The sequence below is a fragment of the Gorilla gorilla genome, chromosome X (assembly GCF_029281585.2).
Source record: "Gorilla gorilla gorilla isolate KB3781 chromosome X, NHGRI_mGorGor1-v2.1_pri, whole genome shotgun sequence".
NCBI lineage: Eukaryota > Metazoa > Chordata > Mammalia > Primates > Hominidae > Gorilla > Gorilla gorilla.
In genome coordinates, this window is record NC_073247.2 from 121956365 (window position 1) to 122244722 (window position 288358).

The 288358-nt window shown below is 39.3% G+C and overlaps 3 protein-coding genes across 13 annotated transcripts; 1 reads left to right on the forward strand and 2 right to left on the reverse strand.

Moving 5' to 3' along the window:
- Positions 1-785: 785 nt before the first annotated feature.
- AMMECR1 (AMMECR nuclear protein 1) lies at positions 786-125090 on the reverse strand. 2 transcript variants are annotated; one of them, XM_004064705.5, is made up of 6 exons: positions 124501-125090; positions 71127-71237; positions 23119-23233; positions 9033-9123; positions 7551-7647; positions 786-5232 (listed from the first exon to the last, which is right to left on the reverse strand). In XM_004064705.5, exons 1-6 carry the CDS (start codon positions 124971-124973, stop codon positions 5118-5120), a joined length of 1002 nt encoding a protein of 333 aa, XP_004064753.1. In that variant the 5' UTR covers positions 124974-125090; the 3' UTR covers positions 786-5117. The 2 variants fall into 2 exon arrangements, with proteins under 2 accessions (XP_004064753.1, XP_055232767.1); XM_055376792.2 differs by lacking the exon at positions 71127-71237 and having other exon boundaries at positions 124501-125016.
- Positions 125091-153295: 28205 nt separating this feature from the next.
- On the reverse strand, positions 153296-153815 carry GNG5B (G protein subunit gamma 5B). The gene has a single exon (XM_055376793.2). The coding sequence runs from the start codon at positions 153749-153751 to the stop codon at positions 153545-153547; it is 207 nt and encodes a 68-aa protein (XP_055232768.1). The 5' UTR covers positions 153752-153815; the 3' UTR covers positions 153296-153544.
- An 11789-nt stretch (positions 153816-165604) lies between these two features.
- On the forward strand, positions 165605-262807 carry RTL9 (retrotransposon Gag like 9). 10 transcript variants are annotated; one of them, XM_055376791.1, is made up of 5 exons: positions 165638-165760; positions 225547-225680; positions 251634-251749; positions 257037-261134; positions 261672-262807. In XM_055376791.1, exons 4-5 carry the CDS (start codon positions 257088-257090, stop codon positions 261789-261791), a joined length of 4167 nt encoding a protein of 1388 aa, XP_055232766.1. In that variant the 5' UTR covers positions 165638-165760; positions 225547-225680; positions 251634-251749; positions 257037-257087; the 3' UTR covers positions 261792-262807. The 10 variants fall into 10 exon arrangements, with proteins under 10 accessions (XP_055232762.1, XP_055232760.1, XP_055232761.1 ...); XM_055376789.1 differs by having other exon boundaries at positions 165660-165760; positions 251596-251749; XM_055376788.1 differs by having other exon boundaries at positions 165660-165760; positions 251604-251749.
- Positions 262808-288358: the final 25551 nt, after the last annotated feature.

Below are 288358 nucleotides of genomic sequence, written 5' to 3' on the forward strand. Positions count from 1 at the left end.
AGCCTTTCCGTAGAGAAAGGGATAAGGCAACAGTAGGCAGAGGCAGCACCCCAAGAGATTCCTTTCTTGACATAGGCTCTTATCTGGCCCTTGAAAGTCAATAGCACCAGTTACCCTACCCTACAATCCAGGTGTTTCCCCCAAGCCCAAGTTGGGGGTACCAATCTGGAACTGGAAAAAATAGCTGGTAATAAGTGTAAGCGTGTGGTATGCCTAGTGTGTGTATGAGTACGTACAAGCTCTGGGTGACCACATCTTGAGCATTTTCAGACTCTGTCCTATACTCAGAAAATGGGCAAGCCTTGATGGTAGGAGAAGGGGTCCCCATATCAGATGATTTAACTGAATAGCACTGCTACTGCCCCTCACCAGCTCACAAAGAGGAAATGCCCAATAACCACTGACTGATTTGGAGCAGACCTAAGCACAGCTAAGCTCCTGCCAGAATTCAAGTCTGATATTTGCCTGAGTTCTGTGGCAAAGGATCTGAAGGATCCTTAAAGGATCAATGTGGCCAGGTTAGGGTGTCCAAATAAAGGCTAATCTATATCAGCAAGCCAGGATTCAGAGACAGACAAAAGGATGACATTGGCAAATCATATGGCAGGGAGTGGCTACAAGCAGGTAAGGTTTCCCAAGTGCTAGTTTGGCAATAAATCAGTATCTGTTCCTAACTATATTCCTTCAGAGCCTTCAACTGTTAACCTTTTAGTAAGAAGTACCGACAAGACCAAGATCCTATGATGAGAGAGGTTAAACTTAAAAAAGAAACATAAAATGATAACTCGGTTTTAACATTTTATTGGGTAAATGATTTTAAAGGTAATAACAATAGTGTCAAAACTACTACAATATCTTTCCACAGCCATACCTTACAGACCCACATAAACCTTCTCATATTTTTTTTGCTCATATTTAATATTTTAAAGCCATACATGTCATATAAAATGCCCATTTCCAATAGTTTCTTCAAACTATTAAGCAATTAAATGTGGAAGGAAGGAGGGCCTAGTTATACTGGAAGGGGTTTCAGGTAATCTGTGATGTCTTACGGTAATCAAAAAACAGGTTACTAAGAAAGAAGGAAAAGAGGAGCTACTCCAGGTAGCTTTTTGCTCATTACAAGTCTCACCATTGTATCACCAAGAACTCATTATGCTGGTGACAGATTCAAAGTAATTTTGGGGAACATATAAAACACTAAAATAACTTAGAAACTAGATCCAAATATTTCAAAAGTAATCAACTTTGATATACAAAAGTAGTCAGAGGTGGTTACAAAAGTTTGTTTGCTCAGTGCGTCTATGTACCAGCGCAGTTACTGGGTAGAGCAAAATAAAAGGTTCATTTTCTTCTGAAATAGCAATAAAAAACAAGGAAAACATATCTTTGTATATAAAGGATCAATGCTGGTCTTAAGAATAATGTCATCAGAAACCCTTAAATCGAGAGGCACACAACGGGTTTCCACTTTTAAAAAATAAAAGGAAAGTCACCAGTTTATTTAAATGGAGGAGGTGCTCACACCCCTCAAATAAACTTAATTCATTTTAACATCACTAGCAAAAATCACTTAGAAACTGTACAAAAATAAAAAAGTTAACACATTTAATCCTGCAAGGTTTTTGTAAGGACTGGAAGGCAGGCTTTTGAAGCAGCATTTGGGCATGGCTGGGGGCTTCTTTGGTTTGATCTAACACACATAAGAGATGGAACCTATTCCAGATGACAGTTTCAAATTTCCTGCACATTTGAAGACAAGATAAGAGGCCAGTATACAAACTTCCGGTGTGCTGGGCACTGGGACTGTATGTGCTGGACTGAAAATCTTACAACTGCTTTAAGCTTTAAGGGTGAGGGGAAGCAAGCCTTGCACTTCCTCCATCAATTTCACTGACCTCTCGTGTTAGGGGAGACTACAGAGGGTAGTAGCACATTCTCGTGCAGTCAGAAGGCCACTTGAGGGGTGGGGGACAATTTGTTCTTTTAGAATCTGGTACCTGGCTGACCTTGTTTAAGAACAAGAAAACCCTTCCAGAAATGGAAGCCTTTTGCTACATACCAAAGCAAAGTACGTACTATTTCCAAGAGGAAAAATACCCAGTTGCATCTGAAAACGGAAAACTTAAATGGAACGAATTAACATTTAAAAGGGGCTATGTAAACTTTGTGCTACTCAAATGAAGTTCAAGTATTACTTCTGAGCTGTTTAAAGATCACTGAACTCATACAATATTCTGATGATAAGAGTGCAATTCACATTTGTGTTTCTGAACAAATAAATCACAACTGGCTAGAACACAACCTGTGCAATTAGAATCTTCGTCTGAGTTAAAGACATGCTACATATTTCAACATGTTCAAAGTTAATTCATACCACATAATTAACAGCTTTGTATATACGACAAAGGTGAAAGGGTCTAGCATTTGTTTGAAGCACACCATTACAGTTTGTATAACACCCTTTACACTACAAAGTCTTTTAGTCAAAAGCTACTTAGAGACAAAAATGCACTTTGCATTACTTGAATACAAAAGGAGACAAAACTATCCTTTTCCCCCAAGCCATGTTGGGAAATATTGCTGACCTCGTCCTTTGAAGCCTGCAGGATGGTTATTTCTTCAGTTTAACATTATTACACTGCTAAGAAAATCTGTATAACATCTGCATATATCAAGGATTTTAAAAAATCTGATATGATTTTAGAGTCCGCATGACCAGTCACGTGACCTGCTCAAGATTGATTAGCACCGTTAAATACATAAACACACATATATGTATGTATGTATGTATGTGTAAGTATATGTACACACACACATCTATGTATGTAATAAATCTTTGCTAAAAAAACTTCTAACCATAAGCTCACCCAGGACGAGGAGCCTGTTGAACTGATGAGATGATGGATAAGATGGATTTCACGATAATATTGGTCTATTTTGTCTCTCTTCAGTTTGCTTGTTTTATTTACCTTTTTTTCCTTTTTTTGTTTTTTTGTTTTTTGTTTTTGTTTTTTTTTGCAGCAGACAATATCATTCAGCTTGTGCTCAGTTTCCCTATAAGGGTAAGAAAAGTTTCCATCAGGTAGCCACTTGTTTTTATACTGAAAGACTAATCTGCTCCAAAATGCTCCCAAGTAGAAATGACAGGACTCAAAATCCCTTTCTAAAGCCCAACAGCTAACTTTTTCTGACTAATCTCTAGCTTCATTGAAACTGGCTACCAAGATTGCATTTCAGGCTAACAATTGGCTTCTTAGTTAAGGCATCACAACTGAAAATGGTTATTTCAACAATGGATGCTGTGGATGAAGGAATACCAACAAACTTCTAAGAACTCTCATCAAAAACTAAAGCAATTTGCTTTGCCCCAGTGGCAAGCAGAAGGAATTTAGCCCATTAGCTCACAAACTAGGAAGGGATTTTTGAATTCTGAACTAGCAGTCTGTCACTTGTCACAGTAACTATATGTATAAGCTGTATCATTTTGATATTCAGTGACTTTTTTGTAGTTTTAGAATATATATTCTGCAGCATACTTTAATTCATCACTTGATATGTTGGCTTCCTATTTGAAAAAATTATATATATTTTTCCAAAGACACACAGACACACACACATAACCATAAAATGAAGGTCATCTTCCTCCAGAATAATCTGTCATTTTTCCTGGGGATATATGTATGGACCTCCTATCGACATCAGTAAGTTATCTTTGTATGCATCATGGGAAGACTATACTTGCAGATGAGCTGGGCTCTAACTATAGCATATCTGAATGCCAACTCCATTTTCACAGGTGTGACATAACATCTTATCAATGTAGTAAATGTGTTTCTATCAAAAGTATGTAGTGCAGAAAGAGATTCAAGCTATTTTATAGTATCTCTAAAACTCTAATATTGTCCCCATGACAAACGTATCTGAAATCACGGCAAATATGAACTTTTGTTTCACTAAATTATCTTTACCATATCTTTAGATGGTAGCTAAAATGGATTCTAGCCAATCATGACTTATTGAAACCTAGAGCTAACAAATTTAAATTAATATAAAATAGACAAATGTCTCTTTTTGGTTATTTGCTCAAAATAATTTTTTTTCAGCTTAAAAAAATACTTAAGAGTAAGGAATTTGTCTAATCTTCTGTTTCACATATAGAAACAATAAAATTTTACAAGAATATTTTTCTAAATTGCCTTTTTTCTAACCCCTCTTAATTCCACTTAATTATATTCTTCTCAAAGGCACTAAATTCTGTATCTGCTCTCTTCCTAATATTTGCTGCTCATAAAATGTTTCCTGTAGCCTTTTTGAAAGGTAGTTTGTACCTTCTCCAAACAGTGTTTTAGTTTGCAAATTGGTTCTATAAAGTGGTGAGGCAGTCTCTTCTATGATAACCAGCACAATAGGGATAAATGATTTCTCTCTCTCTGTGACAAGCCCTATCACGGACCTTTGAATGCTCACTACTAGAACTAAAGTTCATATATTTTCACCATGGGAAAAACATATACTTAAGGAGTGAAGACCCAACTACTAGGCTGTCATAGCAAAGTGAATTTCAGACAAAAATCAGGAGTAATATACAAATACCTGAATTTGATATGAATTAATCCCAAACTCAGGTATCAAAAAGCAACTATCTTACTGAGGAAAACTAAAGACAAACCTAAGTAAAATCCCTAAAAACTGCACACTTTCTTCCATCCACAGTCAAAGGAAGGGAGGCGGGGAAGGAAGAAGGAAAACGGGAAGGAAGAAGGAAAACAGGAAGCAAAACAGGAAGAAAGGCAAGGAGGACAGAAAAACAGAAACCTGACTGAGACAGCAAAGCAAAATTCTACATAATATTATAAGGAAAAAAAACCCAAAATCATATATGCTGCAAAAAAAAAAAATCAATGATCTAACATAATAAAACAGTATCTTAACAAATGCCATTTTTCTACCCGTTACCATGATGATCTTAGTTGACGATGTCGAAGCTTCACCATGGCAACGGAAACTATCATCATAAAATGGTACAGTAAAAGAGATAGCTAGACCAAGAAGGTGTAGGGTCTCCTGGGAAGAGGTCTGCAGAGAGGCCCAGTGACTGGTTGTGCGGCTCAGTGTCAGGAATAATGGTTGTATGGCGGAAGGGGATGCCCAATGCCATTTTGGAAATGATGATGCTGGCGATGAGCAAGGTATTCAGCATAGCTCAGGGTCATCTTTTCACTACGATACCTGAAAGAAAGTCAGGGAAGAGAAAAGTTAACATTGAGAAGTAGGTGACATGCCATTGTCACTGCTAGGAAGGACCTTAAAGATAATTTTATAGATCAGGAAACGGGGTCCCAGAGAGAAGCAGTGACTGCCCAAGGTCACAGAGATAGTAAGTAGCAAAGCTAAGATCAGAACTTGGAAATCAAAAGTCTGAGTCCAGTGCTCTTTGCACTCTACTACTCCTTGTTTAAATTGTTCTTTTAAAAATTTTATTGTCCCCTCAGCCCCAGTTTTCTAACAGGAGTATGCATCTCATTCGATTCAGTTGATTATTTTTCTTCAGAAATCTTCCACCTCTCCCTCTTTTACTGTTCCTTTCTCTGTCCACACATCTACTTAGGTCTTACCATTAAGTAACAACAACAAAAACAACTTTTCTTAATTCTGGTATGCTGAACTCTCACTTTTCCCCATGTCTGGCTTTCTTTTCATTGCCACATTTCTCAAATAGTTGTGTGTATTTTCTGCCTTCAATCCCCATCTCACACTACTACTCAGCTCAGTGCTCCTTGGCTTCTGCTGCCACCCTTCCATGGAAATAGCCATCAGAAGGCTTCCCCTGACTCAGCTTGATCTTTCCATTTGCCCATCATGCCCTTAAGCTCTCTGGTGCTAAGGATTCTATACCTCCACATGCCCCTGGTTCTCCCCTGCCTCTCAGATTGCTCCTTGTCTCTGAATGCTCCTATCCCTGCCTTGTAGAATTTTGTTATGTTTCTGTATTCAGTTATTTTGACTCTATACTGTCCCCCAACAGTGAACCCTATCCTTACAATTTCAATCATATCTAGCCATGAGCTCATACATTTTCATTGACCTACTAGATATTTCTATATAGATATCCTAAGAAGCACCTCAAATCCAAAATTGATGCATAAACTTAACACACTCCTCTTGTGGTCCCTACTTTGATTAAAGGGATTACCTTGGTCCCTTTTATCTAGATTAACGCCTTGACTTTCTTCTTTATTTCTAAATGATGACCCAGTCCTTTCATTTCTTCCACATTATTTTCGTATCGATCCCAACCTTTCTTCCCATCTCACTGCCATAGCTCTAGTTAAGGCCCCTGTTGCACCTCTTTTGGACTGCTGCCACAGATTCTTAGATAATACCAACGCTTCCTGGCTCATTTTCCTGTTTCCAATTCCATTCTTATACCTCCCCAAGCCCATCTGATTAAAATCCTTCAATAGCTACCAATTGCCTATAGAACCAGGTCCAAACTAATTACTCTGGAACTCAGGACCCTCAACGGTCTGCCCAACCTACCTTCTGGGCCATATTTTCCTCTAATGATCAGCTTCTCTATTACACTAAAAGACCAGCCCAATCAGACTATTTCATATTCTCAGAACTTGCTTTGTACTTCACCACCCTTGACTCACAAGGTCTTCCTTAAGGGAATCCCTTTCCTCCTGTCAAAAAAAATCCCTTTTTACCTGTCAAATATTCTATCCATTCTTCAAACCCAGCCCCCAGCTGACCTCTTTGAAACTATCTGTTATCCCCCTCCCACTCTCTTAGAATTCCTCTTTCCCTACTTTATGGGAATGGATCTCATATTATCCATCATATTCTGCCTTAGATTAATAATTTTGTCCATGCCCCTTCTATTCTCCTCCACTGTGAACTCAGGGAGAGCAGAGATGGAGGTATTTCTGAATTTGTAACTCCTCAGAGCTGAGAATAGGCCATTTTTAGACTATAAGCATTCAATGTAGTTTTATGGAATTGAAATAAATGGAACCAGCAGCCCATTTTCCTAAAATGTACGGTATTTTCCTTTTTAAATAAGCATCCCTATTTTTTCATGCTGAAATTTATTTAGCATTTGAGTTTAGCTCAATTGTGTTTTTCAGCAAGCTAACAAGTTTTCTTGGTAGACTTCTATCACTGCCAAAATTCTGAGATTAAATTCGAATTTGAGGACTGTTTATCAGAATCCTGGGGTTCTGCTCAGTAATGTCAAAAGCTAGCCAATTGCTAATTCAAGTACTTTCTCCAATAAAGTAGTCTAAAGTCTCCAAGGGCTTGCTCGTACAAAAGCCAGAGTAATCACACAGAGCTAAAGATGGGAAAGATAGGCTCATACATCACACAGGCTTTACTACCAAGCAGAGTTCCATTGTATCCACCCTCAGTATGACCCTGCCATTCATTTCCACTCTGTTTCAGAAAAGAGAAGTGTAGTTAGAGAGACCAAAGAAATCAAAGGGTTATAGGCATACACATCAAAATGTACAGGTTAGCCTTGTGCTAGAAAATGTCTTCTGTACCTGGTCAGTTTTATGGTTTTCCTGAATTCATTAGTAATTGGAGCTTTGTATCCTCCTTTCCTCAATAAGGAGTCTATGGTCTGTATATGGTCCCATCCTGTAGAGAGATGACCAGATAAAATATCAGTCAAGCACATGTAACAAACACCTTTCATTAAATACAAAATGACTTTGTAGAGGTCAGCTATCACTGTCACCAAATGCCATCAAATCTTTTGGTCCTAAAAACAATCACACAGAAAAGCTAAGATTTCATCCTTTACAAAAGCAGGGTCATCACCACACTCCTTAAATTCTAGCTATCCACAATGCCAAACAACACTGGCTCCTTTATCTTCACATTCGAAGTCAAGGGGTCTAAGGGGCTGGCAGAAATTGCTCAGTCATGACTGTAACAAACCATATCTGTTGTACTTTCCTCTAACAGTGACATCTTTAAAAGGGAGTGAAAAGCCTATATGCCATTTTGCCAAGTCAATATTTAGGACTCCCACACCACCTCACAGTAATTGTTGTTCCTTATGGTATCTTCTGTAATTCTGTAATCATTCAAGTTTGTGTGCAGTATTCAAGGGTATTTTGATTAGTTCTGACATGGATGGTATACTAGTATCTGAGGCCCTCTATCTTTTATGTATGCTTTACAAAGTTAATGATACTAGGAGATTAAGACATTTTCTAAAGCAACCCAAATAAATCTTCAAGTAACTGCCTTGAAGACTTTCTGATCTGGCGATTTAATGGCATTAATTTTGCTATTATGTATCTCACATTTATAAGACAAACATGGGAAAACCAAATTACAAATGCTTTCTGATGAGAAGAAAAGCTCCCCAAGATAAAAGATTCATTTCGACCAACATGAAACCAGAATTTAGTAGTTGCTAAGAAAGGATAAAATACTACAGAGTGAAAAGTTACTTTGTGTTACAATGTTGGTTCATACAGGTCTATGCTCTATGTGTGAAACAGGAAAATTCTGATTAGGAAGTGTAGACCAAGCATATAAAACACTAACACTTCATGTTTTCGCAATCCTCCGATCTTAATGGGAAACCTAGAATCTTAGTATCAGCAGGATGAGTAATGGCAACCACCTAAGAATGAAACATTTGATACTTAAAATGACAAAGAACTATGTGGCTAAAGGCTTGTTTATGCCACAATGGAATATGGGAAAAATGCATTTCAAATCGGTAGCAAATTGTTGCCTAAAATGAAAACCAACTAATATAAATTCTGCTTTTTAAAAAATATACACTTATGGGTTTATGCCATCAAACTTCAGTGCAGGGATTCAACTTCTGTGAGTACTTCACCGACTTGATACAGACATTGCAGTGGCAGTGATGGAAGAGTCACTTCTTATAATTTGACACTGTTCAATTATTAGACATAACTGCAAGGTCAGATATCGCATTTCAGTTTGTATATTTGTTTAAATTCTTCACCAGATCATATGAAATAAAGTACAACAATGACCTTGCTCCTTTGCAACCTCCGGTAGGTAGGTGGCGGTGCGTTTTGATCCTTTTTCATTGATGAATTCTATTCTAATGCCATGTACACCCACCTGAAAGAAATTGGCAGTTTTATTAGTACAGTCTTCTTCAAAGAATCAGAAAGAAAAGGTTATAATTTAACTTTCAAGAGAATGCAGTTCTTCCTTTCCCTTTGTTTTTAGAAGGAGGTATAAGTTTTCTCTTTCCAAAGCTTTGACTTTGGAATTGAAGGCCATTATGATGGCCATGGAGAGGGAAAATATTGATTTGCATGTGCCCAACATGCACTAGGCTATGATACTGTGTTTGGAAAACTGGAACAACTATTCTGAAGCTGTCTGTAGAATAAGACGGTTGATGGCAAAAATCCTGCCCCCACTCCCAAATTGTAGCTCATGCCAATAAAGAACTAGAGACAAAGGTGACTGACTTCAAAGAGATAGCAAACAACCATCCTGTTTTGCAGGTACACTCACCACTTCTGATTAAGTTCCAAAATTTTTGGTGCTGATCCCCTCCCAAACTGTCTACTCCGTTTAAAACATTAAATTATACGTAGGCAAGCAAACACAGTCAGGTAAGATTGAAAATTAATAATGAAAACAACCAGATCCTACATCATCACCCAGTGTAGACAGCATTTCTTTAAAAATGCATTATGACTTAGAGTGGGGTAGTAGCAGACCTTCACTGTCCATCTACACCATTGTCTTCACACAGCTCTACTAAATTTAAGAATAAAGATTTCAAATCACTTCACTGTAGTGCATTATTGCAGTCTCTTTATATACTAGCCCAGAGACCACTGTAACTTTTTAATGTAAAACAAGCTTGTGGTGGTGCCCTTAAAAAGGTAGTCTTCTAAGTAACTGTGAGCAATTTCTTGCTAATTTTTTTTAAATAATGTGCTTTTCCTTTGATTAGCATATGATTGAAAGAAATCTGTCCTTTCCCCTCATATCTCACATAGAATAGTATACAGAGCTAAAGATCAAAATTAAAAGTTCTTAACTTCTTTGTGAACATTGATAATAAAAACGAAATTTCAAAAGCATAACGACCCCATTCTGTCCTCTTGGATCTGTGGTTGCCTCAGATCAATGGTTCCCAAGTGGAGGGTCAGGTTGTGCAAGGTACTGGAATGGAGATGTAAGACCAGGTAAACATTATTACCCAAGATGGAGGCTTCTTTTCAGAGCAGGTGAGTAAAGTCATAAACCTTTATACTTTCCATGTGTATGGATGTAAAGGTCTAGAAGAGGAAAGGGGGTCAATGAAAACTTCTTTTGCTTCTTCTACCCCCAGTCTCAAATTTTCCAATTTTTTCAGGAATAAAAAGTCCTCTGGGAAAATCCATTTCATCTTTCCCCAGGTCTTCACACATCTATCCATTAGAGCCTGTCAGATCTTCTGAGGAATTTATGGTTTTTTATTTTTATTAAAGCATATCTCTGGCTATTTCTTCTGTCTATTTAATATCAGTACTCTTACGAATCTCTTTCTGCTAAAAATGCGACCAGGGTAGCTGTTTAAAAACTAACACAATACTTGCCTCCCATACTGTGTGGGAAATAACTACGTATATAGCTGAGAAGAAATATGAGCGCTTAGCTATCAGGCATTTCCAGGATAAAGGACATCTACTAATCTCTCCAGTGCCTGATGAGACAATGACAAATTTGCAAAATTTTCTGTATACTGACTTCCTGATCAGTAGCTTTCAATTTTTTTTTCCTTTGACAATATGATTCCTCATAATTTGTTTTTTAAAAAATACACAGCATAAGTAATTTATACTCCATCATCCACTGAAGTGAATTTTGAATCTTCAACTCTATTTATCAAAAATCTGTCATGTTAAAATTGAAAAGAATTTTGGTGTTTATTAAGGTGTCTAGTCAAAATTGTGATAGGAAGAATGTCTCCCTATCTGTGAGATGAGAGTGTCAGACAAAATTAATGATATTTAACTGGCAAGGGGTGGGGAGTGGGGCTGCAAAGTTTATCAGAATTTCAGGAGGTTTCATGCTTCAACAAATACGTTTTGGAAAAAGAACAGCTCCCCAGGTAATTTTTATTCTAATTGAACTAGATAACCTCTAATAAGCATTCTAGTTCTGACAAACTGTGGCTACATACTAAGATTTTTAAAAGTGATTTAGGCAAATGGGGGTAATTTAGACACTTAAGTCCTTTCTTTATAGGAGTACATCCTGTGTTCTTGAACAAAAATGTCAGAGTTTTAATGTCTAGTAATTTAATAATTAAAAGAAGTTAAGACTGATTGTATGGTATGTGAATGGTATCACAATAAAGCTGTGTGTGTATGGATACAAAGGACATATTGGCCAAAACAAAAATTACTCACGAATAAGACTGCTTTATTTACTCTGCATTTTGAGAAGGTCCTACCATCAAATCTGATAAGAAAAAAACCCCAAATTCTCCAATTTTGATTTAGTACCACATTTACAACTTTTAATTGTTTTCTGGGTTCCTATGACTCTGAACAATTGAAAGCCCCTGTAAATTGAACTGTAAGTATAGTGGTTTTAAAGTGAATTCTTTTTATGAACTTTTTTTCATAGGTCAAAAATACTCTCCACAAAGCTACAAAGCCCAAACCAGAGTGACTCATTTTTTTCAGCTAGTAGAATTAGGAGAATGGTAATAATGTTCTTAACAAAATCATAGTAGCTTTCTTTCTGTTACCTCTTGAGCAACAGCATTTTCTTTACTCCTAGAACCACAAGCCGCTAAATAGTCATACTGAACAATCAAAACAGGAGAAGGAGAACATGGCCTGCTGTGGAGAATGACCAATACTGGCCAACCTGTGGAAATCACTGGCTTTGCAATGAAATGAGCACCAAAACTAATTCCATATTGTTTCAGGGAGGCATCTGTCACAGCTACAACTCCAAAATGTAACCCTCATGCATAATTGAATCTTCCCTTATACATATTGGAGAATCCTTTGGCCCAGCAACATCCCAAGAGACAAAGGCTATAGTTGCAATTATAAACTAGATAAAAGATCAGCGAACCAGGGAACTGGGATTCCCCGAAGCAGATCTTTAAAACACTACCACGGTAACTTTCTACGTATGGATAAGGGGGTAGCATGTGGGAATAATATGTCACTAAACATACCCCTAACTAATCCTGCCACTGTTTGAAGTACAGCCAGGTGGGTACAAACTGGAAACTTGCAAATCTAGCCTTATGAGTCTGCAGGTCATTTTCAAAATTACTAGATGGTCTATGAAAAAAATGCTTTCGAGGTCCATCAGTTGCGATAATATTCTTTTAATCAAGACTACTTTTGCTAAGCAAAGCTAAAAATCAACCCCAATGGTAGTAAATTAAATGTAGGACTTATAGATAAGAGGATATGGAATTAAGCAGAGCTGTATCTGTGTGTGCTGATAGAACATTAAGACCAGTTCAACGGATTCATATTTCATGCTAAAAAGAAAGCCATATTTATTCTGAACCATTCCATAGCAAGTGATTTTTATTAATGCTATTATACAATCTTTTGTTTTTAACATTGTTCAGAATGATTAAATATCAAGATTAATGTTAAGACCCTAAAATATATCTTGATTATTCTGGGGTTGATTATCCAGTTTAGGGATTATGCATCCCTAGCTCCACCTGGCCTCAGCCCCATCCTCTTTCCTCTCTTGTCCATTTCTCTATTTTTTCACTCCTCTATCAGATAGCACGTGGTCACAGAAAGAAGAGGTACACACAAATTAATCAATTTTGCTACACAGTAAAAGGTTTGGTAGGAGAAGAGATTATAAATAATGGCTAAAATGAAGCTTTGAGACTGTCTGCAGATTTCATTTATCCTTGTTATCTAGTCCCATGTTAGAAATGTGGCTTCATTTAAAACTATTATCCTCTAATGCAGTGACCCTCAACACAAGAGCATTTTTTAAAAGTACCTTCTCCCATATTATATTCCTTGTAATTGCACAGTCAAAGCTTAATATACCCTAGTCTGTCTAATAAGGCAAGTGTTAGTCTTGTGATCCACAAGCAGCACTACAAAAGAGTCTCACTTTTACTTGTGAGCCTTGTCAGCAAGCCAACAATCTGAATATGCTAAAACATGAAAAAGAGTCATCTGGCTAAAAGCATAAATGAGTATAAAATGTGCTCTGGCTAAGTTGAGTAGCCTCCATGTAAACTTCTGACAGTTTGGGTCTACAATTATCTCCACAGTCCTGACCCTCAAAGCTAAATCTTCCCAATTACATCCTGGCCAACAGAATCACTCTACTACCTTGGGTGGCATCCTGTTTTAGCAAATACCATGGTCAGTCCCATTCTTCCCCATTTTCAGAACCAAATGCTGGGTTTCCCTGTAATAATATGGCCATGGCTTACTCTACTCATTTTCAGTGAGTTCATCTGAATAGCATAAGAAATATCAGGAGGTCAAAGAATCGAAAGTTGTTTGACATGTCTTTTTGGATGAAATCATTTGGCAAAATATGCTTTGCAATTAACAAAGCATCCAGTTACTGGCCATTCACATAAGACTGACCTGCCACGCTCAATATGCCAGTCCAATTGAAGTGAATGAAAGGACACTGTTCCTAATGAGAGGAGCTCAGGATGTTTGGCACACCCCCTAACCTTTAGAGGCTGGTATCACAGAAGAAATGCATGCTCTCTCACAAAACAACCCTGGGTACCACAGCCAGAAACAAACACTGTATTGGACAGTCCATGGGTCTGACCCAGAGTCTGGTGTTTCTGACATTCTTAGGAGGAAAAAACTATGTGCTATATCTTCTAACAGCACAAAACTCATGGTGCAGCATGGTCCACTCTTGAACTTATTGCCCCACAGTTCCTTCTGCCCTACTACTCCAGCTTAGCCTTTTGAAAACAGAAACTCTTCCTTTTCCTAGTGAAAGCAAATTCAACATAAAAGAGAAAAATACTTCAAACTTAGGCCTACTCCAAGTTTCTCTTGGATAATTCTTTGAGCTAGAAAAGTTAAGAATTTAATCATAGAAGCTGATAAGGATTTGTACAGATCCTAATGAACCACTTTCCCCAAATCTGATACTACCAAAAAAAAAATTTAGATGACATATTATCTCGATCTGCCCATCAAATCCTCACAGTCGTTACTCTGCATCACTTCAACCTGCCCACCAATTTGAAAAGCAATTCTGGAGTTCTGAAGGTACATATCTATCTAACATGATCCCTTCATAATCTGGCCAAATTGTAAATTTTTATAACAATGTTGCTGCAATTCAGCTTTTGTTTTTGCTGAGTATTATTTACTCTTGTAAACCTTAGAAACTGTAAACATGCATCTTTTTTTCTGGTTTATAAAAGGAGTACATATGTCTTACAAAAAAATTCCCTTTAGAGCCAGGTAGAGTGGCTCGAGCCTGTTGTCCCAGCTACTTGGGAGGCTGAGGCAGGAGGATCACTTGAAGCCAGGAGTCTGAGACCAGCCTGGACAACAGAGCAAGACTCTGTCTCTAAAAAACAAACAAACAAACAAACAAATAAAGCATCCTTTTAGGAAAGCATAAAGGAGAAAATAAAGATGGCCTGTAATCCTAGTACCATCCGACTAGAGATAACTCTTATCTTAGTGACGTAAAAATTATTTTTCTCCTGAACCAACTGAGATACCACCACAGACTATATTTTAGGCTGTTTTTATACATTATCTGACCAGTTCCTATACCTGTCTTTATTTTCAAATATCCTTTGAGATGCGTTTAGAAGCAGAATACCAGAAATATGAATCAAAAAAGATAATTGATTGCAAAGTCATCACCTGAGCATGACTAACCCTTTAACGTACTCTACTATAAAACCTCTGCTTCATCATCTGTCTCAGCTGAAGTTTTTCTTTTTTTCTCAGTTGTTACTTTGTGAAAAAGGTCCCCTTGACCAAAATACATATGTGTTTCTCTTCTTTAAAATCCCTGCAGATTAGTCACCTTTGGCTTAGATATTAGTTCAGTCTCCATGAACCAATTCTTGGCTTTTACAGAGCTTACCAAAGGACTAATTAGGGCCCATTTTGATTTATGTAGGAGACAGACTACTTGTCTATCAGGAACAAAAGCCTGCCAACTTATTTCATAAAAGCCACTGAACAACAATCTGATAACATTTATTTTAATAACTGACACACAGCTTTAAAATACCTGAACTCTCGAATAGTCACCATGAAATTTTAGTAAAATTTTAAATAAAGTATGGCTAATGAAGAGGTGCTTTGAAAAACTCTGAAGCCAAACATGTTTATATATCTTTTGCAATGAAGGAAATTGATCTTACTCTAAGATTTTGCAGAGAACAAGTGACAGCTCAGAGTGCAATTAAGGGGAAAAAAACCCCAATTCTCTGTAATGATTAATTATAATGAGCATCCCATAAAAACTTAACATCCTAAAGCTTCCCAAGAAATGTTCAGGCAGCACAGGTGACCTTTAAATAAAAAGCGTGCTTTCTATCAAAGTTAGAAAAATGCATTCCTTCCATTTCTTAAAAAAGGGAATAAGGGAGTGAATTTACAGACAAGAAAACTAAAGTTATAAAATTTTCTCAAAACCTAGAGATGTGACTTAGTTTACTTTCCAAAGGCTAGTGGGGACAGGGTGGGCGGGGGGAAGAAATCACCTCCTAGCAAACATGCCTAATATGAAATAATGCTGTTTGCCTAATAAGAAATTAAGAAAAATAAAATTGTATTCATTAGAACTGTACATTGAGTATCTGACTCAATACAGTTTAACTTAGTCTACAAAAGAAATTTGTTCCTAAAAAGTTACATGTGGGTTGAGTTTACATAAATGAATTAATCTTAAAGTCAAGAGGAAAACAATAAAATTCTATAGTGAGTTCTTCTACAAAGCAAAATACGTATTCATAAAGTGAATAATCGCTCCCTAATGTATTTGCCTAATTTAGACTTAAATATATAATGTTGACTTAAAACAGGATGATACAGTAATTAAATGGAGACATTAATGGCTTAGAGCATTTTTCTTCCTAAAGGGAATTCTTTTTGTGAACAGGAAATCTAGAAGGTACAACTTAAAAACTGGACTGTTTTTCACGTTTGTTGCCTACATTTAACTTGGCAATGGCCACTTTGAAAGTTAGGGACCTCTTGTTAAGACTTCTAAATGGCTAGTGGTGATTCATTCTCTGGACAATGAAACAGAAGCCATCTTTTAAAAAGGAGTATGTCACAGAATCATATTCTGTCAGAGTCCAAAGAGATCTTAGGTATCACTTAGTCCAACTTCTTCAGGTTCCTGAAGAAACTGAGGCCCAGAAAGGTCACAGAGCTGGGCAGTGGCAGTCAGGAACAGAACCCAGGTCTCCTTATTCCCAAAATTCAGCATTCTTTTAATTAAATGCTGGGGACACACACACACACACACACACACACACACAGGCAAATCATACATGAAATAATAGCTATAACAAAAGTACTAGGGAAGGGGCAGGGAGTTTATGGAATTCTGGGGAAGCAGCAGGCTAACTCCCTCCAACCAATAAACATGCTGCGAGTAAAACTGGAGACAACTTGAGGCGGCCTGAGAAGGGACTAATCTGCAGCGCATTTTGCTAAGGGAACCAACAGCTAATGGAAATTTGTATGCATTAAATCACCTTCTAAGAAGTTACTTTACTTTGTACAGCTTGCTTCCCCACTAGGCTTCTTATACATTGACTTGTTGATGCACAGCAAACTCTAGATGGCCAGGAAGCCTGAAGCCTTCCTTTCCCAACACTCCACGGCACTTTAAAAAAAAAACATTTAAAGTAGAGCATCAAGAAAGGACTAATCTTAATGATAGTGACATCTTATAAAAAAACTCAACGTCCCTGGGAAAATATGTACTGTGAAAAGCAGTTTCCTGGATATATGAAGCTCATATTTTTTAAGTTAGAAGAGAGAAAAAACATGATGTATATCATAGTTGGGAAAAACTAACCAAGAGGGGAAACATAACATATACAACTAGAAGTCATTTCGTTGGGTGACTTTATGAGTCATGCTTACCATCTGTGTATGAATGGGAACTCTGTTTTCAATGGCACATTAAGAGGAGCTAAAAAATGTAAACCTTTAAGGGGGGAGTGAGGGTGAAAAGAACATTAACTTCTAAAATATGTGGGAAATAATGACGGTAGCCAATTTATTCATCTCATCTGTTTACTCTCACGAAGGTTGTTACAAAAGCACCCTATTATTAACTGCAACTGAACACGTCAGAATTGAGCTGTGATCACTCAAGAGGTGTGCCTTGGAGGTTGCTTTTAAAGTGAAACACAGCTTTCTGAGTACCAGGAGTCCAACGAGGCTCAAGTACAATGACAGATGCTTTGGTACTTTAGGGACAGAGTGAGATCAGGGGCCTGAGGTATAGCTTTATAGTCCAGGGACAGATTTTTGGCATCATACAAGAACTGTGCTGGCCAGCCCCACCCAGCATGGGTTGATTCCATGTACGTATTGTGTGCTCCAATGGAACAGTCTGTCTTGGGACCACAATGTATTGCCCAGGTGACAGCTGTATAGACAAAGTGAGATACCAGTGATCCAGGTAGCCAGATATAGGAGAAAGTGACTAATGGTTTGTGAAAATGTCATTAATCTTTTGAAATCTGATCTAAGGAGTTACTTTAGAATACAGAGAATATTTTTACTTCATGCCTTCAAGTGATCTTGTCTCTAAAGCACAGAAGTAAAAGATGCTTGATTACAATTTAGAAAATATTTTGACTTCTGTCAGCAAATTGCTACATTAGCTTCCACAAAATCACTGGTAACATACTTGCTATACGAATTCTTCTACAAACAAAAAGTTTATTCATTTATATCATCCTGAAAATGAGCAGCTATGAGGTGACACACATAGAATCACCCCTCAAGTCAAGCTCCAGGCCATTGTAATGTCTGGTTTTATATCCTTTCAGATTTTTAAAAAGGAAACATGGCTCCCAAACAGTTTAACTCTACAAGTTCCAGGCTATGTCATTTTGGCAGGCTCCAACATGCTGCATGAGTTTTTCTTTCTTTACAAAGCACCATGTCTGTCAATCACCCTGTCATTCAGAATTAAGAAAATGATGTCAACTGAAGAACACAGAACAATGGTGATGAGTTTCTGTGTTCAAACACAAAGCATATCATGTCAGATTTATCTAGGGGAGCAATTTTCCTCATTTAACAACCATTTTAGCCTTGCAGGTAGACATTCCAATTTATCAGCTAATGAAATTTTTCCTCAAATTATTCACTCTTCATCCTTCTCATACCTACTAGGACATCATGATGTGGGCAATGATCAGTTATTCTTCGAAGGGTGGGGCCACTGCTCTAATTTGTCCTTACTGCCTTTTGTGGATGGCTGTTATTTTTAATGACTGCCCAGATTCCTTCAGAGGCTACCCATAAACACTTATTTTAAATGTTATAATTACTATTCTGAGGAAATAGAACATATGGAAGCATTACTGATTAGTCTGTCAATTCAATATTGACTTGAAATTAGTTACAGCCATTTGTAAAACCATTTGTCAAACATCCCTCACATTATCAAACAGAAGCACTCTAGCTCCTAAAACAAGGTCTAAAGTAAATCCTACTTTCCTACTAACTCCCATTATAAAATTAGAGACATGTTATCAGAAGAAAGTTCCCAAATAGACCGAGTTAAAAACCTTGCATGAAAAAGACAGTAAGATGGTAGCCAGACGCGTGGCAATTCATTTGTTTCCTGATTATCTGAAAACTGGGTGGCTATTACCACTGATCGTGGTCACGTTCCTCATCCTCATGACCACAGGGATATCTGTCTTGGTAGCGAAGATATCTACCTCTATGCTTTGGGACTTCTAGACTTTGCCCTCTTCCTGCTTTAATCTGGGCATTTTCATCCCTTTAATTAGGAATTCCACTGCAGTAACACACTTAACCAGCGGGGGTCAATTCTCAAACTGTACTTCCACCAGAAAAGTGCTACGTTAGAAGCTTCTGTTTATATAAAACATGCTCATTATCTATCTTCGACTTTAACATTCTGTATTAAAATTCTGTAATAATCTCCTTGTTTTCCCCTGTGGCATAAACATACACAGGACTTCACATTTCAGGTTAAAATTGCATACTTATGGTGAATAGGATATTTTTTCTTGGAAGAAAAGTTGTACCTATTAGTGTGAAAATTCTCGTGAAGCATATACTTTCATAATATAGACTGACTTCTCAAAAAGGAAAATCAAAATATAATTTACTTACATACAAAGATAAACCATAAAGACTTCCCCACAATCTTTTAAATAGTGATTGCATATTCAATATGATCTGTTATGTAACCAAATATTCAGATTTATTGATACAAAGACAGATAAAGAATGGAAAAAAAATTTTAAAAAGACTTAGTATAATATATAAAAGATAATGGAAAGAAATATTCCAAAATGTTAACAGTAGTTATTCTCAGAATGGTGTAATTATAAATGACTCACATTTCTCTCATTATACGTTTTTAATTTAAAAAATTTTCTTCTTTGATAAGTTAAAATTGCTATTATGAACAGAATATATGTATAAAGTTTATTTTCCATTTTTATTGTAGTAAAATACACATAAAATTTGCCATTTTAATAATTTTAAAGTGTACAATTCAGTGGTATTAAATACATTCACAATATTGTACAACCACCACCACTGTCTGGTTCCAGAACTTTCTCACCACTCCAAATGGCAACCCTGTACCATTAAGTAGTCACTTCCCATTTACCCCTCCCCCTAGCCCCTAGCAACTATTAATCTGCTTTCTATCTCTATGGATTTGCTCATTCTGGAAATCTCACATAAATGGAGTCATACGGAATGTGGCTTTCTGTGTTTCACTTCTTTCACTTAGCATAATGTATTCATGGTTCATTCATGTTGTAGCATGTATTTCACTTCTTTTTATGGCTGAGTAATGTTCAATTGTATGAATATAACATATTCTATTTATCCATTCATCTGTTGATAAACATTTGGGATGTTTCCACCTTCTGGCTATTGTGAACAGTGCTGTTATGAACATTCATGTACAAGTTTTTGTTTCAACACTTCAATTCTTTTGGGTATATACCTAGAAGTGAAATTGTGTCAACGTATAATTTTTTAATGCCTTTAATTCCATTTTGGCATTCTGTGTTTAGTAATGCCTTTTCAGAATCATTAAGGATAACCCTTAGAATATCATTCCCACAATACTATTACTCCATTTTCAATCACTGAGTAAGGTACATATTTTTTTAAGACCAAATCACATTCTTGTACTTAAAAATATAATTTCCACCCTTATTCTTTGTACACAAATTTCTCTTCTGCCAAATACCTGAAACAATGATGAACTAACTGAAAAGGATGGGCTTTTCCTCTTAGCATAGCCATTCTAACAGTAACTAATTCACTTTCAAATACTTGTATATTAAAAGTAAAAAAAAAAAAAATGTGGGCCAGGCACGGTGGCTCACGCCTGTAATCCCAGCACTTTGGGAGGCCGAGGTGGGTGGATCACGAGGTCAGAAGATCGAGACCATCCTGGATAACACGGTGAAACCCCATCTCTACTAAAAATACAAAAAATTAGCCAGTCATAGTGGCAGGCGCCTGTAGTCCCAGCTACTCGGGAGGCTGAGGCAGGAGAATGGCGTGAACCCAGGAGGCGGAGCTTGCAATGTACTGAGATCACGCCACTGCACTCCAGCCTGGGCGACTGAGCGAGACTCTGTCTCGAAAAAAAAAAAAGTGTATTTTTTGCTTCAATAGGGAACTAATACTTAATAGAAATTAATATTTAAGCCCCCTAAAATATATTAAATACACAATACCAAGTAGGAACAATATAGAATCTTCTGGAAATTCAGGCTGGCAGATGGTGACCAAAGAGGATAAATATGCCTTGGAAGAGTATATAGTGGAGTACACAGTACTACTTCTTAAGGGCTTTACATCCCACTCTCCTAACAAACAGAAAGCTGATGTATCTTTTGGACATAATAGTCCAATAATATCAAGGTTAATTTTAGCTGTAGACAGTGCTTTAACTGAGCTAAAGATGATGATGATGTACTCGGTGCTTAACCATGCCTATGTAACAGCTGTTGTATTCTCCCCTTTTTCCTTCCCCCAAAACACATGCACACACATTTATGTAATACTAGTATGTTCATGTTTGTGACACACACACATGCACACACACAGAAACACACATGCCAGAACTGTACTTCCAACTCAGTAGCTGCAAGAATAGAAGTGTTCTTGTAGCTTGGTCATCCCCCTTGGATCTCAGGTTTTTCCCATATAATCACTCCCATCCCCACTACTACATACACAACACCCTGCAATCCAGAAAGCAAAAGTAAATCTGGCTGCGGAAGAGGAAACAGCAGCCTTAAAACAGTAAAAGAACCACCCAGACTATAATATATGTTAATAAGTAGGGAACATGATTTGGGGCTGTTTAAAAATAAAGTACTAAGGAATATTTCCATAATATTTGTAGACTTTTCTTTAAGAAAACTCAAGTAAGAACAACAAACTTATAGAAAATAATAAATTAGAAATTTCAAGTTTACAAAAGGTTTTCTACATTCCAACTTTGGTAGGAACAACAGTATAAATTTATTTTATTTCTTCCTTTGCAAAAATCCTAAGATGTGTTCATATTCTGATAATGCTCCAGAAAATCTTAGCACAAAACCCAGAGGGGACTCTAGCATTGTACTCTCTGTAGAAAAGTTGTTTTTCACCCCACCCCCTAAAACTTTCTAAATAGCTCTGGTATAACAACAATAATTTATATCATAGAGATTTTTTTTCAAATGAAGAACCTTATAAATGTCTTATTCTGTATATTGGAAAACTGAATTGCAGTGGAGTAAGTAAATTGTTCAAAGTCTCACAAGGAATCAGGGCAAAGCCAAAATTAAATTCAAGTCTAATAAACTGTGAAGACAGTGATCTGTCCCCAAGGCAGAATAGTTCAGTTACAATGGGGGATGGTCCTTCTAAAACAGCAGAAGAATTAAAATCTGTTATAAGGATACAATAATGCCATTTATGAGTGTATGTGTGAGAGAGAATGTTATGTTTATCACTGAGTTCCCATTGTTTCATTCTCATAGCACTTATTTCTTCATACTTTCTATACACATTTACTCGCCACTAAATTATGACATGCTTCATGGTGGGAACCAAATCTTACCACTTTTATACATGGAGCACATTGCCTGGAATACAACAGGCATTCAGTAATATGGGCATGCTTGTGTGTAAAATTTCATAGACCCAATAGACCTACGCTCAACATCTCCTCCCAGCCACCAAAGCAAATCATGGTGAGAACCTTTGAACTTCACTAACAATGTTAGCCAACCCCGTGTACTAAAGAAGAATAAAAATATGATCAATATAAGCTACTCTAACAATAGCAATGCACAGAGATACCCTAGAAATAACCTTAGTATTATTTGTTAGAGTGTTTAAGTGTATAAACTAAGGTAGCCAAGAATGAATTCACATTATTTAACTCTAGTTAATCAATACCTTGTTATTATCACAAGCTGATTCCCCCAAATGGTGTATTATCCTAAATATTTCTTCTTGTTTCTGAGATGTATCCTCTGACCAACTAGTTACTTAGTGGCGGTTATACCAGAGTGCACCAGAATGAGAATAAGAGGAGAAATAAATTCCAGTCAGTCCTTCTTATTACTTATTAACAGCTTTTATGAGGTGCTTTGGTGAGGTAGTAGGAGAAAAATGAAAACTAAATTCAGTTTGGGGATTATAACAACACGTGGCACTTTGTCCTTTAAAAAACTCATTTACTTATATCTCGTTCAGTTGTGACGTTTATTCATCCATATTACTCTCGACCTCCATTACAATAGAGAATGGGCTGAAAGAGTTATTTTCTGGGCCAAATTTTTAACATCTCCTCAAGAGTTACCTTCATTTTTCTTTAAAAATTTTTCTATAATCTTACCTCCCAGTCCAAATAATCACAGACATCTTCAAAGTTAGTGAGCAGAGACACTGAGCAGAAAAGCCGTGGCAGCTCATCCCTTGTCATTGGGGGAAAACGGCTATCTTTAAGGGCACTGTTAAAAACAAAGCAAATATTAAAGCAATCACTGGATATGAAAGTTCCCAATTTCAAATGCAAACAATTGTTTGAAAAAGGTAAGAGTTTCAAAAAGAATCAGTAAGATGTCAAAGGTACCAACAAGCTTCAAATGTATTCAAATTCCCCAAAGATTTTAGAAGTCACCTTTTTTTTCATTTAATAGATTGTGTTTGCTAGCCAATCTTGTGACCACTTCAATTGTAAAGAGTGAATCATCAATTACATTTCCTGTACAGCCATTTCCTGATGTCTTTCCCTGCTACTTGTAGAATCTAAGAATGTTTTATTTTGCTTTTGAGAAGAATAAAAACTAGACTAGTGGAAACTTGTAGGAAGATTTCTGGATCTAGTGCTGGTGGCAGTAAAATTATATATATATGTGTGTGTATATGTGTGTGTGTATGTATACATATATATGTATACAAACATACACATATATACAATATTGTTTTAAAAAAGATTATACTAGGAAGGCCAGTCACCATAGAACAGCACTCAAAGAATTCAAAGGAAGATCAAAATTTCATTTTCTTCAATTAAAAAAAAAAAAAAGAAAAGAAATAATCATGCAAATTATAGACTAAAAATACTCATAAGAATTTCAGGCCCCCAATAAAGGATAATTTAACATATGACTCAAAAATTGTGAAACTACAGGAAATAGGGCTAATCTAGGAAATAAAAGTATGATTAGGAGACCATTAATCACGTCAATGAATTTCTGAGTACATCAACTCTGATTGGATCCTGTAATCAAGTGTAGTATATCATAGTGCCAAACTCTAGAAAATCCCACTGTAAAATGTGGAAAAACCATAATTCTTCCTGCAACGGAATAGAAAATACACACACACACACACACACACACACACAGTGTGTGTTCCTTATACTTTTAAAAGAAACCACTTCCTGATCAAGAAAAACAAACATACCTCTGATTGCCTACTATATTAATGGCACTACTGGTATTCATAACATCCATCTTCAAATGTCCTAGATAGTAGCCAGGCTTAGAAATATTTTCATGGATTAATCCTCAGAGGTTACAAACTCAGACTCTACAAACTGCTTGGGTCATAACATAGTTCCATAGACTTGGAAAGAATTTAATTCCTTTTTCAGTGACTTTCTCACTGCTGAATTTTCTTTTTTTCATTTTCCCATCCCTTTGTTTGCATTTTGAAGCTCATCCACTGCGTTTTTATATTTGCACCACATTTTGGTGCTCATTTTATCCTGCTATACAAAGGAAAATGCTTATAGGAAGATATAGAGATGTTATATATGTATAAAAGTATATATGTTTTTCCCATTCAAGATGCCAAGATTAACCAAGAAAATCAGGAAATCTGTGATAATTCATACTCTGAGAACAGCATTTCACTATTTTATAATTTAATGACATAAATTTCCTATGGTTTGGCTTCTCTTATTTTCCTACTGACAAATAAAAGTTTTAAAAAATACTTCCAAGTTCTCATTCAAAGCCAAGATAAAGACGTGTGTGTGTAACCACCCACATCCCCCAACGCCACACAGGAAAGAAGTTCTAAAACACAGACCAGAAGAATTATATGCATAAAAAACAAAAGGCCAATCACATTTTCAGTTTTACTGTTAAAAGAAGAAAAAGAGAGTAAAAGACACATCATTCATTAGAATAATATAAAATATAATCTTAGGGGGTTATGGATTTTTTTACTGTGGTAAAATATACATAACATAAAATTACTATTTTAGCCATTGTTAAGTATATAGTTCTGTAAAATTAAATATATTTGTTGGGTATCTATCACTATCTTCCATCTCCAGAACTTTTTCATCTTTCCAAACTGAAACTCTGCACCCATTAAATACTAACTCCCCATTCCCCCCCGCCCCTAGTCCTGGCATAAAATGTAATTTAAATATACTTTTATAATTTCAAATAGTTATAGTAATACAGTCACTAATGTTTTTAATCCATAACACTTTTATTGAGATATAATTCACATACCACAAAATTCACCCTTTTAAAGCATATAATTCAATGGCTTTTAGTATATTCACAGTTGTGCAGCCATCACCATTATGCAATATTAGAACATTTTCATCATCCTTAAAAGAAACCATGTACCCAATAGCAGTCACTGCATATTGGCACCACTCCCAGCTCCTGGAAACCATTAATCTACTTTGTTTCTATGGATTTGCCTATTCTGGACATTCTGTATAAATGAAATCATACAATATATTGCCTTTAGCGTCTGGCTTCTTTCACTTAGCATATTTTTGAGATTTCATCCATGTTGTAGCATGTATCAGTACTTCATTCTTTTCATTGCCTAATAATATTTCATTGTATGGATACACCAAATTTTGTTACCTATTCATGGGTTGATGGACATTTGGGCTGTTCCCACTTTTTGGCTATTATAAATAATGCTGCTAGGGAATTGATGTATAAGTTTTAATGTGGATGTATGTTTTCATTTCTCTTGGATAGACAGCTAGGAGTGGAACTGCTGGATCATAAAGGTAATTCTACCTTTAACTTTTTGAGGAACCAACGAACTATTTCTCACAATGGCTGCACGATTCTACTTTCCCAGCAGCAATGTATGAGTTCCAGTTTCTCCACATCCACATCAATATTTGTTGTTGTTTGACCTTTTGAATATAGTGCTAGACCTCCTTTAATGAAGCACATTTTGTACCTAGCTCTAGCTTTTTCATTTTAAAAACACACATGCTGAAGTCGCTATACAGTTAATTTCTCAATACTTTGAGGCAAGTTGTCATTTTGTTTAGTTCATTTCCTAGCAGACCAATAAAAGATAAGTTTTAGCTCAATGCAATTCAAACTATTTGAAATCAATGTAATTTCCAAATACCTAAAACATAAGTGAAGATCAGGCTACAGTGCTTTTCTCATGACATGGAGCCTTGTTGTTCACTCATTCTAGGCTTAAAAAAAAAGAAGAATGTTTAGAACAAGGAGTTAGTAGGAAAATGCTAGAACAATGAATGGGATAAAATGACAATGGTGCCTCACCATGTCAAGATTCAAACATACTGATTTCAAAGCTCTGAAATAGTAAAGGTTGTTAGTCATGATGGGAATAGTCTCATTTTACAGAGACATTTAAACAAGACTTTTGATTCTTGCATTTTTTAACCAGCTCTAAGTAATTTTTCATTAAATTCATGAACACAGAAAAATTACAAAGGTAGGAAGTCCTCAATGTCTCTAAATGTAAATTTCTAGGGAAATGAACTAGCAATGAAAGCCTGCAAGGATTTAAGAGATTACAAAAAGATGAAAATACAGCTGGAGACTGACCTCAGAGCTGCCAGGCTGGTGTGGATAGCTGATAAACAACAAGATTCAGCTTTCCTCAACCAAGCTTTCCTTAACCAAGCTCTCTTTAGAATATGCAATGTTGAAATTGTGCTTTTAGAGAGAATACTGTAATCTGGAGTTGGGCAGTGACTTACTCAAGGTGACTCAGCTAAGTTAATGACAAGGGTAGGGATACAACTGAGATTTTCTGACTCAAGTCCAAAATTCTTTCGAGTATCTATACTTTAGTTGTCACCTTTGCATGGATTTGTTTTCAAATTTTAAAATTAAATACTTGCCTTACTTGGCAATTCTGATCTCATACCTGTGGTACCTCTACCTAAAGATGATAAATAATCATTCAGTAGCACTCATTAGTAGCCAAAGGGTAAACAGAGCTAGACTTCCTGTCTACTGGAAATCTGCAGGAGTAAAACATTTTAAAATATTAATACTGTCCATAGAAAGCATTTTATACCAAAGTAGTGTCTGCCAATTTAAATTCTAGGCAGTCTAAGGAACTGACAAGGGGGTCCTGTAAGTAAATTCATATGAATTTCTCTTTGTTAGAATAGGAAATCATTTTCTAATGTTTAAATATTGCTAGAAAAACAAAACAAAACACTTACATGTAAAACCAGTCAGCTGCTCCATCACCCATACGATGGATGGGTAAGCTTTAAACAATTACAGTTTAGTTCACATATCAAATTCAAATATATTCAATTCAAATTGGCACCTTCTCAAGAATACACCTCACCTAATTGAGAAGGAACATTAACATTTGTCAAAGTTAATATATAATGTTATATAGTACTTTAATAAAAATGAACATTTTAAGAAAAGATATTAAGAGTTTAGCTATGAAAGAACCAAAGAGTTTGTGACAGTGCCTGGAAACTATGCTAAAAAGAAAAAAAAGTCGCTGAAAAGAGGCAAAACCTTAGATATTACAAGGCTCATCGTAAACGATAGAGCATGTAACAGAAATAATTTAAGGGACTCTGTCTAGTCATTTGCTCACTTGTTCATTCACTTTCTAAAATATTGTTGACCTTAATTGGTTAACTGCTGGAAAGTTATCAAACTGAGAGGGGCTTCATATTACATATAACTATTATTCAGGACAAGGAAGTAATTAAAACCCAAATTAAAAATCCCTGTTTGGACAGGCAAAGAGAAGCAATTCAACTATGTTTTAGTCTAAAACTAAAAGCAGTTTTTTCATGAGGGGTTTCAACCACCAGGAAATTCCATATTCTGTCATTCCCTGCTAGAGCTTCTGGAATAGAATGCATACATGGCATGTTTGAACCCCAGAAACTCAGAATACTAGAATCCTAAACCCACATCTGAAAAATTATCTACCTCTCTGTCTCACTAAGTAGCAATTTTAGCTTTCTAAAATTCACGAAGTAATGGACACAAAACAAAATGTAAAAATGTGCCTATTCATCAAACCTAAGGGTAGAGAGGAAGAACAAAAGACACAATTATGGTTAAGGAAGGAGGAAAGGTACCTTATTTTGGTGAGGGCTGTTACTCAAAAGAAAAGTTTCAATTGTAAGCTATATGTACAGTGTTACTTAATTGGGAGATGTTTTTCCTTTTACAGTAATAATAAAACCTTCTTGCTGCTCAATGACCATTAACATTTATTAATTTTAATATATATGCTTAATATGATATGATGGGTAATTCATGGGGAATAGAGGAAAGAACTAAGGGATGGAACAAAAGGAAGAGAAGATAGGAGAGAAAGAAAGAAAAAAACAAACAACCCCATCAAAAAGTGGGCAAAGGATATGAACAGACACTTCTCAAAAGAAGACATTTATGCAGCCAAAAAACACATGAAAAAATGCTCATCATCACTGGCCATCAGAGAAATGCAAATCAAAACCACAATGAGATACCATCTCACACCAGTTAGAATGGCGATCATTAAAAGTCAGGAAACAACAGGTGCTGGAGAGGATGTGGAGAAATAGGAACACTTTTACACTGTTGGTGGGACTGTAAACTAGTTCAACCATTGTGGAAGTCGGTGTGGCGATTCCTCAGGGATCTAGAACTGGAAATACCATTTGACCCAGCCATCCCATTACTGGGTATATACCCAAAGGACTATAAATCATGCTGCTATAAAGACACATGCACAGGTATGTTTATTGCGGCATTATTCACAATAGCAAAGACTTGGAACCAACCCAAATGTCCAACAATGATAGACTGGATTAAGAAAATGTGGCACATATACACCATGGAATACTATGCAGCCATAAAAAATGATGAGTTCATGTCCTTTGTAGGGACATGGATGAAATTGGAAATCATCATTCTCAGTAAACTATCGCAAGAACAAAAAACCAAACACCGCATATTCTCACTCATAGGTGGGAATTGAACAATGAGATCACATGGACACAGGAAGGGGAACATCACACTCTGGGGACTGTGGTGGGGTGGGGGGAGGGGGGAGGGAGAGCATTAGGAGATATACCTAATGCTAGATGACGAGTTAGTGGGTGCAGTGCACCAGCATGGCACATGTATACATATGTAACTAACCTGCACAATGTGCACATGTACCCTAAAACTTAAATAAAAACAAAAAACAAAAAAAAAACCATATTATCCAATTCTGGAAAAAAAAAAGAAAGAAAAAGGAAAAAGGAATATGTAAAAAGACAAAGGAAGAGAAAAGCAAGAAGCTGAAAAAAGAAGTAGGAGGCAAAGAAAGTACAAAAAAGGGGGACACTTAGAAAGGGCTCAAATAGAGACACATGCAAAGAAACAAGGAGAAAGCAAGAAAGGGAGAATGCAAAAGTAAGAGAGAGGAGAGGGAGATAAAGGATAACAGGTTCAGTAGGTTTTGATATATATTATCGGGCTTCTATCCTATGAGATTCACTTAGGCTTTAGAGTGTTATCACTTACTGCCCTCTGATTAAAGTTCCTGAAATGCTCTGATCTTGCATTCTTAAAAGCCTCTACTCTCTATGAGATAGCCATAGCTGCCCACCAGGAAGGGAAAATTCCCTGTGAGCTGCCAGCTGTGAGGACCAGCAAGTATCATCAGAATCTGCCTCCTAGGCCACAAATTCCTCCCCTCTAAATTAAGAGAATTGGGTCTGAATTTGATTTAGTGGAGCAGAGCTAAAACTGGAAAATAAAAGATACATAAAGAAACAGATGGCTAAATGTTTGTATATACAGAAAGTATTTCTTATTTCCCTCTACAAAATGTCTACATAATGCTTTCTCTGCAGAGTTTCTAGATTTACTCTATCTTGTTTTTAGAAATGAACTACTAGAAACTATTTTTGTTTAAATTATGTTTTTCTGATGAAAATCTGCCAAAGTAAAATGAATATAATTTAATTTTCTCTTTATGACTCTGGTTCATCTTTAAAACTCAATATAACTGGGTCATTTGTTACTGTACACCATAACAACAGTGCTCTCGAGGCCTTGGCAAGAAAAAAATGTGTGGGTTTGGAAAAGATTACGATATGACCACTGACAATTATAAGCTTGGAAATGTGAAGATATGAGATTGTCTCTACCTTCAAGAGACTGTGTAACACACAGACTGGCAAAATTTCCAGGGATCTCATCCATGTGTTCTCTTAAGTTAGGATATACTACAAAACTGAATGAACCACCTCTTGAACTGAATTGGAATTTAGAAACCTGGTCTACAATCCCAAATTAGTATTACTTCCCCAGACCCATCAAAAGTGTGTCTCCAAGGTATAACAACAGTTCTCTGTGACTTATGCCAATAAATATAGCTCCTAAAATGCAAAATTGAAGTAATCGTTAATTAATGAGCACTATTTCACAGTTCTCTAGAACATAACATATTACAATGGCCAACAGCTTGGGTTCTGGAGTCAGATATACTTGCATTTGGATCCTGGCTCCACTATACATTAGTTGTGTGACATTTGGGCAAGTCTCTTAATCTATGCCAGCCTTCATTTCCTCATTTATGAAATGGAGATCATAACAGTACCCACCTAATGGAGCAACTATAACAAATAAAATAATAATAACTGCACAAGTGCCTTTACTAACCTACTCAATAAGTAGTGGCTGTCAAAGAACTCTGATTGATCATCCGTCTGTCCACAGGGCTGCCCCATATTATGGCTCTGGTGAAAGAAAGGGAGCCACAGGACTAAGCTGTGCTGTGGGAAGAACTAAACAAGTTATCTTCTCTAGGAATTAAATGTGGCCATCTCGGGGGATAATGACTACCTTTCCAGGTTCTGGTGTTTTCATTTCATTTTCTTTCATTTTCAAAATAAGTATTAAACACCCGCTATATGCTTTTTATTATGCAAAGAGCCATGGAGAATATAAGAATAGATTACTAAATAATATATGGATATGTATAAAATACATGTTAAAATCATGCTATAGGACTGCTGAGAGGAATAATCAGAGCAGGTTAGCGCTCTTTTTGAAAAGATCTGTTTTACAATTTGCTACTGGTTTACTGGTTACCAACTGACTCAGAGTTACAGGGAGTTTTACAGAAATAAAAAAAATACATATTTTTTTTCAGAAACAAATCTACATCAATTAAGGTACATCTTCATCAAGAGTTTCCATTATACTGCAGGCAGGGATTCATATGCTGCTTTGAAACAGTTTCTTAGTTTTCTTGAACTACAGTTTTTAAATCTTTTGGGCAGGAATTGTTCTTTTACTTCTGTAGAAGAAATGTTTATCAGAAATAAAGTTCCCTAAATCATGTTTGATGGATTTAGATATATTACTCTCTATCCTACTATTCATACTATAGCAAAATCCTTAGGTAAAAAAACAAAACAAAACAAAACAAAAACAAGAAAAATGATTTCTAAGCAGCAGATACAGAATGAGAGATGAGAGATTCCATAGGCAGCAACTGCTTTCCTCATTTAAAATAGCAGTCTCCAAGCTGTTTTTTTTTTAAATTAGTTTTTCGTTTTTTAAATTAAAAAAAATCCATAGAATCCCTTCAGAACTGCAGGACATGTCCTCACTACCACATGGGGATTGGCTGACAACGTCGTCTGTCATCACCATGATCCAAACAGTTTTGATTGAGTATTCTTATCACTAAAAAAAGTTTGAGCACACATCCTCAATATGTATATTTATAAAGTATATACTTGTACTACTATGACAGGCTAATATATCAAAGCATGATACTTAGAGTAGGCTTTGTTATTAAAGACAGTGAGTATAAATTAAATAATGTTCTTGATCCTTTCTTGTTTTGGGGCTGACATCTTGTCAGATTTGATTAGATTATTTTTGTTTTCACTTCATGGCTTGGCTAAATTAAGAGGAAACTCACAGAAGTGTCAGCTAGTTCACCATTTTCTTGCCCTTGCATTATCACTATTATCATCAACCCATTTTTTTCCTTGCAGGAATCGTCCTAAGCCACTTGTCCATTCTGCGTGGGTTAGTTTATCTAGCTTTAACTGACCTACACACAATAGTCAAACAGCTTAAGAAGATTCCTGCAAAGAAACCACAGGATGAAGATTATATAGGTTGGAATATCCCTTATTCAAAATGCTGGAGTCTAGAAGTGTTTCAAACTTGGGATTTTTTTGTGATTTGGGAATATCTGCATTATACCGGTTGAACATCCCAAATCCAAAATTCTGAGATCTGAAGTATTTCCTTTAAGCGTTACATTGGTACTCAAAAGTTTTGGATTTTGGAGCAACTCAGATTTCTGGATTTGGGATGCTCAACCTGTACTAAGAACTAGAAATCTACTTAACTAGGTACATGTAAACTGAAATATGTTACAATATGCCTAAAGTGAGCAAAAGAATGTGCATGCCACCAGGAACTCTCACCAAATCAAGAAATCTCACACTTTTCTCGGGATCCCTCATTTAGAGTATATGACAGTGACTCTCCAACATGGACCAAAGGAGAGCATCAGGGTCAATCCACATGTTAAACATTAGTGGAGTTTAAATACTTTCTTATATTCTATCTAAAATGATATAAATAGAATTTCTAATATTTTTATCTCACCCCACAATGAATCTTTCAGGTGCATCCCTCTTTGGATGGCCTAAAGCTCCTCATCAAGCTCTAGAAGACTGGTCCTAAGATATTTAGACATGGCACTATGAGCAAAAGCAGCTTAAAATCTCAAAAAGCCAATACTTGCTAAGTACCTACTGTGAGTAAGGTACTATACATGCATTATGTTGTTTAGTCCTCAAAACAACTCCATTTTGTAGAGGAAGAAGCTGAGGTTCAGTGATGATCAGTGAGATTAAGTAACTTGCCAATGGTTCTAAAAACAGGTAAGAGAGCTGGCCGGGCGCGGTGGCTCATGCCTGTAATCCCAGCACTTTGGGAGGCCAAGGCAGGCGGATCACGAGGTCAGGAGTTCAAGACCAGCCTGACCAACATGGTAAAACCCCATCTCTACTAAAAATACAAAAAAAATTAGCCGGGCATGGTGGTGGATGCCTGTAATCCCAGCTACTCAGGAGGCTGAGGTAGGAGAATCACTTGAACCCAGGAGGTGGAGGTTGCAGTGAGTTGAGATTGCGCCACTGCACTCCAGCCCAGGCAACAAAGTGAGACTCCATCTCAAAACAAAAACAAAAACAAAGAAACAAAAACAGGTAAGAGAGCTGACATATGAAATTAGGACCGCCTGCCTCTAAATCCCATTCTCTTTTCATAGTACCACTTTCAGAATGTCAGCAAATCAACATAAATGTATATACATTTAATCAGTATTAAGGAATTTTTCCCCAATTAATGCTTCCATTCATAGGATTTAACTGAAAGTATTAAGTATAAATGTGAGCAGGTTCTGAAAATGCCTAAGAAAAATAGTACCTTTTTAATGAAAGCGTTAGCTTGTTTTTGTTCTCTTCTTTCTCCATTTTGATCTTGGTGACTCAGAGCTGCTACCATTGAAAAACATCTGTTTTATCTAAACTTAATAAGCCTTATTAGTGGGATGCTAAGCCTTCCCTTATTCTGAAGCCCTTTCCACAGTTTGAAACTTAATCTGCTGGAAGTCATAATAGGTTACCAAAGTACTAGTTTTGGACATATCTAGGCTGGTGGGCCTGTTTCTGATTTTTTAATTTTGCTTTTCCAACCTGTATGAATAAGCTCTCTCATACTCAGTACACGAGTCATGCAATTCTTTTCCTTCCCTCTTTCCATGGCAATCAAATCTATTAATTGAACTCTATAAACTGCAAAACACGTGTTGTCACTCTAACTTATGTGTCATGTTAGGCTGGTTCAGTTGTCCTTTCTAAAACTGCCAGTCCTAGATGATACAAGTCTGCTGAGAGGCAGGATACTGGTTCCTATCATGCGGCCTGTTTATAATTTTCTGCATATGTCACTGATCGGGGACTAAAGGTAACTAAAGAAAAGAATGAAGTCAAACTTAAAGATGAGGTACAAAGTAAAATTATCAAGTCCATCATACTGAGAAGGAGAAAGAGAAAGAGAGGAGCCCAACCTTCCCCACTACCTCATTGTAAAGTTTTTAATCTTTATTTTCCTTTCTCTTCTTCCTTTTCCCCACCTTTTGTATGCGCTCCTCTTTTCTACTCTAGTAAGGTAAGGAAGAAAGAATAGTAAAAGGTCACAAGAAGGACATGAAAGAACAGAATGGGGGTGGAGGAAGAGAAGAGGACCACAAAGACAAAGGCATACGGCAGCTGCCTTCACTGCTACCTAGTGCTGGCGAGGCCAAGTCTGACAAGCCAGTATGCAAGGCGGCCTCATGTTCTCATACTCTGCTATTGGGTCAAGATGACCCATTCCCTTCTGTACAGGTTTTAATGTTCTATTCCAACTTTCGTGGAGTGGATGGGTGATAGTGACAGAGAAAAGAACATGATCCACTGCCTGTTTCTTTCAAACTTGACAAGCACAAGGGGGATCAGGAAGAAAAGTAGAGTACCTCATCCCCACAGCCTAGCTGCCTAACCAATCAATCAATGTTTATTGAATCATTCCTTGATCTGTGTGCTTTTAAATGGCATATTTCTCTATGGTAAGTATAACTGCATGTCTGTTCTTATGGCCTCTGTAATTGGCCTCACATTCATTTAAATGGAATTACTTTAATTTTTATCACTATATGGTATCTTTGGAGGAAAGAATCTTTTAAACTACTCGTATCATTTTTGTTTTATATGATTCTTAATAGTTTCCAAAGCATCTTCACATCCTTTATCCTAGCTGAAACTCAAAACAGCCCCATGAAATAGACAAAGCTAATACTACATTATATTAGAAATCATAATAGGTGTCCTCCAAGAACAAGGCCCCCTAAAGTCATGGGGTGAAGCAAATGTCAGCTAGAAGCACTGAGAGATCATCTAGTCTACATCCTTCATTTGATTTGGGGGATAACTAAGAGCAAAAAGCTGCATGCCCAAAGTCACAAAACTACTTAGAAATCAGTGACATCTCCTGACTTCCCCAATTCACTGATCTTTCCATCATTCTTTCACATAATCCAATAACACTCCAGAGCAGATGTTCAAGATGCAAAGAGGAAAATGATGCCTAGGGCACCAGGGAATAGCTAAAACAGTGAAACAGTGAGCTGCCCAACATAACTCAGCACTGACAGGCACCTGGCACGTGTCAGCATGCTGAAGCCAAGCAGAACTTAGAAATTAAGCAGATAAGGGTGGGGGAGCAGCGGAGCACCAACACTATGTGTGTGTAGAGAATGCAGTCTTAACTATTGTCTTCCTCTGCATTTCTTATCCACTCCACTCCCTCCTCATCTTGCTTATATGCTCCTAGTAGGGGCTGGTCTCACCTCGCAGTTCATCCATTCTGTCCCATCATTTCTACTTAGCTGCTGAGCTACATAAAGGATTATTCAAGGGAAAGGCTATACATTTTTAAAATAGAGTATTTGGTTCTCTTTTATCAAACTCTAAATAGAGAATCTGTCCCTATTGTAAAAGCAACTGTATGTTCTGGTTGTGCGTGTATAACTACAAAATTGTTCAGGGCAAGATAATCTCAACATTCGTTTTCAAGTAAATAGCACAATGACATGGGTAGATTCAGTTCAGGTCAAATATGTGATTCTTGATGTATTGCTAAAGTCTCTTTCCAATCTCAACTTGGAACAGGTTTTACTTTACTCCTTTCAACAAACATGTTTAAAATTAGCCTGATAAAACAGAAAAGGACATTTTAACTCTTCATCTCTTGTCTGGTCGTATCTTAAGAACCTAGTTTTCAAAGAAAAATTTTACTTGTATAGTTTTCCATTCTATTACCCTTAAAAGTTATTTAATTCTCCCATTGAAAAGGTCCTACTTTACTTTTGTTTCCACGAGATAAGCACATGGGGTAATAAAATATGTTGGAAAAGCTTCAAAATGTGCTGCTGAAATAGTGGCAATTGCTGATTCTGTACTATGCTACATATTAGGAACACCACAATAGATACAGAAAGGAAATAGCTTCATTTGAGGATGAAAAAAGGGCAATGGGAGTTGCCAAGATGGCCGAACAGGAACAGCTCCAGTCTGCAGCTCCCAGCATGACCAATGCAGAAGGTGGATGATTTCTGCATTTCCAACTGAGGTACCTGGTTCATCTCATTGGGACTGGTTGGACAGTGGGTACAGCCCACGGAGGGCGAGCTGAAGCAGGGTGGGGCGTTGACTCACCCGGGAAGCACAAGGTGTTGGGGGATTTCCCTTTCCTAGCCAAGGGAAGCCGTGACAGACTACCTGGAAAAGCGGGACACTCCCCGCCCAAATACTATGCTTTTACCAAGGTCTTAGCAACCGGCAGACAAGGTGATTCTCTCCCGTGCCCGGCTCGGCAGCTCCCACGCCCACGGAGCCTTGCTCACTGCCAGCACAGCAGTCTGAGATGCATCTGCCAGGCGGCAGCCTGGCTGGGGGAGGGGTATCCGCCATTGCTGAGGCTTGAGTAGGTAAACAAAGCAGCCAGGAAGCTCGAACTGGGCGGAGCCCACCTCAGCTCAACAACGCCTACTGCCTCTAGACTCCACCTCTGTGGGCAGGGCACAGCTGAAGAAAAGGCAGCAGACAACTTCTGCAGACTTAAAAGTTCCTGTCTGACAGCTCTGATGAGAGCAGTGGTTCTCCCAACACGGCGTTTGAGATCTGAGAACAGACAGACTGCCTCTTCAAGTGGGTCCCTGACCCCCGTGTAGCCTAACTGCGAGACACCTCCCAGTAGGGTCCAACAGATACCTCATATATGCAGCTGCCCCTCTGGGGTGAAGCTTCCAGAGGAAGTATCACGCAGCAATATTTGCTGTTCTGCAATATTTGCTGTTCTAGAGCCCCCGCTGGTGATACCCAGGCAAACAGGGTCTGGGGTGGAACTCCAGCAAACTCCAACAGACCTGCAGCTGAGGGACCTGACTGTTAGAAGGAAAACTAACAAACAGAAAGGAATAGCATCAACATCAGCAAAAAGGTCATCTACACCAAAACCACATCTATAGGTCACCAACATCAAAGACCAAAGATAGATAAAACCACAAAGATGGGGAGAAACCAGAGCAGAAAAGCTGAAAATTCTAAAAATCAGAGCACCTCTTCTCCTCCAGAGGGTCACAGCTCCTCACCAGCAACGGAACAAAGTGGGACGGAGAATGACTTTGACGAGTTGACAGAAGTAGGCTTCAGAAGGTCGGTAATAACAGACTCCTACGAGCTAAAGGAGGATGTTCAAACTCATCGCAAGGCAGCTAAAAACCTTGAAAAAAGATTAGACAAATGGCTAACTAGAATAAACAGTGTAGAGAAGACCTTAAGTGACATGATGGAGCTGAAAACCATGGCACGAGAACTTCATGACACATGCTCAAGCTTCAAGAGCCGATTCAATCAAGTGGAAGAAAGGGTATCAGTGATTGAAGATCAAATTAATGAAGTAAAGCGAGAAGACAAGGTTAGAGATAAAAAAGTAAGAAACAAACAAAGCCTCCAAGAAATATGGGACTATGTCAAAAGACCAAATCTACGTGTGATTGGTGTACCTGAAAGTGATGGGGAGAATGGAACCAAGTTGGAAAACATGCTTCAGGATATTATCCAGGAGAACTTCCCCAACCTAGCAAGGCAGGCCAACATTCAAATTCAGGAAATACAGAGAACGCCACAAAGATACTCCTTGAGAAGAGCAACCCCAAGACACATAATTGTCAGATTCACCAAGGTTGAAATGAAGCAAAAAGTGTTAAGGGCAGCCAGAGAGAAAGGTCCAGTTACCCACAAAGGGAACAGCGGATCTCTCAGCTGAAACGCTACAAGACAGAAGAGAGTGGGGGCCGATATTCAACATTCTTAAAGAAAAGAATTTTCAACCCAGAATTTCATATCCAGCCAAACTAAACTTCATAAGTGAAGGAGAAATAAAATCCTTTACAGATAAGCAAATGCTGACAGATTTTGTCACCACCAGGCCTGTCTTACAAGAGCTCCTGAAGGAACCACTAAACATGGAAAGAAACAACTGGTACCAGCCACTGCAAAAACATGCCAAATTGTAAAGACCATCGATGCTAAGAAGAAACTGCATCAATTAACAGGCAAAATAACCAGCAAACATCATAATGACAGGGTCAAATTCACACATAACAATATTAACCTTAAATGTAAATGGGCTAAATACCCCAATTAAAAGACACAGACTGGCAAGTTGGATAAAGAGTCAAGACCCATCAGTATGCTGTATTCAGGAGACCCATCTCATATGCAAAGATGCATACAGGCTCAAAATAAAGGGATGGAGGAAGATCTACCAAGCAAACAGAAAGCAAAAAAAAGCAGGGATTGCAATCCTAGTCTCTGGTAAATCAGATTTTAAACCAACAAAGATCAAAAGAGACAAAAAAGGCCATTACATAATGGTAAAGGGATCAATTCAACAAGAAGAGCTAACTATCCTAAATATATATGCACCCAATACAGGAGCACCCAGATTCATAAACGAAGTCCTTAGAGACCCACAGAGAAACTTAGACTCCCACACAATAATAATGGGAGACTTTAACACCCCATTGTCAATATTTGACAGATCAACGAGACAGAAGGTTAACAAGGATACCCAGGACCTGAACTTGACTCTGCAACAAGCAGACCTAAGAGACATCTACAGAACTCTCCACCCCAAATCAACAGAATATACATTTTTCTCAGCACTACATCACACTTATTCTAAAATTGACCACATACTTGGAAGTAAAGCACTCCTCAGCAAATGTAAAAGAACAGAAATCACAACAAACTGTCTCTCAGACCACAGTGCAATCAAACTAGAACTCAGGATTAAGAAACTCACTCAAAACCACATAAGTACATGGAGACTGAACAACTTGCTCCTGAATGACTACTGGGTAAATAACTAAATGAAGGCAGAAATAAAGATGTTCTTTGAAACCAATGAGAACAAAGACACAACGTACCAGAATCTCTGGGACACATTTAAAGCAGTGTGTAGAGGGAAATTTATAGCACTAAATGCCCACAAGAGAAAGCAGGAAAGATCTAAAATCGACACCCTAACATCACAATTAAAAGAACTAGCCGGGCACAGTGGCTCATGCCTGTAATCCCAGCACTTTGTGAGGCCAAGGTGGGCGGATCACAAGGTCAGGAGATCGAGACCATCCTGGCTAACACGGTGAAACCCCATCTCTACTAAAAATACAAAAAATTAGCAGGGCATGGTGGTGGGCGCCTGTAGTCCCAGCTACTTGGGAGGCTGAGGCAGGAGAATGGCATGAACTCGGGAGGCGGAGCTTGCAGTGAGCTGAGATCGCGCCATTGCACTCCAGCCTGGGTGACAGAGCCAGACTCAGTCTCCAAAAAAAAAAAAAAAAAAAAAAAGAACTAGAGAAGCAAGAGCAAACCAATTCAAAAGCTAACAAAAGGCAAGAAATAACTAAGATCAGAGCAGAACTGAAAGAGAGAGAGACACAAAAAAAAAAACCCTTTAAAAAAATCAATGAATCCAGGAGCTAGTTTTGTGAAAAGATCAACAAAATTGATAGACCGCTAGCAAGACTAATAAGAAGAGAGAGAAGAATCAAATAGACGCAAGAAAAAATGATCAAGGGGATATCACCACCAATCCCACAGAAATACAAACTACTATCAGAGAATACTATAAAAACCTCTATGCAAATTAACTAGAAAATCTAGAAGAAATGGATAAATTCCTGGCCACACACACTCTCCCAAGACTAAACCAGGAAGAAGTTGAATGTCTGAATAGACCAATAACAGGCTCTGAAATTGAGGCAATAATTAATAGCTTACCAACCAAAAAAAGTCCAGGACCAGATGGATTCACAGCTGAATTCTACCAGAGGTACAAAGAGGAGCTGGTACCAATCCTTCTGAAACTATGCCAATCAATAGAAAAAGAGGGAATCCTCCCTAACTCATCTTATGCGGTCAACATCATCCTGATACCAAAGCCTGGCAGAGACGCAACAAAAAAGAGAATTTTAGACCAATATCCTTGATGAACATCGATGCAAAAATCCTCAATAAAATACCAGCAAACTGAATCCAGTAGCACATCAAAAAGCTTATCCACCACAACCAAGTTGGCTTCATCCCTGGGATGCAAGGCTGGTTCAACATATGCAAATCAATAAACGTAATCCATTACATAAACAGAACCAATGACAAAAAACACGATTATCTCAAAAGATGCAGAAAAGGCCTTCGACAAAACTCAACAACCTTCATGCTAAAAACTCTCAATAAATTAGGTATTGATGGAACTTATCTCAAAATAGTAAGAGCTATTTATGACAAACCCACAGCCAATATCATAATGAATGGGCAAAAACTGGAAGCATTCCTTTGAAAACTGGCAGAAGACAAGGATGCCCTCTCTCACCACTCCTATTCAACATAGTGTTGGAAGTTCTGGCTAGGGCAATCAGGCAAGAGAAAGAAATAAAGGTATTCAATTAGGAAAAGAAGAAGTCAAATTGTGCCTGTTTGCAGATGACATGGTTGTATATTTAGAAAACCCCACTGTCTCAGCCCAAAATCTCCTTAAGCTGATAAGCAACTTCAGCAAAGTCTCAGGATACAAAATCAATGTGCAAAAATCACAAGCATTCCTATATACCAATAACAGACAAACAGAGAGCCAAATCATGAGTGAACTCCCATTCACAATTGCTACAAAGAGAATAAAATACCTAGGAATCCAACTTAGAAGGGATGTGAAGGACCTCTTCAAGGAGAATTACAAACCACTGCTCAACGAAATAAAAGAGGACACAAACAAATGGAAAAATATTCTATGCTCATGGATAGAAAGAATCGATATCGTGAAAATGGCCATACTGCCCAAAGTAATTTATAGATTCAATGCCATCCCCATCAAGCTACCAATGACTTTCTTCACAGAACTGGAAAAAAACTACTTTAAAGTTCATATGGAACCAAAAAAGAACCTGCATTGCCAAGACAATTCTAAGCCAAAAGAACAAAGCTGGAGGCATCACACTTCCTGACTTCAAACTATACTGCAAGGCTATAGTAACCAAAACAGCATGGTACTGGTACCAAAACAGAGATATACACCAATGGAACACAACAGAGCCCTCAGAAATAATGCCACACATCTACAACCATCTGATCTTTGACAAACCTGACAAAAACAAGAAATAGAGAAAGGATTCCCTATTTAATAAGTGGTGCTGGGAAAACTGGCTAGCCATATGTAGAAAGCTGAAACTGGATCCCTTCCTTACACCTTATACAAAAATTAATTCAAGATGGATTAAAGACTTAAATGTTAGACCTGAAACCATAAAAACCCTAGAAGAAAACCTAGGCAATACCATTCAGGACATAGGCATGGGCAAGGACTTCATGACTAGAACATCAAAAGCAATGGCAACAGAAGCCAAAATAGACAAATGGGATCTAATTAAACTAACGAGCTTCTGCACGGCAAAAGAAACTGGCATCAGAGTGAACAGGCAACCTACAGAATGGGAGAAAATTTTTGCAATCTACCCATCTGACAAAGGGCTAATTAATATCCAGAATCTACAAAGAACTTAAACAAATTAACAAGAAAAAAACCACCCTGTCGAAGGGTGGGCAAAGGATATGAACAGACACTTCTCAAAAGAAGACATTTATGCAGGCAACAGACACATGAAAAAATGCTTATCATCACTGGTCATCAGAGAAATGCAAATCAAAACCACAATGAGATACCATCTTACACCAGTTAGAATGGCAATCATTAAAAAGTCAGGAAACAGCAGATGCTGGAGACGATGTGGAGAAATAGGAATGCTTTTACACTGTTGGTGGGAGTATAAATTGGTTCAACCATTGTGGAAGACAGTGTGGAGATTCCTCAAGGATCTAGAACTAGAATTACCATTTGACCCAGCCATCCCATTACTGGGTATATACCCAAAGGATTATAAATCATGCACAAGTATATTTATTGCAGCACTATTCACAATAGCAAAGACTTGGAACCAACCTAAATGTCCATCACTGATAGACTGAATTAAGAAAATGTGGCACATATACACCATGGAGTACTATGCAGCCATAAAAAGGGATGAGTTCATGTCCTTTGCAGGGACATGGATGAAGTTGGAAACCATCATTCTCAGCAAACTATCACAAGGACAGGAAACCAAACACCACATGTTTTCACTCATAGATGGGAATTGAACAATGAGATCACTTGGACACAGGGTGGGGAACATCACACACCAGGGCCTGTTGCGGGGTTGGGGGCTGGCAGAGGGATAGCATTACGAGAAATACCTAATGTAAATGATGAGTTGATGGTGCAGCAAACCAACATGGCACATGTATACCTATGTATCAAACCTGCACGTTGTGCAGATGTACCGTAGAACTTAAAGTATAATAAAAAAAAAAAAAAGAAAAAAATACCTTCAGGGGAAATATTTCTAGCAGTTAGGACTAGAAAAAAAAAAGAAAAGAGAAAAGGGCATTGGATAAAATCCATGCAATTTAAATTACAGTCATGTGATAAAAGCTCTGTTCCCCATAGTGATGAAACTTTTCACGAATAAGTAGCAGTCCTAATGATTACTGATATGAGGGCATAACTATGAACATGAACTATTTCAACAAATATGTATTGAGTGCCTGCTATGTGCCAAGCACGAGTATACATCCAGGAGCATGCTACATTCAATTTCAATCCTGTGGAACATCTTGTTTCACTGAAGTTTTACTACACTACAATACCATATTATACGAGTTACTCAAAGCACCTAATGAGAAGTGCAAGTCTTATAAACTAAGTCACATTCCAGAAATAAAAAACAAAAAAAGAAAAAAAAAGAGGAAGACACCTAAACTCACAAGGTCTTATTACTTCTTAAAGTTCATGGATACTAGCCTATCTCTAGAAATCTACCAGGCTAAGCAAAACCCTATAGAAATCCAAATTAAAAACTAACTTTTGGACTCTTTATCCCCATGTATATGTTATAGGTATAACTTTAGCTCTATGAGTATGGTGACTGTGCTCATTTTTACTCACCATTATATACCCAGTGCCTAGCACACAGTAGCTGGTAAATAAATATTTAGTGAATGAATGAAGGAACATAGGAAGGTAGTTTCAAATTTAATAAACAGTTATTGGCAGTATAACAAATATTAAATGGCATTACTGGTTATACTTTATTAAATGGTCAGTGTTCCCCTACATTCAAAATATCCTTTTAAACTGTTCCACTAAAGTGTGTCTTCCCCTGTTTTTATTTATTTAATGCTGTTCATTTAGAAGGTGTTAACTGTTCTTTTTAGTCTTTAGATTACTGTACATTCAAAGTACAGCAAAGTTTGGCAACATTTTTCTATCTAAAACTCATAGACTGCTATAAATAGATAAAAACATAATTCCATGATAAAGTTACAGAATTGCTTTGATCTCCCAGCCTCTATCGCCCCCCTGGAAAACACACATAAACTTTGCATCCTGAAGGAGCTCCATTGCTTCTTATATGGGGCAATTAATAATAATATTTTATTGCAGTTTGAAACACACAGGGACCCATATTACTAGTCTATTTTTATGCTTTTCTCACCTTCTTATAAAGGAACATCTTATGAACTGGATGAATCACAAGACATCAAGGGCAGGCATAGAAAAAAAAAAAACATAAGATAACGGACTCTTTAGATGAACATGGGCCTAAAGAAAATCAGATATTAGTACACAAATTTTTTTAAATCCTCCAAAAAAATCCAGTGGCAACTCTTCCTGTTCTCTGTGGGATTTCAGGTTAGTAAGCAGTCTAGGGGGATGGAGGACTTGTTGAAAATCAACCCTCTGAAGCAATGAGAATTATCTAGTGGGAGAAGGGCTGACTCTAGGGAAAATGGGTGGAAATGGTGCATGCCTCATGGGGCTGTCAGGGTATTTATCACCTAAGAGGTTCTTACAACTTACCCGACTAATGGGGGTTAAAGTATTACTATGCACCAGCACACATTCTCTCAATCACATTAGACTTTAAAATTCCAAGGTCTGCTTTGCCTTTTACAAGGAATAATATTGGTTTAGAATGCTGCTCAAAGCCTGCTCCACAAATCTGAGAGACCAGGTTATAGCACCTCATTTTCCTTTGCCACTGCCATGTCCTCACTCTCCCCTCATGTAACTAAAAACCACTTCTTAAACTTTGGTAAACAACATTAAGGAAACTGAGAGAATGCTTTCTGCAGACTTAACTTTCCTGGAAATAATTATCAGTGATGGAAAACAAGCTCTTCATAACAGAATAAAACCTCATTAATTTGAACTCTACTATTTCAAAATTTGTGCTAATTCAAACAGACCTAGACTGAAAGTTTTCCTTAGCAAGTTTGGAAAAGAAGGGTCTGCTAAGCAAATCAACTTTATAATTAAGGTTGTAAGGGAAATACAGGACTTGCTTAAAGAGAATAAATTATTTCCAGGATTCTGGAATTAACCATCTACAGGCACTGTAACATCATAATTACAAATCTTTTGTGTAGTATGTTAAAAAGCAGGTCTCTGGGGGACTTCTACTTGGTAACACTCCATTAGCCCATTTTGAGTTATTGTTGTCACTAACACAAGCAAATCAGTGTCACTAAAACAAGCAAAACTACTTTTTAAATAAATATTTCATTCATTCTTTATTGAGTATACTGGGCTTCCTGCAATTATTGTGAATTTGAGAGCTTTTACTTCCATGTTGGTGTTGCTAGATCCTCACCTACAGTCTTTGTCATGCTCAAAGATCTCTAAGTATAAATCTTACAGTCACTAATAACTGAATCAGAAATATAGCTCAAGCCGAGTAGGCGGTTTTCCCCTCACAGTGTAAACAAAGCCGCCAGGAAGTTCGAACTGGGTGGAGGCCACCGCAGCTCAGCAAAGCCTCTGTAGCCAGACTGCCTCTCTAGATTCCTCCTCTCTGGGCAGGGCATCTCTGAAAGAAAGGCAGCAGCCCCAGTCAGGGACTTTCAGATAAAAATCCTATCTCCCTGGGACAGAGCACCTGGGGAAAGGGGTAGCTGTGGGCACAGCTTCAGCAGACTTGAATGTTCCTGCTGCCAGCTCTGAAGAGAGCAGTGGATCTCCCAGCACAGTGCTCGAGCTCTGCTAAGGGACAGACTGCCTCCTCAAGTGGGTCCCTGACCCCCGTGCCTCCTGACTGGGAGACACCTTCCAGCAGGGGTCGACAGACACCTCATACAGGAGAGCTCCAGCTGGCATCTGGCGGGTGCCCCTCTGGGATGAAGCTTCCAGGGGAAGGAACAGGCAGCAATCTTTGCTGTTCTGCAGCCTCTGCTGGTGATACCCAGGCAGACAGGGTCTGGAGTGGACCTCCAGCAAACTCCACCAGACCTGCAGCAGAGGGGCCTGACTGTTAGAAGGAAAACTAACAAACAGAAAGGAAAAGCATCAGCATCAACAAAAAAGATGTCCACACCAAAACTCCATCTGAAGGTCACCAATATCAAAGACCAAAGCTAGATGAATCCACAAAGAAGAGGAAAAAACAGCGCAAAAAGGCTGAAAATTCCAAAAACCAGAATGCCTCTTCTCCTCCAAAGGATCACAACTCCTCGCCAGCAAGGGAACAAAACAACAGAGAATGAATTTGATAAATTGACAGAAGTAGGCTTCAGAAGGTGGGTAATAACAAACTCCTCCAAGATAAAGGAACATGTTCTAACCCAATGCAAGGAAGCTAAGAACCTTGAAAAAAAAGTTAGAGGAATTGCTAACTAGAATAACCAGTTTAGAGAAGAACATAAATGACCTGATGGAGCTGAAAAACAGAGCATGAGAACTTCGTGAAGCATACACAAGTATCAATAGCCGAATCATCAAGTAGAAGAAAGGATATCAGAGATTGAAGATCAACTTAATGAAGTAAAGCATGAAGACAAGATTAGAGAAAAAAGAATGAAAAGGAATGAGCAAAGCCTCCAAGAAATATGGGACTATGTGAAAAGACCAAATATTTTTTGATTTGATTGGTGTACCTGAAAGTGACAGAAAGAATGGAACCAAGTTGCAGAACACTCTTCAGGATATTATCCAGGAGAACTTCCCTAACCTAGCAAGACAGGCCAACATTCAAATTCAGGAAATACAGAGAACACCACAAAGATACTCCTCGAGAAGAGGAATCCCAAGACACATAATCATCAGATCCACCAAGGTTGAAATGAAGGAAAAAATGTTAAGGGCAGCCAGAGAGAAAGGTCAGGTTACCCACAAAGGGAAGCCCATCAGACTAACAGTGGATCTCTCGGCAGAAACCCCACAAGCCAGAAGAGAGTGGGGGCCGATATTCCTTCAACACTCTAAAAGAAAAGATTTTTCAATGCAGAATTTCATATCCAGCCAAACTAAGCTTCATAAGCAAAGGAGAAGTAAAATCCTTTACAGACAAGCAAATGCTGAGAGATTTTGTCACCACCAGGCCTGCCTTACAAGAGCTCCTGAAGGAAGCACTAAATATGGAAAGGAAAAACCGGTACCAGCCACCACAAAAACATACCAAATTGTAAAGATCATTGACACTATGAAGAAACTGCATCAACTAACGGGCAAAATAACCAGCTAGCATCATAATGACAGGATCAAATTCACACATAACAATATTAACCTTAAATGTAAATGGACTAAATGCCCCAATTAAAAGACACAGACTGGCAAATTGGATAAAGAGTCAAGAATCATTGGTGTGCTGTATTCACGAGACACATCTCACATGCTAAGACACACATGGGCTCAAATAAAGGTATGGAGGAATATTTACCAAGCAAATGGAAAGCAAAAAAAAAAAAAAAAAAAAAACGGGGGCGGGAGGGTTTGCAATCCTAGTCTCTGATAAAACAGACTTTAAACCAACAAAGATTAAAAAAAAAAAAGACAAATAAGGGCATTACATAATGGTAAAGGGATCAATGCAACAAGAAGAGCTAACTATCCTAAATATATATGCACCCAATACAGGACCACCGAGATTCATAAAGCAAGTTCTTAGAGACCTACAAAGAGACTTAGACTCCCACACAATAATAGTGGGAGACTTTAACACCTCACTGTCAATATTAGATCAACAAGACAGAAAATTAACAGAGATATTCAGGACTTGAGCTCAGCTCTGGACCAACGGAACCTAATAGACATCTACAGAACTCTCCACCCCAAATCAACAGAATATACATTCTTCTCAGCACCACATAGCACTTATTCTAAAATTGACTACATAATTGGAAGTAAAACACCCCTCAGCAAATGCAAAAGAGCAGAAATCATAACAAACAGTCTCTCCAACCACACTGCAATCAAATTAGAACTCAGGATTAAGAAACTCACTCAAAACCATACAACTACATGGAAACTGAACCAACCTGCTCCTGAATGACTACTGGATAAATAACGAAATTAAGGTGGAAATAAATAAATACGTTCTTGGAAACCAATGAGAACAAAGACACAATGTACCAGAATCTTTGGGACACAGCTAAAGCAGTGTTTAGAGGGAAATTTATAGCGCTAAATGCCCACAGGAGAAAGCAGGAAAGATCTAAAATTGACACCCCAACATCACAATTAAAAGAACTAGAGAAGCAAGAGCAAACAAATTCAAAAGCTAGCAGAAGATAAGAAATAACTAAGATCAGAGCAGAACTGAAGGAGACAGAGACATGAAAAACCCTTCAAAAAAAAATCAGTGAATTCAGGAGCTGTTTTTTTGAAAAGATTAACAAAGTAGATAGACCGCTAGCCAGACTAATAAAGAAGAAAAGAGAGAAGGATCAAACAGACACAATAAAAAATTATAAAAGGGAGATCACCAGTTATCTCACAGAAATACAATCCAACATCAGAAAATACTATAAACACCTCTATGCACGTAAACTAGAAAATCTAGAAGAAATGGATAAATTCCTGGACACATACACCCGCCCAAAACTGGAAACCATCATTGTCAGCAAACTAACACAGGAACAGAAAACCAAACACCGCATGTTCTCACTCACAAGTAGGAGTTGAACAATGAGAACACATGGACACAGAGAGGGGAACATCACACACCAGGGCCTGTCGGGGGGTGGGGGCCTAGGGGAGGGATAGCATTAGGAGAAATACCTAATGTAGATACCTTGGGGGTACATCTAGCTGTAAAATAGGGGGAAGGGAAAAAAGGCTTATGCCCCTGAGGTTATAGACTGACACACAAAAAAAACAAACATAATAAAAAGCCAAAACAACAGCTACAATTCTTTGGAAATCTGTAAGTTAAGTACTAAACATATAATCATTATGAAATAAATATCCAATGCAAACCCAACAAAGTAGCATCATTGTCCAAAGGAAGCATTCCTGGAGGTTGTTACTCCTCACACATCTATACTGGCTCTCACTTCACTAGCACAGGGCAGTCTTCCAGCTCTCCACAACCACTCCCTCTGCAAGCATGGCTCACTGCCTAGGAGTCTTAGTTACCTTGTCACAAAGAGAGCCTAGCTACTCTAATTATATTATAGGCTCCTGGATTTGTACAGGTTTCCCTTACTGTAAGACACAAAACTTGCACATCATCAGTACTCTACAAATTTTGCTTGGCTTGAGGTGATAAGACTCCTCCTTTACATATACAGAATTGTAAATCAGAGCAACAACATAAAAAAAATGGCTGTAAGATTTCTTGTTTCTATAGAAACCTTCAAAATATCAGAACTACCAAATGTGTTTTCTTAAGAAAATTTGGTACAATAAAATTGATAGGTATCCTTTCAAAGGCCTATGCAAGAATACTGAATAAAATAATCATAGGTCAATGTTCCAACAGAAGTGAAATGCTAGCCAGTAAGTTTCATATGGAAAAAAAATCTCCAAAATAGTATTGGCCAAGAAAGTCACCAAAAATCTCTCCTCTCTTTTAAGATGTTATGTCTCTTTATATGCTGGGTTAATCATATTTGTCATCTCTGTATCATCAGTGTTAATCAGGAGGAACAAGAGGGCCCACAAGTCCAAACTCATCTACAACTTGACACCCTAAGCTTGTGACTCTTTAAATGAGAATTTTGCTTTTTAAATTATGGCTTGACTTGGGCAAATATTTAAGGTAATCAGCAAACAGGGCACAAACCAACTGCTGGGGCAGAGGGAGGCAGCTCTGAGTTATTCCAGTTAGGTAACATTTTTCTATAGAATATTATACAAGTTATAATCCATACTGGGATAAAACTAAGCATTGACTACTAATTTTCTAAATAAATACTAAGAAATAAATGTAGTCATAAAACAATTTGGACACTTGTCTGAAATTGTTTCACTACTCAATGCTAGGCTATTACAGTATATTAGCATTAAAATACGTGTTTACAATTGTTATTTGAAATGGTTCTTTCTAATAATGTGTACAATAGCAACCGCCCTGTCATTTTCACTGAATTTCAGAGCTTCTCTTCCTTTCAGAAAATACAAGTCAACGTCTGTACCAAAGGAACCATCTAAATTGTTTTGTGGTACTAGCTATTCATTTTCACTGCATTATATGAATGTTGCTCAAAACTGAGTGATCCCAGAAGATAGCTGGAAATGTTAATTCCTTTGTTAATGTAAATTACTACAATGAGAACTGGACTCTTTGCCTCCAGGAAACCTTCCCGCCACCTAGCTTTGAGAGTCTGGGCAAGTCAAAGAAGCCAAGGTGTCACAGGGCATTCCTACACACATTGCAGAGGACCCTTTGGATACAGTTACACCAACCTAAGAGTTTCATAGTTAGGACATCACTCAGCTACAATATAAAAACAAGTCTTGTAAATTGGAATCATATTCCCAAACATCTGGAAAATTCCCCAAAGGAGAAAAGATTACCCAAAAGTATTGCTAAATAGATGGAAGATGCTGATTTTTATCATAATCAAAATTCAGTCAGTTTCCATTGTACTAGACAAATCAACAGATGTGTTGTTTACCTTTAAAGATGCCTGGAATCTATTTTAATTCAGCCTTGAAACCCAGACATTCTTAGGTAATAGGAACAGATATTTAAATTCCATAACAACCGCCCAATGTTTACAAACATTTATTTCTTTATAGATTTCTTATCCACAAAATGTATTTTTGGTTAGAAAGAAGTTTGAGGATTCAGCTGTATTTTCTAAGCTTTGCTTTGTGGCATGGCCTAAGAGAAAATAATGATATCAAGGGTCTTTTCCAACTATTTTATTTATTATAATTTTAAATAAAATATTAAATAAGATACAATGTATAATAATGTATTACTCTATTTCACTCTCACTACCATATCCTGAAAGCAAACAATTTTCAATAAATTCTTAATTTTAAAAAATCTTCAACATTCAAATTCAGAAAAAAGATAATCTAGGATTAATTCAAAATTACTTTCACATTAAAAATGACTCTTTAACAAACAATGTGCCAAATGTGCTTCTTGTCTTGTGTTGCCTATCACCTTTCATCTTATCATCCTCCCCCTGCCCCATCATCTAAGAAGGAACCTTTGAAGCCATCTTCAACTCTTCCCTTTAGCTTACTTTCCACAAGTCTCATCTTGTTCAATTACGACCTTGTCTCTGTTATATGTTTCTTTACATCCCTCCTGTTACTAACCTAATTCAGGCCTCCACCATCTTTCATTTGGAATATTTAAGATTAGCTTCATAACTGCTTCTCTAATCTCTATCCTTTCCATTCCATCCTATATATTAATACAAGCAGCCCGAGTCAGGGTAATAGTAATAGTCAGGGATGTGACTTGGGCTGCTTGTATATATTTCTCTTCTCATATATATTTCTCTGTCTCCTTACATTTGGCTCAGGAAGTTTTCTGGATGCATAATGAATATCTTCTCCATATCCCCACTTTTGAATGTTGAAATTGAGTCGTATATGTCCACAGAGGTTCGGCTTACATGTCAGCTAGTCAGTAAAACCTTCCCCAATCTATCCAACTAGAGCTAATTTCTCCCACTTCCAGTAGCATTGTTTCTACATCTAATGCAGTTATTTTGTGTACATGCCAATTTCCCTCAAAAGACATCACTCAGCTCTTGAGCACAGACATCATGTACTGTTGATCTTAGTAGCTGCATAGTACCTAGTACAGTACCATGGTCAGAGTTAAGTGCTCGATAAATGTGGAATTGAACTGACTAAACCTTATGTCAGCCTGATATAAATGAGAAGGAAGACTGTCAGGATTTATAATAAGTTATGTATTTAACTACAGCTGTGTTGTTATAATTGCTACATATTTAGAGAAAACACTGAATGTATCTTTCAATCAAGCTTTGAAACTATAGTGACTATTCTAAGTTTGAATTATCTTATATAGAACAGCAAGAACACTCAAATCTGTAGGACATAATGCTAGTGAAAAAAGACCTTTTACAGTAGATTCAGCTGTACAAGTTCAACCAATAAACCACAAAGGCCATATTTTTTTAAAAAGCCAGAATATAAAGAGGGCAATAGTAAGCATATTAATGAAAACCAGCTAGGAGACACTGGATAGAGCTCTTAGTTCTGAATCAGTCACTGCTCCTTGCTGCAGCTGGATTTGGATCTTCTCCCACTGAAGGGCTGAGTAGATGTGATCCCACTTAATTTCCAAGTCTGACAAAATCACAACTTGGAAGTGGCCTGACTACTGGCAATTGTTAAGCACAGTAAATCCCTTCTCCTTCTGTAACCCCCTCAAATGTCCTGCATTCACAACTCTTTTATACCAGATGTTTTGTTGAAATTAACACATTCCTATCAAATGCATATCAAAAGGACTTTTCTCCCTACTGCAATGGAGCTTTATTATATTGAGCATTCCATTTAACCTCCAAACTGTTTATTTGTTACATAGACACTTATTATATAGTATTTATTGCAGGGGGAATGACAAGGGAAGCTGGGCTCAGCATAAGGTGGGATCCATTCAGGAGCAAATATTCCCACAGTTAATGATAGCAAACAAAAGCCCTTAGAAGACACATCTCAAAAGGACTTTTAAAAATTTGCTAAATACAAAATCTCCCAATCTCTAGCCCAAATCTTCTTCTTTGTGAAAAAGAGGTGAGGTACTGTTTTGTTTGTTGAATGCAAATTTTATTTTTGTATCAACACAGCATCTCTAGGTGGTTTCATGCATTAGCAGAATCAAGCATAATTAACTAGATAATAAATGGCAGGATATGAAGCTATGACCTAGGATTGCTCACCTGAAACTTTGGTCCTCCCAAAGTTTTCAGCCATCACAGAAAGATCATTTCTGACAAGCCATCACTCACTCACTAAACCTTTGTAGGACCAGGAACTACAACCAAAACTTCACAAAAATGACCATCTCTCTTGTAGGGATTTAAAAATAATATATGGACAGTAGTGCTACTGTGAATAAAATGTCCTTCATAAAACAATTTTAATAAGCAGCCCTCATGGCACCTCTTCTTATAAAGTGATTGTAAATTGCAATTGTCTGCTAGAGGTAATATATAGGATGTTAAATAGCATCCCCATTTCTTTTCCCCAGGCTATTTCTGTTTCTCATCTCATTTGTACAATTAGTACATATAGATTCTTCCATGGGAGCACATCTTAAACTTGTATTTCAACTGTTTCATTTTTATAATAGCACAACTTAATAGGTGTGATTAGAATATCTAAATATCCCATAAGAATTGAGTGTTCCTATCCTTTATTAAATGAAAACTGATCCAGTTATAAAACAAGTGAGTAAAAATTTCCTTGATTTAAAACTATAAATAGAAAACAAAATGCAGATACATCTCACCATTCCTAAAAATAAAAGTAAATCACCTTTGCAAATTAATTTTATTTTCCTATGACTTATACTTTCAGAGATGCTTTAATCTTCATTTCTCACTTCCTTTGCATAGGCTGTGGCTCCTAACACTTTCTTTAATTACCTTACCCAGCTAGTAAACAAATACCTCAGTATACTAGGGGAAATGACTCTCCTATTCAAACATTTATTTTGCTCTATGCCTAATCCCTCATAGCTACTTAGGGGATGCAAAGATGTGAAAAATATAGTTCAGGTCCTCAAGGGACTACCAATCTAAGTAGGAAAGACAATCATGTAAGAAACTACATTGGAAGGCAAGATAAAGCAAGTGCTGTAACAGAGATACCAGTAATGTGTTATGAACATACAAGGGAAGAAACAGTAACTCTGGGGAGTTAGGAAACATCACTGGGTGAGTCCTTTCGGAAATAGAAGAAATCTGCAGTGTAAAAGTGTAGAGCCATGAGCATTTACTAGTTTATTTGCTTTGAATTTTTTAAACTTTTTGGAGGGTTTTCTTAGTCTTGAACTTAAAATGGGCTACACTTTAGGCAAGAAACAGAATAGCAGCAATCAACTCTAACATTCAGCTACTTAGCAGAATTTCTGCTTTACCATGTCCCATTACTCTTTCCTCCTGCTTCTCTGGCTTATGACAAAAATGACACTTAAATACACTGTGCACCATCACTGACATCCCAAAGACTAAAAATGTTACTAATTTCTGAGCTAGCATCTACAGCTCTTTGCTGGTTTCTCTTCAACTACATCATTAATTTGCCATTTTGCCATGATCAGGTATGTGGGACTTGAATATGTGAAATAAAAACTTCTTACTGTGGCAAAATTCTTTGAAAACCTATTAGGAAACACATGACATGGGCTGCACATGATAGCTCACTCCTGCAATCCCAGCACTGCGCATGATAGCTCACTCCTGTAATCCCAGCACTTTAGGAGGCCAAGCCAGGTGGATAGCTTGAGCCTAGGTGATTGAGACCACCTTGGGCAACATGGTGAAACCCCGTCTCTACAAAAAATACAAAAATTGGCCATGTGTGGTGGCTTACACCTGTAATCCCAACACGTTGGGAGGCCGAGGTGGGCAGATCACTTGAACCCAGGAGTTGAAGACCAGCCTGGACAACATGGTGAACCCCGTCTCTACAAAAAATACAAAAATTAGCCAGGCATGGTGGCTTGCACCTGTAATCCCAGCTACTTGGGTGGCTGAGGTAGGAGAATCACTCGAGCCCTGGAGGCACAGGTTGCAGTGCGCCCAGAGGCCACCACTGCACTCCAGCCTAGGCAACAGGAGTGAAACCCAGTCTCAAAAAAAAAAACAAACAAAAACGAAAGAAAGAAACACGTGTGACATGGACAATGTCCCAACCAACCTGGCTATTAATTCATTAATTTCATTATTATTAACAGGCAGTATATGAAAACAAGTTTGAAAGATATTTTCACTGTCAAATTTAAAAATACCTATCCTGATAACAGGTTTCCAATAATACTTGTTTCAGACAAAGAAAAGTTTTTAAATGGTTCAGGAGCAAAAGAGAAGATAATGAATGATGCCTATGATTCTAAAGTTTTCACTATTGTTTGCCACAAAATTTTAAAAGAATGCATCATAAAATACTTGTATACTACAGAAAGCACATTCTAAAAATCTTCTTTGCCTTTTAAATACTGAGATCCTCAAATCCCAGCTGTGGTAAGAAAAAGACACAATCTGAGGCTGGCCGTGGTGGCTCACACCTGAAATCCCAGCACTTTTTGAGGCTGAGGTGGGCAGATCACTTGAGCCTAGAGTTTGAGACCAGCCTGGGCAACATGGTGAAACCCTGTCTCTATAAAAATTATAAAAATTTTGCTGGGTATAGTGGTATGCACCTGTAGTACCAGCCACATGGGTGGCTGAGGTGAGAGAATTCCTTGAGCCTGGGAGGTTGAGGCTGCAATGAGCTGTGATTGCACTACTGCACTCCATCTTGGGTGACAGAGCGAGATCCTGTCTCAAAAAAAAAAAAAAAAAGAAAAAAAGAAAAGAAAAGAAAAAAATACAATCTGGAGAATGTTATTGTTTTTTTAAACCTTACTATTGTAAGAAATCTAAGTTCAGTAAGATGGACACAGTCCACGACTACATACTTTCAATTCCTTCCTGATACCAGTCACGGATATATTTGTCCGCCATTTATATAACTGTTTTATGATCATTTGTTCTCTCAAAAACTGCTCCTAAGGAACTTCAAATTGCAAAAATTAAAACTAAGACAATATATTTGGTCTTAATTACTTAGAAACTTGGAATTTGTTTCCTTAATTATAATTTCTAAGGAACTGACTCACTTCTTAACTCCTAAATGTCTACCTTTTGGCCAGTTGAAGAGAATAGCTGAGTCAGGACTTTTATTCACAGTTCCTTTATGGTGAATCCTTCCCCCGAGGCTCTCTAGTCAGCAGTGGATTTCACAGAGTTGTGTCTGGCTAGAATCTAAGGGCTAAACTAGTATTCCATGTAAATGTACTGATATTAAGTGCAAATGTTGTACAGAAAGAGATCAATCACTTCTTGGCCTTTTGGCTAAGATCAAATGTAGAAAGAAATCAGTTTGGGGAGTATGTATCCCTGAGAAGGTGGTAAATTCTGATGGGACTATGGAAGTTCAGAATACCAAACTGAACTGGGAGAATAGCTGTGAAGAAAAAAGTCATATTAAGGGAGACAGTGCCTCAAGATTCCAAAAGGAAAGAGAACCCAAGAGAAGTTGAGACTGGAATTAATGGACTAGGGGTATAAGGGAGATTTTGGAAAACTGAGTTAAGAAACTGAGTTCCCAAATGAAGAGAAAGTTATTCAGTGATTTTTTTTTTTTCTGTAAGTGGACACCAGGGAATACCTGTTGAGTCAGTGAAACAAATGTCCACAAGAAGCTTTCACCAGGGAAGGGGGAGTGATATTACTGGAAGGAAGCAGTATCGCACAGTGGTTTGGAGCACAGGCTTTGGAATTAGATAGAATCAGGTTATTATTAGCTGTCATTCAGCAAATTACTCAACCATCTAAGACCTTGTTTTCCCTAACTGCAATATAAGTGAAATACTTTCACCTTCACAAGGTTGTTGGAAATATTAGATGAGGTAACTTATATAAAATACCTGCGAGAGTTCCAGCACACACACACAAAACAGAAGTTACAAGTATGATTGGGACACATAACAAGCAGAGATATGTTTAAAGAAAAGGGAAATCTGGCTGGGTGCAGTGGCTCACACCTGTAATCCCAGCACTTTGGGAGGCCAAGGTGGGCAGATCACGAGGTCAAGAGATCGAGACTATCCTGGCCAACATTGTGAAACCCTGTCTCCACTGAAAATACAAAAATTAGCTGGGCATGGTGGCACATGCCTGCAGTCCCAGCTACTTGGGAGGCTGAGGCGGAAGAATCGCTTGAACCTGGGAGGCAGAGGTTGCAGTGAGCTGAGATCATGCCACTGCACTCCAGCCTGGTGACAGAACGAGACTCCGAAGGAAAGGAAACGAAAGGGGAAAGGGGAGAGGGAAACGGAAAGGGAAAGGGAAAGGGAAAGGGAAAGGAAAGGAAAGGGGAAATCTAAGGTTTTGCTTTGAGATTCTCTAACTCTGATATTGTTACTCCTGCAGTTGAATAGTTCTAAGGGTATTGTTCATTTTATGGAAGTATGCCTAAACTTGACACAAGGCAGATAACTCAAGAATAAATCTTTACATTACAAAATGATCATTTCATTACAGGGTTCCTTGAAATTGTATGCTTCTTAACTAAAATTAACAAATTCATATACTTTTATGGGTACTTTTTCATTTTTTAAGCATCAAGTCACATATAATATGGGTACTTTCTATTCTGGAATTTGTAATGATAGTCCAAGGCAATGTCAGGAGACCTGTGTTCTAACTCTAGTTCCAACTCTGTGTCATTGTTGGGATCACTAAAAGATCTAGCACCAGGTCTATCTTGGAATCTCTGAGCTCTAGGGTTCAGCCAACTCCAGAAGTCTAAGGTAGACTGTGAGAGATATTGTGGCAGCAGTAGCTTCAAAGGTTTCAACAATAAGGGAAGAGTTAAAATTTGTATGGGTGGGTGGATGAGACTCAATTGTAAAGCTGTGTTATCTTACTACTCCTAAACTCCTAAAGACTCAGATAATTCAGATATTACTCGGAGGGTTAAGTTTAACCACTGCTGGTTAATGCAGCTTTCTATAAAGAATAAAGTGCTAATTGCAGGCAATCTTTGACTTCTAGCACTTCGACTAAAACTATGTGGTAACTGAAGTTATGGGAGTAGAGTTCAGAGGTGTTTGAAATGAAATGGGCTACTAAACTGGAAGTGACTTCCAAGTCTACAGAGATGTTCAGATAGAAGCTAGATGCCCATTACTCAGGAGATTTTTAAGAGAGATTAAAGTATCTGATAGGGGTTGGACTAGATGACTGAAAAGAATCTCTTCTAGCTCTATGGTTCCATGGCAGGAATCAATTCACATAGTGCATCTTCAGTCACTTATAATGAGATCAACCTCATGTCAATTTGTTTTCTAAAGTGTTCTGTATAAAGATCCCTGTCCTCTGGCTCAGTCTAATTCCAAGTGGCCTTAAGCCACCCTTTGCACTATCAATCAACACTGGTAACTCTTACTGGCTCAAGTATGCTGGCAGCAAGAAAAGGTGACAGATGTAAGCTAACATACACAAACAGAAAAGAAAGAGAGTAGAATGGTTATCAGGATCAAGCAAAGTTGCTACAAAGCAATGAGACTGGTTTTTGTTAGTTTGCTTTGATGTTGCTTGGTAAACTACTGTGGAGCGCAATTTCAAAAGGGAGAGACAAACATAAAATTAATAATTATAATCCAGTGTGTTAAGTGTTATAATAGAGGCCTAAAAGAGACTGACCAATTTTCCTGGGGACTGTCAAGGAAATCTCACAGAGGAAGCAATGAGCAAGCTGAGTCTTGAAGGATAAGTAGGAGTTGACTGGGTGGAAATGGGGAGAGGCAAAGAAAAAAATGTGAAGCCAGAGAGACATGAAAGAATATATTTGGGAAGTGGTGAATAATTGTGCATGGCTGGAGTGTGAGGTTAGGTCCTCAAGTACTATGCTTCTTAATAAAAATGGGTTTTCCTCTCTGGTGATAAGGAATAACAGGCACTGTTTTAAGGAGAGTGAGATAGATTTTTGTCAACAAAGATAATTCTGGTGATTGGTGTACAATGGCTTCAAAGGGAAGCAGGGAAACCAGTGAGCCAGAATAAGAACCCAGACAAAGGCAGTGGCAGTGAGGCTGAAGAGGATGGGGTGGATTCAAGAGATATCTGTGGGGCAGAACCAACAGGAAATATAGACTGATAGCGTTTTGCTCAATGATCAGTTACATGTATGTGTGTATTTTTTAAAGAATTACATAAACAGAAATGTGACGGTGACTGATTATGGGGTCACTGGTTTATTTACTGATAATGCTTGTTTCTTCTCATATTATGAAAATTCCTGCCTACCTACATGTGTCCAAGAGAAAAAGAAAAACTGAAATTGCTATAAATATATTTAAAATTTCATTTCTTGGTCATTCTCACTACTTAATTTCTTCCTGAAGTAGAAATATAAATATTTACTATGCATGTACTACAATATAAATATTTACTACGTACCTAGTATGTATAAGATACTTCATATACATATATATCCTAATCCTCACAACAAACTTACCAGTTTAGAATTATACCCATTTTACAGATGAGAAAACCAAGACATGGCAGAAATTCAGTAGCTTCCCTTGGGTCACAAAGCTAAGAATTGAGGGATTCACAACTAGAACCCAGATATGGCTACCTCTTTCTACAACCTCATACTGCCTCTGTACTTAAAAAGCAAGTATTAAAATAAAAATAAGTAAAATGAAAAAGCAGCCAGGTATGGTGGCTCACACCTGTAATCCCAACACTTAGGGAAGCAGAGGCTGGAGGATTGTTTGAGCCCAGGAGTTCATGACTAGCCTGGGTAACATAGTGAGACTCTGTTCCCCACAAAAAGAAAAGAGAAAAAAAATCACTATTATAAAAATGACTGCATCATTATAATAGTCTATTTTTGCAAGTATTTAAAAGTGTTCATGATAAAATGAGTTTTAAAAGAGAATTTTAATGTCAAACCACTCACACACACAAAAAATACATTCAATATGCACTCAATGAAAACTATAAGAAACTAGCCACAATAAGACCAAATAATTTCACATCTAGGTAAAGTAGTAAGACAAAGAATTATACTTTATAATCCACAATTTCTAAATGCTGATAAAAACAAGACTTTTATTTATTCAACTAATATTTTCTGAATGCCTACTATGTACCACGTACTGTTGTAGGCTTTGAGGAATATTACAGCAGTCCTTGCCCTCATGGAATTTACATTCGCATTAAGAGAGACTCACAAACATACAAGTAAATTTACAGTATGCCAGGTGGTGATAAGCGCTACGGAGAAAAATGAAGCAGGGTAAACGGGCAGGGAGAGCCAGATATCAAATGTAGGCCTTGCTATTTTACATACGTGTCACTGATAATGGCATCATTTGAATAGAGACCTGAAGGGAGTGAGGAAGCCAAGCTACATGTCTATCTAGTAGAAGACTGTTGCAAGTAAAGAAAATTCAAGTGCAAAGCCCCTAGGGGGGGACCATGCTTGGTGTGTTCAAAGGGAAACAAGGAAACCAGCCTAGCTAAGGCCAAGAGAATGAATGGAGGTGGGAAGAGGGGAGTAGGAGATGAGGTGAGAGGGGCAAGCTGAGCATGGTGGCATTCATTGCAGAACATTAACTTTACTCTGAGTGAAATATATGTTTTTTAAATACTTTGGCTTTTACTCTAGGTGAGAAAGGTAGACACAGGAAAGCTTCTTATCTCAGATATAAGGATTGACACCAACTGAGGAGAGTTCAGTCATGCCAATGGGCGTTGTTTGTGCCATTTTGGCTAATAGGGTAAATGTGCTGCTCTGGGCAATAATAAAGCCTATGAAGAGGAAGCTGCAACAGTATGAGAGAGTACATATTTTTAGACAATAGCTACCACACCTTAGTGAGCTGATCTGTGAGGCACAGGAACATCTCAATATACAATAGATGACAACTTTAAAATGTAGGCTTTTAAAAAAATATGTGCTTTTAAAAAGAACAATTACATTTTATAACATGTATTTACAAACCCATGAATTTAACATAGTCATCCTTTTACCACTGAAATATTTAAGAGTTGCTTCAGATGAAATCCAGTATCATCTGAGATGACTCCTATTCCTAGCCACTACTCTTTATTAGAGGCAGAAAGAAATCTCCCCTTTTGGCCATACCATTTTCAGGCCTGCTGAAGTCCAACCTGTGTTGTCAGTTCTACTGCCACTCCAAAGACCTTTTCTCTAATGTCACATTGACACTCTTCAGAGAGTTTGTGAAGAAAAATTAACATCTAAAAATATTCTTTTTTCTTTTAGATTCAAAGCAATTATTATTATAATTATTATCAACTATTCATGAGATAGCTAAGTTTTGGGTAGTCTCTTTTTTTCCCTAAAACTTTATTTCAAAGTTATTCACCTCACCGTTAATAAGGTGTATGATTAATGCTCTGTGCCAGTATTACCAGGCCTGCCCATTGCCAGCAACTGTCTTTGAGATAACCCATTTCCTGGCACCCAAAAGTTAAATTACTCTTTTCAAAACATACCGATCTCCCCAACACTTGCAAAAGTATTACATGCGCCATTTTGTCACCATTCTTTAAATCAGAACTTACATTATTAGTCTACATCGGTACATGTTAAAATGAAGTCATTTTAATGAATTATGACTGTACAAATCCAAATACTACTAGTTAGTATTAGACCAGAGTATCTTACAAACATATTACATATTACCTTGCAATCTGAAACATTACATTTCATATTTTTGCATGTTTATTTTAAATAACTGAAATTTCACAGAATTTAACAGCAAATAAAATTTAAAAATTTTCGTTATGTACATTAGTTTCAACTATATTTTACAATCTGTAAGGCTCATGTCATAGTTCATCACCAAAAAGATCTACAAAACTTCTTATCCATCCTGTGTGATAGTTTTTGTTTAGTGATGTTGTTTTTTAAGGTGAAAGTTTGAGAAAATGCTACTCTCAGATCTTGAAGTGGAATACTTCTAGTCAGACTATGTAAAAACCTGGGTTGTACCTTATTTTCATTGAACAGATACAAAAAAAAAGAAAGAAAAAAGAAGAGAACTGTGTTATACCATGAATTTAGGTTGACAGTCTATATGTTGAACTTACAACACTGAAGCATCAGAAGTAAACTTCCCTTCCATTTAAAATTTTTTAAAAGGCAATTAGAAAAATGTTTCATTTATTCTTTAAAATAAGGTGCAAAAAAGGACTGCAACAACAAACTTCCTCATCCACACCTCCAATAACATCTCAATGTTGTTAAGCATAATCTACTGTGAACTGATTTAGGAGCACACCTGGAGCTATATTCACAACTCCCAAATGTACCATGTTTTCTATACCAGAGGCCTGCTCAATGGCAGTGTCTGTCTGTTCAGAGGTCATTACAATAACTTTGTCACTGCTGGCCTGGACTTAAAGCAACATTCCAGATTCCAGAACCAGTGTTTTATTGTCCCAACTCTTTTCTTCCTCTTCAGGATTTGTCAATTTTAGAAAAAGGGCATGTCTGTCTTGCTACTTTCAAAGGGTTTGTGTATATCACATTTTAAGACCACATTGTTTTGTGTACTTTTAATGTAGCACGTTTCATATGCTGAAATGATGCTAAAACTTGGGTTTGGTACTGATTCGCCCACGTGCTCTGTCTGAGCCCCACTGTAATCAACACCTGGGATCTAGTGGTAGCTATTGTCTAAAAATATGGTCCAAATAGGGATTGAACCCATGATCTCATTAGCAGTACAAGTCTAACCAGCAATGTACAGTTGTTTACTGTTCTTCATATGCAACACAGCTCCACTCATTTCAAAGGCTTAAAATACTTCTCCAGGCTTAGCTAGGAGGCAACTAATGGTCATCTTAGAAGAATGGTTTAGGTTAAAAGCAGCCTGCAGAACTTAAGAGATTCTCTTTCCTGCCATCCTCAGTGAAGTGACTGCAGTTGGAACCTTTTAAATCAGCTTTGTAGAACATACAAAGTAGTCCTGAAGGTAGTTGGGTATAGCAACAAGAAGTTGAGTTCTGGGCAATCCCTTTAATTAAAGCTTCTGAAGAATTTATTTTATGGCCTTTTCTAACTTTCTCTTTCACTACTAGGAAGGATACAAAAGTTAGCATTTCCATGTAGAAATAAAAAAAACAGAGTGTTAAAAATGGAGACAATAACATGCTAATCTAATCTGAATAAGTCTATAGTTTCCGTATGTATATTTACAGGATAATTTTTTGAGCTGAAGTAAAATTAACAAAAATGAGTTTTCTGAACATCAGACCAAGTGTAAATCTGTACCTTATGAATCCAAATGTATTTTCCTCACTTTTAGATTTTAAATATACTGAAAAGTACACTGCATATTTGATATTAACAATAATTAGAGCTTCATTCTCAGAAGAATGTATTAAATACAGTCATGTATTGCTTAATGATGGGGATTCATTCTGAGAAATGCATCATTAAACAATTTCATTGTTGTGTGAACATCATAGAGTGTATTTACACAAACATAGATGATATAGTCTACAACGTACCTAGGCTATATGATATAGCCTATTGCTCCTAGGCTACAAAGCTGTACGGGATGTTACTATACTGCATAATGTAGGCAACTGTAACACAATCGTTAAGTATTTGTGCATCTAAACATAGAAATGATAGAGTAAAATTAAAGTATTATAATCTTATGGGACCACTGTTGTATATGCAGTCCACTGTTGACCAAAACGTCATTATGCGGTACATGACTATATTGTTTTCCATCTTTAGAATTTCCTAGCATCTATGATATTCTATTCCAATAGAAAATTTTTTAAATGTTACAATTTGTCCATGTCTATTTTGTTATATAAATATAGATATATTTTATTTCTTTTGTTAACAAGAAGTAGATCAGATAATGTAGTTCTTTAGGACAGGACTTTTATGTTGAAAGTTTGTTCTTTATTTAAAAATTGAGAGAGAATGTAAGAAAAACTAGAGTTGTTTCTAAGAAAAATATATTTATGACGCAAGAAAAAGGACTTACGATGCAATAAGTGTTTAGCATTTAAAGATCAACAAATTGTTATCAATGATGAAAAGTAAGTTTTTTCCAAGGACTACTACTTTGGATAACCACATTTAAGGCAGTTTGAAGTTTGAGAGAAGGGGAAAGATCACAGAGAAGGGCTTCATTTCTTTTGCCTTCTACTTTTAAAAAGTATTTCTCATGCTCATAAGATCATAACTAAAATTTTAATATTCAATTGCTACACCAAAACCTCAACTTTCAATTATTTTAAAGTACTCAAATTCCTAACATTGTCCCCTTAAAAGTGGTAAAAGCATAGGATTTGCATGATAATCACCTTTAGTTACATCAAAGCATAACCATCTTATTCTTCCAGAACACTAAGATACAAATCTGTCCTCCTGTTCATTCAGGTCCTAATGACTCAAATACTTTAGACACTTATAAGTAAGCCCAATATTTATTATGTAAATATTCAGACAAAAGAAATATATTTTTAATGTCTATAGTATAATTTTAGGCCACATCTAATGTAATAATTTCATACAATATTTGTGTTCTAACTTAGCTTTACCATTTCAGTCATTCATCTGAAAAAATGAAGACTATCGCAGACAATGACTCTCAGGAAAGGAGACAGATATCAGTTTACTGTACTAAAACAAAATATGAATTCACTTTAACAAGACAAGAGGAAAGTGAAATCTAAACTATAACTTTTAATTTTCTTCATTTGCCAAGCATCAGAGCTATAATCCAACTTGGTTCTAGCTAATGTTTGGTAAACTCCGTGTGTAAGTGTGCATGTGTATGCACACTCTTAAGAGTCCTCTATTTCAAAGGCTTTTTCTTCTGTGACAAGATCATTTTCCCCTTTAAAATATGTATTACAAATTTCTTAAAATATAAATACCCAACACCTTGTATATGGTTGCTTTGATAATAATGATTTATACGCATCCCTATAATTTTGACCTTTTTGGACCATGTAGGATAAAAACAAGCCAGAAAGTGGTACATACTGTTTTGCTTTTATAAAAAGTGAACTAGGGATGAACCAAATAAAATAATTTATAGATATCTTTAAATACATTTTAGCTTTTATAACAGATATAGAGTAGTAATCATCCAGTATCACGTCCTCTGCTTCTTGAGAAAAACTGCTTTCTACCTAGGACTACAATTATTTTGATAACTTCTTATCTCTCCTAATATATCATAAACTCCTAAGGCAAAATTAAGACAAGATTTGCAGGATGAACTGTTTAAACATGATTAAAAGGGGAAACAGCCTCGAAGGACCAGAGAGGTATTAAACTTTACAGATAGATGTAAAAATAGGGTAAATTTCTTATAGTTCACTCTCTCCCTATCAAACTTAACAACCAAGAGCCCTGGTGCTGAAAAAGCCCATTTTCAGCTTCTCTCAACACTACCTTTTCACAGATGGCCTTTTCTGCCCCAGGCATTTTGCCTGTGGCTCTTAATCAAAGCAGCAGGGAGATTCCAACTGGAAACTGAAGATCTGAAAGATGTGATAAGGAATTAGAATCTGATATACTCACTACACTTAATTTCTGTGGCAGTAGGTGCTATATGAATTCAGACAATTCTCTACAATTCAGGAGCCATTACCCATTCTGCAAATGGTTCCTGCTGTTTAGTTTCCACATTCTGCTGGGAATTTTGTGGCTACATCTCTGCACATTAGCACAACCTTGGGATAACGAAGGAGTGCATTAACCTCATGGCTAAAATGAGGATTCCAGTTTGAGCAGATAGTTCACCATGCTTCATGTGGATAATTTTGAGTAAAGAGCGTACAACAACCTAGGTTCCAAACTGTACCTTAAATTAAGTGCCTATAAAATCTGACAAATGTTTCTCATTTTGTAATTAATAAACTGAAACTATCAAATTACGTATAAGTTTTAGGACTCAGGCCATCATCTCTTTTATAAAAAGGCAAAAAATGTAGGTTGTAAATTAAACTAATTAATTTTGCATTGTTTGTGATACATCTAATTTATTTCCCCAAAATGCATACTTTAGCCAGAAGTCTTGCCACAACCACTTGCCAAAAATTGTTTGGCCTTAACATCTCCAGAATGAGCTTCCATAACAATAATGTACAGTCAGAGGTGATTCGTACAGCTTTTCTTTTCATAAGAAAAATCAATCTGGGTGATGCTACCATAAAGACTAATGTTAAATGAGAGGGAGGAGGAACTTGTTTAATCTAAGTATTCACAATGAGCCTAGAGTGGTTACCCAAATAATCAAGAATAAAAATGATCACACGATGGTCTACTATGACAGGGAAAATATTATGCTGCTTATAATGGCTTTAAACTCATACTGCTTTAGAAAAATGCCAGATTACAACACCAAAATATAAAAGCAAATTCAGTTTACAATGAATCCCATAAGTACCCAATCTAGCTAGGACCTTTGAAAGTAATAAAGTAGGTTTGTTAGCTATTTTCAGTATCTCAAAAAATCTAATGGAAAGTGAATATTTGTACCATGCAAGCAATCAATCCCCCCTCAAACTCCCCTGACACACAACCCCACTAACCCACACAGAACAAAATAAAACTCCAAAACAAAACACAGCACATCACCTTTTATGTGGTCATACTGTTCCCTAGAAAGGGCTAAACTTTCATTGCTAATTTCTTAGAATTAAGTAGTTCAACAAAAGTGGCATAGTTCACAATCAAGTTCTAGAACTGCCAGCACCTGCATAATTATTTCACTGCCGAGAGGTCTAAGTACAACAAAGGAGAAAAAAAGATAGTCTTTTAAGTGTGGTGACAGACCACAATCCTGTTTTGCTGAATAAGAATACATCTATTAATTACTTAATGTGTTCTAGAAAAATTACTGCCAACTTGAATTTACATAAAGAAATAGATCTGCATTTTGCTGGGAAATTTATTAGCCAAAATTTTAAGGAAACTTTTTTTTTCTTTTTTTTTTTAAGAGATGGAGTCTTGCTCTGTCGCCCAGGCTGGAGTGCAGTGGCGCAATCTTGGCTCACTGCAAGCTCCACCTCCCGGGTTCATGCCATTCTCCTGCCTCAGCCTCCTGAGTAGCTGGGACTACAGGCATCCGCCACCACAGCCGGCTAATTTTTTGTATTTTTAGTAGAGACGGAGTTTCACCGTGTTAGTCAGGATGGTCTCGATCTCCTGACCTCGTGATCCGCCAGCCTCGGCCTCCCAAAGTACTGGGATTACAGGCGTGAGCCACCGCGCCCGGCCAGGAATCTTTTTTGACTGAGATGTTTATATTCATCTATATTAGTGGTAATTTTCCTCTCTATAAAAGTATGTTTTCTAAGTACTAAAATTGGGGAAATGAATCTGCCTCTGCTTTCTAATATATAAAAGCCATAAACACAATACTGGAAATTATCTCCTTCAGCTCGGACAAAGAATACTTCTACTTTGAAGTCTTGAGCAATGATAAATACGGTAATTTGTGGACTTTATCACCAAACTCTATGGATAGACTTTTATCAATAATTCTGAGCTCTCCATCCTGCTTCGTATTTTCTATAATCTTTCCTGCTTTTACCCAGATCCTTCAAGGTCAGACAAAGAATAGTCTATTTGTAATAGTTCCATGTACTTCTCATAAACTTTTCATTACCTACACAAATACTATGTATTTTCACAATTGAGAAGAAATCCTCAGCCTCTTTATAAGATTTTATTTCAATCTAAAATCAAAATTTCAATTAGGAGAACATATGACTTGACTTTGACAAGTACTTTACATTTAAAAGATTATGTTTATATATATATTTAAAAAACTTAATTCAGGATAGGCATTTCATTTAAAAAATACCTGGTCATATTTGAACATACAACTTGACTATGACAAGTACTTTAATTTTAAAAGTTTTAATAATTTTATTAAAATTAAAAGTTTATAATTTTATTTATAAATAAAAACAATTCAGGATAGGCGTTTCATTTTAAAAAATATCTGGTCATATTTTTAAGAAAGGTTTTAGAGTTAAGGGACTACACACAAGCTAGATCATTGTCTTCTATAAACTGGTTCACTTTTAAGAGGAAAAAGGGTACTCAAACAGATATTTTGTGCACCTATGTTCATCGCAGCATTATTCACAACAGCCAAAAGGTAGAAGCCACCCACTCAAACGTCCACCAATGGATGAAAGGATAAACAAAATGTGGTATATACATACAATGGAATATATTCTGCCTTAAAAAGAAGGTAAATTGACACATGCTACCACATGGATGAACCTTGAAGACATTATGCTAAGTGAAATAAGCTAGTCACAAAATGACAAATATCACATGATTCCACTGATATGAGGTACCTAGAGTAGTCAAATTCATAGCAACACAAAGTAGAATGGTGGTTGCCAGGGCCTGGAGGAGGAAGAATGTGGAGTTCATGTTTAATGGGTAGAGTTTCAGTTGGGGAAGATGAAAAACGTTCTGGAGATGGATGGTGGTGATGACTGTACAACAACATGATTGCGCTTAAGGCCACAGGACTATACATTTAAAAATGGCTAAAATGGTAAATTTTATGTTACATATATTTCCCCACAACAAAAAAAAAGAAGAGATATAATTGAGTAACATTCTGAAAATCAAACAATAGTCTATCTAATCACAGATGAACCGGATATTTGAATTTTTAAAAAGATGCCTATACCTAGAATGCCTTTAATTTCACTGCTTATTTTTTGTTTTGTTTTATTTTGTTTTTTGTTTTGCTTTCTCCCTCCTTTCTGCCCCTATCCCCTAAGTTCATTTAATTCTATTTATTCATTTTGTGAGTTATGGGTTTTTAAGATGGGATGACCAGAAGCCAAGAATCACCAATTTTTATGTTCAAAAAAAATTGTATTCTTAAAGTCTAGTCCATGTAGCCAAAGAATACAATTTCCTATCCTACAGTAGTATTGTTTTGTAATAAGCTTTATCCTTAATACAATATTAGTTCAAGTCAATTTTCTTCTGTCTGCTCTATACAACTCTGAGTTGTATACTTTCCATAATAATATCTATGGATTTTCTTGTTGCAAAATTTCAGTCTTAACTCCTAACTAGAATTTTTGAAGGATTACTGATCTATGATTTATAAAATTTATAGTAACTTGCTTTCAAGTTCATTATTTTCATGACAAAGCTGCAAAACATAAATAATCAGAAAATTTTGCCTCGGTTAGGGGATGGATTTTGTAGACACATGCTCTGGGTTTGAATCCTGGTTCTATCACTTAATAGATGTGTGAGTGGGTAAATTATTTAAATTACCTAATCCTCAGTTTCCTCATTTTGAAAATGTAGATATTAGTACCTAAGGGTTATTACAAGGACTGTGCATGTAAAGCTCCTCAACAATGTCTGACATAGTAAATTCTTAATAAATGGCAGCCATTAACAAAAATAATCATAATAACATAATACGTAAAAATGATAAGCACACTACTGAACAGAAAAATATTATATTCCAACTTTTAAAAATGACTCCTTACAACTTTTGATGCTAAAATGAATCCAGGAAAAAAGATTAATTGTATTTTGTAAGACTTGTTTTCTTTTGTTCATCTTTTCCAAATAGTATGATTGTTAATATCTTGTTATACAAAAGAAATTAAGCCAAACAAAAATGAGAAGTAAAACCAGGTATGTGCATGTGTGTATACACACACAAACATATGTATACACACGCACACACACACGCCTCTTTAATGTGATATATACAATTTGAGGAAGCTGTATAGAAACATGAGAAAAAAGTTGAAAAGTAAACAGGAAGAGCTATAGATTGCAATGAGGGTAACAAGGTATACAAATGTAGGCAAATTTCCAACTTCAAGTATTTGAACAATTCATTCAGAATCACATTATTGTCAGAAAATTATACTGTAATTCTTCTGGTCATTACCCTAGGATATAAATGGACAAGTCCAGAAAAGTTGGATGTTTTCACCCCTTGCCAACATAGGCAAAAGAATTTATTTTTTTCTTTAAACAAAACCCAATTGCTACCACAGTGACCACTACGAAAGATTTCTAAGGTATATAATGTTTGATAATGGGATTTCTGCTACAATTTCACTAGAAAGCACAAAGGGTTTCTATAATACCAACTCTTACTACCCAAATATAAAGTAATATTCTGTTTTGAAAACAGACTTGTGTTTCCAAAAATGTTTTCCTTGGAACCCTCAGACTTTGGGGTGGGAGGATAAAAGGGTCCTGTAGTCAAATAAGCCTGGAAAATGCCACATTCTATTTCTCTCTCTTAGATATACATAACACTATTAACATAAAAGGTTCTGAGAAGTCCTACAGTGAGCAGAGTTGTTTACATTTTTTAACCAGTGTTTCCCAAACTTATTTGGTCACAGAATTCTTTTCTTCAGGTAGCGCAAAGGAACCAGTGTTCCTCATAACAACTTATTTTGGGAAATGTACAATAAATTGCCATTGATTAGTATTAAATGTGTAATTTAATATGTACCTGTCCCAAAAAGGTAGCCATTGGCAGAATTTGCTGAAGTCCCAAAAATGAGCCCATTGTATTTTATGTCAGAAAAAAAAAATCTAACATGCCTAGACTAGTACTTATATTATCTTTAACAAGTTGAATTTATTTCCAGAATATGTGTTTCAACCCTTACAGCCTGTATGTTATTTAATCAAATCCAAACACCCAGTTTCTTATACCTGTGAAAAGCTAAAAAATGAATATGATCCTCCAAGCCATTGGTTTTTCTTCTGGGCTTCACTGTAAGCTGAGAAAACCCTGCCCCTGTGAGCTACTGCATACCTTCAAATACGAGAATACCAAACTCAGTTACAGTATTTTATTAACTGGTGCTATGAGCCTGCATTTATGCAGTTCTACAGTAAAATAATGTTCCACATTAATCCTGAAGTAAAATAGTGATTATTACTTCATTCTCCTAACACCTCTATTAAGTATATAGAACAAAATACTGTAATTACTATTTTACCTATGGAGGTTGAGAAACATGCCCCAAGTACCAATAGTCAGCAGGGAGCAATTTCTTGTTGGACAGACACTGTGCATATTACAACTATAGAAACTGTATCAGATAATCACCCTAAAATGTGAACAAAAACAGGAAATTCCTTTACTAATAGCTTATTATTTAAGGAATTTTCTTCTTTTGAAATAATTTTGGGTCACAATTTGCTTGAAATCTAAACTTGAACCAAAAAATTCACATTGTGTGCTAGATAGCTTTTTGTGAATTCAGAAATTAAGAACAAAGTTTTAAACAACTGTAATGAGGAATTACTTTGTCCTTTTATTAGATAAAAGAAAATAAGCAAGCTATAATTAATTCCGGGTGAAGTGTGAATGTGAATGATTATACTGCTAGGCTGTGGCATCACTTTCTTCCTAGGCTCTCCTTTCAATTTCAAAAGTCCTTAAAAGTGTCACAAAATGTGTAAGATGAAAGAGACAACAACTATTTTTAAAAAACACAAGAGGGAAGAAATAATGACTGTTACTATAGAAATCACATATTTTGGTAACCCGTGGACATTTGGTCATTGGTTTTCAAGTTATACAAAATAAGCTGGCCACTGGAAGAAAAAAAAAACACTTCAAAACATCGATGGCAGAATACATTAATCACAGTATTTTATATTACGGTAATATATATCAATAACATTTTACCAGAGAAAAGGTAAATGGTTAAAGACAAAGGAAAAACCTGACATGAAGGAAGACAAGAACGTTGACAATTCAGTAAAAGGAGTTAAAGTATCAGATTCAAGTTTCATAAGTTTTTTTTTTAATGTAAAAGCAGAGGTAACAAAAATTGGTCTTCACCTGGTAAGTGTGTACTCCCTGAGTCCTGAATGCAAATTCATGGCAGAAAAAGTACCTATGCATCCACGTAATCTTTTGTCTCGACCAATCTTCCATGTTACAAACAGTGGGCTGTAATGGAAGATAAAAATAGGGTAAATAAATCAATTCAATTCAAGCAAATATTTATTGAGTATTGACTGTCTGCTAGGTTAGGTGCCTGAGATATAAAGACCAAAAGACAGGCCTTCAAGGGGCTCACAGGCCAGCCCAATAGGACTACATTTAGCAAAAGTTATATTATACTACTACTACATTATATTGAGTGTATCCTATATGTTTGGTATCTCAATAAATGTTTTAAACAAACTAATTATGTTAATCTTCATCAACAATTCTAGGAGGCTGATACTAACATTCCTATTTACAGATGAGGGAGTCTCACAGTTGATACATAATGAAGCAGGCACTCAAACCTGGGCAATCTTAACTATAGAGCCTTAACCATTATGGCTAACTGTGTAATTACTCATTTAAACCTCAAATTACTGACTTATTTGTAAGTCTAATTTGGAAAATCCGGGATAAAAACCAATGATTTTCATAAATACTTCCTGAAAATATAGGGGATATGTACTGTGAAAGGTGCTACAAGGATGCCTAAAACACAGTCATTGCTCTCTAGGAGCCAGTATAAGAGGCAGGCATAACTATTACACAGCTAACTAATACAAGGAAAAAGGAAATAGATACTATAAACCATGTCCAAATGCCATAATTTAAGCTATTCAGATAGAAGAAAACTTCATCAAGCTTGACATTCTTTAGCTTGACCTAGAAAAATCAGTAGGGTTCAGAGAGGTGAAGGGCAACAGCAGACATTAACAAAATAATACTCTGAAACCAGAAAATTCATCTTAATTTTTAGATAAAAGTATTACCTGCAAATACAATCTCTCAAGCATCAAAGAACAAAGTATCAATTATAACAAAATATCATCAAGAATAATGTGGTTTTAGATGAAGTTTAATACAGTAGATGCTTGGATTCTGCTGCAAACTACTGACAGCCTCAATTAATGGTTAAGTCTAAAAACAATTACGTTCTAATTAGAGCAACTTTGTATGCCAGTTTTTATGAAATAATTTACCCATTTTAGGACATTTTATAAAAAGATAAGTACCTTACAATGGGGATGGTCTATGGTAATATAAGTATTCACAGTAATACTGGAATAATGCATTTCTGCTTTCTAAAAACTTAAATTTTAAGGGGATATACCATATTTTTTTTCTCTAATACACTGGTGAGTTGGAGAACATCCTTTCTTCAAAATAGTCTTTAGTGAGTCATCAGCAGATAGATGAAAAGATATCTCATTCAAGTACTTCAATCACCCACCTTAAACATTTAAATTATGCTGAGCTCTCACAGCCACAATGGCAGATAGGTTCCCAAATAAGTAATATATACAAACCAGGGAGAAGTACTAAGAGTTACCATCTTCCAAGAGCCAAATGTCCAGTGGCATTCAAAAAGATGACTAAAGTATAAGGTCAAGTTGCTGTCAACATTAGCATTCAAGTGAAGGATGACCTACACTAAAGGTATTAAAATAACAAACAAAAGGTAAAAGCCAGTTTTTTTTTTGCTTTCTATATCATATGCAATAAACCTGTTATAACTTGAGCCAAGATTCTAATGCTCCATTTGGAAATTTTTCTCCAATTGTTCTTGACTAACCACTGATAAGGAAGACAAGAATTAGATGGGATTACTTTCTCACCAATTCTTTCATTACTCATATAAATACCAGTATCTTAAAATTTAAACCTTATCTTTAAGGATGAAATTCACCTCTTCATTTTTCAGTTTCTAATCTGGCATAGTCAATATCAGCAACCATGTTTTCGTTTTGTTTTGTTTTGAGATGGAGTCTTGCTCTGTTGCCAGGCTGAGTGCAGTGGTGCGATCTCGGCTCACTGCGACCTCCGTCACCTGGGTTCAAGCAATTCTCCTGCCTCAGCCTCCTAAGTAGCTGGGATTACAGGTATGTACCACCATGCCTGGCTAATTTTTGTATTTTTAGTAGAGACGGGGTTTCACCATGTTGGTCAGGCTGGTCTCAACTCCTGACCTCGTGATCTGCCCGCCTGAGCCTCCCAAAGTGCTGGGACCACAGACATGAGACACCGTGCCCAGCCTGTCTCTCTCTTTTTTTTTTTTAATTATACTTTAAGTTCTGGGGTACATGTGCAGAACACGCAGTTTTGTTACATAGGTATACAGGTGCCATGGTGGTTTGCTGCACCCATCAATCCATCACCTACATTAGGTATTTATCCTAATGCTATCCCTCCCCTAGCCCCCAACTCCCTGACAGGCCCCGGTGTGTGATGTTCCCCTCCCTGTGTCCACGTGTTCTCATTGTTCAACTCCCATTTATGAGTGAGAACATGTGGTGTTTGATTTTCTGTTCTTGTGTTAGTTTGCTAAGAATGATGGTTTCCAGCTTCATCCATGTCCCTGCAAAGGACATGAACTCATCCTTTTTATGGCTGCATAGTATTCCATGGTGTATATGTGCCATATTCTCTTTATCCAGTCTATCATTGATGGACATTTGGGTTGGTCTGAAGTCTTTGCTATTGTGAATAGTGCTGCAATAAACATATGTGTGCATGTCTCTTTATAGTAGAATGATTTATAATCTTTTCGGCATATACCCAGTAATGGGATTGCTGGGTCAAATGGTATTTCTAGTTCTAGATCATTAAGGAATCGCCACACTGTCTTCCACAATGGTTGAACTAATTTACACTCCCAACAATGTAAAAGTGTTCCTATTTCTCCACATCCTCTCCAGGAGCTGTTGTTTCCTGACTTTTTAATGATCACCATCCTGTCTCTTCTTTTTTTAAAAAAAAAAAAAAAAAAACTTTATTTTTTGATCACAGAAGTAGCACATGATCATAAATTAAGAAATCAGAAATACAGAAATGTATCAATCCTCTCCCGTAACAATGGCTATACAAAGTATCTCTATGTAAGACAGGTCTTTTGGCAGCTTCAGAATGAAGTGAATCACAATGTAATATAGATGATAGCATGTTTTTAAAATACCATGATGGTTTCTGAATAAGGCAGAACTACGTTGTATATTCTTTTCCTCAATGACTTCCATGAGAAACCTAAAAGTGTGAGTGAATTCATTTCCTATCAAAAACGCTAGAAATGAAAGTCATTTAAGTGTTTTACCTTCTACTTTCTTATTTATCCCAGGAAATATATACATACACCATTCTTACTATAATATAACCCTATCTGCTCAAGTAAACATTTAAAACTTAAAGTAGAAAAATAACACAAACTAAACACTATACTATGAAATACGTTGCAGGGCACTCAAACATAAGATGGGAGAAATTATATATTAATAGTTTCTTATAATGCCATGCTATCACTGATGACAGAATGATTAATTCAGAGCTTAAGTTGCTGGAGGACAAGCTGCATTTTACAAGGCAGCCTGAGGAGCAAAGATGCTCCAAAACAAGCAAGGGCATGGACATGTAAAAGTGCACAGCACATTCAGGAAACAGGGAGTAGTCTGATAGTCTTGATAACTTGCTACGGGCTCTTTCAGATTTAACATTTCTTTGAATTTGAAGCACTGTGGACTATGTGTTCTCAAGAGCCTTCATAAGACGTAGAGCAGATACAGAATGATCTATACTCTCCCTGATCCTTACCTACCCCAGGCAACATCCACTTTGGGAGTTGGGATTGCGGGGAAGTATCTGTGTCAAAGATGGGAGGGAGTGCTACTCCACAACCTCACTGTGTTTAGGACAGATGCCTGAAGATGGAAGAAGTCAGACTTTTAGTAGACAGAACAAAACTATTCATTAAAAATCTGGGACTCTAATTTCTCATTACAAATGCTCATCCAACATATTTTATAAAGTACACGTGTATGGAATTAAAAACAACTAAAATACCTAAAAGCAACATTTCATGGGGATAAGAACCCGGGAAGTTAAGCATTTTAAAGTAGACAGAAACATAATAAACATCCCTGAGCACAAGACATTGTATCTTGTGTGTGATAACCACGTTGTACAGGGCAATGACTACGAGAACATTCAACACATATTATCTAAAAATAGGAACAAATTTTTTTCTTCACGCAACACAGAGGGAAGGAATAGGCAATTTCATTTTTAAATGTGCTATTAAAACATGTATGAGTTCCAAAAAGGACCTAATACATCAGCATAATCAGAGGCAGATCAAAGTAGAAAAAGGGTTTTGAGCCTGTTGAGAGGAGCTGCTCAATGAGAAAAAAAATACAGAAAACCAGTTCATAGTAAGACAAAGATTGGATGTTTTGGGAAATGCTTTTGCCATATGGTTTGAGGCCACCTACATACATTGAAAAAATACTACAAACTAGAAGAGGGCTCAAAATGAGATGAAATATTAATGGAAATGTTTATCTGAAGGCAACCAGACAAATCTTTTAAAGTAATTTTCCTACTTCTGAGAAACCTTTGGAGAAAAGTAAACACTCCATTTTTTCATGTCTGTAGACAGGAACAGGAAGTAACCATCTAATCTAGATGAATCCTCCCTGCCAACTAGCAGCCAATACTGTCAGGTCAACAGTAGCTCTAGGGAAATGTAGTTGCATACAATCAGCAAAAGTACGAAAAGCAATGTAAATCTGAACAGGACACTCCCCATCTACTGATGTGAGCCAGAACAAATCAGAAATATGTTTGCAGGAGCAGAATACAATTAAGTGATACAACAAAAAAGGTGTATTTACTTAATAATATTTTACCTTAAACCCTATCTCTCCTGCCATATCAAGGCAAAACAGAGGTTACAAAAAAGTCTTAGACTCTGGCAATTTGCTCTTCTTTAGAATAAGATTCTTTAGAATGAGATTTATAGGAGGCAACATTAACAAAATTACATCAATCTCTACCAATTCAATAATAATTATAATAATTAATAGAATAGGGTACTCAACAAGGTTATTTATATTGGGGGGGGTACAGGAAAAGAGAGAAGCCCTGTAACTTGTTCTGTTCTTCTGCCATCAAATAATGATTGTTTCTCAACTGTATTCAGGTTTCTCAGCAATTTAGCTCAAAAATACAACTATATTCCTCATAACATCCAGCTAAAAATACCATAATTCCCCAGGATCTAGCAGCTTGCAGAAGTACAGAAATGATGATGTCTTCTTTCCACCACCAGGTAAAAACCTTTCACTTCCTATTTCAACAAAAAGAAGCTTTACATTTCATTTCTAAATCATATAAACTACAGATTCAATTCATAAAAACATACCTAACATGGTTAAATCATGTAATAGGGATGCCATAATAAAATACTATACACTAGGTGGCATAAACAACAGAAATTTATTTCCTCACTGTTATGGAGGCTAGAAAGCCCAAGATTAAGGTACTGGCAGAGTTCAGTTCCTGGTAAAGGCTCTCTTCCTTTACTAGGCTTTAAGGCTGCTATACGGCCACTTTGTACTCACATAGCTTTTCCTCTGAGTGTGTGCAGGGAGAGGGAGAGCACGAGCTCTCCAGGAGTCTTTTATAAGGACAATAATCCTATTGGATCAGGCCCCCATCTTCATGACTTCATTAAACCTTAATTAATTTCTTGTAGGCCTTATCAAACACAGTCACATTAGGGGTTAGGGCTTGGACATAGGAATGTAGAGGTTGGGGGGTTACAATTCAGTCCATTACAAATCCCTAACCCAAACTTTAGTACATAGTTTAAAGTGTATATAACAAAGTATCTAAGCTCATTCACTGAAAGAGTCTTTAAGAGATAATCCATTTGCTTTTCATTTTACAGGTGAAAAACAAAAAGAGATCCAGGCAGACAGTGCAGAATCACCAAACTGGTTAGTGTTAGAACCTGGCAAGTCCTCCAAATTTTCTTACTACTGGTATAATATGTTTTTTTTTCCCCCACTACAGGAAAAAAAAATGTGAGTGGCAAACCTAGGTGTCTTCTAAAAGACCAAAGAATAGGAAAATCCTATGAATACTACATAGCACCACACAGGTGAGCATAAGCACAATCTCCTCTTCCTCCTGTTTCTCCCAGTAGGGGAGAGAGAAAGATTAGCTGAGAAGACACCAGGACAAACTAGAAATGCTGCATCAGCCTAGAAACACTAGCCCCGATTTATAAGTTTCTACATTATCACCATTAGAAGCCCACAGCAAGGCCTACCATTTTATGCTTGATGGCTTCCCAACACTCTTTCTGATCTCCCTCAGCCTTCTCACTTCATTTTTTCCTGTTGTCTAGCTGGACTTCATCAAACCCAGGTCCTCTGTTAAATACAAATTTCCTCCAAATCAAAATTTCCATTTATTATACCATTGGTTAACAACTCCTCAGCTAGGTATTGATCTGATTATTTGATTAAGTAGTTCATATTATAGAATGAATGAGACTCCTCCAGATAATTTGAAATTCAAATTGAGAGGAATGGAGAGAAATGGGAGGGGGCTAATCTGAGGCAGGGTCGAGAAGTTATGATTCAGATGCATTTCTCATCCAACCATTTGCTGTAGATAAAGAAAATGCACTAAGTCACCACTGTATCCTTATACCACACTCCTCCCTCCAAGCTTTGTATAATAAATAGCCTGTATCCCACAGGGCTCAGGAAAATAAGATCATACTGCTTAGATAGACAGCATAAATTAGTATAGGAGACCACAAATATCTGAAAGCGGGGATCAGGACCAATCTTTCAATACTTTTCTTTGCCTGGTGTTCCAAGAAATTCTATCATAGCAGCATTATATTCTCTTTCTCCCATTTATATAATTCCAACTTAACTGGCAAATGCCAGAGGAAGGGAGGCAGACTAAAGTCTAACAGATGATTGGGAAGGTAGAATTTTTTGCTGTTGTTAATCAAGGGTAATCACCATAGACATACAATCAGCCAAAGCACAAGCATACTTTAAGGGATTAGCTTGATTCTGCCAATTTTTGAACTGAAAGAACCATTTCTTCCTTTAACAAGAGCAAATCAACAATTTTCAGCAAACGAAAAAAAAATTAGTCCCAAACTTGATATGCTGAGACAATCTTATAGCTTTTTAGAGCCCTAAATTAGATGAGAAAGACTACCTTAATTGGAAAAAAATAGTATTTTTGCACATATTTTCTTCGTTTACACTGAGAACATTTAAAGGGAAAAATAGCTGTGGGTTTTTTTTTCCTGATAATAGGAACACACCAGAAATCTCTATTACCTGAAAATACAACTTAATTTTAAATGACATTTTGCTATAGATTTCAAAAATGAAGTAATTTCTATTTGGAAGTCCTATTCTGAACCCATTTGTTCAAAGGGCTTTAAGGTTTGAGACTTAGTCTTTACTATTAAAAAAAATTAGTTATTTTAGGCTGGGCACGGTGGCTCATGCTTGTACTTTGGGAGGCCAAAGCGGGCTGATCACGAGGTCAAGAGATGGAGACCATCCTGGCTAACATGGTGAAACCCCGTCTCTACTAAAAATACAAAAAATTAGCAGGGCGTAGTGGTAGGCGCCTGTAGTCCCAGCTACTCGGGAGGCTGAGGCAGGAGAATGGCGTGAACCCAGAAGGCAGAGCTTGCAGTGAGCCAAGATTGGGCCACTGCACTCCAGCCTGGGCAGCAGAGCAAGACTCCATCTCAAAAAAAAAATAATAATTAATTATTTTAATATAAAACAAATCAGGCAAAAAAGAGCTTCTATTGAAGTCTTCCAATTCCTAAGCTAAATGTTAAGCAAAACTAAGAATAACAGAAGAACTAGGTCCAGAAATTTTAGAATGAATATTAATTGATACAGTCAACTCCTATTTTTTATGCCATTAAAAACTTGTATGGAACTTTGTTTTGGTATTTCCATTTGACTGTGTATGCAGGATGGTCAGGGAATTCATAACACTTCAAACAAAACAATGAAAACAGTTAAGGGTTTTTTATTTGTCTTTATTTTCTTTTAGGTTTAGGGTTTACATGTGCTTGTTGTTACATGGGTATACTGTGTACTGGTGGGGACTTGGTTTCTAGTGTACCCATTACCCAAATAGTGAACATTGAACTGGATAGGTAATTTTTCAACTCTCACTCCCCTCTCACCCTTCCCACTTTTGGAGCCTCCAGTGTCTATTATTCTTTCCATCTTTATGTCCATGTGTACTCACTGTTTAGCTCCCATTTACAAGTGAGAATATATGGTATTTGGCTGTTTCTTAATTTACTTAGGATAATGACCTCCAGCTCTATCCATGTTGTTGCAAAGGACACAATTCCATTCTTTTTTTAATGGCTGCATTGTATTTCATGGTGCATGACACACCACATATTCTTTATTTAGTCAATTGTTGATGGACACTTACATTGGTTCCATGACTTTGCTATTGTGAATAGTGCTGCGATGAACACATGAGTACAGGTGTCTTTTTAATGTAATGATTTCTTTTCCTTTTGGTAGATACCCAGTAGTGGGATTGGTGGGTCAAACAGTAGTTCTATTTTTAGTTCTTAGAGAAATGGCCATCCTGTTTTCCATAAAAGTTGAACTAATTTACATACCCTCCAACAATGTATAAGCGTTCCCTTTTCTCCACATCCACACCAACATCTGTTGTTTTTTGACTTTTTAATAGTAGCCATTCTGACTGGTGTGAGATGGTACCTCAGTGTGGTTTTAATTTGCATGAAGATTCGCGATGTTGAATGTTTTTTCATGTGCTTGCTGGCTGCTTGTATGTCTTCTTTTGAGAAATTTCTGTTCATGTCCTTTGCCCAGCTTTTAATGGGGTTTTTCCCCTCTTGTTGTTTGACTTCCTTGTAGATACTGGATGTTAGTCCTTTGTCAGAAGCATAATTTGCAAACGTTTTCTCCTGTTCTGTAGGTTCTCTGTTTACTCTGTTGATTATTTCTTTTGCTGTGCAGAAGCTTTTAAGTTTCATTTGTCTGTTTTTGTTGCATTTGCTTTTAGAGTTTTCATCATAAATTCTTCACCTAGAAAAATGTCCAGAAGAGTTTTTCCTAAGTTTTCCTCTAGGATTGTTATAGTTTCAGGTCTTACATGTAAGTCTTTAATCCATCTTAAGTTTTGTATATGGTGGGAGATAGGGGTCCAGTTTCATTCTTCTGCACATAGCTAGCCAATTTTCCTAGCACCATTTATTGAATAGGGACTCTTTTCCCCAGTGTTTACTCTTCTCTACTTTGTTGAAGATCAGTTGGTTGTAGGTATGTGGTTTTATATCCAGTTCACTATTGTGTTCCACTGATTTGTCTATTTTTGTACCAGTATCATGCTGTTTTAGTTTCAGTTACTATAGCCTTATAGTGTAATTTGAAGTCAGGCGGTGTGATGACTCTCAACTTGGTCTTTTTGCTTTAGGATTGCTTTGGCTATTCATGGTCTTTTTTTGTTCCATGTGAAATTTAGGATTGTTTTTTCTAATTCCATGAAAAATGACATTGGTAGTTTGATAGTGATTGTGTGAAATCTGTAGATTGCTTTGGGCAGTATGGTCATTTTAACAATATTGATTCTTCTAGTCCATTAGCATGGGATGTTTTTCCATTTGTTAATGTCATCTATGATTTTTCATCAGTGTTTTGTAGGTCTCCTTATAGAGATCTTTTGTGAATTTGAAAAGAAAATGTATTCTGGTAATGTTAGGTCCAATGTTTTATAAGTGTCAGTTAGGTCCAGTTGGTTGGTAGTATTGATCATGTTTTCTATCTCCTCACTGATTTTTGTCTACTTGTTCTATCAATTACTGAATTAATAATGTTGAAATATCCAACTCTAATTGTAGTTTTGTCTACTTATCCTTTTATGTGTATTTTTTTTCTTTCATGTATTTTGAGGATCTGTTAGGTACATACACATTTAGTATTTTGTCTTCTTGAGTTAACCACTTTATCATTATGACATGGCCCTCATTCCTCATAACACTGCCTGTCCTGAAGTCCAATTCATCTCTTATTGGCATAATAACTCTAGCATTCTTATGAATGTTTGTATATCTTTTTCTGTCTTTTTGCTTTTAACATACCTGTGTCTTTATCCTTAAAGTGGGTTTCTTATACACAGTATATGGTTAGGTCTTGCATTTTTTATGCAGCCTTTTAACTGGAGTGGTTAGACTACTTACATTTAATATAACTGCTGACAGAGTTGGGTTTAAGTCTACCATCTTTACATCCAATATTTGTTTTCTATATTTCCCATTTGTTCTCCACTTCTCTTTTACTGTAAGATTAAATGAGTATACTTCAGTATTTAATTTTATCACCATTATTAGCTTATTAGTTATGCCCTTTTTAGTAATTTTTCTAGGTTGTATCGACACATCTTTATCTTATTGCAACCTACTTTCAGCTAATATTATATCACTACAAAAGCAATGTAAAGACCTTAATGTATACGTCCATTTCATCCCTCCCATCCTTTGAGGCTACTGTTATACTTTTAACTTCTATATACCATATAATCCTATAATAGATTAATTTTCCTTTAAATAATAACTTTTAAAGAAATTTTTTAATGAGGGGGAAAATGTCTTTTATATTTACCCTACACTTGCCACATTTATCTGGCACTCTTCATTACTTTGTAGAGATCCAAGTTTCCATCTGTTATCATCTTCCTTCAGCCTGGACAGCTGCCTTTAAATTTCTTGTAGTTAAGGTTTGCCAGTGATCATTCTTTTCATTTTTGTCTGAAAAAAATATATATTTCACCTTCATTTGTTTTGGTCTTCATTTTTAAAGGGTGTTTTCATTGGTATCAAATTTGAGATTGGCAGTATTTTTTTTTTCAGCACTTTAAAGATGTCATTCCATTGTCTTCTGGAAGCTTCCATTGTTTCTGATGAGAAGTATATGGTTCTTCTCTTTGTTCCTCTGTAATGTGTCCTTTTTTTCCTAGTGGCTTTCAAAATGCTCTACCACTAGTTTTCAACAATTTAATTATAATTGCTTTAGGCCAGGCATGGTGGCTCACGCCTGTAATCCTAGCACTTTGGGAGGCTGAGGTGGATGAATCACCTGAGGCCGGGAGTTCGAGACCAGCCTGACCAACATGGAGAAACCCCATCTCTACTAAAAATATAAAATTAGCTGGGTGTGGTGACGCATGCCTGTAATCTCATCTACTCAGGAGGCTGAGGCAGGAGAATCGCTTGAACCCAGGGTGCGGAGGTTGTGGTGAGCTGACATGGTGCCATTGCACTCCAGCCTGGGCAACAAGAGTGAAACTCCATCTCAAAAATAAATAAATAAATAAAAAATTAAAAAATTATAATTGCTTTAGTGTGGTTTTTCTGTTTTGGATACATTGAGCTTCTTAGATTTATGGATTTACATTTTCATCATATTTGGAAAATTTCTAGCCATTATTTCTTCAATTTTTTTTCTGCCTATTTCTCTCTCTCCTTTCCTTATGGGACTCCAGTTGCAAGTAGGTTAATCTGCTTGATATTGTCTCACAGTTCACTGAGGCTTTTTTCCTTCCATTTTTTCTATTCTGTTTCAGATTGGATAATTTCTATTGTTATGGATACAAATTCATTGATATTTTCCTCTGCAGCATCTAATTTGCTATTTATTTCTTCAATGAATTTTTCATTTTTTATAGTATACTTTTCAGCTCCAGAAGTTCCATTTGGTTCTTTATATGTCTTTCACTTCTTTACTCACTATATTCATGTTTTCCTTTCAATCCTTCAACACATTTTAATAGCTGTTTTAAAGTCCTTGTCTGCTAATTCTATAACCATCATTTCTGGTTCTGTTTCTACTGATTGGCTTCCTTCTGGTTATGGGTCACATTGTATTCCCTCTTGAAATGTCTAGTAATTTTTTGTATGCCAGATATTATAATCATTATATTGTTGAGTGTTTGGAATTTGCTGTCCTCCCTTCAAAGAGTGTTGAAGTTCGTTTTGTCATGCAGTTAAATTATTTGTGGATAATTATTTAAAGTCCTTTACTTTAAAGTAGCCTTTACTACTAAAGTATGACCCTTCTGGAGTCTCTCTGGAATGCCCTGGGTGTTCAACAAGGGCTCACAACTCTTGCTGTAGGAACTCATATATCTCTCAAGTCTGTATGAGCTCTGGTAAGTTTTCAGCTTATAGCTCCTGAGCAGTTGTTTTCTGCCCAGCCTCACAGTGTTGCCCTTGATACATGCACAGATTCATATTCAGCCAGAGATAAGGGGAACATCTATGCAGATTTCTGGAGCTATGTCTCTGAGTAGCTTTCCTCCTCCAGTACTCTGCTCCATAAATTTCTGCCACCTAGGCCTCCCTGAGTTCCTATCTCTGTCTCACCAATTCAGCAAGATTGCAGTTCTGCTTGGGTTCCCCCTCACAATGCTGTGGTCTAGAAACTGCCTGCTGACAAAAAGTCAGGGTGATGGTAGAGCTCACTTCGTTTGTTCCCTTTCTCTCAGTGACCACAGTCCTGTGCTGTCTGTTGCCCGATGTCTAAAAACAGTTGTTTCATGTATTTTGTCTGGTTTCTAGTTGTTTATGGGAGATGTAAGGTGGAAAGGAGCAAGTCTTGCACCAGTTACTCCTTCATGGACAAAAGTAGAAGTCTCAAAGCCCTTTAACCCTAAGTCACATTAAGGTTCAAACTCTGTGGTAGGTTTTACATATTAAATGTGGGAAAACCTATCACAAATAAGAGAAGATTAGTGCCAGCAGAAAAATGGTTCAGGAACATCATTCTGAGCAACTATCGCAAGGACAGAAAACCAAACACCGCATGTTCTCACTCACAGGTGGGAATTGAACAATGAGAATACTTGGACACAGGGTGGGGAACATCACACATGTCATGGGGCCTGTCACGGGGTAGGGGGAGGGGGGAAGGATAGCATTAGGAGATATACCTAATGTAAATGACAAGTTAATGGGTGCAGCACACCAACATGGCACATGTATACATATGTAACAAACCTGCACGTTGTGCACATGTACCCTAGAACTTAAAGTATAATAATAACAAAAAAAGAAAAATGGTTCAGGAAATAAAGGGCAAAAGGGACAGATCTCTTCAGCTTTGACAGGTGGTGAACTCTTAGAAGAATATAAAATGACTTAACCAATTTCAGGGGCAACACACTACTCAGAACCCAAAGGTTAGACAAGTCACTCTTAAAAAATTTCATACTGAGAACTCTAAAGTCCAAAGTAATGAAATTTAAAAGAAATTAAAGCACTCAGGTAGAAACTGAACTTGACAAACATGTCAGTTACCAGTCACACTGATATTTCCTTCTTTAAGCCCATGCCAAAAATAGCTCACTCCTCTTAATACTCTCTCCATGAGTTTAAAAAAAGTGCAATCTGAATGACCTTATTCATAACTCCTAAAAGATCTTGAGGAAGTCATTAATAGTCATGCATTATGTCTAATGTATGTGTATTCTGTTATCGCTATTTTTAAAGGCCTATTTTTTCAGCTATGATGATTTAAACAATCTTACAGCACAGCTATTTACCTCACTACTGTCCTAGAAAACACTAAATTTATCATAGTCTTACCAGTACAAATCTTGTAATAACAATGCCATATCTATAGAAGGACAGTCACCTAAGGCCAGGAACCCTACATTAAGGCAACCAGATATGAAAATTTCTTTTATGATGGAACAAATAGAAAAAATAATGTGATATGTATCATTAAATTATCAAAAATTATTTTTTAAAAATTCCTCACTAACACATCAGGCAAAGCTTTGATAGTTAAATGTTCAGAAAGTAAACTGAGCTAGTATCTAATCTGGGAGACACAAAACTAAGTAAGTTTCCACAAAAAAATTAGGATAGCAGTAAGTAAGCCAATGTCAAGCCTATGAGAAAAGCCAAATTCATGAAAGACACTGACTGAGAAACTGAGGTAATAAGGCAGTGAAATAAGGATAATTGCTTACTTATAAAGCAGACTTCTCACTTTCCACGTCTCTTTAGGCAATCCTATATAACTGCCTACTTCAAAGCCTATAACTTTGTAAACAAATGAAACAGAAGCTAAACAAAGGGACCACACTCCCTAGGAAGATAAGAAAGAACACAGTAGCCACCAATAAGCACCAGTACAACAACTTCCTATGTATATTTAAATACTTTGGTTTAAAAAGCCTCCAGCTGAACTGCTAGGTACATGACAGAAGACAAATCAGCCAAAGGTGGTGTATATGGTCTGGAAATGGCAGTGACCCACTCAGCTTATCACATCAATACAAGAAAGCAAAATTTGCCACCTGAGCTATTGAACATGTTTATCCCTAAAAGAGAATTTTTCTCTAGAGTTCCACCCAGTCCACTTCTTTCACCAGCAAGAACAGTACCCCAAACCACTGCTTCTTAGATAAATCCCACAGATAAATGTACATGTACATGTATAAATAAACTTCATACTCAATCCAGAATTTCTACATAGCTGTAGAACCAAAGACCAAAGAAAACAAAATTTCCCACAGGGACTACTTCTCACACTCCTTCTTGGCATTAAATACTAACCAAATATCCAGCTAAAGATGAAGATATCTGGATTATCTATATGTGTCTCTGTTGAATATTATTAGATTGATTTAAAAAAATGCTTCATTCTTGAAAAGAAACTTTCAGTGACCAGTTTCATGCTTTCAAACTTGCCCAGATTCTTTCTTTATTCTGCCAATGCAAACATACCACAGAAACACCTGTTTCAAAAAAATGAAACAGAATAATGGAAAAACTATTGCAATTAGTTATTTAATAAACAGTTAATCAGTTAAATCCAAATTGTTTTCTATAGGAACACATTTGTGATTCTGTAATCCAGGACTGTAAAATTGCCAAATGATTGCTTTACTTAAAATAGTTTTCATATTGGACTACAGAATTATATAATACATGTAAGGGTCTAGCTCAATACGTGATTCAATAAAAGGCAGCTCTCTTTCCCTCCAAATCTTTCTGGGAGTATCAGTTTGATTAGAGAAGGCTGGATTATAAAGTTTAAAAAGAAACAAATGTAGTTTTATTATTTTTGAAGTATACTGACACCTACCCATCCCCCTCCTTCTCTATTAAAGCAGTACTTTAATAAATGAGGTAAATAATAGATGAGGGTAACTGGTTATGAATATATCAACTTTGTGTATGTAAATAAAAGTTATTTTATACCTAGAATGAAGCTGATCTTCAGTCCATCCAGCCCACGTGAATGATCAATTACAAATATGGAAAAAATATGATTGAAAACAAACCAGGTTTCTATTGCTGAAAACTTTTTGAAATAATTTCAAAGCATATAAGGAAAACTAATTTTATCTGAAAATAAGATAAAACCCTTCATTTTAAAATTAAAATTGTATAAAAGAAAAGGCAGATATAAAAGGGCATTTTTCAAATTATCATGAAAATATGTATGTGTATATGTGTGCATATATGCACACACACTACTAAAAATAGCCAATTTTTATTGAATATTTACTACATACCAGGCCTTTTAAAAATAAGTACTTATATGTAATAACTCTTTGAAATCCTTATAACAACCCTATGAGGTAGATACTATTATTATCCCCTATTTTAAAGACAGGGAAACTGAGAATTAGAGAGAGCCATTAACTTGTCAGTGGTCACATAGCTGCTAAGTGGTAGGGCCAAGATTTGGACCCAGGCATTGTGGCTCCAGAGTCAACTCTCTTTACCACATACTACGAATGTGTGTGCTGTTTGATGTAAACCACCTGAAAAATAATATTCCAACAAGGAACTGAATTATTGGCTTTAAAGAAGAATACCTAGAAATTAGAGCAAGCAGAGGTAAAATTGTTGACATTATGTGCCATAAAAATAAACATTAAAACGTTAAAAACAAAAATTCACTAGAAAAAAATGCTCTAAAGCTGAAAATGTGGAAAAAATTAGGTCATAATAATATAAATGGACTGGATATTCATAAAAGGCACCCTTATTGAAAGGATTAAAATACTTATATAACATTTTTATTCACTATAAATTCCATACATGTTCACTATAAAAAATTCTAGAAAATACAGAAAAGTAGAAAGGAGAAAATAAATATCATACACAATCTCACTACCCAAAGAAAATGAAAATGTATAATGTTTCCTGACACTCTTTCTATGGAAATATTTTCACATTTTTAGGATCATACTGTATGGTTTTGTATAGTTTTGTTTTTCAACTGAATTGCATAAACATTTTCCTATATGGTAAATACTCTTCAAAAATATTTTAATGGCCCCATGGTACATCATATAGGTAGACCATAATTTAGGCAACTATTTCCTTGATAAACTGTGACAGACATCTTTATTTATTAAAGTTTATCAAGATCTCAGTTTTATTTTCTAAGGATATTTAAGAAACTGAATTACTAGATCAAAGTGTATGAACATTTTTATAGCTCTTGATGCATTTTACCAAATTGCTTTCCAGAAAGAAAGTGCCACTAAAAAGACTGACTTCACTGAGTTAAAATTTCAAGAATATTTATTTACAACCAGCACTTATGAATCATTTTAATTGGTGGCAGCTGCTTTAAATGTTCTCATTGTTAAACCAGTAAAACACCACAATGAAAACAGACTGTCTTAATTTAAGGTCAAACAGCAGTTATAGTTTAAAAATTAAACTCAAGTATATTTGCCTCATGGTAAGAATGGCTTCTTTCCAACTTGCAGACTCCCTGGTTCTTCAAAACTTTTAAAACACTTCAGTCAAAAAGAACTCATTCTACAGTAGTACACCATAAAACTAGAAGCATTTAAGGAGACTGCTTTTTATGCTGTGTTTTGTTAACCATTGTATAGCTAAATACATATTTTGAAATACATCTCTTTTCAGTGTTCTTGATGTGACACTCTATAAGGCAACACATTACATTTAAAGGATAAATGACAAATACAACTCTAACAGTATTCGTTGTGAGACTGTTTCTCCGAAGGTGCTTTATTCCTAACAGGCTTCCTCTCCAATCTGTCTTTGTTTGGCCATGCCCTTACACTCCACTCGATCAGGGTTGCTCACAACCATACAAGAAAGCAAGATCTTAGTCCAAATAATGGAAAAGAAGGTAGAAACTGCACAGGAATGTCAGAGACAATGTTCCTTTCCTGGGCCATCTTCTCAATAACTAACTTTTTAGAAGGTCTATAAGGTCTACAAGGGGTCACTGATAGATACCACAATTTAGTAATCTCATGGCTTGGGCGAAAATTTAAAAGTGCTTTATTTTTCTTCACAGTACACATCACTACCCATTTGCTTATTTCCTATCCACTACAGCGTAAGCTCCAAGAAAACAGAGGTTGTCTTTTTGCACGGTCCTATTCCTATCCCCTGACACATAGTAAGGGCTAAATATGTTTGCTGAAAGAATAAAATAGGTTAATATAAAAGAGTGAATGAGAATACATCACACTAGAGAGTTTTGTTACAAGTCTAGGCCCAAGAAATACTGTTTTGGAATGTGTAGTATAGTCTAAGTATGGTGCACAAAATTTACATCAAAGGCATAAACAGCTTTCTCTGACCTCTAGGTAGAGTTTAAAACTCCCACACGTAAGAACTATCTCTTAGGAAGATAAACATCTCAGATATAAAATTAGGTGAAACCTAAGAAATATTTTGTCTTAGAATTCTAGTAATTTGATAAATCATGTACCAGAACCTCAGATTAAAAAAAAAATGTGGCATAGTTGGATAAAACTGCTGGAATAGGGCAGGGAAAGGAGGGGTGTCAGAAGACTTAGGCCCAAAGCTCAACTCCACTATCCATCAGTCAAAAGACCATGAAGGAATCATCCTATTCCCTTCATCCCTGGACACAGATATGCAAGATGGGGACTGCCTACTTGATGAACTGCTACAGGAATCCAAGGACGCTATCCATTAAAAAGTTCCTGGAAACTGCTAAGTATTATAATTCTGTCAATAAAGGTATAATTATTAATGCTATCATCATTTTGGGTAAATGAGACCTCTACTAGGTAGACGCCCAAAATTGTTAATTTCCTTTCTTGGATACCTTGAAGAAGTAGGGATACTCTGAGATTATCATTTTTATAATAAATATAATTAAGCAGGTAGTTCTTAAATGGATTCCATATCTGGAAAATGTAAGATTATGGTGCTGATGGGGTACACCATGAGAGATTATGCCTTGCTCAATCAAGTGTTTCAGGGCTTTAAGAACATCAAGGAGGAAAGCAAGCATTAACATTCAGTGAGAGCATATTATGATATTATGAATTAAGTACTATTAGGTGCTTTCATATGCATTTTCTTCTTCTCGGCAAGATTGGTTTACTTGCCCAAGACACTGTTAATATGGCGCAGACATGACACTACCAACCAAGGATATCTGGCTCTAAAGCAACAGAAAAGGTTTATCATCTCCAGCTATGAGTGAGCTGGGACACCATTTCCTTTTTTATTTCAGTCATTCTTATGGTTGATATATGGGTTAACAAAAAAAAAATGTTGATCCACTGTATACCATCAGGAACCAGACTAGCAGGAAGAAACTTCTGAGTCCACGAGGAAAAGGAAATTTTCAATCTGGGTAAGGTAGTTAAATCTGGCCTGTATGTGCAGATGTGTTATAAGAGACAGCCCATTTAAGCATGCACTGGATAACTGTTCAAAACATTTTTCATGTAAACTAAAGACATCTTTGGCAACCAGAAAAGTCAATTACTCATATTCCCCTTCTCTGGTTCAGGAATTTATTGAGAGAAGACTAAGGAAGTCTGTTATCCAAAAATACATATACCTAGGCCAAGTGAAATGCTCTGCCTGAAAATACCTAGAGAAATATCTGTTGTCTTAGTCTGTTTGGACTATTTACAATACCATAAAACGGGTAGCTCACAAATAACAAATTTATTTCTCATAGTTCTGGAGGCCAGGAAGTCCAGATTAATGAGCCAGCAGACTCAGTGTCTGATGCGGGCCCATTCCTCATAAACAACAACATCTTGCTGTGTCTCACACAGTGGGAAGGATGAATGAGCTCCCTTGGGCCCCTTTTATAAAAGGGCACCAATCCCATTCATGAGGGCCCCACCTTTGTGATCTAATCACCTCCCAAAGAATCCCACCTCCTAATAGTATCATCTTGGGGATTAGAATTCAACATATGAATCTGGTGGGAGGTCACAAATATTCATACCGTAGCACCTGGTAAGGGTCTCTTTTCCTCCACAGGAACAGAATACCAGAGAAAATATTTACTTAAAATAAAATGAGGCTGGGTGCAGTGGCTCACACCTGTAATCCCAATACTTTGGGAGGCCGAGGAGGGTGGATCACTTGAAGTCAGGAGTTTGAGACCAGCCTGACCAACATGGTGAAACCCCATCTCTACTAAAAATACAAAAATTAGCTGGGCGTGGTGGCACAGGCCTGTAATCCCAGCTACTCAGGAGGCTGAGGCAGGAGAATCAATCGCATGAACCCAGGAGGCAGCGGTTGCAGTGAGCTGAGATCTTGCCACTGCACTCCAGCCTGGGTGACAGAGTGAGACTCTGTCTCAAAAATAAAAATAAAAATAAAAAATAAAATGAAACTAGACAGCAAGGAAATGGCTCCAGAGGCAGGAGGGATTCAAAGGAAAAGCTAGTTAAGTCATGGTAGGACAGAACCAGAGGGGGGAAAAAAAGAGTAAGGCATCAAACTTCAGAACTAAAACTCTGAAGGCAAGAAATCATGATAGTTCCGTAGAAAGTCTCTTTCGAATATCTAGAATTTTTCCAGCTTTAGTCACCACAACTGGAAGGAAAGTTTGGTTTTGTGTTGCTCTGACAACACCTTCTTAGACTGCATGAATCTAGAAATCTTCCCTAGAGAAACCTAACATCAGGGTAGCTAAGGAGTTGTGTGGATTCCCACACTGTCTCCCCTTTTGGGGCAAATTTGCAAACTGGCAATTAAGACAGAATCTTAAGGTATCATTGATAGTTATAAGGTAAGGGCAGTGGCCATGAATGGCAGGTTCACAGGCACAATTCCTTAGCATATATTCTTCTCAAGCCATCATATACCAAAGAATGTGATCTAGGTGAAGCCAGAAGACAAAATTAGCCCACTCTTAAAATTCCTCTGACTTCTGTATCTATACTGGATGGTGGGGGAAGGTTGGGGTGGAGAGGGGGTAAACAATCTTAAAGGAACTATTCAGTCAAGCTTGGCCAAGGCCACACAAAGTACCAAAGAATGAATTACACAGGGGTCAGTCTGAAATTCATGGAGTTCTCCCAAGGTAGTCATCACCAGTGATGGCAACAGAAGCTGGAGCTAAGAAAATTCAAGCGTGAAAGCCATATGAGCTCTTCATATCCTTTAGGTCTTAGACTATCACCTCCTCAAAGAGACCCAACTACCATCCTTTAGACAGGGTTCTCAACCCATCTAAAGTAGAGGATAGCAACTCTGTTGTTCTCTATGGCAATCCCTGTTCACTTATCCCAATAAAATTAGTCATCTGTCCCACTAGACTATAAGCTTTATGAAAACAAAGACCCTGCCTAACCTTTTCATTATTATATCCACAGTGCTTAGAACGGTGCCTAGAACACCATAAGTACTGAATAATGATTTGCTGAATAAAAAATAATTAGTATGTAACAATGACTCAAAGTGTGGTCCCTGGACCAGCAACGTTGGCATCACTGGGAACTTACTAGAAATTAAGTCTCAAGTTTAATTTTACACACTTAATTCTCACACTTACTGAATCAGAAACTGGGAGTAACAAGCCCTTCAGGTGGTTTTCATGCATTCTCAAGTTTGAGGACCAGTGGTATACAAGAAGAATGTATAAAAATTCATCTACCAAGAGTATAGAAATACTTATTTCCTGGTGATACCAAGTAAAAAGGTGAAATTTCTTCTATAATGGGGTTGGAATCATTGGTAGTTCATCCACAATTCTAAGCCTGGTATGTACACAACTAGTATCTTATTGGAATGTAGCAAGGATTTCCAAATGTAGGATCTTGAAAAACTCACTTAAACTCTCTATTTCCTTATCTGTGAAAAGGGAACACTACCAACCTCACAGGTGGTTAGGATTAAACGAGATTTTTAAAATATTTTACCCAACTTCTCATACATAGTAAACACTCAATACATGGTAGTAGTAGTAGTACTGCTTCTTACTGAATGTGTTTTCGGAGGCCTCTGAAGATGAGTATCTCACAGAACAGTTTTCAACCCCTAAGAGCACCCTGGGAAAAAAAGAAAGTGTCCCATTTTTCAAAAGAGTACATCCTGTTACCAAAATGCTAGGATACAAGTAGCTTTGTGAGAGTATAAGGATACACAATTTGCTGGACTCCAGAGGCAAGGAGACACCAAAGAAAAGAGATAAATTAACTCACAAAGGGTTAAAGTAAGTGTGGGGGATACAAGATGGGAGCAAAATCAGAGACTGCTGGCAGTTAGGATGGCAGGGTTGAAAGAGCAAGGCTATGCTGTGATGAACTGTTTTCAGTTGGCAAGAAGGAAGTCCTTATATGCCTGATGTCCATATTTTCCAAGCCAAAAACTGGCATAACGTCTAACGAACATAAGTATACTTATGGACACAATGGGACAAAATGAAATCAGGGCTGTCCTGGGAAATCCAGAATATATGGTTACTATCTGGAAATGGTCTGTTTTTAAAAGAACCCAACCCCAGCATGACTAAAGAACTGCATAGAGTTTCACAATACCCTTATACAGTCTCTAGTTATGACTCACCTGAATGATGAATGCTCAATGGGCACATGACCATTAAAAAATTAGAGCATGGGCCGGGCTTAATGGCTCACTCCTGTAATCCTAACACTTTGGGAGGCCCAGGCAGCCGGATCACTTGAGCCCAGGAGTTTGAGACCACCCTGAGCAACACAGCAAAAATCCGTCTCTACAAAAAATTTACAAAAATTAGCCAGGCATGGTGTTGTGCGCCTGTAGTCCTAGGTACTTGGGAGGCTCAGGTGGGAGGATCACCTGAGCCTGGGAGGTTGAGGCTGCAGTGATCTGTGATTGTGCCACTGCCCTCCAGCCTGGGTGACAGAGTGAGACCCTGTCTCAAAAAAAAAAAAAAAATTAGAGCATGTATGCAAAGTTACTTAGCGTCATCTTCTCTGTCCTCCCATTCCACCAGCTCCTTCCGGTTTCATAAATTCATTGGCCATCTGGAGACCTTAGTTTAAAAAAAATCATGAGGCTAATCCCTAGTATCCTACATTAGTTACTACTGAATTTTGATATCAGTTCAAGGGTCCTTTTGGGGTATCTGATTATCTTTGATAGCCAGGAGGCCCACAAGGTGCTTCAATACTAAATTATGTTCATAAGTTAATAGTTTCTTGAGCTCCAATAGACAACTAAGTAGAATTTTCAACCACTGGTTAAAAGAGATAATGGTCTTACTGCCAATGATTCTGTCAATTATGAGACCAGCTACTATCATGTGAGAGATAGGTGAATTTAAACAATTTGCCTTCTTGTGAAGGTAGTGGGTTTAAGAAAAAGAACTCCAGCTATCAGAATTCAAGAGTAGGGTGTCAAAAGAGGGGATGAAGGATAAACTATCTCTTACTATTGTGTTACTTTTCCATACAGAAACATTTTTCTCAAATAGAACCAAAATGCAGAGACACACTAACTGGTGTAGTCACCTAATGTGACTGAGACTGAGGAGGAGTCGTTGAATCAGATGATCTTTTTACTTCAGGGAAGTGCCTCCAGACCTAGTTGACAAAAACTGTCAAATTGTTTTGGTTTCTTCTCCAATCCTGGAAAACACAGACCACCTTGTTGTAGTTGTAGGGGGGACATCTATTAGACCTCAGAGTTACAGTAATGAGGATGTCTTGTTCCAATTTCTATCTGGAGCAGTTCACACTTCCTTATGTAACCAGGGGCTCCCTGGTTTCCTGAGTATCACCATTCTGGGGAAGAAATCAGTGTGTATACTGATGCTCAGAATACCCGACCTCAACAATTTCTTATACCTTAATCTTCCAAGTTACTAGTCTACATGACACTGTCTAGTACAGGGTAGAGTTGTGAATACCATATCCCTGAAAGACTTAGTCTGTTACCGGGAAGCAAGTCAAAACTAGGTATTCAAAGCAGAGTGGCTGGAATAAAAGAGACTAAAAAGAAAGCTAAGAAGTTTCCTTGCCCCATTCTTTCGCAATAGAGAGAATGGTTTAGACAGTGTACAAGGCCATCCCACAAGGATAAACAAGATGAGAAGCCAAACTGCAGTTGATGGGGTCAATTTAGTACAAGAAACCATTAGTAAGCACCTTCTCTACTATTTTTGCCATGCACTTGGGATAAGAAAGGAAAAAGACCATCCTCACTCTTCAGGAGCTTATACTCTAATAAGTGAAGGAGAGAAATACATGAATAGAATTTAATATACAGCAGTAAATGATAAGAAAATAGCCATGAATGAGGAATTATGGGACACAGAGGAGAGACACTTACCCAGTTTGGTAGTTCAGGGAAGCAAGAAAGAGGACCATGACTGCAGAAAGGACTTTAGCTCAGTATCTGTGACTTGGAGCCATCAGATAGCATAAATCAAAAAGAGTAAAGGAAGAAGGCAGGCTAGAAATCTCACAAAGAGCTGAAGTAGCACCATGGCTTTTGGCATTTTTTAGGTGGCAAAAACTTTGAAGAGTGGAGAGTTCTCCCTCAGCACAATGCCCATTCACCTACCCACCCTCATATATCTTTACAGAAGATTTGATTTGGTAGAGAAACAGGGAAGCAAAGCAGGTATGTAAAACATCCAGAAGGATGCACACCACATAATAGCTTCTCAGCAATTTCTCTTGATTTCTCCTCACAAGCTCTACCAGAATTTCAAGAGTCAGACTGTGCGCTCTCAGAAACTGACAGAATACTGGAGATCTTCAAAGTATACCTGCAAGCAAAATCACAGACATTACTGCAGGGCTTCATCAATGTATGGCTGACAGAGCTCTCCAAATTCATTAGAAATGGTACAGCCCTTCTCTTTGGATGAACAATGCTAGCCTAACATGAGCCTCTAGATCACCACCCACATTATTCAGTTAAATGCCAAACTATACCATTTCTTTCCTGTACTATTGTTTGTACTTATTCTTTCCTCACAAATCTAATTTCACAGCTAATTCTTATGTAGATTAGAGTCCACCCTGGACTAAACTATTCTGATAGTTTCTTCAATAATGACTCTGATTTAAATGTGTCTAATCCCTCACTTATTCAACCATATAACTTCTACAGCATTCCCACATAGGTTAGAAAATCAAGTCAAAATGAATGAACAGACGCTTTAATTTTAAGCCACTCCACTCTTCCCTCTCTTGATTCAAGAATTCTCAAATATACTTATTTCCCAACAGCTCTCTAAACAAAACTACTTACTCAGCTCTGTTTATGATCCTCACTGACTAGAATGTCTAGTCCTCTCCCCCTAAATAAAATTCTAAATCCATATTTGAAACATAATTCAAAACTGTCCATGAATCCTTCCCTCAACAAATAAGTCCACTAACTTCAAAATTATTAATATGTCTCCCTCATTCCCATGTATTATCATAAATACCCAACTCCCCATTATCCACATGTGGCAATTTCTACCTCTTTTAGTCACCCACTTCTGACCACTTAAGGCACTGGAGCAAGGTACAGAAGGCACATAAAGCCAGTTCACAGAATGAGGGAAAAAGTCAAGAAAGGGAGGCAAGGATATTACTATTTTACACTATTTACATTAGGATCCCCCACAGAAGCAGAGATAATGAGAGATGATTATACGCATAGACACACACAAAATTTAATTACATCAATGTATATTAAAATTTGAAACATACCAGTCATAGAAATAGCCACCTGCTTAGTTAGCTAGAAAAGATAGTTTACTTACATATGTCCCAGTGGAAGAGCAAGTTGGTAAATTATTCTATTTATACTGGAAGTTTACAGGCCAACGTTGATATGAAACATGTATGTACATAAACACACATACCTACAAGGCAAATGTGCCCAGCCTATTCATCTCTGTAAGAAATCCTGCCAAACCAAAAATGCACTATTTTATTCATTAAATTCCTATTAGTCCACAGTATACTGTCAAATACACAGATGGCACTCAAATGGTAGGTGACGGTGCTCTTCAATACAAATCTATCAAGCCAAATTCAGGAAGAAATTAATCTTTAATCATGAAAACGCTCAAGAAAACATCCTGCATGTTACAGCATTCTTATAATTGTACTGGAAGATATACTGTAATTTACTTAGTATAGCCAAGAATTTATAGAACCATGATTCAGAGTTGCACACAATCTGATTTTAGCACTGAAGCTGAAAAATAAAACATACTGGAATCAACCCAACTTGCTTTATTTCCTGGAATACAGGTAGAAACCCATTATAGTTAACATCAGGAAAACAGGAACTTCTATATTACAATGTAATATCCTATAATGAACTCACAGTACTTTGTTGATTTGGTTACAAAAAATTATTTACAGCAAATAATCAAGGAAAACAAATATTTACTCCAATGCTTTCCCAGTAACAGTCATCCCCTATAATGAAAAAATATTTATGTGTTGCTAGCAAAGCAATTCTCACTTGATGATCCACTGTGAACATTAGATCTAAAGAGCATTTCTCACCCTTGCCTCCCCCATTTTATTCAGCCCAACTTCCCCAATGCTTACCTCCTTAAATAGTATATACAAGCAAACATAACCACCCGATATTGATCTCAAGCTACTTTTGCAACTTCTATTATCTATTTTAACTTGTCACTTGTATAAGATTTATGTGCTGATTAGGCTGTATGATTACTCTGCTAATTTTAGTTACATTGCTAATATAACGTCTATGTAATAGAAAACACATTTTTTTAAAAAGTACATTTCCATTCTTGTGTGTTTGTAGCAGTCCTGATACGTACCACATATGAGTCCAATGATGTAAGTTTTAATGAAATATTTAATATTATTAAAATTTTATAAAATATTTCTGGTGTTTAACAGTAATCAAAAGGCCAGTGTTAAAAATGGACAATTTCCCTCCTAAATCAATGGCATATAGAAGTTAAGATCTGATGAAATCAGGAATTTTTAGGGCACAAGACTTATGCAACTTCTCAGAATTCTACTTATTGAACATGAGTGTACAATACATATAAAATACTTCCCTGCTTGCAATGTCACAAGTTCTACTACCCTATTTTCTTCAATACTACAATGCTTATTAATGTTTTTGAAACTGCAGCACCCCATTATGAGTTGGTTGACTTAATAACACAGTCTTTTTCTCTCCTATGAGTGTGGAGTGTGTGGGTACCTTAATTGAAAATAATTTTGGTTTAAAAATTTCATGACACCTCTTGAAGTACTGAGAGGCAGATTTAAACATTCACTGCTCTTAACTTCCTCACCTTAAGAAAAATTTTAAACAAAAATTCACTCAGCACGTTTATAAAAAATGATGTTCTATGTAGATTGATAATCGTGGAGTGGGGAAGAGAAGGGAAAGAAAATATAAAGATGAAGACAGAAAATATAAAGATGAAGACAGAAGCTTACTATCCAGTGTAAGGTAGACATGTACATAAATAATAGAAAATACAAGCCGGGCGTGGTGGCTCATGCCGGTAATCCCAACACATGGGGAGGCTGAGGTGGGCAGATCACTTGGGGTCAGGAGTTCAAGACCAGCCTGGCCAACATGGTGAAACCCCATCTCTAGTAAAAGTATTTTAAAAAATTAGCCGGCGTGGTGGTGCGCACCTGTAGTCCTAGCTACTCAGGAGGCTGAGGCAGGAGAATCACTTGAAACTGGAAGGCAGAGGTCGCAGTGAGCAGAGATCGTGCCATTGCACTCCAGCCTGGGCAACAGAGTGAGACTCTGTCTTGATAATAAAAATAACACAAAATATACAAGACCTAAGGTATTTGGGAGAGGTGATGACGGTTACAGGTAGGAGGATGGGAGCACATGCTAAATCTGAAAGGGACAGCTTCGAAGTTTCACATTGGAACACTGATGTTATATTGCAGAATTTAAATGACACTCCATTATCCTGCATATGTATTCCCACTTAAGTTCAAAGAGATATATATGCAGAGGTGCTAAAAACATTTATCTAGGTTATATTCTAGTTTCCCAAGCCATGTGCCTATGGGACTACATCCACCCAGAGAGGGCACTCTTTTCTAATTCACATAAAAGCAATGTAAATGCCAGCAGTGGCCCCGAATACACAGACTTTATTTTCTCCTGTCTTTCCCTATACCAGCAATACTACAATTTTAATGTCCAGCAATAAAGGACTGGTTAAATAAAACACCCATAGAATGGAATGTCTTGTAGGCATTAAAAAGAAACAGGTACTGCTGTCTAGTTGATTATATTGTGACAATCAATTTTTTAGTATTGATAATACACTATAATTATATATCACCAGTGGGAAGCTGAGTGATGGGTACACAGGATTTTGCTGCACTATTTTTGTAACTTCTTGTGAGCTTGTAATTATTTCAAAATAAATAGTTTTTAAAAAGAAAAGAACCAGGAAGTTGCAGGCGTGCTGATACAGAAGTATCTCCAAGGATGTGCAGCAATAGCAGCTCTTGTTTATTGCTGGTGGGAATGCAAAATGGTACAACCACTTTGGAAGACAGTTTGACAGTTTCTTACAAAACTAAACATACTTTTACCATACACTCCAGCAATCATGCTCCTTCGTATTTACCCAAAGGAGCTGAAACCTTATGTCCACACAAAACCCACAGAAAAATGGTGTTTATAACAACTTTACTTGTGATTGCTAAAACCTGGAAACAACCAACATATCCTTCAGTAGGTGAGTGAATAAACAAACTATAGTACATCTAGACAATGGAATATTACTCAGCACTAAAAAGAAATGAAATATCAAGCCATGAAAAGATGGAGAAGAAACTTAAATGCATATTGCCAAGTAAAAGAAGTCAATCTAAAAAGTCTACACACTGTATGATTCCAACGATGTGACACTCTGAAAAAGGCAAAATTGTGGAGACAGTAAAAAGGTAAGTGTTAGGGAGGGAGAAATGAATAGGTAGAGCACAGAGGACTTTTAGGACAGTGAAAATTCTATGATACTATACTGGTGGGTACATATAATTATACATTTGTCCAAACCCTTAGAATGTACAATACCAAAAGTGAACACTAAAGTAAACTATGAAGTTTGGGTGATAATGATGTGTTAATGTAGGGACATCAGTTATAACAAATGTACCACTCAGGTGTGGGATGTTGTTAATGGGGGAGGCTATATATATGTGCGAGCAAGGAGTATACGGTATATCTCTGTACCTTTCTCTCACTTTCACTGTGAGCCAAAACTGCTCTTAAAACAGTCTTTTAAAAAGTATCTACAAAATTGATTGTTAACTGCAAAAAAAGATGTAGAAAAGTATGTATAGTATGCTACTCTTTGTGCAAAACAAAAAGGCATGCATATGTACATAAATTCTAGTAGTATATGCATAGACTGTCTCTGTAAAGATACACAAGAAATTGGTGGCAGCAGTTTTTGCCTTTGTGAAGAGCACCTAGGTAGCTGGGTGAAAGGAGTAGGAGGGAAATCTATATCTCATTGTCCTCGTGTGTTTGGATTTCACACCGTGTGAGTATACTACCTCTTTAAAAAGCTCATTCCAGGAGCACAGTTTTCCTGTCAGAAGATTTTAAAGTATCCCCACCATCTGGTATATTTTCCTTCATCTAGTTTAGAAGGTCCAGGGATCATGGGATAAGATTTAGAGATAAGTTCTTCCAATGATCTAGCATCCTGAGTTCTCCTGCTAGGCTATGAGCTACTGAAGAGCAAAGGACCATAGTATTACCTGTACCTGTCACAATGTCTGACACATTTAGGGAGCCTGATTTTCTTGAATTTATCTGACCTGTTATCCTGGCCATTCCTTTTGACCTACTCTTATAAACCCAGACACAGATGGATACTTTACCATTGATTCTGCCCCTGTAATGATGTTTTAAAAATTAACTCATTAGCCTAAGTCATCCTCAGGTCAACAGCTGTCTATCCCTAAATACCAATGCTGAAAAATATGTAGGCTTATTCTAGTGAAGGCAGGATTTTTCATGGAAATATGATTTATAAATTTCCTTTTAATCTTAATATCTGTATGTCTGTGAACCCAATGACTCATCAGACATCTTAGCTAAAATCTCCCATCTACAGTCATCACCCTCTAACTTCTACAGGCTTTGTTTATACCTATATAAGGCACTTACTTATTTGTATTACAGTTATCTGAATTGTATAACTTAGCTCTCTTACTAGAGTATAAACTTCTTAAGGGCAGGGAAGCCTTATCTATCACAGTATTCCCATAGTTACTTGTGTCTAGGTCAATCATCTCTGAAGACAGTTCATTTAATTAAAATTTCATAATTTAAAAATTAAATAACTTTTAAAATATGATTTAAAACCAAACTAATTTGCTTAAAATAGTACAGTGGATTTGTTTTGAGGGTAAATATTTTTCCAAGCATATTACGGAAAGAAAGTATGCTATCATAACTAGACCAAGCCTCATCCCCTGAGGATGTTGCTCTGACTTCACGGAGATGAGATCAGCACTTTTACTATCTATATACTAGCACTGTGTCCTTTCTCCCTTCCTCAATCATGTACAGCTTACATCTAAGCTGAAACATTTCTAAAAAACTGCTAACCTACTCTTTTGAAATGTGGTAAACAAATGCTAAATAAGGAGACTAAGATCCCTAGTGGGGAGAGGGAAGAAGATGGTAGTCACTTCTGAGAGTACCAGTTCAATAGCTTCCTACACTAGGAATCTTGTTTTGTCTGCAGGACATCCCTGATCCTGACAGCCAGCTCCAGAAACATTGCAGTACTGGCTTGGTGCTAATAGCAGATGGTTCAAGATGCATTAAAAACTGTTGAGAGCTTTTATTCATTTGGTTTGCCACATTAGTTCTTTCTCAAATAAACAGAACTCAAACCAAGTCAAAAGAAAAGCTGATTTTCTTCCCAGAGGAACAAATCAATACTATAATGTAAGTTATAATGGTATTTATGATACTGAACTTTGTTATTTTGTAAGTCATTAGGTGAGATACGTTATACTTAATTATGAAAGGTAATCCATTTTCATATTACAACTCTTTACACTTGTCCTTAATGGCAAAACATGCAATTACTTTTGCACCAACCTAATAGGAAGTCTTGATGAGGGCAGGAACCACATCTCTTCTACCTTTGAATCTCCCACACTGCCTTAGGTATAAACTTAAAAAAAAATACTTGAATTAATTTTTTCAAGGATGCATTTAATTTGCTCATTAACAGATAACTAAATTCTAAAATCCATAAACCTCTATTTAAAAAAAAAAGACTCAGCAGTTTTATTGATGTGCCATAATTATTTCAGAAAACAATTTTCCACGGTCTATTTAGAGACTCCACCTGAGCTAAAACAACTTTCTGGGCAATAGATGTACACATTTAGTGATAGATACTTCACATTAGACTGAAGGTCTCTTGAAATTGTTCTGAAAGAAAGGCAGAGAAGCTCAAAGAGACTTTTAAACTGTCTTCAGTTTCTTGAGAAGTGTGATGAAATTATTAAAGATATTAATTTTAATATCAAAAATATCATTAAGCACTTTGAGGAGAGTAGAGGGATATGTTACTAAACCATGCTTGAGTACTGCAACTCCTACCATATTAGAAATCATACTTGGAAGAGGCAGGCAAAGTTTAAATTCTCTTTGGTATAGTTTTCTCATATTAAAAACTGGAGCAATAATCAATTCTTAACTCATGAAAATGTTCTGAGAATTAATGATTATAAATTTTCTCTGTATTTTATTGAAGTTTATCTAAAAAGGTACCAAATATTCTACTTAGGCAATATACTTGTACATGTTTACAACATATGAAATTGTCAACTAAAGCTTAACTTTGGAAATAATGCATAACCTCACTTTCAGAATCTAACCTGCATGCCAAAGCACTGAAATTTCTAAAGCTAACTACCAATTCTTTACTCTAGTTTGAGTCACTTTCTTAATGGCTGCCTTAAGAATTACAATTAACATCTTAACCTAAAACAATCTAGTTCAGATTAATACCAACCAGTGTCAATAATATACAAAAACTCTGTTCCCCTATAGCTCTATTCCCTCCCTCCCCCTATGTGCTATTACTGTCATTCAAATTACATCTTTATATGAAATACGCCCATCAACAGTTTTATAATTAGTTTTTTATGCAGCTGCTGTCTTTTAAATCAGATAGAAGAGTTATAAACAAACATACCTTTATACTGTCTTTTATGTTTACCTATGTAGTTACCTTTACCAGTACTCTTTATTTCTGTACATTCAACTTAATAGTTTCCTTTCATTTCACCCTGAAGGATTACCTTTCATATTTCTTCCAAAACAGGTCTTCAGCAACAAATTATCTGTTTCTGTTTATCTGGGAATGTCCTAATTATCTTGCCTTTATAAAATATAGTTTTGCTAGATATAGAAATATTGGTTGAAAGTCTTATTTTCTAACATTTTGAATATGTCATCCCACTGCCCTTCCGGCCCAGTTTCTGATGAGAAATTAGCTGTTAAGCTTATTGAGGATCCCTTGTGAGTCTCTTCTCTCTTGCTGCTTTTAAGATTCTTTTTGTCTCTCAACAATTTGACTATCATTGTGTCTGGGTGTGAATCCTTTTGAGTTTATCCTATTTTGAGTACATGGAGCTTCTTGGATGTTATACTTAGTATTTTCATCAAATTTGGGAAGTTTTCAGCTGTTATTCCTTCAAATGTTCTTTTATCCCCTTCAGGGACTCCATTATGTGTGCATTGGTATACTACGTGGTGTCCCACAGGTCTCTTAGGCTTTGCTACCTTTTTTCTTTTTTTCCACATATGATAATCTCAGTTAACCTATCTTCAAGTTTCTTGATTCTTCTGTCAGCTCAAATCCGTTGATGAACCCTTTTAATAATTTTTTTTATTTCATCTATTGTAATTTCCAACTCCAGATTTTCTATTTGGTTCTTTATAACGTCTCTCTTTCTCTGTTGATATTTGCTATTTGGTGAGACATCATTCTCTTACTTTCCTTTAATTCTTTAGCCACAGTTTCGTTCCATTTTTTGAACAGGTTTACAATAACAGATTTAAAGTTTCATCTAGTAAGCACATCTAGGCTTCCTCAGTGACAGTTTTTATTGACTGCTTACCTCCCTGAATTAAGTGCCATAGTTTACTGTTGGTTTTAATTTTTTTTGGTTGAAAACTAGACATTTTAAACAATATAAAGTAGAAAGTTTGGAAATCAGATCTCTTCTCCCCTAAAGTTTATTGTTATTGTTTTTTAGTGACTTTCCCAGACTAGTTCTGTAAAGCCTATATTCCCTGTCACGTGTGTCCATTGAAGTATCTGTTCAGCTACCTAGTGGTCAGCTAATGACCGACATATTTTCTAAAATGTTTTGAACCAAGAGATCTTTCATCCTTTGCCAAAAAGCCCTGTGTTGGGTATGCCTTTAATGCTCTGAGAGTTTACAATTCTGCCTTAGCCTTCACTTCCTGCTTGCACAGGGTCTAAAAGTCAGCCACCTCAGGCAGATACAGTATTAAACAATTGCTGCTGCTTGTTTTCAACAAATGTTCTGAGGATAGGGCTTTTCCACTGAGTCAGATCAAATAAAGACAAGCCTCGTGAATGGGGCCTTCCCAAGGAGCTACCACACAGGTCAATAGTGACAATTATCTGGGGATAAGATTTGAGGAGCTTGCAACTCTCCAGTAGCTGCAGGTTTTCACAGCTACCATGGATGCAAGATTACTAGTTTCCAGAGATATTTTGGATCTGGGGAAAGGTTGATTGGATTAGGGCAAGTTAAAATACAACAAATCTAACTTTTTTTTTTTTTTAACCGAAAATCAGCTATTTTATTGGATAAACACTCCTCAGGTTGTTGGAAGCTTTTGGTTAATTTTTAGAATTCTGAAAAACTTGTTTTTAACAATTGTTGCCAGACATTGCTTTTATAGAGGAGTAGATTTTCTGAAGTCCTTACTCCAATATTCCAGAAATACCCTCTTTACTTGAGTTTGAAAATCATTCTGGTATTGGTGTCTTCCTAAAAGGCATCAGCTCTTAAAATTGCCCAACAAAATATGTGGAATCCCTGGTGATATGTACACATAAGCTGCTAGGTAAAGTTCATAAACATCTATAAAATTAGAAGAGAGAAAATATGATCAGCTTTGATTTATATTCTATTTTACCTTTGGTTACTACAGGGAAACAAATGTATTTTTAATAACAGATGCAATAAAAAAGCATTTATTGTTATAAACGTTTGGCTGTATTTCAAGTATTTTTAAAATACTGCTTTTTTTTTTAAAGATTCACATACTTTAATTTTAAATAAAAGAACATGAGAGACTATAAATGATCCTAGTCATGGTAGGACTGACTGCACAGCATCTAGTTCAATACCTGAAGTCATAACTAAACAGAAGGAAGCTTACTAAGGTCTCAATGTATTTCTTTGATCAAATGAGAAAATGGTCATTATAAGGTCTAAGTCTTATAAGGAATCAAACATTTTTAAAATGCATTTCATTAGAACACTTACTATTTTATATCATACAATTGATTATTCATTATAATGATGCCAAAGCAAATTACAAGTTATAAGAAACTTTTACAACAATAGTAGCATTACCCTAATACTAGATTAGGAGATGTTAAACCTATTACAAGTGGTTTCCCATTTAGAGAGGTCTGGGGATCCTGAATGAGTTTAGTTGCAGGTATGATATGAAAACAACCTTATACCTTTGTGTGTGGTTGGTGGGGGAGAGAGAGAGAAGAGTAAGCAAAAAGAAAGAACACATAATACTTTCCATATAACTGCCCTGTCTCTCTTAATGTAGCACCTACAATTGTATATGAGACTCTGGGTTTAGGAGTCAGGCTGCAAGAGGAAAAATACTGATAGTCAATCACAATGAATAAAACACTGTAAGAGTGATTACAAAGTCATTAAGACCTCTTCTTGGAAAATCAACTTAAACAGAGCAGATAATATAGAGGAAATCACTCATGAAAATCAACAACAGTAGTCTCAATGATATTTATGATGCTATCAGTTATGTGGAGTTCAAAGTTCTATACATATTTTAAAAAACAGCATGAGCATACTATAAACATATATAACACAATACGTTTTAATTACTATGGATCTTCAGACTCCATGGACATACAATCCGCAATTTCAGGAATTTATAAGCAACCATTAAGGTCCTTAATTAATTTTGATTTAATTATTTTATTTACATTTTATTGTATTTCATTTAACTGAGAAATTAATTTGAAGAATTTGAATCTTGTGTACTTTAAAGTTAATATGTGTGAATGAATTGCTAAGTTAGTAATTATCCTATCATTTCACTAAGCTTGGATGTTTTCTTTGCATTATAAACTATGCAGGAACTCAAAAAGTGATACAAAATTTTGTTTTTGAAAAAAAATAAAGCAAATTTCTAGTGTTGGTGATTAACATAAGGAAATATTTTAGTGTTGGTTCTTAGACAAAAGATACTAATTTTGGATAAGTTAAAGTTTAACGTGTTAAATTCAGCTTTGACTCAGATCTATGAGATAAACAGGTCTGCCGTAAAACATTTCATGAGGGAAACTGCATGATAAATAGTATTTGTGCTTTCAATGATAACTTATAATCCCTTGGCTCAGGCTTCTTCAAATCTGTTTCTCTTCCTCTAAATTACATTAATGTGAGAAAAGACACATCAAGCATTTTCAAAACAAGGAAGGTATTCCCTTTTAAAAATATTTAATTGAAAAGTAAAGATTTTATAGATCAAGGTGCACAACATAATTTGTTATATGTATACACACTGTGTATTATCACAATCAAATTATCACACCCATCACCACCCATGCTCTATATAAGATCCTAAGAACTTGTTCATCTTATAATTGAAAGTTTGTATCCTTGCTCAGTATCTCCCAATTTCCCTCACCCCTCAGACCTTGGCAACCACCATACAACTGTTTCTATGAGTTTAACTTTTTTAGACTTCACATAAAAAGTGAGATCATACAGTATTTGTCTATGTTTGGCTTATTTCACTTAGCATAATGTTTTCCAGGTTCACTCATGTTTTGCAAATGGCAGGATTCCCTTCTTTTATGGCTGATTAATATTCCATTGTGTATATTTCTTTATCCACTTTCTGTCAATGGACACTTAGGTTGTTATCTTGGCTACTGTGAATAATGCTGCAATGAACATGGGGGCACAGATATCTCTTCAATATACTATTTTCTTCCTTTGGATATATACCCAGAAGTGAAATTGCTGGATTGATCATATAGTAGTTCTATTTCCAATTTTCTGAGGAACCTCTATACTGTTTTCCATAATGGCTATGCCAATTTACATTCCAACCAACAGCGTACAAAGGTTCCCTTTTGTCCATATCCTTGCCAACACCTGTGTTCTCTTGTCTTTTTGATAACAGCTATCCTTAACAGGTGTGAGGTGATAGCTTATTGTGGTTTTGACTTGCATTTCCCTGATGATTAGTGATGTTGAGCACCTTTTCCTGTACCTATTAGCTATCTGCATGTCTTTTTTGGAGAAATGTCAATTCAGGTGTAAAGGTATTCCTTTTGTTCATCAAAGGTAGGATATTCCAAGTGTGAAAATAACACAATGGTCAATTAGTGAGTATACTGTGGAAATCGGTTTTCTATTACAGTTATCTCTTATCTGTGACATGCCCATTTGTTTCTAACATAGGATTGTCATTGGTCCACAATCACTGAATCAACAGATCATTAGATTAGACTTCTCAAACTTTTCAACTGACGTACACCATAGGCAAAATAAATTAAAGGTGTGAAATGAGTAGGAATTGAGAGTTGCCGTAAGTGGCCCATCACAAATGGCAAATTTCATAATGCTTTATTTTTGGGAATTTTACATTCTACACTATAACATACCTATATTTGTTTCAATATCAAATTTATGCTCTCAGTTTTAATTCTGGAAAACTGACATTCGAAGAAGAGACATCATGTTTACCCTGTGGCTTCATTTATCCTCTAGCATACCACCACATAGCTATAGTTTCCAATATGTTTAGATAAATGCTTCTTTCTTTCCTAATATGTCTAATATTCTCATACTTTCTTTTATTTAGCCATGATTTCCTTCAGTTCTTTGAAGAGGTTTACAACAACTGATTTAAAGTTTCATCTAGTAAGCACATCTAGGCTTCCTCAGTGACAGTTCTTATTGATTGCTTACATCCCTGAATTAAGTGCCATAGTTTACTGTTGGTTGTATTTTAATTTTTTTGGTTGAAAACTAGACATTTTAAACAATATAAAGTGGAAAGTTTGGAAATCAGATCACTTCTCCCCTAAGGTTTGTTGTTACTGTTTGTTTAGTGACTTTCCTGGACTAGTTCTGTAAAGCCTATATTCCCTGTCATGTGTGTCCATTGAAGTATCTGTTCAGCTACCTAGTGGTCAGCTAATGACCGACATATTTTCTAAAATGTTTTGAACCAAGAGATCTTTCATCCTTTGCCAAAGGGCCCTGTGTTGGGTATGCCTTCAATGCTCTGAGAGTTTACAATTCTGCCTTAGCCTTCACTTCCTGCTTGCACAGGGTCTAAAAGTCAGCCACCTCAGGCAGATACAGTATTAAACAATTGCTGCTGCTTGTTTTCAACAAATGTCCTGAGGATAGGGCTTTTCCACTGAGTCAGATCAAATAAAGACAAGCCTGGTGAATGGGGCCTTCCCAAGGAGCTGCCAAACAGGTCAAATAGTGACAAATATCTGGGGATAAGATATTTGAGGAGCTTGCAGGGGGTCTTAATCTAGAGTCCATTAGGAGGTCCTAGTCTAGAGTCCAAGGATAGATTTCAGGGGTGTTGTGAAGCCGACTTGTACTTTCCCAGCCAATGTTAGTTGAAACTCCTTGAATATTCTTAAGAAGCTGGCACTATAGGAAGCTTCTATGGAAACCTGATGAAAGATATGAAACTTCTAATCAGAAAAATGCACTTATACAAATCTTTGCATGAAATTTCATTATGTCTGCCAACCCCCTAAAATCCATTCTTAGACACTAAATCAAAAATCCATGACTTTAAACATATTAGAAAAAGAATTTTATTTAAACATTTTGAAACCTACAATTTAAAACAAAACAGTAGAAAAAGAAGAAAGAAATAGTGCCAAATAATTTTTCTTTTTTTTTTTTTTTTTCTAAGACGGAGTCTCACTCTGTTGCCCAGGCTGGAGTGCAGTGGTGCAATCTCGGCTCACTGCAAGCTCCGCCTCCCGGGTTCACGCCATTCTCCTGCCTCAGCCTCCCGAGTAGCTGGGACTACAGGCGCCCGCCACTGCACCCGGCTAATTTTTTGTATTTTTAGTAGAGATGGGGTTTCACCGTGGTCTCGATCTCCTGACCTCGTGATCCGCCCACCTCGGCCTCCCAAAGTGCTGGGATTACAGGCGTGAGCCACCGCGCCCGGCCGCCAAATAATTTTTCAAGCATTCCAATCTTCCATGGGAATGGAATCATAGAGTAAAAGATAAGCCTGTGCCATACTTCACTGAGAACCATAAACACACAGTCCTACCATCTTGAATACAGCTACATATAACCAGGTCAGTCTCTAACTAACAAATAATATCAAATAAATCCACAATGATCTTATGGTTTCAGTTATATGCATAAGAGAAAAAGATACCTACTTTCAGGTAAAGCACAGGAGGAAGGGGTACAATGGGACATCTCATTTATTCTCTGCTTTAAAATCACCCTAGAAAAAATTCTAGAAACTTTTTTAGATTTGTACTGCCCTGATTCCAAAATTCACCCAGTTAGACAGTGTTTATACACTGCTGTAGACACTCAAATCCAATGATTGAAAAAAAACTTGGAAGTCATAAATTTACACCTCCCCATTCCCATCATTCTACCACCTCCCAAAAATGGAAAACCAGCAGGACCAGTAAAGAACTTTGCTAGTGATAAACATTGCTAGAATTTACACAGTAAAAATTCTATAATGAAGGTGCTACCAAGGTTTCAAATATTCAAGATTACTGCTCTTGAAAATGGCAAAGCTCCAGAGAGAAACTATGTTGAAGAAGGGGTAAGAGGAGAATTTTCCTAGGCCAGGCGCGGTGACTCACGACTGTAATCCCAGCACTTTGGGAGGCCGAAGTGGGTGGATCACCTGAGGTCAAGAGTTCAAGACCAGCCTGTCCAACATGGTGAAACCCCATCTCTACTAAAAATACAAAAATTAGCCAGGCGTGGTAGCAGTCACCTGTAATCCCCAGCTACTCGGGAGGCTGAGGCAGAAGAATTGCTTGAACCCAGAAGGCAGAGGTTGCAGTGAGCCGAGATCACGCCATTGCACTCCAGTCTAGGCGACAGAGCAAGACTTGGTCTCCAAAAAAAAAAATAAATAAACAAATCAAAAAACAAAAAAAAAAAAAAGAGAGAGAGATTGACTGATTTTCCTAAATTTATACTTCAAATTTGGGGTGGGAGAGATTGAAGTAAAAAGTGTTTAAATATAACAATTCTGAGAAAATGAATGGACCTGAGGCTGTGCTGGACTGGTACAAACTATTTAAATTAGTTAAGAGTTAATGAAGGGTTATTATGAGATGGTGAATATAACTTAATGAAAGTGAAAGAAACCTTAAAGACTAAAGCACTCCTCTTCTGTAAGAACTTATCTGAATTTCTCTAGACTGAGCGGAAATAAACAGAAGCAAAGGTTCTATGTGTAGCCCAATGGAGACAGGAATCAGGGCCCGTTAGACCTACATCCATTTTTTTCACTTTAAAATGGGTTTGCTTGTTCTCTTGCCACAATCAAAACAGAAAAGCCCTGACTTTTTCCCCCAATTGTGCTCTACACTATGGTGGTGCCTGCCTATTTGAGATGCACGTTGTTTGAAGTCTGTGAAAAATGAAGTTGAAATCTAAATAGTTCAACCCTGTACAAACAAAATTGCCTCCCACTCCCCTGATGAGGGCATCCACCTTTGTTAAGAAAGATTTACGGATATTAAAAGTGATCAGGAACCTCTGTGTGGTCTGTACTGAAAACCACTGGATTCCATTTGGCCTCCTATCCCATTATGTGGCAGGAGTCTATGATTATTACATAGGGTCAACATCTACCTCTTCAACAACTTTTATTCAAAAATATTGTACTACCACTATTTTAACATCTGGTATTTTTTCTCCTCACTCTAATAGTATATAATTCAAATTGCAGATTCGACTATGATAGGAGGGAGAGTTCATTTACTTATAGACATAAACTGACTACATAGAGAACACTGTTAGTGAGCATTACACTAGTGTTGTTTTCTGTTTCCTGAGTATACTGATACAATGCTCATGCTTTACAATCTGCCAGAGATTAGTCCCATATTTGGAAAATAATTTTCTTATATTCTAAAACATATTCTGGGAATAACAGAAGGGAGTTACTAAAATAGAATTTTACAGTGATCACTGAAAAAGAAGTTTAAATTCTAAACTTATGTCTTAAAGACACATCTTCAGCTAAAATACTGAGAATTTTGCTTGTTTTTTTCTTCAAAGCATAATCATTCCTCAACATAAACTAAAAATATGCTGCTCATTGTAATTCAGGAAACTATTTTAGAATTTTGTTTCTAAGTAACAGTATAAAACCTTTACAAGTTTGCTTATATAGATTGTTTCTTAAGAGTTGTAGCATTCTTAAAGCTCATGTGAAGAACCATAAGGAACATTCCCATTAGCCTAATCTATGTTTAAACTAATTTCATAAAGAAGACTGTCATCATTCACAATCTTCCTAAAATTATTATAATCCCTAGTACCTAAATTATCTCAGTTAAATTTGCAACATCCAAGTAAAATTTCTTCATTAACTTTAGGAGGAAAGAAAGTGACCAAACCATTTAATTGTATCATAATTATAGTATTTTTAAACTACATAACTTTGTAGCTAGACAATTTTTCTAACTTCATCTTTGAGACACTGAAGTTCAGAAGAAAAAAGATCACTGAACATAGAAGGCACTCAGGCAGTGTGACATAACCAATGTTAATCTAACTGACTTAAGCTGAATGCGTACTGAAGAATGAAAGCACTTTGTCTACAGAGCAGACTCCTGCTTGTGTTATTTCCTAGTCTCTTGTCAAGGCTTCATGACATTCACAACATTAAAGGTGCTGGTGAGACATAATTAAACGGACAAAGAGAAATTTTACCAAGAAAGAGGCCACTCACAGGCCATTAAAATTTTAAAATTGTCAACTGTTAGACCTTCATTTCCCAATGCTTGTTATAGCTAGTCTCCTTACAGGTCCCCTTTCTTGCTAGGTTCTCCCCCACTTCAACCTACTTCTGATTGGTACCCACTGACCACTGTATAATGCTCATCCTGACCTATGTCTAAGATGTTTCTCTGCCTAGACTGCTTTTTCCATCTATGAAAGTTCTACCTAGCCTAAATCCTATTTTGTCTGTAAAGCCCTCCTGTACAATCTTAGCCCACATTAGTCTACCCAAACAATGAGTCCTACAGACATCACTGTCTCCATCACTCATTTAGCTGTTGAATCATATGTGACTTCATTATTTGTTTCATGAATCTTGTCTTTTCAGTATGACTGCAAGCTTTTTAAGGACATGAAGCATGATTTATGCCTATTTTATAGATTTCTCACCCATACTCATAAAGGGGTCTAGCATAGTGTTCTACCCAGAACAGCTGTATTACTTGTTGAAATGAAATATTAGAACCAGTCATAATATTAAGAGCAGTACTTGCATAGAATAAGAGATAGGTATTGATGTCAAACACAGTCTTAAGATAATACTGGCAAAAAAGACTTGAGACTTCAACAAATATTCATTTTAAAAGTCTGTAAGCAAAGGGATAATCATAGTAAAAATTCTACTTTCTTGTTTAGAACTGCAAAGCCACCTCTAAATGGAACAAGTTAGATACTGCTCCAAAACCCAAATTGATGCAGTACAATTCAGTGATATTATTTTTAAAACGTCTACACCCCAGCTAATGATAGAGAGCCTCATACTGGTTGTACAGAAAACAGGGCAAACAAACAACTTTCAAGACCTGCAACTTGATCATATCTATTATTTCACAGATGCCACTGCCACACTTAGATGTAAGTTTTTCATTAGAAACAAGTGCGTATACTGTAAGAAGCAATTTCAAGAAGTGCTTAACTGAAATGGTTATATAGTCTATATATACACATATAGACTTAAAGGCCTTACTTATAATATCCCATTATGCAATTTATCTTCCAATTTTCCATCTCTCTAGAAAACACATTTCCTCAGAAACCCCATCTCTACTGAAAATTAAAAAAAAAAAATCAGCTGGACACGGTGGCACACACCTGTAATCACAGCAACTCAGGAGGCTGAGACAGGAGAATCACTTGAACCCGTGAGGTGGAGCTTGCAGTGAGCCAAGATCACACCACTGCACTCCAGCCTGGGTGACAGAGCAAGACTCCATCCCAAAAAAGTAAAAAATTGGGCGAGGCGCGGTGGCTCACGCCTGTAATCCCAGCACTTTGGGAGGCCGAGGCGGGTGGATCACGAGGTCAGGAGATCAAGACCATCCTGGCTAACACGGTGAAACCCCATCTCTACTAAAAATAAAAAAAAAAAAAAGAAATTAGCCGGGCTTGGTGGCGGGCGCCTGTGGTCCCAGCTACTCAGGAGGCTGAGGCAGGAGAATGGCGTGAACCTGGAGGCAGAGCTTGCAGTGAGCCAAGATCACGCCACTGCACTCCAGCCTGGCCGACAGAGCAAGACTCCGTCTCAAAAAATAAAATTAAAAATTAAAAAGTTACTTTTGATTTTAATGCCTTTAGTTTATTCATAATTTTCAATAGGTTTGGAAAAATAAATACCTCGAAGCCTAAATTAGGCTCTCTTGTAAAAAGGATCTATGCACCTCTAGTACTTTTTTTATTTTATTTTTTATTTTTGAGACGGAGTTTCAGTCTTGTTGCCTAGGCTGGAGTGCAATGGCGTGATCTCAGCTCACAGCAACCTTCGACTCCTGGGTTCAAGCGATTCTCCTACCTCAGCCTCCGGAGTAGCTGGGATTACAGGCATGCACCACCACACCCAGCTAATTTTGTATTTTTAGTAGAGACGGGGTTTCTCCATATTGGTCAGGCCAGTCTCGAACTCCCTACCTCAGGTGATCCGCCCGCCTTGGCTTCCCAAAGTGCTGGGATTACAGGCGTGAGCCACCACGCCTGGCCCCTCTAGTAAGTTTATAAGGTTAATTTATGAAGGATTCCCAAAATTCCTAGAAGAAATGAGATGCTTTAGGTAAAGCCACTATTATGTGCCTTTAAAAATTAAGCTAAGCATAGTGCTTATAGTTAACATTACTATACACTTAAACATTTACTAACAGGGTAAAATCTCATCTTTTTTACCACCATAAAAAATAAGTGGCTGGGCACGGTGGCTCACACTTGTAAGCCCAGCACTTCAGTAGGCAGAGGCAGGCAGATCACCTGAGGTCAGGAGTTCAAGACCAGCCTGGCAAACATGGTGAAACCCCGTCTCTACAAAAATACAAAAATTAGCTGGGCATGATGGCAGGTGCCTGTAATTCCAGCTACTTGGGAGGCTGAGGCGGGAGAAATCACTTGAACCCGGGAGGCGGAGGTTGCAGTGAGCCGAAATCATGCCATTGCACTCTAGCCTGGGTGATGGAGCAAGATTCTGTCTCCAAAAAAAAAAAAAAAAAAAGTAAACTACCATCAGCCTACATGTATATGATAAAAGATAAACTGATAAACAAAAAATGGCTGACACTCCAGTTATCTGTGAGAATGTAATTTACAAATTAAATTGACCATAGTAGGTCCTTCTAAGATAAAGTACAAAAGAGATAGGTATGTACCTTTGTATGACTGTATTCTGCAGCCAGTCAGAAATTATACCTGGGTCTATCATTTAATAGTGCCTGTTCCATAATCTTTGTTATAGATAATAACTGTGAGCAAACTATATGAAACAAACTTCACACATCTAAGTAGAGGCTATTAATATAAATATACAGGCCTAAAAAGAAGATATGTCTGAATACCTGAGGATTTATAGCTATGTGCATAGACAAGTCAAGAAAAATAAGTAAGGATAATTATAGGAGAGTGGCTACATTTATGCTGTTTTGGGTAAAGCTACTTGTCCCATAGCTTCCAGAGTTATGTAGAGGCCTCATTCTGAAGACACTGTACAAATGGTTTTCAATATGGTCTCTTAGAAGTATTAAAAGGACCCATAGCAGGTCCTCATATTATGAAACTTCATGATATGCATTTGCTTCTGCTAGAAACTTTTTTTTTCTTCTTCTTCTTTTTTTTTTTTTTTTTTGAGACATGGTCTGACTCTGTTGCCCAGGCTGGAGTGCAGTGGTGTGATCACAGCTCACTGCACCCTCGCCCTCCTGGGTTCAAGCAATCCTCCTGCCTCAGCCTCCCAAGTAGCTGGGACTACAGGCGCATGCCATCATGCTCAGCTAAGTTTTTCAAATATATAATTTGTAGAGATGGGGGTCTCACTATGTTGTCTAGGCTGGTCTAGAACTCCTGGGTTCAAGCAATCCTCCTGCCTCAGCCTCTCAAAGTGTTGGGATTACAGGCATGAGCCATGGCACCTAGCCAGAATAATTATTTTTTAACAAGAATGCTGTGGCCATTGATTCTAAAGGAGGCACATCTAAGTTTTTATGATGTAAAACATAAAAAGCACTCCTGCTCCAGATCAGGTGCTCAATCTCCCTTTTCTGCCCTGAATCCATGCTTCACTTAACTTGAATACAATTCATTTCACTCCCTCCCTGATTCCTGTATGCCCTCTGTCCCTGCCTCGAACCACATGTGACTCTCTTTCTCCACACAGCCAATGCCTACAATGTGGGAGAGTCAATTCCCACAAAAATTGCCAGACAGGACAATAGTTGGAGGAGTTTGTGGAGTAAAGTATACTACAAACCACATATCACCCACCTCATTAGTGTCGGAAAAATAGAATATTATTCCTTTTTGTTCTTGTGAGGGTTTTTTGAATGGACAAGTAGAAGAGTGTGGGGGTAGATGGATCTGTGAACTCAACAAAAAATTTTAACTACTGACTTTCTCTGTACCTACTCCTAACATCAAAGAGCTATTCCACAAAATCAAGTACCCAGCCAAGCTAGTGGCAAGTTTTTTATTGGCTTGTTTTGTTTTAATGCAAAAGAAGCTGTGGCAAGTTTTTTTTTTTAATTTGTTTTTGTCATTATCATAGGGAAACTCATGAATTGTGTTGAGAACACATGAATTGTGTTGAGAATACCTACTCTAACATGGAAAAAAGGCAAAGACTTCATGAGATTCTTCTTTATTGAATAAATCACCAATGCCATCTTCTACTTACCATATAAAAAAGGAGGTAAAAAAGCACCCGTCAATCTAAACACTTCACTTTTGTTCAAAATCAGCACAAAGTGTTTGCCTTGCTACAATGAATTATGTACTGAGGCCCAAGTTTTACCAGCTATATAATTTATTTGCACCCCAAACCACCTAAACCTAACCGTGTGGTTGCTAGGCTACTATAAACAATAATGATATCACAGAAAAGAAACACACTAATGTAACTAGTACATAAGCATTTATTTGAGGCAGATACAGTGCTGTGGGACCCCTAGGCTAACAGCATCAAAACCAATTTTTCAGAGACTCCATTCCATAGGAATTACTCAAAGATCCACTAACACCTGAAGCAAAGCAGAGAATCTGTTACCACCTTGCAGCAATCCAAGATCTCACTAGAAAATATGTTACTAAAGTTGTATGTAATATGCTTACAGATCACAGTGAAAGTATATGGAATGGCAAGGTGAACTATATAGGCTCTTAATTCAATCTCACTACTTTCTATTACTAGAGAACTGGTCAGCATCTTCTGGCAGGATACTGCATAAAACAGTCAACTGTGCTCTCCTGGCACTGCATGTGGCTTTGGGTAACAATGTGGATTATCTGTAAAATGAAACAGATAGGGAAAAGGCAAGAATCATCAAGACTATCACAGACTTTATTGAAAAAAAACTAGTATTAGTAGGCCTTTACTCAAGCAGAACTTTTCACTTTTGCCCATCCACTGAAGATCGCAAAGATCCTAAAGCAATATGGCTGATCCCATCAGTTCATAACATCCATCCTTCATCATTGAGCAAAGCGACAAAACAGATCCAGCTTGATTCAATCTATTTTACTTTCTAAGCTTTAGGACACACAACCTAGAATCTTGTACCAAAGGCACTTCTAGTCCTTCAAAAATTTCCCTTTAGTTCTGAAATTATGAATTCCTGAGATGGCCTGCCACGAGGCTTTATCTTGCTCAAGGCTGTGCTATGATATAAACATAAGGAAATAAAAGGATCACTGCCTGCTTTACAAATTGATAAGCCTGAAGACTAAGAAAATGTAAAAACCTACATTAAAGAAACCCAAAATTCTGGCAGGTATTTTTACTAGCAGTACAAAGCCAAAAACTATCACTGATATCTACTTATCTGAGCCATTCAAAGTCACAAAATCGGGGAGTGATCCCAAGGGACCAACTAAAACATCACAATAGCTCTGTTGCTGCTCTGTGGTTCTGGTAATTCAAAAAGAAGTAACATTTGATAACTGCCAACACTTGGAACTACACATAGTAAGAAATCTGATTTCACCTGCCCAACCATTTGTTTCTTCCCATATTCCCCCCATGTTTTTTAATGGCACCACTGTCCTCATGGTTCCCCAGGCTTATGAACTCTGAATCATGTTCAAAGCCTCTCTTCTTTTACTTCTGCCAAGCAACTAGAATTTGTTTTTTTTTTCCTGCAGTGCCTCTCTATGCACATGTAGTCACCTAATCACAGGTCCTCATCCAAAAGCTATTCCAGCTATCTTTATATTTGATACAAATTCTATAAACCGATGTGTCCTCTCATCCTTTCTCCCAAATTAGATACAGCTGGGAATAGGTGAAGAGGGAAAGGGGAGGAGAGTTCTTATGCCTGTGATCAAATTTCATAGCCATTTCAACAGAGCTGTTTAACAAACTTTTTCTGAGCACAAGAATAGCTAGGCACAGAGCCAAGAAAAGAAGAGGCAATGATGGAAGCCAAAAACAGGTGAGCTACAATCTTTCTACTCCTACACAAAACCTGGCCCTAGAGTATGAACCCTTGCATATGCTGATAACTTCTTCCAATTCTCAATTTTGCAACATTCCTATATTCACAAACTCTGCCCCTGGGGTGGCTTTCCCACTTTCCAATGCCAGTTTTCCTACTGCCCTCATAACCTTAAGCCTAGTTAGTCTCCCCTGTCTTGAGACTCTTCTCCCAATTCATCTGATACTCTAGAGGACTCTTCTGCAAATCCTGTTCTCTTCCTAATACAAGAAACTATAAGCAGATACAAGATCTCTTATCCAGCCTCCCCAGAGGATTCTCAACACAAAGGCTACTTTTAATTTCCTTGAAGTTTTATGATCTTAGAGACCAGAGCAAGGGGAGTGATATGAAGAATGCTGAGAGTGCAAGTTGCTGACTGAAGACAGCTGCTGGGAATCCCCAAGTACTGTGGCAAGGGGTGTGGTGGTGACAGCAACGGGTTTAAGAACAACCAAGTAAGACTTCAAGATCTACTGGTCAAACAGACTCTACCAATAATTTCTGTACCTCCTCCATTTCAAAACTTGGTTCCAGTTATTCCCTCCCTATAGCCTTCTCCCTGACCACTCCTTTATTCCGTGTCATTTCCATGTGTATGCATTTTATGTGTATTTTATTAATCTACAATCATGTATATATTGCTTTGTAAGTATTTCAAGCAACTTTGATAATGGTATCATATCTTGAACAGGACTGTAAGCTCTGTGAGGATAGGACTATTCCTTCTATTTTTCTGGTTTCCAACCATGAAACTCAGGATAATGTATATTTTTTACAAAAACAGGGTTTTTTTTCCCAATGACATATAATTTCCACTCAGCTATTCAACACTAACATTTTTAACTTTGAGCAAGTTTCAATGTCTGAAACATTAAGAGCTGTAGAAAATACACCCACACTTGATACAAAAGATGCCACTTATAGTTGGACTGAACATAAAATATGCTCCACCCAACCAACTATACTATTACACTGTACTTCTTCCTTTGGGTTATTTTCTTTATACTACATAAGCTGTGGGTCATTTTTGCTCTTAGCAACACTAACTACAGAAGCTAAACTCTAAATAAGCTTACTGTTGGGAATCTACTCTTTCCACCTACACAACCACTGGTTTCCCACACTGTCTCCAGTGTCCTGTGAGCAACTGCCCAATTACTGATTGTGGAAAGACAGCTTACACATTGAGGGTCCATTCTTGGCAGATGCTGGGTTTTACTGCTGGTCCTCACTTACTTAGCTTAATTGATTCAGAACAGTATCAAAAAGAGACATTATTACACAAGTTTGAAAAAGAGACTATTTAACAAAATTTAAATGTAAAAGCCCTGGTCATTGTGCTGCTTTATAAGAGCCAAGCATGTGTGACATCGAGAGTACATAATAATGCCTATTGAAATCAGGAAAACTTGGGAACTGACTAATCTCATTACACAAGTTTTAGTGTTTCACACATAAATTCTCAAAAAGTAAAATTGTCTATAAATAGGAAATGCAATTCACTTCAAAAATATAATCCACTACAGCTAAAGGTTTTAGTATTTATAACACAAATTTGGTTTCAAAAAGCATACGGTTTTTGAAAAGACAACAACACAAATGTTAGCATGTGCCTGAGAAATACATACTTAGAAAAACAACTCATGCATGGGTTAACAGACCATTTTTTACTTTTTCAGTAGTGGTCTTTCTTCCCATTGGACTGAGAGATTTCAGCAGAGATTCCTACTTGGCTGCCACCCGCTAACTGAAACCTGAGTATAGCACAAACATAATTCATAAGCAAGAAAAATTATGGGCTAAATTATCACTCCCTTTGGCCATATGGGGGAGAAAGCAAAATAAGCATTTTCTTTTTAACTAAATATACCTTGTCCCACATACACCTTTATGCATGGATATAAAAACAATTTTGTGATTTATATTTCTCCATCCTTCTAGCTCAGTCACTGATGGCTTTTACAGAACAACTGACAACTGGGGACATGCCTGCCTTCTTTTCTATCCGTAAGATACGACATCAGATTGTCTTCCAATGGGAATCAACATTGTTAAAAAAAACAACCATATTATACCTTCAAAATGACTCAATTGTTCAGACAGTGTTTTGCTTTTATAAGAAAAACTATACATTATAACCAGAGAATGCAAGTTAGTACCGTTATGTTAGTGTGGATAAGGAAATCTGTCATGGCCTCATGGCATCATCTGCGATAGACAGATACATCTTCTGGCTATTCTGGTCAATCTTCATCAGAAAACATATAACAGAAATATAATGGCTTATATTTAAAATACAAATTTAATATCATTTTAACCTGAGCAGCACTATCAAATCATCTTTTTGATAATGCAATAGGATTGCCACAGTTCTGTTGAAACAAAATGCCTACTCCCCAACACAACCCAATTCCTCCCAAGCACACTGAAAAACAGCAACTTGACTACGGTGGCAAGACGAGAAAGAGTTAACTGTTCAAACACCTCTTCAGAGTCTCAAAATCCGCATATGTGGGAGTGGATTTTTTTAAAATACATTTTATTAATTGCAATTTAAAACCACACTTACTGATGTACTTTAATAATAAAGAATCTTCTATGTGCTATGGTCTATACAAAATGTAGTATTACGTTAACTTCAAAGGTGGTAGGATGATTAAAATAAAAAGTTCAAGTAACGTGACACGCAGCAGCATTAAAGATATAAGACTGAACAATCCCAGTGCCTTAGCAGAATCCTTTCATATTTTTGTTACAGAGGGAAAGTCTTAAAATGAAATCCAGCAGCCATAGGCATAAGTAAAAGCTTTTAAAATCTTTTCACAATACTTTAGTGAAAGAATCATAAGAGCATTTTATGGGAACAAAGGGGGCTTTACTTATTAAAATCAATATAATTCACCTTAAGGTATCATATTTGTAATGCTTTTAACTCCTAAAATGTATCCCTTACATTTAACAATTTCTGAAAAAGGACCTAAAATCATACCACAGGTTTCCAAGAGTCACCCTCACCCCTCAACTAAAACCATCCCAGGAACCTCAGACTCTTACACTCTCGGCAGCACTCAATCTCCTGGGTGCTAGGTTAGAATGAACATGCTAAAGCATAGTGACACGGAAGCAGGAAGTTTTATACTGAAAACTGGCCTTGAAAATTGCCATTCCATTACAGTCGCTCAAGTACTTATTCAGGTCCTCAATTCTCTCTCCAGAGGTTCTCAACGTGTGGCCCTGGGAACTGTAGCATCAGCATCACCAGGGAACTTGTTAGAAATGCAAATTCACAGTCCCATCCCACACCAACTGAATCAGAAACTCCGGGAATGGGGCCCAACAATTTGTGTTTTAACAAGCACTATAGATTATGATGTACTCCAAAGTTTGAGAACCAGTCCTTCTCAAACTTTAATGTGCATAAGAATCACCTGAGGAGCTTTTTAAACTGCAGACTCTAATTCAGCAGGTCTGAGGCGGGGCCTGAGAGCCTACATTTGTAATGATTTCCCAGGTGATGTCTTCTGCAGACCACAATGCAAGAGTTTCTCAAATCGGTTGTTTACTGAAATTTAGGATGCTCATAAAATTCAGATTCCAAGGCACTACCCTAGCCCAAATTATCCAAATCTCAAGAGAAAGATTCAGTAGACTATAACCAGTGGTTCGCCACCTTGGCTGCACATTAAACTCACCTGGTGAGCTTTTACTAATCCTGATTCCCAGGCCCCCATCCAAGACCCCATCCAAGTCCAATTAAATTAGAATCTCTGGAGTTGGGGCTCAGGCATCCATATTTTTAATAACTTCCCAGTGATTCCAATGTGCAGCCAAAGTTAAGAATGACTGCTCTGGAGTCTAACTAGCTCAACACCTGGCACAGTGGATCCCTTTATAGTAGCAAACAGGTTCCTATAAAATAGCTATCTGGGCTCCCTACATAAATCCAAGAGTGCTGATTTTGAATATCAAAATGCAGTAAAGTTAAGTTTTCCTCATGTCTTTAACCAGATTTCTGTGCACAAACTTGCCTGTACAATGCTTTCTGCAATTGGGTAGGTAATCAAAAAATGGGGGCAGCAGTGAAGAATTTGTATCCATACAGCCTGTTCATATATTGACGTCCCCTCAATACTGAGTGGAAGGATAACTAACTGATGGATCTACAGCTTCTAAACCCATAAAACGAGGATTTCACCAGTTACAGACATTCTGAGAGAAAAGTCCTGGGAAGGGATGAAAAGAGTGTGTGTTTACGTATGAGAAGTTAAAACTGTCAAAAGCACAACATCTGGTGGGCAGCGACAGGACCTGAAACACACTGCTCATGACATGATAATAACTATGAGAAAAAAAAATCCCAATATGTCTGTTTATGTCTTATGGCACTTAGGATAAAGCAACACTAATAAGTACACAATGCTGTTAAATATGTAAAACAGAAAGACAAATGTGTGGTAGTTACTAAGGCACTGTTGAAATGCTTAGTTATGTCCCTCCCATAATCAGGAAGTTTTCCTGAATTTTCCACAGTACACCTCAAAAATGAGTTGAAGATAAATGGAAATAAGACAGTCCATTTTCCACTTAAGTGAACTTTCATTCTCCACTTGGTCATGTTCAGTGTCTACTCTACATTAGTTGTTTTATAGAATACATGACACATTCAAGGTCTGCTAGATGATAATGGTTATTATTCTTCCACCACCGTTTCAACATATCCACAGTGGTCAAAGTGTGTCCTATCATCTGCTTAATTCCATGAAAAAGAAATCCAGGGGCTGGGGTGTTTGAATAGAATAATATCTAAATACGTGTGCAAAGTGGCTACTGTTAAAATGATATTTTCAAAAGCATTTTCTGTATGAACTGGTCAAGTTCACTTTTCTTTTAAAATTCTTGTTGTAGTCATTGAGTTAACCCAAACTCACTGTAAAATGTGTGAAAATAGCACCTCCTGAAAGTGTGTTCTCATATGCTTTGGAGCAATGGAGCGTGAATACTAAAGCAGCCTTTGCCAAACTCATGTAACAGCTCAAGAACTAAACAGGAGTGAATTTTTGCAGTCCCATGACTTTGCAGAGCCAACCTAAGTATCATCCCAGGACTAGCTTTAATACATCACAGACATCCAAGAGAAGGCATAAAAGTCACAAATAAGTGACTCAAGCTAATAAATATTTCATAGATTTATTTTACATGGCAGTCTTTTCAAAATGAATTTTACTTCTTAACCAAAAAAATGAATTGGCTAAATAAAGGTGTGGACTTAGGATTTAAGCTTCTAGAATTAACACTATGAAATTTATAAAGATATTAACTTGACGAAGTGTTCTCCTGGATGCTCTTTCATGCACTTCTCATAAACCAATGCCCAAAGATTAACCAAGTCTAAAAGAAAATGCACAGACCACAGAAGAGTCATACAAAATTAAAGACATTTAAAGAATGAAAGCCAAAGAAAACAAACAGTACAAATGCACAATTTCCAGGACACTTTATTGTAATTTCCACTTTACATATTAATATTTTAGTCTAGGCAGAAATGTTTATACTTATACAATAGTAGTCCAATCCTCTAATCTCACAAAATGAAAAGGAGCAGTTTTAAAAGAACATCAATTCAGGTATTTATGATATGGGGGACAAGGGGCACTTGTCTTAGCTGGAAAAGGGGCTGATGCCTTTCAGTACGAGTTTCACTTAAATTTTTTCTGTATTATTTTTCTTGTTGATGCTAAGTACTCAAATAAAAGCAATTGCACTTTTTCTCATTCTGCCCTCTCTTGGTCTTTACATTCTGTCTAGCATTTAACGCAAAAAGTCAGTTTACATTCAGTTTACACATTAAAAAAAAAAAAACCATATGCCCCATCTCCCACACATCCAAATGGACAGGGATTAGAATTAACCTGGCTTTTAGCTGTAACAGTGCTATTTTAAAATTTTTCAACCACACACTTGAAGGGTAAAATAATTTAAGATACAAAACCAAAGGAAACCATAACAATTCCTACACATTTACTATTTAACTTTTCTCAAATCATCAAGTATAACATGGATTTCTTAAAAAGTGAAATCGACACAAAAGCGAATGCACGCTTAATGTACAAACTGACAGTGGCTCTGTGGGGACAGTTCTCTTTGAATGAGCTATTATCCAGACGGTGGAATGAAAAAAAAAAAAAAAAGGTCTCACTCTTCAAATGTGAGGAAGCCGGCAGTGCGCTCGCTACACGAGAAACACATTTTAATGGGTGTATTTGGATAAAAATAAGTAGTAAGGGAAAAATGTGTTTTAAGAAACCTCCCCCCTTCCCAGGGCACAAGAAAACCCGGAGGAAAAGATGGGTAACCTCACAAGCTCCAGAGCTAAGTTCCATCACTAACAGAAGTTGGATAGTTGCTATTTTTCACCCTGCAATGGGATAGTAGTTCTCCATGTGCAAGATACGCGGGGCGGGAATACTGGCGGGGCTTTCACTTGGGGTAATGGAAACCAAAGTGAGGAGAGGTCAACACCTTGAGTAACCCAGATCTCCAAAACCGGGGCAGGGTGAGGGGTGGTGGGGGTGGTGAAGGAGACAAGTAAAGGAGTCAAAACTCCTCGAAGTCATCGCAAAGAGAAAGCTAACACCTCTAGGAGCCACGGGGCCATCCCTTGCAGCAGCACCCTGCTCCAAGTGTGGAGTGCCTGCCTCGGAGGGCAAAAAGCGCAGGGTGCCCTTAGTTCAGTTGAGTAGCTCCGGGGACCCGGGCAGCGAGAGGGTAGGGGCATCCGCCGGCCGGGAGGCGGACTCGCACTTTGCCTCAACTCTGAGCCCCATCCCGAGCGCAAGGGAGAGGGCGGCGGAGGGCACGGTACTCACTAGGGCTCGTTGGTGAATCGGGGGGTCCGGGGCTGCTGGTATCCATACAGGTGACAGTAGAGCACATCGAAGCAAAAGCAGCACATCTCTGCTGACACCACCATCTTCCGGGAGCCCGGCGATGAGGACGAGGCGGCGGACGATGAGGAGGGTGAGGAAGAGGTGGCGGCGGCCGGGGTAGAAAGTAGGGTCCCCACTCCGCAGCTCGGAGGTGGCGACAGGGCGATCCCCCCGCCGCCGCCGCCGCAGCCCTGGGGGGGAGAGAGGGTACAGCCGCTGCCGCTACCTCCTCCGGTTAGACCTCCCAGCCCGTTGAGCCGCGTACCGGCGCCTCCTAGTCCCAGCTCCCCAGCTCGGCACTGGCTCTCTCCGCTGCAGTGGGAGGAGGAGGAGGCGCCACCACCGCCACCCGAGCCAGAGGGGGGCGAACTGGACAGTTTCTGCTTCTTCACCCCGCAGCAACCCGCCGCCATCTTGGAACAGTCTCCCCCACGCAGCGTTTCCGACCCATAAGTGAGGCGAGCTGGCGGCGGGGGCGAGCACGCTGCGGCCCAGGCCGCCGGGGGCGCGCCAGAGGCTGGCGGGGCGCGCGCGCGCCGCTCCCGGCCCCGTCTGCCTAGCCACGCGGCTGCCCCGCGCGCGCCCCCGCCTCGGTGCGCGCTCCTCGCTTTCGCGGCTGGGCGCCTCGCGCCTGTCCCGCCCGACTCGTGCCTCTTCTGAGCCGCAGCCCCAGCCCCAGCCTCAATCTCAATCTCTCCGGCCGGCAGAGGATGGAAGACAGGAAGCCGATTAGAAAGGAAGGTGAAGGAAACAAGAGTCAGACAGCGGAAAGTGGGAGCAAAGGGAGGAGGTGGGCACGCCCGGGAAGGAAGGAGGGAAAGGGAAACTAGTGGGGGTAGGGGGGAAGAAAGGAGAAAGTCCGAAGTAAGCATCCAGGTCCCAAAGCACAGCTCAGTAACCCCCCGCCGCAAGTAGTATTAATGACACTTAAGCCCAGTTACGTGGAACCTGAGCCACCCGGCCTCAAATACACGGGTTTCTGAACTGTTGGAGTGTGAGCGAGCAGGTGCCCAGAGCTCCATACCTGAGACCGCCCCTGTAAAGTGTGTACAAAGCAATCGAGGAAATGGCCACGCTGCTGTCTTTTTAATTCCAGCCTAAGCACACACCAGGGTACTCTTTCCTTTCCTTATGGAGAAATATTCAAGTACGACTGAATCTATGTATCTTGTACTTGTTCCCCCAACTTACCCTCCTTGCCCCGTGTAAACATTTAAAAGCCAATAATAAAGTCCTAACTAATACTTCACTGGTTCAAATATATTAATTGTGCTTTGGGACTTGCAGTGGTGGACTTTTCTGGTTTTGGTTTTTATTTCTTGGCTTGGGTACAAAGCAATTAGGAATATTATCTGTAGTGCTCAGATCTTAGAGATAAATAGGGAAGGTAATGTACTTAGTCACAAATTGAAAGATTTTGTTCAAGTATACAATTAGCTCTTAATATTCATTTTTAAAATTTCTCAATTAAATGCTTGGATGGATGAGGAGACATATGAGTCAGTCCCTTTCTGGGTGCCTAAGTGCAGCTTAATAATAAAAATAATGACAATAATCAAATGTTAAAATTCGTAGAAATGAACGTGATAGAAATAGCGTAAGTTATTTGCATTGTATCTACACCATGCTGAAACATCTAGATAAAGTCAGGTATCTGCATATTTAAAAACTGCAGATTGATTTTTGTCACCTTTTTTCTACATGCGTGGGATCTTGCAGATAGCTGGGGGCTGTTCATTCCACTCAGGGAATAAAAGCAAAACAATTTATTCATTCAGTAATATTGAGCCTCTGCACCATACTATGTGCACAACACTATACTTCTGTTGAAATCCAGGGCGTGCTCAGGAAGTATGCCTCCCGCTCTAAAAGAGTTTATGAATTAAGTCAGATACATGCACATAATCAGATAAATAGCTATTATAGTATGTATTGAACACTTTTTAGGTCTCCAATACCATACCTCGTCCTACCCCATAATCCTTCAGAATAAGATACTATCTCGTTTTATCTTCACAACAATGCTCTGAGGTTACTCATTAACAGATGAGGCTATTAAACCTCAGAAGTAATTTGCCCAACATCACACACCTAGAAAGTAACAGAGCTAGGATTGGAATGCTGGCATGTCTGATTCCAAAAACCATGCCATTATACTACATTGCCTCTCACTAACAATATATGATAACAAGGCTAAGGATGGACAAAAGATAGTGACATTACACTCCAGCAGGTGGAACCGAGGTTAAACAGAAATAAGAACTTAGTTTTTATGGAAAGATTGAGAGACACTGAAATATGTTACCAAGGAAAGATGAAAAATCTCCTTCCAAAAAGATTTTATGAGATAGATAGATGAAAGTCTGGAATGGTTAGATGCAGCCTAAAGACAAAAGGGATAGTTTAATTGGTCGGTGATATGTAATTTCATCCTCTCAAACTTCATCACTGTTAGAATTAACCTTAAGTATGAAACAAATAACAATTCTTTGTCAATTACTAGTGGAGTAAAAAATGCATTAATATTTTGTCTATGTTACAGAAGAGAAAGCAGACTGGTTTTTTTTAAAAAGCACCACAACAACTGGTATGTTAGGGTGTTTTGTACGTTAGGGTGTTTTGTTTTGTACTTTGTCCTTAACTACCACAGGCTACCTTTTAATTTTTTTGAAACTAGATTGAACATAATATCAGACAATAGGTATCGATTTACTCCCCACCCCACTAAAGTGATCATTTCTAGAGTAAAAAACCAGAGCCATTTAATGACATCACAAAACAGTTTAGCACAGGAAGCAAAGTAGGATACCATGGATGGCTGCTTCTGCTAGGGGAATTTAGGAAAGCAGAATGTAATCTCCCAATTTAGAATTTGGCCAGTAGACAAGAGTCTAACGCCCCTACTCTTGTGAAAAATAGCAAGGAATCTTTAATAAGCACCAGTAGTCATGTCCTTAGTTCTGCATTTCATCTAAAAGACAAAGCACTATCATGGCTATCCTGCCAGGCTAAGGGACTGATGCAATGGGAAAACCCAAAGACAAGGACACCCCAGCTGAATTACAAAAATAGCTTTTCCCTAGAGGATTTTCAATTCCAATTCCAAACCTCACTAGCATAAAGAAAATAGACAAACACAAATGTGATAATTGCAGAAAATACATCATTACCTGACCGCTAGGGGTTATTATCTAAGTACTTTGTTGTATTGGCTGACTAAAAGGGGGAAAAACACTAACCTTTATCTTTGTGTTAACTTCTCCTGAGCCTGGCTCATCTCCCATACTAACCTTGAGCCTCAAGATGCCTTATAAATCCCTTGGCAAGTAGTGGTGGTGGTGGTAATGTCTCCTTTAGGCCTTTGAGGAAATGCCTCTCCTGGCCTTGTTTTCTTGTAAAGTCACCAGCATAAAAAGAAACATATTTCATTCAAACATAAACTAAATCCACAGAACAAATTCTGTGAAAAAAATTTTTTTACATCTATGCAAAGTGCACACTGGGTGGATAGAAAAACTGACCTTGCTCAGGATTCTCTTGACTTGAAGTATAAAGGTCCAAATATGATAGAGCACATGGTTTCTACCCACTGCTGATACTGGAGTGCAGTGATAATACCCTCCAGAGGAAACTTTAAGTTGCCTTCCTCTCTTTGTAACTGACTGTCAATCTGGGAGCTGAAGATTCCACTTAAAAAAAAAAAATAGGCCATAGTCTCTTTGTCAACAAAGCACATTCAAATTGTGAGCATTTTTATTTCTGCAATTTAGAGGTAGCTCTAAATTGCTGTTAACTAACTCCTGTCAAAGGCTTTGTTTTACAACTGTGGAAAAAAAATACTTGGACAGAGGTTATGCGTATTATTTACTGTGCAGCAAAGCTAGTAATTGAATTAAACCCAATAGTTACTTAATATATTATCATTGCCTCAATTTGTTCTCGTGTTTACAACATAGTTATTTTTTCATTTCAGAAAATAAGAATAATTATAATTCGATGAGGTGGTGAACTTAACGTTGCAAAATTATTTTCTTAGGTTTCTGGGGTTGTGGGTAAAAGGAGGAACATTCACATATTTCATTGAAAAAAAAAACCTGCCATTTATGCCCAAACAAGTGTTATTTTTATCCTCTGTCATCAAACTTTCTCAACTGTCATCCTTGAACAACTGCAGAATGTAATATTCTTAGCTACCACTTTGATCTAACCTTGTACACATATAACACATGGTTGTTGTGGTGGAGGTGGTAATCAGTTCCCTTTTATATTTGAATGAATACGTGAGTAAATACTGAAATTCTTTACCTACTTTTCAATTCAAATTCGTAAATCAGTTTTTGTTTTTCTGATTACAAAACAGATCCTTCCTTCCAAAATTCTTTCTCTATCTAATGAACACATTTATGAGCAAAAGCACCATGATCTACCTTGGATTGTTTTCTAGTTGTTTCATTTACATCTTCTATTGTCAACTTGAGTACAAACTAATTGAATGTTGTTTTGCTACCTATTTCCTTTAGAGAAAGTTCTATAAACTCCTTAATGAGATTTAGATATGCTAATATCTACTCTGAATGTGGAAGAATTAATAAAGCTAGCTAGTTGTAGATTGGAGAAAAAGGCTTTCTAGGAAGAAGATGATCAAACAGAGTGTTATTTGGGGCAGTTAGAGGAGTTGTGAACAATCAAAACATGAAGGTGTCTACTATAGTTTGGGAAAGTCTTTACTTGACTGTTTTTCTCTTTTCTCTCTTTTTAAAAGAAGAATTCATCTACTAGCTTCTGTACATATATTGGGGTTTGAAAATGTACATAATGAAACCCAATTGGCCTCACCTCAAAAGTTAATTATAAAAATATAGCTGTTTAACTAATCTCATTGTGTTCTGGGGCACCTATTCCAGTTGGTTGGAGGCACAGTTTTGGCAGGGTGAGGATTAACATTGTCAATTAAAATATAAAAGTCTGTTCTGAATTAAGTCTCTTTTGTACAAATAATCAATTTAAAGTACAAACTCACTCATGGCACCGAGGAGCAGAAATCTGATCCCTATAACCTCTGCTAGATCCCAGTTGAAGTGTAGCTCATTTTGCCTCACTCTATTCACTGCTTAAATGTTCACAATTTATGGCTTATTCTCTCAGCATGAGTAATACACAATGATTGTGTCAGGAAGCTCAGTCGTCTCTCATTACTTACTATTCAGGATTCCTACCCTAGCTCCTAATAGTGCAGCTAACCCTCCAAACTTCAGCCAGATCCTCCATCTGGCCCCTGACGTTGGCTATCCACCCTACAGCCTTTTCTTTGGGGCTGTTCACCTTATGCCACAGCCACTGCCTGGTAAGTAGGCTGCTGCTTAATCCTCAGCTGACTTCTGCATCTTCCACAAGATTCCACAAGGGATTCTAGATTTCTTTCATGCCACTTGACGGTCTTCTAAAACCTCAAGCTGCTATTTCTATTGCAGATACTTCATGGTAGCATATGGCTTTTCTAAGGGGCTTGAAATTTCCCATGCTACACTCTGCTCTGTGTTTCCTCCAGAATTCTCTGGTTTGTTCTTTCTTTCTTCTTTTTATTGAGATATAATTCACAAAGGATACCATCCACCCATTTAAATTTTACAATTCGATGATTTTTAGAATATTCATGCAGTTATGCAACCTTCAACATAATCAATTTTGGACACTTTCATCACCCCAAAAAAGATACCCTATACCCATTAGCAGTTACTCTTCATTCCTTCCTATTCCTCTTCAGCCCTAGACAACCTCTAATCTCCTTTCTGTCTCTATGGATTTACCTATTCTGAGCATTTCATATACATGGAATCATATAATATTTGCCTTTTTGTGTCTGCTTTATTTCAGTTCACATGATGTTTTCAAGCTTCCTCTATGTTGTAGCATCTACCAGTACTTCATTCCTTTTTATAGCCAAATAACATACTGTTATATGGATATATCACATTTTGTTTATCCATTCATCAATTGATTGACATTTGGGTGTTTGCACTTTTTGGTTGTTATGAATAATGTTGCAAAGAAAATTAGTTTACAAGTTTGTGTGTAGATGTGTGTTTTCATTTCTCTCATTTCATTTCATTTCTCTCATTTACCTAGTGGTGGAGTTATTGTGTTATATTATAACTCTGTACTTAACCTTTTCAGAAACTACAGACTGTTTTCCAAATTGACTGTACCATTTTAGAATCCCATCTTCAGAGTCAAAGTTGGGATTACAATTTTAAACTTTTTTGTTCAATTTATTCCTATTTTATTCTTTTTGATGCTATTGAAGATGGAATAATTTTGTTAATTTCAGTTTTGGATTGTTCATTGTATTTTTTTGTTTTGAGATGGAGTCTCACTCCAGGCTGGAGTGCAGTGGCATGATCTTGGCTCACTGCAAGCTCTGCCTCCCAGGTTCAAGCAATTCTCCTCCCTCAACCTCCCAAGTAGCTGGGACTACAGGTGCACGCCACAATGCCCAGCTAATTTATGTATTTTTAGTAGAGTCGAGGTTTCACCATATTGGCCAGGCTGGTCTCGAACTCCTGACCTCAAGTGATCTGCCCACTTTAGCCTCCCAAAGTGCTGGGATTACAGGCGTGAGCCACCACACCTGGCCTCATTGCATAATTTAGATCTTGTATCTTGCAACCGAGCTGAATTCATTTCTTACTACTAATAGTTTTTTGTTGGATTTCTTAAGATTTTGTGTACACAAGATTGTGTCATCTGATAGTTTTACTTCTTTCTTTCCAATCTGGATGTATTTTTTTTTCTCTTGTCTAATTGCTTTGCCTAAAACCTCTAGTACAATGTTGAATAGAATTGATGAGAGCAGACATCCCTATCTTATTCCAGATATAATGGGGAAAGCTTTCTGTCTTCTAGCATTAAGTATGATGTTAGCTGTGAGTTTTTAATAGCTTCCCTTAGGCTGAGGAAGGTCCCTTCTACTGGTAGTTTGTTGAGTGTTTTTTTTTTTTTTAAATTTATCATGACAGGTTGGAATTTTTGTCAAATGCTTTTACTGTGTCTATTGACAGGATCATGTGGTTTTTGTTCTTTATGTTGTTGATGTGGCATATTACTTTAATATACCATAAAATTAATACTTTATATTAATTTTGGGATAGTAAACCAACCTTCCAGTCCTGAGATGAATCCCACTTCATCATGGTATATAATTATTTTTTATATGTTGCTGGATCCATTTACTAGTATTTTTGAGGATTTTTACATCTGTATTCATTGTACATCTACATTCAGTGGTCTGAGTTTTCTTTTCTTGTGATGTTTTTGTCTAGTTTTGGCATCAGGAAAATACTGGTCTCATAAATGATTTGGGAAGTTTCCTTCTTCTATTTTTTGGAAGAGCTTGAGAAGGATTTGGTGTTTATTCTTCTTTAAATGTGTGGTAGAATTTAACAGTGAGGCTATCTGGTCCTGGGCTTTTCTTTGTTGGGAGTTTTAAAATTCATTTATTTTTTTAGTTTGAATTTTTTATGCATTCATAGTGTGTTTATGGAGTACCTGAGATATTTTGATACTAGCTTACGATGTACAATAATCTCATCAGGAAAATGGGATATGCATCACCTGAAGCATTTGTCATTTTTTTGCATTACAAACATTCCAATTATACTCTTAGTTATTTTTAAATGTACAATAAATTATTGTTGACTATTGTGCTATCAAATACCAGATCTTATTCATTCCATCTATATTTTTATAGCCATTAACCATCCCCACTCCCCTCTCCCTCACAGGGAGTTTTTATTATTACTGACTCAATCTAGTTATTTGTTACAGGTGTGTTACATTTTTCTGTTTCTTTTTGAGTCACTTTTGATAGTTTGTATGTTTCTAGGAATTGGTTCATTTCTTCTGGTTTATCTAATTTGTTGTCATACAAATGCTCATAGTATTCTCTTTAATTCCCTGTATTTCTGTAAGGTCTGTAGTAATATCCTCCCATTTCTGATTTTAGTAATTTCAGCCTTTTCTCTTTTTTTGTCTAACTAAAGACTTGTCAATTTTACTGTTCTTTTTAAAGAACCAACTTTTGGTTTGGTTACTTTTCTCTATTGTTTTTCTATTCTGTATTTCATTTATCTCTGTTTTAATCTTTATTTATTTCCTTCTGTTTGCTTCTGTTTGCTCATCTGGCTTCTGAGATGGCAGGTTAGGTTATTGAATTGAATTATTTCTTCTTTTTAAATATAGGTATTATGGCTATCATTTAAGCACTTCTTTAGCTACATTCCGTAAGTTTCTTTTTCTTTTCTTGTCTTCTTTTTTTTTTTGGTTTTGTTTTCTGTTTGTTTGTTTGTTTGAGATGGAGTCTTGCTCTGTCTCCCAGGCTGGAGTGCAGTGGTGCGATCTCAGCTCACTGCAACCTCTACCTCCTGGGTTCAAGAGATTCTCCTGCCTCAGCCTCCTGAGTAGCTGGGATTCCAGGTGTGCATCACCGCGCCTGGCTAATTTTTTTGTATTTTTAGTAGAAACGGGGTTTCACCATATTGGCCAGGCTGACCCCAAACTCCTGACCTCCAGTGATCCACCCACCTCGGTCTCCTAAAGTGCTGGGATTACAGGTGTAAGCCACCTTGCCTGGCCTATAAGTTTTGATATTTTGTGATTTTGTTTACATTTGTCCCAAAGTATTTTCTAATTTCCCTTGTGACTTTTTGGCCTATTGGTTATTTAGGAGTGTGTTATTCAATTTCCACATATTTGTGAATTTCCCAAATTTCCTTCTGTTTTTTATTTCTAATTTCATTCCATGGTGGTAGATAATATATTTGGTGTGATTTCAATCCTTTTATGTTTTTTGAGGCTTCTTTTATGACCTAGCTTATGATCTATCCTGAAGAATGTTTCATGTGCACTTGAGAAGATTATGTATTCTGCTGTTATTGGGAGGAATGCTGTATAGGTATATGTTAATTCTAGTTGGTGTATAGTGTTGTTTAAGTCTTCTGTTTCCTTATTGAGGTACAGGAGTGGATCGTTCATAGCCATGATAAATAATTTGGCTTTTATTCAAAGAGCAATGGAAAGACACTGGACGGTTTAGTGAGATCAATTTTGCTGGTATTTGGAGAATGTAATGCAGGAGAACAGAGCAGAGATAAGGAGATCAGTCAGGAGACTTCGTTAATTCAGGATAGGCCTGGACCTAGGTGGTGGCGGTTAAGATAAAAAAGAAGGGAGAATTTCCATGTAAATTTTGGAGGTAGAGTCAACAAGACTTACTGACACATATTTTGTTGAGGTCAGGAAAAGGAAAGAATTTATGATTATGACTAGATTTCTGGTTTGGGTAAACAAATAAGTGGTGATGACATATTGACATGGAAAAGATAAGGACAGGAGCAGGTCCACGGGATATCAAGACTTCTTGACAATATAAGTTTAAGGTGTCCACTAAATATGTAAATAGAGATATGAAATAGGTAGGCAGATATGCATGTCATGAGCTCAAATGAAAGGTCTTGACTTGATAAATAAATGTGGGAGTTAGCATACAGATAGTATTAGAAGCCATGGTCTGGACAACATAACATAGAGAAGGAATATAAAGAAAAAAGAGAAAACCAGGATTGAGTCCTGAGGTTGCACAATATTGGGATGAACTGGCTAATGAGACTAAACAAGAGTAGCAACTGACGTAGTGGGAAAGCCAGCAGAGTGTTGTGTCACAATATCCAAAGAAGAAAATCTTTTAAGAAGGAAGAATGGTTAATGATGTTAAATACCGAAGGGACTTCAAATAAAATGAGAATAGAGAAGTGTCTATTATATTTAGCAACATGCATGTTGCATGTTGCAATAACATGAGTAGTTTCATTGGAGTGGCAGGGACAGAAGTCAGACTGGAGTGCACTAAAAAGTGAATGGGGTGGTGGGGAGCTGTAGATAGTGTATATAGAGAACTCTGTTGAAATACTTGACTCTGAAGAGGAACAAAGAAATGAGATGGTAGCTGTAGAGGAGCACTAGGTCAAAGGAGGGTTTTTATTTAATTAGCGATAGTTCCTAGAAATATTATTTTAAGTAGTTGTTATTATTATCATAAGTATTATTTCTTTGATAGTCATCACTACAGTGTTCAGTGAAATATACTTACAAGCAATTCTTGAACAGAAACACTTCTATCCTGAAAAAAGCAAATACTGAGACCTCAAAGCATCGATTATTATTCTCTTCTAGTCTCATAAATAAGGAGATCAATATAATAAGGCCTGCCAGAAAAGAATGAGAACTGATCTGGATGGAAATGATGAACACAGAGAGAAGATAGGCAACAAAATGCTGTTTATAGAGTTATGGAGTGAGAGAAATAGTTAAAAGGTAAAGAGGAAGGGTGTTAATTTTATAAACTAGCTGTGGGTTTCCAGTGAAAATTTTGATGTCATGATATTTTTACTGCTTCAGCAAACTTTTGCTCCCCAGATCAACAACAAGGCCTAGTGATTACTTTGAGCATAGCTTGGCTGGGGCTGTAGCAAACATCTTCTTAGGCCTTTAGCATATCACCCATTCATTTACTGCACAACTTCAAGCAAGTAATTTAACTTCATTTTCCTTATCTCTTAAATTGCATATCAGTACATACTTCGTAAAATGGTTGTAAAGATTAAATAAAAGAATGCGTCTAACTAAAATGCCTGTATCAGCTAAATAAAGTGTTCTAACAAGTAGACCCAAAGATGTAATGGCTTAGTAAAACAAACGTCTATTTCCTTTTTTTTTTTTCTCTTTTTTTTTTAGATGTTTGACTCTTTTTTTTTTTTTTTTATACTTTAAGTTCTGGGATACATGTGCGGAACATGCAGGTTTGTAACATAGGTATAGACGTGCCATGGTGGTTTGCTGCACCCATAAACCCATCATCTACTTTAGGTATTTCTCCTAATGCTATCCCTCCCCCAGACCCCCACCCCCTGACAGGCCCCAGTGTGTGATGTTCCCCTCCCTGTGTCCATGAGTTCTCATTGTTCAACTCCCACTTATGAGTGAGAACATGTGGTGTTTGGTTTTCTGTTCCTGTGTTAGTTTGCTGAGAAAGATGGTTTCCAGCTTCATCCATGTCCCTGCAAAGGACATGAACTCATCCTTTTTTATGGCTGCATAGTATTCCATGGTGTGTATGTCTCACATTTTCTTTATCCAGTCTATCCAACGATAGGCATTTGGGTTGGTTCCAAGTCTTTGCTATTGTGAATAGTGCTGCAATAAACATACAGGTGCATGTTCTTTATAATAGAATGATTTATAATCCCTTGGGTACATACCCAGTAATGGGATTGCTCAGTCAAATAGTATTCCTTGTTCTAGATCCTTGAGGAATCGCCACACTGTCTTCCACAATGGTTGAACTAATTTGCACTCCCACCAATGTAAAAGCGTTCCCATTTCTCCACATCCTCTCCAGCATCTGTTGTTTCCTGACTTTTTACTGATCGCCATTCTAAGTGGCATGAAATGGTATCTCACTGCGGTTTTGATTTGCATTTCTCTAATGGTCAGTGATGATGAGCTTTTTTTCATATGTTTCTTGGCCGCATAAATGTCTTATTTTGAGAAGTGTCTGTTCATATCCTTTGCCCACTTTTTGATGGGATTGTTTGTTTTAGAAAAAATCCATTGTTAATCAGGCAGATGACTTTGGAGGAAATATTTTTTTAAAGCCATCCAGCAGAACGCCTTCTTATCTTTATAGGACCCACTTCCTGGTCCTTCAACTGTTTCTGTGTCTTCTCACCTTAAAAAAAATGAAATACAATGTACAGTAACCTTTTAATCAAAGCACAGCATTGTAGGTGGAGATGGAAAGCTTGCCATTGTTTGTTGTTTAACAGCTGATCCTGGTATTCTGGTGATGCCACTGTGCTGCTTCATTACACTGAACACATAATTTTTCACTATATTAATGGTATGTCATTTTTTTAAACTGTTAATACTTATGTGAGAATAAGTGTAAGAAAATGATTGCTTATCAGTAGCATATAAATTCAGAGTCAGGAATGATGGTGATGCCAAACAACCACAGATTGTCTACCTGGGTTGCTGAAATAATGACACCTTTGCTTTGTTCAATGTATACAAACTTTGTTTCATGCACAAAACTACTTAAAATATTGTATAAAATTACCTTCAGGCTATGTGTTTAAGGTGTATATGAAACATAAATGAATTTCATGTTTTTAGGTGCTTTTAAGCTTTTTAAGTGTTTTCCGTGGTACAGTTTGTATATCTAGTCCACCATAGTACCAGTATTGTACCATATGTTTTCTCTACTCCTGCTCTGAGGATGTAAAACTGTTATAAAAAATAAATCACAAAATTGAGCTGATTGGCTCCATAAAAAAATTATGATTTTCAGCCTCAGCTGGGCCTTCTCTATTGTTCTACAAATCTTTAATTCATCTTTATTCAGTTCCCTTTCTGATTTCCCACAGCAGCTGTTTCAACCCGTTACTACACTTCAATCCTCCCACTCCAACCTCTTCATCTTTTAATCATTTCAGGAAATGAAGCTTCCTACTTCACGACAAAAAAAACGACTTTCAGGTGAGAATCCATTCAACCCTTCTTCATTTCATTCCAAAGTTTTCTCTGTTTTTCATCCTTTTCCTGCTTCCCTCCTCTCTTGGAAGAAGAGGTGTTCTTTCTTACCTCCTTTCCTGCTCTCTCTACCTATGGTCTAGAATAGTGTTACTCAAGGTGTGGTCATGGACCCCTTCCAATCCTCAAACTGTTTGATACTGATCTACAACAGCATAAGCACTGAAATTGGGAGTAAGAATTTAGAAACTTCCATAGCAATTTGATAAATTAATTTTATGTTCATTGGCTCTAATAATGAAAAATTAGGGTTTATATTTTGAATGTCTTTGTTTCTGTACTGCATTTTTTCTAGTAACTCATTTTTATTATATTTCACAGAAGTACCAATCTGCAACAGCTTGAAAATTTGAAAACCTGATCCTTCACCACAGGTAGTTTGAGAAGTATTGGACTAAAACCCATCTTCCACTAACTTGTCTGAGATTTGACTCCATGCATTAACCCTTTTCTCTCTCATTTCTTCACTCTCACTCTCCATAGACATTCTTCCATATTACCTTTGCCTACTGTGTTGCCAACTTATTTCTCACTTTATGTTTACTGCTAGCCTACTTGAAAGAATAACTCTCATATACTGTTTCCACCCTCCTCATCTCTTTAGCCCTCAAACCACAGCAATTGACTTATGCCCCTACTACTGCTCCAACAAAAGTCACCAGTGATGTCTAAATTGCCCACAAGAATGGCCCTATCTTGTCCTTGTCCTATCAGACCTCTACTCTGTGTTTACTAAAGACCACCCCTTCGTTCGAGGACCTCTCTTCTCCTTTGTTTCTCTAATAGCCCTCATCTGATTGTTGCTTTCTTTCTCATGGTCTATAAGGAGAACCCCAAACTCTCTTTTAGGGTCTTCTCTTACTCCAGCTACCTGTCCTTCAGGCCTCTATCCTCAGACTTTTCCTTTTGCTCTGCATTTATTGCCATCAATTTACTCAACATCTGTATGCTGATGAATCCCAAATATCTTAACTCCAACCCTGACTTCTGTAACCAAGCTGCAGGCTGAGTTTTCAATTGGCTTACTAGGTAGTTTCACATGGATATCCCAAAGACACCTGAAATTCAACTTATCTGAGACAAAAACTTATTATACACAACCTTGGCCTCCGTAGGTATTCCCTATGTTGGTTAATGGCCTCTCTATCTACCTGATTACCCAGCCCTGGGAGTCATCTTTAACTCTTACTTATCTCTCATTCTCATACTACGTCCATCAATATTACCTTAAATCCATTCCACATCTATTGCCTTATTTCATCAGCTCCTACTGAGAGCCATGTGACTACTCTCTCTATATTCAGTCTATTTTTGGCACCTCCGTCAGAAGGAATATTCAGAAAACATTGTTCTGATCTTATCACTTTCCTGCTTAAAACCTTTGGTTAATTTCTCATGGTCTATAAGGAGAACCCCAAACTCTCTAGCATTGCATATGGGAACATTTACAATCACACTGCAGACTAGTTCTCTAGCGTTGTCTTTCACCATTATCCTCCCCCCAAGACTTTGTCCTCTGGTCAGATTATTGGCAGTTCCTTGAGTATGCTATGTATTTTCACTTCTCTATTTTTATTTTAGGAAATTTATTTTATCCCCTTCTTTGCCCATGCTGTTTCCTCTTTTTGGAATGTTCCTCTCCACTTCTTTATTAATAAACTTCAATTCATCCTTTAAGTCCTAAATTAAATATGGCCTCCTTTATCAGGCTACTCTGATATTATAGATCTATTCCCTTCTGCCACCTAGTCTCCCTTCCTTGAGGACAAGGACAATGTTGTGAATCTTTATGTCCCTGGCCCCATGACTACCATATAATGTTTCTTGAGTGACTACAAGAAGAAGAAAATAAAAAAGGAAAATACTCTCCATAAAGGGCATTCTCTAAATAAAATAATTATATCTATGAAATAATTTTTTTCATATTCTAAAGAAAAGAAAATTTTAGCCCCTTAGGTAGTGGGATCTGAAAGTTACCAGCAACAGACTGTCAAAGAGCATATTGTGGATACATTTCTTTACATCTCAAAGACAAAAGAATATATCTTTTTCTTCTTAAATATGCCATACAATACATAGTACAGTAGTAGTAGCATTGTGTGTGTTCAATAAATACATGCAATATTGAAATTAACTGCAAAAATGTAGATCCATGATTACTGCTGCTTACTGGTACCATGCCTCAAATTAAAAACTCCCGTTAAGAAATGTAGCAGGGCTTGGGGAAGGATTATGTATTCAAATATTATTTTTAAATAATTTGTCCTTGTTGTATATTTTTTCCCTCCTACAAATCAAAACATAGACAAGCCTTTCTGTTCCCCTTTCTTAGGTGCTTTTGCTTGCAAGGTCAAAATCAGAAGTTCAGGAAGATCACCTGAATCCAGAGCTTTTGATTTCAGAAGCCTAGGTTCATTGAGGAAAAGTATGCTGACTTGTCCCAGAGGGTTAACAAGTGAATGCTTTTGAGTAGAGGTGGGAGAAGCTGTCTGACATAGAAGTTGAGCTTCTCCGGGACAAGAGAGGAGATGGGAGTAATGGTAGATTCCATGAGCATCAAGGACTACTTTTGCTGCCTTTTAGTGTGCTAAAGAAGATACAAGATCTTAAGAGAGACTGGAGACATGGTACACTTAAGAAAGTCTGAATACTAGTCCGTGAGAATGCCAGCCTCAGCCAAAACACCCCGCTATCACCACCAATGTGCAAGAGTGGCACAGAAGCAGCTACCCCGTCTAACTTTAAGGGGATTTGCCTGACAAACATATCAACAATGTTGGGTATGCACAAAAGGGCATAGGACCTACACTGAAAGTTGTGTTCTGGGTATCATTTGCTAGGGTCTTCATACAACCTTGACAGAAGGAGGTAAAAACCATGAGGGAGATTGAATTTTTAGCCAGCTGGAAAGGTGAAAGGCTCAGAGCAGATTGAATTTTGTTGTAGGGATATAAAGAAATGTGACATTTTTTGCCAGTTAGAATGGCGATCATTAAAAAGTCAGGAAACAACAGATGCTGGAGAGGATGTGGAGAAATAGGAACGCTTTTACGCTGTTGGTGGGAGTGTAAATTAGTTCAACCATTGTGGAAGACAGTGTGGCGATTCCTCAAGAATCTAGAACTAGAAATACCATTTGACCCAGCAATCCCATTACTGGGTATATACCCAAGGATTATAAATCTGTAAAGACACATGCACACGTATGTTTATTGCAGCACTGTTCACAATAGCAAAGACTTAGAACCAACCCAAATGCCCATCAATGATAGACTGGATAAAGAAAATGTGGCACATATACACCATGGAATACTATGCAGCCATAAAAAAGGATGAGTTCATGTCCTTTGCAGGGACGTGGATGAAGCTGGAAATCATCATTCTCAGCAAACTATCACAAGAACAGAAAAGGAAGCACTGCATGTTCTCACTCATAAGTGGGAGTTGAACAATGAGAACACATGGACATGGGGGTGCAGGGCTCATCACACACCAGGGCCTGTCAGGGGGTGGGGGTCTGGGGGAGGGATAGCATTAGGAGAAATACCTAATGTAGGTGATGGGTTTATGGGTGCAGCAAACCACCACGGCACGTGTCTACCTGTGTAACAAAACTGCACGTTCTGAACATGTACCCCAGAACTTAAAATAAAATAAAATAAAATCAGATGGTTTGCTTTTGTTGTTGTGTGGTAGGAGTTCCTTATATATTATGGATATCAATTCCTTATCAGATATGATATTTAAAAATGTTTCTTTTTATTTCATGGATTGCCTTATCACTCTGTTGGTATTCTTTGATATACAAGAGTTTTGAATTTTCATAATGTCCAGCTTACCTCTTTTTTCTTTTGTTGTTTGTGCTTTTGCTGCCATAGTCAATAAATCATTGCCAAAAAAAAAGAAAGACATGTGACATTTTTGCACCCTGGTTGTGTGGACCAAATTTCATGGCTGCAATTCTAATTTGGTGTTGTTGGTTACTTACTTGCTCACTTTGTACCTTAAATTTATACTTTTTAAAAACAAAGATAACACCTTCTCTCTACCTTACAATATTTCTATGACACAAAAATTAAATAAGGTAAGAAAAATTGCTTTGAAAAGGCACAAATAAGTATATTTTAGTAAATTGCAGAAATCAGTGTGAAAAAGAAACCATGTTTGATAGCTTTAGTTCCATATTGAACCTAAAGGATATATTATGATAAAACTGATAGCACAAATATATTTATTATCTTAATCTAGGTTGCCTGTATGGAGATATGTTTTTAATATTTTCTCTACAAATGCACTAGTTGTTTTCCTTAGCTTTTCTTTAACTTTCTTGTGTTTAATCGCTTTCAAATGAAAGAAGTCCAGATATATAGTTTCCATTATGAACTACATCTTCAATAATTTGATCTTTACTGAGGACAGTGTTATTCCTAGGGTGTAATGAACTGTAACAACTGCTTCATAACATATAGTTGCTGATGCCTCATGTTCTGGACCACACAGAGTCAGACCTTGGCACATTTCTGCCTGCTTCATTGCCAGCTCCTTGGGCAAACCTTATAACCTGAGAGTGTCTGGGTTGCCAGACTCTGCAGAATCAGATTGCCTAAGTGAAGGGAGGGCATATGTAATATATGAGGCACCATTGCACACTGATGGTTAAGGGCACTGACTCTGGATGGTGACTGCATTGCACAACTCTAGGGAACACTTGGCCCAGCTTTGAATCCATTCTACCACATAACAACTACATGATATTAGACAGATCATTTAATTTCAGCCTTGTAAAATGGGGGTAATAATAGTATCTTCTCCATGGGGTTATTGGGAAGATTCAATCATATAATGAATGTAAAGCCCTTGGCACAGTGCCTAACACTGTGCATACCCAATCATGGTAGCTGGTATCAATATAAAAGTATCAGTGGGCAGAGGGAGGGTGGTGGAGAAATGATTCCAAGACCACCTTGGGAGCAAAGATCTGGATTTGCTGGAAAGTCAGACGATCACTAGGAAATGCCATCTGGGAAAAAAATACCATGTAGTTATGTGTCTGATTATGATTTGACACATACATTCCTCACTACAGGGCAGGAACTTTGTCCTGATTACTGTGATATCCAGCATAGAATGGTGCTTCACACGTAGTAGTCACTCAATAAACATGGGATAAATGAATCAAACTAGGGGTTGCCGATGGCATAGGTCCCAGAGCTCTATAGCAGCCCACCACGGACAGCTTAGCACAATGCCCTGAATATAGTATGTGCTCAAGAAAGAATGAGTGATGTAAGAAACTCAGACAGTGTTGTACTTTACCATATCAGTTTCCACTTTACCTTAGTTGGATAAATTACATCACCCAAGTTCAGCTTTCCTTGTGTTGCCTCTATTTCATCAGCTCCAAAGCCCTATCCCAATTTTAGAATCCCTAATTCATCATGTACATTCATTTGGCAAATACTCTTTGCGTGCTTAGTACATGCCAGGCATTATGCTAGATGCCATGAACCTCCTGGAGCTTGTTTAGTGGGGAGACTAGCAGCATGAAAGTCAACGAACAGATAAGATGATTTCAAATAGTGATAACTGAGTGCTATAAGAAAAGTAAAACAGGGTAACTTTATGGAGGATTACCTTAGATTAGGTGGTCAGAAAAAGGTCAGAGAGAGTCTCATTTCTAAGGATGTAGCACCTAAGTTGGATGATGGAGATCAGTAGCTGCAGAAATAAAAGGAGGTTGCTCTCTTGGAAGTGCCCAGTTTCTTCTGAAAAGCTATGAAAAATCTCTCAAAAATGGAGGACAGTTAAGCAAAGACTGGAGACTGCAGGAGGAGAAAGTGAGCGAGGATTGGCAAATTACCATCCTGCCTAAACCAGTCTCAACCTTTTTGAGCTATTTTTAGAGGTTAGGTGTTTCATTGCATGTCAAGGTTAGAAAGTCACTTAGAGATCATCCAGATCCGTGCTATTCCGTATGCTGTATATATACCCCTGGTGGTACATGAGATGATTTTAGGTACTCGTAGATGAACATTATTTATTTGGACGTGTATTTTTTTAAAAAAACATCTAGACTGGGCGTGGTGGCTCATGCCTGTAATCCCCGCAGTTTGGGAGGCCGAGGTGAGTGGATCATCTGAGATCAGGAGTTCAAGGCCAGCCTCGCCAACATGGTGAAATCCTGTCTCTACTAAAAAAACAAAACAAAACAAAACAAAACAAAACAAAAAAAAATTAGCCAGGTGTGGTCACATGTTTCTGTAGTCCCAGCTACTCAGGAGGCTGAGGCAGGAGAATTGCTTGATCCCAGGAGGCGGAGGTTGCAGTGAACTCAGATCACCTGGGCAACAGAGCAAGACTCCGTCTCAACAAAAAAAATATCTAATATGCAGCCCATGATTTCATGATTATTATTGCTTTGATGAAATTAATGTAGGAAGAGCCATGCCAAGTCATTTTCCAGAGATCAATTTGGTTGGCCAAGAATGGACTCTGGATAGGCATATGGGATGAAACTGAGGTAGGGAAGGCTGCCACCCCCAGGAATGAGAGATAGAATGCCCAAATGCCCTTCCTGTAATTTATGTTATTCTTGGATATGTCAAAAATCATGTGGGTTATACACAGATGGAAATATTGATTTGACTCTCTTGCCTTTGAATTCCTTCCACAAAGAAATTATTTTAGAGCCTGTAAACATCTAAGGAAATGGCAGGTCCTCTTGGTGGTTAAGTGAAAAGCCTCTAGAGTTAGTCATTCCTGGATTTGAATTCCAGCTCTGCCATTTAATTGCTATGTGACCTTGGGCAAGTAGTTTAAACCTGTCTACACCTTAGTTTCCTCATCTGCAGAGATGGGTACTCTAGGACCCATTTCTTAAAAGAGTTATTGAAAGGATTAAATGAGATAATATATGTGGGAAGTACTTTTCCTAGTGTGTGTCACATAGTAGGTGCTCAAAATACATTATAGCTGTAATTATTCAAGTTTTCTGGGGCAGTTTCCATTTCAAATATTCTGTTGCGTTTTTAGACTATTTGTTCTCATTTGAAATTCTAAAATGTCATCACTGTATTTTTCTTCAGCATTTGAAGGAGGGTTTGTTTTTTCAGGTATAAAGACACAAAACTGCCTCCACTTTCTACACTTGATTTGAAAATCTCAATCCTAGTCAGAGACATCTTATTAAGACCCAAAGCATAGGATGGCTACTATAAATAAACAGAAAATAAAGAGTATTGGTGAGGATGTAGAGAAAATTGAACTCTTGTATACAGTTGGTGGGAATGTAAAACGGTTCAACCACTGTGGGAAAGAGTATGGCAGTTACTAAAAAAATAAAAAATAGAAGTATATGATCCTTCAATTTTGCTCATGGGTATATACCCAAATGACTTGAAAACAGTGTCTTGAAGAGATATTTGTACACTTATTTTCATAACAGCATTATTCATAATAGCTAAAACAGGAAGCAACTCAAGTGTCCATCAACAGATGAATGGATAAGCAAAATGTGGTATATACATACAATGAAACATTATTCAGCCTTAACAAAGAAGGAAACTCTGCAATATGCTACAGCATGGGTGAACCTTGAGGACATTATGCTAAGTGAAATAAGCCAGTCACAAAAAGACAAATACTGTATGATTCTACCTATATGAGGTACTTAGAATAGTCAAAATCATAGAGACAGAAAACAGAACAGTGATTGCCAGGGACTGAGGGAAGGCAAGAATGGGGAGTCATTGTTTAATGGCTACAGAGTTTCAGTTGTACAAGATGAAAAGGGTTATGGAGATGGATGGTGGTGATGGTTGTTCAACATGATGATGTGTTTAATACCACTGAACTATACATTTAAAAAGTTAAGATGGTACATTTTATGTTTCATGTATTCTAACACAACAAGAAATTTGAGAAAAAAGAAGACCTAAAACAGACTTGTACCCACAAAGAATGGAGAAGGGAAGAAGAGTGATCTTTAAACACAGAAGTACCAGGCAGTGAAATTTTGAGTTTTCCTCAGAAGTACAAACAATGAGTGGACAGACAAGAAGCCAGGGTGGGAGAGACCTTTCATTGGGTGTGACCCTTCATTTCCAGTTCTACTTGAAGATTTTGCTTTAATTAACACAAAGGTGAAGCTCAGATTGTAGATGGCCTGACATTGCTTATGATCAGCCGTTTTTCTAAATTATCTAAACCTCATTATAATTATACATATGAAATGCCTGATAATAAAATTGCATAGTAATTACACAGCCCTTAACATCAGTATTCAACCTGCAGGCTCCAGCTGCCCTCTGATATTCATTATAATCAGGTTTCGCCTGTTTACAAATGGCAGGGGAGGTAAATCCACTCAATGGATTTTGTTCTGGAATCTGTATGCCCTCCAGGGTCAGCTGAAACTCATAGAAAATTGTCCTTTAATATTTGAATCAATATACATGTATCCAAACCATATCCTTCTTCTTCATCAACTCTCTAGTTCTGGATACCTAATTAGATTCATCAATTCCTCCATAGCCTTCCTGAGAGAGAGGAGAATTAAGCAATGGGTCAGCCAGGGAACTGCCTGGGGTGCCAATTTAAAAGGGATGTTTAAAAATCCCTGGAATAAAACATAAATATGGTGCTGCAAACCTTGGGTTTCTGCCAGTACTTCCTAAAGTAATTGGTGAAATGAAAATTGGCCACTTCTTTCACCTAAGGAGGCTGGGACCTTTGAGTAAAAAATTAAAAGCAAAAGCAAGCCAGTCCTCACTGGTGCCAACCACTCTATTTTCGTGACAAGCACGTGCAAGTTAAAGGGTGTGCCACCAACGGTGAGATTAGCAAGCTGGGAGTTGCTGAAAGTAGGCAACTCTCCACAATCACCTGATATTGAGAAAAAAAATACTGCATGTTGCAATGCTCTTTATCAAGAATGAAGGGTTCATTTCCTTATCTAAATTTTAAATCCTCTACTATACCTTCCCCAAAGTTACCTGGTTTGGAGAATTGCAAAAGGACACTGAGGACAAAATAAAAACTACAGAAAAGTGGAAAATGGTTTGTTGTAAAAAAAAAAAAAAAAGGAGAAATTCTAAGGTCTTTTGAATGTGATTTTATTTATTTAACTTGTTTATTTTTATTTTTATTATTATTATTTTTTTTTGGAGAAGGAGTTTTGCTCTTGTTGCCTAGGCTGGAGTGCAACAGCACGATCTTGGCTCACTACAACCTCCGCCTCCTGGGTTCAAGCGATTCTCCTGCCTCAGCCTCCCGAGTAGCTGGGATTGCAGGCATGCACCACCACACCCGGCTAATTTTGTATTTTTAATAGAGACGGGGTTTCTCCATATTGGTCAGGCTGGTCTCGAACTCCCCACCTCAGGTGATCTGCACACCTCAGCTTCCCAAAGTGCTGGGATTATAGGCGTGAGCCACCACGCCTGGCCTGAACGTGATTTTATAACTATATACCTGTAAGTTATCTGATTTTATAATTATATCCCTGTAAGTTACTGCCATTATATTTAGTTTTGAGTGACAAAACAAACAAAAGAAATGAAAGTAATAAATCAGTAATTTAAAATGCCAATTCAGGATTTTTTGCTGTAGTTGAAGGCAAAACACACACACACACACACACACACACACACACACACACCATATTGGTTAAGCTCATAGGCTCAGATGTGAGCCTACCAGAGATTAAATCCTGGCTCCACTACTTACTAGCTGTGTGATCTTGGCTAAGTGACTTAAACTTTGGGCCTCATCTATTAAATGGGGATGATGATGGTGGTGGTGATGATGACGATGATGACGAAAACAGTGCTCACCTCCTAGGATTAAATGAGATAACGCATGTAAAGTGGTTAGCATAGTTCCTGACATACGGTAAACACTCAATAAATGATAGCTATTATTGTTATAAGTGTAGGTAGTGAATTTTTTATTTCAAACATAAGGAAAAAAGACATACACTATTTAAAATAGAAACTCAGTCTCTCCCTACTCTCATTAAGTAAATGTTGACCAAATATTTTAAATATATTCAGGTGAAGAGGCACCAGAACATAAGCCTGCCTGGGGCATCCACATTGTCTCATCCAGTCTTGCTGAGGAGGGCAACTGTGGTACAATCAAAAGAATGCTAGATTTTTAGAACTGGAAAATCTGGCTTCAGGTCTCATCTCTGCCACTTAATAGTTACTAGTGTGACCATGAACAAATCATATAACCTCTCTGAGTTACAATTTCCTCATATGGAAATGAAGATACCTATGTTATAGATGAGTGGTGAGGATTGGAAAAGGTTGTATGGAAAAGCATCTGGCACATATTAGGCATTCAGCAATTGTTTATTGACTCTGAATCACAGAAAGAAAATAATTCAATGGAGATTTTAATACTTATCTGTCATCAAGGATGATGACACAAGTTTCTGAGCAGCACTGATTTTGCCTCAAATTAGCTTCTGCCATTTCTTGTGAAAAGGTCAATATTGCTGTCATATCCATAAGGCTCCAAGATGTAATTGTGTATGCCTGCTAAGACTTTTTAAAACAGGGTGATAGAGTTTGGCTTAAATGCCAGCACAGACCTTTCTACATAAATGTAGTACTGAAAAAGTGCTGAAATATTCCAAAGATGCTACTATTAATACCAACTTCAAGAATGATGAGGAAGTTGATGGCAGCAACTATAGTAACATGTTTTAGTTTTTTTATGTTTTGTTTCACTTTGTTTTAAGTCACTGGCAAGATTATAGTCCAATTTGTCCTCTATTGACTGCTGAACAATATTGTTTGTGGAACATTCCTGGAATCTGTTTGACTGTAACATAATCTGGTTTTGTGTACATAAAATTAGATTTAATACAGAAATAGGAGAAGTGAACAGCATCAAAATAATTCCAGAATACTCATAAGCCTTATAAAAATATCTGACAGCATTAGCTGACTTCCACTCTGATAGTTACGGAGCAAATTTAGCAGTCTCTAGAAGCTCTTACTCAAATATATAGTAATCCCCCTTTATACATGGTTTCACTTTCAGTGGTTTCAATTACCCACAGCCAACTGTGGTCCAAAAATATTAAATGGAAAATTTCAGAAATAAACAATTCATAAGTTTTAAATTATGGACGATTTTAAGTAGGGTGATGAAATCTTGCACCATCCTGCTCTGTCCCCTGAGACATGAATCTTCCCTTTGTCAGGGTAACCACGCAGTCTAAACTACTCACCCATTAGTCACTTAGTAGCCATCTCAGTTATCAGATCGACTGTTGTGGTATCACAGTGCTTGTGTTCAAGTAACTCTTATTTTACTTAATAAGTGCCCCAGACTGCAAGAGTAGTGAGGCTGGAAATTTGGATATGCCAAAGAAAAGCTGTAAAGTGCTTCCTTTCAATGAAAACGTAGGCCAGGCTCGGTGGCTCACGCCTGTAATCCCAACACTGGGAGGACGAGGCAGGTGGATAGCTTGAGTTCATGAGTTTGAGACCAGCCTAGGCCACATGGTGAAACCTTGTCTCTACAAAAAATACAAAAATTAGGCATAGTGGCACAGGCCTGTAGTCCAAGAGGCTTGGGGGGCTGAGGTGGGAGGATTGCTTGAGCCTGGGAGGTCGAGGCTGCAGTGAGCTGAGATCGTGCCACTGCGTTCCAGCCTGGGTGACAGAGTGAGACCCTGTCTCATTTTTAAAAAACAGAAAAAAAAATAAAAGCTAAATATTCTCAATTTAGTAAATAAAAAAATAACTTTTATTAAAGTATATTGCTATAATTGTTCTATTGTTATTAATCTCTATATTGCCTAATTTATAAATTAAACTTTATCATAGATATGTATGTATGGGAAAAAACATAGTGTATACAAGGTACAGTACTATTTGCCATTTCAGGCATCCACTGGGGGTAATAATGTCAGACAGATGACAAAGTAATGTATAAAGAGCCTTTTAGAATCAATAACTAAAAGACCATTAAAAAAGTGGGCATACATTAAAATGAATATTCTTTTTTTTTTTGAGACAGAGTCTCACTCTGTCACCCAGGCTGGAGTGCAGTGGCCGCAATCTCAGCTCACTGCAGCCTCCGCCTCCTGGGTTCAAGTGATTCTCCTGCCTCAGCCTCCTGAGTAGCTGGGATTACAGGCACACGCCACCATGCCTGGCTAATTTTTGTATTTTTAGTAGAGACGGGGTTTCACCATGTTGGTCAGGATGGTCTCAAACTCCTGACTTCATGATCTGCTTGCCTCAGCCTCCCAAAGTGCTGGGATTACAGGCATGAGCCACTGCACTTGGCCTAAAATGCATTTTCTAGATGATTGAATAACAACAGTCCTTTGATATGAGATAATGACTTGGTTTATGGCCTTAATATACTACTTAATTACTTAAGACATTTATTAATAGAATGATAAATGCATAGAGTAACCTGTAAGCATGACATACTTTTGCTTTCAGTAGTTTCATGTAAAGAAAAAAACTTGAACCAACCAAAAAAAGTCCAGGACCAGAAGGATTCACAGATGAATTCTACCACGGGTACAAGGAGGAGCTGGTACCATTCCTTCTGAAACTATTCCAATCAATAGAAAATGAGGGAATCCTCCCTAACTCGTTTTATGAGGCCAGAATCATCCTGATACCAAAGCCTGGCAGAGACACAACAAAAAAAGAGAATTTCAGACCAATATCCCTGATGAACACTGATGCAAAAATCCTCAATAAAACACTGGCAAACTGAATCCAGCACCACATCAAAAAGCTTATCCACCATGATCAAGTGGGCTTCATCCCTGGGATGCAAGGATGGTTCAACATATGCAAATCAATAAACGTAATCCAGCATATAAACAGAACCAAAGACAAAAACCACATGATTATCTCAATAGATGCAGAAAAGGCCTTCGACAAAATTCAACAGCCCGTCATGCTAAAAACTCTCAATAAATTAGGTATGGATGGGACGTATCTCAAAATAATAAGAGCTATTTATGACAAACCCACAGCCAATATCATACTGAATGGGCAAAAACTGGAAGCATTCCCTTTGAAAAGTGGCACAAGACAGGGATGCCCTCTCTCACCACTCCTATTCAACACAGTGTTGGAAGTTCTGGCCAGGGCAATCAGGCAGGAGAAAGAAATAAAGGGTATTCAATTAGGAAAAGAGGAAGTCAAATTGTCCCTGTTTGCAGATGACATGATTGTATATCTAGAAAACCCCATCGTCTCAGCCCCAAATCTCCTTAAGCTGATAAGCAAATTCAGGAAAGTCTCAGGATACAAAATCAATGTGCAAAGATCACAAGCATTCTTACACACCAATAACAGACAAGCAGAAAGCCAAATCATGAGTGAACTCCCATTCACAATTGCTTCAAAGAGAATACAATACCTAGGAATCCAACTTACAAGGGACGCAAAGGACCTCTTCAAGGAGAACTACAAACCACTGCTCAATGAAATAAAAGAGGACACAAACAAATGGAAGAACATTCCATGCTCATGGGTAGGAAGAATCAATATCATGAAAATGGCCATACTGCCCAAGGTAATTTATAGATTCGATGCCATCCCCATCAAGCTACCAATGACTTTCTTCACAGAATTGGAAAAAACTACTTTAAAGTTCATATGGAACCAAAAAAGAGCCTGCATTGCCAAATCAATCCTAAGCCAAAAGAACAAAGCTGGAGGCATCGCGCTACCTGACTTCAAACTATACTACAAGGCTACAGTAACCAAAACAGCATGGTACTGGTACCAAAACAGAGATATAGACCAATGGAACACAACAGAGCCCTCAGAAATAATACCACACATCCACAACCATCTGGTCTTTGACAAACCTGATAAAAACAAGAAATGGGGAAAGGATTCCCTATTTAACAAATGGTGCTGGGAAAACTGGCTAGCTATATGTAGAAAGCTGAAACTGGATCCCTTCCTTACACCTTATACAAAAATTAATTCAAGATGGATTAAAGACTTAAATGTTAGACCTAAAACCATAAAAACCCTAGAAGAAAACCTAGGCAACACCATTCAGGACATAGGCGTGGGCAAGGACTTCATGTCTAAAACACCAAAAGCAATGGCAACAAAAGCCAAAATTGACAAATGGGATCTAATTAAACTAAAGAGCTTCTGCACAGCAAAAGAAACTACCATCAGAGTGAACAGGCAACCTATGGAATGGGAGAAAATTTTTGCAATCTACTCATCTGACAAAGGGCTAATATCCAGAATCTACAATGAACTCAAACAAATTCACAAGAAAAAAACAAACAACCCCATCAAAAAGTGGGCAAAGGATATGAACAGACACTTCTCAAAAGAAGACATTTATGCAGCCAACAGACACATGAAAAAATGCTCATCATCACTGGCCATCAGAGAAATGAAAATCAAAACCACAATGAGATACCATCTCACGCCAGTTAGAATGGCGATCATTAAAAAGTCAGGAAACAACAGGTGCTGGAGAGGATGTGGAGAAATAGGAACACTTTTACACTGTTGGTGGGACTGTAAACTAGTTCAGCCATTGTGGAAGACACTGTGGCAATTCCTCAGGGATCTAGAACTAGAAATATCATTTGACCCAGCCATCCCATTACTGGGTATATATCCAAAGGATTATAAATCATGCTGCTATAAAGACACATGCACATGTATGTTTATTGTGGCCCTATTCACAATAGCAAAGACTTGGAACCAAGCCAAATGTCCAACAATGATAGACTGGATTAAGAAAATGTGGCACATATACACCATGGAATACTATGCAGCCATAAAAAATGATGAGTTTATGTCCTTTGTAGGCACATGGATGAAGCTGGAAACCATCATTCTCAGCAAACTATCACAAGGACAGAAAACCAAACACCTCATGTTCTCACTCATAGGTGGGAATTGAACAATGAGAACACTTGGACACAGGAAGGGGAACATCACACACCGGGGCCTGTTGTGGGGTGGGGGGAGGGGAGAGGGATAGCATTAGGAGATATACCTAATGTAAATGATGAGTTAATGGGTGCAGCACACCAACATGGCACATGTATACATATGTAACAAACCTGCACGTTGTGCACATGTACCCTAGAACTTAAAGTATAATAAAAAATATATATATTTAAAAAAAGAAAAAAACTTGAAAACAGTAATACCTGAGTACACATGGGAACAACAGACACTGGGGAGGGAGGGTGTGGACCAAGAGCTGTAAAACTACCTACTGGGTACTCTGCTCACTACCTGGGTGACGGGATCATCCATACCCCAAACCTCAGCATCACACAGTATACCCAGCTAACAAGCCTGCCCATGTGTTCCCTGAATCAAAAATAAAAATTGAAATAATTTTTTTAAGAAGAAAAAGACAATAGTATTACCCATAGGACAAAATTTGTACTATTAGCAATAATTATTTTGTGTCTCACTTAGAAACAATTCGACTTTTGTTCCAGAGTTTAAATTTTGACAAAAATGGTTTTGAATAGATCTTTATAACCTGATGCCATAAATACAAGGTTCTCTGATACCTTCATTTATTATATCAATATTGGGCCTAAAACAGTATTCTGTAAAGCTTAAGTTGGTATTAACTATGATCATCTTGATGTCTATGATAGATAATAAACAAGGTCATACATACCTTACTAAGCAATTTTGGTTTTTCACCAACATTTTATTCTTTAAAAGATTTACAGTAACACAATTATTTAGCATTTCAAGTTGTGTGCTTTATTTAGCAAGTGAGAAAAAATTGGAATATTGAAGTATTTGCATAAAAAATCAAATGGTAGTGTTTCATAATCTCTATTGTATTTCCTATTAAATTTTTATATGTTACTTTCCCATTGTTCCTGAATTTGTTATCCTATATATAAACAGAAACATGGATGAGTCAAAAAAAAAGTGGACATAGGCTATGAGTAGATTATTCAAAAAGGAACTACAAATGGTCATATAATCAATAAACATATGAAAAAGTGTCAAATCTCACTAGTATTCAAAGAAATAATAAACCACAATAAGTTACTATTTTTCACTAATATATATTGCTAAATATCATTTTTTAAAACTTGCACACTAAATTTTATTGTATGCTGCTGCCAATGTATATAAAACAATTACCCTTGTGAAATAGAAATTCATAAAAATTCAGAGGTAGATGTTAAGGACAGACAAAAGTAGAATTTTGTATATTACGGCACATGTGTTACAGGGATAAGCTTTTGTACAGGCTTCAAATGTATCTCTCTTGAATATTCACTGGATCATAAGAAGTGGTTTGGGAAACCTTTGAAAGATTCATTTTACTACAAAAAGGAACAGACTTTCTGGGGTCTGAAGGGATTTGTACTTGAAGATACTCCAGTCAGCAGAGGGTCATGTTGAGCATTCGGCAGACAGAATTGTTTCAAGTCTGCAGCTGCCTGGGAAACTTTTGCGCTGTTGAGCCCGGCCTCCAGCTGGAGCTGTTGAACCACTTTCTTCGTAGCGGCGACGCTGGAGAAGCCAGACATGGTGAACGCGGGGGCCGGGCCGATTCGTGGGTCGGTGGGTCGTGGGCCGTGGGTGGGCGGGGCCGCTAAATATCATTTTTAAGATGCTATTAGAAGGGCTCAGGAAAACCAGCATTCCTATACATTGATGATACAAACTTTATAGCAGGCAATGTGTGTATTGGTACCTGACATATAGTATTCCCTCAGTAAATATTTCTTCAATGAATGAATAATTTTGTTGCTGACATTAAAATAAATTTTCAGACATTTTGACAATGTGCCTTGGCACAATGCTCTGAATTCATAAAAACTGCCACTGAATCTTACTATTGTTGGCTCCCAACCTTGTGGAAGTTTATAATGCCCTGCTATTGTTAGCTTGCTTTCATGCCATCTTTCCCCTTTCTTCGAAATGTTGTATGGCATATATATTTTTAATTAAAGTGCCTCATGTATAATTTTGTTTTGAGATATTTTCAAAAAAACTCATGGTAAACCTCAGGATAATTGTAGCCACCTTAGAGGGTTGCAGATTTGGGGCTGGGAAGTGCTGCTTGGCAGCCATCTGTGTGATGCTTCTCAATTGTTAGTTCTTCGCTAATTCTGTAATGTATTCCTCTCACAATGTGAACAGATCTTTTCTGTCAATAAGGAAAGCATAATTTTGTTAATGATAGGTAAGCACCTTATTATCTGTATTTGGCAGGCTTAGACATATTGCTGTCTTTTGGAGAAAAACAGCTGTTTCCAGATGTTATTAAAGCAGGCATTACCACTGACAAAGCTTTCTCACAAAGTATCTTACAACAGTTCTGTGTGCTGTCAGAGGTGCTTGTAACAAAAATTCTGTGGGAGTTAGGGCCCTGTACTTTCTAATTGCTAACTGCTTTGATTACAACCTCCTGCTCAGATATTACAGTGAGTGACATTTCCATCTATACACATGATTCCATCTATACAGATTTTCTTCTCTTATAATCACATGGCTTCAGTGTTATGACACTTCTGATCTTTGTGAATACTTGCCCACAATTCTGACACTTCCATTAGTAGCACACAGACAGTTTGGACCTGTTGGAAATTGACACAATGTATTTTGCTTATTCTGGAAGCATTAATTTTAATTTCTCTTTTGTGAATTTATGTATGTAAATGTAATCATCTGACTACATGGTTACCTTTTTTTTTGGCATTTCTCAATTATTTTGGCCCATTTCTCATCCAAAAGAATTATTATTATAGCAACTTCTCAGTACAAAAGATTAATTATTGTAGTAACTTCAGTGCTCTTTTTCCACCAGATCAGCAGTTACTTTGTATTTAATAAGCTTTTCAAGGCTTTTGTTGAACTTACTGATTTCGACTTCAGTCTTCTTTTTCATTTATTCTTTCAACACTAGAACCCACCAGGAAAAATTATTCAAAAGCTGGTAATAATTTAGGTGACTTGTTTTTCCTTCTGACCTATCTAAAGAAGTCTCTTTTTGCCTAAGTACTTAGCTTTCCATTCTGTCCCTATAACCTAGAATTCAACAAAACACTCACGATCCATGCAAACTATGAATTTGCTTTAAACTACACATTTACATACTACATTGTTAAACACAGGCTTTGAGAGAAAAAGCACACTGCAACTAGAGACTTATGATATTATCTTGAGAGCAATTATTAAAGATTTTTAAAAAGTAAATCAGTGATACTTCCATCTCTTGGGTTATTGTATTGCTATTAAGAAGAATGAGGTAGATTTTTATTCAAATGGAAAGATATCAAAAATATACTGTCGAGTAAAATTAGAAAATCACAAAACAATATATAATACGGTATAATTTATGTAGAAATATATATGTATGTGTATGTGTTCTTATGTATAATTCACATTTATGTATATGCATAGAAAATGGTCTGGATGGATATAAGTCAAATTCTTTTCCTTGTTGCTAACCCTAAGAAAGGGGAAGTAAAATGGGCAGGGAAATGCATGTGAAAACAGGTTTTTACTTTTCACTTTTTGTAAAATTTGAATTTTTCACAAGTATATATTACTTTTAAAAAACTAAAAGCCCCTTATGCCATTAGCTGTTATCACCCCCAGGCCTGAACTGTTAAATGAGCAAAAGAAATTCAGTGATAAGATCTCATTGGCCTTAAAAGAAGAAAATAAAAATAAAGTAACAACAATAATAGTTGCCATTTGTCCAACAATTATCTTGAGTTAGATATTTCACAGGAATTATTTAATGCATGCCTTATAATAACCTTGAAAAGTAGGTTCTGTACCCGATTAGGTATGAAAAAACTAAATCTCAGAGAGATTAATTCGTCAGAGGCCACATAGCTGGTCTCTTAGCCTGTTGAGGCTGCTATATCAAGAATACCCCAGATTGAGTGGCTTAAACAACAAACATTTATTTCTCACAGTTTTGGAGACTGAGAAGTCCAAGATTGAGATTAGGGTGCCAGTGTGCTCAGTGTGGTGCAGGCCTTCTTCCTGGTTTCCTCACATGGCAAACCCCATTACCTCCTAACCCCAGTTGCCCTCTCAAAGGTCTGACCTCCAAATACTACCACATTGGAGATTAGGGCCTCAACATATGAATTTTGAGGCGAACAAAGTTCAGTTCATTTGTATTTTTATACCAAATTCAGCTGGTAAAAGCAGTTGGGCAGGAATTTCAACCTGGATTTATCTGACTCTTAAACCTGTGTTGTTATTACTGAACAACATAGCCTAATTGGAAGTACATAAATGGAGTTTACGATGGTGTCAGGGACTGTTTTTAGTATTTTTATACTGTTCTAAGTACTTTTTGTATATAATAATTCATTTATTCCTCACAACAATTCTGAGTTAGGTATTATTATCATTATAGTTTTATCATCTTAATTTTTCAAAATGAGGAAACTGAGATACATACACATTACTTGTCAAATGTGTAAGAGGCAGAGCAAGGATTTGAATGAACCCAGGCAGTCTTATCATACATGCCACTGCATCTCTAGGGATCATGTGTAAGAAAGTCCTGTATGTGTCTCCCATTTCCCATTCTCCCATCAAGGAGATTAAGGAAAAGATGACGTATACTGGTAGAACACAGACTTAATCAAGCTAAATAAAGTCATGGCTCAAAGAAAGCCTGCCATCTTATGTTTTACAAGTGAATTCTGAAGTATCTATACAATTCTCAGTAGGCTATCTTTCAAAAACACTTCCATCTGAAGTGAAATGTTCCCAGTTTGAAATCCAGAATAAGGTATAGGTCTGTCCCTTAAGGCATTCTCGCCCTGTTTTGAGAATATGAAACAGAAGAATTGTGCCATACCAGAAGAGAGAAAATAAAAGTGGGCCTGAGGTTTCCATCTTTGGTGAGGGGCTTCTAGTTTCAAATAAAGTTCACCTTACTCTTCAACCTGATAAAAAGCACCTACAGAGACCCGACAGATAACATCATACTTAATGGTAAAAGACTAAAACTCTTCTGCTAAGATCAGAAACAAGAGGAGGATGTTCACTCACCCCACTTCTACCTAACACTGTACTGGAAGTTCTCAACAGGGCAATTAGGGAAGAAAAAGAAATAATAGGCCTCCAGTTTGGAAAGGAAGAATTCAAATGATCTCTATTTGAAGATAGCTTGATCTTATACATAGAAAACACTAAAGAACCCACAAAATAACTATTAAAGTAAATAAAAGCGTTCAGCAATTTGCAGGAGAAATATACAAAAATCAGTTGTGCTTCTACACACTAGCAATGAACAATCTGAAAATGAAATTAAGAAAACGATTCCAGGCTGGGCATGGGGGCTCATGCCTGTAATCTCAGCACTTTGGGAGGCTGAAGTGGGAGGGTTGCTTGAGCCCAGGAGTTTCAGAACAGCCTGAGCAGCATAGTGAGACCCCCGTCTCTACAAATAGTAATTAAAAAAAATTAGCTGGGCATGGTGGCACGCACCCTGTGATCCCAGCTACTCAGGAGGTTGAGGCAGGAGGATCACTTGAGCCTGGCCAGTTGAGACTGCAGTGAGTCATGATTGCACCACTACATTCCAGCCTGGGCAACAGAGTGAGACCCTGTCTCAAAAAAGAAAAGAAAAGAAAAGGATTTCATTGCATCAAAAGAATAAAATAGGAATAAATGTATCCAAGAAAGTGTAAGAATGTACACTGAAAACTATGAAACGTTTTTGAAAGAAGTGGAAGAAAACATAAGTAAATGGAAAGAAATTCCATGTTCGTGGTGTGCAGGAGACAATATTGTTAATACAGCAATACTACTCTAACTGATCTATAGATTCAACACAATCCCTATCAAAATCTCAGTGGCTTCTTTGCAAAAAATGACATGATGATCTTAAAATTCATCTGGAAATGCAAGGGCTCCAGAATAGCCAAAACAATCTTAAAAAAGACACTAGTTGGAGGATGCACACTTCCCAATTTCAAAACTTACTACAAAGCTACAACAATCAGTATGGTACTGACATAAAGATAGACATATAAATCAGTGGAATAGAATGAAGGGTCCAGAGATAAACTCTTACATTTATGTTTGATAGATTTTCATCAAGGGCACCCAGACATTTCCACGAGGAAAACAGAGTATTTTTAACAAATAGTGCTGAGACAACTGCATCTTCACATGCAAAAGAATGAGGTTGTACCCCTTCCTCACACTATATACAAAAATTAACTCAAAATGGAGCAAAGATCCAAATGTAAGGGCTAAAATTATAGCACTATTAAAAGGAAACATAAATGTAAATCTTCATAGCTTTGAATTAGGCCATACTTTCTTAAATAGGACACCAAAAAACACAAGCAATAAGAGAAAAAATGATAAACTGACTAAATCATAATTAAAAACTTTAATGAATCAAAGGAAATGAAAAGACAACCCAGAGAATAAGATGTGAAAGTGTTTGCAAACCATGTTTGATAAGTACTTGTATCCAGAATATATAATTCTTACACAACTCAATAAAAAAAGACAACCCAATTTAAAAACAGGCAAGGCAAAAGATCTGAACGTATGTTTCTACAAAGAAGATATACAAATGGCCAATTAGCACAAGAAAAAGATGTTCAGCATAATTGTTAGAGAAATGCAAACCCAAACCACCATGAGATAACCCTTCATACCCTCTAGGGTGGCTATAATTTTTTTAAAAAAAGAGATAATAACAAATACTGGCAAAGATGAGGAGAAAATGGAACCTAAAGGGAATATTAAATGGTACAGCCTCTGTGGAAGATTGTCTGGCATTTTCTCAAAAAGTTAAACATAGAGTTATTATATGACCCATAAATTCTATTCCTAGGCATATACCCAAGAGAAATGAAAATACATGTTCACACGAAAACTTGGATATGAATGTTCATGGCTGCATTGTAGCCAAAATGTGGAAACAACTCCAATATCCATCAACCCATGAATGGATAAACAAATGGTGGTATATCCATACAATGGAAATGAATGGAATACTGATACATTCTACAACATGTAATGAACCTTGAAAATACTATTCTAAATGAAAGAAACTAGTCACAAAACCCATCTATTGTATGAGTCTATGCATAAGAAATGTTTAGAATAAGCATATCTATATTGGCAGGAAGTCGTTTGGTGGTGCCCTAGGGGTGGGGTGCAGAGAGGGTTTGCCAGGTAATGGGAGTGACTACTGATGGGCATGGAGTTTTTCTGTGGGGTGCTGATAATGTTCTAAAATTAATTATGGTGATGTTTGCACAACTCTTTGAATATACTAAAAACCATTTAATTGAACACTTGGAATGGAGAGAGTATATGGTATGTGAATTATTTCTCAATAAAGCCTCTTTACAAATTTCACCTTGAATTACTCATGCAGCTGCCAAGTGTGATTAGAAGCAGTGGAATAATTAATAAGCAGTTCCCCTAAGTCTTTCAGACAGATAACTGCCACATAGATTAATTCACCCAACAAATATTTATTGAACATGCACTATGTTAGCCACTGGACCAAACAGAGAAGGTGGAAAAAAACTGCCACCATGAAGATTACATTCTGGTAGAAATAATAACAAAAACTTATAGCATTCATTATTCACTTACCACAATGCCAGACATTGTTGTGAAATGTTTATATGTCTTCTGATTTAGTCTTGGTAGGTTGCATTTTTCTAGGAATTTATCCACTTGTTCTAGGTTATCCAATTTGTTTGTGTATGGTTGTTCATAGTAGTATCTTATGATATTTTGTATTTCTGTGGTATTAGTTGTAATGTCTTCTCTTTCATTTCTGATCTTGTTTATTTGAGTCTTCTCTCTGTTTTTCTTTGTTAGTCTGGCTAACAGTTTGTCAATTTTATCTTTTTAAAAAACCAACTTTCAGTTTTGTCAATGTTTTCTAAATTTTTTTAGTCTCTATTTTGTTTATTTCTGCTTTAATCTTTGTTATTTCCTTCCTTCTGCTAAGTTTGGGCTTACTTTGATCTTCTTTTTCTAGTTCCTTGAGGTGTAATGTTTGTTTATTTAAGAGCTTTCTTCTATTATGATGCAGGCATTTATTGCTATAAACTTCCCTCCTACGACTACTTTTGCTGCATCCCATAAGTTTTGGAGTGTTATGTTTCCATTCTTGTTTATCTCAAGATATTTCAAAATTTCCTTTAGAAATTTCCTTCTTTGACTCATTGATTGTACAGGAACATATTGTTTTGTTTAATTTCCACATATTTATGAGTTTTTCAAGGTTCCTCCTGTTGTTGATTTCTACTTCCATGCCATTGTGGTCAGAAAAAATAATATAATTTCAATCTTAAATTTGTAAAGTCATGTTTTGTGGCCTAACATGATCTATCATGGAGAGTGTTCCATGTGTACTTGAGAATGATAGAAAACCTTAAAGACTCTACCAAAATCTGTTAGAACTGATGAACAAATTCAGTAAAGTTTCAGGTTACAAAATATGCAAAAATCAGCAGTGTTTCTACATACTAACAATGAACTATCTAAAAAAGAAATTAAGAAAATACTATTTATAATTGCATCAAAAAATAAAATGTTTAGAAGTAACTTTAACCAAGTAGGTGAAAGATCTGTATAGTAAAAACTATAAAATATTGATGAAATAAATTGAAGAAAACACAAATATATGGGAAGATAACCCATGCTCATGGATTGGAATAATTAGTACTATTAAAATTTCCATACCACCCAAAGTGATCTACAGATTCAATGAAATTCCTGTCAAAATTCCAGTGTCATTTTTCACAGAAATAACAACCTAAAATTCATATGGAACCAGAAAAAACTCTTAATGGCCGAAGCAACTTTGAGTAAGATGAACAAGGGTGGAGGCATCACACTCCCTGATTTCAACATACAGCGAGCCCTCTGTATCCACGGGTTTTGCACCTGTGGATTTGACCAACTGTGGATCAAAAATATTCCCAAAAAAGTGTCTGTACTGTACATGTACATACTTTTTTCTTGTTATTATTCCCTTTAAACAATATAGTATAAGAACTCTTTACATAGCATTTACATTGTATTAGGTATTATAAATAATCTAGAGATGATTTAAAGTAGGCACGAGGATGTGCATAGGTTATATACAAATACGATTCCACTTTATATCAGGAACTTGAGCATTTGTGGGTTTTATTATCTGTGGGACGTCTTGGAACCAATCACTTATGGATACCAAGAGATAACTGTATATTAAATAAAGCTATTATAATCAAAACAGCATGATACTGGCATAAAGACAGACATATTGACCAATGGAACATGACAGAAAGCCTAGAAATAAACCCAAGTATTTATGATAAATTGACTTTCAACAAAGGTGCCAAGACTATACAATAGGGAAAGGACAGTCTTTTCAATAAATGGTGTTGGGAAAACTGGATATCCACATGCAGAAGAATGAAACTAGACCCCTATCTCTCACCAATTCAAAATAAATAAACTTGAACATACGACCTGAAACTGTAAAACTACTAGAAGAAAATAGGGAAAAAGATCCACAGCATTGGTCTGGACAATGATTTCTTGGCAACAAGAAAAAGCAGAGGCAACAAAAGCACAGACATAGGTGACAAAAGCAACATTAGACAAATGAGATTGCATCAAACTAAAAAGCTTTTGCACAGCAAATGAAACAATTAATAGAGTGAAGGGACAGCTCACAGATTGGTAGAAAATACCAGGAAACATGTATCTGACAAGGGGCTAATATCCAAAATACATAAGGAAATCAGACAATTCAATCACAAGAAAACAACCTGATTAAAAAATGGGCAAGGCAGGAGTTCAAGACCAGCTTGGGCAATGAAGCAAGACCCCTGTCTCTACACAATTATTTTTTAATTAGCAGGATGTGGTGGTGCACACCTATAGTCCTAGCTACTCAGGTTGGTGAGGTGGGAGGATCACCTGAGCCCAGAGGCTGGAGGTTGCAGTGAGCTGTAATTGTGCCACCACACTTCAGCCTGGGCAACAGAGCAAAACCCTGTCTCTAAAGTTTTTAAAAATTTAAAAACATGGGCAAAGGATTTGGATAGACATTTCTTAAGAGTTGTGAATTGCCAACAGATATGTGAAAAAAAAATGCTCAACATCTATACTCATCAGGGAAATGCAAAGTAAAACCACAATGAGGTACCATCTGTTAAAATGGCCATTATCAAAAAGATGAGTGATAAGTGTTGGTGAGAATATGGTGAAAAGAGAATCCTTGCACACTGTTGATTGGAAGCTGAATTCATATAACCATTTGGAAAACAGTATAAAGATTCCTCAAAAAACTAAAAATAGAATTACCGTATGATACAGCAATGTCACTTCTGGGTATAAATCCAAAGGAATTGAGATCAGTATGTCAAAGAGATATCTGCACGCCTATGTTCATTTTAGTATTATTCACAATAGTCAAGATGTGGAAGCGACCCAAATGTCCATCAACAGATGAATGGATAAAGAAAATGTAATACCTATACACGATGGAATACTATATAGCCTTAAAAAATAAGAAAATTCTATCATTCAAAACAACATGGATGGAACTGGAAGATATTATGCTATGTGAAATAAGGCAAGCACAGAAAGATAAATATTGTGTGATCTCCTATGTGAAATCTTAAAAAGTGGATATCATAGAAACAAAGAACAGAAAGGTGGTTACCAGAGGTTAGTGGGGAGGAGGAGGGTTGGGGAAAGGGAAGATGTTGATCAAATTATATAAAATTTCAGTGAGACTGGAGGCATAACCTTTTTTTTTTTTTTTTTTTGAGGCAGAGTCCTACTCTGTTGCCCAGGCTGGAGTGCAGTGGCAGCATCTTGGCTCACTGCAACCTTCACCTCCTGGGTTCAAGTGAGTCTCCTGCCACAGCCTCCAGAGTAGATAGGATTACAGGCATGTACCACCACACCCAGCTGATTTTTGTGTTTTTTTAGTGGAGACGGGGTTTCACCATGTTGGCCAGGCTGGTCTCAAACTCCTGACCTTAGGTGATCCACCTGCCTCGGCCTCCCAAAGTGCTGGGATTACAAGCGTGAGCCACCACACCGGCCAACTAGAGGAATAACTTTTAGTGATGTATTGCACTACATGGTAACCACAGTTAATAATAATATATTGTATATTTCAAAATTGGTAAAAGAATAGCTTTTTAATGTTCTTACCACAAAATAATGATAAATTAGCGAGGTGATAGATATGTTCATTAGCTTGATTGAATCTTTCTATAATATATACATAGATCAAAACATCACATTGTACCATATATATATATACACACCTTATCATTTGTCAATTAAAAATAATTTTGAAAGGAAAAAATAATAATATTTTGTAAGTATTATCATATTTAATGTCCACATCCCTTATGACATATAATATTATTATCCTCATTTTACAGATGAGATAACTAAAGCTCAGAGAAGTGCAGTTACTTGCCTGAGGTTGCATAGTTAGCAAGAGAGCAGAAGGAAAATGGAATCACTTCTCCCTGATTTTCAAGTCTGTGTACCTAACTACTACATTACAAATTTTGCATTCTTATGTTAAAATATTGAAATGAGTAGCTCAATGAATTTAGCATCTATTTTTAAGCATTTTGAGAATTACTTTTCAAAATTCTTCATTTCTTTCTTCTTTCTTCAAACTAATTCATTAGTTTGAATTTTGCAAATAGAAAAATGAGAACTGAGTATGTATACATTAGCTTAGATCTATTAGTATAGATCACACATATACATGAAATTTAACACTCTATTTTTGAAAGATTTAAATGAAAATTTAATAACACTTTTAGATAAATACATGGGAAAATCAAATATTTGGTGGTCCTCCAAAGTAACGTAGGTGTATCTAATATGTTTCACAGCAAGTGTTGAGTGATAGATATACATAAAATCAGAAAAGAAAAAGTAACCACTTCATAAATCTTATAAATTGTGCCTTTTTACACTTTTTACACTTTTTTAAAAGTATTTCAGCTTTTAATTTATTTGATTAGAACCATTTGAGAGACTGTTTCCTTGATATGAAACGCAAGCACACTCATTAGTGATCATGGTCAAGACCAAATGGCCAGTTTCTGCCAGCAAACGATTAACTTTGATGACAGATGTGTAAACCAAAAATAATTAAATTATTTGATGATCATTCTTCCTTGCTGTAGGCTTTAAATAGTATTAGATCTTTGGGCATGAAATATATTTAATCCAGTTGTTAGATATAGTTACATTTTCAAAGCTGGATGAATCTTGTATTCTCACTGAGTACAGTTCTCCAACTGATGTGTCAAGGATGATGCTTGTATAACTATAGGAGGGAAATCCTCTGTGATTAATGCATGCAGGAGAAAATACTATGCTCTTCCCTGTGGGTGCAGGGCATGTTTCTACATACCCACATTGTGTGGGAAGCAGAGTGGTTATACTTTCCCTTCTTGGATTTTTTCTCAAGGCAAGACCCTGGCCTCATCCTCCAAATGCATGTCCCAGTCCCTCTCTCACATCAGGGGTGTTTACGAGACTGACTTGGATAACTTTTGCAAAATATACTTGCCTGGCCTTCTGTCTCCCCATTGGACATTTGTTTCATAAGGAGTATCATTTCTAGGGTAAAAGCAAGGATTTTGAAAAAAAAAATTCTTTGCCATTTTATCAGAAGAATTATATTTAATGAAATTAAAAATAAAAATAGGTGATTTTGATGTTCACCCTAGGCTAAGAGGACCACTGCTGTCTTTGAGGCATTTACAGACATATGGAAATCTGAAGCATACTTAGAGTTGCGGGTTCTTTCTCTGTAATTCTTTTAAACTGGGCATAAACCTCAAAGGGAGTGTAAAATGCAGAGTGTTGTCAACTTATCACACCAAGAACATTTTTTTGCACCTTTTTAGTTTTGGAAGGGTCAAATTGAGATGACAGAGGAATAGCGGATAAGAGCTATAGTGCTATTAAATTACATTCTAGAGTTGGGAAAATCGAGACCCATAATCCTAGGAATTATTAATGATAAGAGCTAACACTTTCTGAGTGCTTACCACATGTCAGGCCCTGTACTGAATGCATCATGTCCATTTTCTCATTTGATCCTGACAACCACCTGTGAGGCCTCATTTTAAAGACAAGCAAGCTGAGGCTCAGACCTTGGATTTGTCCAAGGTCACTCAGTTGGTCATTTACAGAGCCCTGATTCAAACTCTCTTTTGCTTGATTACAAAGCCATTGCTCTAAAAGATTAGATTATACTGTCTGTATTTGCTTCTGGGAGCTTATGGAATTCACTCCTATCTGTTCTCACAAGGAACTCTATTGGGTTTTGAAAAAGGCTAAAGAATTGAAAAGAAACTTTGTAGGCTGGGAAACATAGTGTCCTTTGAGCAGTGAGATAGGCTAAGCTCAGAGGACTGGGCTCTGGAATGTGGAAAGGAGACGTGCCCACTGGAGAGCAAGTCAGAACTTTCGTGAGCCCTGCTCCAGGTCCCAGGAGAAAGTGCCAGCCATGAGGACTGGAGTATTGCCTGGTAAGGAGAAGATTATTATTTTATCTAACATGTTCTTCTATAACGCTCTATATGCTAGGCACTGGTCTGCGCTGCTCTGAGTACTTTATAAGTATTAACTCCTTTACATCTTATAACACTTCCCTGGAAATAGGCATTATTATTACCCCCATAATACATATGAGTAAACTGAAGTTCAGAGATGTTAAATAACTTGTTCAAGGTCACATAGCTGGTTAAGTGCCAGAGCCAGGCTTTGAACCTAGGCAGTCTGGATCTAGTGGCTGTGTTATACTGCTTCGCAACAGAAACTTGATTTTTCTTTCTTCTGTGTTTATCATCCTTTCTCAATCACTCCTGGGCAAGTCTACTTTGCTAGCAAATTTCCCTTACCCCTTTGGCTTTTTTATCACCCATGAACCCTCTAATGTTTTCTGCAGCTTCTTTGAGCTCATTCTTTATCTTCCACACTGCCTCTTTTGGCATTACTCATGAACGACATGCTCTTTTCATCTGCCAAATATTTTTTCCATAAATTATCCCATCTCGACTTGGGAAGTCACAATGGGAAGTATTGTTCCTATTTTGTGAATGAGGCAACTAAGGCAAGCAACTTTCCTGAAGTCTCACACAACCATCTAGTGGCAAAGTGCACTAGAATCCAGATTCTCTGATTCTGAACCTAATGTTCTTGTCCATTGCACCATCTGATGGAATTTAACTATCTATTCATTAATTAATTTATTCATTAATATTGTAAAAATATACTGAGTGTCTTACTGTATGGTAAGGCCCTGGGTGCAAAAGTCGGTATAAAAATTGTTGCTCTTAAGCAACAGACAACACAGAGAGATAAGGTCTCACCATAAAAAGTTAAATAGCAGCACATATACTAAGTGCCAAATGAGTGGTCTGGTCACATCATACAAGAATTTTGAGGTGGGATATGTAGCATCAAAGACTGCTTTATCAGAAAGGTGAGACTTGAACTTGGCATAGAAGGGTACTTAGAACTTAGAGAAGAGAATGGAGCAGCACTTTCCAAACTCTGGGAATGGTATGCATTAAAGCAGTCCTTCACAACCTTTATTGTGTCATGGCACGCAGAGAAAAGCACAGTATTTTTAAAGCACACTAGGCTGAATGGAGGAAGCAGTTTGACATCTAGAGGCAAGCATTCTAGGAGTTTCAACAACACTGTCTCTGGGCTCAGTTGAGGACAGAGGAGAAATCTCATAGCCTCAGACACTTGTAATATGTTTGGGAAGGTCTGCACTGGGTATTGGGGGCACACTGTGGTCATGGTGGGTCTAAAGACCACTGACAAGCCCACAGGGATGAAATCAAGGGAATTTCCAGAGAAGCCATAGTAGATACCATTGGAAAGAAAAGTTATGGGCAAATGATGAAGGGCTTTTGAATTTTATTCTGTGGACCTACAGAATAGGTAGGCAAAATATGCATAGCACTGTCTTAGAAAGATTCCACTGGTTTCCATATGGGAGATTAACTAGAGGGAAGAAGAGTAGTCAAGAGGCTATTACCATTGTCCAGGTGGGAGGTGATGTTATCTTGAACTAGATTGATAGTAATAGAGACAGAGAATGGTGGACAGAATTGAGTTATATTTTGGAGGTAAAAATGTCAGGGTTTGGTAATAGAATTGCATAATGGAGAGTAGAAGAAAGGGAGGTGACAAAGAGGATTTCAAATTTTCAAGTTTAAGCAAATGCTTATGAATAGTCGTGCCATTCTTTAAGATAGAGAGCCCAGGAGAAGTAGAAAGATTTTTTTGGAGGGGAAGGACAAATGAGATGATGAGTTTCAAGTTGACATTTGGAGGCAAGGAAACCAGTTAGGAGGCTATTGCAAAAGCCAAGTGAGACAAGGTGAGATCCTGGACTACAATGGTAGCAGTGGGAATGGAAGGAAAAGGGTGAATTGAGAGACATTATACAGGAAGAATTGATAGGATTTTGTCACGACTGACTTCTGGAGTTGAAAGGTAGAGGAAGGCTTGAAGCCTAAGATCTCTTCTGTCCTTTATCTTCTTAGTGATGCTCCGATCTTCATGGCTTAATATACTATCTATTTGCTGATGAGTCACAAATTTGTATCTCCATAATTTTATGCCCAATTGCCTGCTGGACATATCAACTTGCATGCCTAATAGGTATCTCCAACTTACCATGTTCAAAACTGCCCCTGCCCACAACCCCCAACAAAACCTGCTGCACTCACAAAACCTGCTCCTCACAGTCTTCCCCGTCTCCCTAAATACCAATTTCATTCTTCCGGTTGCTCAGGCGGAAGACCTAGGAATCAATCTTGATTTTTCCCTCTTTCATATCCTACATTTATTTGATCAGCAAATCTTATTGGTTCTACCTTCAGAATATATCTAGAATCTGACCACTTTTTCATTGCTACTATCCTGGTTTATGTCACAATGATCTGCTTCCTGGATTATATTGCACTAGCCTCTCAACTGTTCTCCTTGCTTCTGTTCTTGCCACCATCACTCAAGTCTATTATTCTCTCACTGTTTTTTGGAACCAGGATAATTTTATTATGTGAATGTCAGATCATGTCACTCCTCTGCTCAAAACTCCTCCAATGGCTTCCCATCTGACACTCAGTAACAACAAAACCCCTTATAATGGCCCATAATGCTGTATGCAACCCAGATATTGACATACTCCTGTCCTTCAGGTGATGGATCAAATATCCCACTTGGTAAAATCTTCTCTGACTACCATATTTAGTATTGCAAGCGCCTTCTCGCCATTCTCTATCTGCCTTCCATGTTTTATTTCTTTATACTTTGAATACTACCAGATGTTATATGTTTATCTATTTATTTGTTTATCATCTATCTCCTTCTGCTAGAACAGGAGCTGGAAAACTTTTTCTGTAAAGATCCAGATAATAAATATTTTAGGCTTTGTGAGCCACGTAATCTTTAACACAACTACCTACCTCTATCATTGTTATACAAAAGCTGCCATAGATGAGCATGGCTGTGTTCCAATAAAACTGTATTTACCAAAACAGGGAGCGGGCTAGATTTAGCTAATGGGCCATAGTGTACTGACCCCTGCTAGAATGTAAATTCCAGGAGGGCAAGGACTCTTGTTTACTGCTGTATCTCCAACATCTAGAATAGTACCTGGCATATAGTAGGCACATGATATATTTTACTGAATGAATGCATCAGTGGGAGATTGGAAAGCTGTGGAATAAAAAATATATATATAACAGAGCCATTGATGGTGCAGAATCCTGAACAAAATCTAGCTTTTGACGGGTTTGCAGCATATCAACTCTCCTTCCTTCTTTTTCCCCTCATCCCTACACTAAAACTTAAGCTTGTTATATAAAGTAAAAGTTGCTTTCATTGCCTGTGCAATTCTCCCAATGTGTGAAATTTCATCTGACTTCCTTTAATGTTGTCATTTGTCTATTTAACCCTCCTGACTCAGACTCCCTCTAATAACAATAATAACTCAAATACTCTGTACTAAAACCAGAACGCTGAAATCAGTATTTTTAATTAATTTGAAACAACTGCTAGCAATAGCTTCTATTGACAACTCTACGTTTTTCAACACTTAATCATATTCTGAAGTACTCCCAGAAGCTGGGCGACTGTTACTCTTATGATATGAGATGATATTTTCCTTCCATGCATTCAATGTGAATGGTTTGTTCTGAAAAACTTCAGCTTTCATGTACTCTTAATGGTAAGAATCACATGGTAGGAAATATGATAAATGAAGTATTTACCAGTTCTTACTGACTATTCTTTCATACTTCCTTGGATCTCTTACAGGCACTAAAGATATCCTGTAGTTATATGACTTCCTATTGAAAATGCACTTTCACTCATTCATTATTTTATATAGTCTTCCACACATTGCTAACATTTACCAAACATTCACTACGTATGTGGTATTGTGCTGGGGGATTTATATATATTAATTCATTTAATTCTTATAAAACACCTAAGTGATATATACTATCATAATTTTATAGATGAAGGAACTGAAGTACCAAAAGCTGAAGTAATTTGCTCAAGGCCCCACAACCAGCAGAAAAGGAAGCTAGCATTTCAACTCAGGTCTGCCCAACTCCAGAGCCAAGATTTATCTATTGTTTTTTGTCACCTCAACAAATATTTACCATATGCCATGCAGCACACTAGGCAGTACCTACAAAGATGAATAGGGCATGATCTCCTTGGCCTTCCAGAGGTAACACTAGTTGGGGCTATATGGGTGGGAATGGAGTGTCAGATGCAGAAGCTAAGGAATTTTCTCTTTACAAACAGGTGGGTGAGAAAGTAGACACAGCACTGTGAATTTGTGGAGTTTTGAAAAATGGACAGAGGGCTACAGACTGAGAGGGAATAGGGCCACCAACTCTAGAATTAAGGTCAACTGATAGGGTAGAAACATGCCATTCTCAGGGGCTTAAGCTGACAAAAGAAATTGCCCACTGTAGAAATGAGATTGGCTGCCCACAGAAAAGTATTTACTGATAGATAAGGGACCTCCCTATATGTCATTAAGGAGTAATGCTCTAAAATGTAATCAGTGGAAAACACAACTGTAGCCTTGGAAATGCTATGGCTGGGAAAGTCCATATAACTAAGACGGAGTTCATGATATTGTGACATGTACAAACAAGTTATTTGACCATTATAGAAAGAAAAATAAAAATAATTAGAAAGAGAAGTTGCTTTTATTACTCTGTGCCCTGGCCTACTGATACATTTATTGACTTTCTGATAGGGTGATGCATGGATGCATCAGACTGAATAAACTACATGACTCCATCTTTTCAGATCATCCCACACCATATACTATCTCTTCACTCACCAGTAATAACAGTCACCATATAACAAGTGCCTACAGAGTCAAACACTTTACATAAATTATCTTATTTAATCCTCAAGGCAACTCTATGATATCATAGAATTCTATTATTAGTTCCATTTTCAAATGACGGAACTGAGGCTCAGAGAGGTTATGTGACTTAAGCCCATAAAACGGAATGAGTGGTATATTAGTTTTCTGTGACTACCATAACAAATTGCCACAAACTTGGTGGCTTAAAACAGCAGATATTTATACTTTCACAGTTCTGGAGGCCAGAAGTTCAAAATCAAGGTGTTGGCAGGGCCACGCTCCCTACAAAGGCTCTAGGGGAGATTCTGTTCCTTGCCTCTTCCTAGCGGTTCCAGGTGTTGCTTGGCTTGTGGTAGCATCATTCCAATCCCTGCCTCTGTCTTCAGATGGGCTTCTCCCTTGTCTCTGTGCCCTGTCGCTTATAAGGACACTTATCATTGGATTTACAGCCCACCCTAATCCAGGATGATCTCATGTAGAAATCCTTATCTTACATACATCAGCAAAGAGTCATATTCTAAATAAGTTCACATTTTGTGGTTCCAGTTGGATGTAACTTTTGGGGGCGGTGACACAATTCAACCCACTACGTATAGCCTAGCTGGGACTCTAGCCTATCTGACTCCAAAACTCTGGCTCTTTCCACTAACTAAAGCAGGCTGCTCCCACCAAACAAACAGCCTTTTTTCTTTATTTGGTTTCCTAAGTAGATTTCCTACTGGGATTTATCAAGATGAATTAATAAATTGACATTTTGGCTTCCAAATTATTGCCTTATAAGTTTAGGTTGTGTGAAATTTGTCCCCTAGAGCCTGATCAATCCCTGGCTAAAATGGACAAAATTGAGTTTTGGAACCTGTGAAGCTGATGAATGGATCCTGAATAGGACCAAGGTCCATTTAGAGTATAAGCATCCCACAGCCTACCAGCCATACTAATTTCTTTACTATATATGTGACCATAATATAATGGGATAGCACAATATTCTAAGTCTACTGAAGAATGTCTAATCATCTAAGAGCTTACAGGGGGAATTTTTGTGTACCTTAATATTATATCCAGAAATATTCCCTGTAGTGCCTACTATATTTGTTCCTGAGCCTCAGCTCCCTGCATCAAGTCACAAGGAAGATGTCTCTAGGAGTTCATTATCACATTAAGACAAGGATTCTGTAGGAAAATGGGAATCTAGAAACAGTAGGGACTTCCTGTACCTCTACATCAGTGTCTTTGCAGGGCAATTGCCCTAGCTGACCAGTTGACACTGGCCTGCTCACACCTTAATTACGAATAGAATATTCCCAGGGATGTCTTTCTCAGATTGTGGTCAGTTTGTGGGCCACCTATTATGGTGGTCCACTGAGTGACACCTGGGGAGCTAGTTAAAAATGTCAGTTTCCTGGTCCTTATAGCAGACTTACTGAGTTAGTATATCTGAAGATAGGGTCAGGAGCCTGTATTTTAAAACAAGATTCTGGAATAATTCTGATACATATTCAAGTTTGAGAACCATTGCCTTCTGCTGAAATCAGGCTTCCATGACGTTGAAATACAGAATAAACTCCAAATGTTCATTTACAATTCCAGCCAATAATCACTTACCATATTGCCTTCTTGTAGCATGATCTATATGCTTTAGTTCATGTGACAATATCATTTCATATGGCTTAATTTAAATGAAAGCAAAGGCAGTTATGGCAAGATTTCTTAATCCTGCTCTCCTGAGACAATTTACATAATAACTTTTGGGGAGAATGCAATAACCTCTCTCTAATATCTTAAACTGATCTCTAAGGTTCCTTTTGGCTCCAACATTCTGATTCTATCAGTGTTCCTAGGGCTTCAAATCTGTTTGTGCAAAACACATTGCTTGTTACAGACTAAACCTATTTTCCTTCTTCCAGGCAACAAGTTTCTGAAGAAAACTGGTTGCTCATGATCTTTCTGGGTGTTTTCTAATAATATATACCTTCTCACAATATTATTGCAAAGAGTGAGTGAGGTGATCTATGCAAAGTGCCAAGCATAGTGCCTGACACAAGGAAGTGGTTAGTAAATATGCATGCTGCTTCCAGTGCATTGTGACAATACTATCTCTTGAATTATTGAAAATATAACATCAGGAAACTTCAGCTGAATGAAAACTAGGGAATTAGCTGTATTGACAATATTAGGTTTATTTGGCTTTAGGGGAACTAGATAGAACCGAAATCTCTGCAGACTGGCTCAGCTGCAGAATAGAGAGATGGCCCGGGGAGGGCATGTGTTGGTTCCTGCCATGCATATTGTCTTGGAGAAAAGCTGCTATGACTCTGGCCCAACAAAGGTTTTGTCCTAAAAGTCAGCTTCCAATCCCCAACATGATTCCTAAGCTAGCATTTCTCAAAATGTATTCCATGGAGTACTAGTTTCTGAGGATTGATGTTGATAGTATTACATAAAGAGCTCCATGAACAAGCAATGTTACAAACCACTGGATTAGTCAAATGTGGTTTCCTGGCTGCGAGAATATTCAGAGTCCTTAATAGGTCAACAGGTAATGTGAATCTCCAAAAACTAATGGGGTATACCGGATTTGAAAATTTTTGTGACCTCACTCACAGAGATGGTGGTGAGGGACTAGTGGTTCTGAAAAATGCAATTATGAGAACACTACTCCAAAGTGACTAGTGACTTGCTAACAAGAATGGACACTTTTCAGCCCTTACATGATAAAAGTTAAGAGAACAATTATGTGCTAAACTATAGAGTACTGTCCCTCAGCCCCCTAGTGTCTCCATTTTCTTCTTTGTTCAGCTTAGATTCTATAACCATCCTTAAAGTCACTGTTTAGCATACACCCTAGATTCCCTAGGCTCTCTCTGCTTTCATGTGATTTGAATAACAGACATCCAATCGTTGTTAAATCCTACTCTCTTTATTCCCAACCTGCCCCAGCAGCCGAATGAGATTGGATAAAAGCTTATAACCATGCTAACCAGTCTCGCTTTAGATTCAGGACCACTAACTTCAAATGGGCCCTTAGTACTATCTGCTAACTTCACTACATTCATTTCATCCATTCATTCTTGAATGCTCCTGGGTGGCTTTTTTACATCTTTCCTTTCCTCAAACTTCCGACACTTGTTTCTACACTTTCCCTTTCAGCTGCTACCTTGCTTCCTATTTCACTGAGAAAATAGAAGTTGTCAGAAAAGAACTCCCACCAATCTATATGTATTTGTATCCACGCACTCTGCCTTCCCTCTTGTCACTGTGAGCGAACTGTCTGGGATTCCACTGAATGCTGACTCCTCTACTTATGCACTAAATTTTATTTCTTTTTGCCTAATCAAGGTCATTACTCAAGTCATTCACTCCTCTCTCATGGCATCAATTTTTCTTTCATTGAACAACATCTTCAATGTTTAAAAAATCTGTTCTCTTCACCCAAGCCATAGCCCCATTTCTCTCCTCCTCAGAGCAAAAATTCTGGAATGAGTTGTCTCTGCTCATTAGTTCCAATTTCTCTCCTCTCATTTTCTCTTGAATCCTCTCCAGTCAGGCTTTTGCCATCATCACTCCACCAAAATGATTCATATCAAGGTCAACAATATCTCCTCAGTATTAAATTCAATGGTCATTTTACTGTTCTCCTTTTTTTTTCGCCCAACAGCGGCATTTGACACAGTTTATCACTCTCTCCTTGAAACACTTTTTTCTTCCACTTGGCTTCCAGGACACCATGTAATTCTTGGCTCACTTTCTACTTCACTAGCTACTATTTCTTAATATCCTTTACAGGTATGTCTTCATTTTCCTGATAACTAGGTTGTCTGATTGGCATCTCAACTTGAAATTATCCAAGGTCAAAGTGACTATTTTCCTTATACCTGCTTCTCCCACAGCCTTCTTTATCCATTCTTCTGGTTATTTAGGCCAAAGCCTTGGAGTCTGACTTGACTCCCTTTTTCTCTCACACTCCAGATCTTATCTATCAGCAATACTTTCAGCTGAATAGTTAAAAATTTATTTGTTTAGAAACAGTGTCTCACACTGTCACCCAGGCTGGAATGGAGTGGCACAATCATAGCTCACTATAACTTCAGACTCCTGGGCTCAAGAGATCCTCCCGCCTCAGATTTCCCAGTAGTTGGAACTACAGGTACTCACCACAGTGCTGGCTAATTATTATTATTATTATTATTTTGTAGAAACAGACGTCTTGCTTTGTTGCCCAGGCTGGTCTTGAACTTCTGGCCTAAAGTTATTTTCCCACCACGGCCTCTCAAATTGTTGGGATTACAGGTGTGAGCCACTGCACCTGGCCTAAAAGTATATTTAGAATCTGAACACTTCTCTACTGCTATAACCTTAATCCAAGCCAGCATCATTTCTTACTTGGATCATTACATAATCCATTAAACATGTAAATCAGATCATGTCATGCTCCTGCTCAAAACCCTCCGTGGCCTTTTATATTGTTCACAATAAAAGCCAAAGTCTTTAGAGTGACCTACAAGATTCTACATGATCTACCTTCACTCCCATTACCTCTCTGACCTCCTGCCCTGTCACTCTCCTCTTTGATTACTGAGATCAGCCATATGGCTTACTTGCTGTTTCTCAGACATACCAAGAAAACTCCCAAAGGTTCATTGCTTTTCTCTCTAACTAGGATGTTTCTTCCTCGTAGAGCGTCATGCTTATTCACTTGCTTCTGTCAAATCTCTGTGCAAATGACACTTTATCAGTGATACTTTCTTTACCATCTTATTTAAAAATTGCCACTCTCTGCATGCTTCCTACAACTTTACTCTGCTTAATTTTTTCCATAGTACTTGTCATTTTCTGATATATTAATATTGATTTGTTTGTTTACTGTCTATCTTCACCACTAGAATATAAGCTTCAGGAAGGCAGGGATTTTATTTTGTTGCTGCTGTATCCCTAGTGTGTAACGTGGTGGCTGGCACATAATAGGTGCTCAATAAATTTCAAATTATTATAATAAAGAATGATTCCAAATGCAATAGGAATTCCAAGATTCCTGCCATCTTCAGATGGACACAGATATCCTTCATCATCTGCAGCAATCCCCCTCCCAGTGCCAAACTCTGTGACACTGCATGTCTGGTAGTGAGTTTAGTCTTTACATGAGGACTTCCAGGAAGTTCCATAGATTCTTAAGCAAAGTGCTCCATTATTGAAGCTATTTAACTCCTAGAAAGATCTTTGCGGCTGTGTGCGGTGGCTCACGCCTGTAATCCCAGCACTTTGGGAGGCTGAGGTGGGCAGATCAGGAAGTCAGGGAATTGAGACCATCCTGGCTAACACAGTGAAACCCCGTCTCTACTAAAAATAGAAAAAATTAACTGGGTGTGGTGGCACGCTCCTGTGGTCCCAGCTACTCGGTAGGCTGAGACAGGAGAATTGCTTGAACCCGGGGGGTGGAGGTTGCAGTGAGCAGAGATGGCGCCACTGCACTACAGCCTGGGTGACAGAGCAAGATTCTGTCTCAGTAAAAGAAAAAAAGAAAAAAAGAAAGATTTTTGCCAAGGGTCCTTTTCTGATACATAATATTTTTTGAATAGGTATTAGGTGTACATGATACAAAGTGCCAAATGTTCAAAGAGCAAGTATTGAAAAGTATATTCTACCACTCCCACTGCTACCAACTTATTCCAAGCCACCCACATTTCTAAACTGGAATTATAGCACAATTTTTTTAGAAACAGAAGTTAGATGATGTCGCTCCTCTGCTAACATCAGCCTGGGGCATGTCATCACACTCAAGGTAAAAGCTAGAGTCTCCCTCTGCCCCCAGCCACCAAGATCCCTTCCTGGAGGCAAACACTCTTACTAGTTTATTGTGAATTTTTTAGAGATAGCATGTATATTATACACACATATCTCCACGTGTATAATTCATTTTTAAACTGTACACACTATTTTTTATATTTCTTTTTTTCTCACTTTATTCTACCTCATTCTTTTTAATAGCTACAGTTGTATCAGTATGGCTACTGTATTCTCCAGAGATTCTTAGTCTGGAGTCCATGTATGGGTTTCACTGGGTCTATGAATCTCCTGAAAGTGCATGTTGACACTTGTGTGTGTGTGTACATGTATATCTTTTAGCAGAGCAGGCCCATATCTTTGATCAGATTGAAAGGAATCTGAGACCCAAAATGAGTAAGATACCACTATATTGAGTCTGAATCTGCCTTCCTGAAACACCTACCCTTTAGCCCTAATTCCACTGTTTGGAGCAGTTCTGTCAGGACCTGGTACATAGAGGACATACAACAGGTAACTTGTGAAATGGATGAAGGGACAACATAAAATGAATCTATTCTCTCTCTCTCTCTTTAAAATTTTTAAATTTTTATTTATTATTATTTTTTAAAGACAGAGTATCACTCTTGTCACCCAGGCTGGAGTGCAATGGCACAATATTGGTTCACTGCAAACTCCGACTCCCAGGTTCAAGCAATTGTCCTGCCTCAGCCTCCCCAGTAGCTAGGATTACAGGCACCTGCCACCATGCCCAGCTAATTTTTGTATTTTTAGTAGAGACATGGTTTCACCATGTTGGCCAGGCTGGTCACGAACTCCTGACCTCATGTGATCCACCCGCCTAGGCCTCCCAAAGTGCTGGGATTACAAGTGTGAGCCACTGCACCCGGCCTATTCTCTCTTCTTTATGTTAGCTTTTGGTTAGCCTGAGGAAACTATCATATTCTAAGTCATCCCTTTTCTAAAGTTAATTACTTAATTTTATTAACTTTTCCTAATTTGACATGGTTTCCAAACCTGTAGGCTTTCCCTACATGCTGTAATGTGGGTTTCTTCCTCAAATGCCATCGGGGCAAGCTGGTAATTTAAAAAAGTGAAGTGGATCAGTTGTGAGACAATGGCAAGTGGTGGGACCTGTGGAGTCCACATGGCTAAGATGTTCACATTCAAACTCACATATAACACATCCATAATCAAACAAAAAATATTTTCAGGCCAGTTTTGGACTATGGGCAGGCAGCTTGCAAATGTAAAAATTTGGACCTCGTACAGTTTGTTGATACTCTTTTCACATCTTCTGCACTCTATCAATTCACTTTTGTCCTCCCCATAGGCCTGACAATTTAATCAAACTAAGGTAGTGCCTGCATCTCAAATACCCCTTAAGATTCCTTGCTATTATTCCTTTGCCAATATGGCTCTGTCTGTATAAAATGCCTTTGTGGAATATTCTCTACTTGCCCCTCAAGATCCACTTTTAAAAATAGACTATCTTTTAGAGCAGTTTTAGGTTAACAGCAAAATTGAGAGGAACATACAGAGAGTTCCCGTTAGCCCCTAAAGATCCAGTTTTCACCCTTCTTCATCCTCTTTGTGTACCCCCCGAGACTGACCTTTATAGACTGCATTTAAAAACATATTTTTAGTTATTGTGGGTACACAGTAGGTGTATATATTTTTGGGGTACATGAGATGTTCTGATACAGGCATGCAATGTGAAATAAACACATCATGAAGAATGGGGTATCCATACCCTCAAGCATTTACTCACTGAGTCGCAAACAATCCAATTATAGTCCTTAAATTATTTTTAAATGTACAGTTATCGCTGGCTATAGTCACCCTGTTGTGCTATCAAATAGCAGATCTTATTCATTCTATTTTTTGTGCCCATTGACCATCCCCAACTCCCCCCAGCCCCCCACTACCTTCCCAGCCTCTGGTAACCATATGAATTGGCTTCCTTGTCCTCTGAATTCTTCTTGGATATGGCCAATGTAAGGCACTAACAGGGGACTGGAGATCAGAGACAGGTTAAAGTCTGGGTATTTATTCTCCTGGCTCCCTCTTTATGGAGTGGGTGCAGCTTGGCTGAATCCTGTTAGAAGGATCTGCTGTGAGCCACAGACTTTTTTTTGGCAGTCATCTTCTAAAGCTATGGCTACTCTGTCTAGGTTCTGGTTAACTGCTTTCTCCCCTTGGCTTTTCAGGTCTCAGGGTGGTAAGTGCTCCCTGGGGTGCTTCACCATCCTTTTTGCTTTCCCTTAACAATGCTCACACTGTTATAAACAGTCCGTTCATTAAACTCCACTCACTTCCCTGTTGAATATGCTCTCAATATCCTACTAGATCCTTTACTGTTACCAATGCCTTCAACTCCCTTGTGTACTTGGTGTACTCCCCATTGTTAAGGTCCCAGCTCCTAGGACAATGTGGTGCATTCCTAGATATCACTCCCTCTGAGAAAGTTAGCTATTCCCCCACCTCTTTGAGAACATTTCTTGCAACACTCTGTGTTTAGATCTTGGGCTTCTTATGATTGGGAATGAAGCCTATTCATTATTGTTTTCTCAACTCCTGGCCAAGTAGATGTTTAGTGAGTATTGGTTATCTTTTTTGCTTTGTGAGGAGGATATAAAATCAAGGAAGGAGGATATTTGCTTTTTATTTCTTTCAAATTATTTGATTTTAAAAGAAATGCCTACACATTATTTTTTAAAAATTAAAATGAAAAGAAAAAAGTAGTAAAAGTGGCACTGTTCTTCACATCCGTGCTGGAAGTAACAGTGGTAATGGTTTTTGTTGTGCATCCTTCCAGTATCTTTTTATGCACATAAAGGCTTAAGTTTGTGTACATAAAATGTAGACTCACATATTTCTCTGCTCCTTGCTTTTTTTTTTTAACTTAACAACACACCTGTCTTTCTATATCAGCCAATGTAAGTATACAGCCCTACTTCATTATGTTTTATGGCTGCATTGTATTTCATTTGATGAATTTACCATAATTTACTTAACAAGCCTCTATTATTAGTTAGTTTATCTAATATTTTCACTGTTAAAAGCAACACAACTTAAAACACAGAGACATACTGGATCAAATTTAAGCCCAAAAATATATGGCTGAACTCCAGAAGCAAGAAAGGAAAACTGTCAGATTCCAGAGACAAGAGAAAACTCACAGTCACAGCAATGAGCATAAATTGAAATTTCACCACTCACAGGAAAAATGGGACCAGGTATATTCCTTAAAGGATGAGATTATAAGTCCTCTGTAGGGCTTAGAATTGAGTTAGAATTGTGCTTCCCTCATAAAACAAAGAGTAGAAGGATGCTGCCCCATTTATTATTTAAAAGCAGATTTCCCAAATAGTCAGGGGTACAATAATAACAAATCTTATTTAGTACTTACTATGTGCCAAGCATTGTTCTACATGATTTACATGTATTTATTTATTTAACCATCACAGAAACCCTATGATATTAGGTACTATTATAAACCCCATTTTATAAGTAGGGAGTAAAACATTTAAGTAACTTGCGCGGCTAGGAGGTGGCAGCTCTAAAATTCAGACTCAGGCATCCTGACTCCAGGACCATGCCTGTAAGTAAATGTGCTATATTGCTTCTCTACAAACAGGATGTAGGTCATCTTCCTTAGGATGAGGTGGAAATAAACCCACCCATAAGAAGTTTAAAACTTTAAACCTGAGCTGCACACTAGTATGAAACCAAAATTCACAGTACCCACATAATGCAGAAACCCTGGGGTGAGAACTTAACATAAAACCTGGCTCAGAGCAGGAACACAATGAAACTCTAGCAGAGGCAAATGAAAAACCACCTGTAGACCCACCTCCATAACTCAGAGTCCAATTCTTATGGAAGGGTTCTAACAGAAAACAGTTCCTGCAGAAGATAAGCTCACATGCAAAAAAATGATAAAGCACATGAGGAAATTGACTGGAATGAGTTAGTTGGTATACACAAGAAATGGGAGAATTATGTCTCAAGAAACTACAGATAATACAGTAATCTGAAAGGACTTTATTTTTTGGGTTTTTCTCGTCTTTTCGTAGCCCTCATGTATGAAAGAACTTTAAAATGTTGTATGTTTGAAGGTTTCAAGATGTAAAAAAGGAACATAATACATAAAGCAAGAGCACAACTTTCCTCAGTGTGTGTACACCAAATAAATAGGCCAGAAATGAAGAATATAGAAAATATGGGATTAGCATTGTAAGATTTTAGTTCTAGCCCCAATGAAATATTTTAAAAGTCAAATGACAGTTTAAACTACAAATAAGTTATGAGTGAAGAGAGAACAAATGGAATAACAAATAGAGCCGAGATAATCATAGAATATAGCATGGCACTATAAAAATGCTAAATATGAAAGGGAAAATAGAAGACACACATGATATAACAAGAAACTTCACATTCATCTAATAAAGCTCCAGAAAAAAATAGGAAGAGATAATATTCAAAGAGAAATAGCTGATAATTTTCTAAAACTGAACAGGACATGAGTCCTGAGATTAAAACCATGTACCTAGTTCTAAGCAGAATAAAGACAAATTGATACCCTGTAGATATAACAGGGTGAAACTGTAGAACATCAAAGATAAAATGAAAATCTTGAAACCTACTATAGACAAACAATGCTGCAAAATATTTCTGTAGAATAGATTCCTAAACATGGAATTTCTGGGCCAGGGTATATGCACATTAAAAAAATGAATATGTTTTAAATGCATGAGGGAGTGAATTAATGAGTCTAGTAGTATTTCTCTCAATCTGGACATATATTTATTTTAGTACAGCCTGAGATTGGATCCCCCAGCTATCTATTTATTTATATATTTGTAACTGCATCACCACTATTGATTTCTATTGAGCATAAGACCAATTAAAATCCCCAGGACTTTTTCAAATGAAAGGCTGTCAAATGAGGTCCTCTTTAGCATGTACTTAGGCAATTAATCTTTAAAACTTAGAAGCAGGGCTATTAAGACATTGGTGAGATCACTGAGAGCTAGAGCTGTTAAAGAAGGTTTCATAAAGGAAGTAGGACTTAGGCTGCATAGAATTTATTTTCGGTGGAGGGTGCAAAGGACAGCTTCTGTGTTTGTGGGATGGAGGTAAGAAGAGTGATAAGGTGCATGAATAGACCATAGGATAGGAAATGAGCTTGGGGTGGATATGTGGAGGGTGGGTGAGTAAAGAGATAAGGTTCAAGGGAAAGGGTGGGGCAAGATTATGGAGGGCCTAAGAAGCCAGGGAGAGTGTCTGCATATGATATTATACATGGGCAATTGGAAGTCCCTTCAGCCTTTTTAAAGGAAATTACATGTTTTCTGACTGGCCAATGAAAGGCTAACTAACCCAGGAAAGAGCAAGAAGGCTGGGTGAAGTAATGCAGGCCCCTAGTTCTCCTGTTTCTGGGTTACTGGATAGGTTATATAGCAAGTAGTCAAGCTTAGCAAACAGCTCAGGGACACTAGGGTGACTTGATGTTAAACTGCCTGACTAGTGAGAATTAAATGTAATAAAACTGGAATTGCAAGACTAAAAATGGTATTTAGGCAGAATACTCTACTAGCAAATTCAGGATTCTTTAGAGCTGAGTGGGAAATATAAGAAAGAAAGATGCTGGATGCAGGAGAACAAGAGATGGAATGAGAAAGTGGAATATACACTGGAATGAGCAACAGGAAACCTTAGTTCTAGTCTCAGCTCTACCCCTACTAACCGCACAACTTTGTGCAGATTACTTAAACATTGAGGCTAGTTTCCTCCTCTGCAAACAACCTAGAATACAAACTCTAAAGGGTGGTAACCAGATCTGCCATGTTCATCATTGTATCTCTAGCCACTGGTACAGGGCCTAGAACGTAGTAGGGGCTCAGTAAATATTGGATGAATAGATGAATGAATGAATTAATTAATCAATCAATCAATCAATTAGAGCCTGCCCTGCCTGCCTCACAGAGTTATTATAAACTTCAAATGAAATCAGGGATGGGGAAATATTACATGAACTTAAAACACTGAGCAATCCGATGGTAAAATACTACAGCTACTACTCACAATTATTATTTTAAAAATTAAATTAGAATGCTATTTGTAGTACTTTAAGGGTGAAATCATAAGTGGGCTAATGATTTCAAGTTTTCTTAGCATGGAAAGTAAGAAGAAAAGGAAAAGTATAAGACATTTTGAGTGAGGTAAATAAAACATCAGAATCTGTGTTCTGAACCATGTTCTGTCATTTGCATTCAATGTGCTTATGGTAGGGCTAATATTGATGTCAGTTATAGTTAGCATTCATTGACTACATACAATAATGCTATGTCCTGTCTGTCCTTAAAAAAACAGAACACCCTTCAAAGAAGGTAGTCACATTCTCATTTTAGTGATGTGGAAACTGAGATTCAGAAAGGTTAAATGACTTGCTTTTAAAACCATGGTAAGGTGGTTTCAGAACCAGACATTTTCTCCCAGATCTTTTTGTCTCTGAAGCCAGTGGGAAAAAAACTGCAGATAAATAGATTTCTTTACACCGTAAGGATGCCTTTGCTAAGAGACAGCAATTCAAAGAAGGAATGGGCTGCCTCCTGAGCTAATGAGTTTCTCATCACTAGAAGCAGGATCGCTATGTAATTTGCAGGGCCCAGTGCAAAATGAAATGGCCTTATGTCCAGGAAGCTGGTCTTGGCTGGTAGTTTGCAAGCAGAAGTTAGCCTGCCTCCAGACAGGGATGTCAGAGTGAGGCGTCAACATGAGCTGATGCACAGGACCAGATGGCCTTAATCTGAGACACCATGGCTCTATTCTATTAGCCCAAGTGAGTTAAGGGAGCATCCCAAGGTAGCTGACATGATACCTTAGAGGCTTCAGATGAGAGAGAATTCTGCAAGAGGATTTGGAGAGAGCCATGGTGCCATGATCATCTGGGGCACTGAAAACATGCTCTGCCCTATGAGGCAGCACCAACACTCATAAGAAAACAAAAAAGAAACTTTTAGTGGAGGTGAAGTGTAATGAAAAGAATTAGACAGATGTGGGTTCAAATCCTGGCTCTGGCAATTACTAGCTAGCTATTTGCCTTTGAACAAATCACTTAAACCTCCCTGCGACTGTTCTGTCATCTAGAATATGATCATAGTACCTGTCTTGCAGAGGTGTGGGGAAGGAGGCAAGTCAAGTGTATCTGGCACTGTGTAAGCCCTCCATAAATGTTAACTGTTGCATGTGTTTATAAACCACTGGGAGTGGGGACGGTATGACGTTGGGTCATTTGCCTTTCCTTGAGCACTTCATGGACCAATAGCCAAATCTGCCAGACCCACCTAGGGGCGTGGAAACCACTTCCCGCTCTAGTGCTGCTAACTACAGCACTGCAGTAGTGGTAGGCAGTGGGTGAAAGTGGAGTGGGGCCACTAATAGACAGTAATAACAATAAACTCTCCAGGAGAACAGGGCCCTCAAGCTTTTCCCCTAGCCTTGAAGATACTCACAGGAGATAACTGCCCAAGTCCAATCTTGGAATCCTGCTAGTTGAGTGTTTTACCCACAAGGACATTTCATGAGATCAGGACTAAGAATAAAATTCACTTCTGCCCAGTAGAGCTATAAGCATTAGTCACTTGGAATAGCAACAATCTTAATATCTTTCTATTTGTCTGCAAACCCCACCATCCCACCTCTTTAAAATTCCGTGAAATGGCCAGAATAGCGAAACACCGATACCTACAGTCTTCCAGGAACTTCATTGTCCCTTACGCAACATAGAAAGAATGGTATGAGAACTAAGAGAACATTGCAGTAAATCACTGAATTTCTTGGCTTTCTTTTTTTCTTTTAATAATAAAAAGCACTCCAATCAAACTACTAATTAACTTGGAAAAGGCTCGAACTATTATGTACTAATCCCCGCCCATGTCCATGTGCTGCACAGTATTTTCTTACTCAGGACTGGTGGAACATTTCTTTTGCTTTTGTTTGAAAAATTACTTTTTATTTGGCCTTGGGCTGCTATCATAACTTCTGTTTTCACTAGATTGCATAAGCCATACATCTGCACACATTTTTGATTTGTACAGGGAGTTTGAATTTTAATATCTACCTCCATCTCAAAAACCTCTCATCTTTTGTCCTTTTCTTCAAGATTCTGATTTCCTTGTGGACATTCATTTTGAAATCTTACATAAATCTTGCGTTATTCTGCCCATTTTTTTGGCTACAAGGCTCAGCTTTGGGGCTGTAAATGTGAAATATTTCCATCATAACCTATCTTTGGGTATGGGAAGGTCCTTAATGCTGGAAGTTCATTGAATAATTGCTTATTTTAATAGATGTTTATTTTCATTCACATTTCTCCCTCCACTCCATCCCTTGGGGCAGTACCCTAGTTCAGTTCTTCATCTACTCTCTCCTTGACTGTTGCGATAGCCTCCTAAGCAGCCACTCCACATCCAATCTTCCCATATCCAAAGTATCCTAAACATAGCTACCAGTCATCTCTCTAAACCACAGCTTTTGGCAAAAGATCCTTGAAGTTTCCCTTTTGCCTAATGAGTAACGTACTAGCTCCTCATCCTGGCATTCGAAGCTCTCTATGTTTATATGTTTGCCTATCTTTCTTTTCCACCTTCTTTCCCATTACTTGTCTCCATATAGCTTTAGCTTCTGCCAAACTACCATTCTTTGTTTTCAGAGCACACCCTATACTTTCCAGCATCAGTGTTTCTTCCACCTGGAATTAGCTGCCTGCCACAGAGATCTCCGTTCATCAGCCTATTCATTCTTTAATGCCCAAGACACATGCCACCAATTTCATTTGAATAGTCCTTAGAGACACTGAAATGGCGCCTGCTGTACACCCGTCCACCCTCGACCCCCGCTGCCCACTGCTGGCTCTTCCAGTCTTGTGAAACATTAACCTCTCCTAACAGCAAGCACAGCTTCTCCGTGGAGAAGACACTGAAATGGCGCCTGCTGGACACCCGTCCACCCCCACCCCTGCTGCCCACTGCTGCGTCTGCCAGTCTCGTGAAACATTAACCTCTCCTAACAGCAAGCACAGCTTCTCCATGGGGCCTGCTCACTCTGGCCCTCTGGTCCACCATTTTTCTCACTACTCAAATAAAGTTTGGAGACCTTTCCCTGATTTTTTAAGAACATGCTAGCTCTTTCATGATACTCGTTATCATACCACCCCCGTCTGCTTTTCAGTGTACCTTTCAATTGCTCTCTAGTGCTCCATTCTTGATTGTTTTCCATTTCTATTATAGCTTTCAAGGAGAGTCTTTACTTGGCCTACTTTCTTAGTAAATGGTTTGGTGAGATTCTGATTTTCATCTGATATTAATTCTTTCTCCAAGAGGGACAGAGAAAAATGAAAAAAATATCTTGCCTTCAGTTATTCTTTTCATATTCTTTGAAATTCTAAGTCACAGAAGTCTTCTGTTAGGCTGCTACCTTCATTTTAAGAGACTCTTCCCTCAGTGACAAGTTGTGACTTCAGAACTAGAGAACATGGCAGCCTCTCATGGCTTTCTGCTCAGTCCCATTTTTCTTTTCTGGATCCACTCTGGGCCTTCTTTAAAGTGACTCAACTTCCCAAGCATGTGATTTTACGTATTTTAAAAACAAGTCTGGTTTTTTCAACTCATTCTGAAATGTGGCTGCCAAAGTAAATACCCAGCCCTCTCTAACACATACATACCCTCTTTCACACACACATGCACTTGCACATGTAAACATACTCCTGAAGGATGAGGAAAGCAATGGTAAATGGGGAAGCAAAAAAATACCACTTTTCATTTAGACAGACTTCCCAATACTGATGAACTAAAATTCAGGGATTTGTGATTTGAAATGCATGGATGGCCTTTGAGTGGTCTTTTCAAATCCCCTAAATATATCAATTTAATAACTTATTGAGCATCTACCATTTGATGAGTGCTGTGTAGATGTATCTATATATATCATATAATTTATTTTTTGCTACAACTTTTGGAAGAGATTATTATAATCCTCATTTACAGATGAGGAAACTGAGTCTCTGTGAGAGGAAATGATTTGCCCAAGATCCCTCAGGCAATAAGTAGTAAATCTGACTTTGAAACACAGGTCTGATTCCTTATCCCCATCAGATTTCCCAGGCATTCTGGTACAGGTGGTGTTTCAACAGATGGGAATGGGGCAGGGTGAGAAAGATAGTATGAATAAAGGTACAGACATGGGAAAATGTAGCTACACATAGGACAGTAGTAGGAATTAAGGTTGCAAAATTGTGTTAGGGACAGAACACAAAAGGATTAGAAACTTGAACTTCCTTCCATTGTCCTGAAGGGACAATAAAAGATTTTGTAGTAGGACAACAATATAATCAGAGAGCCAAATCAAGAATGCAATCCAATTTACAATAGCCATACAAAAAAATTAAATACCTAAGAATACATCTAACCAAAGAGGTGAAAGATCTCTACAGGGAGAATTAACATACACTGCTGAGAGAAATCAGAGGCAACACAGACAAATGGAAAAACATTCCACACTCATTAATTAGAAGAATCAATATTGTTAAAATGGCCATACTGCTCAAAGCAATCTACAGATTCAACGCTATTCCTATCAAATAACCAATGTCACTTTTCACAGATTTAAAAAAAGATTTTAAAATTCATATGGAATTTAAAACGAGCCCAAATAGTCAAAGTAAACCTAAGCCAAAAGAACAAAGGTGGAGGCATCACATTACCCAACTTCAAACTATACTACAAGGCTACAGGAACCAAAACAGCATGTTGCTGGTACAGAAAAAGACATATAGACCAATGGAACAGGATAGAGAATGCAGAAATAAAGCCACACACCTACAACCAACTAGTCTTTGACAAAGTTGATAAAAAATAAGCAATGGGGACAGGACTTTCTATTCAATAAATGGTGCTGGGATAACTGGCTAGCCATATGCAGAAGATTGAAACTGGACCTCTGGCTATCACCATATATACAAAAATTAACTCAAGATTGATTAAAGACTTAAATGTAAGACTTCAAACTATAAAAACTCTAGAAGGAAACCAGGGAAATATCCTTTGGACATCAGCCTAGGCAAAGAATTTATGACTGAGTCATCAAAAGCAATTGCAACAAAACCAAAAATTGACAGGTGGGATCTAATTAAACCAAAGAGCTTCTGCACAGCAAAAGAAAATATCGACAGGCACCCTACAGAACTGGATAAAATATTCATAAACTATGCATCCAACAAAGGACTAATATCCAGCATCTATAAGGAACTTAAATCAACAAGCAAAAAACAACCCCATTGAAAAGAGGGCAAAGGACATGAACAGACGCTTTTCAAAAGAAGACATACAAGTGGCCAAAAGACATGAAAAAATGCTCATCATTACTAATCATCAGAGAAATGTGAATCAAAACCACAGTGAGATACCATCTCACACCAGTCAGAATGGCTATTATTAAAACGTCAAAAACAGCAGATGCTGAAGAGGTTGCAGAGAAAAGGGAATGCGTATACATTGTTGGTGGCAATGTAAGTTAGTTCAGCCCCTGTGGAAAGCAGTTAAAGATTTCTCAAAGATCTAAAAATAGAAATACCATTTGATCCAGCAGTCCTCTTACTGGGTATATATCCAAAGGAAAATAAATCATTCTACGAAAAAGACACCTGCACTTGTATGTTCATCGCAGCACTATTCACAACAGTAAAGACATGGAATCAACATAGGTGCCCATTGATAGTGGATTGGATGAAGAAAATGTACACGTACACCATGGAATACTACCCAGCCATAAAAATGAACAAAATCATGTCCTTTGTGGGAACATGGATGCAGCTGAAGGCCATTATCCTAAGCAAATTAATGCAAAAAAATCACATATTCTCACTTATAAGTGGGAGCTATACCTTGGGTACACATGGACATAAAGATGAGAACAATAGACATTAAGGACTCCAAAAACTATCTGGGTGATGGAATCAATAGAAGCCCAAACCTCAGCATCATGCAGTGCACCCTTGTAATAAACCTGTACATGTACCCCCTGAATCTAAAATAAAAATTAAAAAAATTTTAAACAGCTGCATTTTAGACAGATTAATCTGATTCAAGTCTGAATCTATGCTGTTGATAGTATTTTTAAAAATTCTTTCCTAAGAATTCTTTATTCACTCCAGGCCTATGCTTTGGTCAGAATTCTCTCTTTGTTTTTCAGTACTTTAGTGAAAATTCAGAAGGCCATGTGGAAAAAAACAGAGGAAACAAACCACACACAAACACAAGATAATTATATACAAGTCTGGGAAGAAAGAGCACAATGGGTCATGACGAACTTTATTGAACAGAAGGTGAATAAGCAACGTTCCAATTGTACAGGAAAAAAAAACCCAGCAACCCAAACACCACCACCAACAATAAGAAACAAAGGCAGCCAGGATCTGGGAGACATGGATGAAGCTTGTGAAAATGGCACTTTAATACTTTCTGATTCCCTTTCTTAAAAGAGCAGAAGAGAAACTAAAAAGGATGAAGGGGAGAACCATGGATTTGAGGGTTAAACTAAAAGGAAAAATAGAAAGGAAATAGGAAGGAAGGGTGTAACTCATAGCTGGTTTTGATATATCATCCCAGTCTGACAACCAAGGCAGTCTCCCTGCATTAGAAGGCCATGCTAAAAGTAGATGAGTTGTAAACAAGCCTCCCACTGGTCATTAGTTTGGCAAATTAGTGGGTTATCTCTTAGAGTCCTCTCTTTTTCTCCTTTCCCTTTCCTCTGCATTCAATTTGTCACTCATTCCTACAAGTCTACCCCAGAAGGGTTGCCTGAATCAAAGCCCTTCTCCCCTTTTCCACTCACGGGGCCACTGTGTTAAATTCCATGTCGTTTCTCAGCTGGACCAGGCTTCCTGCCTCTAATTCGTTTCTTCCTCCCTCTAATTGAGGCTTCAATCTGCCCCAGTATTGAGCTTCCTATACTCTCTTGCTTATAAACCTTCTTTGGTGGCCCATGGCCTATAAGGTACAGTAGAACTCACTCAGTTTTACATGATGCAGTGGGAGTGGAATCAAAGGGTTCCCCTAGACCCATGGATGAAGAGACGACTAAGGAGCTAAGTCTGGGATGAGAAACTCTTGCAAAAAGCCAACTAATAGCTTTTTCCTCCTCATCTCAGAACCACCCCTCTTCCCAGAGTGTGTGTATACAAGATGAGTTACTTAAGATTGCACCCAACCTGATGGTAGATTGGAGAAGGCTATCTGGCCCTTTCTCAGTTGAATATATGAGGGTCTTCTTTCCAGGAGGCTTGCCCACACCAGTCTTCTTTCCCACCATGGCCCATCCCCTTTCCAAAGAGTATAAACTTCATACCCTCCTCCCTTCAAGAACTCCTATCTTTGCTTAGCAAAATTTGTTTCCCAAGCTTGGAGAGAGGAAAGGGGCCTTTTTCCAAATCAGGGGTAAATAAAAAGTGGCAGAATCTTACAGCAGACATCATATTAGAGCTCATTTTTATGAATTCTTCTACTGTATATAAGGTCCTCACTTTCTTATTACTCAGCCTACCACTCCAGTTTCATCTTCCACTTTTACTGCTTCTCCCCACCCCTTCACAATCCTGACATACCCTAAACTCCAGTCATACTGAACTTTCCAACATTCCTCAGATAAATCAAGCCTTTGCAGAAATTCATGCACAAGCTGTTCCTTCTGCTTAGAACATCCTTACTCTTCTTATCTCGCCAGTAAATTCCTACTCTCCTTTAAGACCCTGCTTAACTATTGCCTCTTCTGGGAACTCTTTCCAGACTGTTCCAGATAGAATTAATTAATCCTCCTTTGAGCTCTCATAGCATTTTTCCATATCCCTTTGATAGCACCATACTTATCATGGCAAAATAATATAACAACTAAAGGGATGGGCTCTGGAGGCAGACTGCCTGGGTTTGAGTTCTTACTCTGCCACTTATAAGCTATGTGATGTTGAGCCAATTACTTCGCCTTTCTTTGCTTCAGCTTCGTCATGTATAAAACAAAATAAATAAGATGATACTTGTAAAACCTTTAGAACAGAACCTGACACATTGCAAATGTTAGTAAATATTATACATCATCATTTCTTCTATTGTTTTATTGTTATCGTATATATAACCTACTTGTATATGTAATATACATGTGTTATTATATAGCACTATTATAGCATTACTTAACTTTTGCTGTGTCTGTGTCTTGTCTTCCGAGCTGGTTTATAGTGTTTTGAGGGCAGAAACCTTGTATTACTTTCTCCCCCATAGTGCCTGGTGTTAAGTATGGGCTCATTAAGTATTTGTTGGGGTCAGTATATTATACAGAAAAAAGCACTGAAATCTGAGAGATTTGGGTTTGGATCTTGATTCTGCTCATAATTGTTGTATGATCTCAATCTTCCTGAGCCTCAGTTTCCTCATCTATAAAATGAGGATGATAATAAGAGTACCTACCTCACAGGGATATTTTAAGAATTAAATAACTTAGTACATGTAAAACCTAGCACATAATAACATAATAAGAACTCACTAAATGGTTTTTATTATCAGCTTTGTATCCCTTTGCATTTAACTTAATAAATACTTTTACTTGAATGAATGAACCCAGCCATCTTCTGGAACTTGAGGATCAAGGGAATCCAGGCAGATACGCTATTTGTTCCTAAGAATCCAGAGGAAAATGTGAGTCATCTCCATTCTGTATCATGGCTCACTCTGAACTGGGTCACCATCCTCCAGAAGGTGACAAATGTGGCTGGCTGAGTCACTATAAGAGCTTTTCTGTAAGGATTTGCCCGAACCCCCCACCATAGCTCATTGGACATAGTATCTTTCATATTAGGTGCAAGGTGCATACCCTTCCTGAAATGGGCAGAATAAAGAGGTGCAAAACTCCTGGGGAATCAGAGTGGCTATGAATTCACTCCTCTTTCTTATTCTGTTGCCTCTTCCCTTTGTTTGATTTATTTGCTAATCAACTTTCCCCACACTCACATCTAGTGTAGCCCAAGTCCGTGCAGAGAAGACACTTTGAAAGCCTAAGACTATCATAGTTCCAGCAGAATAATAGAAAAATAACAAGTGTTGACTATTCAGTTCTGATGTAGCACTGTATTGAAGAACATAACATTCTAGATCCAGATGGCCTGAATTTGAATCCCAGCTCCACCACCAACTAGCTGTGAGACCTCAGGCAAATCACTTAACGTTTGCATCCTTTCATTTCTCCATCTATCAAATAGAAACAATAAAAGTACTTACCTACCTCTTAGGGCTTTGTGAGGGTTAAATGAGTTAATACATACAGAACACTTAAAAGAATGTCTGGCACATAGTAGGTGCTATATAAATATTAGCTTTTAAAAACAGCTTTATTGAGATATAATTCACCTATGTGGATTATATCTCAATAAATTCACCTATTTAAAGTGTACAGTTCAGTCATTTTTAGTATTTCACAGAGTTGTGCAACCATCACCACAATCTAATTTTTAGAAAATATTCATTACCCCAAAAAGGAATCTCATACCCACTGGTAGCCGTTTCCATCCCTGAAGCTCCCTCTCCCTCTTCCCAGCTCCAGGTAATCACTAACCTACTTTCTGTCTGTATAGATTTGCCTCTTCTGGACATTTTATATAAATGAACTCATACAATAGGTGGTCTTCTGTGACTAGCTTTTCTCCCTTAGCATAACTGTCTTTTAAAAAATTGCAACTTCCATTTCAGATTCAGGGTGTACATGTCCAGGTTTGCTACATGGGTATATTGCATGATGCTGAGGTTTGGGGTACAGCTGATCCCATCACCCAGACAGTAAGCATCCAATAGGTAGTTTTTCAGGCCTTGTCCACCTCCCTTCCTCCCCCGTCTAGTAGTCTCCAGTGTCTATTGTTCCCATATTTATGTCCATGTGTACCCAGTGTTTAGCTCCCACTTACAAGTGAGAACATAGCATAATGTTTTTAAGGTTCATCCATGTTGTATATATATCAGAGCTTACTTCCTTTTTAAGGCTGAATAATAGTTCATTATATGAATATATCATATTTTGTTTTTCCATTTATCAGTTGATTGACATTTTGGATTGTTTCTATCTTTTGGCTAGTATGAATAACACTGCTATCAATATTCATTTACAAGTTTTTGTGTAAAGATATGTTTTTAAATCTCTTGGGTATATATCTGGGAGTGGAATTGCTGGATCATATGGTAACACTATGTTTAATGGTTTGAGGAACCACCAAACTATTTTCCAAAGAGCCTGCACTATTTAAAATTCCCTCCAGTAGTGGGAATGATGGTTTCAATTTTTCCACATCTTCATCAACACTTGTTATTTTATTTTATTTTTATTTTATTAAATTATTATTTTTATTATATTTATTTTATTTTTTATTTATTTTTTATTATAGCCATCCTACTGTGTGTAAAGTAGTATTTCATTGTGGTTTTGATTTGCATTTCTCTGATGGTTAATGAGGTTGAGTATCTTTTCATGTGTTTATTGACCATTCTTATGTCTACTTTGGAGAAATGTCCCTACAAATTCTTTGCCCATTTTTAAATTGGGTTGTCATTTTATTACTGAGTTTTAACAGTTATTATATATTCTGCATGCAAATCTCTTGTCAGATATATGTTTGTGAATATTCTGTCATTCTGTGTATTTTTTTTCATTTTCTTGAAGCTATTATTATTAAATAGAAATTTGTAAGTTTGCATATAATAAAGATGACCGATTGTATTGGAAAGAATGAGATCTAAAATCACCTGATGCACCCTATGGTACACTACCCTGCTCCTGCACTCCTTTGAAATTAAATTCAAAACAGATCAAGCTTCTCCTCTGTGCCAGGCACTGTGGGGGAATAAGACCTAACCTCTATTCTCAAAGAGCTTTGTAACTCAGAAGAGAAGATGCAAACATGTGGAAACTTAAATAATTATAACATGTTTAAATAGCAGTTCAGGACCACAACAGAAAAGATGCCACAGGGCACTATATGATTAATTTCCAAATGAATTGCACGGAAAAGAATTGCTATGGGAACTCAAGGGAGGGAGAAAGCACTTGGGGCTGAGGTGGTCAGGGGAAGCTTTAAGGAGAAGGGATCTAAGCAGTCTGTAATTAACTACCGCCATGCCTGTGTAATACTAAACAAAGACTTAGAGAGAAAAAAATATTGACTGTTTTTGAGGTGAGGCATCTTAATGATTAAATTGATACCACCATTTCTTTTCAACCTCTGCAGGAATCCCCACAGTCCCACCTTTCCAATGAAGACTTACGTGGCCTCTGTCTAGTCCAGAGGTTACCAATTAACAAAGTTAACAAGCCACATCTGGCTTACAGACACGTTTGGTTTGGCCCAATTAAAATATTAGAACTAGCTGCTAAAACATTTAACTGGACAAATTTCACATAAAATATTAATTTCCAGTTTCTCTAGAAAAATCAGAAGACCTGGCCACCCTGCATTGGAACATGCATTCTCTGGGACCATGGCCAATGGCACCCCTGCTTGCACATGCAGAATTCAGTTTGAGACTTCCTAGAATCGTAGTTCTTAGACTAAAAGGTATCTTAAGAGTGCATCTGTTTCTATTCCCTGCCTTTGGGAATGTATGGTATTATAATATTACCCTCAATTTACAACTTGATTTAGAATATCAACTAAAACCCACAGAGAATTTGACTTGCTGCAGGCCACAGGGCTATTAACTGGAAGAGGGAGGGCTAAAACCCGTGTTCTCTACTTCTCAACGGAATGTTCTTTCAACAATCTGTCTTTACAGTCTGGATGCATATTGTTTAGTAGCATTCTTCTGGCACTTCCCAATCACTGCTTTGTGTTGTCGGACGATTTTTGATATGATTGTTATCTCCCTCTCTCTTTTTTTTTTTTTTGAGACGGTGTCTCACTCTGTCGCCCAGGCTGGAGTGCGGTGGTGCGATCTTGGCTCACTGCAAGCTCCGCCTCCCAGGTTCACGCCATTCTCCTGCCTCAGCCTCCCAAGTAGCTGGGACAACAGGCGCCCGCCATCACGCCCAGCTAATTTTCTTTTTTTGTGTTTTTAGTAGAGACGGGGTTTCATCATGTTAGCCAGGATGGTCTCGATCTCCTGACCTCATGATCTGCCCGCCTCAGCCTCCCAAAGTGTTGGGATTACAGGCGTGAGCCACCGCCCGGCCTGATCATTATCTCTCTTAAATGACATTGTAACATCCCAAACTGCAAAGGGGCCCACATCAAGTTTTTCTATGAAAGCCCATGACGTGGAGCACAATGCTTTGTACTAAATAGGCACTCAGGTGGTATTTGTTATTGATTGATAGGATTCTGAAGAACTCAGTATGTAACCATCCTTCCAAACCTGGGTGTGTTAAAATGTGTTTATTGCTCAGAGACAAAGGTCTGGTACCTTTAAGAAGTCTCAGCTTTGCAATGAGTTTGTGGGGCAGCTGCTTGGCATAGATACTGGGGAGGGACAGGGAGGAGATCATTATGTAGGCACATGGCGCTAGGATGTACCTTACTTTGTCTTGGCTGTTTTCTGAATGTTAAGAGGAAGGATGAAATAATAGCAGGTATAGGAAAAGTTATTTAAAGCCTTGCCTTAGGTCAGTGGTTCTCAGGCGTGAGGATGCATCAAAAGCCCCTGGAGGGCTTCTTAAAACACAGATTGCTATATCCCACCCCTGAGTTTCTGGTTCAGTAGGTCTGAAGTGAGTGGGGTCCACAAATACGCATTTCTAACAAGTTCTCAGGTGATGCTGATGCTCCTGGTCCAGGGACCACACTTTAAGAACCATTGCTCTGCCGAGTAGTTGGCTCAAGAGTAGCTAATTAGAGAAATCTGAGCACAGTTAGCAACTGGAAGCAAAAAGTCCATGAGGAAACTGTGTGATGTACGTAGTGGGGAGAGTGTGAACTGGCTAGGAAACCAGAATGGTCGGATTCCAGTACCAGGGGTATCATATCTTTTTAAGCAGTGTCCAAAGAATAAGTATATTTTAATTCACATATTCCTGATTCATTTTACTAGTGTTTCCCAAAATGTGCACTGTGGAACCCTAGAAGATATTAATAGGTAGGCAATGAGATTAAAAAGGATCCATAGTGAAAGATGTTGGAACATTTCGAATTAAAGAAAATTGAACAGGATTCTTTACGGCTTCTAAGAGCCTTTAAAATGTGAATGAATGAATGCACTGCAAATCTCCAAGGAAATATAGAATATGCAGTATTTATTTTATTAATTTATGCAGAATATTCAGAATTAGTTGACCAAAGATCCTTTGTTAACACTTGGCTGTTTTTTTGTAAAATGTTGTTTAGGAAACCTTCATTGGTTTACACCTGAAATGCCACAATATTTTATCAATAGATGAGGTTGCTTGCAACAGTGGAAACAGCACTGCACTGGGAGTCAAAACATCTGGGATTTTGTTCTGTCTCTGCCACTTAGGTCTGCCACAAGTTGGCTTGCCCCCATGAAAAAGATGGGTATGACTGAAATTTATCATCCCTTTGCAAATGGTAGCAGCCAGTAGCTCCACCCAAAATAAGTAAATAAAATCTCACACAATCAATTTTTTTAAATCTAATTTACCATACCCTTAAGGTTATTCAATCTTTTTGTTTTTTTTTCTCATGTTACCTTGTGTAACAGGTATTCAACCTTCAAAGCCAGAAATATGAGAAGCCTTATGCTGAGAGTTTGATAGAAAGGAAGGGAGGAAGGGAGAAAGTAGAAAGGGAGAAAAGGAAGAAGAGAGGAAGGGATGAAAGGAGGAAGGGCAGGGCAGGGAGGAAAGGAGGAACAGCAGAAAGAAGGAAGGAAGGAAAAATAAGAAGTCAGACAGTCAGGTCATTGCAGATCATGATTCCATCTGAAAAGAAAAGGCTGAGAAGCACAGACACATCCTGTGTTTATTTGATTCCTGGCTCTAGGAGAAAGTTTTATTTCACCAAGGACACTGAGTCAGCTCGCTTGTTTACCACAGAGTATTGGAAGTGTGTGAAGTGTGTTTGTCCCCCAATTAACCATTAGTTGTTTTTTTTTCACTTGAACAAGATACAAACTTGTCCCAATGGAGAAACATTGCAAGTTGTATGTGGGAGGATGCCATAAAATATCTACATTGATATTTAAATAAAATACCTGCCTACATTAAACGATCTTTGAAAAGAAACTGATGGGATTCAAGGCTGAATTATATTTACTGAATTCCTACAAGGTACATAAATATATGCAACATGGAGTCCCTTGTAGATCCATGATGAAATCATATTTTTTTTAAACACAAGGGTCAATTCAAGTTGACAAATAAAATAAATGTTTACAAGCTTTCTGCCTTTTTTAAATTTCAAAGTGAAAATAATATTTAATTGCATTTAAATATATACATATATTTTAATAACTCTGATTACCTATTTGATTGCATAAAAGAATGACGAGAACATCAACACTGCTTTTAGCCACAATATTTGAGAAGTAGCAGCCAGAAGTGTTTTTTTAAATATTTTATCTTGAAATCAGATCTCATGTACCTAGGTGAACTGAATATGCCCAGAGGATCTCAGGGGACTGTCCACTACTGTAGATCCAAAAAGCAGAGGGCTAAATAGAAATTCCACTTGCTGTCATCCAGCAAAATAGAGATGGCTTTGCTGAGTCCTTAGATCATGTTTAGTTTCAGGAGGGGTTGAGCTGTAATGACTAAATTATCTGGTCACTCTAACCAAGCAGCTAATTAATCCAGTCAAACAAACTTATCAGTCATGAAGGTGAAATTGTTTTTTCATCTAGAATTCGATCATAAGGGCTTTCAAGAAGGAAGCTCCTTGAGTCTCCCTTGTAAACCCTTTCTGCAGTATGCCTTTCTTTCCCACGACTGTTGAAAATTATTTATTCTTGAACCAGCTTCAGTGGTGAACAGCAGCTGGTTGCTACCCTCTCATACCCATTTTTTGTCATCTGGAACATGGTTTTTCAGCGTAGCCTTATCTTCAAAAGGTGCCTGATTTACTCTGGGATTGGGAATGGAGAGAATAATTTTGAAGCTCTTTCTCTTTGCCTGTTTCCTTCCTTCCATGACTTTGGGTTATTTTCTAGTGATCTTCGGTATTAAAAGGTATACTGACAGCTCTTTTCTCCCAGGCTGATTTTCAGCTTGTCTACTGAGCTTTTTTGGGTTTGGTTTTATGGAATGAAATCCCCTTGTTTGGTTTTCCCCACATTCACACTGAGGCTGTGAATGTCCACCAACTCAATTCTGAGCTACAATTGAATAGTGTATTAAGAATACATGTGACTGCCACATGAGCCCTGGACTGCTGAATTCATTATCAAATCATTGTTTTCCCAACCATCATGCTTGGGGGCACCACATCAGCCTACAGTGAACATGGATTAATAAGTGCTGATTTAGACTAAATAGTTTTCTGATAAGTGGTACATTAAAGATTTCTCTTCCCCCTTTCTATGATTTGTATAGTAGCCACAATTTTCTATATCATTATTGCAGCCTCCCAGTACTACTTTATGTAGAAATCTTGCACATTCCTACCTCTGGCTTTTGCTCAGGCTACGACTCTATGGCAGTGGCAGAACCATTTTAGGAATGTCTTCTGCCATAATTTTCTCTTTGTCCCACCACTTCCACTTTAAACTTCTGGTGTATTCCCTAATCAAAGAGGAATCTAAGTTGTCTTTAGTGAGAAACCATCTATATATACAAAGCCATAACATGTGGATGAAAAGGACATACTGTCAACTCTCTTGTGCCAGACACCCAGATGTTGGCAAGTAGTACTTGGACCGAACAGCGTAGTTGTTGAACAGCATCATCTTTCCCTTTTTTAATTCATCCAGATGTTTTGGCATCACAGACACATAGCCAGATTTCATCCCTGATTTTGTCAAAGGCTTAAAAAATGTGAAAAAATAATATGCTTTTCCTCTGATGAACAATTACCAATGAACTCTGTTCAAAAGGGAAAACATAATGTTTCATTTTAAAAGACCAATAATATTGAATTAAGATAAAGTTCCCATGAGAGTATATTTTACGTTCTCATGAATCACGGATGAGTTTATTATGATCCATGCTTGTATGAAAGACTGACAAATAAATTCATATTGATTTGACATTTAAAATAGCATGTCTAAAAATGTACAGCATCACATTAAGTATCAAGTAATTATTCAACTATCAGCTTCAAATGTACATGGGAGAAAATGGGTCCAGAACCCAAAATGTAGTGAAAGATTTAAATGCTCAAATTTCTACCACAGGTTTTTTTTTTTTTTTTTTTGAGACAAGGTCTCACTCTGTCACCCAGTCTGTGTGCAATGGTGTAATCATGGCTCACTGCAGCCTCAAACTCCTGGGCTCGAGTGATCCTCCCACCTCAGCCTCCCAAGTAGTTAGGACTTACAGTCATGTGCCATCATGCCTGGCTAATTTATTTTATTTTTATTTTTGTAGAGACAAGGCCTTGCTTTGTTGTCCAGGTTGGTCTTGAACTCCTGGCCTCAAGCAGTCCTCTCACTTCGGCCTCCCAAAGGACTAGGATTATAGGCATGAGCCACTGTGCCCAGCCTTCTACCACAATTTTTAAAGAAGCCAATACCATACATTAATCCATTTACAAGGGCTCACGCAAGAGTGCCTTTTGAGCCTGTGTTTGACAGGAAATTTCTATTCAGATCATTGTGCCTAGAGTATATAGAGGGGTTACAGCAAAGTGCTGTACTTTGGGTTACAGTAAAGTGACTCAATTGATGTACCAAGATATTGATCATTTACACCCTTTAGGCCTGAAAAATATACTTTTCTTTGTGTTCCATGAAACTAAAAAGGCAAGGAAGCATTAAAGAGACAGCAATAAAAGATTTGATGGTATGTATATGTGAGTTTGAGTGTTTGAGCTGGGGCTGTGAGTTTGTGGGTGGATTAGAAAGCATATGGCTAAAGACATGTGCAACAGATGCAAGGGCCTGGGCTTTGGCCTTCCCTTTGAAACTTCTTTATGGGGACATGTGCTGCCTTGCTTCCTGGATTAAGACCACATTTGCACAATTTTCACATTGTCCCTCTTGGGCCTGCTTCCCACCGGAGACTGCATCTTCCACAAAAACAAGGCAAGAAGTAAAGAACTTAAGAGAGCTGACTGTGAAGTCCAACTACATGGGTTCAAATCCTGGTACCATCATTAATTAGCTGGGTCATTTTGGACCAGTTAACTTCCAGGACCCTCATTTTTCTCATCTACACAAAGGGCTAATAACAGTATTTACCTCATAGTTGTTATGTAAAGTGCTTATCCCAGAGCCTGGCAGAGAGCAGACACTAGTTGATCATTATGATTATTGAGCAATTACTATGTACCAGGTGCTTTATTTTCATCTCTGATCCTCACAACAGCCCTACAAGGCAGATACTATTATCTTCAGTTTATAAGTGAAGAGGCTGAAGCTCAGTGAGATAAAATACACTGCTCAAGGTCACACAACCAGGAAGAGCAGAAACCAGGCTCCAAGCCCCTCTGTCCCTCACTCCTAAGGCCTGTGCTATTTGCCATATCATCATCCCACTGGTGCCTCTAAAAGTTTCTTCTTCTAGGGTTCATCCCTCTTCTCTCTTCATCCTCCTCTTGGCCTACCCTGGCCTGAGAACTGCTTGGCACAATCCTATACAGCAGGTCCTTGAATAACATTGTTTTGTTCAAAGCCATTTAGTTATCACGTTAATGGGGAAAATTTGGTTTTCCCCAGGGCCACTGTCCATGGACAGGATGGCGTCCTGTCCAGGGTGGTTCCCACCTTTTGTGCTCCTTGTGCTGCCAGGATGGGCTCCGGCCACCTGTGACCCTGAACTGGAATCAGCAGGTTAGAAAATAACTGAATGAGTGAATACAAATTATTGGAAAATGAAAACTCGTAAAGTACACAATGACCATACGAATCCATGATAATAAATGACACGATAGGAAAGCGCTCAATGAGCGCTTTTGTGATTCTTCTGAAACTGCTGGGTGGCAGGAGGTGCTCCTTCTGATTTTGCTTTGCAAATGTTTATTCCTTGACCTGACCCGCCATTGCTACAACCGCTGTCACTCATTGATTCACCAAAAATTAGGCAAATAATTCTCTTACTTGTTTTTATTAATCTTTCCTAAATGTATGTGTAGCTGACACTTATTGTTAGTGTTTAATTAACTTATTAATGTTTAATATTAGAAGTGTTTGGGTGGTTTTTGTTTGTTTGTTTTTGTGTTTGTTTTTGAGACAGGGTCTCACTCCTCTCGCCCAGGCTGGAGTGCAGTGGCACAATCACGGCTCACTGCAGCCTCAACCTCCCAGGATTCAGGTGATCCTCCCACCTTAGCCTCCTGAGTAGCTGTGACTACAGACGTGTGCCACCATGCCTGGCTAAATTTTTGTATTTTTAGTAGAGACAGGGTTTCACCATGTTGCCCAGGCTGGTGTTTGGATCTTTATTTAGAAGTTTGGTGATATTTTTGTGACCAGAAATATGCTGTGGGTACTTAACTCTTGTTTATATCAATTAGCCTACAGTAAAATTAGTTTTGTTATTCGTTGTTTCACTTAAAGTCCAGTTCCCAAGAACCTGTCAAGGACGTTCAGTGAGGACTTACTGTACTCAGAGACAGCAGAGAACAAAGGGCAAGAAGGCTGGTTGGAGGACGAGGAGGCCTAGAGCCCCTTGCCTGCTTTTGCACATGCATCTGCTCCTGGTGGATGACTCACTTAACCTCTCCGTGCTTCTGCCTCTTCAACTGGAAAATGGAATCTGTAAGTTGCAGCACTAGCTTCTGTGACATTCTACTAGGCCTCCAGGAAGAGGAGGCCATCCCTCTATATGTCCAGTCAGCATATGGGGAACAGTGGGGCTGTGTGTGACTCACCCTGTGGTGTGCCAGCCTCAGGCTTATACTAGCCTAGGCTTATACTCCCAGGTCCTGAGCTAGCAGCTGGAGCTTTGGGATCTGGAACTGTTACAGGGCCAAAGAACCTGCTTAGCTTCAGGGCTGCTTCTAGATAAACTGCCAGGATGTGGGCAAAGCCTTTGTCATGGAAGGTGGGGAGTGTATGTAGGTTGTTTCAGGGGCTGCTTTGTGGGAAGCCAAACCTTTTGGCAATGGGCTCAGAACTGGCTTTCCTTTTTGGGTGTCCTCTAAATTCCGAGGGTGCCCCCACACCAGAGGGTCTCTGCTTCTGCCATCCCTAACCTAGTGGGGAGATGAATCTGATCTTTTGTCTCAAAGCCCACATTAAAGAGGACCATTGCATGCTTCATCACCAGGCTGTGACTCCCAGACCTCAACTCATGTCTTTTTCCCTCTTCGCCAGGGCAGAGGCTAGACTGTTTCCTCTCCTCTCCCTGAACAATAGCAGTGCCCAGATTTTGGAGGGCATACCGCCTACCTGGCACTGTGCTAAGTACTTTGCCTGCATTTCCTTGGTAATCCTCATGTAATCCTACAAGGCAAGTACCATTTTGTCACGATTTAACAGAAGAGGATACAAAAGCTCACAGCCTGGAGGTGACTTGCTCAAAGTCACACTGATAGTAAGTGGTAAAGCCGGGACTGAAATACAGGTCTAACTTTTGAGACAACCTTTTTTCTTTTTCAATTACATAATCCTAATCCTGTGCATGTTTGAGGGGGAGAGACAGGTGAGGGAGTGAGATGGCAATTTGCTTCTGACCTAAGGAGGCCCTGAAATCTCCTGGGAATGAGGATGGGGGGCCTACATGAGTTGCCCATGGCACTGGTAATGCAGCCCACACCAGCAGTCAGTGATCTCCAACATGGAGGGCTCCAGGCCTGCTTAGCTGCTGGCTGCTACTGGAGGCCAGAAAAAGACAGCTCCAGTGTCCTTCTAGGCTGGGGGTGGTTCTTGCCTCCAGGGCTTATGGAAGAACTTATCAGACAAAACTCTGCCCTTTCAAGCAGAAAAGTACTTTACAAAGAACATAGAGAGGTGAAGTGGGTACTTTTCAATTTTTGTCTGATTATCTAATATCTAAATGCTTTTTCTTCACTTTGGAATCCCGACCTGACCTGTTTTGTGCCCTGTCCACCCACCACCACTGAGTCAAAGCTCAGGGCCTGGCATCCAGTATTAGTCATACCTATTTGTTGCCCGAATGAATGGGGCTGAACCCTGGTCTGACTCTAAAATACATGCTTGAAAAAAATTATTATGGAAATTTTCAAACACATACACAAAAGTAAAAAATATAGTATAATGAACCCCCAGGTATCCATCACCCAGATTCAACATCTATCATGATTTTCCATGTTAGCTTTACCTATCTCTCTTTCTTTTTCCCTCTTATGCTTTACCCCACATGTTTCATTATGCAACTCAAAAATAGGGATATTTTTATATACAATGACGAAATTATTATCCCCCCATCACCAAACTAACAATAATTCCCTTCAAACCATGCTCTTGAGCACTACACTGGAGTTCCTCCATTCTACTACACTGGAGTTCCTCCATTCTACTTTCTTTCCCAGTCCCCAACAGGAAGCATTTCTCAGGCATCTACTCTTGCACCTCCTCAGAGCTGGAATTACAGTTTGATGTGTATTGGGTACTCACAATGTGCCCTTTTAGGTAAGCAGGGGGCCAGATTCCCCTCTCCCTGTTTTACAAAGAAGAATGGCGACACACAGCTATTAAGTGCCTTGTACAAGGTCACACAGTCAATTAGTGGCTGATAAATGGGACTCAAGCACTGTGGCTGGGTCTATACAGCCCCAAATACAGTTTGCAAGGAAATTAAATGAAGGGACTCGTGTCCTGGGGACAGTACCGTGTGTTTTCTGTTGCTGTTGAAGTCATTGCACTTAGCCCATCAGGACAGCCTGATTGATGGGATCAGTTGGACTCCTATGTTTGTTTTCCTCCATCTGACTGGATTGCAACAATCACCTACAGGCAGGCTGGCCACACCCGTGAGTTTTTCTCCTCTTTTTTTCCATGTTCCTGGAGCTGACTCCAGAGCCCACATTTCTCCTGTCTTTCTAGGCTTGGACTTGCTCTCTGCCAAAGCAGATTGTGGCTTGCTCTCTCCCAGAGCAGCCACAGTCTGGGACAGGGCAAATGTGAGAAGCAGAAGGACTAGCTTAACTGCTTTTCTGTTCCTGCCTCCTTCTTGTTCCAAAGACTTACTCTTAGGTGCTTGGCTCTCCTGAGCTTGATCTCCATGTATAATTCTCTAGACCTCTTCCACTCCCCTGATATCCCACCCAAATTTTCCAAGTAAGTCTCTCAGAGCCTTGTATTCCAAAATACAAACTGGCTAGTGGAAAGAAGGAATCATTGCTGTTGGCTAGTGGACGACTGATCAGTCTGAGTCCAACCAGGAAAATAGAAATCACTGAGTATTTATTTAAGGGAAAAGGGATTCAATGCAGGGAACTGATCACACAGGTGATGGAAAAGCTGTGATGCCAAGCAGAGGACAATGAAGCAACCTAGAGATTAGTCACAGCAGGGAGCTGCTACCATTCCTTGGCTAGAACCTCAGGGCTGGGACACTTAGTAGAAACTTGAGCCACAGTAACCTGGTCAGCAGTGCCAGAGCCACAAAGAGACACAGTCACTGCTGGGGACACCACATGAAGCAGAGGGGGAGGGAGAGAAATACCCTAGTTTCTCTCTCCCTTTTGCTTTCTAATATCCTAACAGTGCCTTCCATTGGCCAAACCCATCAGAGCCTGGGGAACAGCCTGCAAAGGCCAACCTGCCCCATCAGCTTCCCTGCTACAAGAGCAGAGATGTGAAAAGGAAGGAATGGACTTGGGGGGGCAAACAGGCCTGGGGACAGCACAGATCTCCTCCTCCCTGCCACCCCCCAACTAACTTATTTGGATATGTCAGGGTCTATTTGGAAACAGTGCATTTACTCAACAGAATGATTCTAAAGCTGACAAGAAAGAGTCTTAAGGAAAAGGGTGTGGGTGGAGCACGAACCCGCTTCCTTGACTACCTGCAAGTCTTAGCATCCAGATTCTAGCCCAGTCCTCTTATTTCACTTCCTCCTGCATGCTCCATCCCTCCTCCTCCCACGCATAGGCTGACTCCAACAAAGGCAGGCCGGCCATTTTGCTTTCTGGCAATGTGTGATGCATTCATTGGCTCCCAGGACTGTGTAAACCCAACCTTCTTGCCTGCAGGGTTTCAGCTTGGCAGCCAGGCTCTGAACTGCAGTGCTGTCAGGCAGGTGAACCCGCTGGCACCACAGTCCAGAAAACATATCTCCTGATTCCTCAGGTGTTCTACACGTTTGAATGTGTAGATGAAGGGAGATGGCTGGGAGGGGGAAAAGGAAGACATCAAACTATTTATGTGCTTTCCCACACCTTATTTCATTTACTCTCCACAACTCCTCAAGGCAGATGCCCTTCTTCCCATTAAAAAATAAATTTTTAAATCTTAGAATACTTTTAGATTTACAGGACAGTTGAAAAGAGAGTACAGAGAATCCCTATGTATCCTTCACTCAGTTTCTCCTGATGTTAACATCTTACAAAATCATCTTTTGTCTGTTTTTACAAATGATGAAACTGGGGCTCAGAGAGGTTAGTGACTTGCCCAAGGTCATAGAACTAGGACACAGCAGAAGAAACAGGCATAAATCCAGTTAGATGTTAACTGTATCACATCACCAAGTTGAATTATTTGTTTCCGACTCATTATATTGGAAGTCACTCTCTGAACCTTGAACCCTTCACTTCACCTCATAGTTGGGTTGTAAACATTATCAGAGAGGATTTCTTCCATAGATCCATAGTATGTTAACACTAAAAGGTGCATCTAAGACCATTTAATCTAGGGAAGGCAAATAAGTTTCATTTCATTTGCCGACTTTAATTGAGCAGTAGAGGCTGTTTGGAATTCAGTGCTGAGAATGATTCTAAATCTATGTCTTTGCTCATTAGGAAAAAAATGCTATGACTGATTATTGATGCCTGCCATATATGTTGACTAGGAGAGTGGTGGAACTCATGTTACCTATTAGCCATTTCTCAGTGAATGTCTCTGCCTCATTAGTGGTACAGCTAGGAACAGAACTCAGGCTCCTGACTCATGGTCTCTTGTTCTTTCTGGTTTACAATGGACTCACAATAACAATAATAATATAATACAGTGTATCACCTAATGAGTGTCTACTCACTGCCAGGCACTCTCCTAAGCACATTCCACTTTCTGTACCTTACTTTTAATTCTCAGAACAACCCTTCAAGGTAGGCACATTCAACCCCAAACTTAGAAATGCAGAAGCCTAGGCTCAGTGAATTTTTAAAACTTACCTAAGGTCCACAGTGAGCAAGTGGTAAAACTGGAATTTAAACTTACGCTGGTCTGGCTCCAAAGCCTAAACCTTGTGGTCTCACTTCCTGCAAACACAATGTTGAATTTGCCCTCACAGCAGGTGGAGATGACCCTGGTCCCACTGCTTTGATTAAGACTAAACTGGAGTGAAAAAATCATTTTTGTTCTTACTAATTTTCTTAAAAAGATTTGTTCACAGGTCCTTACTTAGATGGAACTGATTTTTTCGGGCTGTTTCATATTAGATGTGATACAAATTGACATGTTAGGAGAGCTGATGTGAAAGGCGACCTGGTTCACTTACAAATAAATGATTAATATAATCTCATTGTGCGGCTAGCCTGCATTACTGATTCTCTCACTTGGGAGGCTCAGAAAAACAACAGGTCAGACAATAAAATCCATGCTAGCATAAGACTATAGTGTGGGATGACCATGGATGAGTCAGGGAGAAGAAGAAGATAATTAACTAAGAGGGAGTTCTATGGAGTTCGAAGATAATTAAAAAATGTTCCTTCTCTATCCTAAGAATATCTGACATTATTAGTGAAGGCAATGAATAAGATAAGGGGAAGAGGTGAGTTAATTAGAATTATGAGATACAACATTTTAAAGAAATTGACAGGGATCACATTTCAAAGGAAAGACATTCAATTCAACCGACTTCATTATAGCAATTCAACATTGATTAGGGACATGTTATGTGTGTGGCTGTGCTCTGTGTGCTTAGAGGACTACTGAGATGCTGTAATCTTCCTCCCTGACATTCTACTGAATAGATACCCAAGTTTTGGCAGCGCAGTAAATAATCTCTTACACACAGATTTGGGTGCAATTTCTAAAATTGTTTCTGCAAAATAGTATTATGTGCCACTGAGTAGATATCTTGTATGCCAGATATTACTGTTCCAGTCAGGCTAAATGTTCAAACAACATGGAAGCCTCAGTGATAGCCAATCCATTATTTATCTACCTATATTCACTTCAGTTGCCAAAACTATTCTAAATATAAGGAATCCCTTCCTTATATTTAGAAAGCCCCAATATGGCTTTCCGTATTGTTCTGAGTCCTTTCTAACTGGTTAACGCCCATGCCATATTGGTTATCATAAATTTTGAATAGCATCTTTTCTCTGCTCAGAAGTGTCGCTCAGTAATACCCTACCTCTTCTGACTCCTCCTACAGTGTAATCTCTCACCAGTCCTCACTACATTCTGAACTGATGTTCCAGCTCCACTTAAATCTGTCATGTTTTGTTCCTTAACATATGCTATTCCCTTTACTAGGAATACACTCTCTTTCCTTGTCTGCCTAACAATTGCTGCTTGTCTCGCAAATATTTTCTCTGTGAAGCTTTCTCAGTGCCCTTAGGTACCCTCATGGCCCTCCTGAATTTATCTCTATTATAATGTTTTATATTGTATGGCAAGAGTTTGTTGGATCTTTGCCCACTTGAATGTGAGCTCCTTGAGAACAGGAACTATTTTATTTATGTCTGAGTCTCTAGGGAACAAAAGAGGGATTCAGGGCTTATGTGGTAAATGAATCAATGAATGCTCCCAGTTCTTCGTCATCTTTAGAGGCTACTTCCAGGGCTTTTAAATTTGGACTCCCTTTTCTTCCAAGAGGTGGTGAGAGCAGGGTAGGTGGACATGATATTTAATGAATTTCTTTTAAGTGCCAGACATCATGCTGAACCATTTACACAAACAATCTCACGTCTCAAGCCGATGTTTTTATTTTCATACTCGTTTTACAGATGAAAGTGGAAAATTCAGACCAGTGACTTGCCACATTCAGAGGAGTAACAAAGATACATAGCAAGTAGGCTGCAAAGCTAGGATTTGAACCTAGGCTCCAATACCTGCATCAGCTCCCTTGCACTGTGCACTCTTCCCTCGCTTGTGTGTATGGCGAGCAGAGTCAGCTCTGGGCAAAATGGTGAAATAAGCCAAGTTTGTCTTTAGTGTCTTCAGACTCCCAGTGTGTCTCGGGGACTCAGTACTACAGTGCCACCTACATGCTGCAACACCTACTATGGCTCCTACAGGCAGCCCATCCTGCTGAGAGCTTCTCCTTCCTAACTCCTCTAAGACCTTGACCTCTGGTTTGTGTTTTCTGAAGGTAAACTGCCTTAACCTAACCTTTTCCAGAGCACATATTATATTTATTGGTGCCTTCCCAGAAAGCAATCTTTAGCTTAGGAGCAGGTAGCTCCCACGGGAGGCATGTAGGTGTTTCTGTGTTGTGATAAGGGGAAGGGGTTATCTGGGGGCCTCTATCAAGATACACCATGGAGGCTTCTCCTACAACCAAAGGGTGTTTGGCCCCTTTCTCAGATGGCTGAGGGCCCTGGAGTCAGATCAATAAGCATTTGAATCTTGGCTCTGCCATTCACTGATTGCATGATTTCCCACAGTTAATCTCAGTGAGGCTTCGTTTCCTCCCCTGTAAAATGCATCTAATAATAGTTCTCATCTCCTAGACGTGTTGTGAGGATGACATGAGATAACACAGTTACGGTGTCCAGTACAAAATAAGCATGTAAAAATGTTAACTGTTCCCTTAAATCAATTTTTACTAGTCTTCTGCCTCACCCCCGTAACCATCCAGGTCTCTCTTTGCTTCTTTGTTTCTCTTTTCCTCTTCTCACCAACAAGTCTCTTTCTTCAAAGTCTCCCTTTCCTTTTCCAACTCCCTCCCACCAGTACACTCAACCTTTGGCAACCCTCTGTCCCACACTTTCCAGGTCAATCCCAATTTCAGATAATCTCTCTTGATATCAAACTGCATGATCTGATTTGAATCGGAAAACAGAGTGAAACAGAGTCCCTTGCTCTGAGGAATGTTGCTATGGTCTATCTTAGATCAAGAAGACAAGAGCTGCCTTGGCAGCCCTACATCATAATCTGATGAGCATGAAGAAGGCTCACCTTGCCTATAAATATTTGTTTTTTGCCTATGAGTGATGCCAGAAACCGTCATGGTCGGCATACAATTCCTTTGAGTCAAATTGCAAGGTTTGTCTGTCAGGGTTGCCTTGGTAAGGCAGGGTTATTATTTATATCTGAGTGCAAATTCCTTGATCAGAGCCTTTCCTGTCAAGGAGAGGAGACGGAAGGGTTCCAGGGAGCCTACTCCCCAAGGAAGAAGAAGGCTGTGCTAGCATGGATGGGGTATGTGAGTGTGGGAGCTCAGCTGACTGAGAGCTGTGTCCCCGGCTCCATTTTGCCTAGGGGCGAGCCCTGTGTGTTGCAACAGATGTGTGCTTTGGAATCACCAAGGTTGGGAAGCCAGGCCTCAGAGGGAGTGGCTGGAGGCTGATCTCATCCTGAAATGATGTGGGCTTGGATTCCCAGAGGGTGGAGAGGAGGACCAGTCCAGAGAGAAGGACATGCTTTTGGAGGGAGGTCTAAAGACAAAAAGAGGGCTTTAGTTATTTTTTGAGCTTAGGTGTAGGTGATGGTTGGGGGTAAGTGACAAAAGAAAATAGTTCCTGAAAGGCGGGTGTCTCCTTTCATGATTAGGAACAGAAGAATGAACTCAAGGACTGCCCCCTTTTCTTCAGGAAGCAAACAACTTCTGAGGGTGTGACAGGGTTCACTGGGTGTTCCCCTTTAAGGGACGTTAGCCCCTACGTGAAGCTGCTTGGCTGGTAGAGGATAATTGGGTGTTCCCCAATCCAGATAAGCAGAAGCTCAGGTGCCCCTCCCTGTAGGCTTTTCAGCTTTCTTTATCACTTGCTAGGCAGGCCCTGCCATCCTTGGGAGTAGGTATGAGAGAGGGAGTTGAGAGGCCAGGCTTTCCCTGCCCCTGCTCTTCACAGAACACAGCTGAAAAAGGAAGGCCAGAGATGTGACACCCCCCAGCCCCAGGGATTCTACCACACATTGCGAACCTCACAGAGGATGCTTATTCTACAAAATTTGTGGGCATATTCATAGGTACTATGGAGCTAAATAATTTGAAAACAATAACAAAACCCATTTACTGATTATTTGGTTAATAAAGACCTCATTCCTTCAAAGCATGTTGCTAGGAGCCACTGAAAGTGGACTTGACCTGAGGAGCAGCAAGGAGCTTCCTCCTGCTGTATACACAGACACACACAGACAGACAGACAGACACACACACACGCATGCGCGCACACACATGCACACGCCCGGATCCTTCTCCAAACACGTCCATGATACCAGGGCAGCAGAATTGGGGCACATTAGAGACACAGGCTCTGCCCACATTCTGAAGCTCCCTGTCATTCCCAGGTCTTGGTGCTTGGCCAGACTCCCCTTACCCAGAATCATAGCCTCATAGCTATCATTCCAAAACTCCAAAAGCTCTGGAAACTGAGAGCCTTTGTACGTTTATGACAAACTCATTTGGCAGCGCAACTTGAACTGACATGAGGTTATTTATAGTCTTTATTTTTCACACCCTGTGTGAATATTCATGTGTTTTTGCTCCAGAAATATCAATGTACTTGATTACTGGGTAATGCCTCAGACCCCACTGGAGGTGATATATATGTGCCGTATACACCCAATCGCCTTTTAAAAGTCCAAAGCATTCTGAATTCCTTCAATTATACTAAGCCTCCCACTGTCTTATAATGATCTGTTTGGCATGTCTCCCTCATTAGCCTGTGAACTTCTTCTCCAGTGCTCAGCACACAGTCCAGCATGGGGTGGAAGCTCGACTAATGTTTTAGGAATGAAGAACGAACAGTCTTTAGTGATTCCGGAGACTTGTTGTCATGTTCTTTCTTACATCTAAACTAAAGTACGTCATGCTACCATTCGTTTATTCTGTGCCATCAATAGCGAGGAAGAACAGTTGGTCAGGCTCCTTCATTTTTTTTCCTCTTGAGGCTAAATCGTCCTTATAATCCTAATACCTTTAACCTTTTCCCCTAGATCCTCTTTTCCAATCCCTTAATCGTCTTCATTGCTGTCTTCTGAAGTCTTTACAGGTTCTTTCCTTCCGAAATTGTGGCCTAGTGCTTAGGATAGGGCTGCAAAGAGCCCAGCTATTACACATAATAGGCCTCTGGTTTCTATGGTGCTTTTCTGATCAGTTTCATTTGGCTGGGCTAAGAAGCTTTGCCTTTAAAAATACACTTGCAGGACAAACTCCAGGGGCATGAACAACTTTCACCTGAGCATGCTGGTTGGTAATAGGAAGGGAAAATAGCACTGTCTGATCATAAGAAACTGTAATTACGAAAGCTGAAAGCAACAGGTAACACATGCAATAGGCACCTGTATACAAAAACCACTGTTGATAATTACGGTACCTCAGCCTATTATTTTTACCTTGGGAGAACCGGCCTTGTTTGTGCACATCATGTGCCTTTTCTCTCATAAGGTTGCTAAAGGCCATTTCTGACCACTTCCCATTAAATTCAGGGAGTGAACCTGACTCTGTCAGGGTTGCTGCAAAATCACCGGATTAAGTTAAACTCACTAATTAAGCCTGTTAGACTTCCTGTAACTCACGATTTTTCTTGGCATAAGTAAAAACATTTGACTCAGAGGCAAAATGTGTTATATTAATAACCAGGAAACAAGAAAATACACATAGTAGCATTTTCGGAAGCAAATTCTGTCATCCGCATTCTGTTGAAACGGCCATTGTCATTTCTCCTAATAGCCTAAAGTGTTTACTTTTGGGGTGGAAACTATACATACTGTGATGGAGATTCAGAGATACACTTTTGTCAGTTAAATTCGAAAAATATATTCAGGTGTGCTTGTTGCTTCCCCCAAGCATGAGTCAGAGCCTTTTGTGGGGTTTTGTGTAAATGTACTTTCTAAGAGGTGCTGTTGGGATTTTGCATACAGGTCATTCTTTTTAAAAAGGTCACATTGCAATTTTTCTATCCTTTCTTGTGTTGTTATCCCTCAGGGAAGAAGATGTAGAATGCCAAATTGCAAAGGGAGCTTGTAAAGAGGGGAACATTAAAATTGGATAACCAAGAGCTCCCAGAGAGGGCCTCAATGGCTGAAAGGAGCCCCTTCTGAGCAAATGGTTAGCAGCGTAAAAGCCAAATTAACCTGGGAGGAGAAGGTATGGAACTTTTGGAGAAACACTTTGTTTACCTCACCATCTTACCATGTCCAGATGGCTGTTTCTCCAAGAATGTTAGTGCTCCAGAAGGGAGGGAAACCTGTCCCCACTGCTAATAGAAGAGGTTGGAATTTTCTTTCAGAGTTTCCAGATGTCCTTGGCAAATGCTAGCAATAGTCATTCTCTCTCTTTTAATGATTATAATAAGCTGCTTTTTAAGGGAACATTAACTGTGTGGTAGGCTCTATGCTAAGTGTTTTATATAAGGTATCTCTATTAATCTTCACTATGATCCTTCCAAAAAGGTATTGCTATTACCCTCAATTTCCATAGGAGGAAACGGGCCCAGAGAAGTTAGACAACCTGGGCAAGGTCACCCAGCTAGTAAGTGGAGGAGCCAGAACTTAAACGCAGATCCACCTGACACCAACACCTGGTTCTGAACCATGGTGTGCAAGTCCTTGTAAAGTCAAACAGTCTCTTTAATAAGCTTGACTATATTTTCTCTTTTACCAAATCACAGAACATCTGGTCTGCTTAATTTTATGAGACTGTAATTACAGCAATGAAAAGGATGTTAGTCTACTCTGAGAACCCTAGCTGAAGGGCTTTCTATTGCTTTGTTTAGAGATTTGTTCTTTTCACTCCACCTCCACCCCTGACTCCCCAAATTGGATAGTAAGTTCTTCAAGAAAGGTTCTGGAAAGTGGTTTTTTTTTTTCTTCAAGTTCTGTGTTACATGTGCAGAACTTGCAGTTTGGTTACTTAGGTATACAAGTGCCATGGTGGTTTGCTGCACCCATCTACCCGTCACCTACATTAGGTATTTCTCCTAATGCTATCCTTCCCCTAGCCCCCCATGCCCCACAGGCCCCGGTGTGTGATGTTCCCCTCTCTGCTTCCATGTGTTCTCATTGTTCAACTCCCACTTATGAGTGAGAACATGCGGTGTTTGGTTTTCTGATCTTGCGATAGTTTGCTGAGAATGATGGTTTCCAGCTGCATCCATGTCCCTGCAAAGGACGTGAACTCATTCTTTTTTATGGCTGCATAATATTCCATGGTGTATGTGTGCCACATTTTCTTTATCCAGTCTATCATTGATGGACATTTGGGTTGGTTCCAAGTCTTTGCTATTGTGAATAGTGCTGCAATAAACATATGTGTGCATGTGTCTTTATAGCAGCATGATTTATAATCCTTTGGGTATATGCCCAGTAATGGGATCGCTGGGTCAAATGGTATTTCTAGTTCTAGATCCTTGAGGAATCTCCAGTGTCTTCCATGATATTTGAACTAATTTACACTCCCACCAACAGTGTAAAAGCATTCCTCTTTTTGGTTCTGGAAAGTCTTATGCTCCTCTGCTTTCTATAGTTCTCATAGTGCCTGGCATGTAGTGTGTGCTCCATAAATATTGACTGATTGATGAATGTGTGGATGTTCCATGCAATAGTTTTTGGGTTGTTCAACACCATTTCTTAATGCTAAGCAAACAGGTTAGAACCTTCAAGATGTCTGTTGTCTTAATCTAGTTGCTTGCACTGAGGTAACTTTTTAATATCATCTCTGCACAGGAGCTGAATGCCTTCTTTGGCACCTGGATGATTGATTGTGTTTTCTCCTTTTCCTCGGAAAGCTCTGGTATTGCGCAAACGCTGCTTTAGGTGATTAACAATGCCGCCAACTTCACCAGTCACCTTTGCAGACAATTCTTGAATTTTATAGGAAAGTGGGAACCTGTTTAAGTATAGTTTCTAGTTAATTCTGCTTCCCCATCCTGGTTTGCTCAATGCTACATAAAAGACTTTCTTTGTGGAATGAGACAGAATAGAAAAAATAAAAATACATTCTCAATGGCTGGGTGAAGAGAGTCCTTAAGATTTTACCAGCTTGGTATTTCTCACTGTTGGAACTTCAACCCAGGATGCAGATTCATCCTAGTGAGCCTCACAGGAACCTCTGCCTTGGTCTAGAAAATACAGTGGAAATATATAGGATAGGACAGGTAAGGTCAGCAGAAGCCACTTTTCAGCACATACCATGTGATTGCTAGAATAATACAAATAACAACCATTTACTAGCAGATTACTATGTGGCAGGTACTGTGCTAAGCGTTTTCCAGACATTCATTATTGTTGCCATTTTTCCAGGTGAGCAAGCTGCAGCTCAGAGAGTCTAAGTGAATTTCTTTGTCCTTAAGCAGTATGAGATAGACCTTGGACTTGAACTCAGGTCCATCTGATTCCAGAGTACATAGTCCTTTTGCTACAGTGCTTTGCAGGGAGCTGTGCTGGCTTCTCAAATGGTTTGGGGCTATCTGTGTGAGGCTGACAAGAAAACTATTTAAAGGCTGGTAGAAGAGGGCCCTAACAGAAGGTCTGACTCTCATTTTCTTTCTATTTGCAGAAGATAATTCTTTCCTGTTTCAATATCAGAAGGGGATCTAGCTGAAGGCAAAAGGCCACAGGGTGAGGCACAAGTTCAAACCTTGCTGTAGTTGGACCTGTTCTACTGACTATCAACAGCCTGGGTCTGTGGGTGATCAGTGTCAGGGGGCTGGAGATTGGAAGTTCAGAGTGGAAGAGCTGGCATATGCCGCAAAATGCACCCTGTTGGGATGGAGCAGGAAACTCAACTGCAGCTGAGTTTAGTGGGGCACCCAAAGAGAGTGGCAACAACAGGTATCAATTTAGAGAAGCACTTGGCTTTGGTGAAAGCAGAAGTCCTGCCCAGCCTAGCTGAACTGAGCAGGAGCAGGTGAGGCTTAGGAGTCCTGCCAGGTGCTAGTAGCAAGGATGGGACTCTAGTCCTTGGAGTCAAGGGTGAAGGAGTTGGGAGCCTGGGAAGAACCAGACAAAACCCCAGTTCCACAGAAACTGAATGACTAGACTGGTGGCTCTCAACTGAGACAATACTGCCCCCTAGGGGACTTTTGGAAAATGCAAGAGGGTATTCAGAGGACTGGAAATGGGGATGCTAGATGTTCTCCAACGCCCACGACAGACTTGCAAAATGAAAAATAGTCTAGCATCCCGAATGATTTTTGAATGTTCTGCTGGACTTCCATGGAGCTGAAAACTGCTTTTCTAATTATCTAAACTTTTACTATAAATGTTTTATACCTAAGCACAAAGGGTTTTACTCCCCCTGCCCCGACCCCACAGTTTTAATCAACTATTCTGTAAAGATATGGAAGATTACATGGTTACAGAGGATCACACAGACTCATTCACCATTTCAGGAAATCATGTCAACAATTGTGATGTTGCTTTTGGAGTTAATCAATATAACATATCAGTTTGTGTCCATAACTGTTGCATTCATGGGGATTCTATATAAAGGCACAAGCTTCTGACTATTTCATTTAATCATTCAATGTAGTCCTGTGTGAGCATTTACAGAGTTAAATACATAGTGTTTTATTATGTATTGCTTTATTTTCTCTTTATGTGGCAGGACATATAGCTATCTTTTTGAACTTATGCGTGTAGGTAGGTTATAGTACCTAGAAATTTAATTTCAGGATAGTAAAGGGGTGAAGCAAAAGCAGATTTATTATAAAAGAGAGGATGTTAAGTCTTATAAGGTTGAACACCACTGTGCTAGCCTGATGGCTTCGTGAGGGCCAGGACCATGTGTTTTGCTTCCGTTTGGCCTAATTAACTGAGGTGCTTATAAATAATGAATAATGAATGTGGATGCAAGCACACAGCTGGAGTCAGGCATGTAGGTCAGCATAGTCGGGGTATATAAAACTGGCAGGAGATAGGGACTTTTTTTTTTTTTGAGACGGGGACTTTTGATCACCAAAAGAAGGCAGGATCCCAGTTATCAGAAGAGAAACCATAGTTCAGAGTTTGCCTCAAAGCTAGAGCATCCTAATGTCAAGGCCCAGGGCTTCCTACAGTCCTCTTATCTTGAGACATGCTGGAGCCAAGGGACTGACGTCAGATGGTCCCAGTGGTGAAGAGAGTTGTGTTTACATTCTCACTTGCTGGTATCAATCGTAGGGGCCCAAAGACCTCACTACCTAAAAAGAGGGCTGTTTTCCAGCTTAGCTGTACCTCTTTGCATTGTTTTGTCTGGCCAAGACAGAGAGGATACCAGGGAAAATGAGGCTCTAGTATTGTACGTATAATCTGTCAATGCCCTCCATGCCCCCATTAGGATCTCAGGCTGTCTTGGCCTTCAGGCAGATCCAGCTCCCCCATTTTTCTGTTGTTGCTGCTGCTGTTTTTTTTTTTTTCACTCCCCTGATCCCATCAATAATACGTGTACTCCTTCCTTCTGGGTCCTGTCCTCAAAGGTAACTGCTAAATATCTGACAAATGAATGGCTAAAGCCTTCAGGGCTCCTGATAAGAGAATGGGCTCCCACTTAGCATGAAGGGCAAGGGGCAGCACCTCACTTAGAGATATGAAACATAAGTACAGAGGGAGGTATTGAACCGCCTGTTGTCAGGAGCAGAAGGGACCCTGAGGTCATCTGGTTCACTAGATCCCAAACCTGGCTGTACAATGGAATTACCAGGAATGCTGTTGAAATACAGATGCCGTGTGGCTCCTAATCCTCAGAGTCTGATTCAGTAAGTCCGAGATGAGGACTTGAATTATCTGCATATTATTAACAGTATCACTGGTGATTTCGATGAGGAACCCAGTTAGGGAAACCATTCAGACTGACTTTCTCGTTTTATGGGTAGCCAGCTGAGTCACCGACAGGGATGATGACTCGCCCCGGGTCACAGAGCAAGTCATGGCAGAGTTGGAAATGGAACTCAGGGTTTTTCCTCCGCTGTATTGGTGGTGGGACGATCTGACATTATTAGTGTGGGAAGAAGGACCTTAAATTTCACTGTACAAGCTGCTGCTCACTCTGCCTAGAGGTAGAGGACAGAGGGCATCTTAAAGGTTGTTTTTCATTATAATAAGCAGTACATTTACTTCAGAGTTTGGAAGTGAATCAACAAAATACCCATCAAGATTAGTAGGACAAGAAGAACTCGCCAATATCTTTGACGATGTCTATCCATAGAAAGCCAAGTGAAATAATGGAGGTAATTATCCACCTATTTTGTTCGAACACTTTGACCGAAAATCTCCTGGTAACTGAGGGAAAATAGGAGCTTTTAAAAATTGTTGTCTTAAGTAGCCTGAATGACTTCAACTCCCACTTCACTTTTCTTTTTCTGTGGAGATGCTCTCCCAGATGCTTGTCTCCTGGGGGTAGCAGCTTTCCACAGACAAAATGTCCACAGCTTTGGGAAGCATGGAGGGAGAAGGGAAACATTAAGTGAAATGGGATGTCAGGTCAAGCTGCGTTGGTGGTGATGTAGTCACCTGTCCTTTCAAGATAACCTTTTGGATCCTAGATATGTCGTAGCTGGGGCCTTGGGACAAGTCCCAGCAGCCTCCAAGCCACAAGCTTATCATTTTGGCGTAATTCAAGGCAGCCTCCTTGAAAAGCTCCACGATGGCAGCTGCTCCATCAGCAACTGGATGAAAACAATGCCAAATCTCTTTATTTAAAATTAGACACTTCCTATTTTGGTTCCTAAATGGCAAATCTATCTGCTCTCTGCCTCCAGTCTTCTGTGTCCAAAGCTGCCTTAATGTGAGGTATTTCAGCAGCAATCAGCAAGTGTCTTCCTATTTATAAGCAGCAGAGCTGCCATGGGTCACTGCACTTGTATCTCTGAGCAAGATAAGTCAGGGGGCCTATTGGAAAGGAAAAATACTATGGCCTCCAACAGTGAACCTTGGCGTGGGTCAGGGAAGACTGTTCAAGTGCACCAGAGAATGGAGCTGTGATGAGTTCAGTTTTGTATCACTGGCGTGGAAGTCAGTAGCCTCAAGATCTAGGAAGAGTTTGGTCACCACTAATTTGCTACATGACCCTGGGCAAGAGTTGTCCCTTCTCTGGGCTTCAGCCTCACCATTTCTGGGGAAAAGGATGCACCATTTAATACATGGTGCCATTTACTGTGACAACCGGCCTGCCACCAAAATATAAAACTGAATCTTTATCTCACTCCTTATTCCAAAATATAATCCAATTAGGTCAGATTTAGATGTTAAAAAGAGAAACCATTAAAAGATTAGAAGAAGGCATAAGAGAATATTGAGGTAGGGAGTCTTTGCAAAGCAACAAGAAACTGTAGAATCTATGAAGAAAAAGAATGATAGATTTGACTATGCAAAAATTTAACAACCTGAGTATGGTGAAAGATATCTCATGCAAAGTGGAAAGACAACATATAAACCAGGATAAAGTCACAACATAGAAGGAAGACAATGGTTTATTATTCAGAATACTCCACCAGCTCCAGTGTAAGAAGTGCATTATTTTCTTTACAGCACTTACCATGATTTACAATGACATGATTTAGCTACTTGTTTTTCTATTATTTCCTCTGCTTACATGTTAGCTTCATGAAAGCTCAGGTTTTGCTTACTCACTATTATATTTCTAGTGCTAGACTGGTGCCTGGCATACAGTAGGTACTCAATAAATACTTGTTGAAGGAAGGAATAAATGAGCTTCTGTAGACCAATGAGAAGATGATGAACAATTCACTAGAAAAATGCTCAAAGAATAATGAACAGGCAATTCACAGAGGAAACGCAAAGGGCCTATGCCCTATTAAAAGGAACACCAATCAGTAATAATTAAGAAATGCAAATTAAAACAATATTGAGATGATTCAGATGTCAGCTTTTACCTCCCAAATTGGCAAAAATTTAAAAGGTCACTAAAACCCAGGGTTTGTGAGAGTCTGTTGAAACAGCACACTCATTTACTCTTGATGCACATCTGGAGGGCAACTGGAAATGTTATTTGAGTCAGCAATTCCTGTCTTAGGAGTTTACCTTTGCAAAATGCTCCATGTATAAGGATGTTCATTTAAACATTATTTGTAAATAGGAGCAAATTGAAAAAACTAAATGACCTCGGTGAAGGACTGGTTAAATCATTTATAATACATCCCAATAATGACATACTAAGCATTACTATGCTAATGATTAAGAGTTTGAGCCTTGGTTAGACTGCCTAGGTTTGACTTCCTCCTCTAGCTTTTATGAGCTGTGTGACCTCGACCAAGTTTCTAACCTCTCTGTGCCGTTTCTCATCTGTAAAATGGGAAAAGTAACAATTCATGAAGTTGTGAAGAGTAAATGAGATAATTCATATGAAATATTCAGATAGGACCTGGCACAGAGCATTTAATAATTGCTACACATTACTATTCCAACTAATAGTATAATGATGACAATGACGATGTAGCCACAAATAAAGACAAGCTAGATCTTTAAATACTGATGTGCAATGATATCTCCAATATAGTATTGTGATAAAAGCAAGTTGCAGAAGAGTAAGTATAGTAGGATCTGATTTTTGTTAAGGGTATTATATGTTACACATACAGGAAAAGACTGGAAGGATAGACAGACTGTCAACACTGGGGAGTAGAATAGGAGAGGTAGATTTTCCCTTGAGCAATAATTAGAGTTGTTTGAAACAAGCATGTGCTACTTTTATAATAAACAAAAGATGTAAAGGGGAAAAAAAAGCTCCGTTTGGAATTCCGAGGACAGTTAATCCCACCAGGCTTCACATCCCCCAGTTCTTGGCCACAGCCCAAACGTTAAGCCTCCCTGCTCGTCATCTGTCCTCTCCCATACCATCCTCATACTGCTCAGTGCTCCCATCCCCGCCACCCCGACTCATCCACCTCCCCACTACCGCCCTCTCTCACTCTTCTCAGTACCCTCTGGAAGCCCCCACCTTGCAGTAAACAATTCCCCCTACACCCTGGATAAATTTTACAGAGCACTATTGTCTACCTCCGGGCCTGGAAGTGCTGAAACCTGAGTCTCCACGGCGGATCTCACGGCTTTGCTACCAGCGCCCTCTAGTGGACACTGTCCACACTCCCACACTACAGGCACCCTAGGGCTGGGAGGTGGGGTCTGTGCTCTAGCTTCCCCTGTTTGCTTCCAGGCTGTTAGTCCTCCGTCCTCAGACAAGAACTCCTCCTTCTCATGCCATCTGGCTACTTCTCTCCTCGTTGACGCTTCTTTATAACCATCCCCTCCTGGTCAACCCCCCCCCCCCCCCCCACATTCAACGAAGAGTTCGACATCTGGCTCATTGTCTTCTTCTCCACCCCAAGTCCTGACATCATTCTGGGTGAGTTGGACATCCGTGATCCATGTACAGGACACACTCTCATCCTAGCCTTACCATGCTTCATCATCAGTCAGAACCCCCTACCATCTACACCTTGCTGGCTGGCCTCAACGCTCTTCTTTTTACCTCAGGAGGCTCTCCAGTTTTTTGAGCCCCCTCCATCCATTTCTTCCATCCCATCAGCCCCTTTCACCTTACTACCTTCCCTCTCCATCCTGGAACATGATGATGATGATGATAAGAATAACAACTAATATGTATGTGCCAGGCATATACTACCCATCTTATGACATCATTTCAGTAATCTCATGTTATCCTCACAATAACTTTATGAGGAAGATACTATTGTGGTTTTCCTTTTAATGAGGTGACTGAGGCTCAGAGAGGTTGAGTGACTTACCCAAAGTCCCACAGCAGAGAGGAGATTTGAAGTCAGGTCTGTTTGCTTTCAGAATCTTGCGTATATCCCCAATTCCCTTGCCCTGTGTCTTTCTGCTTCATCCATGAGGCAAAATCCTAAGTCTGGATAAATTTAACTGACAGTTTCCTCCTCTGTGCTTATGCCCAGATGGAGGAACATTGCTGGAGAAAATCCCATCACTTTGTTGGTTAGTCCCACCAGAAAGTCACAGTTTCCAACCTCAGCGGGGCCCTCGACTCAGCTAAACAATCCTTCTAAGTAACTGTCCTGACAATAGCACTTGCAAACTTTCTCCACTGCCCTCTGGAGTCAGACTGTCTGGGTTAGAGTCTGCTTTGGCCACTTCCATGCCCCATACCATGCCAGCCTTTAAGAAAGGGTGAAGTGGAGGAAAAAGGATGAGGGGAAAGGGGAAGTGATATGTATCGAGTGTCTTCTAGGTACCAGCCACTGTGCCAGGTGCTTTGCATGCAGTATTTCATTTAATCCTGCCAGCAGCCCTGCAAGGGCAATACTCTTGTTATTTTTGCTTTACAGAGGAGGAAGCTGAGGCACAGACAGGTTAAGTCACTCACTAACGTGACACAATTTGTATGTGGAGAAGCCATCTCATTCGTTTAGACCTTCCTTATCTTGATGAATTATTGTGACAAGCTGATAAATGGCTCCCCTGTTACCTATCTCATGCCCTACAATCTACCTTCCATTCTGTTGCTGGGACAATCTTTCTAAAATGCACATCTGACAGTGCTACTACTCTGCTTAAAGTCCTTCCAGAGCTTCCCCTCAGTCTTCAGAATGAAACAGAAACCTTTGATCTTAATGATTTGGCCCTGTCCTTCCTTTCTCACTGCATCCACTACCACTTGCCCATGCAGTCACACAGAACTATTTTTGGCCACCTGATGACACCTTGCTTTCTTCTGAAGAAAGAAGAAAGCATATATATATATATATATATTCTCTGCCTCCCCATCCTCCACACCCTTTCCTGCCCACTTTAAATGCTCCTCTTCTGTGCTTTCACAGCATTCATGTTTATCCCAGTGTGTTATAATTTCCTGCTGTCTTCTCCGTTTCCCCCATTAAACTGGAAGCATCTTCAGAACTGGGATTGTGCCTTAGTCATCTCTGTACTCCCCAGGGCCGTAGCACCAGAGCCATGGTTAAATCTATGTTTGTTGAATGACTGAATTAATGAATGAATAGAGTGAATGAGAGAAGAAAAAGCTCTCACTTGGAAAGTTTAGTGACATGAGCTGTATGGTATCTGATTCTTGGCTGAAGCTGCTGCAGTTTTTCCCTATGACTACAGTGCTATAAAAATATGTCTGCACGTGGATAAAGACTGGAAGAGAACTTTCCACACAAAACTAAGAGTTGTGTTAGAGTGGTGAGTGATGGATGCTTTTTTCCCCCATTTTCAAGATGTTCTTTAGTGCTGCTTTTGGATTGTTTTGGCAATGTAGCAGACATTGTAGAAATGGAATTTGGGGCTCCCATGGAGGAATCGACAACCAATATGTATTGATGCCCAATGTACTCTGCTGGGTTCTGGGTGCTGTGGGGAGACGGGTGGGTAAAGGCGACTCATTCTGACTCAGGTTTGCATGGTCAGGAATCTTGCCAATTAGGTTGGATTTGCTGGAATAAAATGAGAACTTTCAAGAATTTTCCAAGCTCCTGGGTTGAGGTATTTCTTTTCTCCCAAAGCTGGGCCGCAAACAAAGATGGCTTTTGTTTGCAGTAAAATACTCATTCCTTCAATTTTGTCCTGCAAAGTGACTTCTATAGCTTTGGGAGTCAGGTTTGCTGAGTGGGGAAACTGATTGCCCATGCTTCATTGATTTAGAAATGACCAAAAATGTTTGCCTTTTCTGGCTCTTGAATAAAATGTTTAGGAATTTCATTGGCAAAATGATGAAATTGTTCCTTTACTGCTGCAAGACTTCCAAAACTATATATCGTGGGTTAACTTAACCCAGAAGAGGCAAAAAAAAAAAAAAAATGGGAAGCAGACTCAGATGATTAACACTCTGCCTTAATTGGGTGCTTACTCACTCTGCCGTGGCAAGGCACTGTGTTCTGGACTTTGGAGATATCTCATTTAAAACTCTCAGCAGCCTGTGGGGAAGGGCCTGTTATTGTTCTCATGGTAGAGATGGTCAAACTGAGTTTCACAGAGGCTCAGCTCTGAAATCATGAGACCAGGATTTGAAGCCGAGTTCAGCTGGTTCCATGGGCACACACTAACCATTTGACAACAGTGCCTCTAGACTAGTCTGGCTACAAAGGGACAGAGGTATGTATTTATTTTGATTTAACGAACCGTTGTTTAATGTTTACCATGTCCCGGGCACATGGTAACTGCTTTAAAAATGTTAGATTATTTACTTCTCATAGACAACCCTGTGAGGAGGTACTATTATTAATATCATATGACAGGTGGGAAAATGGAGGCACAGGGGTGTTAAATCACTTGCCCGGGGTCACTCAGGCTAGCATGTGACAGAGCTAGAGTTACAATCCAAGTGGCCATGTTCAAGTGTGTGGCCCATTACCTTGACTCTGTGCTGGTTAGCATGCTACCCCCTGTGCCCTGTCTGCATAGCTCTGGCTCAGAAACACTGAAGACATGGGCCTCTTTTTGTAGTTTTGTAAGAGATTTGTACTTTTTAAAGTATTTTCCACCATTAAAGCCATACGCTCTGCTTCTAAGGGTCCTGTGGGGTGGGTGGGAAGGGTGAAAACATACTCCTGTCCTTCTATAGCAAGACTAGCTTAGAGGCAAGGTTTCCCAGTGGTTAGAGCATGCCCATGGTGCCAGTGAACTCAGCTTCAAATCCTGGCCTTATGATTTCAGAGCCGAACCTCTCTGAACGTCTGTATCACTATCTTTGCTAAAGGAAGAGGAAGCTTTCTCCCGATATCTTCATTTACTTCCAATTTTCGGTTTTTGGGGGAGAGCTGGGTTTCCTCCACAGCTAGGCGCTAGGTGGCGAAGGGCTTTTGGACTGTCACTACTTTTCATTCGACAGAGACTTCAGGATAGCCCCCTTCAAAGGCAGTCTGTTTGGGGTCACCAGGAACAGACAGAGTGCTCTTCCCTACCGCACTCATCCCACCTAGTGCCGTCTATCCTTACCCACTCCGAATCCCTCCTCTCGGCAGGCACTGCCTCATTCCCCAGAGCCAGGCCTAGACAATGGCGGCTGCTCAGCTTGGAGGGAGGGGGAGTGAAGAGGCAGCAGGCCCAACCCGCCAGCTTGAAAGCTTCGTTTGACAGGGGAGGAGGCACATCTGGTTTGGGTTTTCAATTCAGTTCAACAATGATTTATTGTGGGTCTGCCAGCTGCAGAGGTTCTGGGGTAGGCTAGGCAGCAAGAGATGCAAAGATAAGTAAAATATTGTCTGTGCCCTTAAAGGAGTTTTCTAGGTTATAGGGGTGTGTAGACGCAAATGAGCATTTTTTTTATGCGATAATCCCTGTGCTTAGCAGTTTACCTTGCCTACATTATTATGTCTTTGCATCTTCCCAGCAGGTTTTGTGATGGAGATGGGTAAACTATTATCACTTCATTTTATACACATGAGGAAACAGAGCCTCAGAGTGGAAGAGACTGGCCCAAGGTCACATTTTTAAGAATGGACCAAACCAGTTCTGGAACTATTACATTCTTCTGCTCCCCAGAGGTGATGAAGATGATGATGATGACAAAAAACACTTACTGAGCTCTGGAGGCCAAGTCTTGTGCTATGTGGGCTGCAGATATTATTTTATTGGCAACTTCCAACATCCCATTGAGGCTGATGTTGTTATCCCTTTTTCTAGAAGAGAAAACGGAGGTAGCCTTGGGAAGTGATGGAGTTGGAATTTGAAACCAGGTCATTCCAGTCCACCAGCCTGTACCATAAAAGAGGTAGACACAGGGTGCCATGTTCAGGGGCAAGAGCAATGAATTGTGCCTGCAAAAGCTTCATGCCAGAGATGGCATTTACATTTGGCCTTGAAGGGTGAGATGGGGTTATGATTGGTAGAGTTGGGAGAGAGGGCATCCCAGTCAGAAGGGATATTCTGAGCAAAGAACCCAAAGAGATGACTTGTGGAGCATTTTGATTGAGAGGCTGTAGGTTCATCCGGCATGCAGGCCGGGGACTCTGGGTGTAGAGGAACAATGTGAAGGAAACCAGAGATACGCCTGATGGTCTAACACATTTTTGTCAAGTTGAGGTTCTTATTTTTTTAATTAAGAGCAGGTACTCTGCCCCAAAGGCTTTTCAAATGATACTATCTTGCAACCCATGAGCAAACACACTCGAGTCTCTCACTGTGTAAATTCTACTGTGCTGAGAGCTGCGGTGAATACAAAAGAAAACAACTCAATTCCTCAAGTGTGTGCCGAAGGCCCCCGTGTGGTTGAGGAGGCAAGATACACACAATCAGGAAAAGCAGCAGCTAGCACAGGCAGTTACTGATCAGGGCCAAATGAGTTTTTCCAGCCGTCAGATTTCAAGGAACATGAACGAGAGGAAGGCAGGCAAGCTTAAGGCCGGGTGGGGCAATCAGTGTAGCTAGCATTAAGGGCTCTGGCGAGGCCTCCCTTCCCCAAACTGCCACGGTCTCCAACCATGTCTTGACCTCCCAGAATTTGTTAGGGAAGATGGGACCTTATGGGATCAGAGACAGCGCATGGGAGCTGGGAAACGGAGCCGAATACCTGATATTCCTGATCCTCCAATTTTCTACACTTATTCTCATTTCCTGGCAGCTCCTCCAGCTGCTGAATTGTATGTGTATGTGTGAGCCGTATTTTAAATTAAGCAGTGAGTTCTTTCAGCTCATCATAAACATGCTAAAAAGCTTCAGCCACGGCCTGAGCCCACCCCCGCCCTTTACACACACAGGCAGCAGCTGGGGCCACTCGACCCCACACTCTAATGTGCATTGCCTATGACTCACCAACAAAAACGACTGTATGTTTCAGTCTCCCTGGGTAGCTGATTCCTAGTTGTGGTGGGAAATCTCAGTCCGATTTGGAAGGCAAAGGGCCTCAGCCCCGCCCTACTGACTGTGAATTCTACAACATATGGAGCGCCTACCTTGTGCAAGGCATTGTGGGTAAGTCCATTCATCTCTCTGGGCTTTCCATTTCCTCAGCTTCAAAATGCATGTACTAATCCTGCCGGCTTTACCTCCCTCCTAGGGCTCTGTGTCTCAGCCACACTGGTCTTTCAATTTCTGCAACATTCTCGGTCTTTTCTCGCCCCAGGGCCTTTGCACGTGCTCCTGCCTGGACTGCCCTTCCTCTTGCTTTTGGCATGGGAGGCTCCTTCCTAACCTTTCAGTCTCAGCTTAACGTTACCTCCTGAGAAGAGCCTTCTCTGACCACCCACAGTTAGATGCCTCCTGTTCCTCCCTTACATTTCTTTTATTAGCAATGCTTCCTCAACCCCACTTACTGCTCTGGGTAATTATGTCTATTTATATTTGTCTATTTATGGTATGTCTCTCCCACTGGAATGTAAGCTCCAAGAGGACAGGGACCTTGTCTGTGTCACTCAGCAATGTGTCCCTCTCCTCTAGAGTGGTGCTTGGCACATAGTAGGCTGACATAAGCAAAACCATCTGGAAAATATTTTCTTCCTGAGGTTCTTGCCAGACATATGGTTGCTGAGGGAAAAATTATGGCAGAACTGTGTCATTCCATAGGAAAAAAAATCAGGCTAAAAGGGAAGAGTTTGTTGAAAACAGTTCTGTTTTAGAAACCAGTCCTTGGAGTCTCATCGCCAGACACAGTCTTATGAAATTAAACAAAGGAAATAAAAAGCATAAAAAGCTAAGTTTTTATTGGGTATTTACTATGTGCCAGGAACTGTTCTAAGTGTTCTACACAGATTATCTCATTTAATCCTCATCATAACCCAATGACGTCAACTCTATTATTAGCTCCATTTAACAGATGAAGGAATTGAGGCTCTGGGATGTTAAGAGAAGTGCCCAAGGTCACACAGCTAGCAAGAGACAGAACCAAAAGTTGAACTCAAGGTAGTCTGAGTCCAAGTCCACAAACTAAATCATCTATGCCACCTGCAGCCCCCACCTCATGTTACCCTACACCTCACACGCCACCCCCAGGCACGATTCTACTACAGCACTGGCCACATTGCAGAACAGGGGTTTGTTTACTTGTCTGTCCTTCCTACTAGACGAGGAGCTTCTCAAGTGCAGAGACTGGATCTTATTCATTTTTGCTTCCCCTGTGCCTGGAAGAGAGCTTGTTCTGGAATAGCTAACCAAGGAATATTCGTTGAATGAGCAAATGAGTGAGGGAGTAAGTGAATCCATATTCCTTAGTATTTTCAGGCTTCAGGCTTATGGGCTCATGTGTATTTCCCTGGTCAAGCATAGCACTGGGCACAAGGGTATTCTGGTGCAAGAGGTGCCTCTCACCACAGGGTACAAGGAGGACTAGCTCTGGCTGGGAAAACCAAAGCAGTGTTCCACAGAGCAAAGGGGCTTGATCCAGAAGGTTTCATTTTGTCATCGGTCTAAAAAGTAGCTGGACCTGTTTAGGACTTAAACAAACTTTCAGTGTTCCAATCCCATCTCAAATCCTTTGCAGAATGAGGCAGGGTGTGGGGAGGTGGTGGTGGGGCAGTTATAAATAAACAAATACCCACAAACCGGCTGGTTTTTTAAACAGAATTTGCTTCAGTCAGTGCTGCACCACATTTTCCCAACTGGCCTCCGTCGTGAGAACAAGTGGGAACTTTCATACTGAATGGCTTTATTTTTATTCTGACCAGATGAATGGCAGGAGTTTTGGCTCGGGAGGCAGGTTTCCAATCCTCAGCACACAGTTTGCTGCCCTACTGTGCCCCGTCCATCACACACAGCGCCCTGCACAACATACCCAGTCATTGCATCTACTGCCTCAGCCCTTGAAAATAATTGGGTCATTGTTTTATTACACCAGCGAGAGAGCTGCAAGCCTGTTAGGATTATGTCATTGATATTTGCGTGAAAAGGCAATCATGATATGCTGGTCATTTAACACAGCTGGGAATGCAACTGTGTTGTCATTGTTTAAGGTTCTCATCCAGCCCCTCTGACTTTTTTGCACAGCCCAGCCCGTGTAAATGGATCACTCTGATGTATGTCACCTTTAAAATGCTTTCTAGCCCTTCAAGGGACCAAGCAGGATTTAACTCTTTTCATGCACTTGGACTTTGCTGCTTGTAGGCACGGCAGTCTGAAGGTGAGAGATGCTTGCTTTTCATACGTGTGGGAGTTGTACACCCTAGTGGCAGGATGCTGCAATACAGTGTCATTTGTTCACTAACTGCTGATCAGAGCCAAGGACAATTTTCGCTCAAGAACAAATCAGACCTAATGTCTGTGAGGGAAGACTATGTAGATAAGTCACGGGTCAGAGTTGTGTTGCGACTTGTATTGTGTGCTAGTTTCAGTAGGACTTGTGCTTTCATTGCAATTGTCAGTATGCTTAAGCAGGGGTCTCTGCTAATGAAATTCTAGCATATTTGCATTTATCGACAGGTATTACTGATGGCAGAACATCTTATTTCCACACAAGGCAATGAGTAACACTGATTATAGAAGTGTAAACAAAGCTCAAATTCATGTGCCAATTTGTCTATTTCAACTCATCGATCCTCTTCTTCCACTGGCATGCTAGCCTGAGTTTTATGGCATATGGCCATTAAAGTATTCTTCAAAGGAATCTGTTGCAGACACCTGTTCATCCCTCTTCTGGTCCCGGTCCTTGCCAAACCAGCTCTGTGCCTTTGCCAACCACCTTGAGGTGTGACAGGAAAAGCTGACCCAATAAGGGAGGCAACTGAAGGGATGGAGTGGCTTAGATGCAAATCGCCAAATCCCAATGGCCATGGCTATAAGGATCACAGGTTCCTGAAGTTTTCTTGGCAACTAGCTCTAACTGCTTCGCCTTCTGGGTGCTTTGGTATTTGTTTTATTCTAAGTTCCCAGTTTTGATCTATTTTTGCCTTATGGCTGCAGATTCCCTTTCTGGAAAATGGGGCTCTGGCTGGGATCAAATCAGAGAACACACCCAGACTTGGCATAGTGCCTGGCACAGAGTAAGTGCTCAACAAATGGTAGCTGTTGTCTCTTTTTCCCTGTCCAGGTTTCTTCTGGTTCTGTTCTCTGTACCTCCAGTATTGGCCCAGAACCAGGAACTGTTCCCTCCCCTGACTGGCAAGTCAGATTACCTGGCCCTCAGACAAGCTGGGCTCCCTTTTCTGGCAGCCTTTTGTTGTCCTTACCTGTTGCCATGTGCCACTCAGTGTAACCACAGGCAGACCTCTGCCAATTGCTGACATTAACCTATTGAATCCTGGCAGAGAAGAATAAGTTTGCAGACTGGAATTTGCATGTCTGGGCCAGATACGAGACCAGGAGGCAAAGCCATATTTACCTGTCCTCCCCAGTTGTGGGCAAATCACCCACATTCTGGTTAAAACCAGATGTTTCACACCTGTGACTGCAATGCCACACATCAAACAGTTGCTTACAAAGAACACAAAGTGGTTTTCACATCAGAAATGTAACTTGCAGGTCACTTCTCAAATTTCCTCGCAGCAGCTACCATGCCTGGGTATTTTTCCCTTAAAAATGACAACCTTGTTGGGTCTCTTGTAGGGACTTTCATTTGGAAGCCCTGGGAGAACTTATATGCTCTTTCCAAGAGGGTCTCTGATGGCTTTAATTCACATGGAGTTAATATATTGGAAAAGATAAGAGATCTTCCCCAAACTCACCTGCTCCTTGAAAATGCTATTCTGTTGCCTTGGCGAACAGCCAATCCAAACATTAAAAAAGAGATAGAGAATGCAGGAATCCTAAATGCTATTCTCAGTGCATGTCCAAACAAGAACTGGGGGCTGAGGGGCAAAGAACAGAAAGAGGAGAAAAGAGTTTTTGTAGCCTAGGCCGTGAGTTGATCCCACCCCGTCATGTCCTGTACCCTTCACGCTCATAAAGAAGACAGAGGAGGCCGGGCGCGGTGTCTCATGCCTGTAATCCCAGCACTTTGGGTGGCCGAGGCAGGCGGATCACCTGAGGTCAGGTGTTGGAGACCAGCCTGGCCAACATGGCGAAACCCTGTCCCTACTAAAAATACAAAAATTAGCCGGGGGTGGTGGCACATGCCTGTAATCCCAGCTACTCAGGAGTCTGAGACAGGAGAATTGCTTGAAACTGGGAGGCTGAGGTTGCAGTGAGCCAAGATTTTGCTATTGCACTCCAACCTGGGCAACAAGAGTGAAACTCGGTCTCAAAAAAAAAAAAAAAAAAAGAAAAAGAAAGAGGAAGGAGAAGGAGAAGGAGAAGGAGAGAAGAAGAAGGAGAAGGAGAACGAGAAGATGTGGTGGCATCATGACTTTTCTGCTAGGGTTAATTGCTCAGCCTGAGAGGCTCTCCAGGCTGGCAGGTCACACTAGAGCCAAGAGTGAAGGGTCCATTCAGTAAGGTCACTGCCATGATCAGTTCTCAACCACTTTAACTCAGTTTTTCTGTTGCTGCTTTGTTGGTTAGTGGTTTGTTTGTTTCTACCCATTCGGGAGAAGGGTAGGAAAGGAACTAAGATGATCAACTATTCCATATGTGTCAGGCCCTGTACTTGTCTTTTCAAACACTTATTCACACTCTGAGGGACTCTCTCAGGTCCAGCAACTGTGTAGCTATGATGTGAAATAGCAGCTTCTCTCTATGCATTCACTGGGAATGGTTTGTTCTGATCACGCAATTTTTTCCAGTTCTTCCGACGTTAGGTGTTGCATGGTAAGAAACAGGTGGTTAAGTATTGAGACAGTTCTTATTTGGAATTGTCTCTTCCTCCTTCTCCTCTCAGGCAGATGCTAAAGGATGTCTGTAGTTTTTCCATGGCATTTTGCTAAAGATGCACATTCATTAATTCATCAAATAGCTTTTTTTGAGACATTATTATGAGTGAGGTGTTTTGCTATGATATGCTTTATATACCATATCTTATTTCATCCTCACCACAAAGCTATGAGGTAGGTACTATCATTATCTTAATTTTACAATGAAGAGACTGAGGCTCACGAAACATAATGCAAGGTCACACTCAGTTAATAAGTTGAGAGCTAGGATTCAAACCCAGGTTTATCTGACTCAGTTACACTACACTTCCTCCACATAGCACATTGTGGGCCCGTCACAGCTCTTGAGGACAAAATTCATCCTTAGAAAAGTTTTCTTACTCTACTTTTTGCTGATACTACTGCTGCTGTTGCTGCTGCTACTACTATTACTACTACTGCTACTGTTTCTCCTCCTCTGTTTATCCAGAACTGCATTTTTCCAGCACTCCTAGGTGCTTTGAACCCAGCTACCAGTTGTAGAGTTCAAACCCAGGCCTGCATGAGTCCCTTGCACCCATTCTACTTTTCTGCACTGCTTGTAATGTAACACAGGAGGTATGGGACATCCATAACTCAGGTAGGTAATTGACTGCAAGCTTAACATTCACTCACCAATCATTTATTGAGCACATATTAGATAAGCAACCTATGGCTCCTGCCCTGGAGTTGTTCATAAGACCTTCCAGGCAGACAGCTATGGGACGAATACACTTGAATTTATTAAATCTACCTCAGGCAAAAAACCAAGCATGTAATTATAAGTAGTATATCAGAGTATGTGTAAATGGGGTTCTGTAAAATGTTTGAAAGAGGCAGGCCTGGGTTAGTGGTGAGAACAAGGAGCAAGAAGGCTCTGCCACCAAATAACAACATGAGTGTTGCCCCGTTAATCTCTCTGGGCTTCTGTTTCCAGATCAAGGACCTCAAAATAATAGTCATAGTCACCATTTATTGAGTGCTTTACTGTTAACCAGGCAGTATGCTAGGTGGTTTTCATTTAGTCTTGACAACAGTATTCTCGCTTTCCCTTTTCTACAGCTGAGACTCAGAGACATTAGGTAATGTCTAGGTCACACAGCTCTTCAGTGACCAGTTGTTTCTATGTCAGAATCCTCTTATAATCACTGAGTTGTATCGCTTCCCTTGCCTCCTGCTCCCAAGTCAAGTATTCTCTACTATGTCGCCTGAAAATTAAAATTAAAATCAAGGATAATCTTGTTCAACTGAGCCAAGAGGATAAACATTAGAAATAGCAATTAGTAGGTAGAAATGTTGCCAGGAAGAGCTATACAAAAGCATAGAAAGGCAACCAAGGGAGTTAATGATGGGGGTGTGGCAGGGGTTGCATGTTGATGGGTAATTGGATCCTGGCCAGCTCTTACCTTCTTCCTTCACCTTCCCACTCCGCAATTTCTCAGGCTTCTCTAGAGAGCACAACCCACCTAGAGACAGCCTGTGCTGCCACAGGAGGGCACCAGGCCAGGAATGGCAGGCCTAGGGCAGTGGGGCTCTGGGCTGGGAACCATAAATAACCACTTTAATGAAAACCAGCTTTGGCCAAAAGCCTTGTCATTTCTTAAGAGGTTCTGTGCTTCTTCTAATGACCTAGTTACTTGAGAAAGGCCTAGCCTAACATATACAACAACAATAACAGTTGCCCTATAGTGAGTACTTACTATGGGCCAGGGCCTGTGCTAAACACTCACTAATTCATTTAATCCTCACACAGCCCTACAGGAGCAAGTACTATTATTTCCCCCACGTTACAGAGCAGGCATCAGGCTGAGAGAGGCTAAGTCATTTGCTCAAGATCATATAGCTGGTTGGAGCTGGAATTTGAAGCCTGAAGCATCTAGTTCCAGGGCCTGAGCTCTTTAATTCCTATATTTAATGGATGTCTGTCGAAGGAATAAACAGATGAATGAATAGACAAATGTATTCATTTCACTTCACTTTAACAAACATTTATTGAGTGCTCTGTGTCAGCTCCTGTGCTAGGCATTGAGGATTTATAAGTTTAGTGCGTGCGTGCGCGCACACACACACACACGCGCACACACACACACATCCTGCATGGCCCTTGCCCTCCAGGGGTTCACAAAAGCATTCTCTATTGTGGCTTGATTTCTTCTGGAGAGAAGTAATTTGAATGTCTTGAACAGCAGTTTTTAATGATGCTATTAAATTTAACCTAAAGCGGGGGTTTTGCACCGGTGAGCAAAGTGTTTCAAATGAGAATGTGTCTTTGATTAATCATCGATTCAGCCAGAGAATAGTTACTACCAGAATGGAGCTGCAACTCCTATTATATTAGCTAACTCTTCTTCCATCTATCATGTCTCTATCTTGTCGAACCCTCCCAGGATAAAAAGTTATCTATACCCTAATGGACAATTATCCCATCCATCATTCCTGCTGGTCTTGTTGATTGCTGGTAGTCTACTTGCCCACGGAGGAGACTTACAAATAGTCATGACCAATGATGCACTGGAAAACTGCTCATTTTTAGACATTTTAAATCTATGTGGAATGAATTATTTTTCAGGCTGTACTTAAGCTGCATTTGCTTTGTTGGTTATGTAAGAGGAGATATGAATTCCTTACCTATGCGTGAGACATGGCGTCTGAATATTTTTAAATTCCTCTGGGCAGCAGCCCTATACATATTTGTTAAAATGATGAAAGAATAAAGTAAACATACCTAGAGTAATTCCAGAGGAGCAGGCTTCATACCTGGAGCTCGGGTGGGTGGCCATCATGTCAGGGTAGTCACCGTCTTCCTTTTCCTTTCTAAGTACTTTGAGGAGAATCCCAAGTTGATTAGGGTCAAGGTGAGGACTCATGGTGCTGAAAATAGGGATTGAGTGGACAATGAGAGACGCCTGTTGAATTCCCTGGGACTATTGCTATGAGATTTGAGGGCAGAAATGCCCCCCTCTCCCATGTCCTACCCTAAGCCTGGTAACACATTTAACTTTTTGTTACAGTAACTACCATGCCTAGTAAAACTGGAGTCACTGGTTGCCCAGGGCAAAAACCCAAGAGTTGTAGTTCACTCATCTTTATTTCTCACCTCTACATTCAGCCAGTCACTAAGCCCTGCCAAGTATATTTCCTAAGCATTCCTTGCATGTCACCTCTTTTCTCCATTCCTACTGCCAGGGCTTTAGTTCAGGACTCCTCCCACCTCCAGACATCTCTTGCCTTGATTCCTACAATACCTTCCGGTTTTCTCACCTTCTCTCCTTTCTCCTCTGTGACCATTCTCCCCAAAGTGGCCTGAGTGATCTTTCAAACATGCAAATCAAATCATTTCCCACCTCCATTCCCTCCACTTAACACTTGTAAATAGCCTCACAACACCTGAGACTTGAGGCGCTCAAAATGTGGGTCCTGGGGCCAGCAACACCAGCATCTCTGGCAACTTGTTAAAGTTAGAGTACGTACTTATTAGAGTACCTACTGAATCAGAAACTCTGAGAGTGCTCACCTGACTCTGTGTTTAACAGCCCTCCAGGTGATTCTGATGAGCACTCAAATTTGAGAACTGGCCCCCTAGAGCCATGGTTCTCAATCCTGGCTGCACATTCAAATAAATGGAGGGAGCTTTTAAAAGTTCTAATGCCTCTCCTGCAGAGTAATTAAATCAGTTTCTAGGGGTGGGATCCAGTCATAAGTATTTTTTTTTAAAGTTCCCCAGGTGCTTCTAATATACAGTCAAGGCTGAGAACTACTGCTCTATAGGATGAAGTCCAAACTCCTTAGCTTGGCATTTAAGGTCTATCTCTTTGGTCATAACCACCCCCAACCCTATGCTCTTGCTTGTTCATTCTAGAATTGAATCACAGGGAGTCATTTACAATTCTCTTAGAGCCACACACGGTCTCTTACCTCTGTGCATTTGCACACATCATTCCCACTGCTGTGCCCATCCCTTCCTCCCTCCCTTCACCCAGCTAACACCATCTCATCTACAACGCATAGCTCAGAAGACACCTCTAAGGAACAGTTTTCCCCGCCCGTCCAGTCTGGGTTAGATGCCCCTCCTCTGTACTCCCACAGCGTCCACAACATAGCACTGGATACATTCTCTTGTTCTTCTCTGGTTAGTTGTCTGCTTTCTCTACCAGTCTGAGAGCTAGGATCCCCACCTGGCACACAGTAGATATTCCATGATTCTGTACATCCTGTTCCCTCTTTTTGGAGTGACCTTCTGTGCCTTGTCTGTGGCCTTCAGGATGCAGCTCAGATATCACTTCTTGGGAATCTCAGAATTCTCTGTCTGGACCTTTTCTCTAGGCTCCCACAACAATCTAAATGTAATCTGATCCTAGCCCTTAGCACACAGGGCTATCGGGCTGCCATAGTCTGTTTACTTATCTGCCTCCCTCACTGAACTGTAAGTAACTTGAGGTTAGGGATAGAGCCTTGTACATTCCTGTATCCCAGCTCCTAGCACAAAGACTCACATATTATAGGTGCTCAGTAGCCATAACCATCTGCAGAATGAATAACTGAATCAATGATGACCTTTTCCTCTTCTCCATATCATCAGCCACTATTTCTGTCCAGGCCCCCGTTGCTTTATTGCAATAGCCTTCTGACTATTTCCCATCTCTCCTTTCTCTGGTGCCATCTGAACACTCCCCCCCGCTCTCCAAGATGTGGTTTTCTAAAACCACAGTCACCCTATCCCTCCCCTGCTCAAACACTTTCAGTCATTCCTCATTGTCTGCAGGGCAAATATCAAAGTGGAATTCCAGATCCTTCCTTCCCAAGAGTGGTCTGCCTTCCCAACCATACCTCCCCCCATTCCCCTATGGAAGACCAGCCACATCATCTGAGGGTCCTGGTGCAAAATGAAAATGTGGAATCCCGTGTTAAAAAATAATCAAGGATTTCAAGATAGCAGCAAAGGAGAGCATTAAACCAAGCATAGGGCTCTTCTGACTTCAGGGTCCGATGCGACGGCACAGGTCTGCCCCTACGTGTATCCAGCGCACGGGCCAAATGCACTTGCTCCTCCTTCAACTGCTCTGTAGGTTCACTTTCTCCATGGCTTTTGTCAGGCTGTTCCATCTCTTCTACCCCACTAGCCAATTCAAAGCTTGTCTTCCCTGTAGATCCACCCTGTTCTTCAAGAATTGCTCAATTCTCATCTCCTACTGTTCCAGACCACAGTAGTTTCTACCACACAGCCTGATATTAATAATTATTTTTATATGTGTGTAGTCTTGCCTCTCTACTGAATTTTAAGCTTCTTGAGGGCAAGGACTCTATTTTGTTCATCTTTTTTTTTTTTATAGACTTAGCATAGTACTTTGTAATCATCTCACTTGTTGAATGACTCAGGGAAGAAATAATACAACTCCAGTCATTGAGTTTGCCAAAAAACAGTAGACACTGCAAACCTGATTTAAATCCCTCATTATTAGCTATGCAACATTGAAGGAGTCACCTCACTTCTCTTTGCCATCTATAAAACGATGATACTTAGAGAAAAAGTTTTTTTTTTTTTTTTTTTTTTTTTTTTTTTTTTACAGAGGCTTGCTCTGTTGCCCAGGCTGGAGTACAGTGGCATGCAATCTCAGCTGACTGCAACCTCCGCATCCTGGGTTCAAGTGATTCTCCTGCCTCAGCCTCCCAAGTAGCTGGGATTATGGGCCCATGCCACCATGCCCTGCTAATTTTGTATTTTTAATAGAGATGAGGTTTCACCATGTTGGCCAGGCTGGTCTTAAACTCCTGACCTCAAGTGTTCCACCTGCCTTGGCCTCCCAAAGTGCTGGGATTACAGGCGTTGAACCACCATGCCTGGCTAGAAAAAGTAATTTTTTGTTAGTATCTTGTTCTTTGGCAATGTTTTCAAAATCTTCTTTTGTTTTTTAATACATGTAAAACTTATTTTATATTTTATATCACCTAATTGCAATACCTGAGGTCTTTGAAGACCAGATTCTGTTTTCATTGTTTCTGGCTTCATCGTGTTCTTTGTAATTTTGGATTATGAGTTCATGTTCAACCTGACTTTATCCTTGGTAATCCTATGAAAACTGGGTTGTGGGCATGTTCTTCCAGGGAGGATTTGTGTTTGGTTCTTCCAAGTGCATCAGGGCACTATTAATCCAGGACTTCTTCCAGTGAATTGTTTAGTCCCAAAGGCGAGGGCCATGTCTTCTTTGTCTATATGATCCCAGGGCTTAACTCAGGGACTTGTAGATGCTCAACATATATTTGCTGATTGAGTGGATGAATGAATGTGGTACTTTACCAGCTTCTTTTGGAAGCCCAATAAGAATTGTGACCTCTGGTATTAACAAAGAACAGTAGGCACATCAGGAAAATAATAATTACTAACATTTATTGAGCAATGATTATGTGTCAGGTATCATTCTAAGTGCTTTGTGTGTATTAACTCATTTAATTCTCACTATGATGCTGTGAGGTAGGTTACTATTATTATCTTCACATTACAGAGGAGGCACCAGACTCAGACAGGCTGAATAACTTGGCCAAGGTCACATAGCTAGTGAATGGCGGAACACAGATATGAACCCAGGCACCCTAGAGACACATCTACTTACCACCCTGTATTGGAGAAGAGATCAACAGTAGTGACAGAAGCAATAGAGTGGAAATTTTCAGTACTGCCAAAACTATGAGAACCATATAGGCCACACCAGGCATGAAAAGGAAGTTGGCATGGTCTTGTGTCGTCAGTTAACCCTTGTATATAGGGTTTTCATTTCCCAACTAGAGCAGGAGGAGTTTGAAAGCAGGAACCATGAATTACAGCTCTCTGAAATGCTCAACATAGATTTGCTGAGTGAATAAATGACTGTTTTGAAATTAAACACAGGAGTGCTTTGAATAAATTACTTTGCATCTTGTATGTCAAACTGAAATTGGTGAGACATCTTTCATCTTGTGTTAAAAACTAAAAATCCCTAGATGTGGTCATAACATGGCTGGTTATAACGACACCTTGCGTTTGTACTTGTGTATGATACTCAAGACTCCCTGAGAAAAGGAATGAAGAAACTTGGATTTTGCCTTCATAGGCCCTGAGGCTGTCAGGAACCAAGGGCCACTGTGTTTGTAATCCATTCCTTTGGCTGCTCTCCCAATCTAGGAAGACCTGGAGGAAAGGGGGGCTTTATTTTCTATCTTTGCCAAATCAGGAAATAATTTGTGAACTCTCAGTAAACATTCTGGGGGACTTCCCTCTAACACTGCTTTGGTGGAATAATATCTCCAGTTTTCACCAATCTTGGTTCAATATTTACCTGGGGGTTGCAGTGATCATTGGGACAGGGCTCCAACATGAAGTGAAGGTTCATGAGAAGGAAAATGAGGGGAAGGCTGTGTGTGTGTGTGTGTGTGTGTGTGTGTGTGTGTGTGTATGTGCTGGCTGAGGGATGAAGGTGGGAGGAATACCAGGATTCTGAAGCAATGAGAGTGGGATTGGGAGAGAGAGCTCATGTTGAAGAAGAAATAACTCACCAGTTCACATGGGCTCCTTTTCAAGGGTTTTTCTTTATATAAACAATTTGCCTGGTTCCAATTAGAAGCCCACATTAGGCAGTTAGCTCCAATTTGGCAGTTCATTCTTAATTTGGCTTTCCTTATGGGTGGGAGGGAGGGCTGACAGTTAAAAGTTGATTGGAAAAACCATGGTATCCTGGTGTGAAGACAGACCCTGGGATCAGAAGTTTGCCCTGATGACTTTGCCAATGTGTTCATTGCCCCTGTCCTGCTGGGGGCGCATACAGCAGGCCCTTCTTTCTCATACACCCTTGACAGACCAGGACTCACTGCTAGAAAACCCCTGGGGAAGTCATTGCTGAAGACTCTAATGTGGGGCACATTAGGTTTGAGGAGCAGGGGGAACATTCAGGCAGCTGGCAAGGTCTGGGCTACCAGGAGAGATTTGGGAGTTAGAAGCATATTAGGTGAGAGTTGACACTGTCCAAAGGGAGTATATAGAAAGAAAAGCAGAGGAAAGGGCTCATGGAGTCATTACAGCCTGTGAGGTGGGAACAGGGTTTGGGAGTACTAAGGGTTTGGGGAGGGTTTATGTGTTTATTCACCCATTCATTTATTCAACATTTCTTGAGCTTTATGGCAGATGCTGAGTTGAAGAGGAAGCTGGGGATTTAAGAGGGAGAAGAGTTAAGAGGGGATCCCTGGGTGGATCCAGATGAAGGAGAAGGGAGGGGCTAAGTGCCTAGGCTCGCTTTTACCAGGAGAGCACATCTGTTAACACAAAGCTGCATCTGTATCTCAGCCAGCTCTCTTCCATTTTATCTCCTCCTTTCTACCCACGCTTGCAAGACGGGGAGCCACATGGCGGCTTCCTACTCCCTTGTACCACTCCACCCCCTGCCGGGTTCTTTCTAGGCATTTAGCTGTGGCATCAGCAGCACCCCTTCTGAGAGATCAGGCAATCCCCAAGGGTGAGTGGTGGTGGTAGTGGTGGGGAGGGTTGATAGCTTTGAGAGAAGAGCTGGAGAAGGCGCTGTCTGGCTGTAAGTAGCCCCAGCTGCTGTTGCGAGGCAGCGTTGGGGGCCGTCAGGAGTGTAAATGCATGTGTATGAACCTGTGAGCGTGGCACCTCATTGCTATCACTCTATTTTTCACTGTATTGTGTGCTGGCTGCAGCCTCGCTGCTCTGAAACCCCTCCTGTCCCTGAGGATCCCGAAAGACAGAGTGTTCCACAGGCAGCACCAGCTTGAATCACTAATGCTATTAAGCAGGAGGACAACAAATATAGGCCCCCATATGTCCTGGATATGCAAGTCCCTGCTCTCTCTTTCCCCACCCCTGCTTCCTGAATGTTTCCAAGTGAGTGAAGTCCCAGCACTTGAAATTAGCAACACCTCACTTCTGCACAGCCTTTTGGCAAAGAGCTTTCACAGCTGCCATGTCATGCATCCTCAGACGCTTCTAGGAGAAGCATTTTATAGGTGAGGACCCTGTGGTTCAGGGAGGTGGAGAGATTTGCACAGGCTAACCCAGACAGTCAGTGGCAGACTTGTGTCCAGGAAGCAAGTCCTCGACCTCCTGGCCTGGTGGCCCATCCTCAGCAGAGCACTGCCAAGAGGGCTGCTCCCGGGTGGCCCCAGCTGCTGCTGTCTGTGAGCTCGTGAGAACCTGTCAGCTGTGGCTCCAAGACCTGCCTCAGTGATTGCTGAAAATGCTGAGAGTGCTGAAAACCAGGACCCTCAAGCTGAGCCTGATGTCAAATAGTTTATTGAGTACCTGCTATGTGCCCACCACTGTGCTGGTGCTTATGGGAGACAAAACAGGGGTAGTGCATAGCCCGTATCCTCAAAGAAGTGATAACTTGAATGGGGAAACAACTCTTAGATACCAAGTCCAAAGGCAATTCCAAGGACTTCTCTCTCTTCCACTAAGCAGTCTGTTGTCAGTGACAATGACACAGGAACCCCTTCTGAATTCATCTGTCTTATCGCAGGCCTGGGGTAGGAGGGGATGGGAGGATGACTAGGAAGGGTAATGAGGAAGGGCAGGGAGATGGGGGAAGAAAGGGAAAAACTGGAGCTCCTAATAAACACCAGGCACATTGTGAAGTTTATATGTTATACATAGATCATTTGTATTATGCTTATCATACATGTACATGAATATATACACCCAAACACATACACAAACACATACACAATCACTTTCCAGGGATTGACTCATCCATTTGGCTCACTCTCAATCATGAAAAGAGCTTAGGACAGTGACACTTAGAAAGCCCTGAATGAGTGTTAACTAGCCTTTCTTCTTATCATGATCATCTTCATTGTCATTATCGGCATATTATATAAATTATCTCATTTATTTCTTCTAACTACAGGACTTAGCAACTATTATTTTTATTTCCAGTTTACAAATGAGGAAACCAGTACCTTATTTTATCCAAGCTTGTGGGTACTGAGAATATAAAGAGGAATTCGATATGGTTCTAGGCAAACTTTGGGGTCTTCCCTATCTAGTGGGAGGGACCGAGGCACACATAAGCCCTCATGGTCCAATAGGTGCTGTGGTAGAGGAACGTATCTGGGGAAGTTAAGGAAGGCTCCACGAATGAAGGAGGCTTGAGCAGCATCTTGAGGGATGGCAGGTTATGTCAGGAGGAACAGTGGAGGCAGGGGAAGACATTCCAGGCAAAGTGAGCAGTATTTGTGTGACAGGGCCTAGTGCATGTTTCAAAGGGCAGGACAATTGTAGCTGGGTGCACCACTGGCAGCAGCAGGAGGGGAGTGGATGAGTATTTGGGGTCAGCTATTCAGAGCCCTATTGGCCAAGCTGAAGGTTTTGTTCTGTGAGCAAGAGGGAGCCACTGGAGCTTTTTATTAAGGCAGATTCGGGACAGACTAGGAAGACAGTCCTTACCAGGGTGTTGAAAGATTGGAGGGAAGAGAGGCCAGCTGCATGCGGACCAATTGGGAGACCATCTCCAGGGTCTGGGCAAGAAGTGGAACAGGCTCTGAACCACGACTGTGGCAGTGAGAGCCGAGAGGAGGGGATGACTCAAGGCACATGTCAACAGGTAGAAACCTCAGGGCTGGCTGTCATGGGGTCAAGGAGAGGGAAAAGGTGACAAGGACCCTGAGGTTCCAGCTTGGGTCCGTGGTGATACTGTCAACTGAGGCAGGGAACACAAGGCTGTTAGTAGAGAGGGAGAGTGAGGGGAGACAGGTGACAAGGTCCGTTTGGACTTGCTGGGTTTGGAGTGCTGGATAGTGGACATGTCCAGCAAGAAACTGGGAATCTTGGCTTTGAGCCCAGGTGAGACATGGGGGCTGGAAAGCCACCACAGTCAAGGGATATTAGTTGACCTCAGGAGACTGGATGGGGTTTCTCCTCTCCCATTTTACTCATCCAGGGCAAGGGCTAGGGACGGAGCCAGGTGAATACCAGTATTTAATGAGGGAGGTGGTGGGGGACACCAGCCCGGAGTGAGAAGACACTCTTCTTTGGACCTTCCCAGAAACATCATCCCTTTCCCCTCATGATCATGGTCCTTGTTCCAGGGCTGCACTCAGGCCAGTGACAGAAGGAAGGGAGGGACGGAGGGAGAAAGGGAGGAAAGAAGGGAAGGAAGGAGGGATGGGGGAGGAGGAAGGAGGGAGGGAGGGGGGAAGAAGGAGGGAGTGAGGGAGGAAGGAAAGGGAGGAAGGAGGGAAGGAGGGAGGGAGGAGCTCTGTGCACAGAACTCATGCCCGCACAGGGGCCATGAAGGACAGGACAGTCACTTCAGCTCTGGAGTTCTTTAGTGTGGGAGTATCTTCTAACAAAACCTAATAAATTAAAAGCTGTGGGTTTGGGGCAGCAAGGACAAAGACCACAACTCTACAGTGACCCCTGGAGCACTCAGTGCCACTGACTGCATCTCCACTGCTGCAGAGCTGGGAGCACATTCATGACAGCATTTTTCAAGCTCCTGTCTGTGCAAACCACAGCTGGTCTCCTAGGAGTCCTAACACTTTAATTAGACCTAGCAGGTCCCAGAACAAAATCCCATAATCCCCAAATCTATAGCAACAAGTTAGGCATGAGAGTTTTAGTTACATTCTGGATGTAAGAGAACCCTAACTGCCACTTTCTTTCTGAGTCTCCGAATGACCTTTGACCAATCTCTTTACCAGAAATATTTATCCAGAATGGCCTTGGTCTCTGACACCTTGAGGACTTCTACTGATTTCTCTGTTAAGTCCCTGGAACCACACCAATAATAGTTCTGAACATTTTACACTCATCATCTCATTTATTCCTCACAAATATTATAAACCCTGTTTATATACATGTGTAATATTTATAGTAACAAGAATAGCAGATATTTTGCTGAGGGGAGGCATGGTTCTAAACAGGTTACATGAAGTAATTCATAATTCCACATGAACAGCACTATGAGGTATTATTACTGTCTCCATTTCACAGGCAAAGAGCAAATCACAGAAAGAATGAGTAAGTTGTTCAAGGTCACACAGCCTATAAGAGGCAAAGCCTGCCAGTGTGGCTCCACTGTGCTATTAACCAGTAACGCCTTCTATAGCCCCAACTAGCTCAAAATGGTTCTAAATGAAGAATCGCTGTGCGTTTTGCACCTCAGACTGCTAGCACCGCTGATTTAGGTCTGGAGTCTAGATAAGTGAAACTACTCAGGGTCTTTGTGAAGTAGCTTTAGAGCTGCTGCTTGGACAAGACTGGGTCAGGACTTCGAAGGCATTTCCATGTGCTCCTGGAGAGTGAGGATGTAGGCTGGGATTCATTATGCGACCCAGCTGTGTGACTTTCCTCCCCACCCCTTACCCGCATTCACCAAGATAGAATGCAGTTTCTGAAGGTGTGGCTTAAGGAGAGCTCTTTAAACATGCAGATTCTAGGGCTGAAGCACAAACCCACTCTGTATCTTTATAGAGATAACTGCTGGAATATGCATTTTAGTAAACTCTCAGGCTGAATTACTTTGAGAATCATCAGAGTCTACTTTGACAGGATATAGGCTTGTCTTCTGATTCTAGAAGTACCATAAGCCTAACTAGGGGTGCTTCCCACTCCTCTTTCTTGCTGAGCAGAGAAGCAAGGGGGACTGGAATGCAGAGAACATGCTGAGGGCATGCCTGCACAGAAAGCTGAGCTCCTTGTCACCACATACGTTGAAAGAGTGGACTCTGTATCCCCAGGAGAGGATGGGGAGGGACAGAGAGAGGAAGCTATGGAAAGCCTCTGGAAGCCTTAGTACCCTGGGGCCCAGACAAGGGAGTCCCCTGAGGGAGGTAGAGAGTGGGGCTGTTGGAGGAGGAGAGTAGCTATGGGCCAGCAGCCTCAGGAGCTGAGAGTCACAGTGGGAGTGACTGTGGCTTCAGAGTGATGCCATAGCTGCAGTGAGCTGTACAGGAACCAGAGACCCAAAGTTTTCTGTAGGGCTCCTTTTGCTTTGTTAGTGCTTCAGGAGTTGGATCCTTCTGGACCCTGATCTCCCAGAAGTGATTCCATTTCGCCTCTAGGAGGTGGGTAGCAAGGCTCAGTCTGTGGCTGGGGAAAGCCAAGGAAGTGATTTCACAAATCTTTAGCAGTGAATCCATCTATTTAGTTAGCAGGGGATGGAGCAGATCAGAACTAGCGAGAGGAAAGGCTTAGGAATGCTCTCTAGTGGGACTGAGAAGAAAAGGTGAGAGGGTGACATTAACTGGAGGAGATGGTGAGCCCCTGACCCCTGCAGTTGTGAGACTTGCACTGAGTGGGATGATCTGCTGCTATAACCTATCCTCAGGCAATGAAGCATAAGCAGAGAGCCAGGAGTGTTAATCATTGCTGATTTTTATTAAGCGTTTCCTTTGTACTGGGCACTGTACTGGGCTGTACATGCATCATCACATTCAGTCTTCACAACATTATATGATAGCTCCTATTACTGTGCCCATTTTACAGATGAGGTTTAGATAGGTTATACCACTTGCCCAAGGCCACACAACTAGTAAGTAGCAGAGCCAGAATTTGCACCCAAGTGGTTTTAATCCAAACCGTGTCCACTAGGCCTTAGGAAGGAGCCCACATAGAGCTTTGGGGATGCTGCATTCTTGACCTGTGGCTGTACGTGGGCAACCCCTCTTCATACCTTATAGCTCTTGGTAAATGAAGTGAATCACTGTATCTACCATGAATCTCCTTGGGAATGAGTTCAATGCTGGTATCAGAGGAAGCAAAGGGTGGGAAGGGGGTCTCAAAAGTCTAAATCTTAGTGTGGTCCCCTCCTTTGACCTACCCTCTCTGGGCTGAAGAAATGCCAGGATTGAGGGGGCAGCAGATCGTTAGATCTGTTTGTTCCATGTACTGAGGCCTCATAACATTTTTGGAGCCCTTGTTCAGTGACTCAGGTAATTCAGCCTGAGGGTACCTTTGCAGGGAGTTCCCCTATCTCTTATCCTGTGTTAGTACATGAGATTATTCCTCCTTCTTGTACCCCAGTTACATTAAGTGGGTCTTATTCCCCAAATCCTTAGTCTCTGCCCCAATAAGTTGCCTGTACCCCATTTTAGCAAGAATAGAATCTTCCCTTTCTGCCAACAGAGCTTCTTGGCACTTTGGCCTTGCCTGGGTCCTGCTTGCAGACTCCTGTTCTGAGGCTCATGTCTGTACCTAGAATGATTTCATGTTCCTCCTCTCTCTTTGTCCCTCTATCAGAACCTGCTTTCAGGATGGGAGATTTAAGAGGCTGATCCTCCCAAGAGGTTGGCATTTTAACTGATGCCAAAGCCCTGAGTCAAAAGAATTATATACTTAAAAATTTTCAAGCCCTTGGGAGCGGATGGAGAGATTGGAAAGGCCAATGGAACATTCTTAATGCTCCTGGAATGCCACAAGGTGGACATAAAATTCAGGCTTCCGCCAAGACAGGACTTGGATTATTTTTGTTATAATCAGAATCCGTAATCTGCCCCCACCCCAGCACTCAGGGCTTTGATCAAAAGTCTTCCAGACAATGAACCTCTATGATCCAAGTATCATTTTCTCAGAGCTCCTTAGAAGGAGGAGAGCTAAGAAACTTCATGAATTACCAAGGACCAAGCAAACAGGCGGTAGTGAAGTCAGAAACAAATTCCTCCCGAGACTAGTTTTGTCCTATAGCCTGAAAACAAATCCAGTCTCTACCAGACATAAGGTGGAATTCCTGTCTTGATTTTTTTTTAGCACTGATATTAACATTTTTCTTCTCAAATCCTCTTCAGAACCAGCCCTTTTAGAACACAAATTAGAAGCTGTTTATTTTGTCAATCAGAGAAACTGAAGGCAGCCAGCCTTGGCCAAAGGAACATCTTATCCTTTGCCTTTGCTAAGGACAATGTTCCTTCTATTGTGCTCTGTAGAAATAAAAGGGCAAAATATGCTTGCCTTCTTTTATTCTTATTCATGGCTGAGGGTCATATGAAAGTTCAGAGAAGAGCACAGTTTTTAGTATGGGTCGTGGCAGGTTTTCCAGATGGCTTCCTAGCCAAGATATTTCTCCCGCTCACCTCCAAACAAGTTATGTACTCCTAAGAATGATTTGGTCTCAGTGTTAGGGGAAGAGGGTAGGTAGCAGGGCCTGGCTTTGTCATCCTGGGCTATTTTGAGGGGACTTCAGCAGTCCCCGACAGAAGGACAAGAGGGGCTGATTCTCCCTTTGTGAGCAGCAATTGGAGCTGCTTCAGGGACTGACAAGCCGGCCAGAGACAATGTCCTCTCTCAAGAAAGCAGTAAAAACATCAGAAATGCTCCTTTCCTGGGGAGCCCTTAGTTATTTTGGCCTCTCTTTCCATTAAAATAGGAAAGCATTGAAAGGGACCATTCGTGGGATAGTGTGGAGCCTCCCCATTGTGGCAGCATTTCTAACTGCGTTGAGAATTAACCATATTGCTCTTCCTTTTTACCATGGAGGAGTTTCTAGATTTTTATTTATACCCTACCGCTTACAACATCTTTCACTGTTTCAGCAAATTGCAGCATAAAAGATGGAGAAGCCAGCAGGGGCTGTGCCCACAATAATAGCTATGGTTGCATTTAAGACATTCAAATGCCAAGGGTGCACTTCTCCCATTAAGTCCAACATAAGAAATCAGGTGTGCACAACATTGATGAACAGAAGACCCCAAAGGACAGGTGGAGTTTCTGGTATGCTGTGGTGGGGGGGTGGGGTGGTGAGCTTGGGAAAGAACGAACAGGCATTTTCATTTTCCAAACTAAGAAGCAGTTTCGGGCGAAGGGGAGCGGTGGGGATGTCAGAAATTCTTCTAACGCCATGGACCTGCCCACACCTGAGTCAGATAAAGATGACCTTCCCTAGGCCCTGCTTTCCTCTCCCCCTCCCCAAAAGACAGCATGAGCATGAGTAAGCCGGGTACTTACAGGTGCAGAAGAATTTGGAACAGGAAAATGGAGCTTACAGGCTCCCGAATGCCTGCCGAGTCAGTTGCATCAGATTAGGAAGTGATGATCCTAAGAATAAGATGTTTGGAAAATCTTGTCCCCTGAAAGCCCCCTGCTTTGTCTTCTCAGCCCACATCCAAACTCAGACCACCCCCAGGATGTCTCTCATCCTGCCAGACTGCCTGGTGCCTCCGTGCCCCTTACCGTGAGGGTGCTGGCAGCCACACTGCTTCTTTGAGCCTGTGGCCCGGCAAGGTAGTCAGGCTCATGGGATTAGGTTGGCAGGAGCGACTGTCCTCTAAACGATTAGCCCAGAGAAAGAGAGAGAGAGAGAGCAAGCAAACCCGAAAACGGGTCCAGGGTAGAGAGCTCCAGGTCCTTAGCATGTTCCTGGCGTATTCCGAAAGTGGCATCCACAGCAGAGAAAGTGTCCCAAAATAGCTCAGGCTGCCAATGCCTTGCTGAAACCTGAGAAAGAATTGCTGAATTTAAAGATCTGGGTCGCTGTGGGTGTGTGATCAAAGTGCAGATTTGTTGGTAGGAGGAACTCAAGCCATGAGCTTAGGAGTGACATGAGGTCACTTGGGTCACGGCCTGCCTTCTTGTTTCCAACTTGCTGAAGTTGGTGGCAGTGTCAGAGAGCTCCTCTGTGGTGAGGCAGGGGTTTGGAAAGAGGTCCTAAGGATGCTGTTTTCATGCCCAGGTCTCTGATGCGCTAACAATATGAAATAGCAGTGCCCTGTTTTCTGCATTTCAAACAAAGGAACTGATACTATGCAAAGGTTTCTTTAGGTTATTGCTCCATGTCTGATGAAATTCCCTTTTCAGTAGATTTTTCATTTCTTTTGGCCTTTGGCATAAGTAAATGTCAGCTTCTTAAAAATCAACAGAGAAGAGCAAACAGTAGGGTCTCTGTGATTTTCTTGGGATTTGAGAAATCTTCCCTTCCTAGCTTCTGACTGGATCATGTCTGTACATTGCTGCCTGTGGTCCTGGAAAGGACGAGGTCCACCCAGACATGCTGTCTCATTTTTATATTTGCTGAGATCTTGGGACACTCTCCTTTCATCAGGTATGTCAAAAACCTTAGGATTGTCTGCAGAGAGTGTGGTTCAGTATGTGGAAAGGTCAGCATATGTCATTCTTGGACTGGCCCTGGGGTTTAAGAAGAAAAAGCCCAGAATTTGGTTTCCAATTCCAGCTCTGCCTGTCTTTTGTTGTATGAATTTGGGCAAGTCACTTCTCTTCTCTGGACCTCAGTTTCCTCTTCTGTAAACTGAAGAAAATAATCTTCATTCTAATTCTAACCCAAATGGTGTAAAGAGTAACTCAAAGAGTTGAAAGAATGCTACAAAGGGCAGGGTTTGGCATTCTCAGTAAGTGGTGACATTTTTCAGTTCTTCAGAGGTCCCTGATTGGTAGCCACTACCTGCATCCACATGCCTATGGCGAGCCCAAGACATCCCACAGTACTAGGCACTATGAGCTTCATGTCTAGGAGTCTAAATAGTTTCCACTTTCAGTTGTGGGACTTTTGGCAAGTAGCTCAATGCTTAGTAGCTCAGTTTTCCCATCTGTCAAGTGGGTATACAAACTAATAATAATACAGGTCCACAATCCCTTATCTGAAACTGTTGGAGCTAGACATGTTTTACAGTTCAAAATATTTGGATTTTAGAAAAGCAATGTGGTACATATAACATATATATCACACCTTAATGAGATCCAAGATAATACCCAGTGATCAAACTCACTAATATTTCTAAATGGGATAAATGAATAGCCTCATGTCAATTCAGGCCCAGTTTTGCCACCAAATGAGCTTGCCACAGAATTTCAGTTTTCAGAAGCTTTGGGATATCAGAGAGGCACATAGGAAATTGTGGACAGTGAAAGAAGTTAATACTTATTTCGTGCATGTAATGTACCAGGCATTGTTCTAAGTATGCATTAACTCATTTAAGTGGCCCAATAAGCCTGTGAGGTAAGCAGTATTATTATTATCATCCCCATTTCATAGATGAGAAAACTGAGATTCAGAAGTTAAATCACTTGCCCAGGGTCCCAAAGCCAGTTAGGAGCAATGCTGGGATTCCAACCCACACAGTTCAGCTCTTATCCACCTTCTCTGCCTAACCCATGGGGTTAAATTGAGGCTTTAAATGTCTACAGGGGCTGAGCAGGTCGCTGAAAAAGTAAAGGTGGCCTTATGGGTACTGAGGCAAACTGGTGAGCATGTGCCTCACCTACAGGGAGCAGGTTGTTGAGCTCTGGCTGATTGTTGCTATATTGGAATTTGGATCGAAGTCTTTCTCTCTCTTTCTCTCTCTCTCTCTCTCTCTGTGTGTGTGTGTGTGTGTGTTTCAGAAAAGCCAGAAATCCAGCTTTCTATCTGAAATTTCCTGACTTTTAAATGTTGGCAATTAATTTTAAAAAATGTTTAAAACGTTGTATGGGTCAAATAAACTCTGTCTGCAGTCTGAATTTAGCCTGTGGCTGCCAGTTTGCAAGCTCTGCAATGAGTAAATAGATGTGAAAGTGCTTTGGAAACTTAAAAACCTGCTCTAGAAACAGAAGAGTCTAATTTTAGGGTTATATCTTGTTTTTTCCTTGACTGTGGTCTAGTTTTTTAAAAACTTGTATTCCCGACCTGATGGAGATGAAAAGTCAGAATTAAATAGAGACTTCAGTGAACTTGAGTACTTCATTCCTTTGGCAGGCTGGATAAATGAGAAGCCTAGGTGTACTGGATGGACTAAGCCTCAGAATTCTTGCCACACCCACAAGCCCCTTCTAAGGAGTTTCCATCCACAGACCCTAGCTGAGGGAAGTAGCAGTTTCTTATGAATAGGTGACTATTCTTGGTACCACGTGACCCTGCTTCCCCCAGCAATAGCCACTTGAGCCAGGAGAGGGCATCTGATCCATGAGCAGTCACTCTATAGGCTGGCAAACAGCCTATGAAGGAACCTGGGATGAGAACTTTGCCCAGCAAGTACAGTTACTGAATTTGGACCAATGAGAGTTTCTCTCTTGGGGAGTTTGAATACCAGACCTAGAAAGAGTGAGCAATTGGCAACAGGGGCAGAAGCTGAACACAGAGAAGGCAGGCAGCAGGGACCCCGGATAAGCAGGACCAGGAGAGATTACTGAACTTCAACTATGTGCCAGATTCTTTACACGTTGTTTTGTTTAAAACATTCAAAGAACATGCGAGGTAGGTACTGTTATTATGCCTGTTTTACAGATGAGGAAACTGAGGTGAAATAACTTGAAGTATTGGGGTTCAAGCCCAGGCCTGTTTGAAGTTAAAATCAGAGTGTAGGAACCCCAAAGCCAGTGGTTCTGAAACTCTAGTGTTTCAGAATCACTTGGGTTAAATGCAGGCTCCTTGGCGTCACCCCAGACCTATATTGAATCTGACTCTTTGTGGGTAGAGCCTCCCTCCCCCTACAAATCTGTGTTTTAGCAGTTTTCCCAGGGAGCACTTGATGCAGGGTTTCCCCACCACACTTTTATTTTGAGAAATGCAGTTTCAGAGGGTATGGCAAGTACTGTGTACTGTGCTACCTTTACCTACACAACCAAGGTCAATGTCAACAGATATGGTCAAATTCCAATTTAAAGTCTTTTGGAAATGGGGCCAATTATGTAAAGAAGAGGACATTAGTTTGTTGTCTTCTCTCATCAAGGAAGTCTACATTATTACCAGTTATTTGAGAGAAGAGAAGATTGAGATGAATGCTTAGTAGTTGTAAACACGATCGGATCTGCACTTCAGGGTGGGTGCAAAGCTAGCATATGTTCACTAAGCATTTTCCATGAGGTGCGTAAACTGTAGAAACTCAGTGCTCTGGCAACAAAGAACATGAGAGAAAATTACCAAATGCAGATAGACATATTGTAAACCGTGGAGCTTAAAATGTAAACCTACTTGCTAGGCTGATCATAGAGGTTCTTCTCAGCCCCAGAGAATTTGTGTAAGAATCCTGTCCATGCCTTTATTTACACCATTGATTAAAAATGCTAATCGGGAGAGGATCAAGGCTATGAACCTCCTTCTAGGTTGTTGCAGAACTCCCACTCTGGCAATGGTATTCAGCTGGTTTTGAATTTTTCTGCTTTAAGAACTGTCCCTGGGAAGACTAGTGGTCTGAAGTTTGCTTGGAGAGTCTCAAGCCGGAAACTGATTTGTGGTCCAAATGCTTAATGGCATCAGACACTTATTCCTACAAGAGAGGCACGTGGTCCAAGGGGTGGCACAGGTCAAATGTGATGGCCAAGTCCCGCCTCAGCAGGGCTTGAATCCGCACTTGGCAACTTTTATTTCTCTCTATCCATTCCTGTGGATACTTTATCTGTGTTAATGTCCTCATTTAGGCTAAGGTCAAACTCTGTTCTTCTCTCTTCTGGCCAGAAAGACTTCCTGTTTTACAGGTATATGATCTTATCTGTGTCGATATTTTAACTCTGAGTGATTCCCTAAAGCAGGTCCTTGGACAAGTGCCCATCCTCCAGGAAAATTGCAGCAGTCCACCGTGCAATGAGAAAGCCTGAGGACTAGGTAGTAAATGTTTCGCAGAGAAGAGAAATCTATTTCATGTATTATTCTTTATTCTGAGGTTATTTCCTTCTCTTTTGGTGTTGAAAGGAAGCCCTTTCTTTTTAGAAAATGATGATTTGTGGTTGTTCTGTTTCTTAATGATTTTACTTGGGAAAATAAAAATCTGGAAGTTCAGTATCAGTCCCTGAAATTTTGGGTTGCATTAGCTGCAAGTCTGGGAACCTGGTCTAATTTTGAGTGTTCTGCTAGCACCTCTAGGTACCTCCTATTGCCACTTGTGTTCTAAGTGCTTATAAATTACCTGCTTCGCAATCTGCAGCAGAATCTCTCCGAGGATTGACATGAAGCTTACAGCTTTGGAGTTTACGGTATACTGGTCTGTAGTTTCCTTATTTAAGAAAATTGGGACACTGCCCATTTGCAGTCCTCTGGTATCCCTCCTGTTCTCTCTGATTCCACAGATCCTTCAGACCGGCACCTAATGCAAGGCAGTTCCGTTTGCTCTTCTTATAATGTTCTTTTCCCTATAGAGTTGGACATGCATATACATGTTGTTTGGGGAATTTGCAGCACATCCAATGAAAGCATAATTCCCAACTAACAGTCAAATCCTTTTCTTTGGAGCTACCCAGAACACACCTACCCTCTCTTCCATATGACAGCCCTTCAGAGACTTGAAGACAGTGTGTGACTCTCCTGTGAGTTAAGAGCACTGGCTGAGTCAGACAGACCCGAGTGACAAGCCCAGCTTCGCTCCCTCTCAGCGGTGAGAACCAAGGTAAGTTACTTCATTTTAATTTCTCTCTAGTTCAGTTCTTTAGCTGATTTAGAAAATGGGAGTAAAAAAGCCACTTTGTTTGTTTATCGTTCAATAAATAAGATGAGGTATGTAAAGTGTTTAACATAGTGCCTGGCATAGTAAGCACTCAGTAAATGCTAGCTATTTCCCCCTCTTTATTTATAAAGAGCCGGTGCGCATTTTAAGTGTCAGGGCTGTGGGGGAGGAAGGAAGTGGGGAGGGCTTCTACTTCCCTGAATGATCAAGGAAGGAAGAAGATCCTAAAGTAGACCAGGTATTTCTTTAGCCTTAGGTTGTCCGTTTTCAGTTATCTGGATGCCTATTTGCTAGGGCTTGGGGAAAGAATATTGTTGAGAATCTAGGGAAAGGCTTATTTTCAACAGCTGGAAAGCTATTTGTTGACATATTGAACCGTCTCTTGTTTATTCTTATTTCCCTGAGCAGCTAGCCATGCAATCCCCTAAACTCAATTACCTTTTGTGAGGCGGCAGGAGCATGACACCTCCTAGCCGTATTGATCAGTGCAGACTGGGTGGGACGTGAGGGACCTGAGAGATGCTAAGCGGCAAATTCTGGGCTTTTCCTTCCTTAGAAGGCCTCTCTTCTCTGTGTTCCTAGAGACTCTGGCTTTAATAGAACGGAAGTCTATGCCTCACATGGGCTGAGAATGCAAGAACCCTCTCTCAGTAGCCTCCTTAGAAGCAGGCTGATGAAAATAGTCACAATGGGTCAGAACTTGGAACCCTGGGGTGACCAGTGCTAGCATGGTTTTCTAACTGCAGCTCTTTGCACACACTGGGTTTTGCAAGCAATTGAATGATATGAACTCTGAATGCCATTGCAGCTAGAGAAAGTTTGGAAGGAGACACACCCAACTGTGAACAGACAGAGGAATGGGACTTGCGGGGGATGGGAGGTGGGGCATTTTCAGGAGTTTAGCTTTGTCTGTATGGAGGATTTCAAGTCTTTATCCTAAGAATATATTCCTAGATTACTTATGGAATTACTAAACATAAATAAAAGTTAGAGAAAGAAGAAATTGTTTTTAAAAACAAACCAAAAATAAAACACAAAATAAAGTGGTACAACCATTAAGGTTGTCGGGGTAGAAAGGTTGCTTGCGTGGGGGGGTGGATGTCGGGGATCCTTAGAGAGAGCTTGCAAGGAGAGGAGTGAAAAGGGCTTGAGAAAGAACCCTAGGGAAACATATCTTTAAAAAAAATAAAATTAACTTTTATTAGTTTTTTTCTTTTCGTATTATGGGTCCATTATAGACCAATGAGAAAATACAGATAAGGAAAATGAAAATTAAAAATCCCCTCTAATTCCATCATTCAACTGTGGTCACTGTTGGTGTTTTGGTATATATCCTTCCAGATTTTTTTTCTGTGCAGAAATCTACATATTTGTCTTTATGATAATCAGATCCTCATGTACACATTAGAATATATTTTCAATGGCTACAATAGTGGCTGCTACAGTTGCACCATGATTCGTTTAATCATTAAACAAGTTGTGTTCTAACATTAGACACTTAGGTTATTTCCAAAATTGTTGCATTAGAACATAAACAACAGTGCCCTGTAGCTGTGTGACATTGGGAAAGCTAGTTAACCTCTCTGTTCCTCTGTTCTCATCTGGAAAATGAAGGTGCTAATAGAACCTACCTCATAGTATGTTGTGAGTGTCAAATGAGATCATACAGGTAAAGCACTTAGCACAGGGCCCGGCACAGTAAACGTTAGCTTTAATTGTTAGGTGTGTTAATAATAATAATAGTAGTTGTTGTGAGGCCATTGTTAATAGAATGGCTATTCTGTGACTTTTTTTTTTTTTTTTGCTTTGAAGGGAGAGGAGAGCGACTGGAATTTTTCTTTTGAGTAGTATGATATAGTGAGCTCTGGAGTCACACAGAGCTGTGTGCCTTTGGTCATGTCAATTCATCTCATGGAGGCTCAGTTTCCTTACCTGTCTACTGAGAATTTAAGGACCTAGCTCACAGGGTAATTGTCAAGATCAAATGAGATAATGCTGGTGAAGCCCTCAGCCCCATTCTTGGCATATGGGAAGAGTTCAAGCAATATCAGTTGTTGTTGTTATTATTACTACAAGGATTCAGCCATTTATAGTAAGAAAGTTTCCTTGCTTTGTGGTGTGGGGATGTAGGGGAGATGGCAGTGAGAAGAGTACTCCGAGTTTCTAATCACTTGTCTGATTACAAAGAGATAAAAATATTTTGGAAACAGAATGGCCAGGGCTGAAATCTGGGATTTTAAAAAAATTATTATTATTATTTTATGTGACCGTGGTCACATAGACTTCTCCAAGCCCATTTCCTCATGTATAAAATGGGAATGATCTCAGTGCCTACCTTACAGGTGTTGCTGGGAGGTCGGAATTATATAATGCATATGTAGTGCTTAGCCCAAGTGCTCAGTTGTTGTTGGTCGTTAATTATGAGATTTATAACGACCTGAACGCCTCCCTTGTCAAACTCTATATCCCTATACCTAGGCTACTTGAACTTCACCCGGAGGCTTTGCCCTATCCAAGGCTCAGGGACCAATTCTCCCCTTAGACTGAGGGTTTCTCCCCTTAGACTGAGTGCACCAGTTCAGGAAAACTGGAGTACTCTGGTAAACCTTTCTGCTAGCTCTACTCTGACCTTGTGCCCCAGTTCTAGAAAGCAGGCTGTAGCCGTGTTTGTATGAACAAGCCCTCAGCTGGTATGCTCAAGGCTGGTGTGCTTTTCTTGCTAGCTGTCTGAAATCCATGCAGCCTTTCTGTTGAATCCTAGCCCTGTGGCAGGGATACTGGTCGCTGGATTTTTCTCCGTGTCTCTGACCCTGGGGTAAATTGTCTTTGTTATGATCACCATTACAGGGCTCTAAGGTGTTTCCTTGCCAGCCCCCACTGTCCATCCTCCCAAACCCTCTTTCCCTGAACCTGAACCTCTTTGAACGTTTCTGATGCTGCTCCACTCAATCTCCAGCCTCAGTTTCTTTCCCTCGAGCCCTCTGCCTGTGCTTCCATGTCATATCAGTTGCAGTGCCTGGGTCCAGGACTCCTGTGTCTGCTCAACTGCAGAGGGCACGTATCTTGTTTCCTGAGCCAGGACCCTTTTCATCTCACCTTTTTAATTGTGTCAATCTCCTCTTTTCTTTGGGCAGAGTGGGGTGGGGCATAGGCTGGTGGGACTGTTGGGGGCGACAGGGAAGAGGGGTGGAGTTGCATAGGCCAAGTGCTAAAGCGGAGCTTCTGGAGGACTGTCAAGTGAAAGGCGGCCAGAGGCAAATGTCAGAGCCTATATAGAGGCAGGAATCTGGGACCGGAGAGACAGAGCAAGCAGTAGCAAGTCAGGAGCAGTGGGGCGGGTGGGCGGGCAGGCTGGCTGGCGGGCAGGGGGGCGTGGCAGGGGATAGCAAAGGGAGATTGCAGAGAACAGCTGTTGGTACTGGGTCTTACTTTAATGAACTGGCTGGGCACGAGGTATAAGTTAATTGGCCAGAGTGAAAGAGCTAGGGGCGCAAAGGATACTCTCTCCCTCTTCTCCGTCACTGGCAAGGTAAGATCTTTCTGGGTTTTGCCTGGTGGGAAACTGTGGCATGTTCAGATATTTTTCTGAAGATGGGAGGTGGAGGTCTATGGCTGCTTTTTTGACTCATCTTTCCCATTGCACCAATTATTACAATTATTACAATAACCAGGGTGTCAGCAGGAGGCCAGCATTTCTTTTATGATAACCCATCTTGGGGTTGTCCAGGCTGGAGACAGAGGCAGGGCTCTCGGTAGTGTGACTGAGTAAGGGGGAGAGGTGGATCTTTATAGCACCTCGGTGAAGAGTAGGGGGCTCTGGAACTGGATGGACCCAGGAATCTATGTGACCGCAGGCAAACTATTAAGCTTCTCTGGGTCTGAATTTTCTCATTTGTAAGATAAAGGAAGAGTACAACCGAAATCTCTTAGTGTTGCTATGGGAACCACATGAGATGATACATGTAAAGTGCCTAGCAGAGTGTTTGCCAGTCAGTGCATGATAAAGAAATGTTCACTGTTAGCATTTCTGTTGCAAGTTTTCTCATTATCATGGAATCACAATTCCATGAGGTTGATGACTTTTGTGACATTGTCCCAAAGTAGCAAGTTTTCTGCTTTTGGCATGGGCAGGCTGTGGGGACATGTCAACATTGTGTAATATTTGCATTGGCTTCCAAGCCGTGTGTCCAAAAGCCCCTTCTGGGTCTGCTTATTGGAGCAGGCTGCAGGGGTGAGGCTCTGGATTGCCCACCCCCGTGTCATCAGAGAAACTTGAAACTTGGACATGCCAGACACTGGGCTTTAAGTGACCCATGATCTGGGATGTCAGAGAAATAATTGAATGCAAGCTCAGGGATGCCAAACACTAGGCAACCCCCAGGAGGGGGTCAGAGTCAATGCTATACAGTTTGTTACTGTTGCAGTGACCCTATTTTAGCCTTGACCCTGGCTAATCTGAGAAAGCTGATAAAATGGGGATAATAATATCTATTGCCCAGGAGATTGTAAGACCCAAATGGGATAATGCTTACAAAGGCCCTCACGTTATAGGAAGTTGTGACAGTTGTCTAAAGTACAGTGCCTGGCACATACTACGTGAAGCAATAAATAAATAGTAGTAATGGGGTGGTGGTTGCTGTTATTAATAAGAATAATGAAAATAATAAGCAGAATTTTCAGTTCATGGAATGTTGCTCTCAGTCATTGATCAGATAAATGTCTCCCTTTTCCTGAGAACATTCAGGGCCATCAGAGTAGTAAAATGAGGATTAAACCACTGGCAGAATTCAATGAGCCCCAGGAACTAATGATTACCCTGGGGCAAAGGACTTTCCCATTCAGGCCTGCCAGTATCTTGGCTGGCTTGTGAGTACTGCCGTGGGATAGAATACAGGCCAGGAATCCGCATTTCTCACATTTGGCCAGAAGGTGGTGCTGCTGCTTTATTTGAGTCAGGACTGCCCAGGCTCCTGGCTGCGGAGGTTGCTGGCGTTTATAGCATTTACAAACTGAGAGGCTGGGTTGGTTTGAAAAGGATAGAGGCAGAAGGGATATTTGCTCCAGCTCCAAAGTTGTTCATTGCTTCACAGCTTCTTTAATATGATAGCCTCACCTTCAATGCCATATACCTGACAACGCATAAAAACAGGTCTCCACCATGAACAATTTGTCTGTTTCCCAATCTTCTTGATACTGGCTTTTGACCTCTAAACTTGTTTCTTGTTTACAGATTTTCTTGCCTCCTGGGCTCCCTCCACACTATCCTGTGGCTGTGGCAGATATGTCAATACCCTTACATTCACTGCGATTCAACAATACAATGAGGGAGGAAAATGTTGAGCCCCAAAACAAGCAGATGGCCTTCTGTAGACCAATGACAGAGACCAGAGCAGACGTACAGATTCTGCATTCTCATGTACAGTTGCCTATAGTCTCAACTTCAGCCTCAGACCCTGGAGGGACATCCACACAGTTGATGACATCTCCAGTCTTTGACACCATGTCTGCACCTCTAATGGGAGTACCAAACTCTGGAGCATTGTCCCCACCCCTAATGCCAGCCTCAGACTCTGGGGCACTTTCCCCATTGCTAATGCCAGCCTCAGACTCTGGGGCACTGTCCCCATTGCTAATGCCAGCCTTAGATTCTGGAACATTGTCGCCATTGCTGTCCACTTCAGAGTATGGGGTAATGTCCCCAGGGATGATGACAATTCCTGATTTTGGAACGATGTCCGCAACGCTAATGGTAGCACCAGATTCTGCAGAGATATCACCATTGGCAATGCCAGCTCCATCCTCTGGAGCGGTGTGTACACCTATAATGAGCACTTCATCCTCTGAGGCAATGTCCACACCATTAATGCTAGCCCCAGATTCTGGAGAGATATCCCCAATTCTAATGCAAGATATGAATCCTGGAGTGATGTCTACACAGCCAGTGCCAGCTCCCAGCTCTGAGGCAATGTCCCCATTGCAAATTACAGATGAAGACACCGAAGCAATGTCCAAAGTGCTAATGACTGCTCTAGCCTCTGGAGAGATATCTTCGCTGCTAATGTCAGGCACGGACTCTGAAGCAATATCCTCACTGATAATGTCAGCTGTAGCTTCTGGAGGAACATCACCCCAGCCGACAAGCACCCAAAACTCTGGGGGAATACCTACCCCGCTCATGTCAGATCTAGACTCTGGAATAATGTCATCACTTTTAATGTCATCTTCAGGCTCTGAAGTAATGTCCACACCGCTACTGTCAGTCCCAGATGCTGGAGAAATGTCCACATTACCAAAGCCAGCTCCAGATGCTGAAGCAATGTCCCCAGCACTAATGACGGCCCTACCATCTGGAGTGATGCCCACCCAAAGGATGCCAGCCCCAGGCTCTGGGGTGATGTCCCCATGGTCAACACAAAATGTAGACTCTGAAATAATGTCTAATCCACCAGTGAGAGCAACAGCCTCTGGGGTGATGTCTGCACCACCAGTAAGAGCTTTAGACTCTGGAGCAATGTCCACACCGCTAATGGGAGCCCCAGCCTCTGGAAATATGTCTACATTGCAAAAGACAGTTCCAGCCTCTGGAGCCATGACCACCTCACTGATGACAGTCCCAAGCTCTGGAGTGATGTCCACAGAGCAAATGTCAGCCACAGCCTCTAGAGTAATGTCCGCACAGTTGACAATGGCCAAAACTTCTGGAGCAATGCCCACAGGCTCTATGAAAGCCGTGGCAAAACAACACAAGAGAGCCACAGCCTCTGGAAAGATGTCCACGCCACTGAGGAGAGCTCCAACTTCTGGAGCAATGTGCACCCAACCAGTTATGGCAACAGCCTCTGAAACAATGTCCATGCCACAATTGACAGTCCCAGCCTCTGGATCAATGTCCATGCTGCAAATGAGAGCCCCTGTCTCTGAAGCAGTGTCCATGCCACAAATGAGAACCATGGCCTCAGGATTGACATCTGCAGCACAGATGAAAGCCATGACTTCTGGAGCAATGTCCACCCCACTAATGACAGCCCAAACCTCTGGATCAACATCCACCCTGTTAATGAGAGACACAGCCTCAGGAGTGATGTCCTGTCCACAAATGAGATCTCTGGCCTCTGGAGCATTGTCCAAGCCACTAATGACACCCAAAGCCTCAGGAACGATGTTCACGGAGAAAATGACAACCACAGCTTCTGAAGCAATGCCCACACTGCTAATGAGAGACACAGTTTCTGGAGCTCTGTCCATGCCGCAAATGACAGACACAGCCTCTGGAGGGTTGTCTGCATTGCTAATGAGAGACACAGCTTCTGGAGCAATGTCCACATCACAAATGACAGCCACAGTCTCTGGAGGGATGTCCATGCCACTAATGAGAGCTCAAGACCCAGGAGTAATGCCTCCCTCACTAATGAGAGCCAAAGCCTCTGGAAAGATGCTCAGTCAGCCAATGAGCACCCAAGATCCTGGAGGGATGTCCGTGTCGCCCATGAGATCCATGACCGCTGGAGGGATGCAGATGAATTCCCCAACCTCTGATGTGATGTCCACACCAACAGTGAGAGCCTGGACCTCTGAAACAATGTCCACACCACTAATGAGAACCTCAGACTCTGGAGAGAGGCCCTCACTGCTCACGAGAGCTTCATCCTCTGGAGAGATGTCCCTACCACTAATGAGAGCTCCAGCTTCTGGAGAGATAGCCACGCCTCTGAGATCCCCAGCTTATGGAGCCGTGTCTGCTCCACAAATGACAGCCACAGCCTCTGGAATGATGTCATCCATGCCACAAGTGAAGGCTCCCACCTCTGGAGCAATGTCCATGCCACTAACAAGATCCGCAGCCTCTGGAGGGATGTCCATGCCACTGATGAGAGCCCCAGACTCTAGAGTGACATCCACATCACAAATGATGCCCACAGCTTCTGGAGACATGTGCACACTACCAGTGCGAGCCCCAGCCTCTGGAGGGGTGTCCTCACCACTAGTAAGAGCTCCAGCCTCTGGAACTATGTCCACACCACTAAGGAGACCCTCAGCCTGTGAAACTGTGTCCACAGAGTTAATGAGAGCTTCAGCCTCTGGACATATGTCCACTGCACAAACAACAGCCATGGTCTCTGGAGGGATGTCCAAGCCATTAATGAGAGCCCCGGCCTCTGGAACAATGCCCATGCCTTCAATGTCAGCCATGGCTTCTGGAGAGATGTCTATGCCGCTAATGGAAACCATGGCCTCTGGAGCAACGTCCACATTGCAAACCAGTGTTGCGAACTCTAGATCTATGTCCTTGCCACAAACAACATATACAGTGTCTGGAGGGATGGCCACAGCGCCAATTAGAGCCTCTGCTTCTGGAGCAAGGTCCACATCATTTATGAGAGCCTCAGTTTCTGGATCGATGCCCATGCCACTACCAAGAGCCACAGCCTCTGGATGTGGCATGGGTATGTCCATGCCACAAATGACAGCCACAGACTCTGGAGGGATGTCCACACCACTAATGAGGGCCTCAGGCCCTGGAACAATGTCCACACCACAGACAGCCTTTGGAGTGATGTCCACTCCGGAAATCAAAGCCACAGACTCTGGAGAGGCATCCACCTCTCACATTAACATCACAGCCTCTGGATCAAAGCCCACACAGCACATGACTGCCACAACTCCCGAAACTGCGAAACCACCACCAAAGGAAGTGCCATCCTTCGGAATGTTGACCCCAGCACTCTGTTACCTCTTAGAAGAGCAGGAAGCAGCCCGGGGCTCATGCTCTGTGGAGGAAGAGATGGAGATTGATGAGGAGAAGCAAATGAAGGGGTTTTTGGACGATTCAGAGAGAATGGCATTTCTGGTGTCTCTTCATCTGGGAGCAGCAGAGAGGTGGTTCATCTTGCAAATGGAGGTAGGAGAACCTCTCTCACATGAAAATAAATCTTTCCTGAGAAGATCCCAGGGCATATATGACTCCCTATCTGAGATAGACATCCTCAGTGCTGTTCTTTGCCATCCCAAACAGGGCCAAAAGTCAGTCAGGCAGTATGCCACTGACTTCCTGCTGCTGGCCCGACATTTGTCTTGGTCTGATGCCATTCTACGGACCAGGTTTCTGGAAGGACTCTCAGAAGCTGTTACCACCAAAATGGGTCGGATCTTCCTGAAGGTGGCTGGCAGCCTAAAGGAGCTGATAGACAGGTCTCTGTACACCGAGTGCCAGCTGGCTGAAGAGAAGGATTCCCCAGGCAACTCAAGCCAGGTTCTGCCAACAGCCTGTAAGCGGAATAATGAGGAGGCCATGGGGAATGAACTGAGCTCTCAGCAGCAGACTGAGGAGGTAATGAGGGGGAAATCCGCTGAAGGTTTTTGAGCAGAGAAATGAGGAGGTCATGACAGGGAATACATCCTGCTTCCTTGAGTAGAATCAGGAAGAGGCAAGGGGGAGGCATGGAGCTCCTAGGCCATTAAACCCCAGCAATTTCATCAAGTGAGCATGGCTCTGCAGTTATTTTGGGTATATTAACTACTTTGAGGAGCAATGTCCTGCCCAAGTTACTGAGAACGTGGGATAGTTGAAGTACTAATTCTTCTCATTATGAGGGAACTGGATGGGCTCAGTTCCAATTCTCCCCTTGTTCCAAGTCCAGTTCTAATAAATGGGTCTTTTGGGAGCTGGGGCCCATCTACAGCAACATGTGTTGTGGAGTCAGGTCACTAGGGAATTAGAATAGCCTACTCCTTGGTCACACTGTATGCAAGTGAGATAAATTAGCAAAGTGTCTTGATCTGCTAAGTCACAGAACTTATCCAGGCAGAACACCCATTGTCATAGTAAGTGTGGCTCTTACCTCTGTTGTCTTTTTCTCACTCCCAGCACCAGCATGTTTCCAAACGCTGTTACTACCTGAAAGAGCATGGAGACCCCCAAGAAGGTCTTCATGATCACCTTGGACAGAGCACAGGCCATCATCAGAAGGCCCATACCAACAAGTAAAACTCCATGGAATCTTCTCCTGTGATATCTGACTCGACTGCTAACTGGAGGACTGGTTCCTGGACCCATTCCATTAAACTACATTATAAACCTTGTTGCCTTCACCCTTCAGCCTCCCGCTCCAGGCACATCCCACCTTACCTCTCACTTGGCTGATTTGACCTTCTCTTTCACCCACATGCCTAAGACCTGCCCTGACAATCAGAGTGCGGACTACAAGAGCGTATGGTGTATGAGGTTCTGAACTCCCATCACCACCGAGGCCAGTCCTAGTTCTTGGTCCAGGGAGAAGTCTAGGCAGGATAAATCATATCTTACCTCAAAAAACCCTTAGCGTATCTTGCCATGTGTCAGCAGGCAAACTTGAGGAAGCCCTGGTTCTATTTCACCTGGCAGGGGAGCCTATAAGGAGAGCGATGCCCACTCCTATACCACCCTTGTAACCCAGTAGACTTGCCCCATATGCCCCAACTCATAGCACCTAAAATGGGTCTCCAGGGTCCTTGCCCTGTTTATAGTATCCATCCTGAACCATTCGTTTTGACCCATGATAATAGTGATAGTATAATGGCTACCAGTTATTGATAATGTATCATGTGACAGGCATTGGGCTAAACTCTTGACAAGCACCATCTCACTACATTCTTACAGTAACACAACTTGTTCTTGTGTTGTCAGCTTCTGACCTCTTGATCTGTTGTTTATGGCCTTTGTCTTGTCCCTCAGTGGGGGTTCTCTAGCTCTGACCTCTGGGTGACCTCCTCAGTTGTTGATTGCTCTCACTCCCCTTGGCTGTTGTGCTTCATGGCCAGCACTCTTGATGAGGGTCTTGGTCTATAAACAGGCATAGATAGTTAGAACATAATGTGAGCAGTGTTTGCCTTCAAGTGGTGGGGTTATGGGTAGTTTTTATTTTCTTCTTTCTACTTCTCTATACATTTCAGATTCTCTACAGTAAGCATGTGTTACATTTGTAATTATAAAAGTAAATAAACTTCATTTATGAAAAAAGAGTTCATTGTGGCTCCTAGAATTTGATTTACTGAGTCCTTTATTCAACCAATATTAGTTATGTAACTTATGTCAGCTACTCTTTGGGGGACAGACGGATAAGAATCCTGCTGATATGAACATTCCATTCCAATGGAGTGGGGAGAACAAGAACACACTGAACTTAGATTGGAATTGTGAAGGCTGTGAAGAGAAGAAATCAGGACAATGGGGAATTTGATGCAAATAGGACCAATTTATGTATTCAATAGTAGTCCATATAATAGAGTTACTCAAAGATCTTTCAACAACAGTAGGAGAGACATGATTAGAAACTTATTTTAGACAGTTAAATTGGCAACAGTTTGGAGACAGGATGGAGGAAGGGATCAGAGAGCAGCTGAGCCCTCTACTGCAATAGTCCAGGTAACTGACTGGCTAGGTGACTCAATCTAGGGTGGTGGCAGCAGAGATGGTAATTCAGGAACAGAGACCTAACCTTCTCTGAGGACTCAAGTCCGCTGCTCCAGGACTCAAGTCCACTGCTCCATTACCCTAAACTTTGTGTCTGATTTCAGGAAGAGGAAAATGATACTCAGGAAAGACAGATTGGCAGATAAATTGCCAGCCCCATGACACTGTACATAAGAATCTGGCTGTGTGGGTCCCTGCAGCTGCCTCAATCACCAGTGCTTTTGCCTCAGGAAAAAGAAGGTGCAATAAGTCAGGAAATATGAATTCCAGAAAGAGAGATGGCCAGCCCCTAGGGACCCAGATTTCCCCTTCTTCTCTGGGTCTGTTGGCTTACACCTAGCCCAGTCCAAGACTGAGTGGAGTTTGGACGTCCCTTTTCAGCCAGGATTGCTTTTAGCTATGAAAAGCACTGTCGAGTTTTCTCTCTGCTGAAAAAGAAATGGAAAACATAGAATTCACAACCTATGCCTGGAAAATGTATACAGAAAGGACAATGTCTTAAAAATGAACTTGATTTTCTTATAGCCATGATAATGGAGAAGGATGGCAATTCTTTATTTTTCTCCCTAGCCATTCTTCTTCTTTTTGTTTTTGCTGTCCTCTCCTTCAAGCTAGCATCACTAGAGATAAATGGAACAAATGAAGCCCAATCATACCCTGCCAGAGCTCAGTCCCTGTTCTTCTACCCATCCTAAAGGTTTTATTTAGAAATGTTTCAAGAGCCCCTCAGCATCTACGTGGGGCTGGGCTATCATACGCCCAAGTACTTGACACCATTTCATCTGCTATAAAATGGGGTTCCAAGTTTCTCCAGGCCTCACTGGTCCATGGGTAAAAATAAAGTCCCATAAGTAGGAAAAATCTTGGATGTTATGGACCCCTGTCCCCACCTGTGTTACAGAATCTAAATCCATTGAAGGTTTCCCCCAATGATTTGTGGCAGATTTCAGAAGTTTCACATGCTCTGAGATAGTCCTCTCCTGTTGTTCTTTGACTCCTACCTTGCCCCATGGGGGTCAGCTGCCCACATTGCCACCTGAGGGGAGCCACTACACCCCACCTAGATACTGGCGGGTGCTTCTGGCTGTGAGAACACAGAAACCCCTCCTCAGAGGAGGCGTGGATTCTGGAGTGCTCACAGCTGCACACCTGAGTGGAGCCTAAGTGGTGCTGCCTTCTCTTTGGTAGCCTTGGCTGATGGAACTGATGGCTCCCCCAGAAGGGTGGAAATGCCTCTTTGAATTCCGTGCCACACATTATCACCTGGATACCAAAAAAACATTGCTTCTACCACGCGTCTCAGTGAGGCCCCCGTGAGAAAAACAGCTTCAGCTTCTACCTGCAACAACATCTCCCTGCCCTTGCTCAAACGTTCAGACTTGGTTCCTGTGTCAAGAACAAAGGCCCTCAGGTCCTCTATCCAGACCCACGCTTCAGCCCCCATTTCTGTGTTTTTCCATCCAGTCTCTACTCCCGCTGAGTAGAGACTCACCCAAGGTGCTGTAAATCCAGATCTCTTCCAAATCACTTTGTTCCAGGTGATGAAATGCCAGGAACACTCTCCACACAACCAATCTTTGGGGCACAGCTGGAGAGCAAATGTCAACCTTTCCTCTTCCTTCAGCCTTCTACCATCCTCTCACCCACCAGCCTCGTCTCTGTTTCTGCTCCTCAGGGAACGGTATAGAGAACTTTCTCTTAAAGACCACTATTCCCATACAAGTACAGGCTCAGTTTGCTGCTGAATGATGAATTCCTCAGACAGTTTCAGGTCATTTCTGAGTTTCACTTTGGGCTCAGCCAGGCTCAGTCCACTGGACTACTGGACTACACTGGACTACTTTGATCAGATCAAATGAGGGACCCTTCCCCTCCATTTCTTCCAATACGCCATTGCTTCAGACATTGAGGCACTCTCAACCTCATTCTCCAATCAGAATATTACAGATAAAATAGCTCATGCTATAGAGAGATTGGCCCCCTATGGATTGTGTGTTTTCTTCCTCCTCACATGGTCTGAAAGCAACTTGAACAACTGTGGGACAGGGGAAGCAAACTGCTAGATCTCTTATGACCAAAGGGAAGATTTGTAGGAGAATAGACATTGTAGTAGTTTGAAATGACACTGGATGGGGAGACTTTTTCTTTCCTTTTCTTTTTCTTTTTCTTTTTATTTTCTTTTTTCTTTTCTTTTTTTTTTTTGACAAAGTCTTGCTCTGCTGCCCAGGCTGGAGTACAGTGGTGCAATGTCAGCTCATTGCAACCTCTGCCTCGTGGGTTCAAGTGATTCTGGTGCCTCAGCTTCCCGAGTAGCTGGGATTACAGGTGCCTGCCACCATGCCTGGCTAATTTTTGTTATTTTTAGTAGAGATAGGGTTTTGCCATGTTGACTGGCCATGTTGACTGGTCAGGCTGGTCTCGAACTCCTGACCTCCAGTGATGTTCCCGCCTTGGTCTCCCAAAGTGCTGGGATTACAGATGTGAGCTACCACGCCCAGCCAAGACTTGACTTTGAGTACTTCTGTCTCTCCCTCTAACAAGCTGGATAGTTTTAAACAGGTAGGACACTGTATCTCTTGAGACTTCAGTTTCCTCTTCTCTAAAATAGGAGTAATTATCATTGTTCTGCAAACCTCACAGCATTGTGGGGTAAAGATTTGTGATAGTGCTTGGAAAAATCAAATGCAAGACATACAAATGTAAGATCTTGTTATTGTCTGTTGAGGGGGATCAGAATATGCCACCCCCAAATATGTCACTTTAGCATTGTGATTATTTTGAACTGAGGGCAATTAAGAGGTGCAATTAACGAGTAGCAAATGCAGAAAGAGTTCTTTGCACCCCCATATGCGTTAAAGTAGGACATAAATTTCCCTTTGTGAAGATGTTTTTCCTCTCCTCTCCTGTACCATGAAAAACAATCATCATCACTAGAGACAGAAAGTCACCATGAACATAGGTCTGCATAAACAAACTTTTCTAAAATAACCTGTATCTTCTATTAGTTTCATATATATTATATATAGTACATATATTATATATTATATATATATTTTATATATATATATAGTTTTTGAGGGTACAAGTGGTTTTTGGTTACATGGATGAATTGTATAGTGATGAAGACTGAGATTTTAGTGCACCTGTCACCCAAGACACTCATATATTTACCTTCCCACAATTTACTTCCCCTAGAAGCCCAAACCTCTTTTCCTTTGTCTTGTCACTTCTCCATAAATTGTCACCCTTTGTTAAAATTGCATATAAGCCTCTGGATCTTACCACTTCTTTGTGTCTTCAGTTATTTTCTCTGAAAGCCCCTGTGCATGTAACAATTGAAATATTAATATCAAACAAAATTTGTATTTCTTTCCTCCTGTTAAAATCTGTCTTTTATTAGTGTAATTTTCAGGTCCCAATTACAGAACTAAGAAGGCAGAGGAAAAGAATGTTTCCTCTCTTACACTTGCTTGGCCATGAGGGTGTTGGGAAGTGGATGGGTTAGGATAGGACTAGTTGGGACATCTTCAGAATCCAATCTCTTTAGGGGTTCTATTTAAACTGTGAAGGCAGGTTTAAAAGTAAATCCAACACAGAAAACTGGCAAAAGCCATAGTTTAATATTAGCACCTATGGAGCACTTAACTATTGAGCACTTAACACAGGCTCAAGCTCTGGACTAATTACATTATCTAGATTATCTCATGTAATCTTTACAACAACCCTGAGAAGTGGATGGTCTCATTAATCCTATTTTACAGACCAGGAATCTGAGTCACAGAAAGGCTAAGTAACTGGCCCAAGGCTGCAGAGCTAAGAGGCAGCAGAGCTGGGATTTGAGCACGTGCAGTCTGACCCTAGAGCCTATACATGCAATGCTCCACTGTATGTACAGCTTCGTTATTCAGAACCAGATGGCTCTTGTGAGCATTCACCCTCTTCTCCCGAACAAATTTGCCACCGAACAGCGACCGATATTTGAAGTTCATAAAGTTGGAGGCCTGAGCAAAAATGGCCCTGCTTTTCTCTTTCCCTGTCTTAGATCCAGATGCGAATCTTCCTGGAGGTATTTGGGGAATGTCTTCAATATTCAAGGAAAAGTATCAAGAGTTGTGGAATTTTATTGAGCTCAAGAGATTCTGCCAAGGGTCTCACTGTAGCCTCAGAGTGCAGTAGTCTCTGTTCTGAGCTCTGGCCTAAGAAGGAGGATGAGATTCTCTCCTAAACATCTTCCCTTTGAGCAGATATACATCTTGGACCCAGATTGTGTGTGGAAGGGTACAGGATTCTGAAAGTGGAAGGCATTTTTATCGTTACACCAATAGCTGACACTTCTTTCTCATCACTTATTTCTCCCTCCTTTTCACTTCTCCCTCAGGAAAGGGGAAATGTGGGTAAGGAAGAAAAATGATTAGTCCTTTGGATACTCCATATTGCTGCCTTCCAACAGCACCCGCCTCCCACGGATGGTTAACCTAGTTTTAACATCGAGGGGGAATACACACACTAAAAAGGCACCAGACACTTCTGGTTTTAGCAACTTGGTAAAGATAACCTAAAGTAGTTTTTCCCATTGGAGACTCAGAGAAATGTTGGGTAAAGTGTGAGAAAAAACTCACAACTGAGCCTGACATAAAGAAGGAACATCCCCAGGGACAAAAAACAAAGAGGTATCTTAACAGCAGACCAATAAGCTGTTGGGCTCTCTAAGGTTTGTGTAGTGGAGTGAGAAGAGATCTAGGCTAACTACGTACAGTGTTTGAGGAGCAAAACTCTGGACCTCTATATTCCATATACTCTGCTCTGCTCAACTATCACGCAAGAATAAGAATGAAACAATATTTTCTGACAAAACTGAGACAATTCACCATTCTTAAAAAACGTGCTGTACTTTGAACTAGGCTGGGCCTGGGACAGCTGACAAAATTTTTAAAAAAGAAGCCCCTGCCCTTTGACAAACTTTGCTGAAAATTTCACTGGTTAAGCACTGATGTGTAGGTGGATATTAAACAGAGTGACCCTTGCTTTCCCACAATTTCCTCTAATAGCTTTTTAAAAATTTATTATATTTTGGTAACAGCTTTATTAAGACATAATTCACATTCCATATATGTCACCCATTTAAAATGTGTAGTTCTGGCTGGGTGGAGTTGTTCACACCTGTAATCTCAGCACTTTGGGAGGCCTAGTAGGGAGGATCACTTGAGGTGAGAAGTTTGAGACAAGCCTGGGCAACATAGTGAGATCCTGTCTCTAGAAAACAAAATTTAAATTAGCCAAGTGTGGTGGCACATGCCTGTAGTCCTAGCTACTTGGGAGGCTGAGGCAGGAGGATTGCTTGAGCCCAGGAGTTTGAGGCTGCAGTGAGCTATCATTGCACCACTGTACTCCAGCCTGGGTAACAGAGTGAGACCCTGTCTCTAAGAAAATAAATAAATAAAAAGTAAAGTGTATAGTTCAATGTTTTTTAGTGTATGCACATAGCTGCAGACCATCAACATAATCTAATTTCAGAACATTTTCATCATCCCAAAAAGCAACCGCATACAATTGCATTTCTGTGATGGATAATGATGTCGAGCTTCCCTCTGATGTGTTTTTATTACAAAGATAACCATCCTGTAACATATTGCCATGAATATTGTTGGGAGGCTCCACTTTGGAGAATATGCTGGGAGAAGCCGTGGTACTCTTTGCTCTCTAGCTCACCCCTAAATGTGCTATTGCCTCAAACCACTTTAGGATATTGGTGAGTTTAGAGAGGCAGATACTCCTGGCCCTGCTTAGACCCATAACAACTTTCAGCTGCTGCCTTGTGCAACAGCGATTACCTAAGAGCAAAGGTGAGTGTGGGCTTATATTAATATTTTAAGGTTTGCTGGAGGCCCAGAAACTTGAACTGAAAAGAGAATTCCCAGGGAAATGTGGCCTCGGTCTTGCGGATTCTTCCTCCTTCCACCAAAACCTAAAATAACCTAAACGCAGAATTCATTACTGTGGTCATTCATTGGAATAGGACCCTTTTTTATTCTGACACCACTCAGAGTTTCTCCATAATTCAATCCCCCAAAGTTAACCACTTCCACTCTGAGAGGGAAGGGAGGAAGAGGAAGAGGGAAGAGAGGGAAAGTGGAGTCGTGAGAAGAATAAAATGACTTAAAAATCTGGGTTCCTTTTTTGGTTCCATATGAACTTTAAAGTAGTTTTTTCCAAATCAATCCTAAGCCAAAAGAACAAAGCTGGAGGCATCACACTACCTGACTTCAAACTATACTACAAGGCTACAGTAACCAAAACAGCATGGTACTGGTACCAAAACAGAGATATAGATCAATGGAACAGAACAGAGCCCTCAGAAATAATACCGCATATCTACAACTATCTGATCTTTGACAAACCTGAGAAAAACAAGCAATGGGGAAAGGATTCCCTATTTAATAAATGGTGCTGGGAAAACTGGCTAGCCATATGTAGAAAGCTGAAACTGGATCCCTTCCTTACACCTTATACAAAAATCAATTCAAGATGGATTAAAGACTTAAACATTAGACCTAAAACCATAAAAACCCTCGAAGAAAACCTAGGCATTACCATTCAGGACATAGGCATGGGCAAGGACTTCACGTCTAAAACACCAAAAGCAATGGCAACAAAAGACAAAATTGACAAATGGGATCTAATTAAACTAAAGAGCTTCTGCACAGCAAAAGAAACTACCATCAGAGTGAACAGGCAACCTACAAAATGGTAGAAAATTTTCGCAACCTACTCATCTGACAAAGGGCTAATATCCAGAATCTACAATGAACTCAAACAAATTTACAAGAAAAAAACAAACAACCCCATCAAAAAGTGGGTGAAGGACATGAACAGACACTTCTCAAAAGAAGACATTTATGCAGCCAAAAAACACGTGAAAAAATGCTCACCATCACTGGCCATCAGAGAAATGCAAATCAAAACCACTATGAGCTACCATCTCACACCAGTTAGAATGGCAATCATTAAAAAGTCAGGAAACAACAGGTGCTGGAGAGGATGTGGAGAAATAGGAACACTTTTACACTGTTGGTGGGACTGTAAACTAGTTCGACCATTGTGGAAGTCAGTGTGGCGATTCCTCAGGGATCTAGAACTAGAAATACCATTTGACCCAGCCATCCCGTTACTGGGTATATACCCAAAGGACTATAAATCATGCTGCTATAAAGACACATGCACACGTATGTTTATTGCGGCATTATTCACAATAGCAAATACTTGGAACCAACCCAAATGTCCAACAATGATAGACTGGATTAAGAAAATGTGGCACATATACACCATGGAATACTATGCAGCCATAAAAAATGATGAGTTCATGTCCTTTGTAGGGACATGGATGAAATTGGAAATCATCATTCTCAGTAAACTATCACAAGAACAAAAAACCAAACACTGCATATTCTCACTCATAGGTGGGAATTGAACAATGAGATCACATGGACACAGGAAGGGGAACATCACACTCTGGGGACTGTTGTGGGGTGGGGGGAGGGGGGAGGGATAGCATTGGGAGATATACCTAATGCTAGATGACGAGTTAGTGGGTGCAGCACACCAGCATGGCACATGTATACGTATGTAACTAACCTGCACAATGTGCACATGTACCCTAAAACTTGAAGTATAATAAATAAATAAATAAATAAATAAATAGATAAATAAAAAAAGAGGAAAAAAAAAATCTGGGTTCCAAATTCCAACTGTGCCAGTGACAACCTGTGTGACTTTGGGGGGGAAGTTACTTGACCATTCTGGGCCTCAGTTATCTCATCTTTACCATTGTTTGACTCTCATTTGGGAGCCAGACCAGGTGATAATTCCCTTCACCTTTGGACATGAACCAGGTGTAGGTAGGAAGGTGTCTAAGTGGCCTGGGGAGAGGATTGCTGGGGGAAGCCCACTCTGAGCCATTGCTAGAGGGCAGCATTGTTTCAGTAATTATTCTAATAATGCTGTCTGGGGTGTGACTGGCTCAGAATTCTTTAATTTAAAAATATAATTTCTTCCCCTTCCATAAGTGGCTTTCTTACAAAGGGCAGGTAATTTCTGAAAAATTGTAGAGAAACCAGAAGAAGAGTGCTTCTAGCCCCCTGCAAATTTCATTTTCCGTTAACAAATTTAAGGCGGAAAAATGAAGATTTTATACTTTTATTTCCAATCAAACCTATTTGATTTTGGTCTCCTTTGGATACAGTTGCACAAATATATTTTCCTCTTGGAAATTTCCACTAGCATCACCAGGGAAATGCTTAGGTTCACTGGAAATCTCTTCCAGAGGTTTGCTTCACAGGTTCAGTGACAAAATTTCTTATCAGGGCATTTATTATTTTCAGGCTCTTCCTTCCTTGGTTTATATTTATTACAATCCAATAACGGAATACTTAGGAAATTGATTTGTTATAAATAATTATCCAGGCCAGGTGTGGTGGCTCATGCCTGTAATTCTAGAATTTTGGGAGGCCGAGGTGGGTTGACCACTTGAGGTCAGGATTTCGAGACCAGTCTGGCCAATATGGTGAAACCCTGTCTGTACGAAACATACAAAAATTAGATGGGTGTGGCAGCGCATGCTTGTAATTCCAGCTACTTGGGAGACTGAGGCAGGAGAATGGCTTGAACCTGGGAGGCGGAGGTTGCAGTGAGCTGAGATCACACCACTGCACTCCAGCCTGGACGACAGAGCGAGACTCTGTCTCAAAAAAAAAAAAAATTCGGAAGTTCCCAATTAAATCTTTTGATTACTTGCCACATTTTACAGTCCGTAAGTTTCTTTATGTCAAGGTGGCATCCCAAGCCACTCAAACCTGGGGAAAAAAATATACTGTGTATGGCCACAATAACTGTTCAAACCATGTATTTCTAGCTCTGTCTCCTTTGGCTATTGCAGATTCTTCAGTCACCCTCTGAAGTCATGCTCTTCCCTCAACCTCAGTATGCACACATACTATTTCTAGGAGAGGTAGGGGTTGCCTCACATGTGATGTGCTCCGAAAGACAGGTCTATCACCATTCATCAAGGGAAAGAAGAAAATATACACATTGCAACTATAAGCAGGGGGGCAGATATATTTTCACTTACACATGTATTCCAGTTATTTGGTAGTGGTAGAGCATTGTTCAGAAGGATCCTCAGGTCACATTTACTATCCATAAGAAAGTGCAAGCAAGCAATTAATTACTAATGTCTGCTAAGAACAAGGGTGTGGGTGTATAAATTTAAAAAATTGCCATCCTTAAGGTAAAGTCATGAAAGTAGTTTTAATTTATTATTAATAATGATAATAATAAATAATATATATTTAAAAAAGCAACATAGGATATTATTTTTGAAAACCTGGGATGCCTCATAGACTATCCAGGCAATGGCTGGTCCTGGGGGTGCAGAATGTACAGCTGATCCTCAAGAACTCCTAGAATCAGGCACTTGAATGCCACCAGTATTCTTGTTTTTTCTTCCTGCTTCGCATCTCTGCATCTCTCTGAACATCGACATCTTTTCATTCTGCAGGCTGACTTTCTCCACGTGGTGGACAATCTAGGCCCCTAGTCCTACACCAATATGGCAGCCACCAGTCACTTGTGTATATTGAGCACTTGAAATGTGACTAGTTCAAATTGAGATACACTGACTGTAAGTGGAAAGCATTCGCTGGATTTTGAAGGTAGAAAAAAAAAGAATGCAAAAAAATCTCATTAATTAAGAAAACATTGATTGCATGTTAAGGTGATAACATATTGGATGTATTGTGGTAAGTAAAATACATTATTAAAATTAACTTCACATGTTTCTTTTTGAATGTGGCAATTAGAAAATTTAAAATTACATACTTGGCTCACATTATGTTTCTATTGGACAGCGTAGCTCTACAATGTTACAACTTATAGCTACTTGGGGAGTGATTGAGTTCTCTGGGACCACAGCACAAAGAGTGAGCAAAAGGGGCCTTATTGGTGAAGTTGAGCCAAATGTTCACTCCCTAGAGCATTTCTTTATGGCCCAAGGGAGAGGGTCATGTGGGAACATTGCAGCTCCTGCTGGGACAGAAAATTGGAGTGGGCAGAGAGACAATTCCCAGAAGAATAGAGAAGGCTGCTGGGTGGATAAAGCAAGACGTATCCTCTAATTCAGAATCATTCTAAATGCCTTTTTAAAAACCATCAAGCTCCCTCAGCCAATGATAAAGCAAGTTCCATTGATTTTACCTCCACCCACTTTTCTCTGTCCTTAATGTATCCACTACTCTGTTAATTCAGTCACTGTCATCTCAGTCATTTGCAATCACTGGCAAGTGACATTAAAATAAGCATATGACAACCAAATGACTGTTTCTTCCTTCAAGATAGGCATTTGGGAAGGCATATACCCATTTGCAAGCAAAATAGTTTGAATTATGTCCAGGTTCTGCCACTCATAATGCATATGACCAGAGCTAAGTCATGTAGTTTTTCTGGTACTCAGTGTGCACATCTCTAAATTGAGAACAGTATGAACCCTACTTACCAGGGTCATTGGTGATACCTATGGAAAAACTATTGTGAGAATCCTTTAACATGCAAAGTACTATTTTACAGATTGGATTAAAATGCAAAAAACAGCTGTGCAATGCCTCCTTTAGAACTGTCTTTGTTGCCGAGACACATTCATCCAATACCCTCAGCAGATCTTCTTGCTTTGAAGGTAGATTTGATTTTGGAAGTGTTCAGAAATCTTTAAGAATCAAGTCTAGTGAATGATGTATGCTCAAGCTGAGTAATACTAAGTGTGGTTAAAAACAAGAGGTATGAATGTAAAGCAATGGTGCTGGTTTTATTCTCTCCCCAAGAGAGGTTCCAGAATTTTTCATTACAGTGGCATTCATTGGTAGACTAAGTGGATAATCGCTACTATTGGCTCATCTGATGTACCATGCTCCTTGCTCATTTGCATGTGAAGGCACTGAAGTGTTGGTTTTTTTTTTTATGTACACTAAAAGCAGTTTGATTATTGGGGAATCCAACCTCTACGATATCATTTTAGGCTTTAAAAACTCTTTCAAAAATTATTTCTCCTGAATATCACCAATAACCCCGTAGATAGAGTATGTCCTATGCCCAATTTAGAGATGTGAAAACAGAACCAGAGATAACAAATAGTTCTGATGACAAAGCTGACAGAGGTGAAGCCTGGATGTGTTTAGACTATTTGGCTCTGAGCCTGATTTTCCTGTTGGACATGCTGTCTTACTGGCATCTCCATTTCTACACGTGTAAATTATAACGATTATAATAATAAAGATAAGACAAAAGTACAGGGAAGTGAAGTGATTTGTCCAAGGTCACAGCTGGTAAAGTGTTAGAGCTTAGGTTTGGATGCAGAAACTACTCTCAGTCTGCCTGCTGACCTAGGCATTTCCTGAAGCATTCCATTTCTTTCACAATCAAATCTTCCTTTTTTCTTTTTATTTTTGTATAACAGTTTTATTGAGATATAATTGACATATTACATAATCCACCCATTTGCAATGAACAATTCAATGGTTTTTAGTATATCCACAGAGTTGTGCAACCATCACCACAATCAATTTTGGAATGATTTTATCACCCCCACAAAAGAAGCCCTGTGCCCATTAGCAATCACTCCCCATTCCCCACCACCTCCCCAGCCTCCTGAAACCACTAATCTACCTTCTTGTCTGTATAGATTTGCCTATTCTGGACATTACATACAAATGACATCATACTTTTAGGGCTGGCTTCTTTCACCAAGCATTTTTTTCAAGATCTGTCCATGTTGTAGCATGTATCAGGACTTCTTTTTTGTTTTGTTTTTTTTTTTTTTTTTACTTTTTAGGAAAAATTTTTAAATTATACTTTAAGTCCTGAGATACATGTGCAGGACGTGCAGGTTTGTTACATAGGTATAAACGTGCCATGGTGGTTTGCTGCACTCATCAACCTGTCAACTACATTGAGTCTTTCTCCTAATGCTACCCCTTCCCTAGCCTCCCAACCCCCGACAGGCACTGCTGTGTGATGTTCCCCTCCCTGCGTCCATGTGTTCTCATTGTTCAACTCTCACTTATGAGTGAGAACATGGTGTGTTTGGTTTTCTGCTCTTGTGTTAGTTTGCTGAGAACAATGGTTTCCAGCTTCATCCGTGTCCCTGCAAAAGATATGAACTCATCTTTTTGTGGCTGCATAGTATTCCATGGTGTATATGTGCCACATTTTCTTTATCCAGTCTATCATTGACGGGCATGTGGGTTGGTTCCAAGTTTTTGCTATTGTGAACAGTGCGGCAATAAACATAAGTGTGCATGTGTCTTTATAGTAGAATGATTTATAATCCTTTGGGTATATACCCATTAATGGGATTGCTGGGTCAAATGGTATTTCTGGTTCTAGATCCTTGAGGCATTGCCACACTGTCTTCCACAATGGTTGAACTAATTTACACTCTCACCAACAGTGTAAAGTGTTCCTATTTCTCCACATCCTCTCCAGCATCTGTTGTTTCCTGACCTTTTAATGATCGCCATTCTAACTGGCGTGAGTTGGTATCTCATTGTGGTTTTGATTGGCATTTCTCTAATGACCAGTGATGATGAGCTTTTTTTCATATGTTTCTTGGTTGCATAAATATCTTCTTTTGAGAAATGTCTGTTCATATCCTTTGCCCACTTTTTGATGGGGTTGTTTTTTTCTTGTAAATTTAAGTTCTTTGTAGATTCTGGATATTAGTCCTTTGTCAGATGGATAGATTGCAAACATTTTCTCCCATTCTGTATGTTGCCTGTTCACACCGATGATAGTTTCTTTTGCTGTGCAGATGCTCTTTAGTTTAGTTAGATCCCATTTGTTGATTCTGGCTTTTGTTGCCATTGCTTTTGGTCTTTTAGTCATGAAGTCTTTGCCCATGCCTGTGTGTTGAGTGGTATTGCCTAGGTTTTCTTCGAGGGTTTTTATGGTTTTAGGTCTAATGTTTAAGTCTTTAATCCATTTTGAATTTTTGTATAAGGTGTAAGGAAGGGATCTAGTTTCAGCTTTGTACATATGGCTAGCCAGTTTTCCCAGCACCATTTGTTAAATAGGGAATCCTTTCCCCATTTCTTGTTTTTGTCAGGTTTGTCAAAGATCAGATAGTGGTAGATATGTGGCATTATTTCTGAGGGCTCTGTTCTGTTCCATTGGTCTATATCTCTGTTTTGGTACCAGTACCATGTTGTTTTGGTTACTGTAGACTTGTAGTATAGTTTGAAGTCAGGTAGCATGATGCCTCCAGCTTTGTTCTTTTGGCTTAGGATTGACTTGGTGAAGCAGGCTCTTTTTTGGTTCCATATGAACTTTAAAGTAGTTTTTTTCCAATTCTGTGAAGAAAGTCATTGGTAGCTTGATGGGGATCGCATTGAATCTATAAATTACTTTGGGCAGTATGGCCATTTTCACGATATTGATTCTTCCTACCCATGAGCATGGAATGTTCTTCCATTTGTTTGTATCCTCTTTTATTTCATTGAGCAGTGGTTTGTAGTTCTCCTTGAAGAGGTCCTTCATATCCCTTATTAGTTGGATTCCAAGGTATTTTATTCTCTTTGGAGCAATTGTGAATGGAAGTTCACTCATGATTTGGCTCTGTGTTTGTCTGTTATTGGTGTATAAGAATGCTTGTGATTTTTGTACATTGATTTTGTATCCTGAGACTTTGCTGAAGTTGCTTATCAGCTTAAGGAGATTTTGGGCTGAAATGATGGGGTTTTCTAGATATACAATCATGTCGTCTGCAAACAGGGACAATTTGACTTCCTGTTTTCCTAATTGAATACCCTTTATTTCCTTCTCCTGCCTAATTGCCCTGGCCAGAACTTCCAACACTATGTTGAATAGGAGTGGTGAGAGAGGACATCCCTGTCTTGTGCCAGTTTTCAAAGGGAATGCTTCCAGTTTTTGCCCATTCATTATGATATTGGCTGTGGGTTTGTCATAGATAGCTCTTATTATTTTGAGATATGTCCCATCAATACCTAATTTATTGAGAGTTTATAGCATGAAGAGTTGTTGAATTTTGTCAAAGGCCTTTTCTGCATCTATTGAGATAATCATGTGGTGTTTTTCGTTAGTTCTGTTTATATGCTGGATTACTTGTATTGATTTGCATATATTGAACCAGCCTTGCATCCCAGGGATGAAGCCCACTTGATCATGGTGGATAAGCTTTTTGATGCGCTGCTGGATTTGGTTTGCCAGTATTTTATTGAGGATTTTTGCATCAATGTTTGTCAGGGATATTGGTCTAAAATTCTCTTTTTTTGTTGTGTCTCTGCCAGGCTTTGGTATCAGGATGATGCTGGCCTCATAAAATGAGTTAGGGAGGATTCCCTCTTTTTCTATTGATTGGAATAGTTTCAGAAGGAATGGTACCAGTTCTTTCTTGTACCTCTGGTAGAAATCAGCTGTGAATCCATCTGGTCCTGGACTTTTTTTGGTTGGTAAGCTATTAATTACTGCCTCAATTTGAGAGCCTGTTATTGGTCTATTCAGAGATTCAACTTCTTCCTGGTTTAGTCTTGGGAGGGTGTATGTGTCGAGGAATTTATCCATTTCTTCTAGATTTTCTATTTATTTGGGTAGAAGTGTTTATAGCATTCTCTGATAGTAGTTTGTATTTCTGTGGGATCGGTGGTAATATCCCCTTTATCATTTTTTATTGCATCTATTCGATTCTTCTCTCTTTTCTTCTTTATTAGTCTTGCTAGTGGTCTATCAATTTTGTACCACCACCACCTTCTTTCCTCAGAAATGCTTTGGGACTCCACAACTTCAGATGTGGCCAAAAGAGGTATTTGTATTTCCATGTATCTGTGCTCTCTGCCAAAATTCTCCTTCCTTTACTCACCTCAATTCAAATACTTTTTTTCCCCAGAGTCTCTGATTAGAAAATTCACTGGATACCTTAAAATAATTGAGATACATGATCTTTGATAAAAAACACTTGACGGTATGAGGAACCCCTGGTGATGGCTGCAGAAAAAGTGTAGATGTTATTTAGGGAAGGAATCCAAGTATTAACAAGACCAAGATCTCAATTCTTCTCATGGCCTTGACTCAAGCTTTTAATTTCCCTCTGGAGAGAAGACCTTTCACCTCTTAGCCAATACTTGGGAAGGACAAAAAGATCAACTTTATATAGCAAGAAGTTCCATTCTGAGTTTAAATTGTGCCCATGTTTGGGACTTAGATGTATCCTTGCATGCAACTCTACTTGCATGAGGGACTGAGAAGCATCCGGGAGAGAATTTATTCTAACTGGACAGGGTACCAGGCTGGCAGGCTCCAATTACACAGCATTAGTTGGGGAGAGAAGGATAAATCTGGAGAACACTGTTTTATGTCACTTAGATGTGTTTGTAACTCATCACTCCTTTGACAGAGTGTAAATAAAATGAGAGACTCATTCCTTTCACTTCACCATAGAACTCCATGAAGCTTTGATGCCTTGAGGACCAAGTGGCAGCCCATGGAAACAGAAGCAGTGCCTAGCAGAGGTGACAGTGGCCAGCGAATACAGTGGTACCCAGCAAAACCCTGTTATGGAGGCAATGGAGTTGAATCTCAGAATGGCAAAGTGGGTTGTGAACTATGAAGAATAAACCACATTTTGCTGACTCTGGTCTCTAAGACCTTAAAAGGTTTTTCTGAGTGTTCTGGAGGATGCCTCACAGGTATGCAGAAAGAATACAGTCAGAAACCATTTGGTGTCTGCCATTTTTCCCTTTAGCACTCTAGCAGACTTTTGCAGACATTACCGCAGCCCAAATTCTGAAATGAGAATACAATTAGGTTCCCAGACAGGAGCAGAGGTCATTCACTAGTCTTTGAATTAGCATCAGCGTTTCTAGACCCTAATTAAAATGGCCACATTCTCAGGATCCAAGGTGCATGAACATATGAACCATATGGAAAAGCCAAATTATTTTGAACTAGAGAGACAAATGTTGGATGAATACTGGCCCAGGCAGAAATGGGATTGCACGGATTCAGAGCTGCAGTTCTTGAGTATTATAGAGGCAAATGCTGATAGCTTAATCTACCAAAGTAACTGCTTCATGTTATTACTTTTCAGGGATTTTGTTTTCTACCGTTTGGTTTGTTGAGCTAATAAGCCTTCAAGGTGGTACAGAACATCAAATACTATCTTCATTTCTGACACCAGGAAGAGGAGGTCATGTGCCACCAAAGGCAGTGATGAGGCCCAGAAGTCATTAACCACCACTCCCGCTGCTGCTGTTGTTCTCACTTGGCCTTGCTACTGAGGATTCTATCCCTATCATGGGTACCTCAGCCTTTAATATTTCTCTTTACCCAAACTGTGTTGTAGTGAAGGTTTGACCTTGACAGGACAGTGATGCTCTTTTGTTAAAAAAAAATCTGGGGCAAAGATAATTCAAGACATAGATGTGTAGACAACTTGAGGAAATTCACATTCAGAAACATATAATCAGCCATTCATTCATTCATTCATTGGGCATTTATTGAGTGACTAGTATATATTTGCCTCAATCATAAATGTTTATTGACTACATATATTGCTAAATGAGCATGTAAACACAAATGTGTGACTGTGTCTCTCTTCAGGTGCTCTGAAGGTAAGCAAAATTGATTTAGCTATTTTCTCTTTGTTATGCATTTCTCCACCTAATCCCTTCACCTTCCTTGGAGAATTATTATGGATGATCCAGGAGAGACCCAAGTATGATAGACACGCCAATGACTCCACAAAGATATCCATATCCTGTTCCTTGGAAACTATGATTATGTTATGTTAAATGTCAAATGGGAATTAAGATTGCAAATTAGCTGGCCTTGAGACTGAGAGATTACCCTGGATTATATGTGTGGGCCCATTGTAATCACAAGTGCCTTTATAAGAGGAAGGGAGGGGCAGAACAGGGAGAACCAGAATGATGTAGCATGAGAAGAACTTGGCTTGATGTTGCTGGCCTTGAAGATAGAGGAGGACCATGACACAAGGAATACAGGTGGCCTCTAGAAGCTGGAAAAGGTAAGAAAGTAGATTACCCCCTAGAACCTCCAGAAGGAGTACAAGTTCTGCTTACACCTTGATTTTAGCCCAGTGAGACCCATTTCAGACTTCTGACCTCCGGAACTATAAGGTAATACATTTGTGCTGTTTTAAATCACTAAGTCAGCATTAATTGGTTACAGAAGCAGCAGCAAAACAAGTACACAAATCAGTTGTCTAAATCAATGGTTCCCAACTTTGATGGTGCAACAACCGTAGAGCTTTGAAACTCCTGATGCTCAGGTTACTTCCCAGACAAATCAGAAACTCTGGGGGTAGACTCAGGCGCATAAGGTTTTTTTTGTTTTGTTTTGTTTTTGTTTTTTTTTAAGCTCCACAGATAATTCCAATGTAGAACAGGATTGAGGACCACTGGACTAAATACAATTTTTGTATCACTATATTTTAACCGTGAAAATCACATTTGGCTGAGAATAATCTCTTCTTGCCTATTTCTACCAGTTTGTCTTCTAGAAGGACAAGGAAAAGTGAAAAGAGACAAAAGCTCCAGAATCTTTGGACCATGAGGCCCAGAGAGAAGAGCTTAATACAGCCTCCCAAACAATTGGAGTGAAAGGTAAAGCATGGCTGGATGCTTGCCTCCAGCTTCTGTTTTGGCAGATTCAGCCTCTTCTAAATGTCTGAGTATGTATTTCTATACAAAATACCATTTGTTTTATCTTCAGTATGGCACCTAAAAGTCATTGGAAAATGGACAAATGTTGCCAACTGAATTTTAAAGGTGACCTATCAAGACTTCCATGTGAGAGAGTAAAGTCAATTGAATGCCCAACCAAGTAAATTCATCACTCACCAGAAAGCAGTGTGAGCCATAACTCACTAGCACCAGCCAGTTGGAGTTTAGAGTTCTGGATATAGATAAAGTAAATCTGAGAGTTGTTTTCTGAAGAATGAGGACTGAAGAATAGGCTGTATATGAGATTAACAGTGCCTTTAGAAGGAATGAATTATACAGACATCCCCTCTATATCCATGAGGGATTGATTCTAGGATCCCCATAGATAACAAAATCTATAGATGCTCAAGTCCTTATATAATATGGTGCGTATAACCTATGCATCCTCCTGTATACTTTAAATCATTTCTAGATTACTTATAATACCTAATAAAATGTAAACACTATGTAAATAGTTGTTATACTGTATTTTTAAAATTTGCATTATTTTTATTGTTGTTATTTTTATTATTATTTTCAAATATTTTCTGTCTGCAGTTGGTTGAACGTGTAGATATGGAGGGCTGACTGTACTCTGAACCTAATCCCTCCTCTTGATTCAGGAAGAATTTATTTACTCTGGCAGATTGGCCATGACATATAGACAATATGGGTACAAAGAGTCACATTAACTCTTTCTGACCACTAGAGAACATGGCATTGAATTGACAATCTATTGAGAAAGACATTGTAGATCCCCAATTGACTCTGTTTTCTGCTTTGGCAAGGGGCTGATGAATTTCCATACATTTATGGAGAGCAGAGGGTGAAGAATGTAGAAAGCCTACTTTCATTCAAGGAGGTGGAACATGTTATCCCATGTACCCTGGGTTAACGTCTGGTCTTAGGTAGATCAAATACTTGCTGTAGAGTTGACTCCAAAGGCCTGAGTAGGGATAAAGGGCCAAGACCAGTGTGCCGAGGCTGACTTGCAGCAGTTGATTAGCAATAATTACGTGCATCTCTTCCTAACTCTGCATTCAGTGACATCATTTTGGTAGCTTAAAATCAGCCATGATGGAAATATTTACACTACAGAAATTGGCAAATACTACAAATCAACACCCATCCACCCCCATCCTTCCTCCCCCAGAAAGGCAGTTATTAAACATTTACCAACACATTGGGACTTAATATACAGTGAAACAAGCTGGGTCTGAGAGGTGTGGTAAAAGAATGAGGAATGTTTTACTTGGAGAAGGGAAGACTTGGATGGACATTGTTGTGCTATATGGGAAGAGGGATTAGATGTCATCTTTATTTCTCTAAATGGTAATTCATATCACTGCACACATGTGTATGTGGTGGGGGGATTCCATGGCAACTGTTCTTAACTCAATATAAAAAATAATTTATTAATGTTCAGCACTATTTAAAGAAGAAAAAAATTGTCTCAAGATGTAATGAGCTCTCCCGTCACTGGAAGTGAGCAAACAGAAGTTGAAAGCTCACTAGGTAGATGTATTGTAGATGAATCTGAAGTGTTAGATAGTACTGGGATTGGATTTTATGAAATCTAAGGTCTCTTCCAACCTTGAGTTACTTTTGATTTTTGTGAATACATAATTGATAGGTTTAGAAGAATTTAAAGAGGTCTTAGCATTGATAAGGGTTCAAACCCAGTGTAAGGGGAAATGTTTTGTAACAGCTCAAAGAAGGCTTCTTACTCCATTCATACCATTCTCCTTCCCGATTGGTTGCCTTCATTCCTCTCCATAGCAGTAACTAATGGTAAAATAAGCAGAGCTCAAGTGTCCTCATGCCCCCACTTTTATCCTTCTTTCTCTACTACAGATTGACACTGTTAAAGACGGTCTTGCCTCTATCAGTTGACTGTATGTATCTTAGAAAAAGCCTTACATATATTTTGTTTTTGCCAAGTGCCTCTGAAACCTCAGATGCTACCTCAAAGTGCTTCCCAAAGTGAATTGAAACAAGAATTCTACTCAAGGCATGAGGAAAAAAATCACTCTAAATTAAGTAGGCATTGGAAAGAATTATACTACTAAGAAGAATAGTTACATATTTACGTTGCTTGAAGCTATGTTCTATAAAGTCATGTCAAACATAGAAGCCATAACAATAAACATAAAAGAAACAGAGAGGAGGTTAACTATATTAAAAGTCTTTCCCTAGCAGCTCCTCTTTAGTGTACTGACTATTTTCATTAAGCCGACAATGATTTCTTTAAGATCTGAGGTACATGGGTCACTAACGGTTTCCATGGTTTAGATAGTTATCTACCTGCATGGGGTGTTTGAGGTATTCACAGAATGAAGGCAAGAGAAAAGCTGACTTTTGAAGCACCTCCCTCCTTTACCTCAATCCACTTGGCTGTTGATTGAATGGAATGAAAACTCTTTTCTCTCCCCCTCTTTGTGTGTATGTAACTATTAATGTGATATATGTGGGTGTGAGTGGTATATATATATAACAGGTTTGGGGGTACTTGGACCTTGTTCATAAAATAACAAACATTTTATGATTAAAACACAGCTATAAGAGAGTACTTCTGGATTGGTAGAGTAAGAACTTCCAAAAATCCACTCCTTCATAAAAGCAACAATAAACTAGGAAAAAATGTCAAAATCAACCTTTTAAAAAACTCTGGAAATTAACCAAAGTTTTGATAACTTCATTCAGGAAAAATCAATAAATCTTGACAAGAATAGTGAGCTTTCTGGCATTTAAACTTGTTCTATTTCCATCTCTCTCACCCCAGTACAGAGGTAGCCTTGAAAATCAACAGCTTCACAACTATGGCTGTTGTGAGAACCAGAAGCCAGGCAGCCATGAGGAGGCAAAATGGGTTTGAAGCTCCCCCATAAAGCCGTATTTCCAAAAAATCTTAATTGCTGGGCCCGGTGCTGTGGCTCACATCGGTATTCCCAGCACTTCTTTGGAAGGCCGAGGTGGGCAGATTGCTTGAGCTCAGGAGTATAAAACCATCCTGAGCAGCACTTTAAGGTAGCATCTGAGGCTTCAGAGGCACTTGGCAAAAACAAAATATATTTTAGGCTTTTTCCTAAGATACATATAGCCAACTGATAGAGGAAAGACCCCTTTAACAATGTCAATCTGTGGTAGAGAAAGAAGAATAAAAAGCGGGGCATGAGGTCACTTGCACTTTGCTTATGTTACCATCAGTTATTGCTATGGACAGGAATGAAGGCAACCAATTGGAAAATAGATGGTATGGATGGGGTAAGAAGCCTCCTTTGAGCTGTTACTAATGTGTGGAAATTAAGCAGCATATTCTTAAGAAATTAGAAAATGTTTTGAGATTAATGAAAATGAAGACATATTATACCAAAACTTGTGAGATACAGTAAAACTGTTCTTAGAGAGAAATTTATAGGTCTATTAAATTTATAGCTCTGTTAAAAATTAAGAAATTTAAATCTCTATTATAGATCTTAAATTAGTAACCTAATCTTACACCTTAAGACACTGGAAAAAGAAGAGCAAACTAAACCTAAAGTAAACAGAAGGAATGAAATAATAAATATCAGAGTGGAAATAAATGATACAGGAATAGAAAGATGATAAGGAGAATCAACAAAAACAAAAGTTGGTTCTTTGAAAGGATTAACACAATTGACAAATCCTTAGGTGGATTGCACAAGGAAAAAAGATGACTCAAATTATTAGAATCAGAAATAAAAGAGATGACATTATTAACAACCTTACAGAAATAAAAAAGGATTATAAAGGAATGCTATGAACAATTATATGCCAATAAATTCGATAACATAGGTGAAATAGACAAATTTATTTTCCTTCCAACTTTTGTTTTAGCTTCATGGGTACATGTGCAGGTTTGTTATATGAGTAAATTGTGTATTGCTGGGGTTTGGTGTACAACTTATTTTGTTACTCCAGTAGTGAGCATAGTATCTAATAAGTAGTTTATTGATCCTCACCCTTCTCCCACCTCCCACCCTCAAGTAGTCCCTGGTGTCTCTTGTTCCCTTCTTTGTGTCCATGTGTATTCAGTGTTTAGCTCCCACTTATAAGTAAGAACACGTAGTATTTGGTTTTCTTTTCCTGCATTAATTCATTTAGGATAGTGGCCTCTAGCTGCATCTGTGATGCCGCAAGGGACATAATTTCATTCTTGTTAATGGCTGCATAGTATTCCACAGTGTGTATGTCCTAAATTTTCTTTATCCAGTTCACCACTGATGGGCATCTAGGTTGCCACATATCCCTGTTTCTCCAGGATTGGTACTTTGTTTAGTTCATTTGGTGAAGTCATATTTTCTTGGATTGTCTTAATACCTGTAGATGTTTGTCTGTGTCTGGGCATTGAATAGTTAGGTATTTATTATAGTCTTTGTAGTCTGGGCTTGTTTGTACCCATCCTCCTTGGGAAAGCTTTCCAGATATTTGAAAGGACTTGGGTGTTGTGATCTAAGCTATATCTGGTTTAGGGGTAACCCCAAGCCCAGTAATGCTGTGGTTCTTGCAGACTTGTAGAGGTATTGCCTTGATGGTCTTGGACAAGATCTGGGAGAATTCTCTGGATTACCAGGCAGAGACTCTTGTTCTCTTCCCTTACTTTCTCCCAAATGAACAAAATCTCTCTCTCTGTTCTGAGCCACCTGAAGCTGGGGGTGGAGTGACACAAGCACTCCTGTGGCCACCACCACTAGGACTGCACTGAGTCAGACCTGAAGCCAGTGCCACACTAGGTCTTGTCCAAGAACTGCTGTAACCAATCCCTGGCTACTGCCTATGTTCACTCAAAGCCCTGGGGTCCTACAATCAGCAGGTGACAAAGCCAGCCAGGCCTGTGTCCTTCCCTTCAGGGTGGTGTGTTCCCCCAGGCCTGGGTCCTGAGATGCTGTCTGGGAGCCATGGACTAGAGTAGAAAACCTTGGAAGTCTACTTGCTGTTCTATCGTACTGCAGCTGAGCTGGCACTCAAACCACAAGGCACAGTCCTTCCCATGCTTCCCTCCCACTTTCACAGGAGGAGGATCCTCACCCTGTGGCCACCGCCACCACTGGCCCACAGGGCGTACTGCCAGACTACCACTGATATTCCCCTAAGGCCCAAGGGCTCTTTAGTCAGCTTGTGGTAAATGCTGCCTGGCCTGGGACTCATCCTTCAGGGCAGTGGGATCCCCTCTGAACCAGGACAGGTCCAGAAATGTTGTCCAAGAGCCATGTCCTAGAATCAGGGACCCCAAGAGCCTGCTTGCTGCTCTACCCCACTGTGGCTGAGCTGGTACCTAAGGTGCAAGACAAAGTCTCATTTACTTTACCCTCTGCTTTTCTCAAGCAGAAGGAGTCTTGGACAGGCCTCTAGATTGATTCCATGTCTTTGTTATGGTGAATGGTGCTATGATAAACATATGTGTGTATGTATCTTCATGGTAGAATGATTTATATTTATTTGGGTATATACCCAGTAATGGAATTGCTGGTTGAATGGTAATTCTAAATCTTTTGAGAAACCTCCAAACTGCTTTCCACAGTGGCTGAACTAATTTACATTCCCATCAACAGTGTGTAAGCCTTCCCCTTTCTCTGTAAACTTGCCAGTATTTGTTATTTTTTGACTTTTTAATAATAGCCATTCTGACTGGTGTGGGATGGTATCTCATTGCAGTTTTGATTTGCATTTCTCTGACGATTAATGATGATGAGCACTTTTTCATATGCTTGTTGGTCTCATGTATGTCTTCTTTTGAGAAGTATCTGTTCATATCTTTTGCACATTTTTAATGGGCTTGTTTGTTGTTTTGCTTGTTGGTTTAAGTTCCTTATAGATTCTGGATATTAGGCCTTTGTCAGATGCATAGTTTGCAAATATTTTCTCCCACTTGTCTGTTTACTCTGTTTATTCCTTCTTTTGCTGTGCAGAAGCTCTTTACTTTAATTAGGTCCGACTTTTCAATTTTTGTATTGTTGCAATTGCTTTTGGAGTCTTTGTCTTGAAGTCTTTTCCAGGGCCTATGTCCAGAATGGAATTTCCTTGGTTTTATTATAGGATTTTTATAGTTTTAGATTTTACATTTAAGTCTTTAATCCATCTTGCATTGATTTGTTTATATGGTGAAAAGAAGGAATTCAGTTTCAATCTTCTGCATATGGCTAGCCAGTTACCCCAGCACCATTTATCAAATAGGAAGTCCTTTCCCCATTGCTTGTTATTTTCAACTTTGTCAAAGACAGGTGGTTTTAGGTGTGTGGCTTTATTCCTGGGTTCTCTAACCTGTTCCATTGTTCTATTAGTCTGTTTTTGTACCAGTACCATGCTGTTTTTGTTACCATAGCATGTAATATAGCTTGAAGTTGGGTAGTTTGATGCCTCCGATTTTCTTCTTTTTGCTTAGGATTGCTTTTCCTATTTGGGCTCTTTTTTTCGTTCCACATGAATTTTAGAATAGTTTTTTTTTTTCAAATTCTGTGATAGACATTGTTGGTAGTTTGATAGGAGTAGCACTGAGTCTGGACATTGCTTTGGGCAGTATGGCCATTTTAACAATATTGATTTTTCCTATCAATGAGCATGGAATGTTTTTCCATTTGTTTGTGTAATCTCTGTTTCTTTCAGCAGTGTTTTGTAATTCTTGTTGTAGAGATCTTTCACATCCCTGGTTAGCTGTATTCCTAGGTATGTTGTCCTGTTTGTCACTATTGTGAATGGCAGTGTGGTCTTGATTTGGGTTTCAGCTTGGTCATTATTGGTGTATAGAAATGCTACCAATTTTTGTACATTGGTTTTGTATCCTGAAACTTTTCTGAAGTGGTTTATCAGATCTAAGAGCCATTGAGTAGAGACTTTGCGGTTTTCTAGGTATATAGTCATATCATCTGTGAAGAGAGATAGTTTGACTTCCTCTGTACTTATTAGGATGCATTTTATTTCTTTCTCTTGCCTCATTGCTCTGACTAGGACTTCACTTTGTCCTTTTTGATCATTGTTGGTTTACAGTCTGTTCTGTCCAAAATAAGAATAGCAACCCCTGCTCTTTTTTGTTTTCAATTTGCTTGATAAATTTTTCTCCATCCCTTTACTTTGAGCCTATGGGTGTCATTGCATGTGAGATGGGTGTCTTGAAGACACTATACAGTTGGGTATTGATTCTTTATCCAACTTGCCACTCTGTGACTTTTAAGTGGGGCATTTAGCCCCTTTACATTCAAGGTTAATATTGATACATGTGGATCTGATCCTGTCATGGTGTTGTTAGCTGGTTGTTATGTAGACTTGATTGTGTAGTTGTTTTATAGTGTCAGTGGTTTTTGTATA

Bases quoted from the DNA above. Each gene is read 5' to 3' on its own strand.
- AMMECR1 (XM_004064705.5), bottom strand. From the start codon at position 124,973: ATGGCGGCGGGTTGCTGCGGGGTGAAGAAGCAGAAACTGTCCAGTTCG. The intron at 23,234-71,126 runs GTGAAGACCAAT...TGTTTTTAACAG, and splicing joins AGGGAGTACACACTTACCAG to TGCCCTTAAAGATAGCCGTT. The intron at 5,233-7,550 runs GTACAGAAGACA...ACTTTCTTTCAG, and splicing joins AAAACCATAAAACTGACCAG to GTATCGTAGTGAAAAGATGA.
- GNG5B (XM_055376793.2), bottom strand. From the start codon at position 153,751: ATGTCTGGCTTCTCCAGCGTCGCCGCTACGAAGAAAGTGGTTCAACAG.
- RTL9 (XM_055376787.1), top strand. From the start codon at position 257,088: ATGTCAATACCCTTACATTCACTGCGATTCAACAATACAATGAGGGAG. The intron at 261,135-261,671 runs GTAATGAGGGGG...TCTCACTCCCAG, and splicing joins CTCAGCAGCAGACTGAGGAG to CACCAGCATGTTTCCAAACG.